At 42.2% G+C, this 211,701-nt stretch overlaps 21 protein-coding genes across 108 annotated transcripts; 8 read left to right on the top strand and 13 right to left on the bottom strand.

The window, feature by feature from the left end:
• Window positions 1-9,918: 9,918 nt before the first annotated feature.
• Window positions 9,919-10,901, bottom strand: LOC116738524. The gene has a single exon (XM_032597681.1). It carries the CDS (start codon window positions 10,696-10,698, stop codon window positions 9,991-9,993), a length of 708 nt encoding a protein of 235 aa, XP_032453572.1. The 5' UTR covers window positions 10,699-10,901; the 3' UTR covers window positions 9,919-9,990.
• A 9,701-nt stretch (window positions 10,902-20,602) lies between these two features.
• LOC100118588 lies at window positions 20,603-37,597 on the bottom strand. Of its 17 annotated transcripts, none has more exons than XM_016982541.2 (20): window positions 37,430-37,581; window positions 33,736-33,831; window positions 32,647-33,649; window positions 31,831-32,117; window positions 30,207-30,302; window positions 29,952-30,131; window positions 29,366-29,572; window positions 28,754-29,001; window positions 28,341-28,530; window positions 28,055-28,253; window positions 26,284-26,381; window positions 26,148-26,171; window positions 25,889-25,939; window positions 25,668-25,743; window positions 25,407-25,574; window positions 23,504-23,630; window positions 23,286-23,393; window positions 23,061-23,213; window positions 22,789-22,821; window positions 20,603-22,073 (listed from the first exon to the last, which is right to left on the bottom strand). In XM_016982541.2, the coding sequence occupies exons 3-19, from the start codon at window positions 33,128-33,130 to the stop codon at window positions 22,794-22,796; spliced, it is 2,724 nt and encodes a 907-aa protein (XP_016838030.1). In that variant the 5' UTR covers window positions 33,131-33,649; window positions 33,736-33,831; window positions 37,430-37,581; the 3' UTR covers window positions 20,603-22,073; window positions 22,789-22,793. The 17 variants fall into 17 exon arrangements, with proteins under 17 accessions (XP_016838030.1, XP_008208053.1, XP_016838029.1 ...); XM_008209831.3 differs by having other exon boundaries at window positions 25,677-25,743; window positions 37,430-37,577; XM_016982540.2 differs by lacking the exon at window positions 22,789-22,821 and having other exon boundaries at window positions 32,650-33,649; window positions 37,430-37,584.
• Window positions 37,598-41,215: 3,618 nt separating this feature from the next.
• Window positions 41,216-60,418, bottom strand: LOC100118626 (protein enabled). Of its 4 annotated transcripts, none has more exons than XM_032596560.1 (9): window positions 53,991-54,111; window positions 49,204-49,574; window positions 48,027-48,348; window positions 46,879-47,042; window positions 46,373-46,434; window positions 45,180-46,081; window positions 44,045-44,248; window positions 43,699-43,969; window positions 41,216-43,551 (listed from the first exon to the last, which is right to left on the bottom strand). In XM_032596560.1, the coding sequence occupies exons 2-9, from the start codon at window positions 49,410-49,412 to the stop codon at window positions 43,523-43,525; spliced, it is 2,163 nt and encodes a 720-aa protein (XP_032452451.1). In that variant the 5' UTR covers window positions 49,413-49,574; window positions 53,991-54,111; the 3' UTR covers window positions 41,216-43,522. The 4 variants fall into 4 exon arrangements, with proteins under 4 accessions (XP_032452451.1, XP_016838037.1, XP_003426790.1 ...); XM_016982548.3 differs by having other exon boundaries at window positions 41,291-43,551; window positions 45,180-45,417; window positions 45,790-46,081; window positions 49,204-54,200; XM_003426742.5 differs by lacking the exons at window positions 49,204-49,574; window positions 53,991-54,111 and adding an exon at window positions 59,171-60,418 and having other exon boundaries at window positions 41,291-43,551.
• Window positions 60,419-61,226: 808 nt separating this feature from the next.
• On the top strand, window positions 61,227-63,722 carry LOC116416195 (corrinoid adenosyltransferase). The gene is made up of 4 exons (XM_031923793.2): window positions 61,227-61,501; window positions 61,573-61,651; window positions 61,846-62,191; window positions 62,298-63,722. The coding sequence occupies exons 2-4, from the start codon at window positions 61,575-61,577 to the stop codon at window positions 62,523-62,525; spliced, it is 651 nt and encodes a 216-aa protein (XP_031779653.1). The 5' UTR covers window positions 61,227-61,501; window positions 61,573-61,574; the 3' UTR covers window positions 62,526-63,722.
• On the bottom strand, window positions 62,657-64,975 carry LOC100114988 (ribosome maturation protein SBDS). The gene is made up of 3 exons (XM_001604121.6): window positions 64,950-64,975; window positions 63,840-64,885; window positions 62,657-63,772 (listed from the first exon to the last, which is right to left on the bottom strand). The coding sequence occupies exons 2-3, from the start codon at window positions 63,968-63,970 to the stop codon at window positions 63,145-63,147; spliced, it is 759 nt and encodes a 252-aa protein (XP_001604171.1). The 5' UTR covers window positions 63,971-64,885; window positions 64,950-64,975; the 3' UTR covers window positions 62,657-63,144.
• On the bottom strand, window positions 64,827-65,924 carry LOC116738511 (RUS1 family protein C16orf58 homolog). The gene is made up of 5 exons (XM_032597152.1): window positions 65,827-65,924; window positions 65,545-65,744; window positions 65,218-65,477; window positions 64,950-65,136; window positions 64,827-64,885 (listed from the first exon to the last, which is right to left on the bottom strand). Exons 1-5 carry the CDS (start codon window positions 65,922-65,924, stop codon window positions 64,827-64,829), a joined length of 804 nt encoding a protein of 267 aa, XP_032453043.1.
• Window positions 65,545-66,974, bottom strand: LOC100118697 (RUS1 family protein C16orf58 homolog). Its single transcript, XM_032596561.1, has 4 exons — window positions 66,778-66,974; window positions 66,545-66,699; window positions 66,305-66,465; window positions 65,545-66,198 (listed from the first exon to the last, which is right to left on the bottom strand). The coding sequence occupies exons 1-4, from the start codon at window positions 66,851-66,853 to the stop codon at window positions 65,982-65,984; spliced, it is 609 nt and encodes a 202-aa protein (XP_032452452.1). The 5' UTR covers window positions 66,854-66,974; the 3' UTR covers window positions 65,545-65,981.
• A 7,735-nt stretch (window positions 66,975-74,709) lies between these two features.
• Window positions 74,710-115,035, top strand: LOC100118814 (TNF receptor-associated factor 4). 5 transcript variants are annotated; one of them, XM_031923139.2, is made up of 5 exons: window positions 74,710-74,913; window positions 74,987-75,274; window positions 112,855-113,121; window positions 113,216-113,794; window positions 113,863-115,035. In XM_031923139.2, exons 2-5 carry the CDS (start codon window positions 75,266-75,268, stop codon window positions 114,214-114,216), a joined length of 1,209 nt encoding a protein of 402 aa, XP_031778999.1. In that variant the 5' UTR covers window positions 74,710-74,913; window positions 74,987-75,265; the 3' UTR covers window positions 114,217-115,035. The 5 variants fall into 5 exon arrangements, with proteins under 5 accessions (XP_031778999.1, XP_031778997.1, XP_008208112.2 ...); XM_031923137.2 differs by lacking the exons at window positions 74,710-74,913; window positions 74,987-75,274 and adding exons at window positions 85,321-85,448; window positions 87,633-87,883; XM_008209890.4 differs by lacking the exons at window positions 74,710-74,913; window positions 74,987-75,274 and adding an exon at window positions 99,035-99,468.
• Window positions 76,846-79,009, bottom strand: LOC116416130. Its single transcript, XM_031923141.2, has 5 exons — window positions 78,640-79,009; window positions 78,092-78,306; window positions 77,572-78,004; window positions 77,075-77,487; window positions 76,846-76,984 (listed from the first exon to the last, which is right to left on the bottom strand). The coding sequence occupies exons 1-5, from the start codon at window positions 78,828-78,830 to the stop codon at window positions 76,923-76,925; spliced, it is 1,314 nt and encodes a 437-aa protein (XP_031779001.1). The 5' UTR covers window positions 78,831-79,009; the 3' UTR covers window positions 76,846-76,922.
• Window positions 115,036-115,206: 171 nt separating the features above from the next.
• LOC100679194 lies at window positions 115,207-117,381 on the top strand. Its single transcript, XM_003426743.5, has 9 exons — window positions 115,207-115,341; window positions 115,447-115,511; window positions 115,601-115,692; window positions 115,765-115,938; window positions 116,011-116,204; window positions 116,273-116,417; window positions 116,487-116,763; window positions 116,843-117,009; window positions 117,097-117,381. Exons 1-9 carry the CDS (start codon window positions 115,326-115,328, stop codon window positions 117,314-117,316), a joined length of 1,350 nt encoding a protein of 449 aa, XP_003426791.1. The 5' UTR covers window positions 115,207-115,325; the 3' UTR covers window positions 117,317-117,381.
• Window positions 117,327-118,896, bottom strand: LOC100118882 (probable DNA replication complex GINS protein PSF2). Of its 3 annotated transcripts, none has more exons than XM_032596559.1 (4): window positions 118,682-118,896; window positions 117,935-118,185; window positions 117,748-117,856; window positions 117,327-117,640 (listed from the first exon to the last, which is right to left on the bottom strand). In XM_032596559.1, the coding sequence occupies exons 2-4, from the start codon at window positions 118,177-118,179 to the stop codon at window positions 117,431-117,433; spliced, it is 564 nt and encodes a 187-aa protein (XP_032452450.1). In that variant the 5' UTR covers window positions 118,180-118,185; window positions 118,682-118,896; the 3' UTR covers window positions 117,327-117,430. The 3 variants fall into 3 exon arrangements, with proteins under 3 accessions (XP_032452450.1, XP_031779005.1, XP_031779006.1); XM_031923145.2 differs by having other exon boundaries at window positions 118,527-118,706; XM_031923146.2 differs by lacking the exon at window positions 118,682-118,896 and adding an exon at window positions 118,348-118,504.
• On the top strand, window positions 118,742-122,493 carry LOC100118916 (NEDD4-binding protein 1). Of its 2 annotated transcripts, none has more exons than XM_003426745.5 (7): window positions 118,742-118,965; window positions 119,185-119,388; window positions 119,477-119,719; window positions 119,799-120,394; window positions 120,467-121,112; window positions 121,240-121,449; window positions 121,703-122,493. In XM_003426745.5, the coding sequence occupies exons 2-7, from the start codon at window positions 119,213-119,215 to the stop codon at window positions 121,905-121,907; spliced, it is 2,076 nt and encodes a 691-aa protein (XP_003426793.1). In that variant the 5' UTR covers window positions 118,742-118,965; window positions 119,185-119,212; the 3' UTR covers window positions 121,908-122,493. The 2 variants fall into 2 exon arrangements, with proteins under 2 accessions (XP_003426793.1, XP_001602782.2); XM_001602732.6 differs by having other exon boundaries at window positions 118,747-118,965; window positions 119,213-119,388.
• LOC100118952 (DNA excision repair protein ERCC-6) lies at window positions 122,113-127,357 on the bottom strand. 3 transcript variants are annotated; one of them, XM_008209837.4, is made up of 15 exons: window positions 127,250-127,357; window positions 127,015-127,181; window positions 126,691-126,929; window positions 126,064-126,614; window positions 125,872-126,001; window positions 125,656-125,808; window positions 125,456-125,583; window positions 125,225-125,379; window positions 124,834-125,148; window positions 124,559-124,753; window positions 124,314-124,469; window positions 124,003-124,113; window positions 123,725-123,928; window positions 122,751-123,654; window positions 122,287-122,677 (listed from the first exon to the last, which is right to left on the bottom strand). In XM_008209837.4, the coding sequence occupies exons 2-15, from the start codon at window positions 127,060-127,062 to the stop codon at window positions 122,484-122,486; spliced, it is 3,483 nt and encodes a 1,160-aa protein (XP_008208059.1). In that variant the 5' UTR covers window positions 127,063-127,181; window positions 127,250-127,357; the 3' UTR covers window positions 122,287-122,483. The 3 variants fall into 3 exon arrangements, with proteins under 3 accessions (XP_032452410.1, XP_008208059.1, XP_008208058.1); XM_008209836.4 differs by having other exon boundaries at window positions 127,015-127,171; XM_032596519.1 differs by having other exon boundaries at window positions 122,113-122,677; window positions 127,015-127,294.
• Window positions 127,358-127,696: 339 nt separating this feature from the next.
• On the bottom strand, window positions 127,697-147,246 carry LOC100118991 (putative phospholipase B-like lamina ancestor). Of its 4 annotated transcripts, none has more exons than XM_032596521.1 (8): window positions 147,133-147,246; window positions 134,994-135,250; window positions 131,967-132,116; window positions 131,632-131,878; window positions 130,772-131,025; window positions 130,204-130,441; window positions 129,391-129,757; window positions 127,697-129,244 (listed from the first exon to the last, which is right to left on the bottom strand). In XM_032596521.1, the coding sequence occupies exons 2-8, from the start codon at window positions 135,101-135,103 to the stop codon at window positions 128,811-128,813; spliced, it is 1,800 nt and encodes a 599-aa protein (XP_032452412.1). In that variant the 5' UTR covers window positions 135,104-135,250; window positions 147,133-147,246; the 3' UTR covers window positions 127,697-128,810. The 4 variants fall into 4 exon arrangements, with proteins under 4 accessions (XP_032452412.1, XP_001602850.2, XP_032452413.1 ...); XM_001602800.6 differs by lacking the exon at window positions 147,133-147,246 and adding an exon at window positions 141,617-142,121; XM_032596522.1 differs by lacking the exon at window positions 147,133-147,246 and adding an exon at window positions 135,325-137,231.
• LOC100119029 (tyramine beta-hydroxylase) lies at window positions 146,031-153,081 on the top strand. The gene is made up of 10 exons (XM_001602830.6): window positions 146,031-146,225; window positions 146,663-146,816; window positions 146,899-147,045; window positions 147,118-147,365; window positions 148,085-148,238; window positions 148,465-148,728; window positions 149,106-149,336; window positions 149,538-149,666; window positions 149,791-149,965; window positions 150,391-153,081. Exons 1-10 carry the CDS (start codon window positions 146,095-146,097, stop codon window positions 150,498-150,500), a joined length of 1,743 nt encoding a protein of 580 aa, XP_001602880.1. The 5' UTR covers window positions 146,031-146,094; the 3' UTR covers window positions 150,501-153,081.
• Window positions 150,782-159,702, bottom strand: LOC100119063 (active breakpoint cluster region-related protein). The gene is made up of 13 exons (XM_001602860.6): window positions 159,141-159,702; window positions 158,521-158,707; window positions 157,087-157,769; window positions 156,727-157,000; window positions 156,462-156,641; window positions 156,166-156,381; window positions 155,965-156,084; window positions 155,636-155,880; window positions 155,296-155,557; window positions 154,938-155,220; window positions 154,576-154,846; window positions 154,142-154,313; window positions 150,782-154,057 (listed from the first exon to the last, which is right to left on the bottom strand). Exons 2-13 carry the CDS (start codon window positions 158,632-158,634, stop codon window positions 153,638-153,640), a joined length of 3,240 nt encoding a protein of 1,079 aa, XP_001602910.2. The 5' UTR covers window positions 158,635-158,707; window positions 159,141-159,702; the 3' UTR covers window positions 150,782-153,637.
• Window positions 159,703-161,601: 1,899 nt separating this feature from the next.
• On the top strand, window positions 161,602-170,469 carry LOC100119096 (ELKS/Rab6-interacting/CAST family member 1). 5 transcript variants are annotated; one of them, XM_031923124.2, is made up of 30 exons: window positions 161,877-162,112; window positions 163,083-163,265; window positions 163,375-163,571; window positions 163,699-163,714; window positions 164,563-164,781; window positions 164,853-165,032; window positions 165,625-165,681; window positions 165,763-165,906; window positions 165,986-166,024; window positions 166,116-166,232; window positions 166,308-166,400; window positions 166,707-166,796; window positions 166,879-167,004; window positions 167,082-167,141; window positions 167,221-167,358; window positions 167,438-167,533; window positions 167,617-167,748; window positions 167,820-168,026; window positions 168,098-168,232; window positions 168,311-168,355; window positions 168,425-168,508; window positions 168,590-168,682; window positions 168,754-168,912; window positions 168,986-169,078; window positions 169,171-169,227; window positions 169,297-169,386; window positions 169,477-169,623; window positions 169,698-169,793; window positions 169,878-169,940; window positions 170,031-170,469. In XM_031923124.2, the coding sequence occupies exons 1-30, from the start codon at window positions 161,912-161,914 to the stop codon at window positions 170,190-170,192; spliced, it is 3,519 nt and encodes a 1,172-aa protein (XP_031778984.1). In that variant the 5' UTR covers window positions 161,877-161,911; the 3' UTR covers window positions 170,193-170,469. The 5 variants fall into 5 exon arrangements, with proteins under 5 accessions (XP_031778987.1, XP_032452409.1, XP_031778984.1 ...); XM_031923125.2 differs by having other exon boundaries at window positions 165,631-165,681; window positions 170,031-170,461; XM_031923127.2 differs by lacking the exon at window positions 164,563-164,781 and having other exon boundaries at window positions 161,602-162,112; window positions 170,031-170,461.
• Window positions 170,470-170,590: 121 nt separating this feature from the next.
• LOC107980714 (intracellular protein transport protein USO1) lies at window positions 170,591-174,862 on the top strand. The gene is made up of 13 exons (XM_032596520.1): window positions 170,591-171,103; window positions 171,351-171,398; window positions 171,480-171,577; window positions 171,656-171,878; window positions 171,960-172,088; window positions 172,177-172,263; window positions 172,330-172,419; window positions 172,503-172,616; window positions 172,688-172,858; window positions 173,089-173,235; window positions 173,357-173,625; window positions 173,701-173,911; window positions 173,987-174,862. The coding sequence occupies exons 1-13, from the start codon at window positions 171,062-171,064 to the stop codon at window positions 174,176-174,178; spliced, it is 1,821 nt and encodes a 606-aa protein (XP_032452411.1). The 5' UTR covers window positions 170,591-171,061; the 3' UTR covers window positions 174,179-174,862.
• A 147-nt stretch (window positions 174,863-175,009) lies between these two features.
• On the bottom strand, window positions 175,010-184,628 carry LOC100119168 (ras-related protein Rab-5C). 42 transcript variants are annotated; one of them, XM_032596533.1, is made up of 6 exons: window positions 184,315-184,628; window positions 178,572-178,737; window positions 178,330-178,481; window positions 177,861-178,077; window positions 177,601-177,725; window positions 175,010-176,250 (listed from the first exon to the last, which is right to left on the bottom strand). In XM_032596533.1, exons 2-5 carry the CDS (start codon window positions 178,729-178,731, stop codon window positions 177,613-177,615), a joined length of 642 nt encoding a protein of 213 aa, XP_032452424.1. In that variant the 5' UTR covers window positions 178,732-178,737; window positions 184,315-184,628; the 3' UTR covers window positions 175,010-176,250; window positions 177,601-177,612. The 42 variants fall into 42 exon arrangements, 38 of the variants coding, with proteins under 38 accessions (XP_032452424.1, XP_032452443.1, XP_032452442.1 ...); XM_032596552.1 differs by having other exon boundaries at window positions 177,577-177,725; window positions 184,315-184,604; XM_032596551.1 differs by having other exon boundaries at window positions 177,577-177,725; window positions 184,066-184,596.
• Window positions 179,437-188,207, top strand: LOC100119206 (kynurenine--oxoglutarate transaminase 3). 12 transcript variants are annotated; one of them, XM_032596524.1, is made up of 9 exons: window positions 184,650-184,772; window positions 184,848-185,080; window positions 185,935-186,074; window positions 186,151-186,301; window positions 186,594-186,830; window positions 186,910-187,153; window positions 187,233-187,399; window positions 187,475-187,825; window positions 187,913-188,204. In XM_032596524.1, the coding sequence occupies exons 2-9, from the start codon at window positions 185,030-185,032 to the stop codon at window positions 187,970-187,972; spliced, it is 1,401 nt and encodes a 466-aa protein (XP_032452415.1). In that variant the 5' UTR covers window positions 184,650-184,772; window positions 184,848-185,029; the 3' UTR covers window positions 187,973-188,204. The 12 variants fall into 12 exon arrangements, with proteins under 12 accessions (XP_031778989.1, XP_032452419.1, XP_032452416.1 ...); XM_031923129.2 differs by lacking the exons at window positions 184,650-184,772; window positions 184,848-185,080 and adding an exon at window positions 179,437-179,611; XM_032596528.1 differs by lacking the exons at window positions 184,650-184,772; window positions 184,848-185,080 and adding an exon at window positions 182,542-182,721.
• Window positions 187,428-189,796, bottom strand: LOC100119244 (UPF0605 protein GA14893). Its single transcript, XM_008209846.3, has 7 exons — window positions 189,607-189,796; window positions 189,377-189,512; window positions 189,227-189,323; window positions 188,987-189,162; window positions 188,754-188,916; window positions 188,427-188,673; window positions 187,428-188,313 (listed from the first exon to the last, which is right to left on the bottom strand). The coding sequence occupies exons 1-7, from the start codon at window positions 189,654-189,656 to the stop codon at window positions 188,205-188,207; spliced, it is 978 nt and encodes a 325-aa protein (XP_008208068.1). The 5' UTR covers window positions 189,657-189,796; the 3' UTR covers window positions 187,428-188,204.
• Window positions 189,797-211,701: the final 21,905 nt, after the last annotated feature.

Genomic DNA, 211,701 nt, shown 5'->3' with positions numbered 1-211,701 from the left:
ATATAACTCATGAATTTTTCAGTTTCGCATCGGCTATGCCACTTGATCGCTCGGCAATACGCGACACCTTATTGCTGCAGGGTGCGCTGCGCCGTTTTACGATTGAATACTAATTTTCCTCCCCATCCCTCTCAGGGTTCGAGTTTCTCGAGGGCGTTTAAGTGCTACTTACTGTTAGCAACAATGTGTCGGCGACGCTCACATCGCCTTGTAATCGAGACGCGTCGTTGAATTTTTCAGTCCGTCCTGCTCTATAGCTTCTGTGACTCAGTGCGTGTGTGCTGTATTATGTGGACGAAAAAAGCGTACTTATTCGCGGGGTCGTCGTCGGCGCAAGTATATGCAGCGATTGTAAAGTTAAATTTTCTTTAAAGAGCTGTTGTCGGCAGGTCGGATAAGGATCGAACGCGAGGGTCGTTGCTTAATTACTGGGCTTGTATATGTAAGAGGCGCGTTTTTATATAATTATCGTGTGTTTGCTCCTATCGTTGAACTCGCCTATACTTATATTATATTTTCAAAGCACACACCGATCGCATCGATCAACGAATCAACAGATTATATTTACATACAACACACATAGATAGGTATATGCAAAGCGTGCACGTCGTTAAAATTTTAAGAGCACTACTTTTTCCTCTACATACTCGAGCGTGAGAGACATCGCTGCACTTCAATAACGTGTACACTATGCAGAGCGCGCGAAATTGAAATTCGATCCGGCTGGATCACGGAAGACGAGCAATTAAAATTTATCAGCGAAATGCAAGAACGGTGCGAGCTCTCGTTTCTCCGAGACTCGCATCGTCGAATGCATATCAACAGCGACCGCGAAGACTATTACATAAGCTCCTTACACCTTCGGTATATGCTAATGGCGCGCGTTTTCTCTTCGTTGTTTTATTTTTTCTTCGCTCTTTTTTTTAATGACTCTCGCGAGAGCGCTCTATACGAGAGCTAACTTCCTTTGCGTGTCTCGCGAATTTCTAATGGCGAATCGAGTTTTTTTTATGAGTCTCCGGGCGCGCGGATGAGGTGCAGTTTCGTTCATTGAATCGCCGCTGATAGGATCTACTCCCGCGCGCGGACACGATTGTGCTTCATGTTTTTAATCGGCTGGAGAATCTTAATGAACTGCTATTACGCGGAGTATAAGCGCAAATATTGCTCGACATCAGCTCCGTCGGGTTTTTCTCTAATTCGTATCGTGTGGTACTTCGTCTCGTGTAGCACAAAGAGATATATTTCCTCGGCATCGTTCAATCATATGCGCAGAGCGTATTACCCCGTGTAATTCGCTCGTCCCTCGGGGAGGAAGAGGATGATTTCCAGCGAGCTACTCGATATTCGATAAATCCCGGAGTCGCGTCGAAATGATCGGGTAGCCTCTGCTTAAACACGTGAATGATGCGCAGCCGTCGCCCAGCGGTAGCATCAGATTCATCCCGAGGCGGTGATTGACCAGCCGCGAGAGAGTCTTATGCTCGATGAGTGGTCACGACGACGACTTTTCCGAGGTTGTTAGGGCTGTTTTATTTTATTTTTTGACGGTTAGGTACGGCGTATTGTGCAAATATTCCAAAGAGACAAAGTCTCCAATTCAAAGGCAAAATGAATGCGTACCCGCAAACATAATACGCGCATGTAAGCAACCCCCATATATATATATTTTTTTCAAAATATACGCACAAGCGAAGAGGCAGCTCCTCGCTCGAAGCTATACGCGGCGCGTAAGTATACAACTGCAGCCGTCATCAGGCGTGTAAAATGAAAAAGAAGCGAGGCAAAAAGAAGGAGGAGCCCAGACGGGCATAAAGCAGCGCCGGTAGCAGGCATCAGCGAGTGCAACTGCACAGCTAGAAACACACTCGCGAGCGCGAGCGCGAATTGAAATCTGTCTCGCGGCACTACTGCACACTCGCGTACAGCGCTGAGTAGGGAGAGAAACACGCCTAGTATACACTATACAGTATACGTACCGCGCACCCACGCACGCCATATACGCGATATGGGCAACGGGCCGCGATCGTCGTTATACGTGTGTTAAAGGCATACGCGTGTAGAGGGAAAAGGAAGAGGAGGCATCAGAGAGCAGAAGCCTTGGCTTTCCGCGCTCGCTCTTAATGCCAGTAATCATGGCGCGCGAGCGCCCGTAAATGTTGATACTGCGCACGCACACACACACACACACACACATGCGCATAGTTTTCCCCGAGTATGGTCTTTCTGTCTTTTTTCCTCGCTCAGCGCGCTCTGTCCTCAAGTATTATACGCGCGGGCACGACGATTTCACAACCGAGAGAAACTATTAAAAATACCGTGTTTAAGAGGAGGAGGATAGACATCGCGCGCGCAAATGGCTCGCGAATGCGAAAGCGAGGCGAATCGCGCGCGTAGAGGTATGCGTTGTATAAAGTGTAGAGCCGCGCGCTTTTTATGAAAAAAATGAGCAGGTCTACTGTATATGCAATAGCTTATTTTTATCTTTGAGTGTCGCGACCGTGCGGTTATTAATATATACGCGTCCGCGTTTCTCTTTCCTTCTTTTGAAGGTAATGCGCGTTTACCGATTTACTTTGTACAGCCTATACTTACTCCAAAGAAGAATTATACGCGCACACCGAGAGAGTGAGACAGTATCAATAAGTCGACGCGTATAACAAGCCCTTGCGCATCATCATCGCTGCACACGCATCAGCGGCCGTAAAATAAAATTTGATCAAATTTGTAACTCGTCCCCATGCACACGTACCTATATATATATATATATATATATATATACACCATCCGCGGCACAAAAGAAGCAGCAGAAAGTATCCACGCACTCTCCGCGATCTCGTGCGCGTATACGAGAGAAGAAGGGGTAGATACATCCGACGGCTGCAAGGAGGATCGCCCGCGGGGGCACGAACGCGTGGCGAATCGTTAAATGAACGCCGGCCGCCGCACTGCTTCTCTTCTCTCTCCCTTTTGATTCTCCCGCTGCTGTATATATACTCGTATATGTATAGCCCGAGCTGCTGCTGCAACCCTTTAGAGAGAGAGAGAGAGAGAGAGAGAGAGAGAGAGAGAGAGAGCGGGCAATTTATACTTTCGAAAGCGAAAAACGAATAACGGCGAGCTTTCGAAGAATATAACGCGCTCGGCGGAATTAGTATCGGCTAATTGAATCGGAGAGGAGCGATATCGCCGAATCATAAATCCATAAACGCGCAAGAGAGAGAGCGCGCTAGCATCATTAATCTGCGACGACTTTCAGACTGCGGGAGCTGGAGAAGGGGTGAGGAGGAGTTTCAGAAGTGTCTCGCGGCGTAATGGACGCGAGCGAGCTGCGCAGGAGGGAAAGAGTTTAATGCCTGCGATGCAGAACGAAAAGACTGACGACTCGATGGAAAAACTTGGACGGTGCTGCGATCGATATGCGCGAGCTGGCGAGTTTAATTGGAAATGAAAGGATGAGGCGCGTGTTGCGGCGATGGATTATTGCGCTGTGTCTGCAAGTATTGACATATAATCGCAGCGCTTGCGAAACGGAAGCCGGTCGCGCAACCGTTCGACTGATAGAATAATAATTTTAATGATAGTATAATATAAAAAAAAAGAAAAACAGCCGCTGACAAGCCGTAATTGAAAGCAAAAAATTCGACGAATGAAAAGATGTATCAGTTAACGAGCCACGCGCGCGCGCGCTCGCTTCGAAATGGAGAACAAAGTGGTGGCAATCTCGCGAAACAAAAAAAAACCCGAGATTCCGCACGTCGGCGCGACCCCGATAATTTGCCCTGCGCGCTGCGGTATAACACCGGCATCGCGCACAAAAGACTGCAAAAAAAGGACGCGCGCTGCTGAGGCGGGAGAGATAATCACGTGCGTGTAATGAGCCTACGCATGATAAATAACGCGATGGCGTTAATGACGAGTGTGTGACACATTCTCTCCGGAGAGGTGCGTTGCTCTTTTTGCGGAGTACGTTTTTTTTTTGTTTCCCGCGTCAGCCAGAGCAGGTGAGCGAGTGCGAGTGTGCCCGCATAGGTAAAAAGCGTGTATAGGTTTTTGGATTTGGAGTGCTTTTAGCGAACGACTTTTGACGTAATAAGACTTATAGAGAGGTGCTGAAAAATTAATGTAGTTGTAGGGAGGGACGCCTAATTGAATTTAAGCCTACAAAAATATAATTAATAAATCATGATATAAGGTGTTTTTGTAATACTTGAGAATTTTTTACGAGCAGTCGACAAAGTTTCAAAGCGACTTTCACTTCATGAAACATATATATTTTAGCGATTTTTTCTCGCATCGCCACCATACGTTTCATGTTCACAAATGCAAATATATCAATTATAATTTCTGCGTCACATTATAACTCAAGAAAAATCAATCAAACCCAGACTGCAGTCATTCATCAACCTGAATTTTTCGCAGTTCTCCCTTATTTTCCAAAGCCAGCCCTTCCGCGGCGCAGACGAGCAATTTAAAATTTTCGTCTTGGCAGTCCAGCAGCCTCGGCTGAGTTAGAGGCTCGCGTACGAACCGCGAATTCCAGCACGAGAGCATCCGCTCCCTATATACTTCTATACACATGCATACACACGCGCGTGCATGTACCTGCCTCCCGCAAGACTGCTCGGCGCGATAAGCTCACGAAATGTTTTGTAAGTGTGTTTTAGCATCTCGGCCGGCGGTATACGCGAGTCTTGTATTGCATAAAGGAGGGAATAAAAAACAAGCGCCGCCGCTTATACTGCCACCACGGGTTAAAGCGCTGATATTAATTAAGATAAGTGCGAGGCTAATTCTTGTTATTTCCCGGTAAAGAGAATCCGGATTGCAGGAGCTGGCCAAGAGCTATAAGCGAAACTCTGCGATTTGTACGTCAGGGTTGGCTTATTTAAATTTCAGATACAATACGTAAGTAGAAATAAACTACCTTAAACTTTACCGCAGGATTACACGAGGCTTATACAGAATACATCAGTCGTTATTATGTCGTAGTTGCGGCCAATAAAAATACGCGGCAATAATAAGAGAGAATGTTTTTATTGCCGACGACGCAGCTTATTATGTGCGGAAAAAGTAACTACCGCGAAAGCACTTATTCGAATCAAGAGCGATAAAGCATTTATGCAACTCCATCATAGCCGGGCATTATTCCGCCTCCGTATATGCACAATGCTATTATACTGTTGTACTTCTCGAACTAGCTACCGCAAATAAAAAATAAAGGAAAAGAGGAGAAAACGGTAGCACTCGCGCGCGCGTAAAATAATTGAACGAAAACGCGCGGAAGCCGAGCTCTCTCTCTCTCTCTATCTCTATCTCTGCACAACCCTGGTAGAAATGTCAACGGTTCAATGGCTTAGCAATGGCTTATTTAACCAATAACGCAAATGAACCGCTTAGAAAACCGCTAAATAACCGCTTACTGTAATAGAAGCTTATGCACAGCTCCTTGCAGTTAATTTGCTTAAATCCAGTTGACTAGCCATACGTATACAATTGTCAGGTTAAAACTTTTATTAATGACTATAAATTTACCTATATGATTGATTGTAATTGGAAAAAGGTTAGGTTTAAAATGCAAAGGATATGCAACAATTTGTAGATAATATATTCAAGTTGTATCTAGATAGGTTAAGAGGTTAGGATAATCACCAGCTAAATGAATCAATTTAATTTTATTAATATTTCAATTTTTTTCATTTAATATAGTCCTATTCTACTATCTGAACAAGGTTTATATGATACGCATGCACTGCACTTCATTTCACTTGACCGTAGCAAGTCATGAACTGTTATTTCATAATGTCATGCTGTCTGATCAAATAAAATAAATAGAAATTGTTTATATTAGCAATTTAAATAGTGCAAAATGTCTTGTTCAATAAGACTAAACTAAAAAAGAACCCATTCAAACATTCATTGTGGCTTTGAGTACATAAGATAAGAATTTCACATTTTTCTTGGCATCGGTGATTTTTGACCAAAATCTCAAATCAGTCAATTAAATTATTTTGAAAATGCCAAGAGCTGATTAATAAGCTGAAGCAATCTTTATTGTATTATTACTTTAATTGACTGATAAATCACATCTATTTATAGAGGTTTAAGGTGAAGCTATTCGCGCCGTCGATGACGCGCGTTTGATAATTGCGAGAAAAATAGTGTATAACGCACACATTATACAGGCGCTATAAGAAAAAAGAGTTTCTTTTTTTGCTTATACGTGCGAGCGCTGATGTTTGAGATTCTTTACATGATTGAACCCCCGTCGCTATAGACCATACACGGCTTTTCTCCTACTCGCGCACGTTGATGAAGCAGCTATTATCCACAATTGCTAGCCTCTCTCGCAGCGCGTAGCCGTTCAATTTGCGTATAAACGGCACAGAAATCCAACTGACGTAACTCATACAGTCTCTCGCTGTATGTCGGGTACGAAAATTTAGTTAAAAAATTTTCTTTGTTTTTTAAAGCGTACGACGCTCGCGATTTACGATTCTAACTTGACAAACTTATCCCTCGGAGTAAATCAATCAGTTTGGATGTACAGAGTGTATCCGACGCGGAGCAATTTGCAGTTAAAAATAGGTCGACTCTGCTATTGCTTGACTTACGGCTACAAATTACTGGAAACCGTTACAGCTAGCCGCCGCAGTGTACAGTAGTTTTCGCGCGTGATTCATGCCGTACACTTCCATCGCTCGCGAGTATAGAAAGCGGCGTTGTTTTTTTATTTCCGCTCCTTAGGTCCTCGATTCCTCGCAAGCTCCCGAAAGCTTTCTCGCGTCGATGGAAGGGGTGCGAGGACACGAAAAGCGCGAGGAATGTTTATACCCCGCCGACTATATATTATACTCTCGGTGTGCTGCGCTTACACGCAGTAGCGGCGATTATGCTAATGGCTGCATGTCTCTCGGCACTAAATTAGCCGCGCTCGCACTTTCGACGCTGTACAACACGCGTATATAGACGGGAAAAAAAATCAAAGCCTGTATACTGCATCGCATGCAACTTTATACTGCTTTTCTCGCGTGAAGCGCGGCTGAATTGTAAAAAAAAAGCGAGAAGAAGGAGAAATACAAGCAACGGCCGAATGCAAATACGAGCTCGAGCCTCGCGGGCTTAAGATCCTTATCCTCGCGGCGCGCGCGCGGCCTCCTTTTATACCTATATACACATACGCGCGCAGTATTAGCAGTAGCTCGCGATGTCTTCTCTCTCGCTCGCTCGCGTAATTAATTCGTCCGCTTATTAATTTATCGCTTCTTTCACGCGAGCATCAGCTTTCTCTCTTTCCTGCGCGTACACCGGTGTATGTGTAGGTATATGCGTGCATACGTATGAGCGCACGCGGGCTCTGTGATCTGTGCCGCGCCGCTTTTCCGCTGAAAGAGTTACGTGTACTGTTTGCCCAGCGCGTGTACAGCTCTCGCGCGGCTTTTCAGCGCCGATGATGAGACGTTGCGCGAGCTGGTTTTTCCTTAATTGGGCCTCTATGTGCCGGAGTCATTAGCCGCCGCGAGCTATACGTATCGCGTTGATGCTGCGAGGATTATAGTACCAGCTCGAGGAGATTTCCGATACCTACTCGGCACTTCGTGTTTATTCAAGGAATATCGTATAAGCTTATCTGCTTTCGCGTTATATTACATTATAATCGACGGTTAATTGAATGGGCTATTTTATTTAACAGCGAGCGCTTACGCGGCCGTTCAATTAGATTGCGTCATGAATATTCAAGTGCGTAATTCTTCAGCCGGAGAGTAGCATCAGCGCGTTATAATAAGAATGCAATGGAGCTTTAGAAACGTTACGTGCGCACAGAAGAAAAGTCTTTCCATAAAACACCAAGTTAAACTTTCGGATTCAAGCTATCGTTACTCGACGATTCTCGAATCCTTTTTATACATTATCACCGCGCGCATAACACACGTCAACAAAGAGCAATTATACACTATATGCACTTGCGCAATAGCTCTCGAAACGAAATATCCCGTAGACTGGAGGGAAAAAAAGCGACTCGCGGCGGCGGTCGTGTAATTCCTCTGATCCTCCGAAAAAGAGCCTCTCCAAATTGAATGGTTCTCGCGCGCGCGCGCGAGCGGCTTTTTTCCTTCTACTCCTCGCCGTTTAGCCGCGGCTTCCCGCGAGCAGAAAGATTACAGGCCGGTCGAGCGTGTCGATCGCTCTCGACGCTTCGTCACGGACAAGTTGCAGGTGAGGAAGTCCGGAACTCGGTCCTCTCTTCTGCTTCTTCTATCCTTTTTCCTTTTTCTGTTGTTTTTTTTTTTTATTATTCGACGTACACCGTGAAAAAGAGCGACTCGATTCTCTCTCCGATGTATTAGAGACGAGGAAGTCGAGGGCCTGTTGTACTTGTATAATGCTCGCGAGGATAATATAATAGCGTGTAACGCGGTAGCGATTTGATGCATTTATGCGCGGGGGATGATTTCATTTCATGCGCGTGTGTATACGGGGGCTTCAATTGTCGGATACGCGCCGTGGAGGATGGTGGTTAAATAATAATACGATTTGGATATGAAAACGCTTTCCGTAACGCAGAAAGAGAGAGAGAGAGAGAGAGAGAGAGAGAGAGAGAGAGAGAAAGAGAGAGAGAGAGAGAGAGAGATCTTATCATCTTATGGACTATTTTCCAGGCTCGTCGTGCGTTTCTCATCAAACATTTATCGCTTATAGGCTTATTGAATAATGTGCTCGGCATATTGTGGTTTGATTTGATGAACGTGCTTGTGCCTTGTTATATGCGTACGTTTATACCGTTTTATAAATATTGAAAAATGTGTAATGCGACATCGTCGAGAGCTGCTCGCTTGAATAATTTCAATAAAATTCTGCCCCGAACCCCATACAGCCCGTGTTGTACGCGACGGAAAAAAAATACTTTTCAATTATGGATACGACGTTCCCGTTGTCAGTACACATGCCACCCATCAAGAAGTGAACGAGGAAGAGCAGTCATTACCCTGCGCGAGACGCGCTGCATCGTCATTCATAATTAATCCGCGTGTGCCCCGGTCGCGTCGGCAACCAGCCGTATTAATAGAATAACAAAATACGTGTAACGCACATACTCGTTATACCCCCTCGTGTCTGTGTGTGTGTGTGTGTGTGTGTGTATGCATTGAATAACAAGACGCGTAAATAGAGCAAAGCAGACGCGTGTATGTGTATCGAAAAAGAAGCAATGACGGCGGCGCAGCTTTGCGCCTCGGAAAAGCGGAATTATAGAATAGCCGCGCGAAAGATTACAAGGCTCTGAATCGAGCGAAGACGAAGCAGAGAAGGAGGGGGAGGAGGTGGAGGAATATAGCCCGCGAGCCAGTCTGCTCAGAGATAACAAGCGGCTCGACGAGAGAGCTCTCCTTGTACACTTTGCTCGCGCGCACAGTGTGTTATATAGCCGCGTTATATGCATCACAAGGTGCAGCACTGCATGCACCGGGTGAAAGGAGCCGCCACGGCGCGCTTTATCATTACGCCGGAGCGAGCCGACGGACGGACGGACGGCCGAGTGCTACTAGCATTTCTCGCTCGCTCTCGTCAATAATTTATATCGATGTACGGCTGCCGCCGCTCGTTTCTACCGGTCGTAACAGCCTCGTTGCTGCTGCTGCTGCTGCTTCTTTCTTTCTTTCTCCTCTTCTCCCGCAGTCGGATGGATATGCCGTGTTGCAGAGGAGCTGTATGTTGTTGGTCGAAAACAGGAGGAGGACAGGCTGGCTTTGGTATTGGGAGGGATATGTGGATGCGTCTGGAAACAACGATAAATATTTATTCAGTCGGGCGGTAGAATCGCGGACTCTATACCCTTTATAAGAATGATGGGATAACAGAAGCCTCGTTAGACTTGAATTTTGTCCGAGGTATTGCTTTATAGGGAGTGATTAGAGCTGATTGACGTTTGGATAGAAAATGTTTTATTAGAGTTAATATAAACGTCGATAATAATCTTAAAACGGATATCCATCACAGTACCAGTGCCATCGTCGCGATCTCACACGGCTTCGACGTGCCCTCGTAAATTGCGTTGCCCTGCAAGTCTCGAAAACTCATGATGTTCATATTATTCAAATACTCGAATCCTTGCTTTTCGAGGGCAGCATGTGTAAATGACGACGTGAACAATCCACAGACGACAGGCGCTTTTCTATCCCTGGCTAGAGTGACAGCGGAATGCACCAAAGCTTTGAACAAACCTCGAGATCGACGGGTAGAATCCACGCAGACGATGTTCAGTTTCATGGCGGTTTTGAATTCGGGGAATCGTTGGAAAATGTCTACACTGCTGTTGGCAACGCGCAGAACCAGATCGAAAAAGTCTGACAGCAACTTTGATTTCGGTGGATCTTTTCTCGTGTCGTTTGGAGAATTGCAGTCAATGGTACTTGTAGAATTTGGGTTGTCTACTATGGAATACATCAGCACACCGGCAATCTGTTGCGTCTCAAGGTGTACAGCGATGAGACCCGATGAACTAGCCACGAGAGACTTATGCCTTGTTTCGAAATCTTCCTTTATGGTGCGCCAGTCTTTTTCCGTGATCTGGTCCTCGTTCTTAGCAAAGTACGTCTTCAGCAGATATTCTTTCAGATAAAAATGCTGCATTATAAAACCCAAAAGAAGCGGCCTGTCCTGGTCCTTCAAATCTCGGATTTCGTAGTCATTGGGTAACATTCCGTAGGTTCAGCCGTCGAAAAAATAATGTAAACTAGCACTAAATATTCAAACCGTTTGACTTCGCATGAAAAACTCGACTGATAAATTGACCAAAATTTATCGATCAAATTGAATTAAATTCTTTTTTTTATCTTCTTCACGAAACAGTAATTTGCAGCAACACAACGCTTGGATGAATGTGCGCACTCACATCATCAAAAAAGTATAACTTAAAAAGCTTTTCATTACACTTACAAAGTTCTTGATAAAGTTATATAAATAGTTAGTGCGCATTCATCCAAGCGCTTATTGTGGTACTAAGCAACAGTTTTCCTTTTATATGAACAAAGATAACTTTATTCTTTCTTATCACTGCAATGATACAGAAAACTATAGTACTTTTAGAGGCTTCGACGATTACTGCGAATTCCGTAGATAAAATTACGTATAATATCTAGTATAATGCGGCATTTTTCTTGTCATTTCTGTCAGTCTGCGAGCACGCAAAATGAATCAAAACAATAGTTTTGGACTGGTTTCTCTCGCCGATTGATCGGCTCTAGTATCTATTTCCTATAAGAAATATATTTCCCTCATCAGTATTCAAGCGCATAGTGCGTATATAGCGGTGTGCCAACCATGCCAAAACTGTCTGGCTGGCCAGACTACTGTTTGGGCAATAACTGCAGATTGATTGGCAAAGAATGACTAATTTTAAAACAAAACATGAGATGTTATAATAATGTTATAATATTCAATAACAGTGTTTGAAAAATAAGTCTACGAGACACAAATAAATACTTTGTATCTTACTCAATCTGGAGAGATATGTATTTAGCGCTATAGACACATTTTACGAAGAACTTGTAATCTATAAGACGCATCTGGGTTAATCCATTTCGTAGGTATCGGGCAAAGTGAAGAGACGCAATATCAGCAAGCAAATTGAAAGTTGTTAAACATGTATATCCATGATAAAGCCCAGATAAAATCTCGAGTAAATCAAGCGCGAGTCGATACGAGCAATTTTTCACTCAATAAATCCCAAATCTTTTCTATACTCATCCTCTATAACTGTGTCTCGTGACCCAAATGATAGGACGCTTAATATGCATACTAAAACTTTACTGCACAGCCGTGCACATATCTCACGTGCCACTTGCTCGATGCAAGCCATATCCTACGAACTCGTTGCAGCCGAGAGGATATCCTTCAGAGGAAAAGATGATTATGATATATGATTTTGAAAATTGACGACGCTTGCACAAAAAGCTCCTCATATAACTGCACACCCTTTTTTATCGTATTTCTGGCAATTTTGCCCAAACCGCCGAGTCGGGAAGAAAGCGTTTACAACTCGCCACCGCTCATTACACGCCAAGCTTCCCAGAGAGAGAATTTTTCTCCTCGTGTCACTCGCTCAACATTAATTCCACCGCAAAGCAGGCGATTGGCCGGCGAGACATGCGCGCGGCCAATGACAGCCTCTAACAAGCGCACACCTCCAATTATCTCCTAATTTTCCAGTTTTCCGCCCAAACATCATCATCGCCATCGTCGTCGTGAACTTTCTCCTCTTACCGAAGAACAAAGAGCCCCGCGCGCAATAAACAAAACTGCAGTCCTCCCCTCGCGCGCGTATGTAACGAGATGAAAATGGAAGGCCTCAATTTTTCGATAATAAATTCTTTTCCCGGTAAAGGAGCGAGTGGCTGAGCAGCGGGCCAGGGCACAGTGTTAGCCGTCGATTCCGCGAAGGCAATTTCTTATTGCTCCAACGAGCAGCAGCCATATCCGCGCGCGCGCGAGAGAGAGAGAGAGAGAGACTCTCTCGGTTACCCTGTGCAGTGTAATGGCGGCCATAAGAAAAACCGGCAGCAGCACATATACATATACACACGCGCGCATGCAGTGCATTCAATCATCTCTCTCGCGCTCTCTGAAATGAAGGAAGTGCGTATAGAGCGAGAGCGGCGTCATTAAATAATAAGTGGACGCGCCGACGGGGAGCGAAGCTTCGCATAGGCAGGAGCCCTGTGTGTGTATATACGTACACTCGTATAGTCTATATGGTATATATAGAGGAACGTTCACGGCTCGCGCGCCGTGTAAACTGGATTAGTGACGCCGAGGTAGATCCCACTTTGCTGCCTCTCTTCGCTCTCTCCCTTGCGCTCCTTCCAATTTCCAACGCGCGCGCGCGCGCGCGCGACTTTAAAAAAAACGACTCGCTCGAGACAATGCAGGCACGTAATACGTATATCCTCTCTCTCGGAGGAAGAAGAAGAAGAAGAAGAAGAAGAAGAAGAAGAAGGAGAAGAAGAACGAAGGAGATGAGCGAGTGTAACGGCACAAAAACAGCCAACTGTTATAACGCGCCGTGGCAATTTCTAATTGAACCCTTTATTAATGAGGCATTTCATTTTGCTCGTTTATATTGTGTGCGCGCGAGCGCGATGTGTGTACCGTATTATACATCATCGACTAGCTGCATATGTGGACTCTGAGCTCTGAGCGAGTTCCCGCGAGCGATGCGGGGAGCGTTATTGAAATCGGAGATGATTTTTCCGCTCATGATCCGCGCGTTTTTCCTCGTTAGGCCGGGGATTAGAGGCTCGGTTATCACCGGGATTTGCAAGGCTGCGTATGGTGATCGAAAAATTAAATCTCGACTGCAGGTTCGTGGGTTACTACAATAGTTTCGATGTTTATTCTGCGTAACGATTTTCCCTTGTACGCGGATTTATCTTCCAGCGCGCAAAACGAGTATTTTACGACACACGCGAAAACTTTAAACGATTTTATCTCTGAGCTGTAGAAGCCGGAGCTTAATCGGGTATAGAGAGGTCGACGAGAAGAAAGCTGCTTACCGATTAATACAAGACACGGCGAGCTCAAAATTCACGGATAGGATTAAGAAACATTTACTGCCGCGATATCGTATAACAGGTTCTCTCTCGCGTTTGTGAGGCAAAAAGGCTTAAACTTTATGCGTCAAATAGCGCAGCTGTGACTGCGAGCCGATGTGTATAAACATAAAAATATAATGCTATACTCTGACTGTAATCAATTCAGCGCAAGCATCGCTTATTCGCATGATAACGGCCGCGAACAATTTCCGCTTCGCGAAGCCATTTGGCGAAAAACCAGTCAGCCGAGAAAACGTCCATCCCGCAGCAGCAGCGCAGTGAAGCTCTCGATATATACAAAAGGTCCAATTCGGAGACAATAGCGGCCGCAATATCCTCCGATGAGCGATCCGCGCGAAAAAAATCGCGAGCAATATTCCGCACCAGAGATATATACAGCATATATCCTTTGTCTCCGTCACGATCGAGAAACTCGTCCATCAGTTCGGCGAACAAAGCTCGATAAAGCATAAATTATCCGGCGTTAACGGCTCGAAAAAAAAGTCAAAAAGGAAAAGCCGTAAAGCGCTTCTGCTTCTTCTTCTTCGTTCCAGCGCACGGTTGCGGTCGTCGCAGCAACAATTGAAGCCACTTCTCCCGCGCGAAATTGCGCGTTCCGGCGTCCGGCACAGCGGAAAACGCGTTCGAGAGAGAGGGAGCGAGCGAAGGAATGCATTATATAAAAGGGAGACACGATTCTCAGGAGCAGACCACCGCGACGCGATGGCTCCCACGGAGTCTCGCGCTCGGAGCGCAAAAAGCGAGCTTGCCACGCGGCTACTTTTTCGAAGCCACTTCCTCTATACTCTCCCTCAACTTGACGAATTAGCGCGAGCGAGAGGCGCGAAGCCGTTGCGGTGTGCGGCCTCTGCGCGGACGGACGAGCATCGGAGAGAGAGAGAGAGAGAGAGAGAGTAGTGCCGCGGTGTACCGATTCGACGTGATGAATTGCTCGTGCCGAGAGAGCCAGTCAAATTCAATTACTTTTTTCTCGCCGAGCCGGGCCTTTTTAAGTCCTCCCCGCTCGCTTGCGCGCGCCCGTTTTACAGTTTATAAGAGACGCGCTTCCTCCAATTACTTTGGGATGAGTATTGCCGTAACTTTGTGGGAGTTCGTGGGAGCTGAGAGCGAGGGACAGGCGTGAAGCTCGAGATTGTTTCGAGGATATATTATGTGATGCGGCATGTTTTGACGTTGGCTATTGGCTGTAGCTCTAGCGATTTACTTTTTTTGCTTTCTAATGCGTGATTGAATTCTAGGAAAAAACAGAAGCCGAGCGATCGACTCCTCATCATCGCGCGGTGTACACATATTGTGATAACTGACAAAACAGTGCTGCAATAAACGCGAGCGAAATAAGCCGCCGACAAATCGTCTGTTAACTCGGCGGCGGCGGCGGCGGCGGCGGCAGCGTCTCGATACCCTTGTATTCATAAATTAAGCCACGATATATGCCCGCGTGCGCGCCGCCGCAAATTACGATTTACGAGAGTGTACAGTGTTCTCGAGCCTGCTGCTGCGGAGCCGAGGGATTAAAAAGCCATATCCTCTCTCTCTCTCTCTCTCTCTCTCTCTCTCTCTCTCTCTCTCTCTCTCTCTCTCTCTCTCTCTCTCTCTCTCTCTCTCTCTCTCTCTCTCTCTCTCTCTCTCTCTCTCTCTCTCTCTCTCTCCGAAAAATAACGAACACATAAGCAGCGGCGTACGCCTCGTCGAAAATTAGCATCGCATACGCGCGTATACACCGCAGGCTTTGCGTTTTATCGTCGCGTGCATTACACACGAAACTTTTACGAGAGCTGTGTAAGCGGGTACATTAGTGGGCCTCCGCGAGAGAGAGAGAGAGAGATCCGATATATCAATTATAGCCGCTTATTGTTTAAGCCGAGGGGGGGTCCATAAGGAGTCGTAAAGAACCGAGTTTTAAAGGTCCTTAACGCTCTCTGCTCTCTCTCTCTCTCTCTCTCTCTCTCTCTCTCTCTCTCTCTCTCTCTCTCTCTCTCTCTCTCTCTGCTGCTGCTGCTGCAAATGTGATTTCTGCGCGCGCACTTTCTTTCGCGCGCGGGCTGCGCCAATGGCGAGGGCGCAATTTTCGACGCGCGGCCAATCGCGCGCGAGTAGGAACTATAGCCGCCGATCGTAAAGGCGAGCGAGAGCGAGCGCCGTGGCAAATTACATATAGTTTATATTTATATGTACCTATAGGGAGAGCTGGTTGCAGCGCGTGCGACGAATGTGGGAGATCAATGAGAGGAAATGGCTTGGAAGACGTGCGCTTGTGTACATTGTTTTTAGGCTTATTAGAAACTGAGGGATGGGTCGATTGCGAAAGCAGCTCCTTATTCGTATTCTGTATACTGTATAATGTGTGCAAGACGCTCTATAACTTTATATATACCTAATGCCACATCAATGATTCACTCGCATATAATGCTAGTCATAATACACAAACTAGAAAAAAAAATTAGCTCAGTTGGACATCAGCTATTCCTCTATGCCACGCGGAGCAACAGGTATACATATGCGCATAGCGCGAATGACCACTCATCAGCGAAGAAGCTACGTACAACAATGTTTCCAGCAACAAACTTTCTTTTCCTGCACGAGGCAAAATTAAACTCGTATACCCATATAAAAAAAGAGCATATCGAAGTCCTATCCCGCAAAAAAAAAGAATAAAATTGACGAGATTCACTTACACGCGTCGGTTATGAAACTCATAACCAGATTACGTTCCCGCGCACTGCTGCAGTGCACAGAGCCACTCTCCCAACAATGCGGGTATCATATATATATATAGACTCGCGGCGCACAATGCATCCCATTAATAGCTCGCAACTTTCCAATAACCATAACAAATTCCCTCGCGCGCGGGAAGCAAGGCCATTATGAGCGGCGAAAGAAGCTGCGCTGCCGCTCATCAATGGAAAAAGTCACGCCGGTATAGCGTGATAAGGCAAAAATGCGGAGGACGTTCGCGCGCCGGTATAGAGGCTGCGATGCAAAAAGTCCTCGGAGGGCGGGACCGGCTGACGAGCTGGTAACTGCCTGTGAATAATTTAATAGATGTATATATATGTATATCGGCTGCTTCCGTCCCTTTCTCTCTCTCTCTCTCTCTCTCTCTCTCTCTCTCTCTCTCTCTCTCTCTCGCGCGCGCGCGCGCACCGCTTCTTTATGCCGGAGTTCTCGCATCGGTATTTTAATTTTTTGGAGCTTTACTACAGACGCGAGATTACTTTTTCAGCTAAGGCATGTAATTAAAGCACGACCGTGTAAGACTCTTTTTTAAAAACAGAAAAAGCTGATTCAAAACATTGTTTTTCGAGGACGTCGCGCACGGAGAAGTAAAAAGTTTTCTCTCTCTCTCTCTACCCTCCTCGAATATAACATACACGCGCGTTTTTTATTACAACAACATCATATCCCAGCTAAGGCGCCCATTCGCGATCAATTTAACGACGCGGCGCGAGAGAGTGCAGCTCCGCAACTTTCCCCTCGTTTTCTCTCCTTCCTACACATACGCGCGCGTCTTATGGCTAGCCTCAGCCACTCTCTCTCTCTCTCTCTCTCTCTCTTTCCCATACGACTCGGCTATCTGGGCTGCGCATACGTGCAAATTTTGCAAACTTTTTGACGGCGACCCGGTGTATATACTTTTTCTTCTTTCTCTTTCGGCCGTGCTTTTTGCCGGACATTTTTCCCCTTCCCCCAAAGCTCTATACCTTCGTACGACAACGAGTCGTTAATGCTGCCTATATATACACGGGCTGCGCGCGTATGTATCGATTATCAAGTGTCTGCGGTATCTGCGGTGTCGGGCTGCAGATCCTTACGCTTATTACATACATATGCGTGTGTATGGTATTACAGTACATATAAACGGCCAAGTTTACACTTGTTTTGTTTTCCGCAGTCGCGTGCAGACTTAGCTGCGGCCAAACGAGCCGCCGTTAAATAATTGATTAACTGGACTCGTTACCCTTCGCTCCACCTCGTCTCTCTCTCTCTCTCTCTCTCTCTCTCTCTCTCTCTCTCTCTCTCTCTCTCTCTCTCTCTCTGTGTGTGTGTGTGTGTTCTTTCCGGAGAGGGACACGCGGCTTGTACCTATATGTGGCCGATGCGAGTGTAGGTATATGTGTGGAGAGGACTATAAGTCCTGCGGAGCTTGATGGATTACCCCGCGCGCATTCGCTCGCTCGCTCGGGAAAGTGATTGTTGATGGGCATGATGGATGACGAGGTGCGGAATTTTTCCGTCCATCGGGACGCGTAATCGCTGCCGTTGATGCTTTTTGCGATGGGGTTAATACTTTGCGGGGCTTTTTTAACACGGACGGACGGTTTCTCTAAGTGTGTGTGTGTAGCTGAGTTGAATTTGGTTTTATTTGTACGTAGCTGCAGTTGCGGCGCCGGGACAAATCGATTTCGAGTTTTCGCGTGAGCGACTCGGCTGATTGAAGAGATTCGTTGGGGGGAGGTGTCGTGAGAATGCGGCATTACATCGCTAGAGCGATTATCAATTACCAAAACGGAGTAGTTTTCGACTGGTCCTCTCATCAGCGCCGGAACTCTCGGTGTCTCTGACGGGTGGAGATAGATGGCGCACTGGCATCTTTTCGTTTCCCTCATGAAGATATGCGCGCCGAGGTATACAGCGGTGTGCCAGCAATGCTAAAACTGTCTATAGTTTAGCCTGCTGCTTTATCAATAAACTACCTTGTCCATAAAAATGACATTTACGAACGTCGTCGTTGATAATATTATCGACTTCAAACTTTCTACAACAATCCACATCGCGATTATATACCGATACAGGCAAGCGAGTTTTTGTACAACTTTGTATTTTGAATTAAGTAACCATACCTATACAGTTTATTAATAAATGCGGTACGTTTACAAGTTTGCAATAGAATTTCACAGCGTAAACTTTCATAGACCGCGACTATACCAGGAGAGCGTAACCACATCCACTTTGGAGTCGCATATGCAACCTCTATAGGTCGGCACTTTTGTCAGTGAAACCTTTCGTGCGCGCATTACGTCAAACAATGCATTACATAAATGACAGTCATAGGCATTTCTTCAGCGCGATTATTTGCAATTCAAACTTATGTAAAATACTTTCTTGAAAGTGCATAGTCCGCGCTGCAGCGATGGCAATTTGGCTCTCGCGCTTTACGATCCGCGCTCGAGAGCAATAAACATCGTTCGAAAAATTCCCGTATATTCGGGAAAAATAATAGCGCAGCCTATGGCAATTTTTGCAGTTTGCACAGCGAACTACCGCCTGCGCCAGCGCTTAGGTAACGATGTTGACGATAGGACGTAACGAGGCTCTGCGAGATACGTTGTTTAGCGCGAAACATATCATATTATATTTCAGTGGTAACAGCGCTGTTTATCCAGACGACCGACACAGAACGAGCCCAAAACTGAAAAACCGGCCTCTCTCACGTTCTCCGCGCGATATCAGCCAAGATTACCCTTCTAATACATCGAACGCGTACTCTGCACAGACGTATATACACACGGCACATCGCGCGAGCCACACGAAAATCGCCGGGTCATTTACGGGGGGCGCGCGTATCAATCTAGCAAAAGAGCCTTCTCTTTCTCTCGTTCCCCCATTATTTCAATTGGTCGGCAGCAACCTCTCCTCGCTCCCTTGCGGCGGCGAGGCTCGTTTAGGGCCTTCCTCCCGTGGCGTCCGCGGGGCTCCGCCCTCTTCTGCGCCGCCGACAAACCACCTTCGCATCGCGGCTATACCTGTGTATAGCAGTAGTACACTCGCGGCTCTTCTCTTCTCTTCCATACCCCCACTCTGTACCCTATACTACCAGTTCTCGCGATTTTCGCTCTCTCTCTCTCTCGCTCGCTCGCTCGCTCGCGCGAATTTAACGAGCGACAAACGCGCCGGTATTGATTAAATTACACATAAATTATCTTTTTAAGCGCTTTAGCGAAAAACGCCAAGTACGCCGCTTATTATATCTGCGTGTATTATAAGCATGCAGCGCGTATATATGTATAAGAGATGGGAAATTTAAATTCCACTTTGGTTCACCTCGTTGGCTTGAATTATGAAAATGCGGCCTCGCGCGCGGGAGATGATGATACTCTACTTGTTCTTTTCTTTAACTTTATTATGTCACGAGCGAGATACTGATGCGCTTTTTACAAGATGCCGCGCGTGTATACATACGTGTACGCTAAGCGGCTTTGAGAAAGCTTTAGCTACATTGATATAAAACGGACGTTGCGGCGATGTAAGCTCTTTAGCCATCATCGGAGATAAGGTAAGAAGTACGACGACTATCGCGAAATCAATGACAGGGTATACACACACGTTGTACATAAGTGCTGCGCAGCACGTCGTCTTACCCGGTCTTGGACGCTATGCTTAATTAATGCATAAATGCCGCGGCGTATATGCTCAGCCATGCGCTTTTCACGCCTATCATGCCATCGCGTATAGCCGCGCAGCCGACTTTCATTTGCGTTTCTACTTCGGGCAAAAATTAATAAAACGGTTTCATCGGCCTCTTATAGAGAGAAGAAATCGCTCCATAATACACAATATTTACGAGGTACGCAATAACATGGGTGCAGAGCTGCTCGGATACGAGTTGACAAAAAGAGCGGACTCTACTGCAGAGGCGAACGCATATAAAGGAAATCAATAATCGCCGGGTAATCAATGCGCGCTACACGAGTAGCTGCGAGCTAATGCATATAGGATGCGCAGCGCGCACAGCTCTGCCCGTAGGCGGAGAGTGGCACACGCTCCATTTTGCCTTTTCCCTTTTCCGTGAATCCCGTGGCGAGTACATACAATATACGAATTAATCAAAGTACGAGGCTGCGTTATCAACAAGTGGCGATCGAGCCCGTACGAAATGTCAACCAGTCCCCTTTTAGGCTCGATCAATATTGGCGCGCGCGATTCACCGGGATCAGGCCTACTTATAGTGTTCCACTCGATGAGGATATCGTGCGTGTCGATAATAAAATGACTTCTGAGAGTTCTTTTTTGTTTATTGTAATTTATTGTAATGTAATTATAATCATCGATGTTGCTGTCATGGATTATCATATATATATTATGCGAAATTCAAAACTTCTTAGTTCTCTCCCGGGGCCGGTTCAAACGCCCGGTGTTAATATATAATATATATACTTTCTATGTCATAAATCATATAAATTATCGTGATCATATATTAATATTGCGACGATATAGTTTTAGTATATCGTGATCTGTATTAACATACTTAATCGCATTTATGTATTAAGTGTGTATAACAAGAATATCTATTTAATATCTAGGCACTATTAATCGTATTTTGTTGGTAGGCGCGATCGAAAGGTGCTTATACATTGTATAGTATCTTAAACAAATATCAATCACTCGATTAAAAATTATCGAATATACACGATGCATTGCATATCGCATTCAAAAATGTTTCATTCCTTTCCTACTTGTAAATATCATTTTCAATTTATCAAGCTCTTATTACAGGTACCAATAGTAGGTACAAGTAAACCTTCCCATATCTAAATTATGCAGAAAGAAAAGATTCATCTTTTTTTAGTACAAAAACTACAGATTCGAATGCGACATCTCGTTCTATCGAATATATATTTGCCGCGTAAAAAAGTATTAATATCATTTTCAATGAAGTATTGCGATGATGATGAAAAAAAAACAATGATTCATGGTTCATCATATGGAAAGAAGAAATTAACGAGATATATATTTGTGCGTCGCATAGTGCGTTCGTTTTGATTATTTTTCTTGTCGCTGGAGAGTTCATTATACGCATTTACAAAAAATAATAATCATTCAGTCGATTAATTTGTAAAAATTTTATCAATAAACGTAAAAACAAAAATATATATTAATCATATTCAAACAAAACAAAATAGTAAATTTACCCAAAAAAATCTCATGATTCATATACGATACTCTTCTCAACCATTCTATATTGGAGGACCAGAGTGGAAGATTAATAGATAAAAAACATTTCAATAATACTAGTCACTTCATAAATCATCAACCTTGGTGATTGCATTAAAAGATAATGGGACTAGAAAAACTTGGCTTTCAAGATAAATAAAATAATCATACAAAATAATCGAGATTTTCCTATGCACCACGTTAATAAATAAATAATATGTCGGGATAGAAGAAATCAATAATCAACAATCGTTACTTTAACATTTCGTAGCGCAAAAGCAGGTACTCGGTCATTCGCTTTTTTTTGTATCTCTTTTCATATATATATATGGCTCAAGCTTGGAGTTGAAATCAATAATGTTGTTTGTATATATATAATTATTAAAAACCGAAGTGGAATTCGTCGAAGTGGATTTCATGAGCCGACCTTCGAACCGCATACAACGAGTTGCTGATTATGCTGTCTTGGCAAAGTCCTAACGAATCCGCACCGAAGGTTTCCTCTTCAATTCTGGAGTTTTCACGAAAGTCCTGCAGGTAAGACATGACCAAAATTATATTATGAACAATATACAAAAAGGGATGTGAAAAATTTGATACAATATGATCTTTTTTTTTCCTTTGAAAATCTCTATTGGATTCAATGGAAATTGTCGTTCATTTCACATCCCTTTTTTCATCAAAATTAAATGAGTAATAATACTTCAATCTCAAGCTGTTACTTTGTTGATTCATAAAACATTAAATAATAGAAATAAATAACTAATTAGATAGGTTTCAAAATGCATATTCTACTTGAAAGCAAGTAGCTATCAACGTGCAAATTATCTGTAACAAAAAGAATCCAGGCCTCACTATTTTCTGAATCGTCAAATTACAAGTTTTAGTTCAAGGTGAGATCTAGCATCTAAATTCTGTTATAAAATCATCAAAACCAAAGTTACAATGTTTCAAACTAATTATTGTTAACTAGTATGACTAAACGGAAGTAACTTAAGCAATTTAGCCAAATTCAAACTATTTTTCTAGGATATTTATTGTAGAAGAGTGTTAATTATTAGTCATTATGCAAATTTCTTATGCCAAATTAGTATTAAAAATCTTAGAAATGCAAGTTGGGAAAAGTATGCAAGATAAAAAGAATTTTCTTCATGCATAGATCAATCATTATACAGACAAAAAAAATATGAAAAAATATATCAAGCACAGTTCTTTGTCAAATTAAATTTGCTTGGTGCCAGCTTACCTATCCTACTCGCTCAGAACAGGAAGTAGGGACCTTTACGGTCAAAAGAAAAGTGAGTTAACAATTGTTCATTTTTATTCATTTGTTATATTTTGAAGTTCTGATTTACTAAGTGATTTAGAGATTTTTTTATAAATGCTGAATACTAGTAACGATTATTTTTAATTTGAATTTTCTTTTTCAATGGATGATTATACCGAATCGGTTTTTGTGAAAGAATGAATATCTTACATGGACATATAAGAAATCTATATCACTTTAACTGTACTTACAGTTCTATGCTTTGAATAGTGGAAGATGAACACATGGAGTCGACCTTAACATGACAGTGCTTATGACATTTCATCTGACAGTCTCGACATTCATAGCCTTGTTTGCCTAATCTTCTTGCTAACGTTCTTTTACAGACTTCACAGACTGTTCCTCTATAGTGATAAAATTCAAGCTTTAGAACCATTTTTAATCGCTTTTCCAAGAAAAAATGTAAATTAAATTACCCAGGCATATGTTTTGCAATAAAAGTATGATCATTGAAGATGTGAAGTTTAGTTCCCTTTTTCTTCCACTTGCTCTTTTGTGCCAATGATAAGGGAACAAGATAATGCCTAAAAAAATTAATTAGATCAAATTATTTTCAGGGCTAACAAAATTTAATATCAAAATTTTACTCTTTGAAAGCCATAAAACTAAATAGAATCGTTAAAACCACTCTTACTTTCTGATGCCATTTTCAAGGGTTTCTAAAACCAATGTAGATGCTTCATTGATGTAAGTTCTTGTCGATGTTCCACTAATAGCAGAAGCTTCACTGACACTAGATCTCCTTGAGTGTTCTTCTCGCCCTATGAGGTAAATAGTAAAAATGCTAAAAATTGTATTGACTTTATCTATGCAAAATGCATAAACGTAAACATAAACTTACACTGAATAAATTAGGTATTGGTTACAACATGTAGAGATAATAGATTGTAAAAGATGAAACAGAAAAATCAATGCATTCTTCATCCTTCACACTGACACCATACACTTAATTATTTAATTTTGTAGGGACAATCAATAACAAACGGTTATTGAAAAATTTTGTTCAGGGTGAATGTCAATTAAATTCGGGATTCATGATAAGCAAAAATGTCTCATAATCGCAAATGAATGGGGTACATAAATAAAAAAATCTCTCAGATACATATCATCATTAATAAAATAATCAAATCACTCACCAATTGTGATTTCAAATGCAGGCAAATAATTAATCAACTGTTTTTACCGAGCAAAATGTCATCTTCTAGAAATATGGAGTTATGATTTTACAAAAAAACGATAACCTTCAAATTGCCATTGTCCGATTATGGTGAACTAAATATGTCTATCGATATTTTATCACACGAGAGGTTACACTGATGCGGATAACAAACTTTCAGATCAACGAAATACTTAAATAAACTTTGAATAAGTATACACTTTGCTATCAAACATAAAATCTCAGAACGAGCACTGCAAAACAAAAACCCTCCGCCGCTTCCTTGTACTGACATCCGTTATATCTATATATAGGTGTTTCCGAACTTCCGGTCTGGAGTAGTCAGGATTTTTCCGAAAAACGGTTATTTCACGAACAATTAGAGCAACATAAATTATGGAAAAATACGTAACCAACGGTCATAGACATTCATGAAACACTTTTTAATTTCGGAATTTGTGGTAATATCAGTTTACAAACAAGAATCGGTAACTTCAATACTTGCGGGTCTTTATGGGAACGTAGCTTTGCCGCCATTTTGGGAATTGGCCAAAAACGACGAAAAAAATTGCCGGCACTTTGCCATCGCTAGAAGAGTAAATAAGTAGTGTTTATTTATTGATTGTCAGTGGTAGAGTCTATCTAAAGAGCACAAACGTTTCGTTACGTCTTGAGAGGCAGTGATATATGTATATATAAATACGTATTATTAGTAAAGTGCACAAAGTAGAATGTTACGCGGAAAGATGCGGCGCCGACAATGGAAGAAAGGTAAGAGTTTTCTTCAAATTTTGATGTCTTTATTGATTATGAATTTTTTTTTAAAATAAAAGATTACTAAAATTGTAGAACGATTCGCATTAATAATATAAATTCTATAATATTTATGGGGTTAGGAAACGATTGCGGGGATCGAATTCATTTATCAAAGTTTTGTAAATGTTTGATATTGATAGTACACGGTGTGTTGAAGGATAAATATAAGAATATATAGGGATAAATGTCGTATACATGTATGTATATCATAAGTGCATGAGCAGTGTGGTCGTTGCCTATGCGCAGGGACAAAAAGTCGATATAATACATTATTGAATCTATACACTATACGATACTTGTATAATTTATCTAAGAGTAAGTTATGTTTCAGTATGTATTCATTGAACTTATTTTGCTCATTGATACTTGGGATTGTTGTTAAAACCATGCATTGATTTTTTTGTTTTTTAGTTTACGTACATTAAAATATTGTTAGTTTCTTATATTTAAATACATTAAAAAATCAAAAATAAAATAACTTTATTTTTAGTTGTAAAATATATGTGAAACATCTTTATCAGCCCAGGCCGATAAAGAGAATTTCTGCCATTTGATATTCACTTACCCGATCCTGGATCTCTTGCCCTATCAGCCGAGATAGATCTAGAGTGAGCATCATCATGACTAGCATCGCCTTCTGGTCCAGCTGATCGACTCCTCGTCTTTGAACGCCCAAGTCGTTTTCTGATTGTCCCAAAGAAATCTCTGCGTTTTCTTCTTGTTCTTCCTCTGTCTAAAATTACATTATTAGTTATCAATATTTTGACTTATTTTTTGCCAAATCTACTTTTAATAATAGGATTCCAATCAATATTATGGAATTCACCTTTCATACCATCAGAATTCGATGAATTTGGTGTACTTTCTTGCCCAGATGTCACATTTGTGTCCTTGTCTCCCAGCTGAAACATAAGTTGAATGAGTGAATTTAATGCATTCTGCAGTACTGTTGCACAACTACTTATATTGCTAGCTTACAATTTTTCATGGAACTTATAACTTTCTTAGCTATCGTAATATTCATTTTATGGAATTAAATATATTTACCTCTGATGGAGATGGAATCTCCTGCCAACCACCATTCTCGTTCAGAGTGACCTATTGTATTAGTAATAACACAACATTCAAGACATGTTATATAATCAATGGGATAAACTATTATGTGGTAAAACTTTAACAGATTATTTACATTGAGATGATCAAATATAAATGAAGTAAATATTTTGACGACCAATACAACAATTATTTTTGAAAGGGAAAAATCAAAATCAAGTATACCTATAGTTAAGAGTGGTATTTAACTCACCTTAACAACTTGCCGTTGAGCTTGCTAAAAAAATTCAAAGACCACGCTTTATATTAGCGGTTTTTCCAGCTTATAAAACACATCTCTGCACATCAAGCTTTCAATAGCTACATTTATAACTGAAAATTATTCTCACCCTCTGTTGGCTATGAACGATCAAAGTCCCCTTGTTACCATTTGTTTGTCCACTTCTGTATGGTGAATCCACTGCTGAGCTTCCATTCGTCAAGAAATCTGCAAAATAATGTCAATCAAAATACTGTCAAGCACTGAAGAATTAAAACTAATTGCAAATGTTCTCTTTCTTAAAACAACACTAACATCACGGCTGGTTTTTTTAATATAAGTTGGCTTTACTACAATTATTAGTGAGACTCTGGATTTTTCACATAAACATAGGAGATCTACATTTAAAATAAAGCTCGTGCAAAATTTCAAACAAAATTCACAGCATCAAAAAATCTAAATTAGCCGTGCAGATCACTGTGTTCTCTTGGAACTCTAATCGGACAAAATATTCATCAACTAGTTGGATTTCACAAAAATTAAAACTTGACAAATTCTTTTCAAACTTTAGTGAAATACTTGTCCCGCATCTTGGTACTTGAAAGGTCGTTACCCATTTTGGCACAACTCCTAATACCCTCAGTACAAATTTTGGCAATGTGGAATGTTTAGTTCGTCAGTCTTCTGCTTCTCAATTTACATTAAATTCTTGATCTACATTATGTGCTTACACAACTGAATCGCAAGACACAGAAATGATGTTTGTCAACATTGAACGTAGAATGCACAATCAAATGATATTTAAAGTTTCAAAACTAGAATACAAAAAGATGAATTCAGGACTCAAAGTGTTATTTTCTTCAGATTCAGCATCGATTGGCTTTCTATGATTTTAGAAAATCTTTTCAGGAGATTTTGGATTCAAGGCATAACTCAAACACTCACACATCTTACGGTGCTTCTAATAGAACACACTCCAAAGCCAAAACCAAGGGGCCATTCACTACCTAAAATCACTGAGTTGTCTTTCCAAGTCAGTTTCAGTATCGGGGAAATAATTTTACAGCTTGTTCTAGTCGGTGATTTAACGATATAAAATTGTTCAAAGACTTTCTAAAATTCTCACGCATTAAATTTATGAAATTTCACGAAAAAATACAGATGCTCAATGGAAAGTTTGGTTTTTACGTGAACCTTTGAAAATGCAATCGTGTGTGAAACAAAATTGTAAAAAAATGTTGTAACAGTATCAAATGATTAACAAACTGTGTTCTGGATGTGCATTCGAAAATGATAGACACATACGTACACAGGCAGAATGTATAAACATACACATAGACGGAAATCTATGTAAACAGTGTATTCTTTTACAAATTTTGCTCCCTTTTATTATTCTAAGCGCATCATAGCCCACTTACATTTATAAAGTCACGTAAAACCATAAAACACTTGAAATTATAAACTGAAATATAATCCAAAATATAGTATAATCATCGTTATATACACGAACAATTATATACAGGAATCACTCTTTGACAATAGAAAAAAATAGAGTAAAGGTCGCTCGTGAATAGCCCCTCGGGCGAAATGATATCGTTTTCTAAAACAAATAATAAAAAAAAACGTGATAGAAAGTCTCTACTAGACGCTGCAGATAGAGTAAATCCAGAGAAGAAGGAGAGTATATTATATAGAAGACAGAGTCAGTCGAGAATAATGCTTTGGAGGCAGCTGCGTTGTTGGTGCGATAACGCTCGAGCTTGTTTTAATTTTTGTCATTTTTTGTTTTTGTTCAGAAAAATCTCTGCTTTCGCATTCTCTTTGTTTTTTGTTTATGTTGGTAATTCAAGGCGAGCACGCGGGGGTTCTCTCTTTTACTAGACGATATAATCGATATTTACCGCCTCCCGATTCGTTTGTAGAGTCGTACAAAATAAGTGTGCTGTTACCGTTGTTATAGTTAATGCTACTATTGTTGCTCAATAGGTTGTTTGTCGGATTATAGGCGCGCGTCGGTGAGGACGGCGGCTTGATCGTTTCCTTCACCTTGTAGGGCTTGCTGCCAATTTGCGGCACTTCCGCACCCTCGATAAAGAGAAACTGAAACGGGGTTTATAAATAAATACGCGTGCATCTTTTAGTCCGAAAAAATGAGAAAAAAAGTTGATAGCGTATAGGTATACTGACTTCGACTGTGAGGGTGCCGGTGACTTCGTCTTCTTCGTAAGGCCTCGCTTGAAGCGGTATTATCTGCCTCTGGCTTGGGTTCGCCAGTAGTTCCTCGACTCCTACGATGCCGAGACCCAAAAATTTCTCGCTTTTATTAACTCTGTCGTAAACCTCGAGCATCACTTCCGTCGTGTTTTGACTGATGTCGCTGCAAATTGAATCAGACAACGCGCTCGTTATATAGCCGTTCGCTTCGACAGAGCCCCCCCCCCCCCCCCCCCCCCCCCCCCCCAATGTTACTTCAATGTGCGCTCGGGTGTATAAATAACCATCGCCGACTATTGTTCTCGCGAAATCGCCCGTCGGCCCATTCATTTCGGAAGAAAGTCCAATAGTGAATGAGCCGAAGGCAACAGGGTTCATATACGTACAAGAGGAAAGCCTCGTCCCAGACGGGGTTCTTGGTGTCCTTCTTGACGGAAGTCTGATGTCTCTGGGGTGGCTCGTCGAGTTCCACCACGCAGTAGGGCTCCTTGCACTCGAGGGGACCCGCGAGGTCGGCTGCTCGTACGACCTTGACCAGGAGCCGGCGTTCACCCGGTGCGTACTGATGTATCGTCGAGGCCGACGAGTGGACGTGGCCGTGTCGTTGTCGGTTGACGTTTGAGCTCGAGCCGCCCTGAACATAAGCGACATTCGTTAGTCGGAGATTCGCTTCGACGCCCTCGAGGTGTTATCTCGTTGTTTTTTTTTTTTTCTCAAAAGGTCTACCTAAACTCTACCCATGCTGACAACGTGTGTATGTGATGTGAAGAGAGTAAATTTTTATAACACATGAATTGATAGATTACCATGAGGATGCGCGGGGCGACTTTTAATGGCAAGGCCTATACAGACAGCAAACGTTTAGTTTCAAATTTATCGCTATTCGCAGGCAAATCAGCGTGTTTGACTTTCCGCGCGACTAGCTTCCAGGGCCGTAATTATAAGGTGAATAAATCGTGAAGTATGTAAGCGGCAATGAGTCAAGCCTATCGACTAACCATGCTGTCGTAGTGCATGGGCATAGAGTAGCCCGACTGGTGGACCGGTTCTCGCCATAGTCGTGGACAGTTGGTGTACTGCGAGAGATTCAGGTGTACGTTGGTCCCGCGAATGGCTCCGACCACTATCTCCGTCAGCACCTCCTGAAGGTGGGTCTCGTCGAGGTCCTTCTTTATCGTTCCAACCGGTGCAAGCGACACTTTGACCTGTAACAATTTTTCTTTTAGATCCTATCAGTGTGCGTTGTTGGATCGATGCCTGCGTGATAAGACGCGATTCGTTTAGCCGTTAAGGAGCTCTTTATCGCGAAAAGCGTACAGGCGCTTTAAGAGCACAGTTTTAATAATTTATGAGCGAATACGTGTAAGCGCTCGGTCTCGGCATAAATTACTCTTGATGACTCCGGCAGTTAAATTTGAATAATCAATCGGTAATGAAAAAAAATCGGTAACTGTATACGAGAAGAAACCCGCGATCAATCGCATCTCGGAATAGTAAACGGCCTGTTGTTGTCGTCGCGGATGGGCGGAGGATTTGAAATTCATCGGATGCACTTCCGATAGACGCGCAGGTGTGTCTATCTACCTCGGGCCATCCGTCGCATTTGAGATCGACGAGCAGCTTCTCGGTTATGCAAACGACGTTGAGCCGGGCTCGGAAGCGATTCACGTTGACTCGGTAATGACTGGCTTCGATTTTGTCGCCGTGCTGACGGAAGGCCTTTAGCTGGAGGGCAGGTGTCGCCTCGCAGTCGCAAGTTATCGTCTGGAAGACATTTTACGAGAATATTGATTTATTATATCACGTGGGGATTTCTTTTTTTTTTTATTGTGGACTTACCACATCGTCCTTGGAGTCGCACTCGCAAAAGATGTTGGACAGTACCGGTGGATGCGTTTCTGGTAGAACTCGCACGAACTCAACGCCAATTCCATGCTGGAACAGAGACAAGTGTTTTAATGGTTTTTTCTCGCGTGCGTGACTGGTTTTAGGGTTGAATTATATTGCCCCAATGAGTCACGGATTGCGAGACGTCGATTTAAAAGAAGACATGCAATCATCCAGAACAAGTCGACTCTGCTGTTCTATATATTCTTATTCAAATAGTAGAGCCCGGAACTACTCAGACGATTAATAACGAAAATGAAACCCCTTTCTCCTAGCGCGTTAATCTCCACCTATACAGTAAAATCATCCAAAACCAAAAGTCCCCGTATAGAAAGCGAGGGTTACCCGAAGAGAAAGATGAGCGCATAATATCGCCGTGGGCGTGAAAGCTCGAGGTACATCACAGACAAACTCTGCTTCAGCGCTCGCTCTATTTTGGACAGAAGTCGCGTCGTCGCGCTCATATAATACTGACGTCGGGTACGGCGAACCTCACTCGCCATGAAGGAAAGAGTGAAAGAGAGTAAAGCGAGGAGAGCATCGGACAAGGCCGCGACGCGATATAGTTTATATCCCGTGTCGAAACGCCTCTCCTGACGTAAGCCCCGATGACGATTCGACTCACTGGACTTTTTTCGTCGATGATGCCGAAATGACGCGAAGGACCTCTCTCGCGGTTTTTATTATAGAATCGAGAGCGAGAAGCGATACGGAGTGTGTGTAGCTACGCTGGAAAATCCCTACGCGATGCCGTGTTGCGGAAGCTCGCGCTATTTTTGAACGGGGAAACAAACAAAGCCTCGCGAGCGCTCTCGAATGGTGTCGAGTAACGCTTTCTTCTGAAAAATCGAAGCTCGTCGCCGTCGCCGCTTTCTTTCTGCTCTCGATCGAAGCTATTTTCTATAAGCCCGCGCTGGTCTAGATCGGGGCTGCGCCGCCGTCTTTTTTCGCGCTTTCCCGAAATAGTTACCTGCGCCTCCTTCGCATCAGTGGGTCAGCGAACTGCACGCGATGTGATTTCGAATTTCGAACCTCGAAGTAGGGGCCGAGGTACAAAAAGTTGTTAACGTCGAGGTCCCGATACCGTCACAATGAAAAAGTCGAGCGCGACGACGTTTTTGCACGAGCCTACGGTGACACCTGTTGCGCTCCGCAGCCTATACACTATACACACTTATGATTCGCCGCTGTGTACGTGTGCGGCACATTATCCTCCGCCACGTGCTCGTTGGCGGTCACGAAAGCATCTCGGAGCTTCGGCCTGTCCGAATTTACACTTACCGGTATAAATAACGAAGGAAAAAATAGCCTCGAGAGAGACATCAACACAGCTGTGTATAGTCCACGGGTGATTCCCCCACCTCTATAGGTGTTGAATACAAGTGTTTTCGATTCGCGAATAGGATGCATTAAAAATAAACCTCGTCTGCCAGAGCGAAGATCGGCAGCTCGTGGGTCGCGACGGCGACGAGATTTTACCGATTTTCAAAATGGATGGCGAAAAACAAAAAATGTCGACTACGATTATTCATGAGAATATTTTTCGGTAAATACTCGACTCTCCTTGCGTAATTACCTCTGAGATGGCGGAAGCGACGAAATCGTTGAGCGAGTCGACCCAGACGGCCAGTAGCTCGTCGAGCACTACGAGATCGGTATGCAGCCAGATGAGCATCTCGTTGGTCCATCTTACGGACTCGGGATCGGGTCCAGTGGCCGTCGGCAGGTGCAGAGACCGCGAGCTCCGCGCCGGGCTGACCAGCGGCCCGGAATTCTTGCGCGTGAGTCGCTTGCGCACCGGCGGCGTCGGCGGCACGTAACCACCGGGGCTCGAGAACGAGCTCGGCGACAGGCCACCACCTCCTGCGAAAATTACACAAACACACCCGCAGACACTGCTTTAGTATATTGCCTTCTTTTTTCGCGCCGCGGCGCGTGTAAACTCTGCCAAAAATACACCCCCGCCGCGTATATAATTTACGTAATTGAAAACAAATAAGCGACGCTGTTTCGCGCGTGGAACGAAAATAAATGAGGCAGCGCCGTGGTTTCGAATTTTTCGATTCCGATTTATTTTCGTCGAAAGCTCGACGAATTTCGCGATACGACGATAGCGATTTGCGCCGATAGCGCCCAAAGAGAGCTTATTATGTCATTTCTCGACGGTGCGCGGATTATATTCCGGCAAGAAGAGCTGCGAGCGGAAACCATCTGTTATACCGCCGCCGACGTCCTCGCCGCACGCGCGCGAACTTGGCACCGGGCGAAAAATTGAATCACAACACGCACCGAAATAATGGGAGGCTACATCGGTGCGATTTTTGCGTCGAAGCACTGAACGAACATATTTTCGCGATATCACTTGCACTGACAAAGCTGAAGTGTATACAACTACCAGAGGACGAGTGGACGACTCCAGCGCCGCCGGCGGATGCCCTGCTGGCGTTGACCGACCTGGACCTGGCTACGGCCGCGGCGACTCCGGAGGCCGAGGCACCGGCTCCGAGCAGCACGACACTCTCGCCGATCGCGTGCAGTCCAGCCGCGGCTATGTGTCCGGGCTCCTTGGCAGCGCTGGCCGCAGCAGCAGCAGCGGCACCAGCAGCGCCGACTGGATGGTGATGGCCGGCCGAGGCGCTAGCCGCCGACTGCAGCCCGGTTTTCCCGTGCTGGTGGATCCGATTGTAGATGAACTTGCCGACGCAGAGGATGACCAGGCCCAGGAGCATCCAGCCGAAGATGAGCATCGACAGGGTGTCCATTGTCGCGTCGGCGGACGAGTCGAAACTGCATATCAGATCGTCCACCCGCTCGGCCAAGTCGGCCATATTGCCCCATCCTCCTGCCAGCCAAGTCCAATTGGACGCCCTGAGCATTCTTCGGCTATTTTCACCCGCTCTCGGCGACGGCGCACACGGCCCCCGAGCGGCAGGCGCTCGAACGCGCTATTAATAGCACTGGCATATACCCTGGGGCCGAACGCCGATGCTGCGCTGCGCGTGCTAGCTGCTCTCGGATATAGAGGAGATCCAAACTCGGCTGCGATCGCTCAGCACGGCGAGGCTCTCTTCGCAGACGAGTGCAGCGGCGGATCTGCTTTTCTGCCTTACCGATCCACGGGCTGAGCGGTGGAGCTGGCACTAGGAGGGTCGGGACACCACCTGGCGATTGTTGCCGCTGACAGACCGATGCCGGACGAGCGCACGTGCAGCGCTTGACGAAATTGACATCACTTGCTTTGGTGCACCTCTTCTCTGGTTTACAGTACGTTCGATACTGTGGATTGTCGATTTGTGGACTGTGTACTTTTCCGCAAAGTAAACTTTCGTATGAGTATTGCTGATCGTCGACGACCGATCGCTCCTCAGTCGAGTACCTCCTCCAGGTTTGCTAATCTGCGAACAGCGTGCAAACAAGAAATCAAACAGTGGTCTATAAATAGATGTGATACAGAAGGACTGGACGGCGATTATATCAGTACCTAATTTTAGTCTTCACTTGCTCAAAATCATTCTGGAGGTTCGCCTTCACGCCGCGGCCACTGATGAGATGAGATCCTCTTGTCAGCGTGATGTCACTGTAACACGAAGAAAAACGGACTAATTAGAAAATTCATGAGCATCAACTGAGGAGCTTGGGAATGAGTGGTCACGCCTATTATACCGCGAACAATATTCTCAGTTATCATTTTCTCAAGGAATGAATTTTACAACGATCCATAAATACAAGACTATTTGCTCTGTTGTTAGATATTGATCGATGATGTCAGTCCGGAGCTACGGTCGATTCGAGAGAGATAACAGTGGCAATGGTTCCAAAAAAGCGTCAGTATTTGATAAGGATTTAGTTAAATCATCAAATTTGATCGTGTTCAACATTAGCAACAAGGATGATGCCTCGCCTTGCCCATCCGGATTCGTTCTACTTAAAATTAGCCTGCTCGTAAAAAAGCGTTAGATAATCAAACATAACGTCCTCGAGAAAACAATCCCAAACAAAATCCCACTCTCGCATCAGCGTCTTCGAATATTCCATACCGAAAAAATCTTCAAACTCACTTCACAGATGAACGCGTTATAAAATGCATGCGCTCATCGCCTCTCTCTCTCTCTCTCTCTCTCTCTCTCTCTCTCTCTCTCTCTCTCGCTTTCGGAGTCAGTCTCTCCTCCGAGACGTCCTTGCGAAAGCCGCCGGTCGAAGCTGCGCGTTAATGACATTGAGCCGCCAGAGGCGATAATGGGATGCTGGCGATGAGACTATATAAACCGTGGGAGTGGGTTCGGGTGCGCCAAGGCGTTCCTCGATCGATATTGATTGATCGAGAGAGCCAGAGAGCCAAGTGATCCATTCGGTAGCGAGACTAATGGAGGCCGATTGAATCGTAAAATCTCGGTACAGCGATACGTGAGCTGACGACTCGATCCGCTGCTGATGAGATACGAAATTACATTTCTTGTGGATATATTTAGAGCAGGGTTGAATTGACATTGGGATTGCGGTAAAAGTGAAAGCGATTAACTATGGAATTGGCGTCATTGCTGGGTATATTTGGAGGTTTCTTAAATCATAATGAATTTGAAAAAATAAACATTTATCCAGTAACAGAGAAGCCGCGTTCTAAAACTACAAACTTAGCTGATTGCGCAACCGGAAAAGATAAATTGCGCGTTCCCTTATCGCAAATTAACTGAAAACGCATGTAGAATTAGCAAAGCTAAACAATGAAAAGAAAACAGCTTGTCAAGGTATGGATAGAGCGCTAGAGTTATTTTTAGAAACATGTCAATGCATTATTTTCCAAAAAAATATCCGGTTATTATTACCATCGTTATCAGCAACGCCGTCAGCAAACGACAAATTCACTTTCCTGCATTACAAGTACGTTATTTAAAAAAAAAACGCTATTACTCAGCCTCGTGTGCGATATTTTAAGGCCAAATTCGCGGGCCATAAAGCAGCGCTTGAAAAATGCGCCAGTCCAATTACGAGCGAGCAAATCCGTTCAATTATCGTTCCAAACCGTGCCGATCGTTAACTCGATTAACGCGAGTTAAGTTAAACGACGGGGCATAACTACGATTTTTTTGTCCAACTCGAAACGAAATTGCTCCAATAAACATCTGCGCACGAAATCAAACATCTTCCCACGCACGATAACTTTCGATGTCAGATAACAAAAGAACTAACTTAGCAGACTGAGTGATCCTCTTAATCAGCTCTTGATCCCATCTGAAATTTTCGATTGATAAGCTCGACGATGTGGCCAATCCATCTTCCCTAATCACACAGGGATTTCTCTGATCCCTTCTTCTACGGCATATCGTATATCGAGTGCAATTTTCACGCGCCTCCGGTGCCAGCAAAGCACGTGTTGCCGAAAAGCCGCTTCGCGGCCGCGAAACAACAATAAACGCGGAGTAGATATAGCGCACACTGGCAGAAAAACCTGCCGCTGTATAAAGCGAGCCGACTATCGCCGACTCTGACTCACGCTATGCTGTGAGAACGATATACACACGCGTTGAGCGGCTTTTCTTCGACGACGACGATAAGACGACCCTCGACCCAACGCAGATATTGGCGAGGAAAGAAAAAAAGTCGGCTGATGAATTTTTATTGGCGAATCGGCGTATAGAACTTTTTTTTCTATTCGTCGTGGCCATATCTTTGGCTATATTTCAGTCGTGGATCGAGTGTCGATGTTTGCTGCGTAAATAGAGCAATATTTACCTTTGGAAGCCAGTCTCTTATATAGCTTTAGCGGTATTTCGAGTAATGATGGAAAAAGCGATGGAGCGAATCGTCGCACAGTTATTTCGATTGATTATACGGAAAGTATGATTTTGATCTCTCTGCGACGGCTTGACTCGAACGCGCGTGTCTAAATTATTCAAATTAGTCGGCGTGAAAAGTTCATTATAAACTCTAGCGCACAAAAGTTGAAGATAGAATACAACCAACACCGATCCATCTGAATATCGATCGATATCGACCCACACAGTTCTGCAAACAACTATGATTAAGGACTCTGAAACAAAGTTCGCTTATTCTAAAAATAAAACAATTTTCCATTCGGATCGATATATTTCTGCAAGAATACATTGTTAATGAATCCAAGAATAGCTTCATCAAAAAAACATCCCAACGAGCCAATCGAGTCCGGCTTATCGTCTCATCTCTCGTCAAGCTCCGAAAAACAAAAGCCCGAAAAGCCGACTATATACACATATATACCACACACGAGCGCCGCAACCCCCGACGATAAATAACCTAACCCCTTTGCAAACTCAGCGGCGGGCTTTTCCCGGACGGTATAATACGACGCGACCCTCGACGTTGTATAAGTACACTCCCGGCGATCGATTCCCTAGGCGTCCAGCGGTCGGCGCCTCCCTCGCCGACGTAAACAAGCTCCCGCGTATAAGTGCTTCACTTGCTATATAAAAATTTCTCGAAAATAAAATGAAAAGGAGCAGCGAGCGATAAGACTTGCGGGGGAGACACTGCGGCAGCCGCACCTCTGCGGCGCACCTGCAACCCCGTTTGCGACACTTTTCACCGTAATAGATATATGTGGGTACAGAGCAGAGTGAAAGGAGCCTGTGCACTGCCGAAATCGAAGTTCGAATTGCCGGCTATACACACACACACACACACATGCAGAGCGCGAACTCGCGGCGTTGATTAGAGGTTATTGATTGCGCGGGGGGGGGGGATGTGTTACAGATCGTGCAGGATGTTACACACAGCTATGTGCACTGAGTGCCGCCTTCCGGAGTTGCTAATTGCTTTAGAACAGCTGTGGGATACAGCGCGCGGTTAGCAGCTATAGTCCCGGTGCAGTAGTGTATGATACGGGTGAAAGGAGCGAGAGATTTTTTTTGTCGCGAAGAACTGGTTGCCGCGGCGCGCAGCATAACCTAAAACTCCGTGTCGTGGCTCCGTGAATACCGCGCGCGCGAGGCGCTCCGGATATCGCGGAATATATTTCGTCGACTTTTATCGCGAGACTGCAGTACTTATCGGGGAGCAGCATCTGGTATTATCTCACGCTTTCATTAATCGCCACTGCGGCTCGTCCCCCGCTAAACAATGCACAGGAAGACACTCACACAAAGATCGGCACTCGTCACGCTGTTTCCGAGTATCTCGCGAGTATACGGTATTATCCTCACCTGTATAACAAGCACAGTAACAACTTCTCCAAAGCGTGTACGGGAAGAGTATAGACAAGAGCGCGGAGCTGCGCTGCGTCGAAGCGCCGATAGGCCACTGTGCACAAGAGCCGCCGCGAAGCGCAAAGCCCGCGGAGAAGAAGGACGGAGCGATCGGAAGAGTAGGAGAAAACTGAGGCCGTCTCTCTCTCTCTCTCTCTTTATTCTTTCTCTCTCTCTCTCTCTCTCTCTCTTTATTCTTTCTCTCTCTCTCTCTCTCTCTCTCTCTCTCTCTCTCTCTCTCTCTCTCTCTCTCTCTCTTGTGTATTATACAGCAGCCACTTGGTCTGCAGCGCCTTTCGCTCCCCTTCCAGCGCGACTTTTGACATTTGTATAGATGCGTGCACAGCACACGCACGAGGACGTAGACACGTGTCGGCGCGCGCACTTTTGTCGTCTGCTATCGATCGGCTGCTCATTAATATGTGCGCGCGCGGAGCTCTCGGCACACGCGTTGCTCTCTACTGGCTATATCGTGTATAGGTATATACTGCGCAAGGAGAGAAGGGCGAGTTTGACGATGTTTCCTTTATTCCGCGCGTAGGGATGGACAGATGTACGGATTCTTCGGATGACTTTTGGGGGACTTTTGAAGGTTTGATGAATCGGAGCCGTGGCTTTGTTTGTAACTCTGTGCACACATGCGGAGCTGTATGGTTGTATTATGAATGAATGATTGTGAATCAGGTGACGCTCGGTTCGCTGTTGCAATGTTTATTTACTCGGTTACGTAGTTTGTCCGGGTTTTTAGTAGATGTAGACGACGTCCTTCGTATCTTGCGTAGATGGAGACTAGAATAGGTGACTGCCGTTTACAGTTGGAATTGTTTATTACTTAAAAAAATTTAAAGAAAAAGAGCAATTTAATGATCAAACTAGTCGACGCTCGCTATACTCTCAAAAACTAACTTTACTTTAATCAGCGTCACATTAGCAGTAAACAAGCGCGTCGCCAGTTTTTTTAATTTAAACTCGCATACCTCGTCGTTGTCGTCCTCGTGAAGCGTTTTACAACGCCGACGAGGGGCAGCTTTATTACATCTATAAAAGAAAAAGAACGACCACGCTACGCACTGTGCATGAAAGGGACAGGGAAAAGGCGAGAAGGCTAGGTACGCGGTGACGCAATCGCCCTGAAGAGTCTCGTCGACGCCGTATGCGCAAATTCGTTTACTCTGCGCTTCTGCATAACTTGCACTTTTTGTCTCGAAAACGGTTACAAGGATTTTCGATTCTCGAGCGGGCTTCGCTGCTTGTTTTCTTGCCAGGGCATGAGCGTAGACGTTCGAGGATCGTTATTCCGGCGATGGAGCCATTTATCTTCGCTTCGATTAAATAAACTTGCCGAGCAAAACTGTTGAACCAAGCGTTTTAGAAGATACCGTAAAGCCATCAGCGATCGTTTTGGTCGTGAGCTAATAGTCGAGGGACTGCATGACAGAATCGAATTTGATTTACAATAAAACGCGTGGTAATCGTGTTATTTTTAAAACGATTACGGTATTTTATATTTTTTTATGCCGTGACTGTTCAAGATGATCGGAATACATCAAAATGTCACGTTCGTAATCGCGCATGATTCAACTGATTTAACAAGTCACTCCTGCGGTATAAAAACCTGTTTTCACGTGCCGTCTTACATTATTTGACGTCACACCGAGGGCCACTTAGAAATGAACGGATTAATGCGTGGATGTAGTTTTTGAAAAGCCAGTTTTATTGAAAAATTCAAATAACTCCATAAATTATAACTATTTCAAAGAGGAATTATTATATTGTTACAAATGAAGTATGATTCAGCTTCCTTTTGTTCTCGTCCTATTAAATTACTGACAATAACTTGCGTAGATATACATTTCTTTTTATTGTTTGTCATTAATTTACATATGAGAGAATGCCTTCAAGAATTGCGCTCTTGAAAAGTTCCGAAGTGCGTACTTTTCTCAATTTACTTTTCCTCTTCCTCACTTCTTCGCTTTTGTCAGCATCTTACTTTTTGTGTTCGCTTGTGTCCTAAAGTTAATTCTTACTTTAATCGAGTAACGACACTGTCCACTCGCGCGATTCAACTTGTCGATATACAAAGTACATTTCACAACTTAGCATTTATATGTGGGAGGCAACGCTTCAAACGTGGACGGAGAGGGACAAAAAAAATAGCCAAAGCTTGTGGCGTCAAGAAAAAAATACTGAGCCGAAGCGAACGTACGCTTGTCAAATCTCAGAGCTTTAAGAGCTTTACTTCTATTGCTTGTGCTTTTGCGGATAAAATTATTATATCAGTGACGATGATTTTCTAGCGTATGTGCTAAACCTTAGTTTTTAATGCGAAAATTACCGCATGGTTATTAAATAAACGTCGTGTTATTAAAATAAGACAGCCTCAATTCCAGAAGTTGAAATTCATAAATTTTGAATCTCTCGAGTCATCTTTACACATTCAGTATTTCGAGTCGTGTAAATAAGCATTTTAATAGAAATGCCAAAGTCATTTGCACATAGTTTATACGCAATTAAAGACGATACCCTCACGTTAACGCGACGAATCACAAAAGTCTCCCATGGTGAATCGTGAAATTCGAGAGGATGACAGACATTAAAAATTCTTTGGTAATACTGTTCACAATAATCGTTGTTCGCGAGCACGTGGTCCACGTCTGAGCGTTTGCTTTTTTCTCTTTTTTCCAGCGTCGTGGCATCAATGCCCGAAATACTTTCGCCGAAGAAAGCATTACAATTTTTGTATATTGGTGTATATCAAAGAAACTAATAAAAATGATCGAAAGGAAAGAAAGTTCCTCTTTATAGCAACATTCACAATACTCATCGCTTTCTTTAGGTCCATCGAAATCGTAGTCTACTTAAAGTCTATAAACCTTACTCGTTTGTTTATAATCATATACTGTATAAATGCAGCTATTTAATACTAACTTTTCCGGCGACTGTTTCTTGCTTCATTTATTATTATTATTGTTAATAATTATTATTAATCATGTTATTCTGTTCATTAATTGTTTAATATTATTTTTTGTTATTTTTTTTTCATCTTTTCGCAAAGTTCACCGAAATGCAACAAGTTTGACCAATCGTCCCTTTCCACGGGTTTTTCCCAGAAACGTGCATTCTGTGCTTCGAAATTGTCAATCTACAACAATGACGTTTGTATAATTACGTTAGATTACCGCTATTCATTCGATCTTTGTGCAACAGATCGCGTTGTGACAGTTTGAGCATAGTTTTATAATAAACTGGGATAAAAACATGGGAAAACTGTGGAAAAACTTGGCGATTGGCCGGTTACAAATATACAGTGCGTCGGTTTATCAACTTGTAAATAGTAGAGTCAAAAATAAATATATCGTATTGGAAGAGCCCACGTAGAATCATATTTACAAAAGGACATACTGCGCGTAGAGGATCGACAAAGAGATTACATAAAAAATTTGCGCTACATTATTAATCGATCAAAATCAATGCGCTACAAGAAAATAAAGATAACTAACGCCCGTGGGCGACCTTAACAATATAAATCACTAATGTTCAGCCAGAAAGGAAAATGGTTTATCTCTCACTGTGTTTATGTCAAAGAGAAGCAAACTATTTTTTATCGCTCGTAAAGAACGCATCAAAAAAACACGAAAGCGTCAAGAAGTGCCTTATTTAATTTATTTATAATCCATATAAATATATAAAAAGTATAAAAAAGACGAAAAAACGTCGCTTTTTTCGTTTCGCCCATAATTTTCCTTTTATTATTTTTTCTGCATCCTCGACTTTTGCTTTCTCCTTCCAATTGAAAGACAATTGTCTGATCCTCTTTTATTTCGCTCCGACGCGTTTTGAACTCCTCTTTTTTTCATTAATCTTTAATAACTACATTTAATCGATAATTATTGAGACGCTTCATCGATTTCCACCGAGGAAACTGCTCGCACATATTTGTTCGTCGTGTCTAGACTAGAAAATCAGCCATCTCGAAATTTCCCCACAATGTAGAAGGCTGCAAAGTAGAATTTTTAACGGCTTATTTCTATTTCTATATTACTATAGAAGACATGGGTAAAAACGCAAAACTATTTGCTGTCTTATATCGATCCTGTCGTACATAGTTTCAATATGAACTCGAGTTATACTGGAGGCGAAATTCCACTTTGCAACGGAAAATTGCTTTAACAAGTTGGTGGAAGCTCGAGAACATGCGTTCAAGGACAACGACGACGCAGAAAGTCTCCGGGAAATTTCGGAAAATTTTTGCGGGACAAAATACTTGATTAGTCATACTTGTTCTTAACATTTAAAGTCATTTTTCGCTCGCACGACATGCTGTTGCATTACAAGTGAATGTATTTTTTATTATCAGTCGAGTTGCGGTTTTGTGAAATTCGATTTCGTACATGTTTTTTTTTTATCATTTTCCCTATTTTTCGATAAATATACAAATTTTAAGAAAATTACGTTTTTTACATAATTTCTATGTAAAACGATTTACATGTATAAAAATCATCGTTTGGAATCATAAATTGTTATCGCGTCGTCGCATTACAATTTCCACTTTTTGAAAGATTGTTGTTCGTATTTAAAGGGATTGAAAAATCTAAAATAAACGTTTTGGTGTCTCTACTAAAAAAAATGAGAAGTGGGTAAAATGCATCAAACACGTGGATCCTCGAAATCATGGCTATCGTTGCGTAAAAGTTTGATAAAAAGTATGTATATACTTAAAAACATCAGTGCGAAAAAAGCTCAAAAGAACGAATTTGACGTCATGTTGTGGTAAATTAAACTACGAATAATGGTTTGAAAGAAAAAGTTATAACCATAGAGACGTCGACGTATCGATTTTTGACGTTTTTCGCGGAATGTGAAGTACATTCGTGATATGTGTTATCCAGCACATTTTGTCATCAAAAGCAATGAATTTTATCTTGCGGAATGTTATGGACGCCACAAATTCGAGGAGACAAAAGATTCAAAAATCCCTGTACAAGCTTACAAGTAGAAGAGGTTTAATCTTACAAGAAAGGCTTTAAGAACCCGACGAATCACATTTGAGAACCCGTTAGATCGTTTTTCTTTCTAAAATCCTCAATCTCGCCATTCAAAGATCAAGCTTAACGCTTTCATTTAAATATCTTAAATACAACCGACAATTTTAATTATTTTTTAAGAGAAGCCACGTCTACAATACTTTCACAGGCTCAATTAGTTTCCATTGACCGATTTTATATGGAATAGTCATTTCAAAAATTTTGTAAAAAGGTACAAAGATCACGTTAATATTGTAGCTTCATCAACCATTAGCTTCCCTTAAGCGCTTAAGTAGGCTATTACAGTGAATATGTTTTGAATGACAATTTCAAGGTTTTGACCCAGAACAAACAATCTGGAATATAGTGCATGGCTTGCAAGTTACTACATCAACTGTGTGAGTCTTTTTTTACACGTTAGTCGGCAGTGAGCGTAAATGTGTTTTCTCAAATTTCGCCTCGCCAATAAGATTGTCCGTTATATTGTGCGTGTTGCGCATTTTTACGTGCCCACTTATTAGAACCAACTACTTCTCATGTCGCTGAAAAATCACACGAGATAATTTTGGAAAGTCCTTAGAATTTCACACGTCAATTCGTTAAAATCGTAAAAAGTTTTTTCCATTTTTCTGAAGCAGCGTACATTAGTAAAAAATGTACACCCTAAAACGTGGTCGCGCAATAAATAGTGTTGGATTTAAAAAATTGGAAATCCCAGACGGTCTTTGTGAATCCGTATCTCAGACGGCAACGTCCTTTTCACTATTTTATCTTAAATGCAACGAGCCCGCGTCCGTCTTTCTCGTGATACTATATATCAAGCTAGATTAACGTACTTACACACAAATGGCTGATATACATGGATATAACTACACTGTACTCGCAATTGCGTAATAAAAACCTGCGTACACACGCATGTGCTTGTCGATGATACTTCGATTGAGCTCTAGTCAAATCTCGCATTTTTCTGTCATTGGCTAGCTCGTCCCATTCACTTCTATCCGCTTGAATTTCATGTCCTTTACCTTTATCTTCTATTCAATTCACTCCGTACAGCTGAAAAAACAAACATGGACATGGTTATAATCCATTCTTTTACCAAGCTTATCAGAAGATAAGCGCACAGGCTTCTGATCAACTGATTGTACGTACGCACAAATAAAGTAAATGCTTGACTTTAATGGTTGTTACAATCAAACTTACCTTCGACAATCTCTTGCTTGATTTTCTGAAACTCTTTCCGCACCTCTTTCATGAGCTCCGCTTTGAAAGTCTCCATTTCTTGTGCAGTAATAGACGCACCCTCGTTGACACCGTTTACTTTGAGGAGAGTATCCTCAGACGCTGAGCCGAACCTCTTGCGATGAGCCTTTGGTGATTCGGCACCATTCGAGAATTTGTTATTGCTAGCGCTGTTTGAGATCGAGGAGTTGTTCTTGTCCCAGGACTTTTTGTCGGGGGAACTTTCAGGTTCCTGGTAGGAAACATTTTATAATTAGAAACCATGTTTTGCAACGATCGCTTTATTCGACAAGTGATCTAGACTCACGGGTGGCTGCTCGGGCTGTTGCTTCTCGACAGCAGCTCGTCTGCGAGCCAGCGTCTTGGCCATCTCCACCATCATGGCAGGTAGACCAGCACCACCAGTGTCGCCTCCTCCACCACCACTGTTGCGACCCAGAGTGCCGTAGTTACCGCCACCACTGCCGCTGCTGCTTGTGCTCGAACCACTGTTTTCGATCGACTGCGACTGCTGCGTTATGAAACAAATAGACTACTTTTAGTTTTTCATTAACGCTAACCGTGGCGGTAGCTTACAATTCTTACGAATGCGTTAGAATCGTAAAAGCTAGTATACATGTCGTGTCGCTGTCGGGTTAGAGGTATAAAAAAAGGATAAGAGCTAATATTATAGAGATGAGAGAAAACATTGTTTAACTAATCTGCTATGTTCAATGGAGTACGACGAAAATAAGCAAAATGAAAAATAACTGAGGGTGAATAAACTGATATCGAAGAATCTGTAGAAACAGTAAATGTTACCTGCGACCTCCTAGTGTGCAAGCTGTGGAAAAGCTACGGGGAAACTCATGAAATATCGTTTTCTCTCTAAAGCATTGAACATTCTGTAGGAATATTCTATCCTTTGTGAAAAAACGGAAGTTTGACAAGTTTTCAGAAGTACATATAAGGCTGAATGTTTTTAGTTATGTAAAGATAAGACAGTTGATGAACAAAGAGAGATGATTTATAGTTTAACTCAATGTTTTGTATGAAGAAAAAAAAATAAAAAAAAGAGCAATGATGGATATGTAGAGTTTATGTCGAATTAGTAATCGGTCGATCGTCGTACAAGTCACGTGAATTTGAAAAATACGAAACGGCTACTATTAATCTCTGAAAACCAAAGCTACGAATACTCGTGATGACACGACTTGGTTGTACCAATGTGCTCAATATAAAAAAAGATGAGGATTATGGCTTTGATTTTCAAGCAATCAATTTGCACACACATAACAATTAGAATCACAATTGATTACTGGTGTAACGAGTCGTTACTTTTTTGCAAATTATACAACGAGGTGAATGAACCTCAACAAGTTACACAGATATATTACTCTACGATGCAACGTATCAACCATCAAAAGATACAAGCGAAGAAAAAAAGAGAGCGTGAAACACACCTGCTTCTTTTTGAGCTTGGCAGCCTGCAACGCAGCCGCCAGCGAGTTTACATCAGGCGGCGGCGGAGGTCCATCCTGACCGCCCAAGCCATTGCTACCCGCGTTGGGTACAGGCGGGGGCGGTGGCGGTGGGGGTGCAGCGGCCTGCATTGGTGGCGCCATGGGCGGAGGCGGCGGCGGCACCACTCCGCCGAGCACCTGCTGCTGCTGGGCCTGGACGCCGGGAATGCTCGCAACACTGCCAACGGGAGCATAAGCGTTAGCCTCGGCTTGAGAGGTAACGACCGACTGGTGCGCATAGGCCTGGTTGACGCTATTAGCGGGCGTGCCATAGGGGTTGACGACGACGGGGCTGCCGGCGGCGGACTGGGCCTGCGGCTGCTGGGACACAACGCCGTAGGGCCCCTGGCCGACGTACTGGCCGCCGACCGCGGGCAGCGTCGCGTACTGGCTGTTGAGCGAGGCCCGGCTGCCGTACTGGTTGGCTGGGGCGTACTGCTGGACTGGGTACTGAGCCTGAGGCCCCGCGGCGCCGCTTGCCGTCCCGTAGATCCCGCCGCCAGCAGCCACCGTGACGCCGGAAGGCGATTGCTGAGGCGACTGGCCGTACTGTTGTGCGATGGCCCCCGGGAAGTTCATCATCGAGGGTGGGCAGGGCGGCGCGGGCGGTGCCGCCGGTGGCTGGGGTGGTGGTGCTGGGGGCATCTGTTGCTGCTGAGGAGGCAGTTGCTGCTGCATTCCCGGTAGCTGGCCCGGAGGCGCTGGCGCCGGTGGTGCCGAAGACGTTCTGTGATGACCCGATTGCTGCTGCTGTTGCTGCTGTTGTTGCTGCTGTTGTTGCTGCTGCTGGGTCACGGCGTTCGACGGGCAGCTCGGTGAGATCGCGTTCAGGCCGTTGCTTGCTGCAAGGTAAAAAAGGCATTAGTTTACGCATCGTCCAACTTTCACGTTGTATCGAGCTGTTTTCTCCGAATGGGATTTCTAATATTTTTACTCTAGTCACAATGACAGAAACTCGCGAAAACTGTTCATAGAAAGCATGCAGATAATAACAATGCGCGTAGGGTGTGGGGAAAATTATCAATACTTTTCTGGGTCGCGTCGTAAGCTTTAACAATTTCCAACTCTGGTCTTTAGAGACGTGCAAACTCTCTGCATTGTTGGATTTTCTCTCCTATACACAGTTCACTAACCTTGATTTTGCTGGGACATCCTACGTTCCTGAATGATAGCGACGTCTTCTCTCGTCATGGTCCTGCGCAGAATAAAAGCATTTAATTCAGCATTGATTTCCAATAGCAATATTTGTTTCAATTTCCATTCCAATGATACTACGCGACGATAGTCAGCTTTCATATCAGAAAATTCAATCGCCCGACAAGGTCATCTAAAAGTGGAACTCTTTTTACATTTCACTTTTCAAACAGAACTGACAAATCTAAAAAAAAAACAAAACAAACGAGTTGCAGTCTGGAAATGCGAGGAAACATAATAGCATCCGTCGCGTACTTCCAATCGACTCTCCGGTTACAACATTGTCGCGTTATCTCGGACCCTATCATGAGAAATAAAACTTTGCCATCCGCTCGTGCATTGGCTGTGCTTCTCGACGATTTACACTGACGGGTATCCTGTGCCAGTGTGGACCGCGACAAGAGCAACAACACTCAGGCACATATAGAGAGAAAGAGAGACTCACCGATATCCCATATCTTCCTCGTACTGTGTGTTCGGCTGCTGCTGCACGAGCTGCTGCTGCTGCTGCTGATAGGGCATTTGTTGCTGTTGCTGCTGCTGCTGCTGAGTGACGGGAGCGACTGCCGGTCCAAGATTCCTCGATATGTTCGTCCCATTGCTCAGCACCTACGCAACACGCACACAAACATGAGTACTGGTCATCGATTAATCCGGATTAACGCGCGCTAATTGCCGCGCCGCTCGTAAACTCAATTGTCGCTTAATGAGCCGCCTATTTGCCGAGTTCGGGGAAAGCGCGCGTTCCCTTTTTTTCGAGCAAAACGAAATTAGCGCCGGTGCTGAGTGATTTATAGAGAGGTTCGTTGGGATGACCGCGAAGGACCATAAGAGCGTGTTAATCGTCGTCGTCTGTTTTTTTTCGGGCGCGGTCGGCGAATTAGACGGAACTGACTTTTAAGTGTCCTGTTTGTTTTATCGCCTTCGCTTCTGGAAAGCGGGATGAACTACTTTGCCGCGCGGGATTATTTTACCGCCACGCGCCTTTTGAAGTCCCCGTCTCTATGAATATGCACACGCCGTAGTTGGAAACTATAAACTTTAATTATCTTATCTGCGACTTGCAACGCCTCTGTGTCGCGGCACACTTTGCAGCGTGCAATTTCAGTTAAATAGCCCGCGCGCTGAGAAATTCTCGAGAAAAAAACCCACACTAGTATTGCAAAGGAATCGATAATACACCGAGTATAGAGCCCTCTCGGGGATACGAATTTTGCGCTCGAGACTCTTTCGAACTTTTTCGCAAACTTCAGGGACGTGGAAGAGAGAACGTGTACACAGCGTTTTCCCAAATTCCCAGGGAAGAAGAGAGGAGAATAGAGGAGTTTAAAACCCCGTTGCGCTATGCTATCTAAGTTTTTAATCAGCGCGCAAACCTTGGCGCGCCAGCGCGAACAAAGTGCTTCAACTTTTAAGGAGAACTGGAGGTCACGCGCGCAGAACGTCCAGTCGAGAAAGCAACGAGAAAAGTCTATTGCGTCTGCATTTTCGACTTCGAGTCGCTGACGTCACTTTGAGTTTTAAAGCCGACATAAAGAACAGCGCATCCCCTTAAGAGGTGGAACGCGTAATAAATATTCCCGGCACACTTACGTCGAGCGCCTGTAGCATCGCCTTGGCGAAGGCGTCAGCGTCGTCCTTGCTGGAGAAATTCAGCCCGTAGACCTGCTTGTTGTCGCGCCACTGGTGAAAAGTGACGGTTGCTTGGTTGTACTTGAGGCCGCGAAGGATAGCGCAGTTCATGACTATCTCGTGGTCCTGGAGCTTGCGGCCGACCACGCGAAACGTGTTGTTCACCTGGTGGTGGTAGAGCTGGACCTTGGACAGGCCGGACGAGCTGCCCGAGGGTACCCATTTCTTGTTCACGTCGTCGTAGACCATCACCGAGGCCCGAGCCGACGATATGCTGATTTCGCTGTAATGAGAAAAAATAGATCGGTTAATTTTTCGTCGGAGATATTATACAGAGTTTAAACAGGACATGGTTGCGAGGGTAAGGAGGAAACGCTTTCCTCGCGATTGTGGTTTAATCATAACTCCGCAGATAGTATTCACTTGGCTTTTCTCTCTTATACTCTCTCGCGTTTTACGGGGCGCCGTAAAAAAAGTCGACGCCGTTACATTGTTTAGGTAATAGTCGAAGGAGCTCTTGTTTACCAATTGCAGTCGTATACTCTCTGGCTCGGTACAGTACGATTATATTATTGCATAGGTATATGCCATACCCGTTTCGAAAATTCATGCACGTTTCGCAATGAAGTTGAGACACAAAGCATTTCTGTTTGCAATCGTCAGCTCGAAAGCGAATACGATACGGAAGTTCATCGTCGCGTCCGCCTGCATTTGCGTGTGGATTTTGAAGAACGAGGCAAATTTTTAACAATCGTCAACGAATTCTCTTCGGGGGCTGTCTCGAGTAAGAGAGGAGAAGTTGCCGATCGTTAAATTCCGAGCCTCGCGCCCGAGCTTCGAGCGCACACTCGAGCATCCTTCAACTTCCGAAGTATATAAGTATAGTTGATTCCCCCTTTGGATAACTTTCACTCGACCCATATATCGTCGCTCGGAAAGCCTTTCCGAAACTCTTACGTTAAATACAATATCCCTTCATCGCCAGCTTCCCACAAGAAAAAATCACGTTCTCCCGTAATTCGGAAGCAAACCTCCTCATCAAACACCGTCCCTAGCGTAAATTGAATTCGCCACAAGGAAGCCTTAAAAGTCATCATCAAGACAAAAAAAAAAACAGCTCGACGTCGCATCAATTTACCAGTTCCAATCGTAGCAGCTCAGCTGCTGCTGTTGCTGCGGTATCGATCCGGGATCAGGCCGATCGTTGGAAGTTCTCTCGTCGGCGATGCTAGGCGGCAAAAACGACGAGTCGACCGAGCGCGCAGCCAGCAGTCTAGCTCGCGATCGCCTCGACTCCTCGCCGCTCAGCCGCATTTGGTACATGCCGCTCGACCTGAACGCGTTCATCTTGATCCTGCGCACTGCGCCGTACTCTTCGCCCACGGATTATAACACACACTGTATTCTCTCTCACACACACAGCACTGGGCCGCCACAGATCGAGCGGGGACGGATCGGAGACCGCGACATGATCGCGCTATACTTAAAACTGCAGCGGCGGGAGCATGACTGAGCGGAGTAGCGAAAAACGAGAGCAAACAGGATGAAAATGGGATGTGGCGGTGGTGGAAGAGAGCAACGGTGATACCGCGCCGCGCGTACGCTCGACTTCCCTTCCCTCTCTCTTTTTCGACTCGGCGAGCTACTCTCTCAGACCTTCTCTCTCTCTCTCTCTCTCTACAGCGATACGTAGTATACTCGCTAACACACTGATAGACCGCGAACTAAGTATATTATACTGTACGTGAGCGAGTGTTTCAGGCCGCGTATATGCAGCGGCGCGCGACTTCCGGTATGCTTCGTAATATAACAATCGTCGAGTGCGTGAGCGAGAGAGCCTCGCTCTTTCCTTCTTTATCAATGATTCTGTGTGTATACAACTCCTTTTTTTTAACGATGCTTTTACATACACCGATGCGCGGACTTGTGGTTTTTGCGAAAAGTGAAGGGAATTTTGCCCGACGACGACTGCATATAAGGAAGTGCTCACCGCGCAGCGCTGCGGCGTTTGTTTTACGAAATTGCGCCCGGCCGCGCAGAGACGAATAACTCTGTCGTCGAGGAGGCGATATTTTAAAATACACCGCGCGCACGCGCGACGAAGAACGTATCGGATCCGGAGTTTGCGAGTGTATAAGCCGAAGGAGAAAATATTCTATTCGCGATAGTGGCCTGGCTTTTTGTTACTTTCACCGCAGGATACACACACACACGGGCGCGAGCGAAAATTATTCGGTAGAAATATGCTAAACGTCGAGCGGGGCATTACTGCGCTCTGCTCATCGAGGCTGAGATTTACTGCGGATAACGAAGCACGCGGTTATAGTTATGCGCGTTAAAATTGATTAGAGAAAAAAAAACAGCAGCGTTGGAAATTGTTTTACGAAGCAACAGGGGAAGCGTTATTTTTATCTATCCCGCGTGTATTTTTATGCCTCTTATCTTCGAGGAAGCGAAACTGCGAAGAGTGTGGGCAGACAATCAGACGGTATACAACTATAACGTTTGGGCGCATTTTTCTGTACTGTATCGTTATCCTCTGTTTACATACGTGCGCGCGCGGGAAAAAGTTAACGAACTGTGCGTGCGCTGCACAGATTTCTTCGCGAAAATAACAACAACAGGCTATATCCTTCTCTACTATTTTAACGCAGACGAAAAACGAAAATCGTTATTACAGCCTGACCTCTATATCCGGGCGTTCGCGTATACAGCCATCAGGAAGCCCATAACTCCCTCGTCGGAATATAAAAGCAGAGCGCAAATAACGAATACGCCCGCACCCACTAAAGATTCGTTCGCGATACGCCACGTTCACGGCGTATAATACCTACGATTGCCTCCGTCATTTCGACGAATCGATACACCTCCACCCTTCCTCTCCTCGTTTTTTTTTTTTATGCCGAAAAGCACTTGACCTCCATTCGCTATTTTATGCCCGTCTCTGCAAGTAGTATACAAGCCTATTCATCCACGCGCATATTTTACCATTCGAATATCAACCAACTTTTCTTCTGCAGCGGCGGCAGCTCCGATGGAGAGCATTTCCAGCGAAACTCGCTATGCACATAAAGCAAAAACTCCGTCTCGTTCGGTCATTCCGTTCGAACACAAACGACGCGCGCAGTTGCAGCGGAGAGAAAAGACGCCGGTGTATACGCGCGGGTCGATCCCCTTTTACGATATCGAACGGCTTTTCTGAAAATACATAGGCTTTTGGGCTGATTTCGCCAGAGGAACGGGAAAGTCGCCGGAAGGAGGTGGTTTATTTTTCATCGGGTCAGCTTTGATCGACGTTGCGGTTAACGAAGCTTCCTTCGGGGCTAATCGAGCTCCGAGCGCGAAACGATTCGTTTTGACGCGGCTTTGCTGCAGAGCTGCGCTGATGAATGGCATGAGTCTCTCTCTGACAAAAGAATCATGTTTCACGACTGATTAAACTCGATCGTGTGTCGAGAGTATAGCTTATACATGGCGCAATCAAAGGAATATCGATGCTCTTCGATAGGCAGTTGCATAGCGATGCAACCAAAGTGTCAGATTTTATGCGCTCCATCGAGTTCTATTTTTAAAATTAGCTTCTCCACCCACGCAGGCTTTATAAAAACTGATATACTTTTCGCAACGCTGATGCTACAGCGCGAACCCATCCTTTTTCAAACATATGCGCATCAAAGCCATTCAGCGAAGCAAAGCCAGCGGTGCAGTATAATTCAGGCATCCGAGCAAGAGGTCAAAGATCAAGGAGCGCACAGAATCGGTCGTCGACACCTTCGCACATGCATAGCTCGTACAGCTCCTGCTCTCTGTGTACTCTCACGCACACTGCTTCCGACTCTCCACTCTCGCGAGAGCTGAAACTCGGCCGCTCGGAACTTGCATAACATAATAATTATAATAAAAGCCGGGCCCGCCGCGCGTTAATTTACCCGCGCTCTCTTTATGCTCTGAAAAGTTTGAATGCGCGCGCGCGAAACCACCTGCGCGTATGCGTGTGTGGGCGTATAGAGCTCAAAGAGAGAAGCTGCGTATTAAGCGCGACGCGAAATTTTCCTTCGAGAGAGTGACGTCGCGAGAGAGAAGACGCGGCGCTGATTAATAGAACGAGAAAGTTAATGGCGAGTGACGTGCGCTTGTCGTTAATGCGTAAGTATCGCTGCCGGTCGTCCTTCTTGTGCTGCTGCTGCTCGGGAGGTCTTTTTGTCTTGTACTATGGCGTTGTGCCTCTGTGGGAAACGTAATTATCTCATTCGTGGATTACGACTTTTACGTAACGCCGAGGAAATTCTTCGTGTGTATAGAAAGTCCGCACGGGTCATCGCCGGGTATTTTCGAAGCATAATTTGCGCGCGCGGGCCTATTGAAAGCGTTATTACGAAAGAGCGCTCGCGCGCGCAAAATACGTCGAGTTTAAAATCATTAAGAAATAGTTTGAGCTAATAGTAATGTCACACGAGCCGCTCGTTACACACATAACGCTCTCAGTGGCCTCAGCCGGTCATTTGCTCCTATAACATCAGAGCTCGAGCGTTTACCCTATTTCGACTGTACTTAGATACGAATTCGTATAGCTCTCTTTCGTCGCATTAAGTTGAAAATGAGCCTCGCGGTTGTGCCCTTCTAAGAATGAGCTGACGCTTGTTTTTCTTTATTTTTTTCGAATATAAAAAAAGAGAGACGGAAACGCGCGTAAATTTGAATTGCTAATTCGAGCTGCATCCAGATCTATGTAAATGTAGTCTGCATGATTAGCGGATAACGAGCAGAGAGGAGCGTATACTTCGAGGCGGCCTCGACGATACACTTTTCAAAAGACGCGCGTAATAATATTCCTTAGCTTAGTAAGCTCTCGCGCGCGCGTCTCGCTGAGCTAAAACAGACTCGTCTATGAGCAGCACAAATATCTGATAAAACGCTTCGCTTTGACGTTTTCCTTCAATTACGCGCTGTATCGCAACACCGGCAACTGCGCAGCAATATTGTCCCGCGCAATATTATATATGTCAGTGTATAAGCCGGTTGCGAAACGGAAAATTGGATGTCGTAATTCAATTTTCGTGAATAGCGAAGAGAGAGAGAGAGAGACGCTGTACTTCCAGACACTGCGTCGTCGTACTATACTCTCAGCGCGATGCTGCCGCCGCTGCTGCATTTTTTCAAGAAACTATGTATATACATGACGCTCTGCCCTTGCGTGAGACATGCCAACGCGATGATAGCGCGCATTCTATGAAAAAGCCGGTCATTAACCAACTATTTGCCCATTGTACATCAAGCGCGTACCGGATATTAAGAGCGCAATACTCGAATGAATGTATAATTAATAGAGTATCGCGGATTGTTTGATTGTTTATACACACGAAGCAGCAATAACTCAATAAGTTAAGAGCTAAACGAAGCAGACGCGCGCATTTTCAGAGGAATCGATCCTGCGCCGGTCATTAGGGGAAATCGGAAAAGTTTCGAGCCGGCGGTTCGTTGACCGCGGGGGAGAGCCGTTTGTTTGAAGCACGCGCCCAACTGACGCAACTTTTCGGAGTAATATCCGCGAGCATTGGGGAACCTTTTTCACGATACATTTCGCGGGATTGGATGCCGTTACATTAGGAATCGTGGCGTATACGAATCCGACCTGCGTTAAATTCATTCTCGAGATTCTTTCTGATTTACAGAAGACGTTCGGAGAAACGAAATGTATAGGCTCTTTTGGTTGACCGCGAATAAGCCGTATAAAATCCAGCCGACGAAAAGCGCGTCAAAACACGTCAGCCCAGCGGTGCAACAGATGTAAACATTATCCGACGCTCCGCATCAGAACTCGACGCTGCAGTTTCCGCAAACTCGCCTTTCGCACTCGCTCTCGAACAATAAACACACGCGGCTTCTCGCTACAGCAACACATACACTCGCGAGAGCTCGACCTACAAGGAAGCTCTTCTCATCCTCGGCTACTCGTCGAGCGAGAAACGCGGAAGCACAGATTGTCTCTCCGCGCGCGCGCACTATACAACCAACAACATATCCGCGTGCACGAGCGCGGCGCCGCTCACTGAATTTCGCGCGGTGGTCGCGGCACACGCGGAAGGAGAAAAAAGAGAGAGAGAGAACATAGTGTGTCCTTGGGGCTGTGTTGCGACACTGGTGCTGGTGGTGAGCTAAGGTGACGCCGCCGCGTGTGCTATACTCGTAAGGCTTTAGCCTGAGTCACCCGATAGTATACCTACGCGGGCGAGAGAGCGGCTGGAGAACATATGGATACCGCGTGCTGCTAATTAAATAGGTGAGCCGTGCTGCTGTGTAGCACACAAGCTCGAATTGCCCTGCAGGCCGCCGCCGCCGCCGCCGACACGTGCAGCAGCGCGCGCCAGGTTTACCGGAGGATTGACTTTCGTATAGGGTGGGGAGTCGTATACAACGTTGTTTATTTTTGCTTGTGGGAGACGACGACGCTCTGTTCTCATCAGAGGGGGAGTCGAGTATCGATGTGGCTGCGTAGGGGTGGAAGTTTGGAAAATTGGCGGGAATTTTGAAAAATCACTCAGACGCTCTCGTTAGAGGGAAATGTGGAGAGAGAAAAAGAAGCACTTGGCGAAATAATCAGTATTCAATTTAGCGGCAGTGTTCATTATACGCCGTCCCTGCTTCCCTCCCACTATTATGCGCGGCACAGCAGCAGCACGCTTCGCTTGGTTCAGCTGCTCACTCTACTATGGGGTTTAATGTTTCGTGAAGTTTCGCAGAGGCCTTTTTTTGCTTCGAGCATCTCAAAGGAATTCCCCCGTAATAATAATATTTCAGAATCTACCTCTCGCACCGAGTCGCTAAAAGCGCCTATTTTCGATGAAAAAATACCGCAGAAGACTCATAACGGCGTAGCAATAAAAGCCCGCTTAATTGCTCGTATAACCCAAACCGACACTAACCCACTATCCCAGCGAGGCCTTGTGCACACAAACGAATGTAAATTCACGCTACGCGGCAGCAGCGCACATACTCACCACCTTCGTCGGCGCGCAGTACACTGCGCAAACGACGACCAATCAAAAATGATTAAATTCAAAACGCGTCATTTCCCTTCTAGAAGGGCGGTGCTGCCGTGACTATACATATATATACATCTACATATAGAGTCTTTCTCTCACCCTGCGGCGTTTCTCTCACCTCTCTCTTACTCTCTTATCCTGCCTCCCCCGTTCGCGAGCTCTGCCCCCGAATTCGTGCGAGAGTTTGCTCCCCTGAAACACACACACGACGACGACGTCTCTCGCCCTCGTTTCGCGTAGGTCGATTTCGCGAATTACGTATTCTCGAGGCCGCCGCTGACTTTTCAGCAAAGGTATATATAATAGAGAGGACGTCGTCTTGCCCGATGACGCGCGCGTCGGTTGGTTTCTCCTTTTTCCGGGAGACTGACTTTTAGGCGGACAGTGTATAGGAGAAAGAGGGAAAAAAGAGACTACTCGGCAGCGCCCATGTCGATGACACCGGGTATTATTGGCATTGTTGGGTTCGATCTCTCTCGATTGGACAGGATGGTCTTCTCTCTCTCTCTGCGGAATGACTTATATACTGCCATTGTGCGCGTGGACGAACGTTGGGGGCACTTTTTGTCGGGTTCTTGATTACACGTTTTTTATATACGTATAGCTGCGCAAACGAGAATGTTATTGCATCGATCGTCGCGCGCAATGTGTTGCAAAGTATCGAGGCTCGACGGATGAATGCGTGTCGGCGGGGCGCACATGTATATAGCGGTAAATGCGGAGAGATACTTAGGATTCCTAATACGACTACCGTGTCACGGATCTGCCGCGCAACTCTGGTCACGGAATTCCTACATGACTGAAGTTACAATTACGTACACACACGCGCACCGACAAATTCATTTTCATCCGTCGTTTCGTTTCCCGACTCGTCGCACACGCGTTTTTTTCATAATAAAATCGATCCCATTTTGCAACAAACTTCGTAAAATCCAGCACATCACAAGAAAACGATCAAAGATTTACCTCTCGGCGTTTTGCACTACTTTCAGCGTCATCCTCTCGAATCAATCCACGACGACACTATACGCGACACTTTCGTACCGGCCAGATGCTTAGCGGCGAATAAGCGAAAAAACCGGTGAAACGCGTCGTGTCATTTCGAAGTAAAAGTGCCGAGAGAGCCGATATCCGCATTAGTCACGCTCGGAGCATCGGGCAGGCAGGTACAGGCCGATTACGTTGCATCCGGCACGTGGCGACGTCATCTAACCAGAAAACGGAGAACTTAATCTCTCTCGGCTTATCGACGATGATTAATAACCGCCGCCCCGAAAGAGTCAGCTGCTGCATTATACAAGGCAAAACGACTAATAACTGGGCCAATCTAATGAAGCCTTCAATCCGCTCTCTCTCTCTCTCTCTCTCTCTCTCTCTCTCTCTCTCTCTCTCTCTCTCTCTCTCTCTCTCTCTCGGTATGCACCGCGTGTACTGTATTTATAAAAGAGCTTCTACTCGCGCGCACAATGATTCTCCGCTGCGGAATCGGGACGTTTAAGCCGGGAATTGGGTCGTCGGGCAATCGGCGCCGGCCGGTTTTAAATAAAGCGCCGCGAGCTTGAATTGTTTATATACGGTCTGGAAAAGTCCGCGGCGCTATGTGCGTCTGCTGCTACTGCATTTTGTCTGTGTATATAAACAATGACCCGCGCGCGCGTGCTTGGGCTTTCGACCGAAAAAGCGCAGCAGCAGCCCACGCTTGACGGCGCGAATTTTTCGAGAGGAGTTCGTGCACTGCGGCGACTAGAGTAATGAGTTTTTTCCTCCGACTTGCGGTGAAGCTCTCTTCTGGCGGTTTTCGCGAATCTGGAGCGAAGGCGTTTCTTTTTTAGCTCGAGGCTCTGAGATATATTGTTACTCTTTTCGCGCGCGCTTGTTGAGGAATTCGAGCGTTGGCTTTTGTTTCGGATTATCTCCAGCTCGTTCTTTGAAGTACACAATACTCATCGGACTTTGACGCGATTTAGTTGTAAAATATGATGAATCGCTCGCTTATTCCGCGCAGAACAAAAAGCTCGTTAATTAGCGTCGGCAAACTGTCGTGGATTTTTGCTGTGATTCGAGCGATTGTTCACCGAGTCGCGCGAAACAAAGGAAAGAAGGTCCGCGCGCGCAGCAAGAAAAGTTTTATGGGCCATAAACAAGTTCGTCGAGAATTGAAACTGTATACACTCGCGAGAGAGAGAGAGAGAGGGAGAGCAGGCCTGTGACTTAACTTCATTATTCATGTAAAAATAGCCGCTCGCAATGGAGGCGGCGTTATTATTATCATCGTCGTTTTTTTGCAGCGTCTACAACGCCTCGTTTAACGTCAATCGTGTCGTTCGCGTTATTAATCCGATCGATGCGACGTTTTGCGGAACGATCTTAATTGCCCACCGCGAGCGTGTGCGAAACTCGCGGAGCGTCAATCGGTCTAATTGTTTAATAACAGACCACTCGCGACCACCGCTTGATTATGCATGCGAGAGCGGTGTGAAATCACGTCGAGAGCAGTAGGTCGGGAAAATTCAGGAGGATTGGTTCGTCGAGGATTCCCTCAGAAGACTCGAAAGGATCCCGGAGCTGCTTAGGGGCAGATGGACGCAGAGAGCCGAGAGTGTATAAAGAGCTTAAAAAAAGGACGGAGAGGGAGACGAGCGATGACTGTGACCGAGAATAGCCTCGTCAAAAAGGAACGAGACTGCCCGACCCTCTCATGCTGGCGCGCGAGAAAGAAGAGAAGAGTGAAAAGGGGCAGGAAAACGAGGCATTTCGCGCACGCAGACATGCTCTGATATAAAAAGTAGTCGAGCATCGCCGACAATTCCCTCTGTCTTTCTCTTTCTCTCTTGGGTTTTCCGTGTCACGGCGGACCCCAAGACATACATTACGCGGGCGTCCACGTCGCCGAGAGAAGAAAGGAAGAGTGGGTGGCTGCTGCTACTATGTGCGCGGAGAGAAGAAGGGAAAAGGAAAAGCCGCCGAGAGAGAGAGAGACAGAGAGAGAGAGAGAGAGAGAGAGAGAGGAAGCGCTTCCACGGGGTGTCTATAGAGTCATGGTCGGCTCGCGGAAAAAGAGAGCCGACGAGGTGTGCGTCTCCGTCGAGGACGTTTGACAGTGCACGCGTTCTGACAACTCCTTCCTCTGTGTCAGTCTCTCTTCTTTCTCGGCCAATCACCTCGAGCCGCCGCCGTCGTCGCTCCTTTTCCGCGCGACGTCGTCGCATTATGTTCTTGCGATCCAATAATTAAAAGCAGCAGCGACGACAGCACGGTAACCGAGGAATGCAAAAGAGGAGTACGCGTGCAGTACGGCCCCGCTGTGAGCGTAGGAGTGTGTGTGTACGGCGACGACACGGGGAGAGAGACAGCACACGAGCGTCGAACAATGGCCGAGAAAGAGAGAGAGAGAGCGTATACGGCCGCAGCCGAGAGAGAAAACACGGAGGGAGCAGCGAGTGAGAAAGAGAGAGAAAGGAAAAGTGGGTACCTATATACTGTACGCGAAGGAGCGAACACGGGGGCAAGAAGGACGGAGAGAGAGAGAGAGAAGCGGGCCGCCGCCTCTTGTGCGCTCTCTCTCTCTCTCTCTCTCTCTCTCTCTAGCCAACAGCCTCTCTCACGACTTTGAGGTTCGTGTGTTGCTGCTCCGTAACGACGATTTTCCCCCCCGATGAGCAGAGCGCTTCGTAAATTTCCTGCGCGATACGATTCCAAACCTGCGGCGGCTGCATTGCTGGAAAAAGCTGGACCGTGCGTGGCTAGCTATAAACGCACCGCTGACACGGTGAATTTAGGTTAGGAAAGCGGGGACTGGCTCGATCGATGCTTCCGAGAAGCGCAGCCCCTTTGTTTATTTACCCCGTCGAGGCGAGAGCTGGGAGCCGGGTGCAGGCGAGCAGGCGTACGCGGCTCCCGTATCGCGAGTCCGGATCGAAAGGAAGAGGAGAGTAAGCGTAAGTATAGGAGAGTCCGGTACTGATCAGCGCCGCGACTCCATATCGTTGCTGCACGCGCACAGGGAGAGAAGAAGGAAAAGGAGGAGCCGCGGAGTTGAAAGAAGTGTATAACGATACTCACTTCATGTTTGCGGCGACGGAGAGCGAGTGCTATGCCCTCAGACACTTGGACGTCCTGGCTTGCTGGCTGCTGGCAGACGAGGATGACGAGCTGACTGCTGAGGCGGTGGTGGCTGCACGGCAGAATATCTCACCGATCCCATGAAAGCACGCGAGATTCGGACAGGACTTGCGATAGTCGGACATATATGAGCGAACTACTCCCTGCAGCAGCAGCAGCAGCTTGTCCTCTTGTCACTAGCCACTGCACACTCCGCGCACTGTTCCCGAAGCCGCCGCAGCTCCGAATTCTCTCCTCCAGCAGAGCTAGGTACTGATCTCCGCGCGCACGACGACGAGGCGCTGCCGCCGCAACACCGCGGCCTGCTGCTGCGAGTATATGTGTCCGGAGCAGCGCTGGCGGCACACACGACGCGAGTTGTTTGACGCGCGCGCGCTCCCGCACATATACACACACGCGCGATCGCTCGGAGACGAGTCTGATTCTCTCTCTCTCTCTCTCTCTCTCTCTCTCTCTCTCTCCTGTATGGCCGTAATGTAGGCACCCGAGAGCCGAAGCAAAGCTGCAACGAGCACACGAGGGAGTCTCGCTTCTTCTTCCTTCCTTCCTTCTACTCGCTCGACGACTGCACCGCCGCCAGCTCACGGCTGCACATCTGCTCTGACTCGCTCTCTCTCTCTCTCTCTCTCTTTCTCTCTCTCCTACTCGGCTTCGCCGCCGTTGTTGGGTGTATTTACGGGCTGCGTATAGGGGCTGCGATGCTATACTACCGCCGCCTGCGCGCTCGCTCCTTCTCCCTCTCTCTCTCTCTTTCTCGTATTATAGCTCTCGCAACAACCGCCGCGCTTTCCGTTTCTCTCACGAGAGATGCACTGGCACGCGCGTTTTATGGCCAGCTACAACTCGCACGTCTTCTTCTTTGTGCGACGACGAGGACGGCTGCTGCTGTGCCGCGAGGACCGAACTGGACTGTAGTAAAAAGTATAGGTGCGGATATATGCAGCGGAGAGGAAGAGAGTCGCGCGGCGCCCCTGCGTTACCTATTCGCGCGCAGCCGGCGTTGATGTGTGCTGACACGGTGTGTACCGGGTGTCCCACTGGCGATCACGAGCTGGCTTCAATCCATCGAAAATCAAGATAGAACGGGCAGCTCGTCCCGCGGATCGATCGTAGGGGAGATTGCGTCGAGCAGCCGTGTGAATCCGAACTCGATTTCGGCAGCGGGTAAGCCGATAGCGATCGATTATTTCGGCTTGTTGTGGCCGCGAAGACTTCGGAGACACGCGGTACGTGGCTTCGTATATGCGGGTGCGCGTGCAGGGTGGATTCGGGGATCCGGTTTCTCGCGACATCTCGCGGCCCGAGCAAAAGGCCGCACCCGCGCTCGCACCTTTTTTTCCGCTGTGCACTTAAGTATAACACTCGTGTGTCAATCGCTCTCTTTAAATAACGATTTATATTCGTCTGACGCAAGGGTAGCATGATTATTTATGAATGAACGCTGCGTTGGGAGGTGAACGGTTAATTCAATAACTGTGTCACTGAATCTTCATTTGTTTCTTTTTTTTTTTAATTCATTCTATACACCTTTGGAAAAGAACGAATAAACGAATTGATGATTCATCCCATAAAAAGGCTGTTATCAAAGTAAATATGAGATTTCCGACGCTATCAGTGCGCGAATAGCTTAGCTCGATCTTGTGCGATCGTACTCTTATTACACTGCGTGAGCTATAATTCAACGAAGCTGTTTGCGCGTTGACGCATCGGGAATTTGCCGATTTACACACCTATTCTTTGATGAAATTATCCTTGCACGACAGAGCAATAAAAGTGGGCAAGTCCCGGAATTTCCATTGGATACTTGAAGCCTCTTAAAGTTGACCTTGTTTTTCAGCTTAATGGTTTATCAATTAATCCCCCCCTCCCCCGAATTAAAAATTAATGGGCATAGAATTCAAAACTAGGCGCCTTTTTCATTCACTACCCTTGCGCATGCGCCTGTGCAGCACAAGTTGACAACTTGCGTGTGATTGTGATAGGAGGGCAGCACAGCTCCCGAATCAGTGCCAAAACACGCACGCCATGAGAGCGATAGCAGCGCTGCAGTCTTATCAAACTCGCTGCTCATCAGCATATATATATACCTAACAATACTCGGAGCGCGAGGGTGAGTGCTTGAAAGTACTATCGCACCTTATCGCAGATAAGTATCGGCGTATTTACGTTACGCAGTGCAAGTACTTATCGCAGGATACGGAGCTGTATTATTCTCGGCCGGGAGAGGCGAAAGGTTCAGCGGCACTGAATCGCGCACTTTGCAAACGAATGGTGAGTGTTTTTGTCGCGGGTTGTCGTAAAAGAGAGGCGAAAGCTCATAAGTGAACTGTGCTTCATTGCAGAGATGGAATTGGCGAGAACAGCCTGGAGAAGATCATTTCTCGTGTATAAAGCCAGCACCCAGACGACTCTTAGAAGCAGGCAAGTTTTTCAGCACGTGTTTTCCTACACTTAACCTCCTACCTATTCCTGCTTCTGTGTACTCAGAATCTTTTTTATGTCGAAAGCTGAAGATCTCATTAGTTGACTTTCAGATTTTTGAAGCGTTTTCTTGGCTTGGGACTGACTTACCAAGTTTCAGCTCACTGATCCATACTTTTCATTCAAATTTTCAGCTCGAGTGATTCGTCCAATGTAGCCGAAACTCCCGTAGTGTCTAGATTGGCGGACTTGGAGTCCAAAGTTAAGGACGAGAAGGTTCACCATGCTTTGGGCGCTACAGATGAACTGACCTCTTACATAGGACTAGCTAGAGAATTTGCAAATGATAGCAAAGAAGAACACCCTTACGTTGACAAGCTCAAGAGAGTTCAAATGATCCTCTTTGACTTGCACCATGCTATACTGAGATCCACACCAGGACAGGCCAAGTCGTTTGAAGATAGACACACTAAAGATCTCGAAGAATGGATTGCAGAATACTCAAAACTGTTACCACCTCCTGAAGATTATATCATACCGGTAACTAAATTTTTAGTTTCAGTGCTGAAGATTCTTTTGCTCTGTTATTTATACTTGGGTATAAATTAATACTAATTAAATTAAAAATGTAATTATTTTAATATAGGGTGGAGGTAAAGCATGTGCTTCGCTGCATGTTGCCAGAACTATATGCAAAAGAGCAGAGCACAGTATAGTGCCCTTGGTCACTAATGGAGCTGTAGATGAAGCGGCGCAAACATATTTAAAACGACTGTCAGACTTCTTGTTAACTACATCTCGTATTGCTGCCAAATGCGATAAGCGCACAGAAAATATTTATATACCTCGAGCAGAAGTCTCAAAGGAAAAATAATTTACTGAGATAAGAGCACTTTGAAGACTCATTGTATTTAAATGATTCATTTCATTGTTTTTTATATACTAACATAATCAAATAATTCTCAAACTGCTCAATGGTGAAAATAACAACAGTACAATGAAGCATTAAAGGATGCAGGTTAGTCATTGCCTTTTTACAAACTGATTTAACTACACGTCAGACTTATTTGTATATAGAAGTTACAAAAAAAAGATTCTCAATTCACCTTGTTATGTATAAATATGTACACAATATTTATTTATTAAACGACAACTGAAAAATTATCAAATGTATATTTTATCTGTGAACAAATGTTATATTAATGTAAATAGCATTTATAAAAATATATGATTAAAATATTAAGTTACAGTATTCATAAATTTTTCAAACCATCAATACTGGCAACTGACAATGAGTTGTGATTTTTACAAAACAATAAGTCAAGCATTACTACTCTTCTCTGATTTCTAATCAAAAGTTGAATAATTTGCTTGTATAAAGAAAATGAAACAAGTTTATCAAATCCAAGGTCTATCAACATCATCAATATACTAATAAAATTTAAACTAGATAAATTATTAACTTAAGTTGAAACTATAACTTTTGAATAACACTATTCCAAAACCTCTTCTCCTTCTGTGATTTCTTTCAAATTCAACAGTTCTAAAACTCCAGAGCCTTTAGTTTCAGCCCTGACTAACTCATCAATTTCACGATAGTGACCCGGATCTATCAAGCAGACTAAATCTAATGAGCCACTGTTCCAATCTTCTGATTCTACTTTTGTTGTTAATTTTACGATTTTCTCCCTCAGTTTCCTTGCTTCTTTACCAGAAACTAAAACTCTTAACCTCATTTGCGCCCTCTCCAATGGCATAACTGTTTTCAATTGTGTTATTACTTCTAATGCTTGCTGCTTTGCATTTCGATTAGGTTTCACTGAAAAATGAATATCCTTCATTGCTTTTTCTATAAGTGAAACAGAGTAAGGACGTTTGCTTTCTGGATTGACACATTTGTCAGCAACAGTTGTAGCTATGTCTTTGAACATGGAATCCAAAGCTGAGTGCCTTTCTTTGTCTGAAACTTGTAGTTCACCTTTTTCCAAAATTTCTTTGCAAATTTCTGTTTGATCATCTTTACCAAAGGCTTTGATAAGATCTTCTTTCTTGGCTACTTGTCCTTTTGATACATTCATGAAAACTGTATGCGTTTGTAGTACTTCATCAATGTCTTTTTCTCTGAAATCATTATTCAATATAAGACGAATTCTCAAATGTAAAATGAATCTAATTAATAATAACTTACAGTTTATTACGCCAAGAAATGACCTTATTCCTGTAACAGGCAATTTCAAATCTTTTGCCAGCTTTCTTCATACGAACTACAGCAACATTGGTTAACCTTATTTGGTTCACTGGCGTGAATATTTTTGACATTTTTAATTTTTAATAATTGGCAGAACTAATAAGATAACCGATTTTCTTTGTATTTTTAAATAAAAACCTTTATTTCAAATCACAGATTCGTTAAACTTCTACACGTGTTATCTTTTATATATACTATAACCTAACCTATGATTGTCTCAATAAAATATTTAAGTTTTTAAACAGGTATTGCTTTAAGTAAGAATCACTGTGAACAAACGAATCATTCAACAAATAAAACATACTGTTCTTAGTCCTCATTTGTTTATCTTTACTTCAAGTTAAAAAGTATGAAATTTTCATCTCTTCGCAAATCCTATATGACGCGATGTTGTCCAATGTGTGTAAGTTGTGTACAACGGCCGATTATTATACTGACTCCCCTCCCCCTTCAAGGCTCCTTATATATATATACATACATATGATCTTCCTTATGCCTAGTTTATAGGTATAAAGTATATTTTTTTTAAACTAAATTTGTGTGATTTAACTCGCTGGTATCCGTATAATGTAATTTATTGTTCATGATTAATAAATTAGAAAAACTTTGAAATTGATAAAATTTAATTTTCTTTCCTTTTATTTCTCACTTTTTTTAACTAAAAATTTTCAAATGTTTAAGTTAGCAATACCTAAATTCGCCGAGTATGCATTAAATTTTAGAAATGATTAGTAATGAAAATAAAAAAAAACATTATTCACAGAATAAATTAAAAAAATAACAGAGTTTGCAAATGCGAATATTTCTAAAATATATAATTTTAAGAAATTTTTTTGATTAAAATGCGTAATAAATAAATTAGCTAATAAAAATATAACTTTCATACAATTAATTTTGATTGAATGTTTTGATAATTTCTATGTAATTTTACTTCCATGCTCCTCTCCAAGGTTTGATAGGTAGCATATTAGCTTTTACTACCCATGCTGAAATATGAATACACAAATATTTTATATGTAAAATTACTAAATAGTAATAATTAAATTTTACCACTGTCATCTAGTAGTTTAATAAACATGTAACATTCTTCAAAAACAACTTCATCCACTGCAGATACAAATTCTGCAGATACTTGTGAATCGTGTTCACTCAGTATCAAAGAAAATCTTTCAGGAAACATTAGTATTCTCATTAATGGGTATGATGGTCCACTCCATTTTTTTTTAGCTAACACTCGCTAAAATAATTATACAATGTTACCAAGTGAAATATACTTTAATACAGTACAAATATGATAGTTTAATAGGTGTAAACTTACTGGACAAAATCCTATCATTCTACTAGTTATCATTGCATAAACACAGCAATGAAAATATGCTTTTAATATGATATCATCATCTGCATCTTTTGATAAAATTATATGAATCTTCTTGGCTTTAAGATCCATTACAGGCAAATATTTTCTCCGCTGAAATAGTGCTAATAAAAACCTAACATCCTTTGTGTTTATCAAATTCATTTTTAATACTGATTCAAAAGATACACCAATTTCAATATCAAATCCAAAAATTTTTTTTGCTGCAAACATTTTTTTTCATATTTTAAATCAAAATTTGTAAAAAAATAAAAATCAATATAAGTGTACCTGGCTTTTCTAAAAGGATAATCACAGATTCACGACTGTTTATGTCTTCTACATTCGACATGGTATGATTAAGTATATAATCTTCAATTATCAAGCATAAACGATCTTCATTAAGAGTATTTAACTCTAGTGATGTCACCGCAAAGTAATTAGAAACAATGTGGACTATGACTAGTAAAAGACACACGTATATAAAAAACCTAAAATAAAGATATAAATATTGCAATTTATTATTATATTATATTATAGTTGTTTAAGTAATATAGCCAAATGAGAGTTTACTTTTCATTAATCAATAAAAGTATCAAAATCCCAACGATAGATCCTGCCAAATTTACAAGTGTCCCTTGGCTATGTTCTTTTGCGGATACATCAGCCATGTTATCTTTAATAGCCTGAAAATTACATGGATTTAAAAAAAATAAGAATACAATACATCAAATAATTATAGAAATACAAACATGATGTTGCATTATGGCAGTTCTTGTTGCTCCACCAGCAATTCCTACAATGGCTTTCATTCCTGTTGTAAGACATAATGTATAGGAAGAAAAAGTAGATATGTATGGCACTGTTACTTCTAAGGCCATTGCAGCATCATTAAGAATATCTGCAAAGAGTCTCCATTTTTTACACTGACTATCTAAGTTGTTACTGAAAAATATATTTGTCATATAAGTAAAATATGAAAGAAATGATTTGGGAAAGTTATAGATAGATTTCAAACTTATTTTGAATACTAAAAGTATATATTACGTACCCTTGCCACCAAGCAAATATAATCCGGCCAATCATTCCTGTCCCATCTTTTAAAATCCATGTTATTGCAGCTGCTAAAGGTGTTGCTGTTGATTCTCCAACTCCAACACCTCTCATTATCGAATGTGTGGTCAAGGTACCATTAATAGTACTAGCGAATGCCTTTATAATGATATAACAAATGATTATTTGCTTAGCTATTTAAAATTTCACAATCCAGGATATACTTTTAAAAAAGCACCTGCAATGTATCCCAAATCTGATATGGCACATAGTCTTTGTGGACAGAGTCAGGAAAACCTTGAGGTAAAAAAACTTCTTTAAAAAACGAGTAAGTCACAGATTCTGCAAATTTGGTTCCTCTCACTGGTTTAAAATTAGTTACAACTGGCCGATCTATCAAAATAGATAAACAAACAAGGTTAGGTCGCAACGTCGATTGCATTAGATTTGGCCAAAAAAAACTGACATTACCTGTCGATTTGTAGAACAACATTTTATTTCTAATAAAGCCATCGCTCTCACTGTATTCAATCTCTTGATTGAACATTTTAGCAAGTATTTTAAAAACATGTATTCTAAAAATTCAAGGGCAACGTCTTTCACGCGACACTACACGACAACATGTTGCCAGACAAACCATGCCGATGGCACTGAAACTGAGACTAAGTATTTTATTTTTCAAATGTCCCGCAAAATCAACAATAGATAGGTGCTGCCGCCTATGATTGAATATATCTACATACTGCATATAGATATCTACATTATCAACCATTAGTACTATAACACGATATAACATCGCAAATACAAATTGAAAAATTCATTTTTTTATCTGGCAATCATTTTAATATTTGAAAATAATCATTAAAAAATTTTAAAGCATATACTTATGCCATTTTGTGTCGTAGAATATTGTGTTACAACAGTAAAAGTCCATTATTTGAATTGTTACAATTTGTTTGTTTTGGTAGTTAATTTATTATCTAGCGTGGAAAATTTAATTGATAAGTCATCTTTAAAGTAATACTATCAGTAACACTGTCAATTTTTTATAAAATTTTGACTTCGCCTCTTGACACTGTTTCTTCTACTACTTTCTGATCAGTTATCTTATCTCAAAATTTTTTTAGTGCTTGAAAGTTTTCGTACATTTCTTTACCCTGATTAAAAATTTGTTTTGCAACAATAAATGGATTCGCATCGGCGGTCTGCTACTGATATCCCAAAAATAGGAGCAAAAGACAGAAAGACGACAGTTTTTTTCCCATTTTTAATCAGTTTTGTAGAAATTACTTGTTATTCAGTTTGCCATTATCTAAAAAAAAATTAATAAATGCACAATTAGTTTTTATAGCAAATACAAAAGTAACTAAAATAATTAAATCTAATTTACAGGTACTGTGATCAATTTTCATATCTATTTCTAACAAAAAGTTAAAGTGCTCACAGTGTGATCGCTTTAATACATATATTATATATGATTGCGCATTGCGGACACAATAATCAAAAAATTATACTCACATCATTAGACCGATGATCCGGCTTGAAGAACTCGGTAAAGCAGTAGCTTTACGATCTTGCATTTTCCGAGTGTGATTCAGGTATTTATAGGAGTCGAAATTGCTAAATTATTTGCTTTTCACCAAAATAAATATCAATTGATAAGACCTATCTAATTATATCGAAAGTTCACCATATCTTAAGTATATAAAATAACTATTTATACGAAGTGCATATGTTTAGTATGAGAACAATAAATTTATTGTTGATACACATATTATATTTTATTGCTTATCATCTTGTTGTTCTGAGAATTAAGTTGACAACTTTTTTCCATGAAATGTGTTGTTTCAAAATGAAGAGTTGATTTTGCAAAACAAATTTGGCAATTTTATTGGTCTTGCAATCTGAATTTATTCAAATTACTCAGTAAGTAATCTAGTATGGTTATTAAAAAAATTAATTTTCATTGATGTGAGGGTATCAGGAACTTTGGCATTAGCAGCCTGTTGTATAAAATCTTGGTACATATCTGACATTGTGCTATTTATTTATTATTATATTTATTCTTCCATTATTTACGAGCCTATAGATACGTTCTTTTGAAAACGTATAAATACATTCGATGCATATTAAAAATTAAACAATTTTTATATTTTCATCAATTTTGTAGGGCGGGCAAATATATAAAAATACATGTTTACTAAATTCAAGGTGTAACCATTTATTGTCTACAACTGGGGACAATTGTGTATCCATGCGCCAAACAATTCTAATATACTTTTCCACGTGATACAACACCACAATAAAACATTTTAAAATTATGTATAGACATGAATGTTCTAGATAATATGACAATAACTGATATATAGTATCAGTTGTGGCAAGTGTCGCATAAAAATCCTATTCTGTTCTTTACTATCTCATTGCCGAAGACTTACTAACGTTAAGGTTTGTCAAAATTTAAAATTACTAATAAAAGAATCGGAATTTAATACTAAATTGACAATATTATCAGCAAACTCTTGTGCTGAATACCTTCTGTAGGACAAGCCTTCAGAAGAACCCGTTTTACAAATTGGACGAAAACACGTTTTCTCGCGTATGCGTAGCTTCTCCTTATCATTACATGTATCCGCCTGCAGGTACATACATATAGGAAGAAGATGTGGCGCGTGCGTTCTGGATCGCGCTTCAGAAGGGATGCGATGTCCGCCGTTCTCGCGCGATTAATCGGCGCTCACGGAGTCTCAGACTCTCTCTCTCTCTCTCTGCAGTGAGACGTGATGAGCAGGGAAGATGTCCATTTTCATTTCTAACGATGGAGCTTGGTAGGCTCACAACTGGTTTATAGGGCCGACTGAGAGGTGGATATGAAGGATGTGAATCGGAAAACGCTTTTTTAAACGAAATTAGTGTCGAGAGGGGTTTTTTTCTGGGAGCTTATTTCATTTTGAACTGGCTTATCGAATCGCCATTATATTGTTGTTCTATAGCTTATGAGCTGCTAAGAATATCGAGCCGTGAAGGTGACATATTCGTTCTGGTTCTCTTTTGCTAGTAATTGCCATACAAGAAAAGTGCAAGGACGTGCATAAAAGAAAAGATGTTTCGTATATACTTCTTCCGGTAGATGAAAAAGTGCGGTGGATCTGTGGGTTTTGTGCGAGCGATGCTTTCTCGCTTTTGCTCAGATTTACTTTCTGTAATGTACATATTATATAGCTGGCGATATAGAATAAGATAGAAATTTATATTATATCTTACGTCAAGAATAATTGTTTATAAATAAATCAAGAAAACCATTACGTGTATGTTGTCCAAATTATTTTCTAGAATGTTAGAGCTCATATCGGACATGAAATGTCATATTCGAGACATTTTGTATAATGTTTCAACATTCAATTCACTATTGTATTTCGAACCAACTGTAAAAACGCTGTAACCTAAATTCTTTACAATCATTTAAAATTATGGAGCACAATTGTTGACACATTTTTAAAGTAAAGAGAAACTCAAAAAGTTACCAAACGCGGATCAGTTGTTTTCATAATACAAATTTTATTCGGCCCTGAACTATAAGTAAACTGATAATTTATCATCGTTTGAATTTTTTCATTTTCGAAAAACCACAGGACTTGTCTTGGGACTTGTATTTTACGTAACATTTTCTTTTACAGTGAATCCATCCTTACAGTTTTGTCCTTGTTAAAACAAAATTTGTTTACGCTAGTATATCAACTTATATCCACGAATTTCAAACATTATTCAGAATCCGCGTGGGAAAAGGAGAAGAGCTGCGGAATCCGTTCGGCCTTGCGTTATACACGCGTTGTCGGAACAATAGCTTTGCGCAACGTGCATCGCGTTATGCGGCATGAAATTCACTGCGCGGAGTGCAACGACAGCCGGTCAACACATGTCTGACACTTGCACGCCTTCTACTCGCTCGGAGGTCTTCGGCTGCGATAGTTATACCTGCAGGGAATGCTCTGCCCTGGTGTTTTTGGAAGAAATTTTCCCAGCGATGTATTTTCGTGCTTTATTATGGCTGGCAGGGATTTTTTGTATGCCGGATTCCTTTTTTGTACCTTATTAATCCTAATATGGAAAAAAGGGTCTGCGCTACCGTATGCTTGTAAAAATAAATCATAAAAAATGAACCCCTGAGCCTGTGGGCTGACCATCATATTTTTACACTAGATTATGTGTGGATGCGCACAGCGAAATAGAATTTGTTTATCGCTGGCTTGCATGTCATTCAACAAGTTCTGAGAACAAATTCAAAATAACCCTTACACCAATATAAAGACGAAGTTGGAGGCGACAGCTCATGTCCACGTACTTTGAATAATAAATCGATTTACACGGACACACGTGCGTTTACGTATTCTAATAAGACAATACAGAGGTATGCACGCGCCACGCGCTCCTTCCCGTCAAATCCTCAAGTTCATTCATTCGAGAAAAGGCGCGTGTCAGTTCTATCAGTCCATCTGTCCTGTTTCTTCTCACGAAACTCAACTCGCGCGTATAGAGGTATTGTACTTATTATAATCAATGCGGAGGAAAACAGACGTGACGGACTGTGTAACATTCTACGGACATGACAATGAATATACTTGGAATTTAGAATTGCACAGAGTGATTAACCACTTGGAAATTTACGAAAATGAAGCAACTATTTCGGCCTGGAAAAATTACCAATTTATAGTAGATAAAATTACAAGTATAGTACATTATAATTCGTTTGCATCGATAAAAAGTCACCCAAAAGTTCTATGCGGGTAATATTCTACTGTTTCAAAAATTTGGGGAAAGCGTAATACTATTGTAAGGTTTTTAAAATATTTTGAAAGAGAGTAGTTACCGTGTACTTGTGTACATTTTTTTAGTGCATTTCCTTTTTCCTCAATCAAAATTTTTATTGATTTTTGCATCTCATTAAATTTAATATCCACTTTACAGACATGGTATATAAAGCTATGCTGTCGGCAATAAAGTAAGTATAGTTGCAAGCACGGTAAAAAAGAACAGATCGGTAATTGTATTTCAATATTAATTTAGAATTACTGAATATTTCTTTGAATGATCTGAATAGTTAGAATTCATGATCATAGTTGCGTTTCAATGTTGAATCGCTTTGCGCATTCCCTTACGAAATTTTGTTTTAACTCGAGCATTTTTATTACAGGAATTTCGCATTTATCAGTATTGAAATGTCGAAGTTGAGTCTAATCGTTATTGTATTCTCAGCATTAATTTGCTTCAGTCATTGTCAGAAGCAGTCAGACTATGTTGATGTTACGAGTTCCGTAACGTCATTTAAAGTCAATTATAAGAATGAACCTGATTTCGTAACCATAAATAATCAAGTCTTCACTGTAACCGTCAAGAATGAACGCTCTACTTCCGGCTACACACATCAGTTGCTTCTAACTTCGATCGACAGTGGCAATAATCAGCAGAAACGCGAAATAAGTTGCGACCTCGCGTTGCCCGCACCTTCTTCGATTGGAATCTCCGGTGACAAAGTTGTATTACTAGTTGTATTAAATTCGTAATTGCTACAAAAAAGATTACACCACCGAAGAGCACTGGATATATCTTATTGTCATCGATCCTTCTGACTGTTCAACTCAAAAGACGGTCAAAGTTCAATACGACAGCAAATATATGGACGTTTTGGATCTGATTTCGTATTACGATAGTTACGATGTTCTTTACAAATACTATATATTTGGTGAAAATGCTAATAATTTACCGAAAAATCCTCACCGTTACGACGATCAAGGGAGAAAGATTGATCTGGGCTATTCTCTTGAAACACATCCGAATGAGTACACCAATTTCCAATCAATACGATTCAACCTTTCAACGATTCCGAAGGCTATCACACCTACTTTGACCATAGTAACGGAGACGTTACCGTATTCAAGCGACTTAAGGGAAGGTGGGAGCTATAGCTTCGCAAACCCGCCACGGGGTATTTAGTATTTCAAATGCCAACAAAATCTAAAAGCCGTATTGACATTTTCTTTTGGTAGAATGATTCACTTATCTCAAATCTATGGCGCTCTGCTCATTATATTGATGAAATTTCAAATTAAAAAAAGTATTAACTTGGTAAGTTAATAAATAAAAAGTAAAATTGGTGTTTGAGGTTGGCGCTGTAATCGCATAAACACGCGTAAACACCCGCTCGTATTTCACAACTTTTACAAAAACCAAAAGTCCGATTGATATTTTTTTTTTTCGGTAGAATGATTCACTAAACTCAACACTATGGCGCTCTCGTCTTGGTTTTTCATTGCAAGCTTTATTCAAAAAGTTATATGGAACAGAAAAACAGTGTTTTCAGCTCCCACATCCCGTTAATTCGCGATTCGAAACAGTGAAGGAAGTCAAGCTGAAGGATCATTCTATTTACGTAACCACAACACAGGGTCAAAGCATGAAAGGATTGAAAGTCGTCAGGTGATCAACTTGGCTAAAAAAGGTCTCGCGGTGTTTACTGCTTTTCAGAATTCACAGGATGAACCTTTATGCGACTACTATCTACAGCCGGTAAGCTCTGATAGATCCCCAGTTAAAACGTGGAAAATTGGTAGCGACCCGCTCGTTTCGTACCAAACACGTTATAGGTATTATTCGTATCAACATTATTATACGTACGTGCCTACTGAAAAAGACTTCTACTACATTGTTTTTACCAACAATTTTCATGAAAATATCGACGTGCATAACAGTTGTCTGGACCTGAATGCAAGCCCACAGAAATAAAGATCTTGATTGTTTGTCTAAACCTTAATTTATGTGTACATGGAAGATAAATGGATTATAAATTTTCATACCAGCTATCTTGAGTACTCTCCAAAAAAATGTTTAAACTTAAAAAAAAGAAAGTATACGAATATCGTTAAAACAATACTCTAGCACATTTTTAATCAGACAGAATTTTTTACTAAGTTTAAAAAAGCTTCTTTGAAGATGAATATAACAAAATTAATTAATTGCTATCAACAACAGCGTAACGAAATGTATTTCATTACACATATTCCCTGTATACAATGCTCTGACAGCAGAAAAACAACGTCAGCCAATAGCACCGCAATTCCGTGCACAGGTATACATGCAAGCGAGGGGAATTATTTGTCCGTCCTCGTATAGTATACACCTACCTATACCTTCCAGCAACAGTTTCTTAGCTCGGCGGTCGCGCTGCAAGTGTGGCATAATAATGGCCTGCTCCGTGTGCGCGTAGGCGCGACGAGTGGCACGTCCGAAACGTTCCGAAATGAACAACAGAAAAGCGGTGTAGGGCCTTTTAAAGCAACAATTTCATGCTCTAGTCACTGAAAATTTTTATTAAAAATTGTTCACACTTCAACCTAAAATTATATATAGGTGTAGACCGCTACAGCAGTTATGGACTGGCTCTTCTCCCATCGGTTAAATTCGCAACAAGCTTCTGGCCAGCGAAGCTAGGTGGCACATGCGCGTTTTTCCAAATCTCTCATCCTAATCATGCTATTACTGCCTCTGTCTTATCTGCAGTCTTTTGTGGAATATTGCCCGGCAATTGCTCGATCCTCTGCTTCCATATACCAGAGGGCTTGTTAATTCACCAATAAGAACTTGCCTTCAAATTATAATTCATCCACACACGCAGGTGGGATAAGGTGGTGGCGCGTATAACTATTTTTAGATCTCGCGGGGGCTATCGGGTACGCGCGATCAGCGCTCTATAAGTCTCGCGGCTATCGCGATCTTTCCCCCTTCCTATACTCTCTCGCGCCTGTGCACTGCACCTCGCTCGGCATTTTTCTCGATCCACATTCTTGCTCGTCCCTGCGCCGCGCCAGCGCGACGTTTCTTCTCTCTCTCTCTCTCTCTCTCTCTCTCTCTCTCTCTCTCTCTCTCTCTTTCTTTCTCGTGAATTTCCACGGCTTTTTCTTATTAATTTCCGTCCCAGTGCATCAGGGATCGCTACTCTTCCTCGCTTTTCCGACTTTTCCGTTTCTATACTCATGCAGCATAGTTTGAACGTCTGAAAAAATCTCGAGCCAAACGAACGCACATCCTGACAACAGCAGCGACTTCGAAGTCGCGAGGCTTCCTGCGCGTTTCCCCCGATGGCTCGTGCACACAAACGCACATCTCGCTTCAGTTCCTCCGCGCGCACACACGCGCTCACACGACTTCCGCTGCGATGGCTGGCGCGCGCGGCGGCGCCGCGGCGGTGGTTCCGAAGGGCGGCTTCACCTGTCCGCCACCTGTCTAGCTCATTCGCTGCGTGTACGCACGTATGCGTGTTTTACACACAGCTACACCGCGCACACAAGGCATGGGAGCTCTCGAGCGCTCCTTTTCCTGCGTCGTTATGCACGAGCGGCGCTAGTCTACCGCCGGAGACAGGAGAGGAAGGAGCGCGCGGTGCCGCGACCACGTCCTCGTCTCTCTGCGTGTTATAGTTAGTCCTTCGCGACTTGCAGGAGCGGCTCGGCGGAGTGCGTGCGCGAGAGATTGCCAGAGTCGCGGATTTTATTTCGCGGTGATGAGTTTTGGGTTTTGAGTTTAGAGTTTCCTTCTTCTGGTGTAGGGTGTGAGGTGAGTCGACGGCTTTCTCGCGTAGTCCTTTGAAACCCTTCGAAAAACAACCCTTCGCTTCATTCTGTTTCAGAGTTCCAGCATCGACTCGACAAACGGTCTCCTCTGCACAGACGATCGCCTCACGCAAGATCGATGACCCCCGGCCGATCCTTCATTCGCGCGCGACGACTGCATCGACGGCCTTCTAGCAGTGTGCGAACAACGAGTCGAATTCATATTCCTCTGCTCGAGTGTGTGTCGCGCGAGGCAGTAAACGGTAACATATATATATACACAGGAATCAAGCGGCGCTACCCACACGCCTTCGGTGCCCGCAGCTGAGAGAGTCTGTCATGAAAGTGCCTGGACTATGTTGCCGGTGAGCCTACCTAATATACACACTCTATCTATACGTAAATGTCGCAATATTGACGCGAGTGCGGAGCTGTGTTGTATCGGCGAAAGTGCCGAGGACGGCTCGCGGATACATTATCGCTCGTTGAGTTTTTATCTTAGCAACGGCTGCGCAGGAGTGCGAGATGGCGAAATTCGCGCTGAATGGTATGTGCAATGTGTGCTGTGGTGAACAATCGCAGGAAGGTGTCTGCCTGGAAGGGCTTTTTTCTCGAGCGCGATCGCGCGGGATTGATTGCGCGCGTTAATTAGGCGGATGATTTATGGGCGATGGAGCAGGTCGTGAACGATTCGCGCAGTGATATTTTACTATTGCAGCAGAAGTTTTTTTGTAAAGCAAATAGAGTAAAAGCGCGAAACAGATAGATACGGTTTTTGCAGTTTTCCGAGAAAAAGGCAGAGGAAATTACAGCCACCTGATTTTATCAAAATAAAGACGCGTATAACATCATTATACGCGATAAGTATCGCCTTAGAATAAACCACACGTATAATTATCCAGGCGAGTCCGCCGAACCAAACGCAATAGTCACCGAGAAAAACTGTCTCTCTCACTTCCAATTTTCCCATTCATTACGCGCCACCTATCCGCCCTTCCGTTCCGCAGCTCTCCGATCCTCAACAGGTGAGATCCCCTCGAACTCTCATTATACGTGAAATCCATCCGCAGCTATGGTATCGGCTGTAAATATATACAAACCTAACTCGCGGCGCGCAACAAATCGCGTGATTGCGGCGACGCTATAATATTCTCAGTAATTGGCCCGCGAGTAGAGCTACTTTGAGCGTATTATAGAGCAGCGGCGCATTGTGTGCCGCGTCGTGTAGGCGCGTGTGAGCCGAAACCGATTTCAATCAATTACAAAAACACCGTACAATCGCAGCGCGATTAACTCGTCGTTCGCTTTGTGATGTGCTCGTGTAATCATTCGCTCGACGATTCTTATTGCATTATGCAAGTGGAACGCAGTACAAACGCTGCCGTTACTCCATACACTCGGTCAAGTTCCTGTATAGTTACCGATGATTGGTTTATTTTTTTTTTATCCCCTCGTTAAAGGGAGACGCTCATTTGTACCCTTTCAAAACGATCGGCGCGGCTTCCTTCACGACTTCCTGCGAAAGCTCCGCTCACGAAAATCGTAAACGCTCATTCACAGTCGTTGAGCACTTGTTATATCGCTCATTCACAGCGAGATCCTAAAAAAAGACGTTAAAGGGGGAGTGAAACTAGTTTGAGGTAGGAAAATCGAGGAAGGAAAGCAAAATTATCGAGCGAGTGGCGCGCGCCAGGCGGTCATAAATCGTCGTGCGCTCGAGCGAAAACGGACGCCGGCCCTTTGAAGTCGAGCGAGTGCGGTATAGTAAACGCCCAGCAGAAGGGTCCTTCTACTTGGCGGGATTTAGCAGAGATAAGTGGGGCGATCTTTTCGAGTTTGAGTTTTCGATTTTTTTTTCACCTCGGTTGTAACATTTTTAATTGGATAAAAAGGTTTATTGTGGAATAAAGATGTTTTGTTATATTATATTATACTAATTTTATTGCAGGTATTTACATTTGTACATATGTCATAACTATTTATTCGATCTCGGTGAAATTCTCCACGAAAGCTTCAGTCGTAAGCGATGACGATCAGAGTCATGAACTTATCTCGACTCATTCTCTGGCACAATTCTGTAAGAAGAACAAACAAAATATAAGTTAAAGAGAAATGCTCATAATGATATGTTTTTTTTTCAAAATAATTCATCAACGAATTCTTACCTTCGTCAATCGCATTGGAGCTAATCAAAATCCTGGAATCGCGATTGAGAAATCCCGAGAATCCGATGTCGGTGAAGACACCTTTGATCGCTCTCATGACATCTTGGCCATCGTAAAACAAATCGATATTACTTTTGGCAAAAGGTCGTATGAACTTCGGTCCATAGGCCAGTCCAATGGTGTGCTTCTTGCGTTGCACTTGCTGTCTAAACTCCTGCAGTTTTTGCACTACCTCATCTCTTCTGTCCGAGCAGTCGATGACTGTCATCCAGGTCTGAAGTCCCGGACTAGCGATTCTTAGTCCTACGAAGATTTTCTTGTTGTCGATCGACGAGTCAATCTCTTGACAGTTGGTGGCCCCGAGCTCATTGCCAAACAGGCCACCCCAGGCGTGCTCGTTTCTGCTCGGATATCTGCGGAGAAAATTTTTTATTAGAATTTCGAAATCATCAAAATAATCGTTGCTTTGATATAATAATTCTGCAAGCAAAACTAACTTTCTGGTTACGTTCAGTACGACTTTCTCAGCGAGGAAGTATCCCGCCAGCGACTGTGCGAATACCAGCATGGCGGATCCGTAATTCTCAGGCAGATCATCAAAGATCAGTTGATCGGCTATGTTGTCGGCCACGTCGTTTACGTCGTCGTTGAAATTCTCGCACCACGCCACGCGCACGTTCAATTCCTTTTTCTTCGGCAGGAATATCCCGAGGATGCTCTGGCTACCTGCAGCCTCCAAAGTGACCTGTTGCTTCAGCTCCTTCGGCATGGCGACGTGTTTGTCTGTCGTGTACTCGGAGACTTCCATTCCTATCAGCTTTTCAGGAAGCTGCTGTTTGTAGACGTTGAAAACTGGCGACATAAAACAGTTTTCGAAATGGTTGTCCATCATCGGTGGAGCTAATGTACGGACTGACCCCATTTGACGAGCTGTGATTGAGAAAAATTACGACGAATTAGGTAATGCGGCTTTTAGCAATTGTAGTTTTGTGTGTACAAAAAATTTGAAATTCTTACCTATGGGCAGCGAGCTGTCCGAACGTCCGAAATTGAATTCCTCTATCAGTCTAGATTCCACAAAAAACAGGGCCACGCATGGCTTGACGCTCAGAGCGGCGGGTATGTGATAGACGGAGTTGGAGTTGGCAAGGTCTTCTGAGTTGTGAGGTATCAGCAGTTGCTGTATATGGCTCCTTTTCGTCGCTTCTCGGGCTGCTGCTACGTTCCAAGAACTGCAAACAGAATTTTGTTAAATTATAGATACACCAAGAAAAATTTGCAAACTACAATGACTATAATACATAAACAGCTTATGATTTTTTTTTGCCGAAAGTAACATTTAAACTTAAGTCACATGTCAAATAAACGAAACAGTAAACAGTAGTTTTTACGCATAAGAACTTTAGAAAATTTTCGATCTGTAAGTCGGAGAACGATGTTTGAAGAACAGGTTTGGTCGTGCGCTTGATGATTCAACTTCAAACTTTCAATCTATTGCACACACGTATCAGAAATTTTAAATTCTTTCGCTTACTATATAACAAAACTCGTTCAATCGATCTTACCTGCAGACTTGAGAGGCAGCATGCAGATCACGCATGTCCAGATATTTGAAAACCACGTCGATCGCATCTCGAAGAATAGTCTCGGCGTTCTCTTCTCTCACCGCAATTCTCTGAGTTCGCCGCCTTTGCGGAACGAAGTCCCCGCACAGAGCTCCGCCGCTTTTTCTTTGCATCGAGCGTGTTTGCACCATGTTGACAATAACTATGATCTTGCTGAACTTACTAAGTGTCTACAACAACTGTCGCACTTCAAATGATCCTGTCAGTTCGAGCGTCTCTGAACAACTGACTGATTTGCTCTGATCTGTCAAGTTCGACTGCAACGACTGCCCTATAAGAGGCCCCAATTGTAGGTGGCGCATAGTAGCGAGGGATGGGGCTAGAGTAATACAGCGCCGGCGCATTACACCTGATGCAAGTCAGGTAGTGCACTCCTTGCATCCCCGCCGCCCGCATTTAGAGGTGGGGGTATCAGCATCAGAGTTGACTAGGTCTGTTCTCTTCCTTTCGAAGCAAAATATTCCTAGGGCTGAAGATGCCGCCGTTGCGGGGATAGCAGGGTATATAGGTATATACATGCGGCAGACATTCTACAAGAATTTAATTTTTTACGAATGTCTGCTACACGGAAAGTTTGAATTTTAGCGGATTTATTTTGCGCAAAAATTATACCTACTTGCCTAAGTTTTTTTTTTTTATCAAGATTCTGCAACTGTGAGTCATTTCTATTTTTCGAGTTTAACGTACACAAATCTGTTGTTCTACCTTCCGTGTAATAACATCTATACGGTGATTCGGCGTATGCATCAACTGCTTGTGTTTGTCTGTAGCGAAAAATGTCAGTCGAAATGAAACAAGCTTGCGCACGTTGCAGACACGCTGCATCACAAACAAAACCATATAGCCATCAACGCAATAGGCGCCGCAGAAACTCTCGGTTTCGCTTCGCAACTATGCAAGCCGCCAATGTCTTGATATTTTGACAGCTGTTAAATTTGTTTACAAAATGAAAACGATTTATTTATTCATCATTTTCCTCGCATATTTTTCTGGCAATCGTCGTGTGCCGCTGTACAACTTGTGTATTTGAAAAATTTATAGGAAGCCGCATACGGTTATCGGAAAGGCTTCCCTTTCTGAACAGAATTTTCTTCGTCTCGACTGATTCTCAGAATAGGGGAATTGCGTTCGAGCTTTGACAGTAATATAGCGGTTTATGATGTGACAGAATAAAGCTTGGATTAGGAGGAGGGTTACAGTTTCTTGGAAATTTTTGGCGACGAGACGGACCCGCAAATTGAGGGGACGGAGCACCGGCCACCGGCTCCATACTCTTGGGCTCCACTGGTCTTATATACATTGACTCGGTTGACCTGACTGTGATTTTCGCAGTACGTCCCGATCGCCGAGTATACCTGCCTGTATCGGCAGTATTTGCTTTTGGCGCCGATGACGTGGCAACTCCATTATGCAGTGCAAAGTATGTATCGCCAGCGCGGCGCCGTCGCGTCCCTTTATGGTATTTTGAGTTCTATACGGGCCATTCGCTGTGTGCGTCTCGTTGGAGGGGTGGGCTGATGCTGATGTCAATATTGATACGTAAAGTCTTAGGGCTATCACACGTAAAAAGGAATAGTGAGGAACAGCGTCGATTAACATGGCTTACTATATCTATACAGCTATAAGGAACAGCGAGCTTGTTCCTCGCTGTTCTTCCTAGCTATATAGATGTAATAACCCACGTTAGTCGGCGCTGTTCCTCACTATTCCTTTTTACGTGTGATAGCCCTCATGGAGACAGAAAGCATTTATGATCACGGCGGCAGCTCGAGCTAATTTTTGTCTCTACGATTTAGCGTGGAAAAGAAACCATTTCGAGGGCACCACAGTCTATGCTCACAGCGAATAATAGCAATGCACGCGTACATTACGTGTACTGCACGTAAGTTATAGAAATCGCTTCGAGTCGCTCTGAAAACTGAAAAACATCGCAGAGCAAGGCAGCAACGGGTCTGTCACAAGCATGTCAAAACACGCGCGCCGGGCAAAGATCGTAGATAGCGGTTACATTCTGAAAGACAATTGTTTGGCAGAGTGAAAAGTCAAACTGATCATTTATGCTCTGCAATAAATGAACTTTCTGGGTGTATCCTGTCGAGGACCGGCGCAATAAAACGGATTAGCGCCAGGGGTCTCAGGTACACGGGTATGACCCGCCCGTTACCTGGCCGTGCAGTCAGGTAGTCTTTCTTATATACGACTGTGTACTGTGATTTTCTACCGCCATCAGTGACAAACACGACTGTTTGCGAACACATGCTCTTTTCAAAATACAAGAACCAATCATACATTTATTTATTTCGAACTGCCATTCGCTGCGTTACTCATCGAAGAAAACTTCAACCGCACGCACAGATCCTCGACGCGGCGTACGTGCGAGCACAGCATCCTTAATTCATGTATCCTGCCAGCTCGCCTCTATACACTATAAGGGTCTTCTCGGTGTGTGGCGCGAGCGTGAACCCGAATTCGTGCCTGATATTTGAAAATCAAATTAGCCGCGCGCGATCTCGAGGCTCCGATTAGATGGACATCGCCAGCAGCAGCGGCACACGTCATTTGTTGCTGGAAAAGTCTTTCGTGTATATACGTATATAGGTATACACACCCTGCCCCGTAAAACTCGAGCGTGGAACGAATCGGCCGATCGTGAGGATTTTTAAAAACGTATACTCTTATATGCTAATTCGGGCTTCCGGCATAGTTTGTCGGTCTTACGTTCTCTTCTGCGTAAACTCAAGAGCTGCGCTGCTGCTGCTGTCTTTGCGTTGCGTAATTAATTACTAATTTTATGAAAATTATTTTTTCTCTATTCGCTCTGTGCATCGAGGTATTTTACGCTTATTCTACATAAATTGGTGGCCGCCCTCGGAACCAAACGGTTGCAAAAATGTGTAGCTTACATGGGAAAGTGGCAAAAAATATTTCTTATGAAATCCCTAGATGTTTAAAATGCTTGTAAATTTTTGTATACACCAAGGGCACTGATATTTATCTTTCGAAAAAGTTTGCACCGGTTTAAAGTAATACCAAAACCAGCAGTTCTCAGTTTTGCCGCCAAAAGTGGCGCTGATAGTAAATTGTATACAGAGCGAATAAGTACCACCCAACGCAGGAAGCCACTTCAGCGAACCTTTCCTCGCCGTTAAAACTCGAGCTTCCATTGAAAAAACATTCCTCCTACATCAGCCTATGTGCAGAGGAAGCCTCCTCCGCTATTAAGCCGTTTAAAAGATGAGAACAAACGTAAACGCGCGCGAGCGGGTGAATAAGAATGCGTTTTCTTTGGCCTGGTTGCGTGCCTGTAGCCGCCGCTGCGAAATTCATTGTATACAGTCCTCTGCCAGCACAGCGACGAGAAAACGCGAAAATTCCCGGCGAACCGCACTCGTACATGCATCGAGTACCGCGTTTCCGTTCGCGTCGGAGAGTTCGCACGTGTCTCGCTTTACTTACGGCCTATTCGCCGCTTCACCTCGCGCGCGAACTTTCTCTCGAGTTCGTCCGCGATGAATAAACAGACCGAAGGACGTTTATATTGATATTTTTTCTTTTATACGACAATCAAAATATTTTTAAGGCAACGTAACGGCGTACAGCTCGAAAAGCAAGCGCGCAGACGTTAAGAAAACCTTCAACAGCAGCGAAATAGCTTGCAACCACCACAATTTTAAGGCCTCGTAAAGGCGCAGTGCGTATATATAAGCGAATTAAATCGGGATTTCATATTTTCTCGCGCTAGCTCGACAGATGGGGTGTAAAAAAATAGCTAAAGATTATTAGCCCGCACTTACGAAGCTGTTGCATGCAGTCCGAGACAGCTGGAACTCGCGGCGCAGCTCTTTTTCCTCGATGCATTCCTCTTTCAATTTGCATCGAGAGTTCGCGCTCGCGCGCCGGAGAGATGGATGACGGTAATTTGCCCAGGTGATCAGAGCTTAATATTTCTTCCTGGTTGCGCAGTGTTCGCGCGTCGGACGCTCACCTTCGCTCTAGAATATTTCTCAGTGTATAGATATAGAGCGACGAGTGTTATTATGTATATGTACCTCGTGGAGATGAGGTTTTCAGAAAAACGTTAGTCGCGACGTGATAATTATATTTATTCAGCGCAGCTAGCACACGTGCGCCGTATTCGAGGTCGGCTGACTTTTCGAAAACGTTATCTCGCGCCGTGCAATAACAGGAGAGACGCGGTATCCACAGCTCCTCTGCAATTTACATAAGCAAAACCTATCCTCCGAGATCTAGGCCGGCCGTGCAAAACGAGATATCGGCCCACGCCTGCCCAGTCCATCCATTTTTCCGCGCGAAAGGCACGAAGTTCGATTGCGCGCGGCTATCTTCGTGTACGTATGAGCTCAAGCGGTTAACTCTCAGGCCTCGAAATTTCGCTCGTCTGTCGCCCGCAGATCGAGGAAAATCCGGCATTATCTACGCTAAGGAAAATATACCGTTATATCTCGGACAAAGCCGCGGCGGCGCGAGGAAGTGGCTATAGTTACTTCGGCTCGCGCGCAGGGCGGCAATTTTACGCTGCACCGGACAGATGTTGCGACCGCTAGAGCCGTGCGCTCCTTTCGCACTCTCGCAGCTCCATCGATGCGTTGAGGATTAGTCTACGGCGAGTAAATTGCGAGAAGGCAAACAAAAATTATACACGTCGCCTTACGAGATATAGTCTGCGAGGGGTTTAATGATCGAGCGAGCAGATGCGGTTGTTGTTTTGATGTTTTTATGGGAGTTTTATGCTACTTTGAGACGAGTTAATAATCGCGCGTTTTCCGATCGAACCGCCGGCGTCGACGAGCTATTAAGACTAGTTTGGAATAACTCTATGCCGTTTTATTGAGCTATACATAACGTAAAGTTCAAAACAGCTGTTCCGAAATCTTGCAATAGTATAAACTCATCCTATCTACTTATACAGTTCCTTTGAACATCGTTGTAAATTCCGCCTCCTAAATTAAGCCCCAAAATCCAAACACCACCCAAGCGACCTAAACAAACTTGCGTACGAGTCACGAAAAAGCCTCGCGTACGCTATCTCCCGCGCGCATTGTTTACAGTCGCGTTTCTCGAGATACGTCGCGGAGATACAGCCACATCTATATCCTTTCCGCCTTCGCCGTAATGCACGGGTTCTGGTAGCATATATATGCCTATGCCGGAGGACGAGCGATGTAACGCCGGGAAATGAGAGACTCGCGCTGCGTAAATACTCTCTTTAGGGAAGTGGGCTTATAGGCGAACGTCGGCGGAATGCGGCACTGGAGCATGGGAAAAGCGGATCCGCGGCTTTCGATGAACGCCAATAATGGAGCGGCGCCTGCAGTTCTATAGCTGTATAACTTGAGAGATCGAATTCGTATTGTGCGCTGTATACGAAGTTTCACTACCTTCCAGGCGCAGAGCATTGTTTTCTGGGAATCGCCGCTTAATTGCTTTATAGTTATGCAATGTGTGCAGGGCTTACTTTGTTTTGTTGGATTAATTTCGTTATGCATGGTTTTGCATAAAATAATCGATACTAAACTATATATACGCGGCGTCGCGTCGAATCCAGTTTTTCCAGCTACAGATTAATGAAATTAATTCAACAATCCAGCACGGTAATTTATTCCCCCATCGTGTGCTCGCACGCAATTTCGCTTTTTTTTAGAACCGTGAAAAGTTGCTACCAGCAGCCTCGGTCCCCTCAAGAATTGCCATGAAAATCGCAGAACTATGCGTATATATCGGAAAACTCGCAAGTCAGCGCAATTCCAAGAACACACACTCGCTTGTAATGACAGCCTCGCACCATACGCTGCAAAACTCGAGAGTCACACTCTCTATCTAGGCTAATAGCACAACTGCGGGTATAACTTTCAGGACGATTAAACAAATAAAAGAAAAACGAAAGAAACTCCGCATGGCGACACATCCACGCTCGCAAGGACTCGCGCGTATAGCTATATATATATACGCCTATACAGTGCGAGATGAACTCCGCAGCGTATAGAGCTATCCTTTCACTTTGCAAAGCTAAAACTAAACTCCTTCGCAGCTCGATGTGTAGGTATATATGTATGCAACATCGCATCAGGGACGTACGCGCAGGATGTGTAATCGAAGAATGTTCAACTCGCGCGATTGCGAGTGCGACTGTAATATAGGTGTATACACCTGGACTACGCCTTGGAAGCGAGTCAAATGAAGAACGGCTATTTTTCTTTTATGGGCGTCGTAGCGCGCCTCGTAAAACGCCGTTGTTACGACGCGCGCAGGTGCGTTGTATAGAAGCTTCTCGCGATCGTTTTCATCGCGGCAGATTATTCTTGGCTGATGCTGCGATTGCGATATACCTCTAACCGACGCCTTAAGATTCTCCGATTTCTCTATGAAAAATGAAAGCTCGGAAGGAAAAGCTTCCGCTTGCACATCGACCGCAAAAACCGAACGCGGAAACTCGCAGCAGCAGCAGCAGCAGCAGCGGCGGCTAATACAGGTAACTGCGCGAAAACCGGCACGCGTCTCTCAGCGTGGAAAGTCCTGCGAGGCACCGGCTCCTCTCCGTACGTCCGTGAGCTCTCGCGAGAGGCTCACGCGCTTGTACGTACTCGCGGCTAGTAGTAGTCTCTCGTTACCGCCGCAGGTGACACGAGCGCTCGCGCTACTGCAGGAGTACTTACACAGATATATAGGCTTGATTTAACTTTCCCATCAGTTCGCGGGAGGATGTACCGCTGCTGGAGTCTCTGAGAATCGTAGGATTGTAGATTTGTGATGAATTGATCGTTTAATCGAGTGCTTTTTAGTGATGTGAACTTGCGGGCGGTTTATTTTTTTTTTTTCGACATGTGTGTGTGTGGCGTATAGTTATAGGTGTTATTAGGATGGAGAGGCGAGCGTGCGGGCGTGTTTTTTGAGGAGGTATAGGGGATCACGCTTTGGTGGACTCTATTATTGGATTTTGAGCGGTTGACGTTTTTTATTGAGTGGATAGGTAGTGCTGGTAGGGATGGAGGATCTTAATCAATTTTCTGTGAAGTTTATTGCGGCCGTTTGAGGCGCGGTTCGTGTACGTGACTAAAACTTTGGTCGGCAGCTGGCTCATAATTGAATTTGCTCGTACGGTGTGGATTGAGAGATTTTAAAATTTTTTTGTGATTTATGCGCATCGAGTCCATTAATAAACGAAAGGCTATATTGGTCGGCTTAATGGATCGTGTGCGTATTATAGATTTTCGCGATGGCGAAACGTCATTTATAACTGTAACGACAGCATATATCTAAGAAAACATAATTAAAAGAAAAGTTTATCTCGCTCGCGGTTTACCGTAAGCCGCGGGAAGAGTGGATTTCTCCAAGCTGGCTCTGCCGTTAAATCCAGACTCACTAGTTTATCCGTAGTTTTCTATTATCAGCTATTAAATTATTCATGATAGATGGATCGAACTGCGAATCGCCTTGACATTTATGTCACAAAAATAATAACTAGAAGATAGAAATATTTCTTCGTAATTATTCTTTGTTTACGATATACCGTACGCAGACGTGTTCGAGTTAAATTACTCATCATGCTTTGAGGTCATGAGCATCCCGCTTTAATTATTCATCACACACAAGCCGCAGAAAAATAAGCCATCTCATACGAAGCACACACACACACACACACACACACACACACACACACACACTTTTAATGGAAAACCTCAACTTCCTTATATTGTACGCCGAACTGCACCTATCCACATTTTCAATTAATCTCAAAGTATAACCACACAAATAACATAAACCATAAATTCAACACTTTGCCCGATTGAAAAATAGCGTGAAAAAGTTCACTAGCGCTGCTCATCCTCTGCTTGCGCCGATCTTAATTTTCATCAAACGTATACGCGCGCGCGCGAGCGGCCCCGCGAGGAAAATTAGCATTGAAAGAGGCATACCGGAAATCGCAATATCTGTATAACGAGCTCGCCTGCGCATATTATACTCCTGTCTCTTTCACTCCTATATGCTCATTCTATTCTGTCTGTGTTTCTTTTTCCGACGCTTTATGCTCGCTTCTGGAAGCGCGTCTTCTGCTTTATCTGGAAACGGATAGGCGGTAATTGTTTGAGAAAGCTGTTCTTTTTTTTTCAAGTTTTCGCGAGTAGATTTACGCCTGTACTAACTACTAATGCGCACTCGGAGAGGATGATACGTTGTATAATCCTTGAATTCTCCATTAATCCAATGCGTCATCAAAGGGGGGCAATTACATTTTTAATGAAAACCTTTCAATCTGGCGTCGCGCAATTAATTCAGCATGGGGTTGATCCGTCGAGTAGACGAGCATATAATACAAAAAAAAATGCTTACACCGATTTCCAACAAAAAACACAGCCAAAGCTGCAGCCTGCAGACGCGCTAATTCAATAACGATCCTCACGCAGCGCCGACACCTTCGCAGCAACCCCAAGGAGACGAGAAGCTGAAGAAGTCCCTCGAGCGCACTAATCCACCTACTTGGACGATTCCTCAGCACCGCTCCTGCAAAAAAAGCAGTCACGGCCCTCCTTCCTGTAGACGCATTGTGCAGCTCTCCTCTGTCTCCCCTGCGGTGCATACACCGCGTCGCAGGGTTAATGCTCGGGTCCCGAATGAATATTTCATTAGGTAAAAAGCGTATACCTATAAGCCACATACGTACGCGCGTCTATAGGAGCTTAATTAAGCGCGTTGTTCGTATAGTACCACACCGCGTGGCGGTATATATAGAACGATAAGTTAATACACCGCCGGTCACGGCGCTACGATCACGTGTGGCAGATGCGCGCGTGGCAGGAAGTTCGCCTCTCCACGTTATATTGCATTCTATACGCTATACACACACGCGCGCGCGCGCGCAAGCGGACCGGTCAGCTGCGCCGGCTATATACTATACACACAAAAAACGAGCGTAGGCGAAGAATTATAGAGCAGAGGTCCAGCCTGACAATAGTCGAGTTCTGAGTGAGGGAGAATATCTCGAGGGCGAGCGATGCTGGCGAGCGCCTGCGCGGGCTGTTTCATGCAGGGAAGGAAGAGCTTCGACGCCGAGATCGCCGGCCATCAGAGGCTGCACAGGAGGCAGGAGGAGGAGCAGCTACAGCTAAGGGCTGATGCGCGAGATGACGAGGAAGAGCCGCCGCCGGCCTCTGCTAGCTGCAGGAGGGTACGTGAGTGTCATGTTTTCTGGCTGTTGGCTTTTTGTGTGTGGCGGTGGACCCCTATGCGTGGTGTAACGGGGCCGTACGCGGCTAGCAGATGTCGTTTTATACGGTCGGTGTGACTGTTCACTAATTTGACTTTAGAGAGCTTTCCCGGCTGAGGATGATGATGGCGATGATAGTGGCAGCTGGTGGTGCCTGATCGTTTCATTTGCCATCTATACCGTAATCGAAAGCTGTTCGAAATTAATTTGAAATCGAATTGATTGCTCGATTATGTTTAATAGGTGTACCATAGCGAAAGCAAACATATACAGCTAACTTCCTAAAAAAAATGTCACACTTCCCGAAGCTCTCAATCCCAAAGAGAGCCACAGCGCGTGTCAGCAGCAGGCGCATACGACCGAAAAAGAGCACGCGTCCGCCCTCATTCACGCTCACGTTTCTTCCTCTTTGTCCCTTACACTCACCTCAGCGTCGTGTGCATCCACCCGTTTGATTCACCATGAGGGCATCCGCTTCTTCTCCCCCTCCTTTTTCTTCTTCCTTTCACCGATGCATTTACATTACCTTTTTTTCCCTCGGTTTTATAGCTCACAGTCCGGCGAGCTTTCCATACACGTGCGCGAGGGTGTATTGTGAGCGCGGGTGCGTGAACCGTTAGATTTTTCCTCCTTGGATCCATCGGAGAGTACCTGGATTATGACGAAAATTTTTTTTTCGGCCCTCGCTTATTATAAGCGGGTCTGTGCCGCGGCACGTTCGTTTGTTTGTTCGCGCGCAGCGTTGGGAGTGTTGATACCGAGTTCCTTTTGGAGAGACGAGCAGCGAGACGAATGTGATAGGGATTTGGAAACGCGAGAGAGTCTTTGTCGCGAGGATGGTTTTTTGAGAGGGAAAAGGATCGGGGTCGTTCGACCGTAAACAGATTATTTTCGATAAAAGCGCCATTATGCCTCTCTTCTACTGCGTTGCGGAGATGTCTTCGTGTTTCTTTTCATTTTACTTACCGCTCTGCGTGTGAATCAGAAAAATCGTCCTACGAAAAAACACATGCAAAAAGAAAACAAACTCGCTCGGAATTTCAAATCTCCGTGAAGTCTCTCGCGAAAAACCAGCCGCGTGTGTACACCCCCCTGCATTACGCAAAGCCGCGCATCGGGTACATACATATTAATAGGCATTTTCTCGATCCGTGAGAACCTCGCATTCCGAGCGCGCGAACGAGCGAACGTCTGCGCGACACGTGCTGAGGAAAAAAGGTGCCCCCCGCGGACGGCTCATCGCACTGCTGCAGATGCAGCGCATATTGCGAAAGTGCGCGCGTCGTGTCGGGGAGTTTTTGCACACGGCGTTCGAGAGGGCTGTGCGTGTTTGTTTGCGTGCGACGGTGGTTTTTGCGGGGATGAAGTGAGGCAACGCTGCGTTCGATATTCATTAGGACGTGGCGTTATTGTCAACTTTACCGATTTTTATGCTCTGGTTTGATGCCGAGATGAAGCTCGTTACTGCATCGGCGATTGTGGGAACCGACGGGAGCTGGTTGAAGGCTGTGTAACACGGATCGCAAGAAAGAAGATCTCTCTGTTAACGTCGGGAGATCCATCAATGAAGCTTGTTTACGCAATGCAGTATCGTGTACTTTCATTAATTCGCAATAGTATTATGTACCGCGGTCGGCTCGCGTTCTATGTAAACAGAAAGTTATATATCGGTGTACACGCTTAGAAGTCACGCGTTAAGTATAATTACTCCGATAAATTACAGTTTTATTTTCGTTCACGAGAAATTAATTACCCTCTAATGCGCCCTTAAAGTCTCGGGAAAATTTATTCAATAACTCGAGTAAGTTTTATGTAGCCTCGCCTAACGTGTGTCTCTCCCAATAAATCTCCCCGCAATACGCACGCAATCCTTATTCATCAAATCACCCGCGATCGATCATTTAAATTGCTCAATCGACAATAAGACCAACCTAAGCGCGTCGTCTATCTCAAAAGAGCTAAAAATAAATCACAATCTCGCCATCCCCTTCCTGTAAGAACCATAATCTCGAGTAACGCCGTTTCCTCCTGATGCATCTCCTCTCTAAGCAACCCCTCAAAGGAGCCCGCGGGGTAACTTAAAACTCGAACAGAAGCGTCGGTCGTCCGTCGCGAGAGGCACGTGCCTCGGGGCAGATTTATCTCCTCTCGCTCTCCTGCCCCCTCATATACGTATCCAGACCTCAAATAAATTTTACGAGCCGCCGCCGGGGGGAATAGAACTGCAGCCGCCTTTTCCTCTATATACGGTACACCGCAGCGAAAAATCGGTATACAGCCTAAGAGGGAAAACGAGTCCAGACTCCCGTATGTGCACGTGTAGGTATATTGAAAGAGAGGAGCTGTAGAGGATGAGGTCGAAAAAAAGGGAGCGCCGCGGCGATATTGTGTTAATAAGCGCAGGCAGCCGATCACGCGCGCGCGCGCGCAGCTGCCGCTGCAGTGACAGCTGGCGTCGAGAGGTGTACCTTTCGAACACACCAGGTGCTCCCTCTCTCTCTCTCTCTCTCTTGGCATTCCTGAGGGACGCTGTAGTTCGATGAGCATAGCGCATAGGATTTTTGGGGACCGAGCGGATGCTGCACTTGGGCCACAAGTGCGCGCCAGGTTTCGAGAGATTTTGAGAAAAGGTGTTGGCGCGTTTGCGGACAGGCACGTTTTGCCGATTCTGCTTTCGTTAAAGGGTGCGAAGAGCGGCCTTTCTCGTAGCGTCTGCTCGTCACGTGTTATGCTAATTTTTTCGTGGGAGTCGCGTCCAGGTGATGATTTCTCGAAATTCGATTCATTGTTTTCAACTCTGTATATGAGGTTTGATGACAGTTCGGCGATTATAGAATAAAAGAATCGGTGATGGCAAACGGCTCTTTAAATACGACACATGGATCGGTATATTATGAAAGATCGCGTCGCGTATAATGCACGTACTCTCTTGCTTCATTATCATTGTATTACGATCTACGCTGACGCAAACTCGTCATCCTATCGTCGATTGAGCTCGCTATAACAAATGCGCTCTGTGTACACACTCGATCGGCATTGACCCAGTGATGATAGCTTCGCAAGCGAAAAGCGAATCAAAAGATCCTATACGTAGTACGTCATAGAAGCGTTTCGATCAACAACGCCTGATGCAGTAACTGGACTAAATACGGCAAATCCGTGCTTATAACAGTTTATTCGCGCATCCCTAAACCTCGTATAATATCCATACGTGTCGCGCACTTTTCATAGACGACTTCGACACCTTTAGCACGTGCGCCTGCGCGACCTCAGCTCCGTCTATAATTATAATATGCAGGGCGTTGATCGAGTTTCCTCGGTTGGCTTTATAACGCGATAAGGAGTCGACGTTCGTCGGTTAATCGGATGGCGACTCTAAATTCTTAGAAAATCCAATTAGAAAATCCAATATTAGCGCACTTTGCATCGAGTGCCCGAATGCTCCCGATGGGAAGTAGACCAGTCGATCTCGTTATTGAGCCGATGATGCAATTATCGCCGGGAAAATTAGCTGCGTCATCAGGATTTTCGGTCGTTATGCGGATTGCGAAAATGATTGCATAGATGTTTGCACAGATTTTTCTATCGCTTACATAGTTACGAAACTGATGATAATTATTGCTGATGACAAGCGTAATAAATCACTCTGTTCAAAACTCATACACAGCTCTCCTAAGCCGATTTCTCATAGAAAAATCAATATTTCTCGTCAAGCTTCTTACCTTTACCGGCAAAAAATCGACTTCGAAAATCACCCCTTCGCAGAGCACCATCAGCTGTCTACTAATCGTTCCAACCAAAAAATCACATAACTCAGTGCGCTCTTTTCAAATCGAAAAATCGTCCTGCACGAGTCTGCAGCACCCATGCATCTGCCCTACATGTATCGATCTCTGCCGACGATCCCCCGTTGTGAAATCCAGAGAATCAATCCCTCGATCCGCATTACGATTTTTCACGCCTGTGTATACGTATAGCGTATAATAAGGAAAACCAGGGGGGGACCCCGCCCGAGAGGTATAAACGCATAGCATAATATGTGCACATGGCGCGCGCCGGCTGAATGGTCCCCTCCTGTGCACCGGTCGATCTGCATCCTCGGCTGTATAAGGATTTTTCGATTCCGAGAGGGCTTTGACGCGCGCGCTCGTGTGAGGGGGGAGCGTCAGCACCTGCCCCCGAAGGCACGCGCGCAATTTGAGACTCTGCAGCGTGGCGAATTTTTGTTTTTATTTCGAGGATTATTGGCCGGTGGCTCGCTAAATCGACTGTTATTAATAGCTTGGGTTGAAAGAGTTATTTATGCGCAAAAAACAATATTCCTATGGACGTGTTGATTTAATAAGGAAAATGTAATGTATAATCCAACACTAGATAATACTCGAGCAATTTCACTCAACTCTCGCTGCACATATCGTTTCATACCGTTCATTTGCAGGCTGTTTAGGGCATGCATCGATTAATATAACCGGCTCGCCTTACATCCATATGATATGAAAGCGAGAACGTTGGCCTTTGCTTTTCACCACTCGGGATCGCTGAGCGAGAGTCATTATACGCGCGATTTTCTTTTTTCTCCACGAAGGATCGGCTTATCCGAAAGTTTCATCTCCTTGAAAAAGCCGAGCGCGCTTACAACGTTTTCACTCGTGTGCAGTGCGGGTGGAGTCTCGCTTTGTAAATAAGCCATTAAATTTTCTGCGAATGGAAAATGTTTGCATTATAGTTATAATTGAGTTGATTGTTCATTTTTCACGGTCTGTGACTCGGGCTTCGCTGTATAACGAGGAAAAGTGCCGTCCAGCGCAAGGTGAAAATGAAAAGTTGCAAACGTCGATTAAAGCGAACCACACGTCAATCTCGCAGATGCGAAGCAGTCAATGATACAGCAAAGTGCCGCCTGCAGCACACCTCGAACAAAGGGGCGAGCGGAACCCGTTCGCGATAGCGCAGGAGGCGCAGAACCAAAAGTCTGTCGCGACAGATGTCCACGAGCGCAAAAAGTCAAACATCGCTCATATATATGCGATGACTCGGCTAATGCATGAATAGGGTGTATTATGTATACGCTATACTGCACTATAGCGAGTGAGAGTATACGTCAGATGTGTAGTCGAGCATTTGGCGGATCGTCGTGGTTTTTCGTGTAATGGATCTGTGGAGAGTCCGTTGGTGATTGATTTTTTTTTTCCAAGTCTCTATATGTAAGGCGGGATAACGGATACTTCAGTTTCGCTACATGCGCGGGAAACTGGAGTGAATTCAAAAACGAATTTTAGAGCGTTTACGTCGAAGCTGTCCTGCAGTGCGCGCGTGGCTCGTCGAGAGTCATCAATATCGTCCCTCTTCGCGCTGCTAGGGATAACTATTTACTTAGCTCGTGGAAATCCGAGAGCTAATTGTTTGGACATCGGGAAAGCGGAGAACGGGAAGTCGGCGAGTAAAACGTGTATATGCATCTGTTTCGAGCTCTCCCTTCGCTGTCTGTTTCTGTTTGTTCAGTTTATGAATTTATCGATTGTAATCGGAAACCTAGCACGTAGGAAATCGCTTTATTTTCGTACTATGGTGAACCCTCGTTCATTTTTGCGCTCACAAATCGATATGCAGTTTCAAAAAAAAAAAATAAAACACAGCGCTTCCAAACACACCGACGACACATGCTGCAGCCGACAATATAACCAAGCAAACTCCGGAAAAATCTTTCTCGCGATTATTTTCCTTTTCCCTCAATATTTTCCTCTTCTTTCCTTCCAATCCCAACAAGCCTTCGTCGCGTTCCTCTCCTTACTCGCATAATACACCGCGTACAAGGGTGGAGCATATATGACACAGCTCGCGGCGACCACTCGAGTTTCTTTCCTACTGTATACAAGAGCTGCGCTTAATACCCCAGTAGTGCAGCCACTCGAGGATACGCGCACTCGAATTTCGTCCCTCTTCTGGCTGTCTTAACATTTTCCGTTGCACGCGCTGCAGTCCTCGAGTGGCCCATTAAATCTCGGCACGTATGACGAGGAAGAAGTTCGGAGCTCTCGTCGTCGCGCGAGTAAATTTTCTGGAAAGTCGTCGTAAACAATTTAGTACTGACGTTGGCTCTCGTATCGCAGTATGAAACTATAGGGGAGCGAGTGCGGGGTCTTATGCGCTTTGACGTGCGGGATTTGAATGTGTTCTTCGAGTGTGGCGTATAGGGTACAGCTATAATTGTCGCGCATGGACGGATCGAGTACATTACTGCGCTTTGATGTGCAGTGTTTGTTGAGTACATAATGGGTCTCGAGGGGATGTCAAGCGTTTTAATTGTTTCTCGAAACGTGACAGATGATACCTGAGCTGCTCGCTTTACGAGTTTCCAGGGAAAGTCGCGCTTTACGACGCTGGCTTGCTTTGTAAGCAGTAAAATTCAAAAATAGTTTTATCGCATTATCGCCTTACGCTTCTTCCATTTATATAACCTCTATTGTTTTTCTTTTCTGTTTCAGGTAAGTTTTTCACTGCACAGAAGCAATGTCTCTCCGTCAAAGCTTTTCCGGCTTGGGTAAGCCATTATGCAAATTCTTCCCAAACACGCATAAACATGCCGAATGCAACGAAAGCGAACAATGACAATCGAAGCTTCTAACCGCGTCGTTTGCCCCCAAACAGCTCGCATTACCATCATTTCGCGCCGCAGCGTAGGTTTTTCCATTCTTACCACTTCGTTTCATCAAGATAACTCGATGTTTCCTGTGCGCAGCCCACGCGCGCGAACAGATCGAGGAGAGAAAATCCGTTGAAAAGGTCGGTTTAAAAGCCCGACTCGCGCAAAAAGAAGAAGCAGCAGCGATGCTCGCGCACAAAGAAGAGCCGCGCAGATGCTCGAAAAGCCGGATTATACGGCGCGCGCATCATCATCTCGGCAGCTCTCTCTCTCTCTATACTGCGGCAAAAGCACGCGAGAGATCATTACGGGGCTCTCTCGGAGAGTGTACCGGTCTTTCTGGGCCGAGGTATGTGTACCACGTGTACACACGTGTTTCGCTGCGGTCAGGTCTTTTCAGACGTCGCATCACCGGCAGCTACTGCTAGTAAGTAAAGGCATCGGTATTATGCGTTATATGGCTTTGACTGGAAAGTTGGCCGACGGAGATAAATATGAAAATGCGCCGCTTGCAGCTCGCGTTAAATAGCTGAGAATGGCTTGGTAATGAGCGCCGGGATCGCTCTGCGGAGATGGACACGTGTAAATGGAATTGCTTGCATTATGATCTCTCGATATTGAAATCTCGAAATATTTGGGATTCTTGGAGGCGTGTATTTTTGTAACGTCTCTTTGTCGTGTAAAACAATATTCGATGGTTTTTAATATCTATACCTACGCCGCGGTGTATAATAAATACAGCCGCTCATCCAACGGCCAGTTTCCTGGGCTACGCGGTCCGCATACATAAAGCGCGCGGCAACGAGCATATAATTTATAAAGAACGACGAGGTTGTGTATACCTCTATGTATAATACGAAAAGAAAAGAAGAATAAAAAGAAGGCTCGCGCGCGCATCAGGTGGGGGGAAGGTCGAGGAAGGCCACTGGCAGCTGGACAGCTCGAGAAAGAGAACGTGAACTCTCCGCTGTGTTACAGTGTGTTATATGTGTGCTGCACACGTTGAATCTCTCCACGCGAAGTGGCGGAGCGGTTCCTTTTCTCTCTCCTTCGCGCGACAATATATCGAGAGCGAGACAGAGAGGGAAGACTCGCTCGGCCGGCTCTTTTCCTTTTTCTTTATCTTCCTCACCTGCCCGGCAACAACACGAGATCTCTCTCGACTGCTCGCGGGCTATACGCACACACACACACACACACACACACACACACACAGTTCCACCTCCACCTCCTTTTTCCTTATAACTCAAACACGCCGAGACTGATACAGACAGCCGCGTGTCCTCCTTTTTTTACGTCACACTTCTGTATTTTTTTTCTAATACCGTATACCTAGGAATATGGTCCCTTATCTTCCTTTTTCACTCGGGGCCTCGTGATAGTCTCTTTGTAGACGGCGTTTATAATGGGCTAGGAAAGCTCTCGATGACACTTTGGGTCGAGGCGCGTCTCTGGTCTTTCTCTTCATCCGCTATATGGGTCCTCGCTTTTCCCGAGAGTGTGATTATGGGCGGGGGCCTTTTCATCTGCGCGCGCGATTGAATTCATGCGATATCCGACGCCTTGGAATTTCATACGACGTGCGTGTGATCGCGACGATACTGTGGGAATTTGTCAGATTTTCTTCAAATTTCGTCATCACGCAAATTAGAATTGCGACCGTATCTCCAAAATCGCCCAACGCAGCTATCCATAAATTACTCAATCGCGAACAATCCTTGACAATAGATATTATTCCCTCGTATACTCAGAGCGAGGCAAATAAATCGACGAGCAATTTTCATCCTTTGACAATGTAATACACGGGCTGCGCGCACAAAGGCGTTCCAATTTCGAAGCTCGTGCTCGTGCTCGGTGTACTGGCAAACTCTCTGTATACCTCTATACGTCTCATCTCGCGCATAGTGCAGTGATCCGTAATTGCCGATCTCGCCGCGAGATCCCATCGGCAGAGAGACTTACGTAAGCACACGCGTCCATGCGAAATAGGCGTGGAGTGTATAAGATACAGTTCGTCTGCATACCTTCTCACAGTCGTGCTTTTTCGATGGATAAGTGAGAGAGGGAGAAATTGCACGCAAAATTGTTGCATCGGACACACATGTGCTTATACGACAAGTGTGTGTATTCGAAAATTTCTCAAAAGATTTTCCCACGAGTACACGCAGCAAACAAATTCAACGCGAGCGCACCTGTCACCGCGTGCAATTCAGCGACGTCAGAAACAATCCTTGCCGCATCCCTCTAATTTGCCGAACCGCGCGAATTTTCCAGCCGTCAAGCTCTGTCGTCGTCGCGGCGAGTATAAACCCTTCAAAGTCCGCCCTTCTCATTTCGCCTTTTTTCCTCCTCCTCCTCCACCTCCTCTCTCTCTCTCTCTCTCTCTCTTGGAGATGCCCCCCGCGTGTCTCCTCGGCGTATTCCGAGAACGATCGCGCGCATTCCCCGCGAGAGAGAAGTCACGATCCACTCGATGCTGCTATAAGTTCCGAGATATCAAGCGGCCGCGGCGTGTGCCACATCCAAACAGAGAGAGAGAGAGAGAGAGAGAGAAAGAGAGAGAGACGAAGAAGGAGGAGGAGAAGACAAGTTTGCTCTCTCGCGTGCCTCTCTTACTTCTTCTTCTTTTTTCTCGCGTCTCTGTTTCCGAGCGAGATCGTCTATTATGTGTATAGAGAGTCGGTCGTCGATCCTTTCTTCTGTGGATTTTCCATGAGAGATGCGCAGCTTCCAGTGTGTATTGGCAAAAGTATCGCGGACGCGCGCATTCTTTTGCGGCGAGGATTTTTAAAAGGACCCTCCCGTGAATGAGCTAGTCCAAAGCGGTTTGGGCAGCGCTTCGCGCGAAGATCTGCTTTTGTCGTTTCTTTTCATTCACTTTTGCCAAGAGAGGATTCTACATTTTCGCTTGTGTCTGCGGCGGCTTTTGTGACGTCGCGCGCATGAATGAAGCAACGCTGCTTTTTTGATATTTCTCGCGGCGTAGATAGAGATCGGCATACTTTTGAAATCTAGTTCGCGAATGAGGTATAAAGCCGCTACGAAATTCGATAGAAAAAAGTTTAAACATTCTCGATGTTACTCACAACGCCCCCTGCGATTTTTAAAAGGACAAAGTGGCAGCCGCTTTGACGGCGTCTCGAGTGTGCACTTCTGTCGCTCTGTTTCTGTCGAGTGCATACTCTCTCCTTTCTTCGGCTGTGTGGTTTTTTCTTCTCTCCGACGCGATTCACCGACGTTTTTGACAGATCGCTTCTTCACAATAACCGCATTCGACTTGAGACGTATATTAAAAGGGAATTACAGGCTATACGCGATGTGGGCGCGCATCTTCCGTGAGAATTTTCGAGGAATACGTTTTTTATCGAAACCACAAGCACATCGCATCAAGATCGACCTATGCACCACACGTATACGTGTACAGAGCTTACATCACAACAAAAACCGGTACACACACTCCGTAAATAGCGTAAACTTTCCACACCGCTGCATTCGCGAATCGGCCGACATCTCGCCCGTAAATCAAGCAATTATTGTCCATCGTTTTCCGATCTCTCTCTCTCTCTCTCTCTCTCTCTCTCTCCCTCTCAAACATTGTTATTACGCCGCATCACCTCCCACAAATCATCGCTCCGAGCGCACGGGCACCTCAAAGCTAAAAGAAGAGAACTCGAAATCTGGAACCCATTACTCCTCCCCCGTACGGCGAATTAATCGCTAATTAAATGCAGGCCTGCAATTCGATCGACGTATAGAGTAATTAGGTGCTCTCCGAGCTCAGCCCCGGCTCCGATGCGCGGAACGAGAAAGAGCCGAGAGGAAACGCGGACGTCGCTTTCTCTCTCCCCTCGACGATCTCCGATATGCAGCTCTTTCCCTTTTTATCTCGGCGCAGTTACAGCGAGCCATCTGATCTCCTTAGTCAGACTCTCTTTTTTTTTCTCCTCCCGACTCGCTTTCGATGTTTGGAGTTAGCTCCGCTTTGTTTCGAGCCAGTGAACGACCTCTCGTTTATACGATTCGGGGTTATTTATAAATCGTCCTTTTTTTCGAGCGCCGCGTTGGTACACTCGTAACGCGTGTTTATATTAAGTATAACGAGCGTGAGACTCTTCACAAAAATCCTCCTATGCATCGGAACAACCGAACGGAAATTAAAAAAGACAGCGCATCCCTCGATCGCCCAGCGACTTCCCTTTTCCACACACATAATAATATCCCGTGCGCGCATATAGGAAGGAGTACCGCGACGCGGGCATATCCTCTCCGACGAAGCATCATCCTCTCCAGACGAGGATAGAGAACATAAGAGAGAACGAGAGAAGATCGTTTCCGTCCCTCCACAGCAGCAGCAGGAGCGCACGACCAATCGGAAGCCCCCGGCAACGCGCAGCTGTTCCTTTCCACACGCACACAGCACACGGACACCGAGGGAGAGCGAGTCGACCGGCTACTCGGAGCGCGAGCTGCGCGAGCACGGTTCAGTCGAGTCGGAGCATCGAAGCAGTGCACACGCGCTTTTCGCTCTTTCTCCCGCTATACTTACTATACGCTCATACAGCTGTGCAGTGTCACGACGGTACACAACTCTCTCGCGTGTTCGCCGATCCGGTCACACATCCGCGAGTGCGTTCGCGCGCTGTGGTGCGTTTTTTATCAAATTTCACACGAGACTGATTCGGAAGATTAACCAGTCAAGATGGTTCGAGGACTCTCCCAATGGACCAAGACTCTGAGCTTCCCGGCGAGGATGTCGCCCCAGAGACAGGCCAAGGAGGCCAAGGGCTTCCACGTGAGCCCGAGCGCGAGCCCCACTTCGCCGCCCAGTAGTCCCATCGCGACCGATAACAACAACCTCCTCATCGACAAGTCGCCCATCATCGCTAACCCCGACGTGCACGAGGTGATTATCTTTAGCGGAAGTCGTTGCTATAGTTTATTATTCTTGTATATTATAAGCACGAGCGCAACGCTTGATTTTCTCTGTGTTCTGTTGCGACCGCTCGGCGATTTTTCAAGGCGCTGCTCCATTCGCGCGAGGAGAGCATGTGTTATAAAAAGTGCCGGTCGTTCATTCATGGAACGCCGCGGCTAACGGTAGTCGCGAAAGAATTTTTAGACCTTCCTCGCGCGCGATGAATTCGTTATTTTCGCTTCTCCGATCGCTTACCACCGCTTAGATAATGCTCCTTATCTCGTCGCCGGGGTGAACGAAAACAAGCTGTCAATCAAGCCTCTATACGTATCGCCACCTTTTTCCGAGATTTTCACGACGTTTACCTTCGGCAGCAGAAGCCCTCGCTGTACAAATAGATCCGATCGGTAAACATTGGAAACCGGCGATAAAAACCGAAAAGCTCCTCTCAACGGGTTTTCTCTCTGACGGAAAGCGCGTCGCTCGATAAATCCCTAATCAAAACAATCGCGATGCCGATCTCTTCGGAGCACACATAGGCCGAAGGTTGAATCACCTGGAAGACTCTCGAGAAATGCCATTAGTCACTCTATTATGCGTGTACTGGATAGGACACACGTGTGCAGCAGCAGCAGCAGCGGCTATGACGAATTTCGGAGTATGCGTTTTATCAATGCCGCGGGTCTGATGCGGGAACGGTTTTTCACTTTTGATTTTCATTGTACGCCCGGCTGCGAGAAAAATCGATTTAACGGCTGATACGTGTTAGCTGCCTGGTGATTTACGCGCTCGTATTATATATCAACCCCTTAATAAGCGAGCATCGGTAGTGAGTAACGCCTTTGTCCACCGGTGCAGTTGGAGATGTATTTTATGGAGTTTATCGGGCACAAAGACGCTTTTCACACCGATGTCTCATTGTGTATCTGGTTAGAGAGATTTTCAGTGCATCTGGTAATATATAAAGTTTGAGATCGGCTCATTAATAAGTATGACCGTTTAGATAACCCCGTCATCATCGAGCGCTAATCTCGCGGCTATAAAAATAATCTCGAAAACAATTAGCCCGATTATATACCCTATATATATATATATATATATATATATATATATATATATACATCCTATGGGAATCCCTCCTCGATAGATCCCTATCTCTCGACTCAGAATAAATAATTACACGCTCAGCTCTCGATCGGTCGCTCACGATTTCCAAGCCCGTAAATCAGTCGTCGCTGTGCACACACATAGGCACACACCTATTCAAACATAAAACGCGGATCAGAGCCGAGGATGAATAATCGATGCATCGGGGAGGGATTAATTCGACAGTGTCGGCATTCATCGCGGATCTGTCAGTCGACGAATTTTTTTCTCGATCGGATCGATGTGTGCATTAGGTGTCGGAGTGGTGCCACAGGCGTATGGGTAGCTCGATTGAAATGCAGTGGCTATTGTGTCGGCGCAGGCTTTTTGTCCCCTCTGACCAAGACGTGCGTTTCCTCTGCGGAGATGCATTCTTCAGCTTCTCGATGTCGATCGTGAGATTGGCGTTCCGGAATGTACCTGAAAAAACACGCCGCGCACATGTGCGCAGCACAGATTATTCAATATATAAACCTCTCGTTCAGCACATCCGATTTTTTTCGCGGGCGTCGACGCCCCGAAATTTCGATCATAATAAAGTTATTTAACAACTTCCTCTCTTTCACTCTCTCTTAACGGCGGCAAAAAAAGGAAAGCACGTCGTCAGCGCTCTTTTCACACGTTATACGCGTACAGGGGGCCGGCCGCGCGAGATTCGTGTGGTCGCCAGATGTTGCGCCCTCTCGCCGGGTATTTTGAATTCCGTCTCCCTTCCGCCCCCGGTATGCGCCGAGCTTGCGCGAGTTCGTTCAAAAAAGAGAGAGAGAGAGAGAGGAAAAACGAAAACGTTGCGCGCGACGCTGACAGATGTTCCGCGTACGCTTCGTTGACCGGTTAGTCGCGCGCGCGAACTTTGAGGTTTTGTCGGGGGCCCAAAAAGTCCGGAGTTCTAAAGTTAGGTCGCTTTTCTTATTATTATCGCCTTTGTTTACACGCGCCTCTTTTCGGGTATACGATTTTTCCCTTCACGCTTCGTCCCGATTTTAGTCGGACGACTAAATTTTCCTCCCATCGGAGAGAGGATCTCCTCACCTTGACCAGTCATTGTGTAAACGCCTGTGCTGTGCGTTTAAAGGTCCGGCTTTGTAGTATCGATTGCATTCCAGGTCGATTACGACGGCGAGCAGCCGGTCCGGCTCCCTTTTCATTGACCGTTCAGTTCGCTCCTCTCGGTTCCAATGAAGACGAGGGCCTGCGCTTACCTGTCCGGATTACACGGTCGAGTCTCCCTTTAGCGCAGCCTAGGCGTGTCCGGACTCGCTTCTTGTTTTCCAAACTTTCTTCCGCCCTGACGTATTTACTACCTTTTTTCCGGAACGAGCATCGTTTTGTTTACCAACTCGGCAGTGAATAAGCCAGGCCTCAGCTGTGCTTCGAGAAAGAGTTCACGGCGTTGCTTCTGTGACAGCCGCGCGCGTGAAAAAAGTCTGTACTCCTTTTGTCGAGCTCTTAGACACGAGTCGGAGAAAGACGGAATTCCGGCTTTCCTGATGAACTAACTCTCAGAGGTTTTATATGCGTATACAGTATACACACGCCCAGAAGAAAGAAGGGAGTCGAGCGCGCACGTTAATTATCCTCCATTAGAGCCGATGATTCGTTCCACTTTGGGGTGACATGCCGCGCGCCGAATTCTCCGCGTCGCTGTTTTCTTTCGACGGAATTATTATCCCGTTCCGCTCCCAGTACACACGATCTAGATTATCAAACAACGCCAACTGCTGTTCCCATCGATCAAAAGACCTACACATTGTGTAAATCACGCGCGCGAGCGTCAAACAGTAAGACAAACGTGTCGAGTCGTTGTTTGTCAACCCCTTGAGCGAGCGGGGGCGGCGCACGTGACCGAGATGCACTATTCAGCTGATTCGGCGCTTTCTTTGTCTCGCTTTTATATCATTGTGTAAAGAGAAGAGTCCGACGGGGCTTCGCGTTGAGAGGCTTCTATATGCACGTGCGCGAGTGACACTGATTGCAGTCGCAGCCGATGAAGCTTTCCAGCGACCTTCGCTCCTCAAACCCACGCAGGGGATCTGTTAGTCCTCTCGTCGACGCGAATAATACGCGACGTGCGTGTTTCTACCTTCGCGCGTGCAATACACGCTCGTGATCTCCTTTCATTCGGCAAAGCGCTTAATGAGCGCGTATGCATATACGTATATAAAAATGTATGTGTGCACAGCTGTGTTCTCCTTTATAATCCTCCATACGCAAACAGGTCTTGCTCGATGTGTACGCGGAACTGCGAAGATTTAGAGTGAAACGACGCCGCGTACTCTCGTTTCCCCTTTCGGGTCAGCGTAAGTAGGAAAAAACGTGTGCGAGATTACACCGGCCGACGACGATGATAATGCGCGCGAGAGATGAATCGCAAACTAGTTGTTGTTGCGGAGCTGCTCGTTCCTCGAGATCGTTCATCCGGATATTACACTTTTAACGAAGCCGAGAATTCGTCTCCGTGAATATCTCCGGCTCTAATTAGCAATAATCGTATACGATCTCGGCGATAACGATCGCGGAAGCCTCTATGACAAAATAAAAAAAAATCAAGCAACGTTCTCACGTTCGTACCTCGCCTCAACGACACAGTACAGCGCGATGCACTCGTTGCATAAAGCTGTAGTGCAGCGAAGAGAGAGCGCCTGAAAAGTTCAAGTTTGCGGTAGAGCAAAGTAGGGAGCGGTGCAGCATCCTCTCGTGCGCACAGTTCGCGATCTCGATTATCGCTCGGGTCAGTCGCCCGGAGAACGGAATTAAGCGGTGCCGCCGAGTTCAAGGGTTTAATTGAACCGCGCGATTACGGGCTTTCCATTACAGACTCATTTTCGAAATTGCCGCGCTAATAAATCGCCGTGAAATGTCACGGAGCTGCCGATTTCCCTCTAAATACAACAGCCGTAGGAAATATTTTAATCGCGCTAATGTCCTCGCTCGACTACATTCCCGGAGGATAATCGACTCTCGACACAAAGGAAGAGCAAATAAAGGCCGCGCGCGCCGGCGATCATCGAGCCAATACACTTTCCGTTTACCGCTATTACAGTATAGAGGCGCGCCGCCGCCGATCTCGTGCCGCAGATGCGGACGATGCACATTTTACGGGAGAGCTCGATCCACTCGTGCCGCAGTCGTTAGACCGACTTGCCACCGCGAAAATAAATCCCCGTGCAACACGCCGAGGAATTCGCGTGCGAGAGGTCGTTGCGTAACGGTGCCTCTCGTTGCGCCGGCGCGTTATAATTGGAGTGTATAACGATAGGCTGATTAATTGCGGTTTACGCGACGACAATAATGCGACGCATCGGCTCCGAGAAAAGCAAGTCGAGTACTTGCGCGATGACGAAAGAAGAAGTGGCAGAAGAAGAAGAAGATCGAGGGGGGGGGGGCAAGGCTCGCGAGACAGCCGCGAGGCATTCAAGGCGAGGCGCGCGGAAGCGTGGGAACCGAGACCGACGCGCGTGTTATACTGCAGTCGAGACTACTCCTTTCTATACTCCCTCTTGATCCTTCTCTCTATATGTACTTGCGGTGTAGATCCTATATGTGTGTAATACGTCGGGGAAAGCGCCGACACGCGACACTTAAATTGCGATTTTCCTATTAGGGCTCTGCTCTTTTTCTACGTTTAGGTATATACATGCATTAGGTGATGGTCTGTGGTTTCGGTGCGCGCGAGCTTTTCTTTTTCGACTCGATCGATTATAGCTATACTACTGCTGTGCAGCGAGGATTTTTTGTCGAACCCGGCTGGTTTGGTAATGACCGTGGGATCGCGCGCGAGGAATATTATGTAAAGGATCGGGTTGTGCTTTTTGCCCTCGCGTTTCTATTGTTGTCGTGTAAGAGTCGATATTCGCTCTTGATAAGGTCGGCAAAGGTGTAAATGCTAATGCGCTGTGATTTCTCTGTTATAACTCCCCTGATAAGAGAAAACGGCTATTTGCACGCGCGTAAACGAAGACTCGTGTCGAGAGGGTTACGCAACTTGGCTGTATCCTTCGAAAAGCAAACACACAGTCGTCGCTCTCTCACGATCAATTACCTCTGCCGCTGCACATTTTTTTTTTTTACACGAAAAAAATAAAAACAGTCATAAACTGTTATTACGCGACTCGTTCCCGGCATTGAAATGAGCCGCGACTTTAACGAGCGGAGAGAAAAAGGAAGAGAGCGCAAATCGGTCACACACAAAAGCCATTGTCATATTTTCATACTCTACTCGACGAGAAAAAAAAACAGCCAAGGACGTTCGCGGCCCGAATGAGCCTTGAATTGGAGCAAAGCGCATAGCGTCCGCGACTTTTCATTACACGCGATTCATCGTATAAATCAACGCTTATTCGAACCGATTTCTCCAAAGGGCAAATTATCTCGTTAATCCTCGAACGATCGATCTCAGCTTCGGACAATCGAGCCTCTGATGTGACGTGAAACATCAAACACACAAGATAAAAATGACAATGTCCCCTTTATAATAGCTCAGGCATAATCGAGCGTGACAACCGGTTTCTCTCTTTTTCTTCACAATATCTTCCTCCCCACTCGTCGTCGCGTGTGTGTTCTAGTTCTAGTCGAAAAAACGAGACATTATTCCTTGGACAGCGCGTGAAACGGACACAAGGACGACGCGTTTCACGGAAAAGCTGGATCATCGAGCCCAATTAAGCTCTAGTCTGCGAGAGTTTGTCAAGCGCGTAATTAGTATACGAATTTGTATACCGGCGTCGGTCGTATACGGCGACGGAGAGAGATATGTTTGACGCCGCGTCAGAACGGTACACACACAGATATAGCGTGCTTTCTCGGAAACGGAGATGAATTCACGTAGATATCGCAGCGATTTTCCGAAAAAATAACATCTCTCTTCGCGCTTCTTGTATATAAAATCGCTGCAAAGAAAAGCCATTGTTTGCGAACAAAGGCCCGCGGGCGCCATCTGCACTTTGGCGCGTCTGCCGCTTTTTTTCTCACCGTATAACAGTCGGGAGCTATATAGCGAGGAGGCGATAAATATGCATTAGAATTTGCTGGAAACGAAATTCGCGCGAGCTCGTAAAGCGGAATACGTGTACCGACTGCAGCTACGCTTTGTATAGAGTTACTCGTTTGGGCTTAATTCGATCGGCGTCGTGTATTCGCGAGAGGATCTGTGGGAAAAATTTCGCGTTAAAACAGTCGTTAGCGCAGGATTATACTCGTAAAATTTTATTCGAGCGACGCGAATCGAGCTAATAAAAATCATCCGATAGGGTCTTTCTCGAGAAAGAGAGAAGCGATAAATCTAACCGGACCGCGTCCAAAAATAGAGCGCGATGTACACGCGCAGTAGAGCCAAAACAGCCGAGTATAGCCTCCGAAAACGATCAAGGGAACAGCTACTTTTTTCTTCTTCTCTTCTTCTTCTTCTGAAACTCCGCCCCGCGAGAGCTCTCGGACTTTTGAGAATAAGTTTCCGGAACTCGTTCCTTTTAATTGTTTCCTTTCCGCGTATTATACGTTTATTTAGTATACTCATTTGCGTGAATTCGATTAACCCGATTAAGACGAGGCGTGTACATCGATGCGCGGGCGCGTTTACATTATAATGAAGCTTATATATTGTCCGCCGTAGAATATCGTTCTCAAAGACACCGATGCAGAGCACACGCAGATACATTATCATATTCAGTAGTCGATTCCGCGGAACGGCCGATTCGTCGGCGCTTCAGATACTAATCTCGGGGTGAGAAGGACGACGGCGATAAACGACGCTCTACGCGCGGCAATATCGCGTTCAAACACAGACGCAAATCTCTCTCTCTCTCTCTCTCTCTCTCTCTCTCTCTCTCTCTCTCTCTCTCTCCGGAGAATAACCGAACAAAGCCGCATCTCTCGCGTATACAGATAAAAGTAAGCACAGTCATCGCAAACGAAAAACTCGCCCATTATACACTCGGTTTAGCAGATTACGAAAATCTCGTCGGGGGAAAAATGCGGAAACTGCACAAGAGCGCGTGAGAGCGCGCATTTATTTATCGGGGGAGGGGAGAGGAACGGTTACGCGCGGGGCATATCTCGTGCGCGCTCGTCCGCGTCCTCTCGCTTGTGTATGTATCTATATACGCGTGCCTTGTACTTTACTTACGGTATGCTCTCTCTCTCTCTCCCTTGCGAGAGGACGATCTTATCTCTCTCTCTCTCTTGGCTGTATATACTCCTTACAGCTATGCGAAAGTTCTAATCTGCGGTCGCTCGCGCTTCCGAGATGGTATGCGGAGAATGGGATAATCGCGCTGAGCGCGACACGTTTTGAATTTCGCGCGCTTTTTTTGCGCAAAAGCCCGTTCTGCGTAAGAGCGACAGATAATACGATACCGATTATCTCTTAAGCTCATAATTAGGCGTGGATGAATCAGCCATAGACTTATAGATACGATAAAAAGCATCGCTTAATTACATCCCATTGTCTCGTAATATACCCATAATAAGTGTAACCCTCGCACATCAGTAGCTCCCCTCTCCCGCTGCACACGCGATAATATTAGAGCCTCGGCAGCGGCGGAAGAGGCCCGGAAAGTTTGGAATGCGAGCGATAAGGTCCCCCAAGCGTAGTGGTGGTGGTGGTGATGCGCTAAGACCCAATTAACGGCGCGCGTTAATTTAAAAGCAAACTCGAGCACGGAGCTGCCTCTTCTCTCGGCTCGACAGTTAGCTTTTGTCTTCTGCATCGGTCTTTTCTGCGCCTCCCGCACACGCGAGGATTCTCCTGCGCTTTGCTTCGTTGCATTGGTCACTACTGGGAAATTTTCTTCCACACGTTATGGACACCGCAGCAATTGTGCAGGTATTGTTTAGTCGTTACGCTCTGAAAAAACAAAAATTAAGCCGTCATCGACGCGGAGTGCGCGCATCGCTAATAAAGGAAGAATGTACCGCAAGAAAGACGCGACAACGCTCGCCGTAACCATAAACCTGAATCATCCGATAAACTCGCTGTTATGGTCCGCGTCTCTCGTCTAATTTCCCCATTAAATCTACTCCGAGAGCTGCAGAAAAATAAAGCATCGCCTATTATATACGAGAGCATCGGCTTACAAAAATCGTTCCACCCTCCGCGCGCGCGATTTCTCAAATTCTAACGTTGCCCCTACTCTTCCCAAGCAATTATTCAAATTATAGGCTTTTGCGCGCGCTGCACACTCGTTATAAGCAGAGCCCAACCGGCGTGTATTTATCATATACCTATACGCGCCGCGACGTTTCATTCGAGACTCGCATGGCCCGAGGGTGGACTGGCCGCTCAGCGGAAGAGGAGCTTCTCGAGTTTCTTCGTTCTCGAACTCGTGAGTAAATGTGTCATCCAATATCCTCCAAATATATACAACGTCGACCTTGAGTACAATACGTTCTCCACCGACAAAAGCGCATTCCTTTCTCACACGCGGGACAACTTTCCGATACGCGCTCATATCCGCTGTCGAATCGCTCCTCCTCCGCTCGGTCTGCGTATTTCCGCCTCTCGGAGACACAAAGCGCTGTATATGCGCCTATACGTATATATAAAGTGCAGCAGAAAGTGTTTGTCGGTGCCGCGAAGCGTGACCGCTCGGGAAGCGATACATTCGGAGCTGCGAGGAGGAGAAACCGCAGCGACCGCGAGAGAGACTCGCTCGCCGACGCGTCCGTTGGGAATCGGATGTGTGGGGCAAGCGTCGTATACAATTTTTAATCAAAAAGGCGTGCGAATGCATCCGCTTTATACTCGAACCGAATTCGCGATAGTGCTTTATCGTCGGCGGTCGTTCGTCATTGTATTTGGGCTGCGAGAAATCGGCAGCGACCGGTTGCGATTCAAAAGTCCCGCCACCGGATTTCTTCTCGATAACGGCGCTCGGCCGCGTTCACGTAACGGCCGGCCAACGTCCTTAGCAAGGACGTTCGTTTTCGAAATCGGTGACTGATGTATATACTTACCGCAGACACATCGTCGGTGGCCTTTCTCTCTCTCTCTCTCTCTCTCTCTCTCTCTCTCTCTCTCTCTCTCTCTCTCTCTCTCTTCATCCGACCGGCAGATGCTGTCGTGTGTGTTCCACTTCTCTCTCGATCGCCGATGATTTTCCCACATGTGTGGGTTATAAACCAGCTGCTGCCTCGAAATTTGAATATTCATCAGCGCCGCGTTTTTGTTTCAACAATTCGATGAAAACGCTCTTTTTCTCTCGTACAAGCGTCTCCGCAGATGAAAGGGGAAACTCTTCGTCTCGGCTCGTAAACACGAGGTATGCAGTGCGCTGGGTTGTCTTTGTCCCAGGCCCTCTTCATTTCCTCTCCGACGAGCTCCTCCTCTTTCAGCTCGTCCGCGGCATCGTTTCCATATAAAGAACAACGCGAACAAAGGGAGAAAAGAAAAGCAACATTTATTAACCGGCTTGATCGCGTTGTATTAGGCGACTTATGCGTCGAACGAATTGAGAAACGACCGGAGCTGAAACATCGTGATGAGATGCCGTCACGCCGATGCTAAAACGTAACAGAGTATGCGAAGAATTTTCGAGTCGCGTTTCCTTATTTTTAAATCCGTGGTCTATACAGTGTGTAAATAAAGTCATTTACGTTAGGAAATAACAGACCGAAAAGCGGCAAACGTAACGGACGCGGCGCGTATCACCCGCAAAAAGCCACAAGCGCTAAATTCCGCAACTCTCAGCAGCTGCGATAAACGGCCGAGAGCATCTGCTTATCCGCCTAACTCTCTTCTTACGGCGCACTGCACATTAGCCCGCGCATTAATAAGTGGCGCATGCAAATACGTACGCGAGAGACGCCCGTTACGCTATGACGTCAGCTGTGCGATGCGGTGATAGGGTCGGTTTGAAAAATTCGACGGTCGTCCTGGGGTCGCTTGCTTTTCAGCTTTTTCCACGCGTGTACACAGATAACGCGATCCTTTCTAAGGCTGTATTGTGTATTTTATGAAATCGAGTGCTTTCAAAAACCGCAAAAACTCGTGGCCTTCTATCGATTCAGGGTATCCACCGCAAAAAATTCTTCTCCATACTCGTTTTCACTCGAAGAAAAAAACGTGGCATTTTTCAACAGCCTCCGATTCTCTCCGCTCAGCTGATACTTATGTGCAATTGAATTAGCTCTACTGACGTTGCCTCACGCGATCCGCAATAGCTCTTTTTTCTCATCCGTCAACTTTTGAAAAAATAGAAACTCTATACCTGTGTCGTCCCCATAAGGAAGTAGCCATCAGCAACTTGGATAAGAAAGAGCCGAGCATTTGTCATTCGAGCGACGAAAATTAGCTGTCCACGAGTTATTGCGAAATCCGTACATACTACACTTGTAAATTACCCTCACGGCTTGTCGCAACGATCTCGTAATAAGCTATGCGCGCAAGGTGAACGGCCCACGCGCGCGAGCCTGATGTGTGTGTGTGTGTCCACATGTATCGCGTGTTTGTTTCTGTGATTCCAGTGGGTGTTTGTTGATGTAAATAAATAGCTACTCGTGCTATAGTATTGCCAGATGATGCAAAGGTGCGAGTTTTTTTTTTCGACCGTTAGAAGAAAAAAATTAGGCCGATCAGCTGTAATAAACCCATGGAAATACATCATTGCGATGTACACGAATTTCATCAGCAGCAGTAGCAGAGTTCAATAATACATCCTTCATTGAGTCGAGCAGCGGTACTTCGCGTACGCATAGAACAAACCTCCGTCCTCGCTCCCGAACTTTCCAACAGCGTCTCACGAAAACAAGGCCACCGTCAGTCTCGCGGGCACCCGCATATAACGCCCCGCGTGTATTTATTGCTATACCGCTTCGCACCGCTGAGGCCCAATAGATACAAAAGCGGCCGGTCACTTATATGTATAGACCAAGTCGTTGGGTTCCTCGACCTTGTCCCCGCGCGCGCAGGTTGCAACGCGTCGAAACCTGTATGGGCAGGAGAGCCGGTAACTGGTCTCTTACTAGATTGCAAGAGCCCATAAGTAGCTGCAGGTTATATCTCTCGCTCGCGCGAAGAGAGAGAAGATGATACTCGCTTCGCTCTCTCTTTCTCTTTTTGCTCGGTTTTTCGGAGCCGCTTCCGTTGCGAGGAGGCACTTATGGATCTCTCTGCGCATAATTTGCGATTTTCCGCGCGCGGGGTGGGGGGGGCTACTTATATGGGGATACAGTCCCTCTCTCGAGCGAGTGAATTGAAGAGGAAAGTGAGCTTGGAATTTCGATTTGCGTTGAAATGGGCCTCGTAATCGCTCGTGTTTATCTATCATTGCCGAGAGCGAGAGAGATACGTTACTTGGAAAGTTACGGGAGCTTCGTTATAAAAAAAAAAACGTGTCGCTGTGGTACAGACATTCCTAGTCCGTGGCAAATCCCTCTATAAATACATCTCCTAATACATGTTTCATACTTTGATGTAATAATAGACACACGTTCGAAATCACCGTATATAGCAGCATCAAAGTTAAGCCATTTAAACAGCTCCCAAAATACACGTCAACATCGCGCGCACTCCCGACACCCAAAAGAAGGAAATCGTCGCGCATTAATACACACAGCCTCTAAAACAGATATATAAGCCCCGACTGCAGCTAAACGAGCCGCCGGACAATCCTTTACGACCGCTCATGATCCGCCGAAACACGCGAAGTAAATCTCCATAAATCAGAGACACTCCTCTCACACACAGACGCCGAAAAGCGAACCAAACGCGTATTTATTTCGGCTCCGACTCAAAAGAAATCTTCTTCCTCGTCGTCGTCGTCGACAGGTATATCTAGTCGGCATTCCGCTACTCTCGCGCCTCCGATCGTCGATGTCTCCCACGTAGTTATGGCAACCGCACCGGGAGGCTCTCGCTCGCGCTCCCGCTGAGGACGTCTTCGACCTCAGCGGAGCTGCCGGTTATTTTTGATGCGCCGACACGGCTTTCCTCGAAGAGCTGCTGCGGAAATTCGTCGAGATTTGAAAATTCGCGCCATTTCTCCCGTTTGTTTATTCCTGCCTGCGCACGGTATTTTCGAAAATATTTACAACCGTACACTCGCACCGTGAAATACCAAACGGACCGCCCTCGGACGACTCTATTTTTCCAATACACAGTAATGTTGTCAGGTAGAGACGAGATTACACACCGGTGTCCCTTTCCCGGTATACAGACCTCCCGGGCTGCTGCGCCTCCACACGGCGGCACTTTTCCTTTTTTCTTTCTCGCCGACTTTTCTCTCTCCTCGCTCAAAGCTATTATACACACCTTTCACGTTGCGCGCGCGCCATAATTCACGATCGCTCGGGGAGTTTATCGGCGATTATCGGCCGGTGCTAGACGGTGAAAACGTCGCTTCTTCCTCCCTTTTGTCGGCAAACGGAGCTGCTGCTGCTGCATCTCTCTTCGACGGATAGAACGATGAGCATTAGGAAGGACTCCCCCTCCCCCCCGAGATCTATCGCGCGCAGTCGAGCGTAAGTAGAGCCGTTCCCGTTGAGATCGAATTATTTCACTGTCCCGATTGTTTTCTAAGAAAAAATAATACCGTATGCAAATTTTCGCTTTATATAGAAATAGCTACTGCTTCTGCTTCGAGGAGTCTTGAACTCGAGCCAAGTACGTAGTGCACTCGTGCTCCTCGATTTTCGCCTAAAAATACCTTACACGCACGCAGCCGAGTATAGGTGAGCGACCTCCCCTAATTAACGCCCGGCGCGCTTTATATGAATAATTTCCGCGAATCCTATATAAAACGTGCTCCCGATGAAAAGCGAGCAAACTGCACTTCCGAGCGTGTATGCAGCGCGGGAAATTGGATCGGCTTGGCGATTGGAGAAAAAAAACCTGTTCCCCGAGCTCGTGCCTGATGCTGTGTGTGTAGTAGGTAGGTACTTATCTAAGAGAGGAAGAAATAGCGCCGGAGGCCCCGATAATTAACCTCTCGCTTCTGCCCAAATATGACTCGCTCCCGCGTGACGCGCGCCGGAGTGTTATATAGTACTTTTTTTCGCGGAGCGTGCGAACGCCGCCTCGGGCGCTTACTCTAAGCTCTCATTAGCATAGCTCCGAAAGGAGGATTTATAATAATTATTGGACCCGGCCGGTAGTTGGACGCGCCCACGCGCGAGTCTGATAGTATGATAATAAGCCGAAATACGCGTGTAGTATATATATATATATATATATATGTTATAATGGTTGACAATACCGATCGTAACAGGTTTCTTCTCGCTTTCGTCTTTCAGACCTTCCAGGATCTCGAGGCCGAGAAGGCAATAATGGGCTCGATCGTCTACTGCATCCATCACAAAGACGGCTGCAAGTGGTCCGATGAGCTGAGGAAGCTCAAGGCCCACCTGAACACGTGCAAGCACGACGCCGTTCCCTGCCAGAACAAATGCGGGGCTATGATACCGCGCGTGCTCATGGACGACCACGTCAAGTACACCTGCGCTCAGAGACGCGCGCGCTGCGAGTTCTGCGCCAAGGAGTTCACCGGTTACACCCTCGAGGTAAGCTATTGTGCGCCGACTGCGCCGACTGTGAACAAACTATACTGCTAAAAATGATTTTTCCCGTGCTAACGAGGCCACTTTCGATTTGCAGAAGCACGTGGGCACTTGCGGCTACGAGCCGCTCTACTGCGAGAACAAGTGCGGCATGAAGGTGCAGCGTCGCCACCTGAGCCAACACAAGCTCGGAGAGTGCGCGAAACGGCTGATGGCCTGCCGCTACTGCAACAAGGAGTTCGTCTTCGACACCCTGTCGGCGCATCACGCCAAGTGCGGCCGCTTCCCCGTGGCCTGCCCGCACCGCTGCGAGACCGCCGTGCTGCCCCGCGAGGACCTCGAGGTCCACCTCAAGGACCACTGCACCACCCACCTGCTCTCCTGCTCGTTCAAGGAGGCTGGCTGCAGATTCAAGGGCAACCGCTTCTCCCTGGACAAGCACATGGAGGAGTCGACCAAGACCCACCTGAGCCTCATGTGCAGCGTCGTCTCGAAGCAGCAGCACCAAATCACCAGCCTCAAGGCGGCCATGAACAAGATGTCGCTCAACTACTCCGGCACCCTCATCTGGAAGATCAGCGACTTCGCCGCTAAAATGGCCGAGGCCAAGTCCAAGGAGGGCGTCGAGCTCATCAGCCCCCCGTTCTACACTAGTCAATACGGATACAAACTTCAGGTATGCGTCATACACACGCGCGATTTCTCTCGAAGAGCTGGAATATTCACTGATCGTTTTCGTTGCAGGCTTCGCTATTCCTGAACGGCAACGGCACCGGCGAGGGCACCCACATCTCCATCTACATCAAGATCCTGCCCGGCGAGTACGACGCCCTGCTTCGCTGGCCCTTCTCGCACAGCGTCTCCTTCACGCTCCTCGATCAGGCGCTCGTCGCCGACAAGGCCTGCAACATCGTCGAGAGCTTCATTCCCGACCCGACCTGGAAGAACTTCCAGAGGCCGAGTCGCGAACCGGACAGTCTCGGATTCGGCTTCCCTCGATTCGTCTCCCACGAGATGACCAAGAAGCGACACTTCATCAAGGACGACACGATGTTCATCAGGGTGAAGATCGATCCCAGCAAGATCGTCGCTGTTTGAATTCGCGCGTCTAATGTCTGGTTTTTCTGCTTCGTTGGTTGGAAAGTAGGCCGTATACTTTTATCGACTGAGAAGACGAATTAGTGTGACGCTTGTGTCGCTTGACCTGCGGGGCGTATGAATATCAGTGCCGACTGTGTACACTGCCGCTTTATCTTGCGGAGATTTATTAAGCGAGTTTTTATCGTATAAGATTTTTAAACGAAATGTAAGCCAGTATGCGTTCTCACTATATATGTTAGTTTCATTTCGGATCAGAGATTTTTTTTTTAATTCTGTATCTTCTTGAATTTAACGTTGACGATCTATTAGATTCTTTTAGAGATATATGCGATGGTCCCGGAAGTCTTCAAAATTCGTTCTGTTCCAAATACGAAATCGAAAAGATCTTTCAGTACTATCCTTCTGCATTTATGCGAGCTACCTTACAACTCGATACTTGTAGCTTTGATACGCTAATTCGTTAGCATAGAACACGCGAATGACGATGCTTTATTGACGAATTAGGCACTATTATGCAAGTTTCCGTAGTGTGTAACCTCCTGTGCGTATGCCAAGGCAATTTGTCTTCACTTGTGAAGATATTGAAGCTTGGACATTTATCTTATTGTAATATAGATTGTAAATATTGTGCAAAGCATTTAATTATAAAAACGAAAAACTATTAGTCATTTAAGTAATTTTATTTCTGTACATAAATTTGTATTATTTAGCCATAGGTGGAGAAAATGTGATTGAAATGCTAGTGAATGTATGTAATAATTAACACAAACAATCAAAGACAATTGTAATAATAATAAATAAACTCTATGTGTTAAATCAAAAAGAGCTGATTTATACTTCTTTTTTAAACCTTCTTTATTTTGTTTACTGTTTTAGCTTAAGAAAATAGATTGTTTAGAAGCTGGATGAAATAAAGAATTGAATATACTCTTTTTCCCCAAGAAATCTGGTCACGATACCGATTCATGACATACTATGACTTAAATCATATATATGTGAAAAAGCTTAACCTTAAATGCTTCTTTAAGTTCTTAATAGTCCGTGATCGTTTCTAGCACCGCGGAAATTAGAAGATCTAAAAAAGACACATTATCGAGGATTCTACCATGGATTATATCGAAAGTCCGTTTATGCTACATATATTAAATTTATATAATCTTTCAAAACTTATATAAATTTATATTCAAACACATACAAACTCTATACTTAACATTCTTTTTATTCTAGTCACTTATCACGATTATTTAGCAGAGTGTGTAAACTGTATACTATTTGATAATTGGTTGATATATGTAAGCCATATTACACGCTTTGATATAAACCTACTTTTTTTAAAAGCATAAATAGTCAAGCTAATATTTTCACAATTTATTTCTGACAGGATTGGGAGAATCATTTACTGAATTATTACAACCCTAACAAAAACCCCTTGCCTGCCAGGGATATAAATTTTAGTGTGAATGATGATCACATGTAAAAAAATTTATGATTATTTTTTAAATTAAATAAAATGTTATTTATTATACTAGTTAATTTTTTTTTCAGAGAAATCTATGATACCCAGTATGAAATAGAACCTTATACAGATATAGTACCTAATGTTGAGGGGCGATTAACAACTCTCTGGATGTGCACATCCATTAAAATTAAAAATGGTAAAATAAGAGGCAAAATGTGTATTCGTAATATCTCAGATCCTCCTCTACATACAGAATTTGAGTAGGTACATACTTTTTCATGGTATCTTTTACTTCTGATGATTCATAATTGTGATTTTTACTTAAAATTCAGACTTTCTCTAAAAGATGCAGAAATGAAACTACTTGTTGGATTCTCAATAGATAACAAAGATCATTATGATGGTGATTACTTTGAGTTTGATAACTCCGTATATACAGTGAGTTCTGAAAGTCTATCTTTTACATACACTGAACAAAATTCAAAAATAGTATCAATTTTTGATAAAATAGCAGATGCAAGCCAAAGTATGGATTATTCATTATTAATTCTAATATAAGAGAAAGAGCTTTTTTTAATTCTCCCTTAATTTTAGAAAAACTTCTCAAACAGTATCTGTTGGACTATTTTACAAAAGATATCTATACTGCTGCATTAAAATTTGAACATGAGAGTCTTTCAATAAAGACAACTGTTAGTGATCAAGTTGGCGCAAACTACAGTTTACGAAATGTATTAAGGTATACTTTTGAAGAACATTGCAATAGTGTTACATAAAATTATATAAAAATTTTATTTTACATATATAGATTACACAATAGAAAGCTTCATACAGCTTTTAAAAATTTAGCTGAAAAAATTATAAGCTTGACTAATATAATGGTACAAGAAACTTCAATGAAGGTTCAAGTAAAAAAATTGTTTGGGCTTATTAGTTTACCAAACAATGAAAAGAAAATCCAAATTTATCATGGCTTTATCAGTAACTTACATTCCTTAAAAATAGTAAATGATAAATATATAATAGTGTCAAAGAAAAATGATTTGACAATACTTCATATTCCAGTTGTATTTGATCATTTAAATGCAAGTAACATATACTTATATTTTTTATATTTATTAAAGTTACTCATTTTTAATATTCAAACAATTATCATGCCTGCAGATAAACTATCAAAACATAGAGCAAGATAAAACCAAACAAACAATTAGTGATGTATTTTCTGTACAAACTTATACAGTCAAAGAAGCCTATTTTGTAATGTCTCTTAAAAAATTGAATCCAAGTAAAGTGGAATTTAATTTGATGGATTTCAAAATAATGAATTTCAAGTAAGACTAAATAAGGAAAATAATATGAAAAAATATTTATAACTATATTTTCAATTCACACAATATAAAATATTATTCTATTATTAGATGTATGTCCAATGTGCAAGTTATTATGACAATGGACTATTTAATTACACATGCGGTTGAAGAAAGTATGAGATCTTGCATAACAGAAGTATTAAAAAACGAAACCCTCAACCACTTGGCAATACGTCCTCCAGTTGAAATTGAGTATTATGGAAATGAGTTTAATGCTGAAGAAAGTGATGATTCTCAAATGGAAAATGATTCCAATGTGGGAGAATAAAACCTCAAAGTCCAAAATATGTATAAATATATTTTTATAAATGTTTTGATATCCTATTACTTAAATAGAGTTTTCCTTTACAACCTACATACTTACAATCATAATAATAATATTCTACTGCAATGTTGCATCCAGGCTTTGAGACGCAGCAGATTTACCAGCCTGTTCCATATGCAGCATAATGTCTAATGCATCTGGTAATAAAGATCGTATACTATTGATTTCCATGGCTGTAAGATGATCTAGTTTCGCATACGTTCCTTCATTTTTAACAAAACCAATTACAGAACTGCGTAGCTTAGCCATTCTCAAATCCCAGATATCCTGCAATCAAATAATACGGTATTACTACATATAATTTCAATAAAAATGTGCTATTTTTGTATTTCAGTAGTAACATTTATAATTACAATCATATAAAATGCACAGACCTTTATTATAGTTCTAATGTTATCAACATCTGGTATATCATCAGGTGCAGCTGTAAGTAACATTTGTGCCTCATCCATGAAATGATTATTTGGCATTCTTGTAAAGAGTCTTAAAAAAAAGAAATACATTAGTTAAACAAAATGTTAATTCAACAAAGAATATATAAATTAACAAAAGTAAACTAACTTAGATTGTTTTTCCTCCTCCAAAATTTCAGTTAACTTTTCCATGTCCATCCATTCTTGAGCAACTATTCTGCATTTTTGTTGCTGTTTAAGGCTCAATGCAATCCAAATAGGCACTCTGACAGGTAACCCAGCTCGAAATGGTCCAATCGATCCGGAAATTAAATGAATAACACCAAAACTAAAATTTGGCACTATGCTGACTAGCTGTTTCTCTCCCAGAAATTCAACTTCACTTGGATCCATTATTCACTAGCGCATGGAGAAACAATAATGTAACTCTGGATGATTATGCATAAGAAGTAACATTGATAAATTAAGATGATCGATTCTAGTTAAAGAATTTGCTGTAATTTGACATGCAACAACACTCTACAATTTAATGTACACACACAATAAACCTCTCTTATTAACCTTTTTCAATTTATTTAAAATCCATATATTTTTAATAGAATGTCTCCCAATGACGTTTACAAATATACATAAAGATATGAAAAATTTTGTATTAAATGTTTTGATGTAAAAGCAATGAGTGACAATTTAGAGCATGTTTATATGATTTATTTGATGATTGTATTGTAAGTTATACCTACCTACATACACTCCGAATATACGACCGTTGTCATATCGTAACTGTTTACGCGCGCGTTTCGTTCATGTTTATGTTTGCAGAATTGTCCGAACATTAAGGTTTGATTGGACTACGGATAAACGAACTACTTCATCGTGCGTTGAAAGCAGTACCTACCTATATTTTTGATCCAACTAAAATCGGAATATCCTATATATATATTAAAGACGGTTCAGGTATATATATTCTGTACAATTTACATGGCCACTGCGCACGAATGCGTATATAGCTATATCTTGTGTCTAGCTGTGTTTTGGTGTTTCTCGCATCTGTGCCCTGTGTCTTTTTACGTTACAGAGTGTGTTTAAGGTTATCTTGACTTATACAGACTTGTTTAAGAACGTGGTTGCGTGTGTGCAGTTTACTAAGTAAACTCTAAAATTATAACGTGGAGAAAAGAGGTAAGAATCCAACATACTATTACTTTATAGGTTAAGTAGAGCAAAAATTTATTCCTTGACCGCGACGCTATTTCATTAAAAAAATTTATATGGCTCTGCAAGTAATCCTGCAAAATTTTCACTGTAAACATTAATACGGTCAGAGTAGTGTACATACATACATACTAAATCTGTCAATGCTTATGTATGAAAATACTCTATGCCTTGGTATATTTGTAGACTTTACGTAAGTTTACTATTTTACAAGATGAAAACTAGAAAGAAAACAGTCAAAACACCAACAAAAGGAAGAAGAAGATCAAGTGTGATTATGGTAAAAAAGAGTCCAATAAGACGAAACCAACGTCGAAACTTGAAAATCCCAAACAAATATAGCATTTTATCAGATTATGAAAGTCCTTTAAGATCTCTCAAAGACAATGGGTATTTATATTGTATTTCATTTTGATCAATCTTTTTTTTTAGTTAAATGTAAAAATCTCAAAAATATGTATAACTATTTGGTTAATAGTGAACTGAAACCATCAACATCAACAAGCCTACCAGTAAAGGAAGAATGTATGAAAGAAGAGCACGTAGAGGAGATATTCCAAGATCAAAAACCTATTCATTTATCTGTAACAACAAAATGTAATCCTACAGATTCTGAAGTAGTTAAACAAGAAAAAATTGTTAAAGACAATAGTAGTAGTGAACAAAACAATAGTACTCAAGATTCAATGGCTGAAAATGCTGATAAAGCTGTATCCAAGAGGTAATGATTCATAATTTTATTTTAATAACTATTTTTGAATATAACATATTGAATTTAAGTAATACTTTTAAAATTGTAGCCAAAAAAGAAATGCATCTACATTTGTTGCATCACGTGACAAACCTAATCTTAAAAAACGGAAACTCAAGAAAAGCCCATTATCAAGAATGAATGAGTCTAAAGAGCTCAACACATTGTCCGAAAGTGTAATCATCATAGATGATTCACTAAGCGAACAAACAGCACTGAATAAAGTAGAAAAGAAGAACGAGATAATAAAAGATATATTAACTAGTAGTGTTGAAAGAAGTTCAGATTTTAAGTCATCAAGTACCACATTTACTGAAAAAATTAAAGATACCAAATCAGTAGTCGATACGATAAAAACTTATCAAAATAATACTTCAGAACAAGCTGTGAATTCAATCAGTAATCATTTTGAATCTTTGCAGTTCATGTCTCGTAGAAATGTTGATAATTCAAAAACAGTCACAAGTAATGAGGATGTTGTAGAAATAGATTGTAATGACACTATGATGGAAATGGAAGCTTATCACAATGCATTCAATCAAACTGCAGATTCACCACCAACATGTCCAAATTTTGCAGATTCTGTTATCGTAATTGATCCAGATGATGATGAAGATAATGTTAACAATACCGATCAGTCCCCTGGTTAGTACTTTTGATTTAGTATATTAAGTATTAATAAATCATTTTATTTAAGTGTTACGATATATTTTTCAGCTCTAAAAATTGATGGAGTAGCAAAACCTTTAGAGGACTGCTTTGTTGTTTGGTCATCATTGCCTAGCACATCTACCAGCACGAGTAGTACAACAACTACTGAAACACCTACATTTAGTACTAATCCCCTTTATAATAATAATTTAGACATCTTAAAATTTAATAAAATTTTAATAGATACAAATGCAGATATCAGTAACTTGAGGTTTTTAAACAACGAAAATAACAAAATGAGAAAGAATCAATTAAAATCTCCCAGGAATGTAAAAGGAGTCAAAAAACCATTGCTGAAAACAACAATGGACAAAGGAAAAACATCGGTAAAAAATTCAGCAAAAGGTGCATCAAAATTTGTTGACAAAACTACAAACGGCTTTTTAGCAAGAGCCGCCGCAAAGGCTTCAACAAAAGTTGTAACAAAAACTACAGCAAAGGTTGCATCTAGGACTCCAACAAAGACTGCAGTAAAATCAAAAATAAAACCGACAGGTACACCAACAACGGTTAAGAAGAACAGCAAGAGCAATGGTCAACTCATATTTTCATCGACATCAAAAGAAGATGGCGAAAATAAAACCGCTAAAAAGAAAAACATGAAAGGAAAACTTCGAGAGATCGTCATTGATGGCTGTAATGTTGCTATGGCGTAAGTAGCATACCATGTTTTCCTTCTTTAATGAATGCTAATAACATATTAAATGATTAATTTCATTAATTTAACATTTTTTTAAAATTATTCATGATTAATCATTAGTTGCATTATTTTCTATTAGGTACAATCATAATAACATTTTTTCGGAAAAAGGAATTAAAATGTGCATTGAATATTTTACTAAAAGAGAGCATGTTGTTAAAGTTTTTATCCCCCAGTCGAGAAGATCTCTGAAATTTCCTCTTTTAGAAAAGTGGTTCAAGGAAGGAATAGTTGTTTTCACACCAAGTCGTAAAATTGGCAACAAATTTATCACGTCTTATGATGACAGGTAATTATTAAATTCTATAATTTTCTGAAGATCGAATATTGTATACAACTGCCATTTTTTATAATCGCCAAAGTATTATTTTATGATTCATTTTTATTATAGTCTTATTGTCCCCTCATTCAAATAAAAAATCATATGTAATTATCTTATGAATATGCAGCTGTATCCAATTTTTAGTAAACCATTTTTTGCATTACATATCAAAATGTAAAATAAATCTATAATACATATCTTTATTAATCACGAAATGCAGGTACATCTTGGAGTATGCTGCAGCTTGCGGTGGTATCGTGGTATCGCAAGACCAATTTAGAGATTTGTACGTGGAAAAGCAGGCATATCGAGATATTATTGAAAATAGATTGCTAGTGCCAACATTTGTGGGGGATTATGTCATGTTCCCGGAAGACCCTCTAGGGAGGGACGGACCCTCGCTAATTGATTTTCTAAAGCATTGATACTATTGATACAATAACTCAAATTTGTAAAAAAGAAGTGGCGACAAATTTGAAACATGAATTCGATATGACAAAGGAGAAATTCGAATTAAAAATTTCTCAAACGAAGTATCGATTCAGGTTATTTTATAACTTGGGAGTTATAAACGCACAAGTTTGTTGTCCGCCGTGTATATATTATTTTTGGTACACCACGAACTTTACAAGGGTCGTTGTAAATTTTGACTGTAGTTATAAAATTGTTTGTAGAGTTATGCATAAAAAGTCTGCGGAAAAAAATAATGTAAACATTACGTTTGAGTCGCCGTGTTAAGCGAAATAAATTTTCATTAATTTTTTCCTTTGAAACTAAGATTATTTAAGACCGTTTACTATATACTTTATGAGTATTTTTATTTAAAGTGTTATGGAAATAGTTTTACAAAATGATAAATTATTTATATTTTTGTGTTTACAATATAAAAGATAATATAAAAATACTGAACAATTTACATTACAACTACACATTATTTTATAATACAAAAACATACAAAAGGACTTTGTACAAATATAAACAGAACGATAAATAAAGACTTGTTAATCGTCATCATCATACTGTTCTTCGGGAGGTTTATCCCAACTAGGCTTCCAACACCATTTTCGCGACTGCCTAATGCAGTCCATTTTTTCAGATGCCGTCGACTTTGCAGCTCTTTGTAATGGTGTTTCTTCTTCAGGATTAAGTACAGCATTTGACAACACTGATTCGTGTTGAAAAGCAGAACTGACAGCTAAAAACGAATACTTCGATTAATGCAACTAAATGAAAGAGTTTTTGTAATCAACTATTTATTGTAAGTTTACCTGCTTTCGAAAATAATTTTGACAGTACATACTGATCATCTGCAGTTGCTATTGGATCTGGTTCTTTAGACTTGCCCAAGCGACGGCCGATTAAACAAGAAACGCGTTCTCCTTCAAACATTGCTGAAACTGAATCTTCTACTTTTTCCTTATTTTTTCTATGTTTTTTGTGTTTCCGATGAGCCTTTTGATGCTTACTAGCTTTAACTTTTTTCGCATTGCCAGAGGATTTTTTGTTCAGTTTAGAAGTAGATTTTCCTGACGCCTCAACAATTTCTCCCTCTTCAACATCTTCTTCAGTACTATTCATTTTTGGTCCGATTTGTTTGAGTTCTTTCTTTTTTATTGTTGCTGACTTGTGGTCTACTTTATCATCCTCAGTAACCAATGATTCTTGATCTATCGTTTTTAAATTACAGCTTTCATTTTTCTTATCTTCAATTTCGTTTGCATCATCTTCATGCACTGTGTTATCAAATTCTTTGGTATCAGTAATATTATGTACAGAATCAACCGAGACGTCTTTATTCTCACCAACAGAACTTGAATTCAAACTTGAATCACTTATTTTTTGTTCGTCTTTAGATGTTGTAGCGTTTGAATTTTGCTCTTTAGTTTTATCTTTAGCAGTATCAGTTTTATTATTTGCTTTCTCACCAATTTTCTTGCTAAGTGCTGCTGCAAGTTTTTTCATTGCTTCGATTTTACTTGAAGAAAAGTTAGATTGATTAGGAGACAATTTAGAATCTCGAAACAATTGATCAGATTCACTACTTCCACCGCTGATTGGTTCGTTTAAATTAAAAAGTTCAGTTAAATCTGTTGTTCGGAATAAACGACGTTGTCGAGGGTCCTCAAGAACTTTGTTGGAAAGAAGTATTTTGAACACTTGTCGATGATACATCTACAATTAATAAGTTGTTACGGTGTCTGAACATTAAATTTATAACATTTTACTTCTTTTACAAATTTACCTTTTCTTCAATAGTTCCAGCAGTAATCAACCTATAAACTGTTACACTTTTTTCTTGGCCAATTCTCCAAGCTCTTTCTCTTGCTTGTGCATCAGTTGCTGGATTCCAATCTGGATCATAAATGATCACTCTATTAGCTCCAGTCAAATTAACTCCAAGACCTCCAACTCTTGTTGTTAACAAGAATACAAAGTAAGAAGGATCCTGCAAAGTCAGAAAAATTCAATTTTTTAGCAATACAAATTAAACTTCGGTTATAAACTTTTGTAAGAACTTACTTGATTAAACTTTGTAACTGTTAGCTGTCTCTGACCCATTGGAGTAGTGCCATCCATTCTCAAATAATTGTATTTTTCTTTTTGTAATAACCCTTCTAAAATGTGCATCATCTGTCGTAATAATATAGATTTAATTTTTGTAAATATATTATACATAAAAGTGCTGCTTAAAAAAGTTACATAATATTATCTAGGCGTAGCCAAAATATTATTAACTATTTTTGTTTCTAAATAATATTTTAACCTTAACTACACTTAGATATATACGAATAAATTATCATTCAATTATAAAATTTATTAAAAATGTATACCTGTCTACTCTGAGTAAATAAAAGAACTCGATGACCTTGTTTTTTCCAGATTTTCAACAATGAACGAACAACCGTCATCTTACCGGCTCTTTTCCAGTGACCAAATTTTTCCATTTCATTTTCATCCACTTCTAATGCAGCATCTTCATCAGATTCCTAAAAAAAGGTATTTATGTATTATATAAATTATGTATAGGACTTTAATTCTACTAATATACCATCATAAATCTCTAATATGTACATACTTCTTGATTATTATCAGTGTATAAAAACAAGTCAGGATGATTGCAAATTTTTCGAAGCGCCGTCAGTGCCACAAGAAGTCTAGCTCTGTACCTTCCACCTTCCCGTCGTTCGTGTATAACGAAAGAAACATCATCTGATCGTAAGTATTGTATATACAATTGTCTTTGTTCTTCTGTTAAACTACAAAATAATACCTAAAAGATTAGGATTCCATTATCAAGTTCAAATAAGGATGGTATTGAAATAATTCAACAAACAATTAATTCAAATTTACTTGTTCATTCTTGTCAGGCAAGCTGACATGATGTTGAACGTCGAATTTCGTTCTTCTGAGCATGTACGGTGTAATAGCATCTTTTAACATTGTCGCGACTTGAAGAGCTGTTGCCTCTTGCAATTGACTGGCATTAGCATATCCACCTCGGGTAATAGGACCTGCGCAATGTTCCATAAACGCAGGTAACGTACCAAGTTTACCAGGTAGAATGAAATCAAACAGCGACCACAATTCTTTCAGGGAATTTTGCATAGGACTTCCAGTCAAAAGAATTCTGTGTGGTGTTAAAAATGCTTTTACAACTTTGCTTACCTACAAAACATTAATTAGGATTTGTAGAATGCAATACTATTTTTTAATAAAACTGAAATTAATTTTTTTATCATACTTTTGCATCTGGGTTTCGGATTTTGTGACCTTCATCTAGTATGACATAATGCCATTTAAACTTCAATAATGGTTCTTTGTGTATCAGAACTCCAGTATAAGACGTAACTAGTATTCCACCATCTTTTAATGTATGCAACAGTTCATCAATATCCCCTATAAATTTAATTCAATAATCGTACAATTGATATAATTGAAAAAATAATGTATATCAAAAATTTTGATCTCTCACCTTGGAAAGTACCAGATTGATGCAAGATTACTGCACGTAAGGTAGGCCACCAATCATGAAAATGTTTTACCCATTGTTCTAACAAAGTGGCTGGGCAAACAATAAGTGAGGGTCCTAAACCTCTAAATCTGCAATCCAGATAAAAATTAAAAAATCTGATCGTAGGAAATTTGTCTTTATCTATAAATCTAATTACGCACCTTCCTCCATCAGACAGTAAATCACTGCAGTCTAGTCCTGCTAGAAATGCTATAACTTGAACAGTTTTACCTAAACCCATTTCATCTCCTAATAGGCCTCCTAAATTTCGTGAATGTAATTCCCACATCCATTTGACTGCTACTTTTTGATATCTTAAAATGAGGATTTACTTTCATTTTTTCTTGTTACCATGAAAATTAATGCTTTATACTTACTTATAAAGATGTTTCCATACGCGTAATGGAACTTTAAACAAATTATCTACCTTGTGCAGGGGCTCATTTTTTTTGTAATCACTTTGCTCTACCCTTTGCCTATAAATATCTTCATCTCCATCGTCTAGAACTACAAATAACATTTTATTTTTAACAATGATGACAATTGGATCACGTTTGCATACAACTGACCTCTTTTTACACGTGAACTTTGCTTGGACGTGATGCTTTTCTTTCTTCTTTCCGATTTCTTAGCAGTCTCTTCCTCTGAATCATATTCATCACTGGGAACATATTCACTTCCAGTTTCACTTTCCTCTTCATCTAAATTGAAACTTTTTCTAACTTTAGATACCTGCTCATGAATAAGAGTATTGCTCGTTTCAGTTGAGCTTTCTAAATCATGAATATTACTATCTAAGTTATTTTCATGTTCTTCCACAACACAATCTAATGCGGAAGGCAGATCTAAATCCATAGGTGTAGAACATTGTTGCGTTTTGGATGTAATTGTTTCAGATTTTTTAGAATGCTGATTCTTTGAATTGATTGATTTATTTTTCTTTCTCTCTGCAACATTAGATTCTACCATTTTCATTTTCTTAGTAGGAATGTTACTTTTCTCTTTTTCATTTTGAGAAATTTTATTTTTTTTCAAAAGTTTCTTCTGTTTAGCAAGTTCTGCTTGTCTAAACAGATACTTTTCTAGATCTAGAAGTTGTGTAGATTCTTTAAGAGTTCTCCTATAATGCAAAGATATAATTTAAATTTACATACATGTTTATTTCTTTGTTTAATAAAATATGGTAAATGTTTTACCCTAAAACATTCTTGGTATCTTTTTCCTTTTTAGCAGCTTGAAATGGTGTTATTTCCCCAGTTCGAACTTGATCTTGTAATCTTGCTCTTAAAATACTGCTTTCAGGTAGTTGTTCAGGATTTCCTTTCGATTCATTTTCTTTTGGTAAATTTTTGCTAGTTGCATTGTTTTTAACTAACTTTTTTATGTCTTCTGCAGCCTTTTGTAAAATACTAGACTCAGATTGCATAGAAATAACCTGGAAGTAGTAGACAAAATATAAATATAAATTATAGTGTTTTGAAAATTTAAAACGATTAAAAACAAAGTTTAACCACACCAACCTCACTAATTTCATCGCCATCTTCTCCACTTTGATTTTCAACCTCCATCGTAATAAATTATTATTAATCAAGTATTCAAATAATTTCTTCTTTTACGTATTATAAGGAAAACTTCAAATAGGCCATGAATGTACAGGGACATCGAGGTTATACTTTTCTAAACAATACTGTAAATGTATATTGTTTGTTTGGCTTTTCGATATTCTTAAATATTTATCGATACATTATAACTCACATTTAATACGACGTAAATAAAAGAAATAAGTACTTTCTTAGAAGGGTTAACTAATATTGACAACTGTCAAATAGCACGCGCCACGGGATCCTTGTGCGCACATCAGCTGTTCTGACGGGTCGGCAAGTCGGATTTCTTAGCTCTTGTTATATCTAAAGAGTAGGTATGTGTTTGCATTTTTATCGACAGAGAAAATATTATATATTCAGTATTTTTTATGGATAGAATAAAGATATCTACAAAATTTGATTATTTTTTGGTTTTAAATTACTCCTATCATTCATATTTTAAATAATTTCAACCGTTTACGTATGCAAGGTTTTAGCTATTGGATAATTCCTTTGTGGCTTTCTCTTTTTGCAGCAAAACTCTGAGTAAATCAGTATGCATAATCTTATAAACGCAGTAAATTGGGAGTAATACGGTAATATAAAAAAATGCGTCATCTTGTTTTTATTTTTTATTTATAAAAGTTCACCATTGGGTGGCTAACACGTGAGCCAGCTAAGTAAAAATTGAAATACAGCGTAAATACTTGATTAAAAAAATCATGTCATATTTCTAGCGTTCGCCTAAGATCGTCGATTATAATAAGAAATAAAATAATCTAAAAATAAAATGTTGTCTTTCAATTTAAAATATTTTGCGATAAAGTTACAATTTTTGTGACGATACAAAAGCATTAAGAAATTAATGAAATTGACGAAATTATAAACAATATATGAAATATGAAAGACAGATAAAACGCAGTATGTCTTTTCAAAATATAATAAGGAGCGCACTCGTGACTTTTTGACTCGGCGCGTCAGATCCGAAATGCGAGATTGCCTTGGAAAGTTACTAGGAAAGTTGCAGTGATTTAAATATCTAAAATATAAGAAAAAAGATTTCATTATTTTTCGTATGAACATATATAATAATCCTATAGTCACCTAATGGTTCGCAGGATTTGCTCGCATAATACATATATGTAATCAAAATTTTGTACTTTTTATAAGAATTTGATTTTAAATGCTACATAGAGAAAAAATAATGCAACTTCCCCGATATTTAAAAAAGCTCAAGTCGTCTTACAAAGCGTCGTAATTGTGGAATGAGAAATTCAAAAAATAAAAATTGACGACCACGCACTGACAAAATTCCGCAGAATTAAAAGTGTGAACACTGTGGACGGTTTTTGATGCCGCAACGTTCAATGAATCTACTTAAACATTCAATTCATCTCATGTGTTTGTTCAATTCAAAATATTTTATGTACAATTAAAAGTTTTCCATATGTAAAGAATGTACATATTTAAAATTTTTCATTAGCACGCGCTAGGATCTTTTATTTGTTCCTGGCGAAAGATACGACGATAATTACTGACAGACTACATCGACAATCTTAATGGTTCATCAATGCACATGTATTTTTTAATAATTTCAATTATTTTTTTCAATTCAACTACTTCTCCAGCTAATATGCTAAAATATGGAATGAAGAATTCAATAACCATCAGTTTATCGTCCTACTTTCGTTCAGAAAGGGAAACAATTTAGTTAAAAATCGATACGGACGATATTATACCCAGACCCAAGCTGGAGCAAGACTGTCGAAAGAAAAGATCTCTGGCTGGCCAAGGTGCGAGCTGTTGGTAAAGCTGTGAGTCCAATCGAAAGCTGGAGCTTCTATGCGTCGTGCTGGACCTGCACGAGCTTCGAACGTTTCAAGACCGTCGAGATCGAACAAAAAGAGCTTTGAGTCGATGACGCCGAGTGGGCGTGGTACCGAGGCTAAATCACCTCGGTAGGCCAGAAGCTGCTCAGTTGACGATGAGGACGATGAGGACGACAGCGATGACGACGACATTGTTGATGTTAAGGCTGACAATAATGGAGATGAGGAGGTATTGTCGTCGTTGCTCTTAGTGATGGTGGGGTTTGAAGGACTCTGCTCAGTGTTCTCAGATTCTAGTGGTTCATCGCTATCCTCGTCCTTGTTGTTATCGCTCAATGCTGAAAGTAATAAAATCCGATCTTTAAAATCATGCAACGAAAGATATATCTATACTTAAGTTTAATCGTTATCAATACTTTCTAAAAATATTTAATTCATCGCTCAGATAAAACTGACGCCAAAAAAACAATCTTTCGATTTTTACCTCTGATCTCGCCTCGCATTAAAGCTTTCAATCCCTCGACGCTAGTGATGTTGGCTTGGAGGAGAGCCAGCTGTTCGGCTCTGGCTACTGACTCATCCCTTTCGCCGCCCAGGAGTTCGCGGATGGTTGAGCTGTAGGGTGCTCCAGTGCAACCAAGATACCCTTTGCTGCGGAACTCGTTGGTGTGGTCGACATGTTGAGTGAAGCCAGGAATCTGCTCGATCAGGCTTACCACACCGGTGCGAGGTTCTATGCTGATCCACTGGCGATTTGAGGTGCCGCTGTTTTGGCGATCCAGTAGACGAGACCAGCTCAGGCCGCTAGTTGCTAGACGGTTTGCTGCCATTATACGACCTGCTGACATGACCTGTGGAGATTGCAGATTTGAGCTGTTAGTTCGAGTTTACTATCGAATCAATAAAAAATGATATTTCCCCAATTACAGCCGGAGTGATTAGACGTGCAATGTGCAATTCAGTCGCTTTTATCTTTTTATTTGAAAAAGAAGTCTTTTTCATTCTCTTATATCCCCATTACATATATCAAATCCAATCGCATACAGAAATCTCCGTACTTTACAATTTTTCCTTATACTTTGATATGCATCTTGCAAAAGCAGAACTGGGCCACGATACACTTCCTGTGGTTATAACAGGGTAATAAAATTGTAAATCAACATCACGATGCTTTTTTCAAAGATAATTCATAAATTAATTTCGAAATCAACACTGCGTTATCACTGTCTTCGTAATTTATTGATCGAGGAAAGATATATTTCTCAAGAGTCAATGAATAAGTACAATTAATGCTTACCCGATCTTTGGTCTGTAAACGGCTCCACAGGCTATGGTTGTCGATAATGAGAGGTGTTCCCGCAACAATGAGCTCTCTGTTCTCACCCACGACCATGTAACTTTCGTCCTGCGATGATAGGGCACCGGGATACGAGGTCATGACGATGGAATGTCCTGGCACTGGCTCGGAATCGATATCCGGCGAAACGCGATACGAAAACTTGTACCTCTTCATCAGTCTCAGCATTCTGGAGTATCTGTAATAATAGATATTGCTTGTAATTTTAAATCTAGCATGATTAATGTCTTCATTAAAAACTATTATTTTCGTAAAGCTCATATTTTGTTAATCAAAAACTATCTAAGAATTATCTTCGGTGGTCCCCAATTCCCTCAAACTCAAACGAGCCATGTGCCACAATTTATTTTTAGAGGCAATTCATACATTTCAAAAGACAACACTTTTAAAAATAGATTGTATAGGGAAAGTTGATCTGCCTCTACTCCAATGATTTATCGAGGTCTTGTTTCCCGTGCAATTTATAACACTTAAATCATACTTCGTTTAAGAAATTGCAAAAACTTACGGTGCAGCGGTGTTGTGTGCAAGAGCCATGAGCGGCTCAAAGTGTTCTCTCTCGATAGCCTTGAGCACGATCATGCCGTCCGAGGCGATGTGATGGTCCGAGCCGTTGTTTGCCCGCTCGAGGTCCGGTAGGTCCGAGGCCATGGCCAGCCAGAGGAAGTCCTCCGGGTCGATATTCACGTCCTGTCGGCTTCGCTGTACTGCGAACCTCCATCCTTCCGCCAATCCGTCTAATTGGACATAGTATAAGTGCACCTGTACAGGGAAGTAAGATGGTTAACGAGTTTGTTCGATCTTTTAGTCGATTTGTTAAACAGTTAAAAGTTAGTATGTCGGTGCGATACCTTCTGCCGATTCCACTCAGCTTGCGGGAAAGCAGATTGGTAAGATTATTAGTTGTTGGATGAAATTGTTAGCGCTAAAGTATGATTACAAGGATGAAACATTTCTCGTTAAGATGAACGCTATACATTAAAATTCGTACCCTATATTAGCAAGTGTATAGCGTTCACCTTAATAATAATTGGATGAAGCCGATCATTATTATTCACTAAGCCATTTTCTGAGCAAGAACAAAGCTGTACGCATTTTTGCAAGTTAAATTTCAAGACACTTCTGAGAAATTTCTCACATTATGTCCTAACGCCGCGTGTTCGTAACGTTTAGCTAATTGCGTGGTTAAACTTTACTCGTCGCAAGTATATTAGTAAGACTAGAACACTTCTGCGGTCTGAGCGCGAAAATTCAACGAAGTTTACGACCGCGGCGATAAACGCTTGAAAAAATAGCCTCATGCTTATTCCCAAGAAAAAAAATGACACTGCAAGGTGATAGTATATAAGTAAAATGTGCGCTAATTACCATATGCCAGTAGGGATCTTCGTATCTGAGAAGGGCCGCGTTCTCGCGCGCGTTCGCCGCGTTTTCGCGCAGGTATCGCCGCATCTTGCGACACAGCGACGCCCTTGGCGCGCACGCCGCCCTCACGGTGTTGTACCAGTGATGATGTATCAGTTGCCAGGTCAGACTGCCCTCCAGTAGTCCAGCCGCGTAGGCCTGCACGTCGTCCGGATAGTCTGGCGACGTCTCGATTTCCAATGTTGACCAGCTGCAACGTTAATTGTAACATAGATGAGCATGAGTTATTTGCCGCATATAATAAAGATCAATTGAGTATGACTGTCAAATATAATTACCCAGTCTCGAGAATGCCGGTCTTGTAGTAGGCGCGCGCCGCGCCCAAGGGCAACGACTTCAAATCATTGCCCTGGCCCCAAAAGTCAATGCGATATCCGGATATGCGCTTCCACCAGACGGTCGCTGAGTAGGTACCATCGTTCTCAACGCTGAAACATCAACGAAAAGGAAGAGAATTATATACACGCATTGTCTGCACAGCTTCGAGGATGTATATTCACGGCTATTATATGTGTACTGCTATTATTGCTCGTTAAGAATGAGCGAAGGTTATGCGCGCCGATTTCTCTCCGCACTTATTCTTACGGGTTTCACGGAGAATAGCGTCGTTGTATATTTTTGCCGTTTACGGCTTCACTTTCGATTTTTATTCATTTCTGCGCACGCGAGCTCTAGCGGCTGGCATTCATAATAATTGGTTAGAGTCGTAATTGTTGGAGATTTCTCTTCTGTTATTTGTTGCGGAGATATTTAACGAGAGCAAGTTGTGCGGGTCGGAACTGATGCTGTAGTATTTTTATAACGATTGTATTGTTGACTGAGTGCTTGAAAAGTCTGATGTAAGACAACGCAATGTTTCCGTGGGAGATGAAACTTTGGCTGGAAACTTTTGAATCTTTGCACACTCGGATGCTGATAACAGTATAAATGGAAGCCGCAAGCAGAAGGTGATTCATCGGTTTTTACATGAATGAATGAGCTTCGAAATCAGAAGGTCAAATGTGCGGAAAATAAATCACTGCTCTATACGGAAGCATTGTTTGTATAGTTTATTTTTTTTGTGCAATTGGATCATCAACTTTTTCAACGCGTTTGACACATTATTTATGATTTTCCAGGCAGATAAAAGAGACATGCGCATAAAAGGTGACGATGGAAAAAATGTAATTATTTCATTAATTAGAATCGTTTATACGTTCTGTTGATTTAATTTTCATGCGCGATTACATTGACATTTATATTCTATGAATCACAATTTAAAAATCAGTTGTAGTCGTTTGTATAAATACCTGAACAGAAAAATTATTTTCCGTTCAATAAGTCGCAGCTCTATATACTAATTAAGATATTTGATATATCGCACAGGCAATTAGTACCGAAAAGAAATAGACGATAATATTGACAGTTGACGCGTTGGTCTAACAAAGGAAAAGAGAAGTCGTCCGATCGCAATAGCATAGGCGCGTCGACATCGGGTATATCAGTTGACGCGTAGTTTTGTGCCACTATTGCACAGCCGATCGAATGCTTTTATTTTGAATGGAAAACTTTGCAGCGAGAATGCAGAACAATGAGAACAATACTTCCTTGTTTAATGATTTCATTTATATCCTATATTCTTGGACAGCTGTTGCCTATAGCTGATATTTTCCTTCAAATAATTTCGTTATGTAAACGATACATTTTTCTTCAATTTTCCAAGCGACATCAGTTCTCCTCTAATCGCGAGGGCCTTATATGTGTTATTTATGATCAAATAATTTAAGGATCACGTGAAACAAAGACAGCCGCTTAGATTATTATTTGCTCCACATAATGATTCAGCGAATCTAAATATAGCTCGTCTACCTATAATGCACAAATGCACATCTCAGAACTCGAACGTCGATAAAAAAAATAACGCACCGCGAAGAATAAGCAGCAAGCAAAGATCAGGTGTCTGCTGCCGAGAGAGAGAGAGAGAGAGAAAAAACGTCTCCACCAGATAAAAGTCCGATGCAGTATGAGGCATCCCCCTATATCATCACTCCGCTAACGCTGCACATATGTATAGTATCTGCGCTTCTCCGTACTGACCTTTCTCGATCCCACACATAGTGAGCACATGCTTTGTGTAACCCTGGTAGAAATTCGAATATTTAAAATGGGCTGGAAACTATGAAATGGCAATGAGTAATAGCCTAGTCATAACTTGTGATGAAACGATTTTCGCCCATTTCTTGAGCATTTGTTGGAATGAACATAACCTTAAATCTTTCTTATTGATATTAGTCCTTGTATCGTACACTAATTTTAAAAGGGGCTTACGGATTTTAATCGATTTCCAAACGGTTTACACAATTAACAGTCAATTAGAGTTATACAAGCACGACATACAAATATATTCGTGATTTTCTTATTTTTTCACTTTTTTGACCCGACTTATTTTGCTTAGTACTTTCGTAGCCATCAACTAGCTATCACCTGTGCTTTGCTTTAGACAGTGAAATCTATTTTTACAAGCTTGAACATTCCTTGTAATACGGTATGACTCTATTCTTACTCCAATAAATGCGTAAAAAATGTTTGAAAAAGCGTTTCATCGGTGGTCGAAAAATGGACCTATTTTTCGCCTATCTCTAATAATACGTGGTATGTTGTAGCTTTAAACTGATATACGGGCGGGAGAGACTCGTGTCACATCTGGACACGTGGGTGGTCGCTCTCGGTTATCCGACACTTTCATAAAGAGACCCGTTGGATCTTATGTACAGGTCGTGCGCGCCTTTATCTGCCGCGGATTCGCGTGCGCAAGTTGACCACGTGTCCCGTGGATATTTGGACTGAATTTCATGGTGCAACGAAAGCTTCGAATGCTCGCGCATAAAAATAACCCGATTTTCGATGAATCGTCGATAGTATACGTAGCAGGAAAATCATTGTGTCATCGGACTTGATAATTGAATTACACGTGTACTATAACACCTGATACGATCGACGTCGCGTAATGAATCTCAAGAAGATTTTGATAACGTCGCGATTCAAGTACGACTTTACAACGGCTCAATTTATTACAGATGAATCGATGCGAGAAGCCAGCAGATGACACTGAGTGATTCCCATATATTATTATCGGCTCTCTGTTGAAACTGAATTTAAGTTCTGTTTTTTTTCCTCACTATCTCTTGCCGGCTGATATAATTCGTTACAGTGAATCCCAAAAGTGCAAACAATCGATTCATTAGCCTCACACTTGCGATAAAACTATTCAAATCGAGAGCTAGTATTACAATGTATAAAATAGTAATTGAGTAATTTCGACTTACCGTCCAAACTCGCCCAAGATGACAGCGCCGATGCCCAGAAGAGCAACGGCAACGAGTATGTAGGTGGAGATGCGTGTCTGCAGCCACGAGGCGCCCACTACCTTCAGCATGGCTCATCGGTATAGGTTACCAACCCAAATGGTTTTAAAGAAAAATAAAAAAACGCTCCCTCGTTTTCTCAACCCATCGATTACAAAGGGAGACGCCCAGTCCGCGGCTTCTGTGTAACTTCAGAAGCTGCCTCCGCCCTCGTTTATCTGCGAACAAAAAGAACAAAAAAAATGTTATTACTATACGTCATGATCTAATTTAAGTATGCTGAATATGTTACATGGAGAAAGTTATGGGTCTTCAAATTATTGAAACTCCAATTACTTTGAAGAGCTTAGTCAATCAACTCAACGATCGCCGTATAAGAAGAAAATCGTCGCTCAATTCTTCAGGAAACGCCTCGTTAACGACGCACTTGAATTATCCGCAAGCTCCTTGAATATACAGTGTACTCGTGTGTGCGCTCACGCGAAGCCTCTTACCCGCAAGAATTACGTATACTAAACTCGCGATTCAAAACAACACTCGACCGCACAACACTTCCGACTCAACGAATCGTCGCCGGTGAATTGACGCGAAGGTCGCACATCGAGATCGCGAGATCGCAAGGCATATCGGTGCATATGTACAAGGCGCGTTCTTATATCACGCGCAATCCGTATAGACGAGGTGTGAAATGTGGCGCGAATGAAATTAGGACCGCGCGCTGAGTCAAGGCGAAGGTCCAACTACGGCATCTGCAAGCTTTTATCGCTAATTGTTACGCTTTTTAGCGAAGGAGAATCACTGGTTTTTTGGACAGGTATGGGATGACTGTTTCATTGTGAAATTTTTGGGAAGTCCGGGAAAGTTCTCTGCTGGGATGACAAAAATATTATTATAACTTTCAGTTCGTCGATGCGTCAGCCGAGATGAGTAGCTTTGCGTAATTTTGAGAAAATTTAGGAACTGTGGAGATTCCAAAGTAAGATTTCAGTTTTTGAACTCCAGGTAGCGAATCAAGTGGCGCTAATGCATTCGAAAAGTTATGCATGCTTTATCATACGTAGGTACACAAAAAAAAAAAAAAATTTTACGATTGTTTATAGCGTGTAAGAACGCCGCCGAGCACGAGGCTTCCTTTAATAGAATCGAGTACGATAGCTTATCAGATTGTAAAAGTTTGTGAACAAAATTAGAAGTTGAGTAATTGTTCACACACGTGATGCGAGCTTGCCACAACAAAAAAGCACTAGCACTGGCAATTTACGTCTTTTCAAACACAAACTTTGGTACATCAGCACGGCGCTGCTTAACCAAATATACAACATCACTGACCTACTAAAGTTCTCTTATCTCCCAAAAATCGATGAACGTTATCGCGTCTGGTTTGTTTATCAAAATATACACTAAACGGTACAGCAAAGCTTCAAAAATTCAAGGTGAAAGCGCGCGCAAAACCAAAGATCGTTTCGACGCTCGTCTTCCCATCGGCTATTTTTAGAAAATGAAATTTTTGGTGGGTCAGCACAAAAGCTATCGAAGAAGTACAGCAACCAACGCGATATCACGCTTCGAGATCGGCCTGATGTATCGGCGCAGGAAAACGCGTGTGCGCAATCTTTCACTTTTGCGTTTCGTCAGTTCAAAGACCTCGAGGTTTTTGTCGATGAAACCGCGGGTATTCTGTGCGCAGCCACGTTTTTGTGTACACACTGTCTGCGGTGTGTTATTATACCAACGCAGAAGTTATCTAAAGGAGCTCGCACTTTGCGCCAGGTATTAACTCCTATGATGCTGCTAAAATGAGTGATATAATTTTCTAATCATCTTCTAACAATCTTACATACCCATCCTGATCAAAATAAGAGCGAAAAGAACTCCTGCAGCACGTAGCCGAGGACAACCTGGCTAAAGTAATATTTACTTTTCGACAAGTCCGAGCGCACATTGCTGGTAACATCTTCAATAACATTCGGCCGATAAATAATGCCGATGCTCAGAGAGTTCCACGTAACGCTCCACATCGTAATTGTCGTTGCACGATCAGGAATGTCGAGAATGTACACGCACAACGCTCACGAAGTACACAATTTCATTAGCGCGATATTAAGATATTATCCGAACTCGCGAGCTCGGGGTATTAAATTCGCGCGACGACTGTCGAGATGCGACAATAAATAGCCGCACTGAGCCACTTGGTTAAAATAAAATTATAATATATGTTCGGTATTATAAATAAATTCACGCGGCTGTGCAACATCCGCTTACGTAAGGGGTATACGATGAGACAATAGTTTAGTATATGCTGTAAGCATTCGTATAGCTGTACAAAACATGAATTGAATTGTACTGAGAATTTAATGAAAAAAGATGTAAATAATGAAATTGAAGATGGAATGTGTTATGGTCTCTGTTGTCATTGTCATGAACTGTGTACGAGGAAAATATTTTTCACGATCCAAGGATCATTCGATTTGCCAAGCAATATGGCAATTAGCGCTGAGTGATATAGTGAAAGTTATTTTGATCAAGTGACTCTATAAACCGACGAGACCATAAGGTTCAAGAACCCTGGGATGAAGCGTTTAAAATAATTGCACTTATTATGAGCTTTGTTTTCATTGAGCCTTTGTTTACTTCAAATTTTCCAATGTATCAGTGATGCGTTATTCTCAGAAGATTGCAGTGGGTTTTTACTATAAGATGTCCAAAAATTCCGTTCTGTTTCATGATTAATTTGCATTGTGATTCATTATTCATCGAAAATATGTTATTTTGTAAGTGTAGCCTATATCTGGTGTTACGCAGATTTGTGAAAGACGAGGTTTGTTGACAATTTTCTCGCGATAAATTATTATCTTGGAAATCGATCTGATTAAATTACAAAGTTTTTCTCTGAGTGTTTCACTCGCTCTTGCAATAATTCAATAACGTAAAGAACTGTGATAAATCATAATAGAAATTTTATTTTTGACGTGTCCATGTATTAACCGTTTATTTCATCGCGACAAAAATATAATCAGAGGAGAAACACAACTGCATTTCATAAGCATCATGTTGATTGATTTATGTACTGCAGCATTCAACGCTGTCTGTTTTATACATCCGGTGTAATGCTTTCGAAGACGAAGATAATTTCAAAGACACTTTTTCACACATTTTCAATCTATAATAAAAGTTCTACAAGTTAGGTCTCAAAAAAATTTTAAGAAAACTGCAATAATGCGTAATTAGGTCAGTTTGGTTAATTTAAGAGTAGAAATCAGGTCGAACTTCTTTTTACGAAGTCCCTCAACATCGACCTAACTGTTTCATTAGAAAAACCAGAGATACACTATGAATTAGGACAATTCGATCAGGAGTTCGATCGGTCGATGCTCGACTAACATAATAGATTGACTCTGAAACCTTTTTGTCACGCTTCAGTCCATACGTCCCCATTTATAGATAGGTTTTGATGGCTGAGTGTATTTAGAGCTTATTTAAAATTAATCGTAGCTTGATCGACCACGATTATAAGCGTATATAGTATATTTCGTCAGAAAAATCTTAGTATAAACAAGTCAAATTACTAACGAGTTTCGAAAAAATTATAGTCTCGAAAATGCAAACACAGCGTCAGCGCCGAAGTGGTCACACCTCGGCGTCATCGCTGATAAGAGTGACGTGTCTCGTCGGTGACGGCTATTAATCGACGTCGATGCTCGCAATACACTACATTTTTTCTTCTCGTAAGTTCCCCCGATTCTCCGGACGCTGGACGGTTTTTCCCTGTTGCAATGAACAGCTATTATGCATCGTTTGCCTCGTGTATGCACAATGTACACAGACGATAATGCAATAATAGATTTCGACGCAAACGAAACAGCTCCACGATCCTCGCAAAACAACACACCTGTGGCTCGGGAAAGTTCGAGAAGCGGTCGTTCGATTTCCGTACGCAGGAAGTTTGATTTACGCGATACACCAGCTCATGCTTACACCTGCCACGAGCGGATATATGAAAACGGCATTACAGCCTCCACGCCTAATTTTTTTTATCGCCAAAGTGTGCAGAGAAAAATTATGCAATTTGTTCCGCGCGTGAAAACGTAATCGGCTCGAGATTTACACACATGGCAGGTTTCGCGCGGGTGACGAATTTATCAGCGCCGAGATTTCGCATAAATTATACCTACCCAATAAGCATTCATTAACGCTCGAAGGCTCATTGTGAATTTGTGGATACATCGATTTTTAATTATATTGCGGTACAACACCAACTCGCATGAATTTAAATCAGCTTCGAAAAAAAGTAAAACGTTCTCATTAAAGCGCTAATTAAGTGGGCGATAGCTATAAGCGATACGTTACGGAAAACTTTTTTTTATCCTATCTGGAATGGAAGTAATTTGAATAAATGTTATACGTCGCACACGCGCGCGCGGAGAGCCGATTATCCGCGCCGAGAACACGTGCTCCGAGAGCGATTCATCGATTCGTCTCACGTCGCAATAAGGAATCGCGTGTTTATCAATAATCTTGGATAATTGAGCTCCTTTGGAATTATCAATAATGGCGTACGATTATACTAGTAGTTAAATAGAAGAGAAGAAAAAGATTTTTTTATGGATATCTGCACCTTCTCGCAGCAGAGACGCAATATATATGAACGAATTTCTTATCCTCGACCTTTGGCGAAAATAATCGCCCGCTGCGTGTGCAACGTTCGCACACACAATGGAAAGTCTGTGAAATACCTATATCTATATAACTTATCGGCTTTGCCGCCAGTCTTAGATAATAGTCTTGCGTAGCAGCGTCACGTGACGCGCGTCGACTTGGCGCCACTTCGCGATCGGTCGTTCCTTTTTTTCCGTTCAACATGTATATATATATATATATATATATATGCTCGTTATCAGCCTATGTCTCCCGCGCACACACATGCGGGGGACATCAGCGATTCCGAGAATCGCCAAAGACGCGTCGCGTCATCACCCTCGAGCGGTATTTCCGGAAAAACTGGGCTTGACCGAGAACGTGCTCATCGCTATGTGATGGGAAGCGACGAGTTTTTCCATGTGGGCTTTGAGCATACGCTTTTGAATTGAACGATATATGATGAGCTATTTTTGGATCGCCGCGTATATCGCGTTAATGAGCTGCGATATGCGATCGGCAGACGACTTGTTTAAGAGTCGATGTATATATACTTTATACTGTTAAATATTTGGTGACTACTGATTCGGAACGGGTCACGTCTGTCGGTGTGTGTTTGATCGAGTAGTTCTGAATGATCGAGCAATTCTAATCTTGAAATATTGACACGCTGTCGTCTTTTTCTTTTAAACTTCTTGGCAATTGTGATTCAAAGGAAATTTGAATACTAATTATTATGTCATCAATGTGGCTGTGCCGCTCAATCTTTCATTTAGTTGGAATTTTTTCCGAGAAGTCGGATATTCAATTTGGACTGAAACAATTACAAAAGGCTCTTCAATTGAGCTCCAGTGCACAGGAGAATATACATGATTGAGAAATTTTCTTTGCGGAATTCAAGGCGCATGCTTGCAATTCTTTCCAACAATCGGCGACAACGTGGGATCTCGAGAAGCCATTTCGCGGCCTCAAAGCAAGCGACGAAAGTCGAACGAATTAAATCGCGCGGATATTTCATTTATAACACCGGTTATACCGTTTCTTTAGCGGTGCTGTGCACGACGATGATAGGTACGTTTATTGAGCGTCCTATCTATCAGGAGAATCATAATTTTTTTTATTATTATTTTCGATATTCTAAAAGTGCTTGAGGAGCCAACCCTCGATAAGTGAGTCAAGAAACGCGCAAACGTGAGACTTTGCTCCAAAAGATCTCGCGAACGTCAGAGTCGACGACTGGCAATTCCGTGATTCTCTCTCTTACAAACAATAACATACGCAGCGATAACAGCGACTATAGACGTGAAAATTCTGCGCCCGTTTTCACGGTCGTCTACTCCGAAATCGCAAAATATTCTCCAAGCAAGAAGGACTATAGCTAAATAAACTCATTCCAAAATGGCACAAGCAGTGTCGTGTTACAAAAAGCGCGCGTGAAAGCGCGGCAAACCGTGAAAATTGCAGTTGCTAACCGGCCGCACTTTCCTGCCTATCATTTATTTCCGTCACTCTAGGCAAACTCTCTCATGAAATTCAACGACTTGTCCTCGTCTCTCTTCTAAGCCTCCGCCGGCCGATCAACGTACAAATTAATTCCGGCCAGCGAAACTTTCGCAACGCACAACCACGAGTGTAAAAAAAACGGAGATAAACCCAAATGAAAGAAAAGCTCCGCGGAGCAGAAAAAAATTCCAATGCCGGCGTGCGAACTGGCTCATCGCTTGGCGTCACTTACGCAACGCGTCGCCGAAAAGTCCTCCATTACGCGGGAGAAAATCGGAAAATTCGGAGCAGCTAGCCGCAGGTCCGCTCGGCGCACGCATCAGCTGTATAGCACGTGTCGGCCGCGCCGCCAGCCACGCCGCCGCAATTTCCCCCAAAGCTCTCATATTTTTAGAGAGCTGTACTTGGAATGGAGTACTAAGAGTTTGTACTATTATAAATCCTACCTCTCGTGTCTCAGCAGAACTGCTGTTGTGACGGCCGGTTGCGTTGTGATGTGCCAGCTTGTGTAATGCCGCATGCAGGATGCCCGAAGAGAGTCGGAGGGCTCGCACTAGAGATTACATTCCTCAAGCTAAATGGGGTCGGCTGACTGTCGCGCGTCTTTCGACGACGTCTTTGGACCCAGTTGCTCCGACGCTGAAGTCCAAGCCACTAGCACGCACCACGTCTGCTCGCTCAAATGGCACTGCCGACACTGCCGACGCGTCGAGAGAGCTGCTGTGCGGCGGCTCTCCTGCTATTCTCTTTCTCTCTCTCTCTCTCTCTCTCTCTCTCTCTCTCTCTCTCTCTCTCTCTCTCTCTCTCTCTCTGTCTGTCTGTCTGTCTGGTCGCACATCGAGCGCTCGGCGGCTCTCTCGCATACATAAAAGAGGGAGAGAGAGAGAGAGAGAGAGAGAGAGAGAGAGACTAGTCTGGTTCCCGTGCGACGGACTGCAGCTCTCTCGTTATAATACGCGCGCGCTCCGTTTTGTATCCGACCAACAGCTCCCTTTTGATTCTCGGCTCTTCTTCTTTTTTCTTTCTATGTACGCTTTCGACAGAGCTGACTTGCCTTTTTTCTGCTTGCAACGAGCTATCCGATATTAATGCGCGCGTTATAGGCCAAGGCGGTGCAAGCGTCCGATTTACCGACCGAGTTCTATCGCCAGCCTTGAACGAGATAATTTTTAGCATTCTGGACTCGATCGTTTCCCAGCAGCGCCAGAGGTTGATTAAAATCGCTTCGATGAAACTGCGTTGATCTCCTAGCCTGTACTGTCTATACGGGTCGAAGCACTTCGCTATGCGAGGCATCCGGAAACAGTAAAAAGACGAGGAAAGCCAGCCTCTGAAAAGGGCTCGACGCTGTTCCGCGAAGCCTGACGCATCGTCGGCCTGCATACGCTAAAAAAATCCGAATCCAAACAGCCAATTAGGGCTCCGAAAATTTACGACATACTTCGCACTGATGACGATTATCTCTATATGCCTCTCGCGCTCTCCTCTTTATCTCGCTGTTTCCCAGCCCGGTCAATTCTGAGTTCGCAGGCCTGATCATCAAGGCCCGAGAGATCATTTTATCTCTTTTTTGCGGCGTCGCGTCGCCGGAGCCAAAGCCCTCGTGACGAGTCTACTGGAACACAAGCGCGTGTGTTAAGTGTGAATTTTGTGCGAACGAGTGGTTAAGTCATTAATTCGAATAATTTAGAATTTAGCAGAGGCTTCAAAACTTTAGAAAAAGAGCTAGTTTCTGTGCAAATTTAACGTTTAACAATAAATGTATTTACGACAACGTGCGCACGTTTTGTACTGCGGGAGTGCGAGATAAGAACATCATACTATGCACTGCACTGAACAGAACAATATTGTTTCAATACTTGCACTTGATTACTCTGGAATGTAAAAGAAGACCATAATATAATTTAATACGTGCAATCTTTTAAAAAATAAATTTACAGCGGCTCGTATATGATAGCTAATAAATCAATCCGTCAGCTCGGAATCAATAAGCAGAACCGAAGGTAATATCAAAGAAGCAGTCAAAATCTTTCAATCAAACACGGCCCATAGCCAACGAAGTCGAACTAATTAATCGAAATCAGAATATCTCTTATTACACTCTGCACGATACTTCTCGCACGTACATTATCTACGAAGCCATCATATAATAAAACATTTGCGAATAAAAAAAATCGCCAACCTCGAGTTGACTCAGCCGCACCTCCAACGCTAGATAAAATTGAGGACTCATCAACGAGCCGCGTATCTAATCGCTCGATCGCACCGGACAGAAGAATAAACACGAGCCGACTAACTTCTGTGCACTCGCGCACGTTCGCTGCATCCAGGCGACACACCCGCGCTGCGCGAGATAGATATGAATTTGTGCGCATTCGACGGAATCGTGGTCCAACGCGCGTGAGAGAGAATTTTTAAAGCGTGAAAAGAGCTATGGATTTGCTGAGCTTGGACGAAAAAAGTGCGAGTAGGCAGCTCGGAACTCGTGGGAAATAGGTAGGCGCGATTTTGCTGATGCGAGTGTATAGTTCAGATTGTGTTGTCTTCGGCACGTGCGTCAAACAGGTAGTGTATCGAGTGAGCGTGAAATGTCGGGATTCTCACATTTGTTGCGATAAAACCTGCGCGGACTTTTTGAAAGTTATATCTTTACTGCGGAGCTTTGGAAAATTGAAAATTTCAGCTAACCACGAGGTTGGCCGACTAGTTTAATGATCTGACTGATGTAATCTTAAAATTTTCAATCAACTTCAATCTAGACTCATTACGCCTGGGGGCAAGCTCGGACATCTTAAACTTGTCTCAGTTCAATCAACTGACTATTACACCAACGGCAATAAGCACAACTATATTGGACCGAGCCTAATTTGCTTATTGATTTGCAAGGTAACGTTGCTCTTAATCTACTCGAATAATTAAAATACTTATCATTGCTACTCGCTGAGGATGGACTGATCGAAGCTAATTAATTTTACATTATATGAGTAAACATGAATATCGTCCATTTCAATCAAATACATACTTTATTTAAAGATTTAAAATAATCTCTTCAAAGCCATGATCGCGTAGTTCGGTTAGCAGCGTTCATCGCACGATCGTGGGCGTTAGCGGACGGCCCATTACGCATTCTGGGATAGTACAAGGAAGTATGGCCTTTGTGATGCGGTACATACGTAAACTCTTTATACCTGCTAGCTCTCTTTTTTTACTCTTGCTCTGAATCATCGCACTCACAATAGAGTCTAGTACTACACAACGCCAGCGTATTAGAGAATCGAAAAATTATCACACAAAAAACGTTAAAAATTAAGAGAACAGCCGAGGAATCCGCAAAAAAAAATAGCAAAAAGTCCTCGCCAGCTCAAAGCTCCAGAAAGAAGCCATAAAAAGGAGCGAATCCTTCGGCTCGAAGGCGAGCGTGGATAAAAGAAAGTCTACGGATACACGCTGCAGTTTATACACATATACCTACATCAGTGAGAGTTGGAGTCGTTGAGCCGGTCGACGGCACTAACATACGAATAACCCGCCAGTGCTCGGGCGCGCCGCATAGAATAGCTTTCCTGTCGCGTCGGGCATCTAATTTTCTAAGGACGAGGCAGACAGATTCACTAATACTTCGCATATGCATGAGAGAACTGCCGCTGTGTCGCCGCTCTTCCCTCCCCTCGTTGCCTTTCGAACAATCGCAGGTCAAAGTTTCGCTTTGCAGATGTTGCACGGAGGGGTGAAGTATTGGTACTTCGTGTAGTAAAGACTCTGTGGGGGTTTACTTTCTAGTCTGGCTGAAGAGAAAATACGGAACCGAAGTATTTAGCACAGTACCCTTCCAATAGTTATTGATTAACATTATTAATATCGTTCGATCTCAAATCCATTATACCCATTCCTCGAACTGATCCATTCCAATATAATTTACAAGATAACGACCGAATAAAAAAAAAACGACAATTCAAGAGCAGTCAGCAAGATACGTGATCCTATGCTCTCGCAGCAACTCTTCAACAATTTAATCAACTCCGTAAGATCTCGCATACACCCACACAGACAAGAACATTTTCGAACGATCATTTTTACTTAGCCGTGTATAAGCACTCCAAGGCGAAAAACGAGCGACTTCCCGAGCGATAGCCCCATTTTCGTATGAAAAGCACGTTACGATGATGGAAACGTGCAAACGCCATATAGCCACCTCCATCTCTCGATATGCTATATAGAAGTTGGCTGGAATTTCTTGATTGCGCCTAAGCGCGAAACACGCGTCTGCCCGGGAATGCAATATGATCATTCTTCGGTCGTGCCGGCACGAGGGCGCATTCCTTCAGGAGGATCTGGAGCATTTTTTCCCGCGACGGTGTGAACTTCTTCGCGTCTGATATTGTGGAATATCTTTGGGAAGAGGCCTTTAATGAGTATTTAGATCGAATTTCACGGGTTATGGGGCTGTGTATATTATCGTTATTTACTTTCGGGAAGGTTGTTTGTAATGATTTTAATTGATAGGAGTAGCTTGACGTATCTTGGATAAACATGACGTTTGTAGCATGTTTATGCAAGACTATTGTAATTTTTTAATTTGTATACAACGAGGGTGCTTTTAATGTTTAGTTTATTAAAATAAATGGAAAGGCTATGATTTTCGTTGAAAGATCGCTAGTTGAAAGCACAACAACAAAGGGAGTAGTTTACGTGTTTTACAACAAAAAACAACTTATAAAATTCAACGATAAAAAAAGTTTTCCGCCGCCCACCCTTCAAATGCCCTAGTATACCATATAGAAGCCCAAAGCAACAGACCGCCGCGCAAACCTAAATCGGAGCGTGCGCGTCTCGTCTCTCGACTCGCGCAAAGAGCTTGCGACTCATCTCTCGCTGCAGTCCTAGTCGAGCGTTCCTTCGAGAAAACGCGCGCGTAGTGGTCACGATGAAATTTTCCGCCGTCCTCGTTCTCGTCTCCCACATCCTCATCGCAGTATCCGGAAGGTGGCATCAGTCGGAATCAACTTTAGCCGTACACTCGGTGCCTCTGGGCTCCGAAGCCAGTTTTCACTGGAGGTGATGTTCTGTGCACGCGACGATGTGATAGTTGAAAACGAGCCAAGTTTTGGTTCTTTTAACGACCTAAGAGTTTGAGAGAGATGAGCAGACATGATTGGCTTTGTTTGAGGCGTGCTGCTCGTTGTCGAACTTGAGTTTTTGATCTTTGAGAGGACGCATTGGATTGAGAGTTTTCATGCATTTAGAAAAAATCAGAAGTCTTAATTTAACGATCACAGTCGTAAAATTTTCCATTTGCACGAGCATCAAGGACATTTTTAGCGACGGAATGTTTCGTTATCGGTATCTTGTTGATGAGTACACGTTCGATACACGATTAAATCAAATTTACATGTATTTTGTCCACGGAGCTCTCAATCGACCGGTTCGATCGGTTTCATAATATTTTATACTTTAGAAGTTTACGAAACCTTGGTTTTACGTTGTTTGCGTAGAGTTGAACTGACGACCGAGCAGATAGTGGCCGAAGTACACTACGCAGCTGAGGAATATTCGTGGTTTGCGGTGGGCTTTTCGAACTATGGAGAACTGAAACCAGCGGATTACTGCGTTCTCTGGGTGGACTGGCATCGCGAGACCCACCTTGAAGTAAACTATTCAATTCGTTATACAACTATTCTGGATTATAAGCAGCGTTTCGAGTAATCAAATCTTCCTTGCTGCGTTCAAGGATGCTTCGAGCGATGCTGATACTAAATTGAATACGGACGAGCAGCAGGATTGCACGAATTTCGAGTGGAAAAAGCACGGCAACGTAACCAAGTTCACCTTCACCAGGAAATTCGATACTTGCGACGAGCGCGACTACGTGATCGAGGTAGACAACCGAACAATCTCACAGTTTTTGCTAACTCTCATCACTGTCTACTATTTAATTGCATCGGTACAGAGAGGTACAACTCACCTGGTATGGCTGAAGGGCAGTGGGCCTCTGACTTCGGTGGCGGGTCTACAGGTAGCCGATGCCAAATCTTCGGGGATGTCGAGAACGGAGTTGCTCAGGATTCACCACCCAAAGCCGCAGTTCCCGGCCGATGCTTGGCAGCACGAGATCAGAGCCGATCGGGTACAGGTGCCCAATGTCGAGACGACCTACTGGTGTCACGTGCAGAAGTTACCCTCCTCGATGAGACGCAAGTAAGTGACGATTATGTTGTCTTCTTTTGTAGTTTTTGTCGATTATATGTGAAGCTTTGCGGATGCTAGCTATAATCGAATTGAAGCCAATATCAAGTGGCCGAGCGAACTCGCAGGACGCTTTTGAAGTAGTTTCGCGCTATCTTGCCGATCTGGATCTTTCTTGAGAAGAACATAGTAGCTTTGACTAAATTGCACAGAAAAATCGAATGTGTTACGGAAACATCGAGCTTTTTACGTGAAGAAGTTTTCGTTAACGCGAAACGTGGTAAGTGAGAGTTTCAGAGAAGCGATACTGTAACTCGTTAGTGAATGCGATGTGTACGTGATCAAATCAAGTCGAAGACTAATGCCTTTCGCAACTCGTTATATATTATCCATAGCAGGAGAAATCTGCAGATAGTATCGTGAAATTTTTACGGCGTGTTATAATTTTAATCTCGATTAATCGATAATGTGGTATTATCACCGTGTAAATCGATACCCCTTGCAACTCTTCAGTGAATTAATATTTTTGTTATTTACCGCCGATAAAAGTTGCGCCGATGCTGTCACGACACTGATCTTTCGAAGTTCGATTGTATCGCGGATAACAAGGAAATTCACACGATCTCATGAATAAATATAAACGTGATTACATACCCATATACGCGTAGCACATATTAGAAGAACAGATAATAAATTAACAATTATGTACCTTATATTCGTGCTGATGACAGACATCACGTTCTTCAATTTGGACCAGCTATACAACAGGGCAACGAACATCTGGTACATCACATGGAAGTTTTCCATTGTGCTGGACCCGCAGACGTAGACGTGCCTCTATACAACGGACCGTGCGACGCGCCTAATCGTCCAGAACGAACTCAGGTTTGCTTCACCGACGGACACTATTTAAGAGACATCATAAATTAAGATTATCAGTATAGACCTTAATGTTTTAAGTTATTTTTCATACTCTATACTTAAATATAAGATACATGAATTACCTTTTATTTAGACATATTTTCATATTATATAGCTGTTTTTAAAAAATACTCATTAACACGATGTCAGCACATACCTTAAGGTACAATAAGTATTTTCTTATGCCCAGATCTGTAAGAAAGTGCTGGCAGCCTGGGCTATGGGTGCCGATGCTTTCGTCTATCCCGAGGAAGCGGGTCTGCCGATCGGCGGGGAAAACTTTAATCGTTTTGTCATGCTCGAGGTCCACTATAACAACCCTGAACTTTTAGCAGGCAACGTTGACTCGTCTGGAATACGCTTTATCTTCACCAAGAGTCTGAGGAAGTACGATGCAGGCGTGATTGAACTCGGTCTCGAGTATACTGATAAAATGGCCATCCCTCCAGGACAGGTATCTGGAATTGTTTTTTTTTTCTTAATTATTCAATAAAATCTAATACACTGCACTTTGAATCGCGATGAAATAATAATTATTAATAAAATTGATTGCTCAAAACGAGGTAATTTCTATTTTTATTAGTTTTTGATTTATATGAACAGTTCTTTATCGTTCTTTTATCTTGTTTTTATCAATTCGGAACTTTTGGATAAACAGATTTTTATAACGATATAAGCCATAGATCACTTTAGGTTTTAAGAACCTATCATGGAAATGAACAAATTGATAAGCCGATAGCTGCTTATGATAAATAAATTTATATTTATATACTTTTTTTATATAAAAATTACGATTCCAACAGAAAATTAAACAACTCTTTATACCTGCAGGAAGCATTCTTACTCTCGGGTCACTGCATCTCCGAGTGTACAGGTGTAGGTCTACCCCAGAGTGGCATCAAAATCTTTGGTTCGCAGTTACACACCCACTTGACGGGCCGAGGTGTCGTCACGAGACATATACGGAACGGCGAGGAACTGCCCATGCTTAACTATGACAATCATTATTCCACGCATTTCCAAGAGATACGACTGCTGCCACAACCAGTCACTGTTCTCCCGGTAATCCCAAAGTTCTACGAGATCTGTTTTCTTGAAATTTTATTGAAGTTCATGCGAATTCATTTTTGTTAGCGGCTCTGAAATAGAAAAAAATGTTCTGCTTTAACTTTCATTTTTGTAAAACTTGTATAATAATGCATCCGTGCCTAACATAATACATAACGATTTAATTTTTCTTGTTATTGATCACCTTGTTTTTAGGGTGATTCGTTGATAACGACCTGCACGTACGAAACGTTGGACAGGGAAAATGTCACTCTGGGTGGTTTTGCTATTTCGGATGAAATGTGCGTAAACTATATCCATTACTATCCAAATTCGAAATTAGAGGTAAGATAATAAATAATATCCAAAGCAATTGAAAAAAAAGAATAAGTCAAGCATTTTTGAAAGATTCTGTACATTGAAATGATTAAAACGATTTTCTATTTGTTCACTGTACGTTTCGCCATAGGTTTGTAAAAGCGCTATAAGTGATGACGCATTGAGAACGTATTTCCGCTACATGAAAGAATGGGAGAGTCAAAGAACGGGCGGCGAAAAGGGAATCTCAGAAAATTACAAAAGCATCGAATGGACTAAGGTCCGCGTTGCAGCTTTGCACGATCTCTATGAAGTCGCTCCTTTAGGTAAACTTGAAACTTACTTAGCCTTTTCTTACTGAGAAGCATTGATTCTACGAATAAGTCATCAAATATTCAAATATCTATTGTGACCCGAATTAGTGTTCGTTAAGTGAACAAAATAATGTAATGTAGTCCAATCAACTTTTAACTTTTTCAATTTTTCTTGTGAAGTTTGAGTCATGGCTGCAAGAAAAATTAAAAATAGAATTAAAGGTTAAATGAAATTGATGAGATAATATGTTAATGGACTTCAGCTGCATACATGCTTGAGAGTCATTTGAATGTATCATTTATTTTTTTTAAATAATTAAATATTGCAATATAAATATGTTATCTCTTCAAACACAAAATAACAAATTAAAAAATGGAAAAAAAATGATAGTAATGTAAATGTATATAAATAAATGTTGGTTAACAAATGTTTGAAGGAATGCAGTGCAATGGCTCAGACGGGTCTCGGCTACCTGGCTTATGGGACAATATTGCGGCGACGCCGGTTAGACTTCCTCTTGCACCGATGGCTCGTGGTTGTCCGTAGTGAGCATATATCTTGGCAGCATAATTGATGACAACGAAGATTTGGATCGGATCAAGTATGAAGTCGATGGAACGCAGCAAAAAAGGATACATGAAAAATAAAAAGCCAATTTGACAAAAAAAAATGAAAACATGTAAAGCATAGATCTACATGATTGTCGTAGAAACAAAAACAAAATATGTAAAAAAACGTATCTACAAAGGTGCATAAAAATGAAATAATAAAGATATGTTGTTGGAGATATAAAAAATAACGATGTAAATCACATCAATAATGCGTTATTAACTGACGAACATACGATGTATTTTTAGAAAAGTACAAAAAAGTTCACGGGCGGAAAATATGCAAAAATGCAAAGAGCGTTACTAGGTATGTGTAAAAGTTTATAAACCGTCCGTGTATTTAGTGTTCTAAAACGTTTTTCTTTTTTCTCACACCCTTCTTTTGACAAAAGTATACATGTATGCCATAATCGTCATCATCATTCTTTTTGCAAACATCAGCGTATGTAAGCTAGCTTTCGATTTTCTCCCTCTTTCGCGTGCTCAATAACAAATACTTCCATTTTAATTTCGCGTAATAATAATTAATATTACAATATATATCTATAATATAATCTAATAATAAGATATAGTAATAGCGATCGATCAACTTTACATGCCGTATATAGTAATGTACAAAAAAGAGGGACAGCATTGCCTTATACCACTTTAGCTATATAATGAAATGAAGAATAACGACCTTTTTTTTTGTTTCGCAACATGGTCTTGCACATAATTTCTATATTCTTCTTGCAATTGTAATTCAATAATACATTTACGTGAATGAAGGTGCACGAGCATCGAATCTTAATTACACGAAACGTTTTCGGCACGCATTACAGAAAAAACGCACATCATACTGCAGAACTAAAAGAAATACTTCGTATCGCACGTACGATATAATACATATTACAGGCGGATCATTGCGCACTCACATACATTCAACATACAATTCTCACATACGCGTGCATTCGAATATTTCACAAACTATCCATGTATTAACTTTAATCAAAATGTCTTGCACAATCTTTAGTCACATTTGACAAAAGGTAATCTGACGGCCGTCAGAGTATCTGAAATTCTCTTCAGATCGGATCATATAATTTTCAAAAATCATTTCAATTCCCAAGTCAATACATGTTTAGGTTGCAAAACATCAATGGAATAATTTCCAGATCAAGTCCTTGATTATATTTATTTTTTTTCATAAACCAATGGATTTCTCATTACACAATTTTTCATTTTGCCCTCGACTCAGGGCATAGTCAAAATAGCTAATAATTTGTACTGCCAAATGTTTCCTCCGAAGGAAGTTAGCGTGATTCCCTGCGATGTGCGCACAAAGGGCAGAGATCAGCTTTCTCTTTGGCGTCGCGGTTATCTTTATAACAGGCATGAGCATCTTTCATTACGTTAAAGCAGGCACTTTTTCATTAGTCTGAATATTTTTCTTGTATTTTTTTTCTTTGATAGAGCTTTTATGCCAACGTTAGCACAATAAAATTTGTTTTTAATTCATTAGTGAGTTTTTATTATTGGCCTTAATGCTCTTACTTATGCATTTCTTTTAAAATCTTCTTAAAACGTATACATAATTTGATGAATTTTTAATAAACGAAAAATGCCCGCGACTGTTTCCGAATGCCCTGTTCAATCGCCGATTAATCGAGTGACCAGAACTCACATTGCCTTGGTAAATTCACGCATCTGCTGACATTTACAAGCGACTTAGAGAAGCAGGAAGTCATTTAAAACAAGTTATTAATGTTTCAGAAAGAATCAGATGCTCCGCAGACAAACGGAATGGACGATTTTAAATATTACAAATTAACGGAACAATCCCATTGAAAATTGATTCTGTGTATTTTGGCGAGTTGGCGTTTAAAGAAAGATTAAAAAATTACTTTGAATTATTGAAAAGCTCATTTTTTCAATCTATCTTTCATGTTTTTATAAGAACCCATGATTATCCCGTTAATTTTAAGGAACGTCATTCAAATTTTTAAACTTATAAGGAAACATGATCAAAATCGATTCCCTACATTACATGACTGTCAAAAGAATAATACGCGAAGAGGATCTGTCGGCTTTTCCGTAGGAACAAGTTCGCGCGATTCTTCCTTTCAAATTACTTTTATAAGTATTTCATTTCTTGTATAAAAAGCTTAATTTTCCGAATGTATTTTTTATTAGTTTTCCTAAATATAGACGGTATACAATCGCGAAGTATAAAATATATCACTTTGTGAATGAGTGCGAATTTCGTCCACGCAATATCATACTCATTGAGCAATCCGTTTACGATTTGTATAATTCGGGTCAAGCTGCTAAAAATTGTCTGCACAGGCTATAAGAAAATACACATTATACAAAAATCCGCAGATATCTTCTCGGATTTCGAGAAGTGAAAGGGGTAAAACTCGGACACCCTCTGTCGCTTAAAATAGACTTTCTATTTTTTATTTGCACGAGCCATATTTTTGCTAACAATGTTAGTTTTATCAAAGTGATTAATGAATTATTATGCATTTATAGATGTTTCTTTTACAGAAAAAAAAATAATAATAATAAAATCCTACCGAAGGATGCGAAAAATATACTATAAATACAGTATTTTTTAAATAACTGTTAATATTTGTTTAAAATCGAAAAACAAACGCATGCCAAGCTTAAAGCGTACATCTAAACATTTTAATTTTTTCACTTTATTTATAATTGGATAGAAATAGCATTCAAATACCACAATATTATTTCATACATTCTCAGTCATTCAGAGTATCGTCATCAAGAATCAAGAAGATTTGCATTAAAATCAAATATACGAATCAGTAAAAAAATTAAAAATCCAATAAGGACTTATTGATTTACGAAATCAAATCATCACTAATCACGTATTTCTAAAACGAAACAAAAAACTCACTTAAGCTCATTGGTTCAACAAAAATATGGTTCAAGCAAAGATCCGAACCAGTCTAAAGTCGGCGTAGGGTTGGGACGTAGGGTTGCACGCCCGAATCCAGTATTCGATAATCGTTGCTCGAAATACGCATATATATTTTTGTGTTTTAAAAAACTGCTAATTATTACGCGTGTCGACTAGAGTGACGATTGATTGTTCTGATGCATCTGTAATTGCAAAAAGCAGTAGAGTATCCCGGCCTGCGCCATGACATCCACGGTCCCAGCAGCAAGAGGGTCGCGATTCTTGGCATCGTTACGGTTGCTCGTCCCCGGACGTAGCAGCGTTGGCCCGAACACAGTAGCGAGATTATGCAGGGACATCTTGTTCTGATCTTCATGCTTGTTAACTCGAATCAGATGCGACAAAAGGAAGTCGATGACAGCCTTATTGACCTGTGGAAGGCCATCGTAGGCACGGCGTAAGGCACTGCCCCGCGAGAGCTCGCCACTTTGATAGGCGTCGAAAAAGGCTGGGTAGAGAGCATCGGTGAATAGAGCCTCAGGCATCTCACGCAGGTAGAGCTTCAATACGCCAGTCACCGAGTGAACATCGACCTGAAGATAAGTATGTATGATTGTAAAGATTGAAAGAAAGAGTATGTCAGAACGATACATTTTTATCGTGATAAATGTATTTACCTCTTTTAACAGCTGTTCAGCTTCATATGAGTTGCTTTCGAATGATTTGCGTAATTTTGTTAGATCCGAAGCCGAACCAGATACTCGGTATAGACCGACTTCTGCCATTCCTCGTTTTTCGACTTCACGCACGCACGCCGTGACTATAAAAGGTACATCGCGTTTTTCTCTCCTATAAAATAAGAATATTCAGTCACGTTAGTAGTGCATTGAGAGACCTATTTATTTTTGTTGTAGTTTATTTATAATAAAAGAAAAAAGAGGTGAATTTCGTGTCATGACTTTCACGCTTTTTATCGGAAAACTTATTATTATCCCATATTATTTATAGGAAAATCGAAGGCTTTATAAAAAAATTAAATATAAGTATTTCAAGGGCATATTCTGACGTATATTCATAACGTTATGTAGATAATGGTGGATATATTTCTTACTTGCAAACTTGTTGTATTTTAGCTCCAAAAAGTCCTTGTGGTTTTGCAGAAGGTACTCGTCGCAAAGTAACTTCACTCGGAATAAATTTGAGGGACACTTCTAGACTCGCTGGACCTAAATTTAATATCCTTTTGACTTGGTCTCCGAGTAGCCAAGATCTACTCAAACGTTGAGCGCATTTTCCTCTCAATACCGCACGAGAACCACACTCTTCGTAGAGTAAAATCCTAACGTTTTGACTTCCTTCTAATTCCACAACAAAAGTTTGTCCTTAAAAACAAATGTTAAAAACTTTAATCAATAATTTACTCTTTTAATTAAAATGTGCATGAATGAAAGCGAATATTTTTTATTAACATACCCCATGTTGGAGCTTGGCCTCTAGCTATATGACTTTTTGCCCTTTTGAAGTAGTGGCCATAACTATCTACTTCTATGACTATGTAAAGATCACCAGGATGATCTAATCCAGGAGGAGTGAGCCCTAACAGGGTGAGTTGTAAATCTCCCAATAATAAACTTTCGTCCCGACCAGATCGTAACAAGTAACTACCCATGTCTGTTTGTAAGTAAGTTCGACATGCTGCTATCCAAGCTTTTAAGTCATACATATTGAGCGGTAAATTTGCAGATGGCTGTCCACCCTAATTAATTTATGAAATTTAATATCATACAATTGATTTATTCAAGTTAATCAATTACTAAACATAAAATTTTACCTGTTGTAAAGCTTCAATAGCTTCAATCCATTGAGATCTTTCGAATTCACTAGATAAGAAAAACGTGTAAGTATTTTGAACACGATTTTGGTTCTTTTGTCCCACTTTGAGAATCAGATTCGGGGAAGCTAAAACCAACTGCGCTTCTAGCTCAGCTAACTTTTTTCGATTCTTTTCTGAACCACGACCACCTAGTCTAATTCTCTTGTCATCGTTCTTTTCTTCCCACAGAATTTGGTCTCTAACTGTGCATGCTTGAGATCTACAAAAATTAATATTGGTTAACAAAAGCTTTAAGCACTGGTAGTAGAAGAGGGAAAAACACTATTATTTTGCGTACCTAAGTACTACTACGTTTGCTGGGCTATTTTCTCGTGGCTCAATACCGTCTTCCATAACTACGACTTCAGTTATTGGAATGAACCACTTTAACTCAAATCCATACTTTTCTTTACCAGACGCCTTGTATTTGGCACATGAAATGACATCATTAAAAAGAAACAAGTGCCTTAATTTCCTATGACCATCGGATAACTCCACAACAAATGAATTCTTTACAAGTCTCCTCTGTGTCCGATCATGATTCTACACAGTCAAAACAATCATTAATAGAATTTTTTTATGTAGGATCAAGTTGATTGAATATTAGGATATAAAATATTGACTCACCTTAAATAGAGACTTTGATTGAATAATGTTAAAATCATCAAGAAAATTTCGAGTCATAGCTAAAGCTTCTGAAAGAGGCGCGTGATCCGCGTGACTCTGTGGTGTGTGCTTCAACAAATCCTAGAGCAAGAAAAAAAATTTAAGTACTCTATTAACATCCTCCCGGAATTATAAATATGATGTCATTAAAGCGACAATTACGTGTAACACTAGTGCATTCTTTTGAACTCGAGCGACTGGCTTGTGCAAGAGATCCTCAAGTGACAGCCCCGGTCCCTTAGGATAACCCCTTAGTCGTATGTCTCTCGTGATCTCCGCAAACTGCGAGGATTGCGATGAACAACGGCGCACTGTCTCAGTAGCGCGAGCATAATTATGAAGGAACGCGCCATAATCTCTAATTTTGCTTGCCATTACCTGCAGGTAAAATGTCATTTACGAGGTCAGGAACAATTAAGAGAATTATAGGGTACAGAAAGTAGGAGCATGACACTTACTTTGAACTGTTCGCCGATTGTTGTTTTATTGTCCCAAGAGTCGAGCTTTTTTCGCAAATCTTCTAGAAATTCTTGATGTAACTTATGCAAATCGGGAATTTTGTAAAACATAGTATTAAAGTCTTCTTGAGATATGACTGGCTGTGATGTGTTTACTGTGGCATTGATGGCCTTCATGTACTGCAAGATTTTTTTACATGCATATGAAAATTTACAAACATTATTTTGAAAAAGATATATATTTAATTAAGAATTGAATCTTTACCTGTATCATAACATCCAGGCATTCAACATAAATAGCTTCACTTTCAACTACAGAATTGATGATACATTTAACCATCGAAGTTCTATCATCTTCCAGACTCTTGCCTTTATCTTGTCGACGAGGAGTCGTTGGTGTCGGCGATTCTAAACTACCTTCACTTAAACTTAAAGGTTCAGCATCACTGCTACCAGTTTCGTTATCAGTGCTTAAGGTACGCAGAAGGATAGGTGGAGCTGAATTTTCTTCATCTTCACTGTCCATTGCTGCTCGATGTCTAAACAAATAAAGAATCATTTAATCATTTTCTAATGTAAGTTTTATTATTTTCAATGATTGTATTTATTTATGTTCAAAACTTACTGTAGGAAGTAATCAATGTTGACATAATTGCCTTGATTTCCTGGTGAATCGGGCAATGAAGGTGGCCTTCGTAATTGCACTTTGCTGCCATTATTTCCAACAGCAGGGGCATGTGGTTCGATGTAAACATACTCTCCAGTTTGATCAAGGGCTACAGAATCATAATAGGGTTCTTCCTCTGATGCTTCTGCATCACCATCTTCGCTATCTTCAAGAGCTTTCTCAGAATCTTTCTCATCTTCTTCCTTCACAGATTCTTCATTTTTATCTTTTTTGGAGTTACCCGTAACTTGGATAACGGTCACATAATTATCTGGGTCGCTATTCCTTCTACATTCAGGCACTTTTTCAGGACTTCTTGGTATTTCACTTTTTGGTCTCCTACTTGAGCCCAAAGTAGAACTTAATTCATTAACACATTTGTCCTGTAATTTACTTAGATCTTCTCGGGCAGGCAGGGGTGGAGCAACATCCTCAGCTTCTTCAGATTCAGCTGTAGTATCTAGTACACTGGTTTCAGGTGAATGAAAACTTTGTTGGCTTGGTGATTCAGCACCAGATTTTTTGTTTTCTAGGGCTGCAGATGCAATAGCTAATTTGTGTTTTTCAACATCTGCCAAGAGTCGCTCAAGGTACTCGACATAAAATTCTTCTTTTTCGAGCTCTTCCCTAAGTGTGGTAACCTTTAAACACAGGTAAACTAATATTAATTTGGACAGTTTATAAGAAATATGATCTATGTAACGGGTGAAAATAACTTATTCACAAAAAAATATGTTGAAAGGTATACAAGCTGACTAAAAGAAAGATTAAGTGTTAGATAAGAAAATATTATTTCAAGGATTTTTTGATAGAAACAAACTAGTTGCAATGTGTAATACAAAGATATAGAATATTTATTTTTTTTTTTTGAAGAAAAAAATTTCTTCTAGTTATATAACTCAGGAACAGACTATTTATTCTATGTGTCACAATTCTCCTTTGAAACGATTATATTTTTAAATTAAAAATTTGTGTGACATTTTGAAAAAGTTCACCTCAAAAATTGTAAAATGAAGCTGTAAAAAGTAAAAATATTCAAAGCAAGAGCTGGCAATTATATCTTTAACTATGCTACTCATAAACAGTGCCACCGCCCAATTAAAGCTTCTATCAAACGCGATGATTCATCAGTGCAAGTAACCCATAAAAATGAATGCTCTACCTCTTGCTCTCAATCACAATAAAGTTTCTATTCAGCGCGCATGCAGTATTGCTCAATGAAAAATTTTAACAATGCTTAATATTCCAAATATCCCGTTAAATTAGTAGCAAGAGTACAACCATACTGTATTCACTGTGATAAACTGATAAGAGCTTTCCTTTGGTCTAATCATTCGGACTGAACAAGTAATTGACTCATACAGCTGTATAAGACTGGACGATAGGGCTTACCTTGAGCTTGTGCTTGGCCAAATTGACTCGCACACCCTCCTCCCAGTCAGGTGGCAGTGCGCTGTCAGGGAACCTATCCAGCCAGACCCGTTGGAAGTCCCCGTAAACACTCATCCCTGTCGAGCAACTCGCACCAAGCTACATTTATCACGAGCACCGAGCAGAGTGCCAGAGCACTACTTTTCTCCTGGAACACAAGTAACAGAAGGAAAAGCGCAAATTAATAATAAAAAAGAAGGAGCACACACACACACACACAGGTGTTTCTGATATGAGGCACCGGAACGGCTCGTGTGTGCGCCTCTAGCAAGCAGCCAGACAGGTAAGTATATCCGAGCCCCCTCACTTTCATCGAAATAACGCGCGCGCGAGCGAGAGTTTCACAAGAATCAGCCAAGTGTTCAAAAACTCTCTTTCGCAATGCATCCGCGCAACGCGCTGAAAAATCCTCGAGGCGGATCCTCTGCTCGAAAACGCATATCGGATGTCAGGTCAAGAGTGGGCAACAGCTCGGGCTTTTGGCACGCAAAGGGAGTGTGAAAATCGTTGAAAATAAAATCAGGCGGGGGTGCGGACACACACGAGATTTTCAGCACCTGCATACATAACACAACACGCACCACTTGTTTTTTTCTTGCCTCTCTCGGGCTGCAGTGGGCAGAGCGGCCTATAAGCCTCGTACTCCCACGGCGAGAAAACGCCCGTCGCGCTTCTTCAGTAGACGACTTGGCTCATCGCACTCGTCGTCGTCGTCGTCGTCGTCGTCGGCGCCGCCACAGTGCGTGTATACACTAAACTCGCGCGACTGCTCTCGGCTCTTCTTCTCGTCCACCTCTTCCCTGCCGCTGCGCATACAAACTCGTCCTCCCTTATGTATGTCTCTCTCGCTCTTCCTCCTCCGCCGCGAATCCGCGATCAGACTGTCCCGCCGCGCGTTATCTCGTGTACGCACTCTCTGCAGTCTGTACTTTTATTTTCCTCTCTCTCTTTCGCTTCTACACTGCCATACCGTCGACTATACACACTATACGTGAGCGAATGTGCGCGCACACAGAGGCTGCTCTTTTCCTGTCGCGTTCTCTCTCTCTCTCTCTCTCGCTCGCTCTACCAACACACTGGCAGGAGAGACGGGCGTTCGGCTCGGAGAGAGAGAGAGAGCTGCAGATTTTTTTTATTGCAGTCTCGGATCGCTGCTGACGCCTGGTGGATCGTTAGCGGGTTATATGGAACGAAGCGGCACGCGTTGTAGGTAGTAAGCTATCCTAGCAGCTACTGTGTTGCAGCAGTCCGAGTCCGAGGAGGATAATTTAATATCGGAGCGCACGCGAGCTGAGAGAGAGAGAGAGAGAGAGAGAGAGAGAGAGAGAGAGAGAGAGAGAGAGAGAGAAACACAGTCAACGGAGCGTCATATAAGCGGCCGCGTGCGCTGTCATCTTTTGCCGCCCCGCTGTCGACTTTTATCTCGCTCTGTCTCCGTCGCTTCGATCCCCCGGCGCATATGATATCGGCAGCTGTCTCGCTCTCTTTGTTAGTTGTGGCTATACTGCCTCCCTATATTCTGCGACTACCCGCTCCCTTCCTATCCCGTCTGTGCAGCAGCTTTGCTTTTCTCGCACCCGCCTATACGTGTTTTTGCGTGGGATGGGGAGAGAGAAAGAGTATCATAGAAGAGTCGATCGGACGTTGTGTAGGTACAGCATACAGCTATGGTGTGTATTATACACTTGCACAATGCACACGTAGACGCCGCAAGCGGATCCCCTCCTAGATTTTATTGCGCGCGATGCAGGCGCATTATTCCGCTCCATTATTTCTTTATCGCCCGGCCGTTTTTACCTGATTACTGGAGCAAAATTGATGCTTATAATATAATTTTCCGAGTCCGTGAGCTGCAGCGCGCGCGCGTGGCCATCAGCGTCGTTTAAAATTGTATTATCGATTTACGCCATCAGACTCGGACATATATGCGTATTATGAACAGTTTATTAATGATTGTAAATTTCACCGGTTGGATTGTGCAACTTGTATTACAGCCGGAAAACTGTATGTGTCGGCTTGCGTAAATTGCAATTATAGCTGACTTAGCTTTCTTTTTTTTTTGCTGCGCGATTTTAGGATGTAAAAAAAAATATTGAAAGGCATTTGATTTTGCATTAGAAAATCAAGTTTTGTGCGGGCAATATGATACCACAAAAGAATTAATCCGGGCGGCATACAACGCAGGGGTATATGGGTAATATAACCGCACAGAAAAGCCATACAAGTTTCTTATAGGAACAGTAAAACTATAGTCTTTCTTTTCAAATAACTGCTCTTTGCAAAGTGCTTATAAAATTATTACTTTTAAAGGAGAAACAAAAACTCTTCAACAGATTATGCACAATTACGAATTGCGTAGTATTTATTAGAACCAAAATTTCTTTTCAAATATTGTTTCGAACGATTTTATAATAATGGCGTATCATAATTGGATATAATAAAGAAAGAAGCCATATTTTGAATTAATATGGAAAATTTGCACAGTCGGTAATTGATAGGTGTTATGCGTCGATATCGCTGAGTATAAAGTCACGTGATTGGTCAGCTCGCAGTTGATGGTCAGTTCGAGCGGGATTTTCAAAACCAGAGTAATATAGCTTTTCAACGATCGTCTCAGTAATTTTTATTTTCGGATCGATTTCACAAGTATGAGCGATTTATAATCACAAATCATTGTTGTTGATTCTGTAATCGGCTTCAATCAACAGCACAACCTTGAGAAATAAAAAAAACCGCACAACAAGATAACGTCGTCCCAAACTTCAAGAAGTCGATTCCCGGTGCGTTTTTGTAGTCATATATACCTATATAATCCAGTATCGTAAACATGTTACATATCTAAGCTTCGGTAGTGTATATAAGTATAACATACACGCGGCAGCTCGGCAGCGGCGCAGCAGAGCGAGAGAGAGAGGGAGCGAACGTGCGGAGCCGAAAAAAGAGAAGAGAGGAGAGATAGCGCGCGCCCGCGCACAGAGGGTTCTCTCGTTGTCTCCGTCTTTCTCTCTCCCTCCGAAAACTCGATCCCTCCTCGCAGCTGCAGAGGTCCCGTGTCGCGCGCTCAGTTCGGTCGCCGCGTCGCGATATATCTCGCTGGTGTACTGCAGCGCAGCAGTCTACTGCTTGCCCTATCTGCGTCTGCGTGTGTATGCATATATATAGTGCGCGACATACGTTTACGGATTACGGTATACAATCGAGCAGCAGCTACTTAGACACAGTCGTGCGCGAAAAATATGGCGAGCTAGCATGTTGACGTTCAGCACCACGCCTAGGACAACGGCAAGGATATAGGACATCTTCGTCTTCCCATCAGTGGCTCCTCTCGCCACTGGATCTTCTTCCACGAGTCATGTTTCCGTCCCAGGTCGGCGGCTCGCCGCCGTCCACAGAACAGCAGCGGGAGAGCTGTGCCTTAGTAGACGAGGCAATCGAGCAGCCCTGCACCGAGAGGGATGCTTTCCAGATCCTCGAGCAGTTCGAGCAGGTCTACCAGAACAAAATCGACCAGGTCGAGACCGCAGCCGATGTCACCGACGCACAGCGAAACGAGGTAAACAAGGCTTTGCTTGGAGCAGTTTGTTTACACGCTCTCGCGAGCTTGAACACTCGGTTCTGAAGTCACTTCGGGGCTTTAAACTCGTCGATTGCACACTGCAGCTTTATGATTTAATTTTGGACGTTTAAAAGGAAGAATGAGATGTGTTATAGAGATGAAAAATGGGCCATGGCATATAGACTCCAAACTTTGTGCTGTCTTTTCATGAGGGCAACTTTTGATTGACGATGAGAACAAACATTTGCAAGTTTAGCTGAATGTACACAAAAAAATGATGCGTTTGGGTAACTTGTAAAGTTTGTTTTTAGTATATTAAATTATGAAATGTAGAATGTGTGCAAGAAAGTACTATGTTGTACTTATTTTGAACAGTATAATTTAATTTATTTATGACTTTGATTTGGTAAAAAATGATTCTTTTATTATTCATTTATTATCCTGAAAAATTATGAACCTATCTCAACCTCAATTTCAAAATAAACTAAGGAACTGGTGAAAGTCTTCATGTTGCTAAAAATAAATACCAAACAGGGTATTGTAGAAATAGCATCGAATTGAACAAGACGCATTGTTTTTACAACAAAACACAATGAAAATTAAGATAAAGATAAAAAATATACCATTATTTACTTATTTATTTTTGAATATGTTTACAAAATTATCTTTTAAATAACTCATTTTGCTTAACCATCGTATTTTGTTTGCATTAGAATTGCTTGTTAATAGAAATAATCACTACATTCAGGAAATTCTATTATTAAATCCATTCACTGTTTTGCTGCAGTAAAATAATTTCCATGGGCGCCATGAAATTCAGAATATTGCAGCAGACTGCATTCGCTAAAAATAGATTACTTTAAGACTTTAAATAGAATTGATGTTCCAAAGGGACTTTTTGGCCCCATTTACCAGATGTTATATAGAAAGATTCTAATTATCTAGACTCACTGTTTATTATTTACAGTTAAAAGTGAAAATCATGATGGATTGGATCAAGGATTTGAGAGAGCAGAATACATTGTTGATCCACACTGTCAATGATCTTGAGCAAGCAGCTGTTCATAGGGTGAAATTATTAGAAGACAAACTACATGAAACTTCACATTTGATGACACAGAATATGTCACTACCACATAAATCTGAAGAGGTAGTGAAGCAATTTTTTTTCTACTATTCATTAAACATTCATTGAAAAAAAAACAATTATTTAAATTATGCATTATTAACATTTTAATCAATTGTTCTGCTACCCACAGGATCTAAATGAAATGGCAAAACGTATTCAACAATTAGAAAGTGAGCAAAGCTGTTTGCAGAAAAATGTAGAATCATTCCAAAATGATATTGACAGCCTTCTTGAACTCATCAAACGTGGCCGAATGGAGAACAATTGGAATCTTGAAGGATTAACATTTCATCAAATCCAACCATCAGATATTCCAGCACCATCTGAGTAAGTTTTTAATTAAGTTCCTACTTTATTGTTAAAAATTGATGCTATATAATTAGTGATTTACAAATATGAAAATAAATTATAAATTGTGAAGAATATTGGAATAAATATTCTATTTTTGTTTCAGTTGCACATGCGGCCAGGTAAATTATAATTTTACTGCAATTATACATACAAAAAATTTTATCATAAGTATGCAACCATACCATACAATAATGTTGCAAACTAATTTGCTTAACCAGCTACTATTAACTATAAATATATTTAGATGAACATGTTTTTTAATGCTTGTCGATAGCTGTGTGTTGCCAGTTTACATTTACGTACAATTAATTAGCCTTAAGCATGGTCAACCTTTATTCATTAATTCTGCCCTGTCTTTATTCATTAAATCAGCCTTCATAGTTTAATAAGCAAGGTTTTTTACAAATTGGTAAATTTTTGTTTAAATCTGTAATGGTCAAAAGCTTAACAAATTCAGAAAGTTATGGTTTATTCGGTTTTTTGACAGTTAACATTTTCAAACAGGAAAAAGAAGATGCCCAAAAATGTAATTATCGTAGTTTTATAGCTCAAAAAGAAGAAAATGAAAAGTTATTGTTGTAAGTTATGTTACAGTTATAAGACAGTAATTATACATTTTATAAAATCTTGCTAATGTCAGCCTTGCTTTTATCAGGCAAATACAAAAATTAGAGGATAATAAATCTCGGCTTGAAATAGAACTCGAGAAAAAAAATAAGAAAGTTGTAGAACTTAGAGATTATTTAGTTTATACATACTTCAAAAATCAAAATTATTCTAATGATTTATTAAGTGTAATTAGCCCTGTGAGTTAAAAGTTTAATTAAGAATCAAATGACGTTAACGCATAAATAAAAATAAAATAGAGGTCCTTCTATTACATTAAAATTATATTTTTGTAAAGTAATGTATTTTTTAATTACATAATATTAGTAAGCTACTTTTAAGAAATTTTGTTAATGTTCAGATTGGCTGTGTAATAGATAATCAGGAAAACGTTATTAACAATAAAGATTTAGAAATTGAAAATCTCTATAAGCAGTTGAATAACATTGAAAAGAATTACAATAACCTTCAGCATGAATTTAAGTGTAAAATGAATGATTTTCAAAAAACTATTGAAGACAATAGTAAACTACAAAAGGAAAATATTCAACTTCGTGCATGGCTTGCATGTGAAAAAAAAGTTTGTGTTTTTGATTGCTTTTGATTTTCAGATAAACCGTTCAAAATTTTATTAATATTTTTATTTTTTAGGAATCATCAGAAGCACGCGAAGCTTTAGCGCAAGAAGTGGCACAAAAACATGATTCTATTTTGGAATTGAAAAAAAAGATTTCTCATCTTGAAGATCAAATACAAGATTCAAAATCAGCATTGAATTTTAAAGAGGACATAATAAGTCATTTGAGGCTTGATTTAAAAGCAGCAAAAAGTGTAAGTTTTACGTTTAATACAACCAAAATTACTATAGATTCTTCGTTCAGTTTTTAATTTGGAAATATTTTTGCAAGAATATATATATTTAAAATCAAAATTTTGTCCAAAAAAAATTATTTGTTTTGGAATTTCCAGTTATCTACAAATTTCCCATCATATCAGTTTCCTTCTATCCACCAAAGTCCTACATGTGAAAATTACAGATATTATAGAACGTATTGTAAAGATCATCATAGAATACAAGATGATTTAAACACAAAATTGCAAAAACAAAGAAGATATTCTAACAAATCAAACAAATCGAATAAACAGGCTGATAACATAATTATTGAATCAGTAGAAAAATATTTGAGATCAGAAAGTCAATGTTCAAGATATTAATGTATTACAAATATCCTGCTTTATGCTGTCTTTATAAAATAATAATTTATTGATCAGTAAAATTATTTTTATATCTCATGTACACATTCAATTTTCTTTTCAATGCGTTTTAATCTGTTAATGACCTTGATTATAAAACAATTATCGTGTCATTGTTTCTTATTTTAGAATAAATGTCATTAATCAAAATAACTGAATTCTTTTATAGTTTCAGGGTTCTGCTGCACCCAGACGAGTAAGAATTGGCCATGACTCTTCTCAACTAGTATGTTGAATCGTAATAATGAATATTAATAATTTTATGAAAGCCTTTTCGCTTAATAATTACTGCAATAATTTTTTACAGTTGGAAGATACAAATTTGGAAGAAAAATTGAATGATGCTATAAGACAAAAAGAAGAATTAAAGAGTTTACTTGCTTTGAGGGATATCGAAATTAGCAAACTAAGGACAGGCAGTGAAAATTCTAATGAAAATATACATAGAAAAGTTAAAGAAATTCTGAATTTTTTAATAACAAATTTGTATACAATGACACTTTATTAACTCTATTTTTTGCCTATTTTAGGTTGCCCAATCTGCACATAATGTTTCCATAGAAAATCAGGTAATGCTAAAAATATTTCTCTTTTTGATTAATCATATCTATTAAACAAAATTTAATAGTGATTAACTTTTCTTATATTTTTGTTTAATAGGGTGAAATATTGACCTTTTTAACAAACTTATGTGTATCAATGGCAAAAGATATAGAAACTATTCTTAGCCTTAAAATGGAACATGAGACTGTATTAACAAAATTAGAGGAATCTAAGGTGGTTTTTCTAAAAATTAATATTAAATATTTATACTGCTTATTTGATTTTTTAACTGTCTTATATCTGTTTCAGCTTAAGTATGAAGAAGATGTAGCTTTAGCTAATGAAATGTTACAAGATATGCAATTATACCTTCATCAATACAAACATGAAGTATTAAATCCTGTAAGTAATAAATAAAATGAATGTTAAAGGTTTCTTGCAGTTCTAGTTAATTTATAAACTTTGAAAAAATTAGTATGCTCAAATTAATACATGTATATAATCACCAACAAACAAAAATCTTTTTACTCCTGAAGATTAATTTCTCGAAGAAATAAAAGAATATCATTTTTGGCATTGATTAGGATTTCCTGTCAATGAAATAGTAATCAACAGTAAACTCACAGTACTCATAAATCAAGCTCAATACCACACGTTTCGCTAAGAAAATTTTGATATTGTTAATAGAAATATTTGTTTTCTTTGCAGGACGAGTGCAATGGTAACATGAGAGAATGTATTAATACAATGGAAAATAAGATAATTCATATACAAAAGTTATTTCAGAATCAATGCGAGGTGAATAATGTTATGCATGATATTTCTTTTATCGTGATAGTGATGTAATTTAAATTAATCGAATAAATCTTTGTTATTTCAGAGATGTGTTAAAGAAAATTTGTTACTAGAAATGAACGAAGTTATTTCGAAAGTATTGTCTGGTATTCAAACTATATCAGAAATTTATGAAAATAAAAATAAATCTATAACGTCTATTGAGATTTTGGTATTTATCTCATGATTGATCGTAATTTAAAATATGCTTACACAACTTAATGTTATTTTTTGGTTTATTTCTTACAGATAAAAAAAAATAGTGCAATATATAATAAAAATACTTCCAAAGAATATGAACAGAAAGCTGTAAGTTATTTTCATTCTTTTATTAAATATTTGTACATTTAAAAAATGTATGAATTCAAACAAAACCATGCATTTTTAGATTTTTACTGCTATTCTACAACAATTCCGTATGATGGAAGAATTCAGAATTTGTACAGTTGAAGTACAAGCTGCAACTGAAGACTTGCGAGAAGAAATGACTTCTGTGATTTCCAATTTGAATGCACGACATTGTAAAGTATGTATTTCAATAATTAGTATTAGCCACGATTGTGAATATTAGATGATAAATATATATCTAAAACATTTTTGTATAGTATGTAGAACTTACTAAAATGGTGAGCCACGTACAAGATTATCTGACAAGAACTAGAGAGAATATATCGGAAATAATAAATCGTTTGGAGTTACAGGTAAATATATCCATTCAGCTTACTTGTACACAAAACACTAAACTTATTTCTGAGGATTCATCAGTTTAAACTTATTTTCACAGGATGAAGAAAGAGCTAGGCACAATGAAAGAATCACAAATAATAGAATAAGATTGAAAGATATAAAAAATGAGTTCAATCACACTCAGTCTGAGTTAAAGAAATGCCTTAACAATGTACATAGTAATATTCAGGTAATTAGAAATATGTAAACTAAAAACAAAAAATGTAATAATACTTACTAATTTAAAATATTTGTTTATAGCATTCTAATTTATTAGGATATACAGAAATCTGCACATGTAATGATTTGCTCACCTCAGTAGTAGAAGAAGTAGAACAATTAGTATGTAATTTGCATACTTTTCAATCTCAGGGATGCTGTGGCTTATCAACAATGACAGAATTGAAAAAGCAACTGACCCTTATGGAACATAATGTAAAAGAATTAAAAAAGAAATGTGATCAAGTAGTAAGTAGTTAATTTTTTTTCTTCGATTTTCATATATTACTAAAAACCAAAATTTATTATTTTTTACTTAGTTATTAGAAAATGAAGCAGCTCAAAAGTCATTTACGGATAAGTCCAAACGTTTAGAAAAATATGAATGTGAAGTTGATAATTGTCATACGAAAATGCAAGATGTTCTTGAAAACATTATTGCTATTAGGGATAAAGTATATTTTTGTTTTGTACGAATATATCATTATAACATTCGTAATACGTTTTTGAAACATACATAATTTTTGTTGTAGATGAATGAGTTTGAATATATTAAAGAAGTTGATGATTCTTTTGAGGTAAGTAAAATTCATTCCCATCAAACTTTTCTTTATGTGCTTGGCTTGTATTGACTTTTTAAATTTTAGAGTACGAATGAGACAATAAAATTAAAGGAAGAAATACGAAGTCTTCAAAAAGAGTGTGAAGAATTGAAACGTAAATTATTGCAGGTTTGTTCTACATTCTTTATGCAATTAAAAAAATTATATAAGAAAAAAAATAAATTTTACTATTTTTTACTAACTTTACAGGAATCAATTAAATGTCAAAAAGACGACAGAGTTTCAGAATGGGAAAATAGGATAATTGATTTAAAAGATCAAATTACAGTATTACAAAATGAGGTATACTTTTATGAATTTTATTCTGTGAACGGTTTGATATATTTGTTAACAAAATCTCATTATTTTCTCAGATTAAATTTAAACAAGAAGCAAATATTTTTTTAAAGCAAAGTCTTGAGTCACTAGAAAAAGAATTAGAGTCCATGCGAATGAAAGCCGAGGCCTGTCGACGAGTTTCTTCAACGGAATCATTCGAAATGAAAAAAAGGATCTTCGAATTGGAAAATTTGGTATGTAACGCATATTCAATATCTTAATATCATGGCTCTTAAAATGTAATTTAATTTTAATAATCATTTATAGTTAAGAGTGCACAATGATACAGATAATAATGTTAAAAGTTTAGCAAATAATGAAACTGATTCCAAAAAATCGCAACAGCGTTTTGATTTTTATGTAAGTAATTTTTATTATGTAATATTGTTTATCTTTTGGTTTTGTATAAATGCTGGTGTGAGATATAAAAAGTAATGTTATGTTGAGAATAGACTAAGGATAGACTTGTTGAAGCTGCAATAAAGCATGGGTTGCAAGGATCACATGAGGTATGAAAATATTTATACACAAATGATTATACTTTAATTTTTTATTAAATATTTATTTGCTTATTTAAGAATATAGCTCAACTTTTAAACGTGTTGCAAGACACTATTCAAGCAATAAAAAGTGGATTACAAGAACTTAGTGATAAACTTAAAAGATTGGTTAGTAATTATTTATCGTTATTTAGGCAAATAAATATAATCAAGCAAATAAAAGTAAAATTAAAAAAAAAAACTAAAAATATATTCTAGGTTTTGGACGGCTCGTCACATACTTGCAATTCAAGTGAATCTGTTAGGGCAGCGATAGAAATTTTAGCAAAATACGTGGAAAGTATTAAGTACTGTTCTTTCGAAATAGAAAAGATTAAAGCTGCTCTCTACTCGAAGGATAAACTCGTAAGATGATTTTTTTTTCAAAATTAAAATGCAAACGAACCGTTACACAATTAATTTTTTTACATTCAATGCAGATGGAAAATAAGGATGAAATCATAAGAATCCAAAAAGATTCCATTACAATATCACAATCAGAGGTCGAAGATTTGCACAAGACACTGCAAGAAAAGGTATACGTTTACTTCTATTTTCGTTATGAATCTTTGGTTTCGAACTCAGTTATGCTATTTACTCACCGTTTAAATAATTTCCAGATTGACGCACAAGAAAAAGCAATTACTGAGTGTGAGAAAGAAAAAAGTCGGCTTAATAAACAAGTACGTTAATTTTATTATAGTTAAATTAATAATAGAAATGTTTAAGCATATTCATGGTAATATAATGGTCTTTTTTCTCTTTCTGGACAGATTGAACTTCAAGTACAAACAATAGGTCACTTGCAAGAGGCCGTTGTCGAAGCCAAGAGGACTATCGACCAATTAAGTAACAAAGCAACGAGTGACGTGAGTGAGCCCTGGACTTCCGTCTCTCCTACTATCTTTAATCATAGCAACGTGCACGATGTTTAATTTAGAATAGAGAATTTGTCGTTTACGTGTACTAAAAAAACTTAATATACGCTGGCGCATCTTGAATATTCAGGAAGCGTTAAATGAACCGTCAGAGATGAAAAATAACTTTTTGATTTGTAAATATAAGAAAATTCAAATCGGGTAGTAAAAGCCAGTGGTACAATGTTGGGAGTATTGATAGAACGTCTATGTCGAGCCGAAGATATAATTCATTTAAAAATAATGTATAAAAGATATTAAATTGGGTCGCTACAACTCAATGACAGTTAATCGACAAGCATGGTTTTTTTTAATTTATCAAACTCTTGATCCGTCCCCCTTTTCCTTAAAACCATTGCGGAATATTTTTAGTTTTACGATTTCCAGCTTTTAATTTATACTAACGCAGTGTGCAGTGTGCTAATATATCGAAAGACGAATGAGTTTTTAAACTCAGTTTTGAGTGCTATGAAATCCAACGGATTGCGCATGGTTTGTACATACAATAAATACGAGTAAGTTAAAGCTCTTATCTGTGGCTTGTAACCGCGTTGACAAACACTCTTAATTTCCAAATAAAAAGAAAAACAAAACATGATTTTTAGAATTTTAACAAGGGTCAAATAATACGATCGTTGAATTTGTACCTCGCCGAGACTCAGAGCCAGTACAACGATTGCTATAGCGAGGTAAGATTAATTTTTTCCATTCTGGATTAGTTCTGTTGCGAATATGTGAATATGTTGGTTTGTGAAAATATTTTCTATATTTTATTTTAATTACAGGCTAGCGAACAAGCTGCGCTTTTAGAGCTTCAACGAGATGCTATTAGCACACTGCAGAAGAGGATCAGTCTCCTGAAATATGAAGAATTCTTGAACGCGTTTATGTTGCACTTTATTTATTATGTTATTTTGTTAAAATATCAGGTATGTTTAATGTGCTCAAATAATCCAAATGCACACCGTATCCCTAATGTTTTTACTTGCGTATCTGATACTGGCATTTTATTCTACTAATTAAAAATAGATTGTTATTCAAACGTTTCAAATAAACTGTCCAAAGTCTGATTGTATTGCATTTGTTAATGAGTTACTTTACATTTTTTACTGTATAATTAAGTAAAAGTAGAACATATTCGAAAATCTTTTACTAATGGCTAAAATTTTGTTACAGGAGGAGTTAGATTCTAAAAACCAAAAATTTTCAGACATGAAATCCACGGTAGGGTATCACATTAATTCTTTTTTAACTTAAAAAAATTAATAAGCGGATTGAACGTTTTATTTTCTTCTGCCTTGGTAGATACATGAACTAGAGTATGCAAAAAATGGTTTGGAAAGACAATGCTGTAATCTTCAAAATAAGAATGATAAAGTATACGAAGAAAATGATAAATTAAGGTACGCTCTGATACCAATAAATTTGTATTTTTTTTTTCGTTCAACAAAAGTATTTTTATTTACTTTGACCGAATTTAGGAGTAGTTATGAAAAATCTTGTAAAGCATTAGATTCTGAAAAAGAGCAAATTGAAAGGTTATATATTGAGATTAATGACTTGAAATACCAGTTGCAAACTTACAAATTTGATTTTAATATAATTGAAGAAGAAATGAAGAAAATGGGAATGAGAGAGTTATCCGTTAAAAATTTTAAGTCAGAATTAGAAGCAATGCGTTTAAAAAATGAGCGATACAAAAAGGTAAATAAAAATGCATTCAACACAATGTATAAGTACTTGCAAACGCAAAGCTTTCATTTATAAATTTGATTTTAATTGTAGACTGTTGAGGAGTTAAAGCTTGATAAAAACTGTTTGACGAAAAAATTAAGTGATTTGAAAGTACAAATTGAAAAGTATAAGTCGAAAATTACTCAGCATGAAAACGAACTCTCTTCTGCAAAGGAAAAGGTAAGCATATAATTTTTATTGGCAAACTTTGTATCAAAGTAAGATAAATAGGTATTTACCTAAGTTTGTTAACTGTTTCAATTTTCAGATAGAAGAATTAGAAAATGAATTAAGGAACGCTGAATGTCAAATCTATATTATGAATTTATATTTGTTAGATCAAAAAAATTACCAGGTATTTTATATAAATCATTTTTAAATAAATAGTAATTTTTATTATTGATTATCACTCAAATTACAGAAAGAAAATGAATTTTTAAAAATTAAACTAGACGCGATGAGAACCAAATTAGATAGTGCGAAAATAGAGGTGAAATGTTTGCAGCAAGAGGTAAAAGCAAATATTTATCATTATTATGCTGTTACCTGATTTGCACTACACCTTTAATAACTACATATGTAAACATGTTGCAGTTACGTATCGCCTGTGCTGAATCAATGGAAATGCAAATACGTTATACAAAAACTTTGAAAGACTTTTGTGATCACGCAGTTGAACGAAAACATTTGGAGCCTTTAGAGCAATCGGTAGTTTGCAAGCTATTAAGGTGAACAAAATAAAAAATTTGACAATTATTTATACAGGATATTGTTTTTAGGAGAATGCTGCCTGTCACCGATCTAAAGTAAAAAAGAACGATGAATTCGAAGAAATTTCAAAATTTAAAAAAAAACTCAAAGACACTGAAGAAGAGCTTTCTGCAAAAACTGAAGCGTTATCAGTGGTTCAAGCAAAATTCAACACGTGTTCGTCCAAATTTGAAAGCAGTGTGAGTATAATATAATTAATTATTTCAAGAATAATGTCTGAAAGCATTCCACGATCCATTTTAATTTTAAAATCTTACCGAATCAAGCTATTTGCTTTTTATTTTTTTTTATTTTTTACAAATATTACTTCTATGGTTCGAGATCATTCCAATCGATAGAGATATTCCCTTTCCATTTCCCCGTAGACTCCTCCAGAAACCGTTGTGAAAGGGTGCATTGACTTTCGTAGGAAAAACGCTATAAAGACGAAATAATGCTGCTGGAAAAGAAGCTTACCTGTCTTAACCAGAAGTTTCAAACGTGTACAGAAAAGAATGTTGAGCTGCTGCGTCAAAACAAGTCACTTGAGGAAAACTACAATAAGTGCATGACTGAGGTAATTGTTAAATAAATATGCGCGCATTTCTGTACGCGTACACGATTATTATGAAAAGTTAAGCAAACAGACTTATATAAAAATCAACAATGATAAACTACAAAATTATAAATGACTTTAGTTGGAAGACATAGTTCTACAGCTGGAAGATATGCAGAGTTCCATTGTCGAGTTAAGGACCGAATGTGATACCAAGACGCAATCGCTGGACTGTCTTTCGACGGAGCTCACCAAGATGAAGGTAAGTCGATCCGAGGTCTGCGAAGAAACCAAGTATGTGCTCGGATGGGTACGTATCTGGATGAAAGAGCAGAAGCGCACGGCCTGCACTCTCCAAGAAAGATTACGCGACAAACAGCAGCAACTTTCACATATCAGCAACGAAAAGAGGTGAGCTGATTGAAGCTATTCTTATATTAAATTCTCGTAGTGTAAACATGTTGAAGACAATCGTATTAATTCCAGAAATTATACGACTAGTATAAAGCGTCTGAAACGAGCTAATATGACTCTTAGGAAAAGACTAAAATTTATACGTAAACCTGCAACGAAACAAGCGGCTGTAGTTTGTAATGGTCACGCGTTAGCCTCGCAACAAGAGAAATCGTTCGCTAAACGAAACGATGGAAACTATAAAATAAGTGAGCCAGTTGCAAGTTACTATCATTTCAAAAAGGTAAGCTCACATAGGGAATATTTAAAAACACAAATCGATAACGACAATCACACTCACGCAAAGAAAACTTTTCAGGAATACAGAGAAAAGCATAATGGTATTATAGAAAAAAGTTCGACCAAGGGACACTATAAGTGGTATCCCGGTTTAAAATACTTATCGAATCAGATTCCGAAAATTTCACAAGTCAATAAAAGCATACAACTGGCCAGACAAACACACGAAGATACGACCGATGGCGGGTATATCACTTCTAGCGCACGATGAAAACTTTTTAAGCGTGTAATTTTTGTAATCACATTTATTTCATATAATTGTTATAGAATTTTCATAGACAAATAACTTGATTCTTTAGTAATATTACACATGCGGCTCATATTAAATTGACTACACGATTTTTATTTAATTATATTTGTAATTATATTTTTTATGAGTGAATATACCATAGTTTTTTATAAAAAATACATCTCGATTCAGTTTGATTCAATGATTCAAAGGATGTGTCGTATTACACTTCGATATTTTAAGTATCAAATTATGACTGGGAATGCATGCTGATCGTAGTAATTCTAATTTTTGCATGTACGAAGACCGAAACATATCAAGCAGTTTATTGCTTTCAGAAAAAGTGAATACCATGTCGCTTTCTGGCGGTTTCTACAATATTTGAATATACGTTTATAGAACATCATACAAACTAAACTTGTGTAAATAGCTAACCAAAAATCCATGAAGATAAATGCTGTCTGCGAAAAAAGCATAAACCTCACGTGCTGTCCGCCAAAAATCGGAGAGGAAAAATCGATGAGTTAAATAAAGTATACCCAGTATTGACGATATTCCTTTTCCAGAAAAACCATTATCTCTGCAATTATAAATCAATATTGTAAATACATGCATAGACAAATTTTAACGGTTAATAAAAATAAATATACTTTTTCTAGAAAAAGAGAACTGAAACTAAATCATTTACTCTAAACATACCTCGCGAATTCGAAAATCATCCATGCATATTCTAGAAATACTTCTTTACTTTGATTCTTAAATAAAAGAGTGTCAGGTAACTTTTGTTCTAAAATAAAATTAACAAAATCGAAAGCACTTTTTTAAACGTATATTAATTAATTAATTTTAATATACAATTGTACCAATAATAAATTTAATTGCATTTTTATCAAACAAATGCTGTTTTATGCACTCAATATCTTGTATATTAATGAATTTCCAAGTGCACAACATTGGTTTGAGAGCGACATCGTCATATTGTTTGAATGTCGGATGCTCGGATGAAGGCCAGGGTTTGCAAAGGTCATCGTAATCCACGGTGTACTGTATGTTAGGTTCTGATACCAATTTCCTCGAGGACAATAGATATTTTTTAACCAAATCGCACTCTGACAGAAAAATCCTTTCGACATCTACTATAGTATCAGCGAACTCAAATGACTCCTTGCTGAGATCTTGAAGGGCTCTTTTCTTACATTGGCACTGCACAGCAAGTTTTTTGGACATTGTTGACGAAAACGTTGGACAATTGCACTTTATTTTAAAAAAAAAATCATCATAAAGATCCGTAAAGCGAAAGAAACCCTCCGAAGTTGGTCTTGAGAAAAAAAGATAACGTAGAGTTCAAGAGCGTTCGATTTTTTAATATTCACAAGTTTATTTTTTCTCTCTCCTCGTATAATCGTTTATAATTTATAATGATTTTTTATCGATAAAATTAATATACAATATATTTTAGAGTAAAAGTGTTATACACGGTATGATTCCTAACAAAGAGAATGCGTAATAATTATAGCAGCAGGAATGGCCTCTACTATCTTACAAGATTTGCGTGCCAAAATTTTTGTCAATATTATTACCATACATATACGCATATACATGTATATATGTATTTACATATGCATATATACATGTATATTTCAGTGTGTAGTTGTTTCTGTTGTTGTTATTATCATTATTATTATTATTATTATTATTATTATTATTATTATTACTTATTACACAAATCATATCACCTATATGATTTATCTTATCGTGTATTTATATATTTATAACGAACACCGCCCAGTTTTTGCTACTAAAATTACAAACGGGAGTTCCGCGTGCGCGCGATTACAGCAGACCTTAACTTTTTTCTTTCAAAAAAAAGGTGACATCGTTAGATCGCATTGAGGATACGCATATACGTGATTCTCAATCACACGTGTAATAATTGTTCATGTCGCACATTTCACCTCGTACCACTTTTTGTAGTTTATTCCGGTGTATACTCCATTTAAATTCATTGTGGACACATTTATGATGTATTTACTTTTCTTGATTATGGTACAAATCTGAAATCAAACGGAAATCAATATCTATTAATACAAACGGTTGAACCAAGTGCACTATAAAAACAATAAAATAAATAAAACAAAAAAAGTTAGAAACTAATTTGCGTATTATTAAAGATCAAAATCATTTAAGAATAGAAAATCTCTTAGACAACCGGCGCCATTTTGTGTTCCATGGGTTAATAGCAAAGTTAAAACTATCTTTCAGTTCTGTACGAAATTTGTTTTGATACGAGCAGTTATATTAAACAATTTTTGTGTATGTCATACGCAGTTTTATACTTACCGCTCGTTTTTCATACTCTAAGAGCGCAACATACGTTTATATTCTAAACGCTTGGATTATTTCGTCGACCAGCATTATTGTTTTTTAATCTACTACTAACTACTTAACAAATGGAGACAAAAGCCAGAAAACGGAAAATGCATGGAGAGTGTCTTGACAAATAAAAATTTAATTTCATTTTGGCAAGCTACAAATGAATCAAGGATACAAAATGATTGGTTCTTTTTCTAAATTATACATTACATCAGGACGGAGAAAGAAAAAGTAACAATTAGAAAGAATTCGATCCAATAAGGAATCAATCAACAACAAATATGCTTAAGTGTCGAATACAATAGCAATTTTACGTGCATTATCCTTACTATATATGAATGGACAGCGTGAATAAACAATTTAAAAGGTTCCAACTCGAATACCAATATGCACTTGCATGCACACTCTCACGTTTATAAAATCTAAATTACTTGATTCGTTCATCACGCATAAAATCAGTTTCATTGTACAACAATTCATTTATGATGAGCATTTCTCCTTAAACTTAATTCTCTATTCAATACCCTACAGTATTATGATAATAATAATAATAATAATAATAATAATAATAATATTAAAAATTATAATATGTAAAAGCAAGGCTTGCTTGCCTTGAAAATCTGCAATACATTTATAAACGTAATATAATCTGATTAACTAAACTTTGCGATCCCTACTTGGCAATACTAATATAAAAGTGTTTTTGTTTTCATTTCTTGTCTTTTTCTCATGTTTTTTTAGTGTCAATCAGCTTTATCAATTGAGAATTCGGAATCCCAAAGAAGGATATAAATGCGCAGCTATGTGCATTCGAAAAATTATTTCGCCTGCCTTCACCGTTTTTCGTTATAAAAATACATGTCAATGGCGTACAGAGATACACAACACGATATTTATCGCGAACCTCGAGTTCAAGCCATTTTAAAACTGACAATTCGGCCCATTTTCCAGTGATCTCTTCAATTCATTAATGTGAGCATAAATTTAACTACTGCAAAAATAGATACCAATTTAGTGTGTGCAACACATACGGATTTGGTTAATCACTTGCAGCAGTTGCCGGTAGCTGGCTTTTGCCCTTCTGATTCGACTAGTCGGCGCCCTTGCCCACTTGTACTCGCGTTTCCTGCTTGTTCGTTCTTTGGAAGTTTCTTAGCTGTAACAAAATAAACAGAGTTCTATCATATCGTACATTATAGTAAAAAATAATAATAATTTATCAATTCTTTCAAGTTATGGTAGGAAAAAAATCGGCCAAGTTTAAGACTAAATTAAAACAAAAAATTATTACCAATAGCAAGGAATATATCGTTGACGTTCATCGCTGTCTTGGCAGATGTTTCCATAAAGAGGAGGCCGTTCTCGTCGGCGTATGCCTGGGCTTCTTCAAATTCCACGACTCGCTTATTTCCGAGGTCTGCTTTGTTTCCTGCTAGCGCTATCACTATGCTCGGACTGGCTTGCCGTTGTAGTTCTTTCACCCACGTTGTCGCGCGCATAAATGTGTCCTGTATCGAGTGTCAATTCAATGTTAATGCTTTAAATTTGTTCTATTCTTTACGTTTTACATTTGATGTTTTTGTTTAAAAAATTTGCTTGAATTGGTATCAGTTATTATATTGCAATGTGATTGAGCTTGAATAAGAATGATGCATCAAGTAGTATTAATGCAACGATTCATATTAGATTGAAGTATTTCAATCCTTACTTGAATTAAGAGTCACATTTTGACTCTTCTAATATAGAATTAGTAAACTGACCTGATTTGTTATGTCGTACACCACAATAGCTGCCTGTGCTCCACGATAGTACATGGGTGCAAGACTATGATAACGTTCCTGTCCTGCGGTATCCCAAATCTCAAACTTCACAGTCGTCTCATCCAAACAAACAGTTTGTGTCAAAAATGCAGCTGTAAATGGAGAAGGAATTAGAAATGCAAAAGTTTGCTATAACATATGCATGAATCTTGCATTTAGGTAAGAGAAAAGTTTGAACGCACCTCCAATAGTACTTTCTTGGTACTCATGGAATTGACCTTTAACAAACCTCAGTACAAGACTGGATTTTCCAACAGCAGATTCGCCAAGTAATACCAGTTTGAACTGACATATTTTGCCCTGCGTGCCATTTGGCCTCTGGGCCGTACCCCTGTTAGCCATGGTGACCTAGAGAAAAAACAAGAAAGAACAAAATGAAACTTTAGTAAAATCAAAAAGCCTGCGCACTGGGCACATTAGCATCGGAATACAAGTTATCAAACAATTTTCTCAATAAAACTTGATACGATAAAATAAACATGTGTATCATTCGCTACAGTAGATTTAACCAAAAGTCCATTCTACAAGATAACAGTCTATTTATGCTCAAACGGTGCTTCAGATAAGGGACTTATTTGTGCAGAAATGAAATGGCATTTTAATAAAAATCGATATGTGTATTTCCAAAGCACCACAAGCTCGAAAGCTCGGCAACAGAACCTCGAACAGACGACACACGGAGCATCGCAGAAAAACTCGCTCAACCTGATCTCTTATCTCTCTCTCTCTCTCTCTCTCTCTCTCTCTCTCTCTCTCTCTCTCTCTCTCTCTCTCTTCATCGGTAATCAGAAAACTGAGTGTAGTTGTGTATCGCACTAATCTCATAATTTCATTAGCAGCTCTTCAGAGCCTTTGCGTATTTACAAAACATTAGCGGCCAGAATCCTTTCCCGGAGGCGGAATCACGCGCGCACCTATAAGCTCCTTCTCTCTTGCTCGTACGGAAACGCACACAGGCATATACTCATGATACACACACACACACACACACACACACATAACACGGACGAAGTGACTTCGCTCCTGCGCAAATTCTAACGCCAGACTGTGCAACGACAGCAGAAAAGATCTGTATTCATTAGTGGACTCGCGTTCGACGAAGGTCGCGAACGTCGTGATGCTCGCGGAGCTATATATCAATGAAGGAGGCACACTAGTCGCGAGTCTGCGGAATCAATCCTCGCGGAGCCTGCGATATCACGATCGCTTACAACGCGAACAGGTTACATTCACCACGTCTCGTATAAGTATATACTATATGCAATGCACAGCATTTACACACACACGTACACTGGGGACAAGGCGCGTTCGACGATGACACACACAAAACACTATGCTGCAGAAAGAGAGAGAGAGAGAGAGCGCAGCGAACAGAGGTTAGAAATTCACTGCGACTCCGGAATCCCGTACCAGACGGACACGTATTGTATCGTATAGCTATACACGCATACTTGCACACTGACCAGTGTATAGTCTCTCTCTGCCGGATAGTTTGTTTACGTAAGCGAAATCAAAGTCTGCGGCACACACGGCGACGAAATTCGGACGGCGTTACTATACTCTCGCGTAATGATAATCGTGCACTAACACACAGCGACATCGCACTCGGCTCTACAGCGAGCCCTGAACTTGTCACCGCCCCCGCGCGCGGACGTCACACTCCGACGAAGTGTATATGTATAGCGCTCGCTTACCTGATGACTAAACTAAGTATTACTCGGCGTATAAAAAAAGAGCGACGGCGAAGACTTCGAGGAGTTCGCGCTGCGGACGAGTTGACTTCCGGACGTACACTGTTTACCGTATTACCCCTTCCACGAGGCCAGAGTTTTCCCTCCTCCCGCGCGCGCGCGCGCGTATACTCCCACCTCCTTCGTCATCGTCGTCCTGCCCCATCGCGGAAATTCCACTTTCGTCCGTCCGTTCGACTCTCTCGCGTTTTGTGTGAGTATACTGTATGTGTACGTGTCTATATTATCACACACGCATACGTTATCGTCGATTGTTGTGCTGTGCGCGCTTGGAAAAATATATGAGCGTATAAATGACAGGTGTTTGTCTCTCTCTACGAGTGCAGAGTTCGATCGCGCGAGGAAAGTGCCGCTCGGAAAAGTGCAGCGTTTCGCTCGTGTCTTTTCAGGACTCGCGCGCGTATTATAATATACTCTCTCGATGAACGGTTCCGCCCCAGTGACTTTTACGATTTCGGTTTGCTTCTCGCTTTCTCTCTCTCTCTCTCTCTCTGCGGTTCGATACCGTAACTGTTTCTCGATTTTTTCGTCGGCATCCGGAGGAAAATCCTTTTCGAGGTCTACGAGTACGTTTCGGACTCTGAATCGTTAATTTCCCTCTGCTCGAATATTAACTCACTCAAACTGGAAGCTACCTTCGTGGTAATTTAACGTCGAGACTTCCGTCATTAATTTTTCGCCCTCCGTGCTTGGTCTCCAGAATCGATATTTTCATAAAAGATTCATGCGAACGCTTTGGATAAATAAACGATGCCCGCGCGGGGATAAGCTCGGAACGTTCACAACTGACACGCCTGCAGCACGAGGAAGAAGAATAAAAAAAAATTCGACAATCATTGCGCCTCAAATAGTTTGTTTACACGAGCGAAATTATCGTCGCGCATATGCGCCGGCGGATCATAAACGACTAAAATAAGCCTCACTTAAAGCGCCGCCTGCATAACTCGCATCGGTCGGTCTTTCTCTCTCTCTCCCTCTCTAGAGAGAGACGAATCAACTTGAAACGCGCGAGTATAGTACACATGCACATATTCCGAACTGCACAAAGGTGTGTTCGATCACGATCAATTATCAAGAAGTAATGGATATATAGTCGACTTTATACACTTCTACGGGGATAACTCGCTGAGTGTTTTGAATCAGAGCCTGCGAGATAAACAGTACGATTAGTCACCAGGACTGTGGGAACGCGGCTTTGTTTTACGCATAAGCAAATAACCCGACGAAATTCCGAAGAATTCAAATCACGAAGCCGTCGCTGCTGATAACGTATAAGCGCATATTATTCTTAATCCAGTTCCCCATATCGACCTGTCTTTTCCTGAGACTAGCGCTGGTTTTTCTTCACTTCGCGATGTACACCATTGTTTAATTGCTGTAGACGAATTAAAGCACCGAATACGTATAGTCAAAAGAATTATACACACATCTATTACCCACCCTATCACAATATCTCACTCGTGCACGCGCGCGCGTTACATAAAGCGCGCAATCGTTATAATTATAACTCGCAATCATTTTGGAGCAGCAGTAGCTCTAAAGAGATAATACACCAAAGTCGCGCGCGCCGGCGTTTTTCCATGAAAACCGATTTCCAAGTCGCATATTACACACGCCCGTGCGCGAGAAATTACGTTTATTCGCGACGGCCTTGGCATTTTTTCGCGCCTTATTTCTTTTTATTACCGCGCCAAGCAGGCGTTCTACGGCCGGGTTTTTACGATCATATGATCGACGACGTTGTAATAGCAGACAGCGCGACAATCACAATCGACGCGGAAATTCCGAGCGGATACAGACTCGTTGACAGACGTCGATTAAGCGCAGTGATTACACGTACAGGAGTGGAGAACCTCAGGGCGCACATGCCGACCTCGATGTCGTCGGCTGCGCAGCTGAGTATAGAGGCAGAGCTCGTTCCTGCTCTGCGCTTTCCAAAACAAAGGAAAGGAAAAATAGCACGATCCTCTCGGCTGCTTCTCCGTCGTCGAAATATATAACTAAGCACACTTCATCTTCACGCGTCGGACTTTCGACCACTTCTGCCGCTACTGCTGCGAGTAACCGAATCACGCGGCTGATCGTCGTCGCTGCTCCAGATTGCAAAACTCTCTGGCAAGTGTTGTAGTACACAAAAAGCAACAAAAAGTGTCTATCGCAGCGATTCGCCGATCTCGGAACTCAAAACAAACTCATGTGTACGCACACACAGACGAGCTAACACACGGATACGCGCAGAAACGAAGAAATAAAGAAGCGGAGAGTTGCGAGTGAATACATTGCATTGAGCAATATATACTGCGCGAGATTCGAGCGATTATTGTAACAGGGGGTCGTCGGGACGTGCCATTGTTTTCGCGCGACGATGATGATGCGTTCGCGCGCGGAAAAGAAAAATAAAGGAGTAGGTGGACGCGCGCGGGGAAGAGACAAAGACGCGCCGTCTTTATTTCGCGCTGACTGATATCATCTCGCTCTTGCAGTATACGAGCATCGGAGCTCTGGCACAACGTCGACGAGACGACATCAGACTCTCGCTCCATCTGGATATCTCCCGTACACACTACACCTCGCTGTGTGAGTGAGTATGTACACAAGCACACAGGTTCTCTGGAAACAGGTGACTTGCACAAGGCTGCTCGAGAAATCTCTGTGCTGGTGTGTATACACACGGCCTAACCTATAAAACTGGACGAGCAGAGCTCTCGTATAGGCAGTGCGCTATTGGGTGACTTTAACACCTCTTCCCGATCAAATACGTGTCGAACAACAACGGCGTCGAGCACACTCGGGAAAAAAAATCACACACTCTCGGCGACGGATCCTCCTCGGTACAGTACACGTCGGGCGTGTGTACGTGTACGTGTGAGTGAGCAGAACGGAGCGGAGCAGAGCAGAGCGAAGCGAGACCGAGAGATAATCCGCATCAGCAGTCAGCACACTCTGCTGCGCCACTTTCCTATATACCTCCATCTCTCTCGCTCTGGAGATCATACTATCCGCGCACAGTGGCTCTGTCGTCGCGTTTCGATATCGGAGCCGCAGCTCCGAAACGAAAAAATGAGCCACGCGTGCTGGGCAGCAGATAAAATAGAATATGCGCGAGAGAAAAGTGCACACTTGGAGGCCGTCGCCGTCGAGGCGCGATATAGTATGTATAGAGAGATACACAGTCATGGGCGCCGCCGCGCACGCACACATCCGCGTCCGTCGTTCGTATGGGTGTGTGTGTGGATGTAGCTATGTATAGAGTCGTATATATACCGTATGTAGCACAGTGAGAGAGAAAGAGAGAGAGAAAGAGAGAGAGAGAGAGAGAGAGAGAGAGAGAGAGAGACAAAGCGAGAGTATGGGTGTATGGACGACGGCTGCGGGAGGAAGATTTACCCCGGGTGATGCGACGAGGTCGAGAGCAGCTGCAGCGGATGAGCAGGCGGCGGCTGCGACTAGCCCTTCCTTCTATACACTCGAGCTGCTGCTGCTGCTGCTGTTTCGATCGTTCTCTCCGCCCCTCGCTGATGATGGCGAGCTGCACGAACACTTGTGATATTCCGCGTCGTCGAAGAGAGAGACACACGGCAGCTCTCGCGCGCGCGGACCTTATCAGTCGCATGCACACAGACACGCGAAGATATATCCTCGTCGGAGCGAGAATATAAGTACGATACGAAGCTACACTGCTGCGCTGCTGCTGCTGCTACTCGTTGTCGTCGTCGTCGTCGGCCCTCTTGCACGCGCGCGCGCACTGAGACGACGTAGTGTCGAGTCCGTCCGTCGATCCTGTATACGTATACACACACACAGCGCGCACCCACACACCCTTTCCGTATACTGTGCTGTGTCGCTGTGCGTCTCTCTCTCTCTCTCTTTCTCTACCTCTCTCGCAGGCTCTATTGCTATATACTTATACTACTCGCCTACTTACCAACGGGACTACACTGAACACTCGCTCTCTGCGACGATGATGGGGAACCCGCGGCTAATGCACGCGCTGTACGTATTCGGCTAGACGATTCGAGCTGCTCTCCCTGGAGAAGCTGCGGATCTCGCAAATGACGACGATGAGCGTATCAGCAGCTCGTCGAACACACACATTCACACGCACACTATAGACCGGCGTAGGTATAACAAATGACGGCCAGACAAAGAAGATGAAAGAAGCAGACACACGCACCGTTCGGGCCTGGAACCGAGCTGGATGAGCAGCTGAGAGGTTATTGGAGAGCTGCTGGCCGTGTTCACGGTACTCGGGACTTCGCCTACTGGCCCCTGTCACTTTGCTCGAACATCGGGTATTGGCACTCTATTCTATATACTTGCACAGTGGAGCGGCCTCTCAAGAGAGAGAGAGAGAGAGCATGTATGTTTGCGCGAACCAGCGAGATGAGCTTCGGATAGACGTATCCTTGTTGCACTCGCGGTTCTCGCGTCGGACTGTCTCGCTCGCGAGCCCATTCTTTTCCATGTGCGGTTCGGGCTCCTCGTTTCTTAACAGTGATATTTTTTCAGCTTCCACCGTTCCCCGAGTCTTGTTATAAGGAATGATTATAAAGATGGCGGAGCGCGGGAGTTTTTGAACTGGTGCTACAGACCGAGACGTTTTCTCACCGAATGTCTTGTGTAGAACTACGAGTGATTATTATTATAAAATCAAATATTTTTTGCTAGTTCTTTACTGAATCATAGCTATTTTATTCTAATATTCAGGCAGGTAAATCTTTCAAATTGATCTGAATAAGTATTTGTGCATTGAAGGACAAGTTTGAAGCTACGTGGCCTTTTCAAGGTGACCATCATGGTCAAGGACCATCTGTGAAAGTGTATATAGGTAATAGATTTTCGGGTAGTCGTATTATAACGCTCGAGTTCTTCAGATCTTTATTGACGCCATGGTGAACATAAAACAACGAGTCCATTCCATATTTTTTATTTTCATTGTTGTAAGTTTTAAATTTCCTCGTGAGTATTTTTTTATAACCATTTAATCTCATGTTATTTTTATTTTTTTTACGAATTATTTTATCATAATAAAACGATACTTTCCGTTCTAAAAAGACTGATAAAAGATCAAATTTTAATATCAGCCTCGACATCAAATAGCAGGTCTGCCTTTAGTCTGGCAATAACTCAATACTTAATTGCGCGTCGTAACAAGTTATATTAAAACCATATCGTGAGTCGCGTATATAGTGTCAAATTTTTCCTCCCGAACATCTGTGGAGAATTGAGCGAGTATTATTGTAAGACGCTGTGAGCAACCTGTTGAGATATCAGCTGTTTGGCTGCCAGTCTTCATTTCCCGATCAGAGCAGCTGGTCGCGTGCTTAGGTACTTTGCACTGTCTCCGCACGGATCGTCGGCCGTTTTTACGTAGGTAGTCGCTCGCGTGCGTTTTTCCCGTATCCTCGCTACTTATTCGCGACTGTCGTGCGAACCGAGCAATTTCGCACAGTGGTTTTATAGTTGAGGAGAGCTCAATTTTCCCGCCAACCCATTATGTAAGTCTTGGGATATAATATTCAATATGGATCAACCATAATGCTTCATTGTTTTCATTCTGTTTGATTTGGAGATTCATGAGTTTGTTTAACATAGAGATAATGTCAGTACTAACCAAGCGATGATATAGTCTGGTTCTTAGCGTTTAAGAGAACGATTGATAATTATAACCTGTAAACAAGGCTAGTTATACTTTGACAAACGTTATTGCAAGCTCTGACTTTTTTGTAAACTCAGTAGGAATCTGTGTATTAATTGTGTTTTGTGATAACCTTTTTATATTTTTCTCTTTCAGATGTTGTCTCGAGTTCCATTACTCAAAGCTGCTGCTACTGCGCAACCGCTCAACAATTCCCTTGGGTCGATATACAAATTAGCAACCATGTCTAAATTCGATTTGCCTGATCGGTTTATAGGAAATGACAAATCAGTATGGTAGGTATCAAAAGGCAATTCGAATCGATCAAGTTGTGATTTTATTTCCATGAGTTTAATAACTTTTTCTTTGCAGGGTTGAGTATATTGGACTCGCTCTCAAGTACAAACCATTGAATCTTGGACAAGGTTTTCCTGATTTTCATGCACCGGAAAATGTTAGAAAAGCTTTGGCTGCTACGACACTCAGTGATAATCCTCTCTTGAATCAGTATACCAGAGGTTTCGTAAGTAAATTATATTTTCATTACAAATACTTTAATGAATACATTACAATTATTATTTTGCCTAAAAATTGTACTAAATACTTTAATTTTACCATGTGCGTAAGTCCAAAACATGTTTCCCCTGCTTAATACCCATTTGTACTCAGTCATTAAAACTTGAATGTCATGCAATTTATTATCAAGTGCTTGATTCATACACAGAACATGATTGTGCAATCACAGTGACTGTTTCTTATCTGCTTTTTAACTAGCTCAGGGAAATAAATCTGATATAGCTCTGGGAAATTTTTAGGGGCATCCAAGATTAATAAATGCTATTGCCAAATTGTATTCCAAAGTTTTGAACCGAACTTTAGATGCAAACAATGAAATCCTTGTTACCTCTGGAGCATACGAAGCGTTGTATGCTACTCTCCAAGGTCACACTTCACCAGGAGATGAGTGGATTATTATTGAGCCCTTTTTTGATTGCTATGAACCAATGATTAGAATGGCAGGAGGTGTTCCTAAATTTATCGCTTTAAAACCAGTAATTATATAGTTTGCAATTTTTATCAATATTTATACAACATTATGAAAATTGGACACTTAAAAAAAGCTTCTTTTAGACAAAAACTAGTGGCAAAATCTCCTCTGGGGACTGGGTTTATGATAAAAAAGAAATGGCAAGTTTATTCAATGAAAAAACCAAAGGTATAATTGTTAATACTCCACATAATCCAGTAGGTAAAGTATTTACTCGAGAAGAGTTGGAATTCATTGCTGATCTTGCAAAGAAGTGGAATGTTCTTGTAGTATCAGATGAAGTATATGAATGGATGGTTTACAAACCCTATGAGCATATTAGAATGGGTAATTAACTGACTAGAATTCTCCACATCCAATTTGATAGTGGTCATCAATCATTGAATTTCATCTGGTTTATTTTTAGCAACACTGCCTGATATGTATGAGCGTACTATTACGATTGGATCTGCAGGTAAAACTTTTAGTGTGACAGGTTGGAAAATTGGCTGGGCTTACGGACCAGCTAATCTATTAAAAAATTTACAAGTCGTTCATCAAAATACTGTATACACTTGTTCAACGCCAATCCAAGTAAAGAACATATAATATTTTTTGCGTATGTAGGGTTTTTAAAATAAATGTATACCACGTTCATTTATATCTTAGGAAGCTGTTGCAATAGGATTTGAGGAAGAACTAAAACGATTTGGACAGCCAGATTGTTATTTTACTAGTCTTGCAGCAGAACTTTTGCCAAAACGAGATTATATGGCCAAATTTCTGACAGAAGTTGGTATGTCTCCAACCATACCCGAGGGTGGATATTTCATGGTAGCTAACTGGACCGCGTTAGAAAACAAAGTTAAACTTAATGAAGAAACTGACAAGTACAAAGATTATAGATTCACTAAGTGGATGACCAAAAATGTTGGTGTACAGGGCATTCCTCCATCAGCTTTTTACAGTGAAGAGCATAAGCATTTAGGAGAAGATAACGTTCGTTACTGTTTTATCAAGGTACATAGATTATGGAAAAAATATTTTTACTTCTGTATCTTTATTCAAATTTTTATATATTATACTTTCATTTTGAACACTTTGCAGAAAGATGAAAATTTGAAAAAAGCCGCGGAAACTCTAATGAAATGGAAATCACAGCAGTAAAAGTTACAGGATCAAAAGATGAGAGATGCCATTGCTGTTTTGTGCAGTCAATGTGATTGAATAATGTACAAAGGATTGCGAATTTTGCACATTTTATAAGATAACTCTTAAGTATTAGGCGTTATTTGAAATTACGTGATAAAGAGATATTATTTTAGATACCAGAAGTTTGTTAATATTGTTTCCATGCGTTTGTTATTTAATATACTATTTACAATAAAAATCTACACACTTATTTTACTGGTTGTTCAGATTTTTCGCACTTCAATTTGTGAGAAAATAGTTGCTCTTCGATGTAGTGATGCGCATTTTTGGAACTGTATCCGTAGGTCTTGCCAATTCTGAAAATGACAGCAAAATCGTTTTATTTATTCTTTTGAATATACTTAAATATATTTTCTCAGCATACAATAGTAAGAATCATCAATATAGTTAAAGCCTCCTTCTTTCTTACTTGTACTTTGCTCCAGGAACGTGACCGGTGTAAGTCGGCATTAGTGCTGTATCTTTCTTATAAATTTCATGATTTTTCACAGGAATGTAAGAATTTTCCGACGTTTCGGTTCTAACTCTTACAGGAGCCCATTCGGTTCTTTTCTTATACAAATAATTCGATGTGAAGTCGCGTAATCCATCGGACGTCATATTTTTATGAGTTTTTCCAAAGTGCGTGTTTCGGTATGGTCGATATCCAGTATATCCTAATAATCATTTTTTAAGTAAAAATTAGTTTTGTGATGGACAAATCACATGAAATATATGGCATTCCAAAACGCCTCACCATTGATGAAATATTTTTGCGAGTTAAGATTATCCATAAAGTATGGGGATGTATTGTAGTCCTTAGGTTTTTCAAATTTTTCATCCACTGGAATAGTTCTCTGTAAACCAGCGTACTCAGGGCGAACATCGATCAACGGCAATTTAAATTTGCTTCGAAGTAGCTATACATATAGGAGATCAAAACTTTATTTTTCATTTTGTGTTATAATAAATGTGCTGTCGTAAATTTACCAGGCGCTCTTCTAAAGTTTCCGGATGTTTCTTGCCGCTTTGCAAATCGATAATTGTTTTTAAACGATCCATCGATGCTTTTCTCTTTACTCGCTGTCTTTCGAAGGCTGCAACCCCTTGAATAGCTTGAATTTCAAAGGGCTTATCGCGCACATCAGCCATATTTGGCACAAAACCTGGAAAATATTTACTTGTTATGAATTTTTGTTTTATTATTCAATTGTATAGCATTTATCATACCATCGTAAGAAGAAACCATTGGATGTGCATATACAGCGTCAGTTCTATCAGAGCGCGAGTTGACGATATCGATGTCCTCTTTTGTAGGTTTGACCACCTGTAATTTAGCTTTGCAATATTTTTTTAGACATCACTCAACTTTGCACATACCTCGTAATCTTTTGCGTTATCCACGAGAACAAGTTTCTCTGCATGATTTATAGTTGGGTCGAGTAACAGTTTATGCGTCAGGCTACCATAATTTTCGCCGCACATAAATTGATGCTGAGGACAGTATCCTGCGTATCTAAAAGCACGTGAAATAAACAATTAACATTTTCAAAAACCATTACTGATAACAATTTTGTATTTTGCATGTATAAATGATTTATAATGTTTACCCAGGCACATAATGAGGCTCGCTTTTTTTAAGTATTTCTACTCCAACCATTTTTGTTCTTAATTAAATTTAATATTTACAATTAGTTTTTTTTTATTTTTATAATCTCATGTTTGAATAAAGTTAACCATTAATTTTGAATGTGTCATGATATGCGATATAGGTAGTAACGTTTGTAAACCAAAACACGATCAGTAAATATTTATACCTAAAGGTTGTTAATTATTTTGTACTGACTACTTACAAGATTAACATTACGTTCTGTTTTTTTTAATTCATAAATGTAACATTGCTTCTGTGCCGTAACAAACTATTGGAATAGCAAAGGAATTCCATTACTGTCGGTCGGTCAACCCAGTGGTTGAGTTGAACTACTTCTCGTCAGGTGGAGTCACAATATGCGGATCATGTTCAGACCTTATAAAACCTTATAAATTCTGTAAAATTAGAGCATATAAAAAGGTAGAAAAAGCTTTGTTTTGTGAATTTTTTTGATATATACGTATATAGATTTACTGCGCTGTTTAATCTGGCTTCAATTACAATAATTCTATGAATGAAATTATTAATTTGCTATAATCTACTTTGCTTTCCATAAATTGAGACAATTAATACTTACAGCATTATAAACGTGACCTGAATCGCACAATGATAATAATAATAATCAACTGAAGAGAACCATTACCAAGTTATGAAATCTAAAAGTAGATGCATTATTATTATATTGACTGCAAGTGCTTTGATTATTAAAAACTGAAAATAACACGAAGAGATGAAGCTGAATTGCAAAGCAAACAATTCATATAGACGAAGTGCGTATAATTCACATGAACGAAATTAAATATATCAGATGGATTAAAAATTGATTTGAGCTTATCTCACAGCAATTTGCATAGTTTTTTACGTAAATTGGGAACGAGATTCTTCACCCTGTTTACAGTTTATCGGTTTCAAAGGAACTCTTTTAAAGTTAAAACTGTCGGGAATGCCGATGGAATCTTTCGACTGAAACGATTCAAAAATCGACTGCAAATACCGTGATAGTATACAGTCGCTTCTCGTGCTAAGCGAATTTTTGCGAAGCATTTTAAAAAACACTTAACCAGAAAAAAATTGAAATACGTTTTATACAGAATTGAAAGCAACTTTTTGTTCATCCTGCATACGGCGTAGCAATAATTTTCATCGATACACACCCTCATCTTTTTGCAAAAACGAAATTGAGTCTATTTCGAGAAAGAAAGAGAGAGTGCAGCAGGTTACGCGTAAAAGTTATTCATCAGCTCTCATATACATATACATCCCGTCGTTATTAAAAACGATCCTTGCGCGCGTCGCGCGGAAAATGGGGCCGGTCGCCGTTGCATTGATAATGCAAAAGATCGCTCCACTCCTCGCTCTCACGGCGGGGCACGTCGCGGCGGTGTAATGTATGCCGTCGTCGCCCCCCGCGAGTGAAACAAAGCGCAGTCCCCCCCCCTCTCTCTCTCTCTCTCTCTCCACCGAAATTGAATACAAATTTTTCGTCTGCAGTAGCTACAGTTGGCCCCAGCTCTATCCGGAAATATTATGGCCGAAGTGGCTCTGCATAAGAGCGAGATGGTCGCCTTAGTCGTGCTAATGACCGTAAAAAAGCTGCGCGCCTAGATTTAGAATCTGGAATTTCGCGTGCGCGCGCGCTGCGAGGAATATTGAATTTTTCGCGAGAGCTGGACCCGTCGCCTCTATAAGCTCGACTCTTTTTCTCAAGTTCATGGATGGTATTTAGCTTCTTTTTTCCCTCTGATTTGTTTTCCTTGGGTATAGCATGCGGCACACACGCGACTGGAATAATCTTGGCGCTGACGTTTGCTCGCGTTTAATAGTAGAACAGTATACAATATGGGCCTCTATGAAATAATTGCAGAAAAATTCGAAACGGAATGAGAAGGATAAGTCTTGAAGACGTGCGCAACAACCTTGTAAAATTTATCGAGGAAAAAGCCAAATCTGTATGAAATCGTTACAGCGATCGATAACTACGGCTGATTGAATTAAAAACCATATATATATATATATATATGCGACATTTTTAAGGCTATATCTATAAAAAAGCACGCACGCAATACATAGCGGTATATCGATTTCCAACAAATACCTGACTTATTAAAATTAAAACATACACATTGCTGCGATCGAGCCTCGAAAACTTTCTTAATAAATACCGGTATAGAAAGTATTTCATGTAAATGCAATCAATATGCCGCGGATAACGCGCGGGCGCTCGCTCGGATTGGATTTTCGCAAAAATTTTAATTTACAATCCCTCCTCGTCGAACTGATCGAAAAAGCTCTGCGAAGTTTGGATACAGGAATGCCGAGCATTCGAATTCGTGGGCGCGAATATTTATTCTTTCATCAGACGTGTACACGGCATACACCGCATATATTATAGTATATCCATAAATATAATACGTATTTAGAGTTTCGAAATAACGATGAACTCATATATATTTCGTTGATAAAAAGCAGAAAAGGAGAACGTCGTTCGCTCCAATTATAATCGCATAATCTCTATTTCGCTCTCTCTCTCTCTCTCTCTCTCTCTCTCTCTCTCTCTCTCTCTCTCCCATTAAGCCCTGAAGTTTCTTTGACGAACACGCGCACATCCCTGTCCCGTCCAGCTTTGAGTCGTGTCGCGTCTCCGCGAGCTGCGTATAACGGGTACTCTCGCAGCTCGCCCTGTATCACAGTATAAGATTAAAGCGACATCAGAGAGCCGCTTTCTCAAAGAAAAGAATGGGAAAACAAGCCGGACGCGCTGCTCCTCGAAACTCGCGGAAAAGAATAATATCGCGTCGGTGGGGGCCTGCCAGGAACCGCATCGGAGGCCGTCTAGTTAGACTTATTGCCTTATCTGATGATGATCTCGCTCTCCCGAAGAGTGAGAGAGAGAGGGGGGGGGAGGGGGAAGGGGTAGAAAGAGAATACGACGACTCTCGACGTGGGCTGCAGTAGCAGCATCAGCGGTGCCGAAACTTATTCTATCTTCGAAATTAGTTGAGCCGTCTTGGCACGTCTTTGTCGGGCTGTTGGTGATAAAGTTTAGTATGCTAATTCGCAGAACAGCTGCACGACGACGTCGTTGTCTGTACGACCGGAGCCGGGGCTAGCCTGATATGCGCGCGCCTCTCTCTTCCGCAAAATAGCAAAATTATTGAATTTAAATTGCCGTAATTATAATGTCTTGGAGGTTCGAGTTAATACGGAAGCGATTTTGAATTCTCGCGCGCTCGCGCGCCTCTAAGCTTGATATATGCGCTCTGCTCCCTGCTCGTTTGCATCGGATTATAAGCCGAGAGTTTAGTTTTATAATCAATTTCCCGTATAAACGCGCTACTGGATTGCATCGCTCGTCTGATGATGTTCTCGTGTGTGTGTGTGTGTGTGTGTGTGTGTGTGTGTGTGCACGGGGACTCGGCGAGAGCGAGCGAATCTCGATGGAACGCAACAAGTTAAGTGGATTTTGCTTATTCCATATCGCGCGGCAGCCCTCGCGGATGATGCAAATATCGAAACTTTAGTCTGCTCCGAGAGCGATTGTTTTTTTTCCCGGGAGCTGTACAGCTTCTTGTATTCTTCGGCGCATCAGACACTTTGATTAATGCGGGATCGGGAAAGCTGCTGTACGCGGGAATTTCGAACCGGGGGAGTCGAGAGCGCGCGAGTTTATAAATCGTTTCGGGTGTGTGAGAGGAGCTACCTTTACCGCCCCGGTAATTGTGTGTACCGCGAGAATCTTTTTTTCCTTCGCTGAAGGAGCGTGCGGGGTTTTTGAATTTATTAATAATTCTTCGAAGCTCGAGCGTTCTTATTTGCATTGGAAATGCTTATAGTGGCGAAGGGATGTACGTTTTGCAGGTTGAGCTAATCGATCTCATTGAGAGGTTTAGTAGTTTGTACTTCAATATTTCCTTTATTCGTGCATTTTTTTATCATAAAAAAAAATGTTTTAAAATGTATTTCGTGGAACGATAATAGATGGACCGGACTTTTTATTCATTTTAAAAACAATTTTTCTTTGGCATGTATATTCGTGACTAATTAGCGAGATTTTCGAATTGCACGTGTTAAAATAAAATGTACTCGGTTGAATTCTTTTTTAATTCAGCTGCAGCTATATATAACCGTGTGTATATTCGGCTGATACTGGACACCGCTGGTATTTTTTTGCAACCGCAAAAATTCTCGGTGTTCGGTTTCGTTCGGTCTAAAAAAGCAACGTTTGTTTTACTCCATGAAATTCTTTACAAAATGCGTCGAAATCCTCTCTATACGCCACACACACACACACACACACACACACACACACACACGCGCACACACATATAGCGCCTCGAATGGCCAATCGAAAAAGCGGCCGATGAAGTCGAGTCTCTCTCTCCCCTTTGCCCTCATTAAATCTGATTTCCTTTGGCATGTCGCCGATGCCCCGCGCGCGCTGTCGTAATGACGGCGAAAGCCGGAGAGAGGACAAATGCGCGCGGGGTACAGCTCGCTCTCGCTCGGTCGGCGCGGCGCTCTGCAGATATAGCGTGTCGTTCGGCTTAATCGCTTCCTATGCACTTGGCCGTGCCCATTGTCGGGCTCCATAATAATTTAATGCCAGATATAATAAGTTACTTGCTGTCTGGCAGGCCGCCAGTGTCGCTCCATTCATCCTCTCTCTCTCTCTCTCTCTCTCTCTCTCTCTCTCTCTCTCTCTCTCTCTCTCTCTCTCTCTCTCTCTCCGCAGCGCGACCACTTTCCCAACCCCCACACCCCCTACCCTCTTCTCTCGCTCACTCTGGACCAGAAGCCCTCTCTCTGTATACGCTATACGGCTGCTCCGATCTGCATACGTGTGAGCGCGTATGTATGTGTAAAGTCGAAAAGCGCTGATGTGGTGGTGGGAAATCGGCAGATAAGTTTATTTATGAACGCGCGCGCGCGAGAGAGCGGAACGTTTATAGTCCGACGCCCGTCGATGGATATGGATTTTTGCTCCCGGGAGTGTATGTATGTGTATGGAAAGGGGCCGAGAATTATTCGCCGAGTTTTGTGGGGGATTGGATCGGAAGGGATTTGCGGTCGGTTTTATTTATTAGGCGCGCGCGCGCCGAGAGAGTTGCCCCGCCGACTATAATACGCTGTGGTAGATCATGATTGAGGGATGATTATAGTTTTTGAAATACCGCGGGTTTTTGCAGAAATCGTGTTATTCGTTACGGTGTTGTGCAGAGAGAAAGTTTCAATATACGGGTAACTTCATTTGCGATAACGTTGCTGCAGTTGTTTAAATATTGAACTTAAGATTCATTATGGTGTAAAAGACCGAGGCTTTAGTGTAAAATATTTAAGATTATAGCGCATATATTTTTGAAACGACCCCGTTTTTGGTTAAAAGCGGACATTCGCAATGCGGCTCCACAAATGCCACATTTAATTCTGTCAAGCATTTCGACGAAAGCATTTATATGGCAAACTGCAGCTGGAATTCAATTTGTGCTCCGATTCGACCTGCAGCAATGAATCTTTAACATTCACGGTAATGCGCATAAATTCCATTGTTCATGAGTTGTTCTGTTTTAAAACAAAAAGGCGTGATTCTAATTGGTCATTCGCGGGCTAATTGAAAATATCGTTTGCGTCATTACGCCCATTATATGAGAGATCGATTTCGCCTACTGGCACTGCATAGCGTGCGCGAAAAGGGGATTTGAATGCCTGCGAAAATCGTCGCGCTCCCGCACCCAGAGATAATGCACTCGATCATCCTCGAGACTTTTCCCCTCTTCGCGGCCGTGTTTTCCTCTCGGCGACCTTTTTTCTTCTTCCTCTTCTTCCTCTTATTCTCCCGCCTTCCTTCGCAAGTCCTGATCTTTTTTTTCTCCTGCCCGCGCACTCCGCGCGGCTTCCCCTCTTTATAGAATATGAAATATTCTCATTAGGAAGTTTCTTAAAAGTTCAATTCGCCGCCCCGCTTGATTTATGCATATATAGGTATGTATAGTACACAGTCGGCGTGGGGGAGAAGAATTTTACGGGGGACATTCTTTTTTTCTCGTTCGCGCGCAACCGAAACTGAATCAGGAGTGTTTACTGTTCTTGAATTTCATTTTCCGAGGTGTGCCGTGCGAACTTTTTAAACGATCGAGGACATTTTTTATAGAATCGTTGGACGGCGAATAGAATAAAATCATTTGTGCGTACAGTGTGCCTCAAACAAAGCGGACCTCTTACCGAGATAGGTGGCGCATCGGTACAACTGTTTCCCGCAAGCTATAATCGCAGGCCTATTGCTCATCTAGCCGCATGTGACTTACGCCAACACTGCAGCCTTTGGTTTGGGCTTACTTGATCTATTCATGCTATAACTGCCTGAATATATTTTGAAACGTGTAAGTCATGGTTAAAACTGCCTTGATGATAAGTGTCTAATTGTGCGCATGAATAATTTCTAGACCTACCTACAGTTTGTTGATAAATTCTGCTCTGCTTCTGGCTACAATTATTCATTTTCATACTTTCATAGATGTTTTTTATTCATACACGGTGGATTTTGTTTTAAATCCCACCCCTAAAGATTTCAGCGCTACACAAAAAGTCCTCCCTCCCCTTGCCCTCGGCAGCGTCGCGACGCGGCAATCGCACTTTATTTCATTCCACACAATCGTGTCAAAGCGATCGGATTATCTCGCTCGCTCTCGCGGTCGGATCTCGCTGCGCTGGAATATTCGGCGGATGTATATATATGTATATGCGCGCAAAGCCTCGCAAGCGCGCGCGAGAGAGAGAGAGAGAGAGAGAGAGAGGGATGTCGACGAGCTGACGGCTCTCGTCTTCGAGCCGGGTGTTCGGGAAAAGGGGTATACGAGAGAGAGAGAGAGAGAGAGAGAGAGAGAGAGAGAGAGAGAGAGAGAGAGAGAGAGAGAGAGAGAGAGAGAGAGAGAGAGCTGCGGGGGAGGGAAAGAGCCGGGTCGAGTAGAGACTCCTGTCCGCAACACGTCTCTGCTCTCAAGCAGCTAGCGCCCGAGGCAGCCAAGTTTACTTACAACTTCACTGCCAACTTCTCAATACTCATCCCAATTATATGCCAGGCTTTCCGAGAGAGAAAGAGCGAGAGCGAGAGGCAACTCTGCGCATGTATGTGTGTGTATGTGCAGTGTATACACAGCGGGGGAGGTATGCATATAGGGGAGAGCTTGCGGATACCGAAAGTGAGGGTCCCTCTATGGAGATTCACACCGAGCGTGCGGAGGGACCTGAAATGTACCGGGCATTCCTGCGGTCGTGTGTGCGGTGTTTATTTGTCGGGCTGCAGCCGCAAAAATCTAGCGGCGCGTTTACTGAATCATGCTGTCCGCCGCGGGAGAGAGGAAAATAACAAGTGGCGATGTTGTTTACCCTTTTTTTCTAATTGAATTGCTATGCGCTTTTTGGCAGTGTGTGTTTTTGTTTTAAATATTTTTAGACCGAATCTCTGCAAGGTGTTTGGATATCGTCGCGATGGCTTTTGATTTTGGGATTTAATTCGCGATTGGTTCGATTATTAAGCGTGAGCTTTCATCGGTTGCATGTGCTTTTCAACGAGGTTTCTTCTACCTTCGTTCACTTTGCACTGCGGCTTTTGCAGTGAATAGATGTGTGCAAGTCTAGGGCCAATTACGAATCTGGCAATTGAAAAAATTGCCTTTTTGCTGTGTGCATAAGGAAATAGAAAAATATAGTAATAGCTAAATATTATCGAAAACGATGTGTAGAACCTTTTAGTGTATAGTTTTACTGTGTACGATTTTTTTGTGTAGGGTTAAAACGCGGTGTACAGTTTGAATGTGTAGAGTATGTATAGTGCCGAAAAATAGAAAGTTTTTTTTTGTTGAAGAGGATCAGAAGCAGGTCACAGTACGATGAATAATTTTGAACGATCGGAAATTGAATTTCTATGTTAGATAATTTTTCCGTAGGCCGAAAGATTCGAATCCGACAGGTATGATATTAATTTGAAATGAACGCGCGGAGGAATAAAAGCGCTTAAAATTGAAAAAACTCGCACGCTAAAAATGAATACTTCGATAAAAGCTGTGCGCTCGAAGTGTTTCATTTTGAAAATTTCGAGCGCTCACTGCCCGGCGCTCTCCGCCTTTTTTCAATCACTTAAAACCTTTTTCAAAGCACATACGTTCCAGTAATATTTGAAAATTTCACTCGCAACCGCTTACGCGGATAAACGAAATCAATCGAGAAATGAAGCTGTCGTTCCTCCCAACGAACGACCAAGACCAGCTGGATCCCAAAGAAATCCGCGGACGTATAAACCTGCAAACGAGACAAAGCACTCAACGCGTTGATCGCGACCTGCAGGTCCTTAGCCTAACACGCACTTTGTCATCGTTTAATGCAGCTTAAACTCGCGGCAAATCCGTAACTCCCGACTGACCGCACGTGAAATCCAGAATCCACCCTCTGAAAGTTCATCCCCTGCGCTGACCCGCTGCGGAACGCCCCTCTCGTTCGACTTTTTCTCCCCTCTCTCTCTCTCTCTCTCTCTCTCTCTCTCTCTCACTCTGTTTACAGACAGCAGCTTTTATCGCGCGCATTATCAATCAACGAAACCGCCATTATATTCTAGTTGACGCCTGCAACAAAAATACTCTTCTGTCTCTTTAAAGCCCGCAAACAGTCTCGCGAATAATTATACAAGAGCGCGGCTGCATTTCTCGTCGCACTTTTGAAAAGCTCATTTTCCGCGCGTCCGAACAGAATCCTTAGCGGTTGCTGCCCCGTACACCGTGCACGGTATATATCTAGCGGGGCTCTTTCGTCAAAGTGACCCGCGTCTGTGATTAAAGAAAATTACGGAGCGCGCGCATGTGTGTGTGTGTGTGTGCAGCCGGGAGTCGGATAATTACAGAGAGGGCGCGCTCGGACGACGCGTAAAGCGAGAGAGAGGGAGAGAGAGAGAGAGAGAGAGAGAGAGAGAGAGAGAGAAAAGCTAGCGCTCTCGAAATGGCAGGGAGAGGACGAGAAGTTGGGGGAAGAGGAGCCGCGGGCTCTCGAGTTTTCGATTGAGGTGTTAGGAGCTGCTGCGAGCCATGTCGTCGTCGTCGTCGACGAGGCTGTACTCGACGCTTGCTAGAAATTCGATGAGCGTCTCTCGTTGTATCCTAATACCGCAACAGGAGCCCATCGAGTAATTTGACATTTGCATTTTGTTTCCAAGTGGATCGATACATCGCTATGGGATCGGACGATCTCGTTGTGGTCGAGCAGTTCGCCGGTTCGGGGATCTCCGAAAATTTGTTCCGAAAAAGTTTCTGGAAGCTGTTCGGAAAATCTGCTCTGCACAGTCAATGTATTGTTGATTATAATCGCCTAAATGCGGAGCCGAGAACCGCGCGTCTTGATTGAATTATATAAATAGTACAGAAGACAGTCCCTTGGTAGAAAATTTTAATGTAAAAAAATTAATTAAAATATTGCTAATATTTTAGTGCTGCGTATCTATAATACCACATCAGTATTATTATTAAGTTAAAAATTGTTTTTCCCTTTTTTGGCATTAAAACGTATATATGTCTTATTACGAATATTTGGATTTTTTGCGATTGTAACGTATTTTTCTACAATTTTTGGATTGTAACAGTCATTTGACAAATTTCAAGCAAAAGTTTCATTTTATCATGACTTATAATGCGTCATATCTATGCATTTATAACGGTTAAAGTGTCTTAAAACTTACCTTATTAACCGTTAACATTTCTACCGGGGTCGCAGTGCGCAGTTTAGCCAAATATAGAACCGTATATTCCTGTTTTGAGACGCAGCCTTATACAGAGCCACGGACTGACTTTCCCAGTCCACCGAAAGCACTTTCAAATATAGACCGTTGAGTAGCTCGAATAGATTTACGAATCTCGACTCTCGTTCGGTTACGCAAAGGTTCCCCGCAAAGTATCGGCTCTTGTCCCCTCTACAAAGTTAATATATATTTATCACTAAAGCGAAATTATTGCGCAGAAAGGAGAGAGACAGCGCGCGGTTACGCTTCGCGAGCTCGCTTCTTGATAAGTTTAACGAGTGCTTTATGGCCGGGCTCTGAGCGTCCGAAGGACCGGGCGACGACGACAATTTGCGTAACGAGCTCGTCGTACGTCCCCCCCCTCTCTCTCTCTCTCTCTCTCTCTCTCTCTCTGCGGCAGTATACTCCTCAGCGCGTGAAAAGATATGCGGGTGTTATATACACAGTGGTAGCAGCAGCAGCAGCAGCAGCAGCAGTAGTAGTATAGAGTAGAGCGACGGCAGTATAGATTAACTTTTGACGGAGAAAGGGCCTTCTTTAATGCGACGATCAAGTGACACGGCTATAACGATGAAAGTCTCGAGTCTAAACAATACTCGGTATAAGAGTTGCACGGAGTCCTACACCGATAGAGGCGCTGCTATATACTCTCGAATGATGAAAGCCGAAGTAGAAGCCATAGTCAAATCGCGCTCTCGCAACCCCTTAATAAAACGACGCGGGCCGCGGGCTCACTCGGAATTCCAAAAAGTAACGCGCAACAGCGCGGCGTAGAGAGTAGCTGCAACAGTCCGCAGCTGCAAAGTTACACGAGCGCGAGCTCTGTGTAGCAATTCGAGGGTCATAATTGACGTGCAGTTAGACCCAGTTAGCGTAGCGTTCTACTCGTTCTCTCCGGCTTTCGGCAGCTACTCGACTAGCTACGCACACCGGCAAAAAGACGAGGAGCAGCCTGTAGCCCCCGCGTGTATACAGTCTCGTTCGCAGACACACACGCGGAGGGAGAGAGTGAGATAGAGAGAGAGATGGAGATAGTTAGCCGGAGGGCTGTGCTATGCCACCCTTAGCCCGGCGCCGTCTCTCTCGAGCGTCAAAGCGCGTGTAAATATTTGAGCTAGTCCGAGAGAGAGAGAGAGAGAGAGAGAGAGAGAGAGAGAGAGAGAGAGAGAACGAGTTGATGCGACTGATACACTTTTTCTCGCTCGACCGCCACTTATTCTTCGCTTTTTCCACCCCCCCCCCCCCCCCTATGTGTAAGCTCAACTGTTTGCCGAGAGGTGAGCATAATTAGCTAATATGTTTATTCCCAGCGCCGCGTCGGTGTAGGTTTACTCGCGTACGAATATACAGTTATACAGCTGCAGGAGTTCGGGAGAGGGAAGCGTCCGTCTGATTGATATTGATATAATTAATTAATGTGCCAGAAAGGCTGCTCGGGTTTGCGGTGGAATTCCAATTAGTTAATCGGACTTCCCTGTGGACGCGCTCGAGTTACGCCGCGCGGTGTGTGTTCTATAACTTTCTGACTTTTCCCTATAGTACTTTCTCGCGGAAGCGACTTCCACAGCTGTTCGCAGATTCGAGAAGTTCCCGTGTGCGATCATCTCGTATCCAGATTTTTCGCAGCGAGCGTAACGCGCATATCGGCACGCCATCAGCAGCGCGAGTTTCGCACTCGGCGCAAGCTCTCGCATACGCGCTCGCGCGTCATTAAATTATCCACTTCGCGCGCTCTCTCTCTCTCTCTCTCTCTCTCTCTCGCGCGCGTTGGCCGCGCGCGCATATCACGAAATTATCCCCGGTAAATTGCACTCGGGCAGTAATTGCATCGCCGCCGTTCAGAGCTCACGTCCATCTTAATTACCAGGGACTCCCGCATTGCCGAATTTTCATACGCGCGTCAGTGCAGTAGCGGCTGATGCGAGAGAGCGAAGCTCTCTCTCTCTCTCTCTTTCTCTCTATCTCTCTGATGATGATGATGATGATGCTGTACGTTCGCGTGCGGTTCATACAATTAGCGGTATGGCTATGTATTTTACATCGACTATTTATAAATTCTTCCATTAGATCGATGCATTAAGCAAAGCGATGTCTTCGTTTCCGCCTATTCCTAGCAAGAAAATCAAACGTCAAAGCTCACACATGCATGACAGCGCAGACGTGCGTTCCGAGAATAGTCGGACACACGATGATTGCATTAAAATATTCACGACCGGTGTTTATCCACACCTCGGAGCGCAAACGTATTCCACAGCCGAAATAACAAACACAATTAATTCATCCTCCCCCGCGCGCACTGTGAAGCAAGTTTGTAAAATCCCAAGACAAAAAGCTGCTCATTTCGAAAGCCGCGCGATCTTTCTTGCACCCACGTTCGCGAGAAGGGCCCCTTTCGCCGCAGTTCTCCAACTTCTGCAGCTGCGGCGATGCCGAGAGGAGAAAGAGGAGAGAGAGAGAGAGAGAGAGAGAGAGAGAGAGAGAGAGAGAGAGAGAGGAAATTATTAATGCTGGATTAAGAATAGTCCCGGGCTGAGAATAAGAGCTGCTCTCTCTGCAGAGGAAGGGCAAAGTGGGGGAGGGAGAAGGAACGTTTGTACGCGCCGGCGGAATGGATCTTCGTTTAGTATGCGTTGATTAGCGCGAGACGGAAGAGAGAGGAAACTATTGGATTTTCGGACGCCCGCGCGCGAATTTCTCTCTTCTCGCAGCCTGATTATTGGTATAAATGAGCGAGAGTTTGTTGTTTTGCTCGGCAGAAGACGCTCCAGGTTTGTATAGGTATAGAGAGAGAGAGAGAGGGAGAAGAAACCTGAAGGATGATTTATGATTGTTCTATAATACTTTTTGCGCGCCGTAATTAGAGCTTTCAATGCCTGATGCATAATTACTCGAAATTGCGCGAGGGCAGGACTATTTCCGAAGGGCGAGAATTTAAAATTACACTTCGATCGCGACTGACGAAACGACTAAAATTATCAATTTTTTTCCTCTCTCAGTGCGTACAGGTATTACTGAACACGGTTATATTTTTAAAGCACCTGAATCGCTTCGTTCAGCATCGTTTCGAGCTACGCATACTTTATTCAGATTTGCCGGTGAAACGCGTAGTCGCGCAGACACACGCGAGAGCGAATCAATATTTCTATGAATATAAAACAGACGAGCGACGCGATCTCTTTATAAAGCTCGAAAATGTATCGAATACATCGTCAATATTCTTCGCGCGCATGCTCCTATTTTTTAAAAACAAAGCGATTGATTTTACGAACATTCCACCGGAGATACGCGGACCACTGCGTCGAGCTTGCGGAATGAAGCAACAACCAGGACGCTCGCGTAGCTTGCAAGCTCTCACAGCCGTTCAAAACTTAATCCCGTCAAAGTTTACACAGTAGCTGCTTACAGCGTGTGCACGTCTCGCGATAATTCGAGCTTCTCCATAAGATCCGCGGGGGGCGAATATTTAGCAACTCCGCGGGCTAGATAGGCTACGCCTAACATCACGCACGTCCTCGTCGTCGTCGTCGTCGCATCTCACTGGGGAGCGACTGCAAGTCTAGCGAGCGAGCAAACCCTCTCAAGACCTTACCGCACGCGCGCGACGCCTTAATGGTTAACGCCATTACGCGTGTGAAGTATTTAAACGCGGAGCTTCTGCTGCCTCGAGCATACGCGCTGCACAAACGCCCGAATAATAAGTCACTTACACAGGGGAGGGGATCGCGCGTCAGAGAGAGAGAGAGAGAGAGAGAGAGAGAGAGCTTCCGGCTTGGCCGGGCGCCAGTTCTATTCGCGCTCGGCTTGTCCCCCCGATCCATTCTGTGACTTCACCCCCTCCTGCCCCCGCGTTCACGTCACACGCATGACGCTCTTAACTAAATTATGGACAAAGTGCGCCGATTCCGACTATACACCCCCGCCGCCACCTCCCTCTCTGTTCCGCTCTCTCCCGACGCACCAAAAGAGACTCGGAGGCTAAATAATACGGGCTCGTTACGCGCGGACGAGGCTTATTAAGCCCACTCGCGCGGCGGCTTTTTACGTACGCCTGTACACGGATGACCCGGCGGGCTACTTTGGGAAACGCTGTGGCTGTTAAATTTTTTTTTCTCTGCTGATGCTGCTGCTGCAGGCTTGGAAAATTATTCAATGCCCCGCGCGCTTTTGACGGGGCGCGAGAAGCTTCGTTTTGCAAGTGTGCAAACTTGATGAGCTTTTAGTCGCTTACTTGCGCGGCGCTTTTTCTCTTCGACGCTGTGAGGGGATTACTCGCGCGCGATTTGCATAAGCCGATTCTTTTTCGCGTGGTGTAATTGTTTGCGTTGCGCTTTGTTGCGCGAGGAGGATCGACGATTTTTCGCGGGTTTTTAATTCACGATGCGACCCCGTGGCTGCAGTGAGCGAAGTTATTTCATCGGAATTTGAATAATTTCCCTGCTAAATGGTATTACTTTAAATCGGAAAATCGATTTCAATCGAGGTAAATGACAACTCCGTTATAGGTTCATCAAAGATTCATGATTATTCGAAGGGTTTTGTAGAAGATTCGAATTTGTAAAAAATGATTAAAAATGTATTACCCCGTCGTGAAAATGGTTTGATCTTCCGAAATTTGGGAATGTCGGCGAATCAATCATCCGTCAACCGTGAAAAATAATACTGACTTATTTATTTCCATTGATATAGATATCCATATCATAGAACAGATCTGGAGCAGTATTAAAAGCTTCGACATTTAGCTCAGACTTCTTAATTAATGAATCCTAATCGAGAAGGCGCGCGGTTCGAGCCATTAAAAACAGTAAATATTTTATAACTTCTGACGCGTTAATTTTTAACGAATCTCAGTTCGCTTGAAAGGTCGCTTCATTTATCGATTCGCGTTTTTTGCATATAGATCAAGAAGCGTATATTTGCATATTTAAAAATTGAAAACTCGAATAAATTCATCCTCTTCCCTTCACACCTGACCAATCCAGTATATTATTCCATTTAGAATATTCCATCCACCTTTATGCGCTTTCATACCGATCCGGTATGAAAGCGCATGGAATAGTTCCAAATCCACACTCGAATTTCCCTCGTCTCATTCGCCGCTGGAATAGTTCCAAATCCACACTTTGAATTTCCCTCGTCTCATTCTTGCGATCGTTTGGGAAATCGGGTCCGCCTCGCGCTCGCACAAAGAATAAGACTCTATAAAATATCCCTCGCGCGGGACTGTCAATATCTCGCCGCCTTTAACATAAAAGAGCGAGTTATATCTCGCGCGGCTTTCAAGAGGGCAGAATGCTGTAGTGTATCTCGGGCGAATTAATGCTCGTTAAAATATTCATTGAGGGACGGCTTTTTCGGGGTTGCGCGATTACACATGCATTCGGTGTGTATAGGATGGCTGAGACTAGACTGGTGATCCTTTTCGTTACTTATAACGTGTAAGCTGAAAGGGCGACATTTTTTTCGCAAGATATTTTAATGACGACGGTGGTAATTTTACGCCGCGTCGTTTTAACGTAACAAACCATCGCGTTGTTATCCATTAGTACAAAGCGAGAGCACTCTATGTGCTGCAGTTTGCTCGATTTTTAAAGCGAGCGCAAGGCTTTATTGAAAAATCGAGTAACGGCGGCGAATCGAAAATTGAGAGAGCATAGGTGCAAAAAAATAAAATCCAAACTGCAAGTTCTCGACAAACAGTCCCGACTACGGAGTTAACGTCGTTATGTGGAATAGTACGTTGCGAAAATTCGATAAAAAACCACCAAACCGCGTCGAACGCGCTTTTTTTAACTACCCCAACGAAAAACCACAAGCCAAAAATAAAAAAAAAGAAAACCAAATTCAGTATAACAAAATCGAGCTTAGAAACTCTCTGACGCATGTGTAAATAAATAAGCTTCGCGTTAAGGCATTAAGCTCCCTCGCACACACACGGTCTTTCTATCACCTCGGCTATCGCATATTTCGTTAAAATTTTTTTCTGCCCCCCCCCCCCCCCCGAGGCTGCACTTAGCGCGCGCTTTTAAGCTTGCAACTCGCACACCAGCGCCTACGCTATATATCTACCCGCGATACACGTGGTATTCGCGCGGCACAAAGGCAAACGAATAACGGGCTAAATAGAAGAAGAAGCCGGCGATCCTAATCCCATTACACTCCTTAATTATAATGATCCAAAGCAGAGAGCGCGCGCCGAGTGAAACATATCGAATTAGTCAGCGCGGGCGGCTATAGCGTACACCCGCGTACACACGGGGGCGAATAAAAGGGGCAAATACTGCGCGCGAACGTGAAAGAGAGGGGAAAAAAATTAACGGCGGACGTGAGAAAGAGCACACATACGTGCGAGAGAGGAAAAGAGCAAGCGGACAGAAGAATTACCGCGTGCGGGAAAATTATAACGTACGAATGAAGGCGCGCGGATTAACTATTTAACGGCTCTGCAGCAGCACAGAAAGAACTTACAAAAGGATCTTTTCCTTTCTTTTCCCCTCTCCGCGGTGGCGGCACCTCTCGCTTTTCCTTCCCATCTCCCTGCATTTTCAGAGTTCGCTTTGCGTTGCGGCTGGTCCAGTTCTCCCTCTATGGCTTTTTTTCTCGTTTTTTTTTCGACCCACAGGCTCAACACCAAAGAGTCTTGATTATAACGTGTGCGCACACCCAGTCTATTCTCTCTCTATCTCTCTGCGGGAACAGACCGCTAATCAGATTTCAGCGGGGACGTCGCGCTGCTGCTTCTTCTTCCATATACCGGCTTTCAGCTCTGATTATACACGCTTGCAGCCGGACTGTACTGCGCGGGACGACGAGTGTCCTATAGCTGTGCATCCCACTGCACCACCGCGTGTGGTGTAGTGGGATTTTTTTGCACGGGGCAAGCTGTTGTTTCGGCGCTCTTTCTTTCGGAAAGGGCTAATGGAGCTTTTGCGTCGTGGGCGAGGATCGAGAGGGAAGTATGCGGGTGTGTTGTATCCTGAGGTATATTTCGGGATCGTCACGAGACAGCTAGTGATAATGACTGATTTCGGTCAGACACGACCGATTATCCCCGAGTTGTTTTTCGTGCAGCTTACTTCGAAATTGAAGCCGCAACACGTAGTCCAGTCTCGTTATTTCCCTCCGCTCAAAATTTCGCGTCTCGCGAGCCACCCGCGGGTTATTGAATAATTCAGCAGATAACGAGGCCTGCTCTCGTCGTCGTCGTCATCGTCGCCGCCGTTACCCCTCCTCCGTGTCCGGGGAGACAATTACCAGGAAACAGCCCGAGATAACAACAACAACAGCAGCAGCAGCAGCGGCGAAAGAGAGAAAGATCCCTTGCCTCGGATATGTGCGTGCGAGTATATATAGCGCGAGTGCAAGCGGTGCGCGCTTATCTTTATAGGACGAGCCAAGAGCGCGCGGGGCTGCGTATCGCGATCGAGGGGAGAGAGGGACGTGGCATAGGTAGGCCCCGTGTCTCTTGTTCGCGTGTTTCGGCGCCGGGATATTGTTGGCCCTTCATAACTCCGTCAGCGCGTCTTTTCCTCTTTTGTTGATGAAGGAAGCGCCGGTATCTTGCCGCTGAAATTAATTTAGCCCCGTGCGGGTGCGCAGGCTCGCATGTGTCGGGATTGTTTTGTCATTCTACTTCGTTGATTCTCAGGGAAGAGATAACGGTCTGACTGCACCTGGACGTTTCTACTTAACGTACAGCGATCCGATGTCTGATTACTCGACGTTTCAATTTCTTTTGTATATAATTAAGCCTTAATAAATAGATCAACGTCCGAGAGAGCATAATACAGTCTTAGTATGAGGAATTATGAATCGTCTTATTGTCTTATATTCCGAGGTGTTAATTAACATGCTTCCGAGAACGACTCGCTGCTCTTCTTCTTCTTCTTCCTCCTGCTCCTCGTCTTCGCTACTTCGTCATTTCCACTCGTTCTTGTATACACTCCAGGCGCGGCGCTTGTTCATTGTGCTGAAAAACAAATTCGTTATGCCGAGCCGAGTCGACTCTCGTCCTCCGCCTTTTCTCTTTACTGCAAAAACGTCTCGGCCGAGTAAATTGTGACACGGCTGCCGCTGGAACTTGGGAATGCATGGCTATGTTGGATTTATTATGCTATAATAGAATTACATATTCGCTATATTAATTCGAGTATGAACGACATCCATATGCGAGCGCAAAACTAATAAACGCGTAGGTATTTACCGGTGTTTAAACTATATCTCACGCGCTCTACATATGACGATTGTGCGCTGTCAGCCTTCGATCTGCTTGGATTAATCTTTTATTTACAGATGCAAATTTACAGCATATGCATGACCTGGGATAATCGAACAGTCTCACGAATTAACCACACGGCTTTTAAAGCTCAGAGATGAAAGGACCTCTCGGGTCAACGGAAAATATTGCCACCAGCCGTATACAAATATTTTCGACGAAATTCGCGGATTACGCGATTCCCGGAATATGAAATTCAAACCGATATAGCATCAGAGCACACGAAAAAAAAAAAAAAAAAATAAAGCAAAGCCGAAAATCATTGGCAAACAAGCGTATAATTAACTGGCAAATCCAGTCGCAGTTCGCAATTACACAGCCGCGTGCGCACGCAAGCGTCGGCCACGACGATTTGTTACGCGCGACTAACGAGTGTCCCCGCCGTTCCGACACTTCGCTCTATGCCTATATGTACACACTCCCACGGGTGTATAATACTTTACGAGCTAAGGAGACGCAAATTGGGGATTAGCAAGGCAAAATTAATAGGCTCGCGCAGTCGAGGCGACGTCAACTCCTGCTGTACACTGTCCGCCTCGTAGCGGCGCACCTCATGCGCGGCCTGAGTAAATTCATCGCGTCGTGGCTATACCGATGGTCGGCGTAGAATGTTTCTCCAACTCATTTTTTTTTCCAAGTTTCAAACATTTTATAACAAGCTTAAAACGTTCTAACTCGCACACGAGATCATTAGTTTTCGCGAAAGGCCAAAATAAGTTCCCGGTAAACACAGCGAAATCCCCGAGCCGCACTTCATTTACGCGCAATCACGAACTTAGCTCCAACCTTTTTAATTAACTCGAGTATATCACGCGAGGATGTGCACCTCGTTCCCCTAGATATAGCACGAGTATATAACCATCCCTTTTGTCTCTGAGCAAGAATAGAAACTCGAGATTCTTAAGACTGATGGGACGCGCTGACTCTTGGCTTTTCTTTCGAAAATCTGCCGAATAGATATCCGTTCTCTCTTCTCTCACTCACTCGTGCGCGCGCGCGCGGCATCGAAAAAACGCTCATAATCATTTCTCCCTCTGAGACTCTGATAAACGATCGGGCATGAACGAACGTTGATGCGCCGACGAGGAAGACGTTTCTTTATCCTACTGGGCTGCAGCGCTAATACTCCTCGAGTTTTCTACGTCGTTGATATACCTCTTCGTTGCAAGTTCGAAAGCTTAACTATATACGTATAAGGTGTCACGTGTAATTAGTTTACATCTCGTTGTCGAACGATTATCCTCCGCCGATTTCTCGTAACCTCTCCCATGCGCATACCAGTGTACAAGTACACACACAGCTGTACCCCTGTTTGCACACAAAGCCCCGGTATACAGAGCGCATCTCGGGCTTCCATCCGCCTATTTACATTCACGACGTCGAAACGTATTTTGCCTCGACTCTGCCCCCCCCCCCCCATCTCCAGCGTCTCAGCGAGCGCTTACTGAAATATTTGGTCTTCCGTCAGCCAGCGCAAATCTCATTCATAATAATGCCGCTCGCAGCGCACAATCCCCTCTCGAAACTTTCTCTCCCGCCTCGCGTACGCGCGCAGGACATTGCCTCGCTATTTGCCGTTTGCCAGGCACGCTGCGGAAGCGTCGCCTTTTTTTGCAAGAGCTTTGTTGGCCAGGAGGCTTTCGCCTGCTGCTGCTGCTGCTACGTGTGCGTTTGTATAGTCGAGGAGACGTTTGGCCCGTTTTCCTAAAGGGTCTGGCGGAGAGCTTGCAGCCGATGGCTGCGGACTGTTTGAGTTTGGTTGTTGTATATGCACCCGGAGCTTTCGGCTGGGCGGTTGACGATTTTTCGAAAATTTGCTTTTCTCGTTTGTATAACTGTGCCTTTTCAACTGTCCTCGTCCCTAACGGAAGAAGTGTGTGATTTTTGGGTAAAAGCTTGCATTAAGCAGGATAACTCGTCGACTTCTTCTCCGCAAATCGTGGGATAATCAGCGATTCTTTTCCAACTTGAAACAAGATTTCTCAAAGCAGCTCAGTGTAAAGAAGAAAACTGTATAAACTATCGGTTATTTAACACACAAACGCACACTGCAGCCGGCAAAGAAAAGCTAATCTATCGGGTTACGACTTTCGCCGAGCTTTTCAGCGCTTTATGTACGGCAAGTTCTTCATAAAACCCCGCGTACATATAACTCCAATATAACCCCGGCAGTCTCTCTCTCTCTCTCTCTCTCTCTCTCTCTCTCTCTCTCTCCCTCTCTCTCTCTCTCTCTCTCCCAACCCGCATCCGAGACGCCGGCCGCACGAGGAGTCGCTGCTCCGAAACGAGTATAAAAATAAAGCATCCGTGCGAGTAAAAAAAAAAGGTACACGGCAAACCGAAAAAAGCTCGCGAGCATCAATCGAAAAACTTTGTTCGTATATTTCGCCGCAACAATATACAACGTAGACTTCGTTATTTCGGAGGGCGTAGCTGCTACGTGTATAACAAGCGTCGGGCAGTAGTGTCCCGCGAGCAATTATATTTCGAGCGAGCGAGAGGCGCGAAAAAAGCCTCCTCGTCGGGATTAGCGTCGACAAAAGCGCCGCAAAAATTCCCCGACGGCGCTTAACGAGGGAAGACTAGCTTTGAACAGCCGGTGCAGTGCGCGCACTCGGGGGCAACTTTCCGGCATAATCAAGTGCGGCGTATATGCACAAGCGCATCCGTGTGTGTTGCAAGCGCGCCGTGTGTAAACGGCCTGGAGAGAGAGAGAGAGAGAGAGGGAGAGAGATAGATGGGCATGTGTGTGTGTGCGTCTGTCGCGACAGTCTGTTACTACTACGATTTCAACGAGCAGGATGGTGGGTCGGCGCGCAGCTGTCTGTTGTAGTCTAACTACTGTGCTTGTTTAAGCTAAGGTGCCGGCTCTTTATTTCAATTTGTTTAGGAGCCCCAGCGACGCTTGGAATTATGATTCCTTATCCGGGACGAATGAGGTCGTGAGAAATTTATAGAACTATATTGAGTTACGCAGACGATTTCGAACATTCCTAGTCGTAAAGAATCGAGAACAGGCGGTGCACTCGTTACAGCAACAAATCTAAAAATTTCAGAGGCTGCCGCATTCAAATGAAGCATTATACACCATCGAACTTTATGCAACCGCGCACTTGCGGAGAAGCATTGTTGTTTTTTTTTTCTGCTCCGCACTGCGTTGTCCTCGTCCCTCGAGTCCTTCTCTCCGCAGTCCGCTGTGTCTCCGCCGGTTTCAGCAACTCGACTACACCCAGCAGCACACCGAGCGTGTATATATTAGCCCCGTATAGCGCAAAAGTGAGCGGCGAATAACAGAGGGCTGAGCTTGCACTCGTGTTATAGTCGCAGGGGCCTGCGCATTGTGTGCAGTCGCAGCCGGCGAGTGTCTTCGTAGCACTGCCGCACTTCCTCGGGTTTGTATTTCGAATTCGAAACGACGCCCTCGACGTTTAAACTTTGCGCGTATCTTTAGCTCAGCTGCCGCTGTGCAACGAGCCGGTAAAAATTAATCAGAGGAGCTTTGAATGCGCGGCTTGGATTGCACTATTTTTTTCATGTATATTCAAGCGGTGACTATAAAGTCGCCTGTTAAAGTATACGAAAGCCATCGAGGATGTAACGCTGTGAAGAATACAGTGCTCCCGTTAAATTTACGAGTGGTCGCGTTAAAAATTCATGGGCCGAGCGCTTCGATGATTTTTTAATGTTTACTCCATGCGCGCGTTCGAGATTTTAATTTTGAGGCTCGGATTTATAAGCGATCCGCTGCAACGCGCGGTTTTACTTTATCATCGTCGAATCAAACTGCACGGAAAACAAGCGTATAATAAGATTTCCAAAGATTTTTATTTTCCATATTCCAGAATTAAAGATAAAGAAAAAGAGAAAGAAAAGAAAACTCAGCACACGGTGAAGTGGTCGATATAGAGAGTTCCGGATACTCCTCTGGCTTTTATAGAGACGCAGCTCTCGCACGTCACATTAACGACGGAATGGATCACGTCCTAGCGCCCTCGTAAAGTAAT

This window comes from Nasonia vitripennis, chromosome 2, assembly GCF_009193385.2.
Source record: "Nasonia vitripennis strain AsymCx chromosome 2, Nvit_psr_1.1, whole genome shotgun sequence".
Taxonomy (NCBI): Eukaryota; Metazoa; Arthropoda; class Insecta; order Hymenoptera; family Pteromalidae; genus Nasonia; species Nasonia vitripennis.
Note: the sequence above shows the minus strand (reverse complement) of the source record. Positions and strands in the feature narration are given on the sequence as shown.

Coding starts and splice junctions, on each gene's coding strand:
- LOC100118882 (XM_032596559.1), bottom strand. CDS start 118,179: ATGGATCCAAGTGAAGTTGAATTTCTGGGAGAGAAACAGCTAGTCAGC. Junction 117,857..117,934: donor GAGGAGGAAAAACAATCTAA/GTTAGTTTACTT, acceptor CTTTTTTTTAAG/ACTCTTTACAAGAATGCCAA. Junction 117,641..117,747: donor ACATTAGAACTATAATAAAG/GTCTGTGCATTT, acceptor ATTTGATTGCAG/GATATCTGGGATTTGAGAAT.
- LOC100118626 (XM_032596560.1), bottom strand. CDS start 49,412: ATGAACGCGTTCAGGTCGAGCGGCATGTACCAAATGCGGCTGAGCGGC. Junction 44,249..45,179: donor CCAAGCTCAAAAAGAAGCAG/GTGTGTTTCACG, acceptor TTCATAACGCAG/CAGTCGCAGTCGATCGAAAA. Junction 43,970..44,044: donor AACAGCCCGAGCAGCCACCC/GTGAGTCTAGAT, acceptor GTTTCCTACCAG/GAACCTGAAAGTTCCCCCGA.
- LOC100118588 (XM_016982539.2), bottom strand. CDS start 33,130: ATGCTCAGGGCGTCCAATTGGACTTGGCTGGCAGGAGGATGGGGCAAT. Junction 32,118..32,646: donor CGTCCACTCGTCCTCTGGTA/GTTGTATACACT, acceptor TAATTTTCGCAG/GAGGTGGTGGCCTGTCGCCG. Junction 28,531..28,753: donor TGGGACGAGGCTTTCCTCTT/GTACGTATATGA, acceptor TTCAATTTGCAG/CGACATCAGTCAAAACACGA.
- LOC116738524 (XM_032597681.1), bottom strand. CDS start 10,698: ATGTTACCCAATGACTACGAAATCCGAGATTTGAAGGACCAGGACAGG.
- LOC100118697 (XM_032596561.1), bottom strand. CDS start 66,853: ATGTTCAATCAAGAGATTGAATACAGTGAGAGCGATGGCTTTATTAGA. Junction 66,700..66,777: donor GTTGTTCTACAAATCGACAG/GTAATGTCAGTT, acceptor CTATTTTGATAG/ATCGGCCAGTTGTAACTAAT. Junction 66,466..66,544: donor AGATTTGGGATACATTGCAG/GTGCTTTTTTAA, acceptor ATCATTATAAAG/GCATTCGCTAGTACTATTAA.
- LOC100118916 (XM_003426745.5), top strand. CDS start 119,213: ATGAAAACTAGAAAGAAAACAGTCAAAACACCAACAAAAGGAAGAAGA. Junction 119,389..119,476: donor AGATCTCTCAAAGACAATGG/GTATTTATATTG, acceptor TTTGGTTAATAG/TGAACTGAAACCATCAACAT. Junction 121,113..121,239: donor GGCTGTAATGTTGCTATGGC/GTAAGTAGCATA, acceptor ATTTTCTATTAG/GTACAATCATAATAACATTT.
- LOC100119206 (XM_031923129.2), top strand. CDS start 179,507: ATGCTCGCGGAGCTATATATCAATGAAGGAGGCACACTAGTCGCGAGT. Junction 179,612..185,934: donor ATCGCTTACAACGCGAACAG/GTTACATTCACC, acceptor TTTCTCTTTCAG/ATGTTGTCTCGAGTTCCATT. Junction 186,831..186,909: donor AATTTATCGCTTTAAAACCA/GTAATTATATAG, acceptor AGCTTCTTTTAG/ACAAAAACTAGTGGCAAAAT.
- LOC116416195 (XM_031923793.2), top strand. CDS start 61,575: ATGGAATTGGCGAGAACAGCCTGGAGAAGATCATTTCTCGTGTATAAA. Junction 61,652..61,845: donor CAGACGACTCTTAGAAGCAG/GCAAGTTTTTCA, acceptor TCAAATTTTCAG/CTCGAGTGATTCGTCCAATG. Junction 62,192..62,297: donor CTGAAGATTATATCATACCG/GTAACTAAATTT, acceptor ATTTTAATATAG/GGTGGAGGTAAAGCATGTGC.
- LOC107980714 (XM_032596520.1), top strand. CDS start 171,062: ATGTTGCACTTTATTTATTATGTTATTTTGTTAAAATATCAG. Junction 171,399..171,479: donor TTTCAGACATGAAATCCACG/GTAGGGTATCAC, acceptor CTGCCTTGGTAG/ATACATGAACTAGAGTATGC. Junction 173,626..173,700: donor CATATCAGCAACGAAAAGAG/GTGAGCTGATTG, acceptor TATTAATTCCAG/AAATTATACGACTAGTATAA.
- LOC116416130 (XM_031923141.2), bottom strand. CDS start 78,830: ATGGTGCAAACACGCTCGATGCAAAGAAAAAGCGGCGGAGCTCTGTGC. Junction 78,005..78,091: donor GGACAGCTCGCTGCCCATAG/GTAAGAATTTCA, acceptor TCTCAATCACAG/CTCGTCAAATGGGGTCAGTC. Junction 77,488..77,571: donor GTACTGAACGTAACCAGAAA/GTTAGTTTTGCT, acceptor TTTTCTCCGCAG/ATATCCGAGCAGAAACGAGC.
- LOC116738511 (XM_032597152.1), bottom strand. CDS start 65,924: ATGGCTGATGTATCCGCAAAAGAACATAGCCAAGGGACACTTGTAAAT. Junction 65,745..65,826: donor CTTTTATTGATTAATGAAAA/GTAAACTCTCAT, acceptor TCTTTATTTTAG/GTTTTTTATATACGTGTGTC. Junction 65,137..65,217: donor GAATGATAGGATTTTGTCCA/GTAAGTTTACAC, acceptor TAATTATTTTAG/CGAGTGTTAGCTAAAAAAAA.
- LOC100119029 (XM_001602830.6), top strand. CDS start 146,095: ATGAAATTTTCCGCCGTCCTCGTTCTCGTCTCCCACATCCTCATCGCA. Junction 146,226..146,662: donor GAAGCCAGTTTTCACTGGAG/GTGATGTTCTGT, acceptor TTGTTTGCGTAG/AGTTGAACTGACGACCGAGC. Junction 147,366..148,084: donor CCCTCCTCGATGAGACGCAA/GTAAGTGACGAT, acceptor TGCTGATGACAG/ACATCACGTTCTTCAATTTG.
- LOC100119096 (XM_031923124.2), top strand. CDS start 161,912: ATGTTTCCGTCCCAGGTCGGCGGCTCGCCGCCGTCCACAGAACAGCAG. Junction 167,749..167,819: donor ATGTACATAGTAATATTCAG/GTAATTAGAAAT, acceptor ATTTGTTTATAG/CATTCTAATTTATTAGGATA. Junction 168,509..168,589: donor TGAAACGTAAATTATTGCAG/GTTTGTTCTACA, acceptor CTAACTTTACAG/GAATCAATTAAATGTCAAAA.
- LOC100679194 (XM_003426743.5), top strand. Junction 115,939..116,010: donor CCTCTACATACAGAATTTGA/GTAGGTACATAC, acceptor CTTAAAATTCAG/ACTTTCTCTAAAAGATGCAG. Junction 116,764..116,842: donor TTGTATTTGATCATTTAAAT/GCAAGTAACATA, acceptor TCATGCCTGCAG/ATAAACTATCAAAACATAGA.
- LOC100118814 (XM_008209890.4), top strand. CDS start 99,265: ATGGTTCGAGGACTCTCCCAATGGACCAAGACTCTGAGCTTCCCGGCG. Junction 113,122..113,215: donor TCACCGGTTACACCCTCGAG/GTAAGCTATTGT, acceptor TTCGATTTGCAG/AAGCACGTGGGCACTTGCGG. Junction 113,795..113,862: donor AATACGGATACAAACTTCAG/GTATGCGTCATA, acceptor TTTTCGTTGCAG/GCTTCGCTATTCCTGAACGG.
- LOC100119063 (XM_001602860.6), bottom strand. CDS start 158,634: ATGAGTGTTTACGGGGACTTCCAACGGGTCTGGCTGGATAGGTTCCCT. Junction 157,770..158,520: donor TGGCCAAGCACAAGCTCAAG/GTAAGCCCTATC, acceptor CTGTGTTTAAAG/GTTACCACACTTAGGGAAGA. Junction 155,881..155,964: donor AATCAAAGTCTCTATTTAAG/GTGAGTCAATAT, acceptor TTGACTGTGTAG/AATCATGATCGGACACAGAG.
- LOC100118991 (XM_032596521.1), bottom strand. CDS start 135,103: ATGCTGAAGGTAGTGGGCGCCTCGTGGCTGCAGACACGCATCTCCACC. Junction 131,879..131,966: donor ACCGGCATTCTCGAGACTGG/GTAATTATATTT, acceptor TTAACGTTGCAG/CTGGTCAACATTGGAAATCG. Junction 130,442..130,771: donor GCACACAACACCGCTGCACC/GTAAGTTTTTGC, acceptor CTATTATTACAG/ATACTCCAGAATGCTGAGAC.
- LOC100119244 (XM_008209846.3), bottom strand. CDS start 189,656: ATGGTTGGAGTAGAAATACTTAAAAAAAGCGAGCCTCATTATGTGCCT. Junction 189,324..189,376: donor ATAACGCAAAAGATTACGAG/GTATGTGCAAAG, acceptor GCTAAATTACAG/GTGGTCAAACCTACAAAAGA. Junction 188,314..188,426: donor GTTCCTGGAGCAAAGTACAA/GTAAGAAAGAAG, acceptor TGTCATTTTCAG/AATTGGCAAGACCTACGGAT.
- LOC100114988 (XM_001604121.6), bottom strand. CDS start 63,970: ATGTCAAAAATATTCACGCCAGTGAACCAAATAAGGTTAACCAATGTT. Junction 63,773..63,839: donor ATTTCTTGGCGTAATAAACT/GTAAGTTATTAT, acceptor TAATGATTTCAG/AGAAAAAGACATTGATGAAG.
- LOC100119168 (XM_032596543.1), bottom strand. CDS start 179,214: ATGAGATTAGTGCGATACACAACTACACTCAGTTTTCTGATTACCGAT. Junction 178,738..179,049: donor CCGTGTGTCGTCTGTTCGAG/GTTCTGTTGCCG, acceptor TTTTTTCTCTAG/GTCACCATGGCTAACAGGGG. Junction 178,482..178,571: donor CCAAGAAAGTACTATTGGAG/GTGCGTTCAAAC, acceptor CTCCATTTACAG/CTGCATTTTTGACACAAACT.
- LOC100118952 (XM_008209837.4), bottom strand. CDS start 127,062: ATGGAGGTTGAAAATCAAAGTGGAGAAGATGGCGATGAAATTAGTGAG. Junction 126,930..127,014: donor ATGGCGATGAAATTAGTGAG/GTTGGTGTGGTT, acceptor TACTACTTCCAG/GTTATTTCTATGCAATCTGA. Junction 124,754..124,833: donor TGCCTGACAAGAATGAACAA/GTAAATTTGAAT, acceptor CTAATCTTTTAG/GTATTATTTTGTAGTTTAAC.